The sequence below is a fragment of the Trichomycterus rosablanca genome, chromosome 7 (genome assembly GCF_030014385.1).
Source record: "Trichomycterus rosablanca isolate fTriRos1 chromosome 7, fTriRos1.hap1, whole genome shotgun sequence".
Lineage (NCBI taxonomy): Eukaryota > Metazoa > Chordata > Actinopteri > Siluriformes > Trichomycteridae > Trichomycterus > Trichomycterus rosablanca.
The window spans coordinates 19336140-19619765 of NC_085994.1; the positions used below are offsets into that span (position 1 = coordinate 19336140).

The 283626-nt window shown below is 40.4% G+C and overlaps 2 protein-coding genes across 2 annotated transcripts; one reads left to right on the forward strand and one right to left on the reverse strand.

Moving 5' to 3' along the window:
- Nucleotides 1-12024: 12024 nt before the first annotated feature.
- On the reverse strand, nt 12025-191951 carry LOC134317758 (fibrinogen C domain-containing protein 1-like). Its single transcript, XM_062998481.1, has 7 exons — nt 191870-191951; nt 145377-145856; nt 121606-121774; nt 118899-119035; nt 67111-67207; nt 26830-27009; nt 12025-12553 (listed from the first exon to the last, which is right to left on the reverse strand). The coding sequence occupies exons 1-7, from the start codon at nt 191915-191917 to the stop codon at nt 12291-12293; spliced, it is 1374 nt and encodes a 457-aa protein (XP_062854551.1). The 5' UTR covers nt 191918-191951; the 3' UTR covers nt 12025-12290.
- Nucleotides 191952-241664: 49713 nt separating this feature from the next.
- Nucleotides 241665-275632, forward strand: traf1 (TNF receptor-associated factor 1). The gene is made up of 10 exons (XM_062998482.1): nt 241665-242137; nt 247216-247297; nt 253393-253491; nt 255222-255383; nt 259530-259589; nt 261540-261608; nt 263970-264395; nt 267025-267202; nt 271945-272093; nt 275214-275632. Exons 1-10 carry the CDS (start codon nt 241956-241958, stop codon nt 275424-275426), a joined length of 1620 nt encoding a protein of 539 aa, XP_062854552.1. The 5' UTR covers nt 241665-241955; the 3' UTR covers nt 275427-275632.
- Nucleotides 275633-283626: the final 7994 nt, after the last annotated feature.

Sequence of the window (283626 nt, forward strand, 5' to 3'; positions counted from 1 at the left end):
CTGACCATTGAAAAACAGAGTGAAAGGGGGCTAACAAAGCATGCAGAGAAATAGATGGACTACAGTCAGTAATTATAGAACTACAAAGTGCTCCTCTATGGTAAGTGGAGCTGATAAAATGGACAGTGTGTGTAGAAACAAGGAGGTGGTTTTAATGTTATGGCTGATCGGTGTAGCTTCTAGGTGTAGCACTAGCAGTTAAGTGATTTATTAAATATATCAATTAATAGTGGTGCTTATTTTTGCCATTGCCTACAATTGTTTTCTCTAGTTTCTCTGCCACAAACCGTTTAGTGGTGGGAACATTGAGGTTACCCAAAAAACCCCTTCAAAATCTGTAGGAGTTGAGGTTTGCTCAGAAGTTCCTATGCCTTTTACATACCCAAAGCCGCTGTACATTAGATACAAAACAACAACAGTGGAATAGAAAAAAAAAATCTAAGACTTGAAGATAGAGGAATAGTGAGCAGTAAAGAGAAAAGTTTTAGTTCAGTTTTGAAGAAAGAGACAGAAAAGCAGTCACAAAGAGATTGTGGGAGAGAGTTCCAGAGTTTGGGAGCAGTAGAACTGAAGGAACTGCCACCCGCTGACACAAGTCTGGTAAATAAGACAACTACAAGTCCAGTGCCAAAGTGAGTAAGAAAGCGGGAGGGACAGTAAAGAAGTTCACTAATATATATAGGGGTGAGACTAGGTAGGACTTTGAAAGTATGCAAGATAAGTCTGTATTTGATATGGGAGGAAATTGGTAACCAGACAGTAACACACCTCGGAAAGGACACCAGGATGCATCAACATTAATTATTCAAAAGTCTTCCCACCAAACAGAAAAAACAAATCACGGTTGAAGTTGATTTAGTATGTGCTGCTCATTTCTCAGTGTTTAGTGTTCAAGATGACAGTGCCAACAATTTGTCCACATCACAATAACAACACTTACAAGTTGCAGACTACTTGAAATGTATTGTTATATAACAACGGCACATCTTCACTGAGCTATTTATAGGGATTTACTTCACCATATTTTACCTACAGTGTTTACATCCATGTGAACACCCCCTCCCCCCAATGATGCACCTGTTTCATTACTAAATATATACACCAATCAGCCATAACATTAAAACCACCTCCTTGTTTCTACACACATTGTCCATTTTATTGGCTTCACTTTGTAGTTCTACAATTACTGACTGTGGTCCATCTGTTTCTCTGCATGCTTTTTGTCAGGACTCTCCCAGGACCACTACAGAGCAGGTATTATTTGGGTGGTGGATCATTCTCAGCACTGCAGTGACACTGATATGATGATGGTGTGTTAGTGTGTGTTGTGCTGGTATTAGTGGATCAGACACAGCATTGCTGATGGAGTTTTTAAACACCTCACTGTCACTGCTGGACTGAGAATAGTCCACCAACCAAAAATATATACAGCCAACAGCGCCCTGTAGGCAGCGTCCTGTGACCACTGATGAAGGTCTAGAAGATGACCAACTCAAACAGCAGCAATAGATGAGCGATCGTCTCTGACTTTACATCTACAAGGTGGACCAACTAGGTAGGAGTGGAGAGTGAGTGGACACTGTATTTAAAAACTCCAGCAGCGCTGCTGTGTCTGATCCACTCATACCAGCACAACACACACTAACACACCACCACCATGTCAGTATCACTGCAGTGCTGAGAATGATCCACCACCCAAATAATACCTGCTCTCTGGTGTTCCTGTGGGGGTCCTGACCATTGAAGAACGGGGTGAAAGCAGGTTAAAATGTATGCAGAAAAATAGATGGACTACAGTCAGTAATTGTAGAACTACAAAGTGCTTCTATATGGTAAGTGAAGCTGATAAAAGGAACAGTGAGTGGGAGGGTCATTTTCTGTTCCAGTATGACTATAGCTCTGGGCACAAACTAAAGGTTATAAAGACATGTTTGATGAGTTTGGTGGAGAGGAAGGTCTGCACAGGGCCCTGATTTCAACCCCATGTGAGCCAGGCCATATTGCTCAGCAGGCACTCTTCACATAAAATCCTCTTTCATCTCGGTAGACACAATTTCCTACAGATAGATACTTGTGAAAAGCCTTCCCAGTAGAGTGAGAAAAAATTGAAGGGGACAACTCTATATTAATGCACATGGGTGGAAAATGGGTGTCTACATACTTTTAGCTATGTAGTGAATAATTAAGCGGCCTTGTTAGAATGCATACTGCATGCACTATGACATTACTAAAATATAAAGGTCATGGGCATTTAATTTCAAGGTCATTTGCTAATGGCTCCAGCATACCTATTTCACTCTATGGGAGTGTTCTTCACCACAAATCAATTTTAGTCTAATAGTTGACGTGTGCTGTGTCTGCTTGTTTTCATCAAACCACAATCACATCAAAATTACTCTTGTAGGTGGGCCAGAGGTGGGAGGTAAATTGATCTTTAAGCCTTGCTAAATTACCAAATGGACATGCAATCCCAGTAATGGATCCATACAGCAAATCGGTGATGTGAAAACCTAAACCACCCTGCAATTTATTGATTGGTCTGGGCAGAAAACCAAACAGGTCCGCCACAGCAAATTCCACCATGTAGTGGTTGCCTGTCCTGTAAATCTAGCCTTGTAGAGAATAAGCAATGGTGTAAGAAATAAGGGACACAGGAGAGGCTAAATTATGGACCTGGCGTCCCAGATTGAATGGCAGACCATTATCTGAATTGGTCTAGAGCCTTAAGATTCCTACGCTTAAAATACTCAGTATGAACATATACAAGTTCTGTCCCATTCGGTTCTTTATCTTTAACAGTGGCTTTAAAAATACAACCCCAAATCTGAAGTTGGGACAGCATGGAAAATGCAAATAATATAAAAACACAGAGTTTCTTACATTTACTAAATATAAAAAATACTAAATATTTCATGTTTTGTCAGCTTAACTTCATTTCATTTATTACTAGACATCCATTCCTGCATTTCAGGTCTGCAATACATTCCAAAAAAAGTTGGGACAGTAAAGCATTTACCACTTTGTAACGTTGCCATTCCTTTTCACCACACTTAAAAGACGTTTTGACACAGAGGATACCAAGTGATTTAGTGTTTCAGCTTTTATTTTGTACCATTCTTCCTGCAAACACGTCTTAAGATGTACAGCAGTACGGGGTCGTTGTTGTCACATTTTTTGTTTCAAAATTCTTCACACATGCTCTATTGGGGACAGGTCAGGACTGCAGGCTGGCCAGTCCAGTACCCGTACCTTCTTCTTCTGCAGGCATGCCTTTGCATGTGGTTGTACATTGTCATGTTGTGTCCCTGGAAAAGATGACGTCTTGAAGGCAGCATATGTTGCTCTAAGATCTCAATGTACTTTTCTGCATTAATGCTGCCATCACAGAAGTGTAAATGACCTTTGCCTAGGGCACTAACACAGCCCCATACCATGACAGAGCCTGGCTTTTGGACTTGTTGCTGATAACAGTCTGGATGGTCCTTTTCGTCTTTGGTCCAGAGCACAAGGGGTCCTTTTTTTTTTCCAAAAATAGACCTGAAATGCTGATTCATCTGACCACAATACACGTGTCCACTGTGTGATGGTCCATCCTAGATGCCTCCAAGCCCAGAGAAGTTGACGCCGCTTCTGGACATGGTTAACATAAGGCTTCTTTTTTGCACAGTACAGTTTGAAATGGCATTTGTGCATGTAACTCTGTATTGTAGTGCTTGACAAAGGTTTGCCAAAGTAATCCCTTGCCCATGTGGTTATATCAGCTATTGTTGAGTGGCGGTTCTTGATGCAGTGCCGTCAGAGGGATTGAACATTACGAGCGTTTAGGTTAAGCTTGCGCCCTTATCCTTTACTCACTGAAATTCCTCTTGATTTCTTAAATCGTTTAATGATATTATGCTCTGTAGAGGAAGAAATATGCAAATCCCTTCCAATCCTTCTTTGAGGTACATTGTTTTAAAACATTTCAATCATTTTTTCACTCATTTGTTGACAAACTGGAGATTCTCTGATCATCTTTGCTCATCAAAGACTCAGCCTTTCCTGGATGCTGCTTTTGTACCAAACCATGATTACAATCACCTGTTGACATAATTATTTATTTTTTTCACCTCATTACTAGCCCTAAATTGCCCCTGTCCCAACTTTTTTTGGAATGTGTTGCAGACTTGAAATGCAGGAATGGAGGTTTATTAACAAATGAAATGAAGTTAAGCAGACAATACATTAAATATCTTGGGTTCAAACTGTTTGCAATCAAATAAAAGTCAAAGTAAATGAAGGGAACACTGTGTTTGAAAGGGGTTGGTCCACGCCGTTCACCTGGGTGGCGCAGTAAGAGAGCAGCTGAGAGCAGCTCTCAGAACTCAATTTCCCAGAAGCCCCAGCACTGATTACTGCTGATCAGACACACCTGCAGGGCTTTGCATAAAAAGCTCACCCAAACCATGGCTTAGTGCTGCACCTTTGTAGAGGGGCAGATGGTATGGTAACTAGCAAAAAGGTGAAAAGAACAGAACAGAACAAACAAGTAAAAGAAAAGAGAGAAAATAACAGAATGCTGAAACAAAGACAGATTAACTGAGGTCTAAACTCAGAAAGAGAATCTGGGTGAGAAGTGAGAGCTTAACTTAAAGGGTTCAGCTCACTGTCTTTAAGTTTATTAACTTCTGAGAACACAAACATTTTAGTTAAAGGAGTGTTTTCAGCCTCAAGGCTGAGGATAGTTTTGTGTTGGACTATTTACTATTGTCTCCCTTTGTTTGAGCACGCCATTTTCAGCGTCTGCTTTGTTTGCCTTTCCTGCCTTTTTTACTACCACCATTTTGAGTGCTTTTTCCAGTGGTAAAGCACTGCTCCTTGGTTCTGTGGATTGCTGGTTCAAATCTGGCCTCAAGCACTCATGACTGTGAACACACAAACATCTCCACACCTCATAAATTGTATTCTTTGTTATATTAATTCACATTCACTGTTTAACCTAAGGTCAATAAACCAGGAGCTCTGCTTTTGGGTCCACCACCCCCCTCATCCTGTAACAGCATTTCTATTTTATTTGCATTTTTTTTATACTGTCCCAACTTTTTCTGATTTGGGGTTGAATATGGAGAACACAATGGACAAAAATTCTGTGTGATCTAAGCAAATGCATCATAAGACTAAGCAGGGGTAGACTAGCGGGTAAAGATTTAAGCTAGCAATTGCAAAATGTTGTGAGTCTGAATCCCAGCTCTACTATGCAGTCACCATTAGGCCCTTAAGCAAGTCCCTTAACCCCCTTGGTTCCAGGGGTGCCGTACAATAGCTGACAGCCATCAATCAGCCAAAAACTCAATGTACTGAACATGTGCATGTGTATATATGACAAATAAATGCATTGTAACTGCCTTGGGTTATATTAAACAGAACTGGCCTGACTTCCTATTACCATGTCCTCCATATTACAAAAGCCTCAAAAGCTGGTAAATCCCATTCACCCCTTCCTTGTGGTGCTGGCTGGAAAGAGGACCCCTGTGACCTCTACTAAAGGTTGGGGCTTCCAAGGACAGGCAAAGTGACAAGCTGGTTGAAGTATTCTTAGCTGCATCAAATAGATGGATCATCCACAAGCTTTATTAGAAGAACTAGTGCATCCTTTTGAGGCAAGGATGTGTGAAATGGGCAGGGGCTACCTGTTCTAGGACGAGTCAGGCTAAAGAAATAAGTCCAGAACGACCAACTGGCCACCATCAACATCAGAACACAAACCAGACAAATTTGAAAACTTGCTGCACTACTAAAAGCCAATACTGAAGAAGGCAATATCAAAAGACATCACTGAAGGTTACAAGCTCTTCTACCACAGTGCTCAAAGTGGTCATCAGTCAATATTTACAAGATCCAGTAGTTGCAGTCAGATTGCCTTGTGTCAAAATCATTACACACATGGCCACTAGCATGATTTAAATCATGCTTTGCCATGTAAACTAGCTGTTCAGACAAAGAAGGAATTTTGGGAGCAGCTTGGTAGACCCCTCTAGCCTTGAGCAGCATCTTGTGATCAATGGCACCCTAGATGGACATGTGGGAGCAGCAATGAACATCTATGCCCAGTGCAATGGTGGGGAAGTTTTGTGTGTGTGGAATGATGATGGCTGCTAGATCTTAGACTGTGCTGAAGTCTGTGACCTGGCTATTGTCAACACATTCTTAAGAAACTGACCCATGCACCTCATCATCACCTCACATGTGTCTGACTATGTCTGACACCAAGATTGATTACTGAGGGATCTGGCAGCACCACCTGCAGCAGGAATTTAACCCCAAAGTGATACCCTCTGGCAACATCACTCTTCAGCATATCAGCCTCCTTAACTCAACTCCTTCATTTGCAGATTAAATTAAAAGATTCTCTCATTGAGCGCCTGACAGGTTTGCTTTGTACACAGACCAAGAACATGTGGAATGAGTGGTCGATCACATCCATGTTGCGGCAAACGAGCCTTAAACACAATTCATTGACCAGCAGTACTGGTGGTGGAACAACGATTTGCAGGCTGCAGTCAAAGCTAAGAAAAAGGTGTTCAAGGCGTGGAAGAAAAGTGGGCTTGACTACCTCTGCCAATACAGAAATCTAAAATCGGAGGCCAAGCATGCAGAGGGAACCGTGAAGCACTAGCAGTATCAAAGACTGTACGACCAGCTGAAAATGCCTGAGGGTGCAAATAAGATCTAAGCCTTGTGCCGATGCAGGAAAAATGCTAGGAAAGAGACTGCAATAGTAGTCCAAGCCATATTACTTACTTTTTATGATACTATTTTGGGTAGGGGGTCATTATTGTAACCACTAAATAAAAGTGATGGTAGAAGCATTTTTTCTGATGGCTGCACACAGATCTGTACTGGAACCATGTTCAGCCAGCACCCAGTATTGATACTGAAACATTTTACCAGAAACTTAACAAATTATATATTTTATATAAATTACATATACAGTATATAAGTTATTACATCAATATTTAAGTGTTATAAATACTGGCTGGCTGTCAACGCCCCTCACTATGATTGGTCTTCCGATGACTGTCCACAGCTACGCCTCATTTCAAGTGAAACACTCATGGCCTAAAAGGGTGCAGCTGTAGATCAGTCAGTGGAGGCCATTTTGATTTTGCTCCTGGTTGCCCCTGTTTGCCAGGCTTGTCTCTTGTTAGCTCATGCTTCTTGTTGGTCCATGCTTCTTGTTAGTTCGTTCTCTTGTCCGTGCTCTTGTCCATGTTTAGAAGTTTAGTTTAGTGTTTATTCTAGTTCATGTCTTGTGTTAGTCAGGTTGCATGTGTTAGCTTAGCTTAGTGTTCAGGTTCTTGTTTCTTGTATTTAGCAGTAGCATTTAGCATAGGTCGTGTGTTTGTCTGCCCCCTCTTGTCACGTCTAGCCCTAATCGTTAGACATCGTGCTGACATGCTAGCTTAAACAAATGTGAATGCTGGCTATTGCAAAATGATGTTGCAATAATAGTGTTGAACCATTAACATGCTATAAATATTGCCATATTGCAACAATAACAGTGTAACTCTTAAAAGCTCAATACACATCGGTGATGGTGACGTCACTTCTAAAACAGCCACCAATGTTTCAAAAAGTGTTTGTGTAAGTGTCACAAGTCTGTGCCTTTTTTAGTTGAAAAGAGCACTGGATGAAAAAGGCATGTGTTGGACGAGAAGATCTGGTTTGGATAGTGTTAAGACACCAAACTCGTAAAATCATGAGGGATTTAAATGCAAAAAATTCACATATTAAAATAAAAATTTGCTTTTATTTTAAGAAGAGATGCATTTGGCATAACGACACATAAAAACGACACATACTCTCTGTCTATGGAGCTAAAGTGCATTATATCCACAGTTCTGTGCTTAATTTTAATGTTGACTTAGCTGTAGCTTTCAGAAATTAATTTGAAAGAATTTATTCAGTCGACCACATTTATTAGAACAGTAAATCAATGTGTTGGTTATTGGTTAATACTAATCTAAGCACAGACTGAATTTTACTGAATTACCAAATTACACTGGTATCTGTACAACAATTAATCCCCCTTGAATCTCTACTGTTTAAATAGTTCTCACACTATTTATTTATTTACAACCCCAAATCAGAAAAAGTTGGGACAGCATAAAAAATGCAAATAAGAAAAAAACAACACAGTTTCTTAAATTTACTTTGACTTTTATTTTATTGCAGACAGGATGAACCTGAGATATTTCATGTTTTATCTGCACAACTTTATTTCATTTATTAATAAACATCCATTCCTGCATTTCAGGCCTGCAACACATTCCAAAAAAAGTTGGCACAGTAAAGCATTTACCACTTTGTAATGTTGCCATTGCTTTTCACCACACTTAAAAGTTTTGACACCGAGGATACCAAGTGATATTTAATGTTTCAGCTTTAATTTTGTCCCATTCTTCCTGCAAACACGTCTTAAGATGTGCAACAGAACGGGGTCGTGGTTGTCGCATTTTTCAATTTAAAATTCTCCACACATTCTATATTGGGGACAGGTCAGGACTGCAGGCAGGCCAGTCCAGTACCCGTACCCTCTTCTTCCACAGCCATGCCTTTGTAATGTGTGCAGCAATGTGGTTTTGCGTTATCTTGTTGAAAAATGCATGGACGTCCCTGGCAGCATACGTTGCTCTAAGATCTCAATGTACTTTTCTGCATTAATGCTGCCATCACAGAAGTGTAAATTAACTTTGCCGAGGGCACTGACACAGCCCCATAACATGACAGACCCTGGCTTTTGGACTTGTTGCTGATAACCATCTGGATGGTCCTTTCCATTTTCGGTCCGGAGCACACAGCTTCCATTTTTTTCCAAAAAAGACGTGGAATGCTGATTCATCTGACCACAATACACACTTCCACTGTGTGATGGTCCATCCTAGATGCCTCAGAGCCCAAAGAAGTCGACACCGCTTTTAGACATGGTTAACATAGGGCTTCTTTTTTGCACAGTGGCATTTGTGTATGTAACTTCGTATTGTAGTGCTTGACAAAGATTTGCCAAAGTAATCCCTCACCCATGTGGTTATTAAATGAATTAAAGTTAAGCAGACAAAACTGAAATATCTTGGGTTCGAATTGTCTGCGATAAAATAAAAGTCAAAGTAATATTTTTATTTTATTTGCATTGTCCATACTGTCCCAACTTTTTCTGATTTCTGAAACAACCCCTTTATGAACAGTTAAGGAAAGGATAATTAAATCTTATACTTGAGCATTAATTTGGTGACTTTATTCTTTACTTATTATTTAATCACTATTTGCTGGAATTAATTCCATACATTTTAATATTATATAGGGTTTCCAGAGACCTGTAATAATTACCTATAAAACCAACTATCGCCCTTTACCTTGCTCTGAAAACCAGTGAGCGATGTTCTTTCAAAATGCAAATGTAAAAATGTCATATATAACGTAAAGGTATGAAACATGATTGATCAGATAATTTATTTTGCTCATTCAGGAGACTTACAGTGCTACTCTGTCACGTCGAGCTTGTCATTTCGAGCCAAGCAGTCGTAGTGACATCAATTTTAATGAGCCTCATCAGAACTCATTCTGCTCCTTACACTGCAGTACAACATAAAAACCCTTCACTTCCTTTCCTGTCATCTTTTACTTCAGCGACTGTGCTATTTCATATTATCCTCAACTGAAAACTGTCCATTACATGTGCCAGTTCCGAGTGAACTACTAACCTGCTTTCGATGTGGCTGTCTAACAAAACCATTTAATTTATAACCACGTGATTTGATCTAAATGTAGACGGAGTCTGCTTAATGAGCTATACCTGATCCAGGTAGTCATGAACCTACTAATGAGCTGACCTACAGCTGCTCTGTGCCAACCAGTGGTGGCTCGTGATGCCCCATTTTTGCTTCATTACAATGTGACATTAAATAAATTGTAAAAATTTTGTAATATTTTGCCTGTAATAAGCATGAGATGTAAACCAAGAGGAATTATTATTCTATCCCTGCATTTTTTTTATTTATTTTTTGGTTCCCCAATCGTAACTTTCTCCGCGAATGCAGATCGCCACCCTAAGAGCCACGGACTATCAGATGGACCCGCCAACACCCACAGTTGCATACCATTTCTTTTTACCTGCCAGAGTCTGCCTGTAAGGGTCTCACAGAGAGGAGTATCTCACACAGAAAGTCATGCACTACTACGAGGGATCTTCAAAAAGTTTCCGCAGTTTTTTTCATATTTTCATTGGAAACTGTGAGGGCAGGAGGAGTAGTAATTGGTCGTGTCTGAGAGACTGAGAGAGAGCTTATAGTCCCAATTTAGTGCCATCTGATTTCCATATTTTTGGACCGCTCAAAAAAGTTTTAAGGGGAAGAAGATTTTCATGTGATGATGATGATGTGAAAGCAGTGGCGCATTAGTGGCTACACGCTCAATTAAAAAAATTTTTTGCTGATGGCATTAAAAAGTTAGCGCGACGGACGGTGACTATGTTGAAAAGCAATGTCATTTGTTTTTTAAAAATTTAGCTTCTCAAGTTCCTGACTTAAGTTTAAGAACATATTTATTTAGGCACCATGGTAAATAAATATGCGCTAGCCCCACTACTGATGAAATCTGGGGATCCAGGGTTTGAATCACAGCAGTGCTATCAGCTGGTCAGGCATCTGCTTGGACATTATTGGTTAATTTTCCAGGGCAGGATGGGGGGTCTGCTGTGGCGACCCCAAAAATGGGAGCAGTGGTTGGGATATATTAGGCAGCAAGTGAACATTTTATCCTCAAACTTGATGTGTTAGAAGCAGGAAAATGGACAAGTAAGAGTTTGACAAGGGCCAAATTGTGATAACTAGACAACTGGGTCAGAGCATCTCCAAAACTGCAGCTCTTGTGGAGTGTTCCCGCTCTGCAGTGATCAGTATCTATCAAAAGTGGTCCAAGGAAGGAACAGTGGTCATGGGTGGCTAAGGCTCACTGATGCACGTGGGGAGCAAAGGCTGGCCTATCCAACAGACGAGCTACTGTAGCTCAAATTGCTGAAGTTTGTTTGTTTGTTTATTAAGATTTTAACATCATGTTTGACACTTTGGTTACATTCATGACAGGAACGGTAGTTACTCATCACACAAGGTTTATGAGGTCACACAAGGTTATATCAAACACAGTCCTGGACAATTTAGTATCTCCAATTCACCTCACTTGCATGTCTTTGGGCTGTGGGAGGAAACCGGAGCACCCAGAGTAAACCCACACAGACACAGGAAGAACATGCTAACTCCACACAGAAAGGACCCGGACTGCTCCACCTGGGGATCGAACCCAGGACCTTCTTGCTGTGAGGCGACAGTGCTCAGGGCTCAGGGTCAGGGCTGTTTTGGCAGCAAATGGGGGACCCACACAAAATTGTTCATTAATTACCAAAGTGTATGATGAAAGAGCCTTTCCACAAACAGCAGTACAGTACCTCTGTTCCACTGGTAAAACCCAAGTAACTGCTTTGTTTTATGGCACAAACATTTGGAATGGCAGGCCAACGCTATGCCTATGTTTTTTTGCTTTTTACACACTGGCACAGTCATGCTGGTACAGAAGAGGGCTTTTCCTATTACATTGGCACAAAGTTAAAAGCACATAATTTAGTTACATTTACAGTTACATTTTCATTTTGAGCATTTAGCAGACGCTTGTATCCAAAGTGACTAACAGTACTGTGACAGTATGTTGTCTAAGCCATTGAGGGTTAAGGACCTTGCTCAAGGGCCCAACAGTGGCAACCTGGCAGTGGTGGGGGGTCTTGTACCAGCGACCTTTCGATTACTAGTCCAGTACCTTACCTGCTAGGCTACAGCTGCCCATATATTTATATGGGGTGGCCAAATAAAGTACAGATATTTCGCAAAATGTAACTAAGTGAAACTTTAAAAAAAAAAACTGTTTTGATTCCTGACAACCACAGATCTTTTATGGACAAAAATAATAAAAAATAACACAAAATGGAATTCCACAAATAGTCATTTTTATTTTATTAACAATAAAATTTAGGACATAAATAACTTTATCATTTCATATTTATATTTAAAGAACTAACCAGCTAAAGTAGAACCCAATGTGTTTCAGCACTAATACTACACTATGATTGAATGGTGGAATGATGAAAAGGATCTAGAAACAAAACCACGCTAAACAGAAGGTGCATAAATTATTTTAGAGTTTTCCATAATTCTGTAGTTAGCATCTCAAATGTTTAGCTTCAGTTCAGTTCCTTGGCACTCTGCTTATTCATTTTCCTCACATTTGTGTCTGATCTTCATCTCTGTAAACTTGAGCGAGTACTGCAATCCTGTCCAGGAATACCATTCTATACCATCAGCGTAGGATGAGTGTTGGCCTCGCAGGTACTGTCCGTTCAGGTTGGACATGTGGCAGTTCCGGTACCACCAGGCTCCGTGGTAGAAGGTCGCACAGTTGTTGTCAGAGTGGTCGTTGTCCTTGTCCTTCGTGGTAAACTTCATGCCATTGTGCTTCAGCAATGAGTCACCTGAAACATAAGAAGAATGCCTTTATTTGTCATATATACATATACAGATGTACAGTACAATGAAATTCTTTCATCACATATTCCAGCTTGTTTGGAAGCTGGGGTCAGAGCGCAGGGTCAGCCATTATATGGCGCCGCTGGAGCAAAGAGGGTTAAGGGCCCAACAGTGGCTGCATGGCAGAGCTGGGAACCTTTCAGTTGATAGCCCAAAGCCCTACCAACTAGGCTACCACTGTCCCCACCCCCTTTTCGTGTCTACACTGATACCCTCTCTTCTAGGAAAGCTTTATACAGAATTTTAGAGTATGTCCATAGAAATTCATGCTTATTCAGTAAAAAGAGCATTTGTAAGGTCGTCACCTAATCTTGCACAAGAAGGCCTGGCTCACAATCAGCATTTTAATTTATCCCAAAGGTATTTAGTGAGGTTAAGGTCAGGACTCACTGCAGCTCTTTTATAAATATCTTGCCAAATCAACACAAGTCTTGCAAATCAACACAAAAATGCACCTTTTTTTAGTTACAACCAGCTCATCTGGTTGTCCTGTCATAAAGATACAAATCTTAACATTTTAAATAAGCTAAGCTCTCCATGAAAAAGACAAAGGAACTGTGTTAAAAAATAACATGTAAACGGCACTGTCACTTATTCTTAACTAACATTACAGCACATTCATAACACCCTATGCTATGACAAATACATATGTCATTTATACAACCCTCAAATCAGAACAAGTTGGGACAGTGTGGAAAATGCAGTGTTCCTTACATTTAGTTTGACTTTTATTTAATTGCAGACAGTTGGAACCCAGGATATTTAATGTTTTATCTGCTCAACTTAATTTCATTTGTTAATATACATCCATTCCTGAATTTTAGGCCTGCAACACATTTCAAAAAAAATTTGGGACGGGGGCAATTTAGGGCTAGTAATTAGGTAAAAAAAAAAACTAAACAAAACTAAACAATAGCTGATATAACCACATGTGCAAGGGATTACTGTATTGTAGTGCTTGACAAAGGTTTGCCAGAGTTACATGCACAAATGCCACTTAAAACTTTACTGTGCAAAAAAGAAGCTTCGACTTCTCTGGGCTCGGAGACATCTAGGATGGACCATCACACAGTGGAAATGTGTATTGTGGTCAGATGGATCAGCATTCCAGGTCATTTTAGAAAAAAATGGATGCTGTGTGCTCTGAAACAAAGACGAAAAGGACCATCCAGACTGTTATCAGCAACAAGTCCGAAAACCAGGGTCTGTCATGGTATGGGGTCGTGTCAGGGCCCTTGGCAAAGGTCATTTACACTTCTGTGATGGCAGCATTAATGTAGAAAAGTACATTGAGATCTTAGAACAACATATGCTGCCTTCAAGACGTCATTTTTTTCCAGAGACGTCCATGCATTTTTCAACAAGACAATGCAAAACCACATGCTGCGCACATTACAAAGGCATGACTGTGGAAAAAGAGGGTACAGGTACTGGACTGACCTGCCTGCAGTACTGGCAGTACGACCCCGTACTGTTGCACATCTTAAGACATGTTTGCAGAAAGAATGGGACAAAATAAAACCTGAAACATTAAATCACTTGGTATCCTCGGTCCCAAAACGCTTTTTAAGTGTGGTGAAAAGGAATGACAACATTCCAAAGTGGTAAATGCTTTACTGTCCCAACTTTTTTTGGAATGTGTTGCAGGCCTAAAATGCAGGAATGTATGTTTATTAATAAATAACATGAAGTTGATCAGACAAAACATGAAATATCTCAGGTTCATCCAGTCTGTAGTCAAATAAAAGACAAAATAAATGTAAGAAACTGTGTTTTTTTATTATTTGCATTTTCCATACTGTCCCAACTTATTTTTGATTTGGGGTTGTATTAGTGTACAGCATATCACATTAATACCATGGAGGCATTTCTTAATATTGCTTTCATCTTCCTCATGTAAGAAGTGTGCAAAGAGGCCACTTAGCATCCACTGCTTTCTCTAAGAAAGAGAAAATAACTCCTAGGAGTAAGCTCAAATGTATCTGTGAGTTAGGCATTAGACAGACCTTCCAGCACCACTGATCACCAACTTCAGAGTCATCCCCTGGCTGATGTCATGTCAATCTTAGTCAGTCTCCACCGTAACAAGACCAAGAAGAACTTCTAATACTTTGTTTGAGATCAAATGGACTTTCATCAGTCTGGATCTCCAGCAGCTCAAGTCTTTTCTCTTACTGATCTGACAACCAGTGCACAACGTGAGTTAATAAGTCATTACCTGTAGTCCACAAGTAAGTAGACTTTACAGACTCCAGGGCAGAATGGATTGCGTCAGGGCTAAACCTGTTATCTATCCTAGAAACAGTGCACCTGAGTCATAAGACTTCACAAACAATTACTGGACTTATCTAATGCCAAGTCAAAGCCCAAGTGATACAAGAGGTGTGAAGAGTCACTGTGATCTTCAGACAAACCAACAACACCGAGGACACCACTGATCGTGTTTAATTCACAACCCACAAAATTAATGGAATGTAATTATTAAGCCTACTCTACAAATATATAAATAAACCACCGTCAACATTTAAGGAAATAATATGGTCAGGGTGGCACTTGGTCAGATCTTACCTAAATCGTTGGGTGCAATGCAGTAACACACTCCAGTCCACTACCAATACATCATGATGCCTCAGCCACCCCCACTCCTCCCCGACATAGCTAATCAGTCTGTATGTAGACGCCCGACTACTGGGGATTTGTACTCGTTTAGCGTAATAAGCGCTTGAGCGCTCAATCAGAAGATTTGCCTACACCATAGCATTCAGTGTATTTAAGTACATTCTGCTAGCCAAGCTAGCCAAATAATTTTCCATTGATTTTTCCATTAAAAAATGTCCACCCTTATATATTCCAGTATGTATTTTACTCTGCTTCTCTTTAATTATTTGTCAAACATGACATTAAAATCCTAACAAACAAACAAACTTTAATTATTATTACATGTTGTGTAGGTTTTACTTATGTGTATTTTTCTCTTGTGATAAAGGACTTCTACAAACTACTAAATTAGTTACATTTAAGTATTTAAATTACTGCATTATAGGGAGGCACTGTGGCTCGGTGGGTAGCACTGTCGCCTCACAGCAAGAAGGTCCTAGGTTCGATCCCGAGGCGCGGCTGTCCGGGTCCTTTCTGTGCGGAGTTTGCATGTTCTCTCTGTGTTTGCGTGGGTTTCCTCCAGAAGCTCCGGTTTCCTCCCACAGTCCAAAAAACATGCAGTCAGGTTAATTGGAGACACTGAATTGCCCTATAGGTTAACGGGTGAGTGTGTGTGTGTGTGTATAAGTGTGTCTGCCCTGCGATGCCCCGTCCAGGGTATTACTGTGTGCCTTGCGCCCATTGAAAAGGGGCGACCCTGATTGGATAAGTGGTTAAGAAAGTGAGTGAGTGAGATTTGCATAGTGCCTGAATTTAATAAATTATTATTATTATAATCAGTTGTTGTTGTTTTGTTGTTGTTGTTGTTGTTATTATAAATATTTTCTAGTATTAGCCTTATTATTATTTTATATATTTTATGCGTTTTTCTCCCAATTTAGCGTAGTCAATTTGTCTTCCGCTGCTGCATCTGGGATCCCTGATATTTTGCAGTTGAGGTGGGTATATTGCCCACACAGCCCTTAATGGAACCCTTTTCCACCCATGCATTCTGCACAGGCGACTCTATCCGCCAATCAGTGCCCTTACACAGCATTTGAAGACCTGAGTTTTGAACCGAGGAGTTCAGAATCTCGGTGCTGGTGTGCTAGCGGAATATCCCGCTGTGCCATTTTTTTTTATTTTTGTTATTATTATTTAATCATTTCTAATATTTACCCTGCAGTTACTAGTGGTGACATTATATAAGGAAACATTTATATTCATATCTCAGTGAAAGATACAACACAAACTATGAATCGTCCAGTCTATCAAACATACTCTGCACACACTTGTGCTCTACTGGATTTAGATTTGATGACAGTATACAGTAATTAAGTATGCTATTTTTTTTAACGATATTGTCTACAGTGTGATAAAGATTAATTGGCAAAACATATTATTGTGATCACCCAGCTCTGAAAAATTATCCACCAGAAAGTCACTCATTCATATCAGAAAAGAATGCAATGGTATTAGTGCATCCCTACAAGAAATTATGTAGGCAGCAAAATGCGTGTAACAGAATTGCTATGTCTCATTACATTTTATTATACAAATAAATGAACCAAAATCTTCTACTAATTTACTAGCAGAAAATCTGTCGAGTGTAATTTGTCAAATTATATCCAATTCACATACATTTATTGTACATCGTCTTGTAAAATGTAGCTAATTGTCATGAATCCAGCCTCTCTGTACTCCTGGAGCTGCCGTCTAACATGTATGTGCCACGCCCTGTCTCTGGAAGGACATGGTTGGGGTGGTTTTGTTTATAGTTTCAGGTTGATGCCTACGTGTGAAACTATTATTATTGGACAAGAGAGTTAATGATCCACAGCTGAACCTCATTGCATTGTATATAAGGAACATGTGGCGGCTCATTTGGTGGAGGTTATTTTAATAGTTACTTTGTTTGTGAGGTTGTTGGTTATATTGTTTGGTTATGGTCTGGACTATTGCTGTGAGTTTCAGCAATAGTCCAGCAGTGAGTTTCACTGTTTCACGTCATAGCCTAGTTCATGCTTAGCTTAGTTATTGTGTTAGCGTGCAAGGTGTAGCTTAGCTTAGGGTTTAGGATAGTTTTTTCATGTGTGTTCAGGTTAGAATTTAGCACAGCGGTTAACAAAATTCATGTGTTTGTGCGTCTTGTCTATTGTAATGATAAACTTGTACCATTGCATGCATCAACCCTCATCTCCAGTCGTGATTTAACAAATGCAAATAAAAATGTATTCTAAATTACCAGCATATTGTGAATAATTTGATTAGAGAAAAGCACTCCACATCCTACAACAAGGCAGGAAACAAAAGCAGTGGAAACGTTTATAATAATAAGTTTGATTTACATATTGTGTTTCACAGACACAAGGTTGCTGTACTTGAATAGGTGGCATATTGGGATTATGTATGGGAGGGTACACTGAGTATACAGTACAGACTGGTTTTGAGTTTAGACTGAAATAAGGTCAGCCTTGCGCCTTCCCTGAGGTGTTGTAGTGCATTCCATTGTCTTGGGGCTACGCCGTTAAAGGATGTGGCTTTAAGTGTACAGAGTTTTGTCATAAGTATGGTAAGCAGGCCAGTATCTGAGGATCTAGGGGAATGTGTATATGGGAGAGAATTTAAGAGAGGTGCAAGTTCATTACATGGCTTGTATATGAGGGTGAGAATTTTGAACTGAATACGAGCAGAGACGGAACCAGTGCAGCTGTTGAAATACTGTAGAGATGTTCTACTTTGTGCAAGCAGTTTAGCAGCATGGTTTTGAGGGTACTACGTAGAATTGTGCAGTGGCACACAGAGTAGTTTAAGAATAGGGGTAACACTTGCAAGAGGTAATGAACAGACTTTAAGTGATGGTACTGGTGCTGGGTCAAAAGCACTGGTGGAAGTGCCGTATTCCATGATTCACTTTTCAGTGAGAGGTGAGAGGTTGGGGATGGAAGAGCTTACTGTTTTTTAAATGTTTCTCCTGTATGTGTCAAAGTACAATGTGTATTTTTAAAACTAATAAATGTTTCATTTAAAGCTTTGTGATTAAAAAAATTTTTTTTTTTAAACAACCCCAAATCAGAAACAGTTGGGACGGCATGGAAAAAGCAAATAAAAAAAATAAATAAAAAAACAGTGAAAACATTTTTCCTTTCAAAATTCTCTACTGGGGACAGGTGAGGACTGCAGGGAGGCCAGTTCAGTACCCATACCCTCTTCTTCCGCAGCCATGCCTTTGTATTGTGTGCAGCATGTGGTTTTGCATTGTCTTGTTGAAAAATGCATGGACGTCCGTGGAAAAGATGACGTCTTGAAAACAGCATATGTTGCTCTAAGATCTCAATGTACATTTCTGCATTAATGCTGCCATCACAGAAGTGTTAATTACCTTTGCCAAGGGCACTGACACAACCTCATACCATGACAGACCCTGGTTTTTGGACTTGTTGCTGACTTGTTGCCTCATACCATGACAGACCCTGGTTTTTGGACTTGTTGCTGATAACAGTCTGAATGGTCCTTTTCGTCTTTGGTCTGGAGCACACTGTGTGATGGTCCATCCTAGATACCTCTGAGCCCCGAGAAGTCGACATCGCTTCTGGACATGGTTATCATAAGGCTCCTTTTTTGCACAGTAAAGTTTTAAGTGGCATTTGTGCATGTAACTCTGTATTGTAGTGCTTGACAAAGGTTTGCCAAAGTAATCCCTCACCCATGTGGTTATATCTGGATGCTGCTTTTGTACCAAACTATGATTACAATCACCTGTTGACATCACCTGTTAGGAATCACATCATTATTTAGTTTTTTCCCCTCATTACTAGCCCTAAATTGCCCCTGTCCCAACTTTCTTTGGAATGTGTTACAGGCCTGAAGGTTTATTAATAAATGAAATGAAATTGAGCAGACAAAACATGAAATAGCTTGGGTTCAAACTGTCTGCAATGAAATAAAAGTCAAAGTAACTTTTTCTGATTCGGGGTTGTTCTTAATATATTGTGTAATGCATTTTTCTTACAGTTGGTTTTAGTTCATCATTAATCTGAATTGCTTGACAATACTTTTTTAATGAACTTTGGAGTTTATCTCTCTCGAGACCGTTGCCACCCCCACCCGCTTAACTTTTTAGCCAGACAAGTCTTATAAGCATTTTTAATTGGTAAATTCTGCTACTGCTATTGGTAAATTTCCTGTCACAATGTAATTATTAGTTCTTCTGTCTTTTATATACATTCAGTTGTTTTATTTGCATATGGTAATTTAATAGTCAGTAATGCCCAGGAACATTCCTTGGAGAGATAAAGCCTGCAGTATTATATTTGATGCACATTTTAGTAGTCAGGTTTTTTTCCCCCTTTCCCATGACGGGTCTCACTGGGTACAGAAATACTGGGTGCAAGGCAGTGTATATGAACACACCGATAACATAACAGACCGCTGTGCCACCTGTGCACCATTTTATTATTGTTTAATGAAGAAAATATAGCATTATGAAACAACAACGAAAGTAAACATTGACTGTAACTGACTTAAGCACCTCTTTAATAAATAATGAGCATTACTGCCACCATGTCTGACTCCAGACAGATACAGTATAAGTATCTGGCAGTACTAAGAGCCTTTTTGTATCGTCCAATGTGAATTATGTAGGCCAAATGGTGAACCAGATTTTCTGTATAGTCGCTCAAGTCTTCTGACAACAGCTTTCATGTGTAAGCTCAGTGGTATACATTGGAGTGGCATGGGTAGCTGGGACATCTCTAATTATCTGAGGGGCATAAATATCCAGAGTACCAGTGCAGTGGTCTTCATGCACTCTTTCAAAACAGGAAAGTCAAGGGTAAGATACACCCAGAAGGGAGCCAGATGGTTCAATAATGTTAAGGCCAGTAGTAAAGACAATATCTAATAAGTGCCTGTGAGTGTGAGTGGGAAAATTGAAATGCTGATTAATGACCAAGGTTTGCTACCAGCCATTAAGTAAATGTTATGTACTTTTGTCAGCCTGTAATACAAATAATTGATCAGGGTGTACAATAAAGCCATAACAAAGACAATGTGTGTTCTTAAATTAGTTTGTGTTCTGTTTTTTTCTCATGTACTTGACTTTAGAGTAAACATTGATTCAATGTGAATTTTTAAGACATAAACCTAGTTTATTTATTTATTATAAAAAAATGTATGATAAGCAGTCTTTACATTTTAATGATTTGTGCAGATGTTCTGTAAATTTAGCCACAAAAATCAGGACTGTCATGGCATATACATTCCTTACATGGAATGTTTAATTTATGTATATCCTGGTTTAAAAGTAGCTGTTCAGAAACATTTTCTTGTGTCCTTTTAATACAACATGATAAACTGTATATCTAGTGCAAGTAATGATGCAGAGTGTAATCTATTCTAAACTAATCACAGCTCTCAGAATCAGGCTTCACTTCAGCACCATGGATCTCCCTGGAACAAAGGAGATCCTGCTAATATAGTTATGTCTAATCATACAGCAGAGTTACACCTCATAAATCCTGATCATGTGCCTTGAAAATTCATCAGTGTGCTTTGTGAAGTGATAAATGATCAAAATGATTGTGCCAGTAAAACAAGTGGATGTTCTCTTCAAAAGGATTCTATTAACACCTGAGGAGAATGATTCAGTATTACTTATCATTTGACATCAATAATAAAATCTGTTTTACATATATATTTTTAAACTTTACCTAGCACTTGTACAGTTTTTTTTTAATCCAATAAGCGTATGGACCTACGCTTAGGAGAAGCCAATAGGTCAAGGACCACATCTCATAAAAGTTTGGTGTCATTAAGTGTGGACAAATCATAAGCAATTAAGACAAGCATTATGTGTCTTAACAGCATTTCCTCTTTTAATAACTGGAGACTTCCTATTATATCCACTTTAAATTGGCCATGACTGTGAACGGGAAGGATAGATGGGGCTTTACCTAGCACAGGTTTTTTTTCATCCAATGGGCTTACGGACCTATGCTTAGAAGAAGCCAATAGGTCAAGGAGCACATCTGGAGACTTCCTATTATATCCACTTTAAATTGGCCATGACTGAATGGGAAGGATAGATGGGGCTTTACCTAGCACAGGTTTTTTTTCATCCAATGGGCTTACGGACCTATGCTTAGGAGAAGTCAATAGGTCAAGGATCACATCTTTTATAAAATTTGGTGTCATTAAGTGTGTACAAGTCATTAGCAATTAAGACAAGCATTATGTGTCTGTGTTATCAGTTTTCAATTAATCGTAACCCATTTCCTCCTTTTACTAACTGGAGACTTTCTATTATCTTCTTCTTCTTCTTTTCCTTGGCCTTTATCTCGTTCGGTTGCGGGGTCGCTCTTCGGCGGATCATGATCCGCGCATCGATTTGGCACAATTTTTTACACCGGATGCCCTTCCTGACACAACCCTCCCTATTTTATCCGGGCTTGGGACCGGCACTACAATGCACTGGTTTGTGCATCTAGCGGCTAGGTATCTATAGGACAATTCAGTGTTTCCAATTAGCCTGGTGGCATGTTTTTGGACTGTGGGAGGAAACCGGAGTACCCGGAGGAAACCCACGCGGACACGGGGAGAACATGCAAACTCCGCACAGAAAGGACCCGGACCGTCCCACCTGGGGATCGAACCCAGGACCTTCTTGTTGTGAGGCGACAGTGCTACCCACTAAGCCACCGTGCTGCCCAGGACACTTTCTATTATATCCATTTCAAATTGGCCATGACTGTAAACAGGAAGGATAGATGGGGCTTCACCTTCCTGCGGCTGCAATGGTATGTCCTACTGTCTGGTTGAGGCCCTGGCTTGAGTGGATAAGGAATACAGAGAAAGAAGAATCATCCTTGTACGTGCTGTGACTCTATTAACCTGGCACAAGGGCATTGTGCAGCAGGCAGAGGTCACCAGAGTGCACAAAGAAATTAAGCCTACTGGGTGTAAAAAGGAAAAATAAAACATAACACCAGACAAATATGTAGACATGAGTTGAAAGAAAATGACTGAAGTGTTTGGTCAATTGATGCATTTTATAAGTTCATGTTTCTAAACATAAGAAACATGAACTTATTAAATGAGAAGTGGAATTTTGGTAGAATAAGTCTTTAAAGTCTCCATAAGCCACTTGGCTCTGGTCTCAAACCCTCAGCCTTCTGTCATGACTTTCAATTTCCATTTCAGTGATGGCTGGGCTCTGTAGAGCTGCTTTCCATTTGTCTGACATGCTATTATGTAAGTTGTCGAGGACGCAGAACTTTGCACCCAGTGTAACCTCAGTCTGCCTTTCAGAAAAAAATAAAATCATATGATTGTGTTTTTCCTTTTACTCACAGAGCCTTTGGGTACCAGTGAAAATAACTGTAGTAAGTTATGCACTTATGGTAAGGGTTTAAATCCACAACCGAGTGATATAAAAGTGGAGGCCACAAAGGGTATCCAACTGCATGTGTCAATGGGAATTTGGGTATTATTTGGGTGGTGGATCATTCTCAGCACTGCAGTGACAATGACATGGTGGTGGTGTGTTAGTGTGTGTTGTGCTGGTATGAGTGGATAAGACACAGCAATGCTGATGAGTTTTTAAACACCTCACTGTCACTGCTGGACTGAGAATAGTCCACCAACCAAAAATATATAGAGACAGCGCCCCGTGGGCAGTGTCCTGTGACCACCGATGAAGGTCTAGAAGATGACCAACTCAAACAGCATCAATAGATGAGCGATCGTCTCTTACTTCACATCTACAAGGTGAACCAACTAGGTAGAAGTGTCTAACAGAGTGGACAGTGAGTGGACACGGTATTTAAAAACTCAAGCAGCACTGGTGTGTCTTATCCACTCATACCAGCACAACACACACTAACACGCCACCACCATGTCAGTGTCACTGCAGTGCTGAGAATCATTTACCACCCAAATAATACCTGCTCTGTGGTGGTCCTGGAAGAGTCCTGACCATTGAAGAACAGAATGAAAGGGGGCTAACAAAGCATGCAGAGCAACAGATGGACTACAGTCAGTAATTGTAGAACTACAAAGTGCTTCTATATGGTAAGTGGAGCTGATAAAATAGTCAATGAGTGTAGAAACAAGGAGGTGATTTTAATGTTATGGCTGATCAGTGTATATAACCACCTAACAATTGATGTATCTCAAACACACCTCAATAACAATTAACGATTGTTTTTAGTGATGTTGAGTAGAAGAGTCAGTGTTAGCAACAGTTTGGGAAAAAAATTAATTAGCCATGTTGCTAAGTAGTAATTTTATTTTATATACTTTTATACACCTGTTTGCAATGAATGCGGCTGAAATGTCTATACGCCATTATTAACAGGGACAGTAGTAGCCTAGTGGGTAGAGCTTTGGGCTATAAGCTGATTGGCTGAGAGTTCGAATCCCCGCTCTGCCTTGCAAGGCCCTTAATACTCTCTGCTCCAGGGGTGTTGTACAATGGCTGACCCTGCACTCTTCCAAACAAGCTGGGATATACGAAGAAAGAATTTCATTGTACTGTATATGTTTATATGACAAATAAAGGCATTTATTCTATTCTATTAACAGGGGTTATAGTTTTTTTGCCCCGTAAAAGTTTTACATTTATTCTTATGTATTTATTAAATAGCAATATGTATTGCAGGCATTGACATACAAAAGTTGTTAATAGTGTTAATGATTATGGTGTTCATATTTTATTTTATTCAGTTATTATTATGTGCCATTTTAAAATAAAAAGGTAAAGTATCTTTCTTTATGCCTAAATGACTTATTAAATGGCCACTACTTATAAAGAACACCTTTAATTTTACCTGTAGGAAAATTAATATACTATAAATATGTAAATTGGAAATAACTGGTTTAGTTCATTATTCCCTAACTAATTCAACATTAGTCCAAAGACTTTAAATACATGAACTGCTATTCCAAATTAATTCCAAATATTACACAGATTTAATTCAATTCAATAGTAAAAACCCCTTTGGCAACAGTGCTATGTTTCTCAATGTTCTTATCAGATTTCCTGTCCCTGCACCTTTTTCTTGTTCTTCTTTAATTGTGTTCCTCTGTTGTGCTCACCTGTGTTCTATTGTTCCTGAGTATTTTTTGTTTCAGTACTTAGTTGCATTATCTTGTATATACATTGATCTTTTTTAAGTATCCAATTTATCACGTTAATGATTAAATTAATAAATTTTAGATTAAGACGGCTGTGAAAAAGGACTGGCTTAAAAGAAAAGGATTAAGCATTGAGGCAAAACTACCTGTGTTTTGAGCACACCATAAATCAACCTCAATAATCAGTGATAAAGTGAGGACTGATGAGAACCGACGTCTGATTAAAAACACTAAGAAACAGTGCAGTATGGATGTTTTAATGCAGAAATCTGAAGGCAAGCCGGGTAATTAGAGAGCAGCGGAAGCAGCTTTTTCTTCCCGACTTATGTAAATAGGAGTGTTTGTTTATGCCACCCATAATAAGTGAAGGGTCTGATTTATTGGAGTGCCACAGATGTTTTGTGATGCCTCATTATCGTCACCCTTTTCAGTGGTATGAAGGTCATTTCAGTGAGTTTAGCCCTGTGAGGGGGCCAGAGGCAAAAAATAGGAACAAGGGACAGACTAACTACAGAGACCCAATTAATGTTTAAAAAATATATATTATTTCATTGCAGGATGAACCTGAGTTATTTCATGTTTTATCTAGTCAACTTCATTTCATTTATTAATAAACATCCATTCCTGCATTTCAGGCCTGCAACACATTCCAAAAAAAGTTGGGACAGTAAAGCGTTTACCACTTTGTAATGTTGCCATTCCTTTACACCACACTTAAAAGACGTTTTGGAACTGAGGATACCAAGTGATTTAGTGTTTCAGCTTTTATTTTGTCTCTTCCTGCAAACACGTCTTAAGATGTGCAACAGTACTGGGTCATCATTGTCGCATTTTTCATTTCAAAATTCTCCACACATTCTTTATTGGGGACAAGTCAGGACTGCAGGCCGGCCAGTTCAGTACCCGTACCCTCTTCTTCCGCAGCCATGTCTTTGTAATGTGTGCAGCATGTGGTTTGCATTGTCTTGTTGAAATATGCATGAAGGTTCCTTGGAAAAGATGACGTCTTAAAGGCAGCACATGTTACTCTAAGATCTACTCTAAGATGTAATTTTCTAAATCACCTTTGCCAAGGGCACTGACACAGCCCCATACCATGGCAGACTCTGGATGGTACTTTCAGTCTTTGGTCTGGAGCACATGGCGTCCTTTTAAAAAAAAAAAAAAAAAAAAAAAAAAGACCTGGAATGCTGATTCATCTGACCACAATACACGTTTCCACTGTGTGATGGTCCATCCTAGATACTTCTGAGCCCAGAGAAGTCGACACCGCTTCTGAACATGATTAACATAAGGCACAGTAATGCACAGTAATGTTTAAAGTGGCATTTGTGTATGTAACTCTGTATTGTAGTGCTTGATAAAGGTTTGCCAAAGTAATCCCTTGCCAGTGTGGTTATATCAGCTATTGTTGAGTGGCGGTTCTTGATGCAGTGCCGTCTGAAGGATCAAAGATCACAGACGTTCAGCTTAAGTTTGTACCCTTGGTCTTTATGCACTGAAATTCCTCCTGAGTCCTTGAATCGTTTACTGATATTATGCACTGTAGAGGAAGAAAAATCTTTCTTTAAGGAACATTGTTTTTAAAACATTTCAATCATTTTCTCACACATTTGTGGACAAACTGGAGATCCTCTGGCCATCTTTGCTCATTAAAGCCTTACCTGGATGCTGCTTTTGTAGCAAACCATGATTACGTTCACCTGTTGACATCAACTGTTTGGAATCACATCATTATTTATCTTTTTCACCTCATTACTAGCCCTAAATTGCCCCCATCCCATTTTTTTGGGAATGTGTTGCAGGCCTGAAATGCAGGAATGGAGGTATATTAACAAATGAAATGAAGCTGAGCAGATAAAACATGGAATATCTTGGATTCAAACTGTCTGCAATAAGGCAAGAGCTTTTCTGAATTTTCTGTTGTGTGTTTGCCTACATTAATATGCCATTTTGTTAAGATTGTACCCAAAGGTTAAAAATACAAAGTAGTTTAAGTCATGTATGCATGTATGTATGTATGTATGTTTGAAATGCCCATAAAAAAGCCATTTTGTGGAAAGCTGTGTGTGTAATACCACTGTAGCATGTATTTGCATAATGCACTGCTGAAATTAAACCAACATAAAATAATTATGCCACATTCTGTTCTTTCATATGGCAGATTTAGTCACACCTCAAAGATCACTACCACCTCTGTATTACATTTACCAATATACCTGTTTCATCCCTAAACTTGAAATAATCTTATTTGAAACCCTAGCATTTAATATGAATTTCAGTTCCACAGAACAAATGGGCAGTGCACAGTTCTGTAGCACAGGCTTCATAAAGCACTGCAGCTTACTACAACTCTAAAAGGTTTCTCCAAACAGAGCTCCCACTCCCTTACTACAGCACCTGAATAATAAACTCTCAGAATAACGTCAGGAGAAACAGCGTGCCATACCGGCGGTCCCCGAATAGTCTGTGATGCTCAACGGGTAGCCGTCGTCGTCAGGGTCAACGGAGAACAGACCCACTCCAAAAGATCCATACTGAGCAAAGGAAGTGCTGTTCTCAAAGTCCTCCAGGTCGATTCTCAGCTCGTAGTTGGCCTGAATGGTCAGAGCGTGGATCCGCTTCAGACCTGTAAAACAACAGCAAGGTCATGTTGACTGCCGGAAGGCTACATGAAGGATGTTATGTAAGATTGCAAAGTGAAAAGCAGGAGAAGGTACTTTGTGAAATAATGTATGGCCGTGGTATGACAACTATCCCACTACAAAACGTTTACATGTTATGCAAATATGAAAAATAAAGGGTCTTTGATTGAGATGCTTTGGTACGTCATTTTTAAGAGTTTTTAAATACTGTGTCCACTCACTGTCCACTCTATTAGACACTCCTACCTAGTTGGTCCACCTTGTAGACGTAAAGTCAGAGACGACCGCTCATCTATTGCTGCTGTTTGAGTTGGTCATCTTCTAGACCTTCATCAGTAGTCACAGGACGCTGCCCACGGGGCGCTGTTGGCTGGATATTTTTGGCTGGTGGACTATTCTTAGTCCAGCAGTGACAGTGAGGTGTTTAAAAACTCTAGCAGTGCTGCTATGTCTGATCCACTCATACCAGCACAACACACACCAGCACACCACTACCGTGTCAGTGTCACTGCAGTGCTAAGAATGATTCACCATCTAAATAATACCTGCTCTGTGGTGGTCCCGTGGGGGTCCTGGTCATTGAAGAACAGGGTGAAAGCAGCATGTTATGGCTGATCAGTGTATACATCTCTGGGTGTGTGTCCGCCCTTGTTTCCCGGTAGCCCATCCTTTACAGTCATTATGGATGATTAAGGGCAATTACATCTACTTAACTCAGAAACACAACACAGTTCAAAATATATCAGGGTCTATATTTCTTTTCTGAATTATGGTTCCATAGTGAGGCCCAAAATAGTGCAACCACAGAGAGTTCCCAGAAAACTAAAGAATTCTGGCAAGTGTGTGAATAAGCTGGTAAAACGTTTATCAGAAACACAGTTGGGGTTCCCTGGTTAAACAGCCCGTGGTATAATGCACAATGCAAATTGAATTTTGTAGTAATAAAGTGCATTTGAAGCTATTATTTACACTTCACTGTTAGATAAATCTAGGTTTGACAGATGCCAGGAAATTGGAACAGACAGCTACCACATTGTCAGCTGCAAAATTAAGTGGAGGGTTATTAATAGTCTAAGAAGGCTTTTGAACCGTTGTTTTTAGAAAGGAAAAACTATAGTCAAGGCTGTCAAGGCAGAAATATCACTGTCCACAACGTGAGATCCATAAAGATGGTTTGCTTAGTCTTGTGTTTGTCTGGTATCCTGCAAGGTGTCTCAATCTTAACCCAGCACCTTTGGGATGAATATGAGATTTTTTTTCTCTTCCTTTTTGAGTTGTGCCAATTTGGATCTATATCATTTTCTGTGCCCTCTGCAGATCCCTGCTAGTCGTGCAAAATTTACCCTGATCAAAGAGAGCCACAGGGAAGTGCACAACTGGCTCCGCAAGTGTGAAGACATGTCTTTAAACATGCCAGTGGAATATTCCTAATGGGAGTCTTCGTACTTATGGAGAACCACACCACTGTCTCCATTTTCAGTGGCCACCATTGACAGTGTCTCTGCTGAACAGTAGGAGATGCTGTTGATGTTGGCATTTCTTTATCCAGCCTTCCCTCTTTGAGACATGGCCAATTGTGTATATTGAGGCTTGGTTCTTGGCTGTGGTGGGCTAGTGTATTAGAATAAATTCTAAAATGCTGAAACTAGGAGAAGGCCTTATTGTTCAGTTCCATTTACTGACCTCACCCCATGTGTTTATATGCTTGTGTGCACAAATGTTCCAAAACCTAACAGAAAGCCTTTCCAAAAGTGCCAGTCTCATTATGAACTTTCAATAAGTAATCTCTACACAAAAAAAACTCAAATGGCACTACCGGTTTACCTCACTGTTCTAAGTGACCCAGGCAGTTAGGGTGATGCTCACTCTTGTTTAACAGAAAGCCAAGCAGCACTCTAAAGCAGAGTCAGCTCTCTTAAATCAATATCTTTTTAGCAGACTGTATCCATATGTTTCATATTTGAAATTCTCACCTAATAGCATAGAGAGAGTAAAAAGGGTATATGACACAAAAAAAATTCAGTGTTTTGGGGCACATCTGAATTCTTTCTAAGGTTGGACACAAATAGGGAGCATGCTGAAACAGTGGTAGCCTAGTGGTTAGAGCTTCGGGCTATCAGTTGAAACATTGTGACCTCGAATCCCATCCCTGTTATGCAGTTACTGTTGGGCCCTTAAGCAAGCTACCAATGCCAAGCTAGAGGTCCTGCAGGATTGTTTAAATTTGCTTACAAACTTGTAGGCAACATTTGTGCCAGGTATAAACTACGGGTGTGTTTGAAAACCTATTGATCTCTCTACATAGACAGCATTTTACGTCATCCTACACGCGCATCCAAGAAGAAGACTGTTTGAATTCTTAGATGCCTTAAAATGCTGTCTAGTAAGGTACCCTAAATTTGAGCTGTAATTTGACTGAATAAGGAGGGAGAAACCGATGCTTCCTTAACGGTGAAGGCAATCCCAGCATTCAGTGCGGCACAACTTTTCTCACAAAAAAATGACCAATATGGCGGATGGATGTGGAGCAACAAACTTTCAAATGTAAAGAAATTATCATTGATTTTTTAATTTGTATAAATGTACAAATGTCATTTATTTGCAAATTCAGGCTGGTCAGTGACAGTTTAATCATTTTCGGTACATGAAGGGAGATGTTAGTTGACATGCTAGCGCGTTGTGCCACTTCATCCCATTGGTTTGAATAGTATCAGGCTAACTGTGTTAGCTTAGTAAGCAAAAACTGATGTAACCACTGTCAAAGTAGTGCGTAGTGTGAATAACCTGCCTTATAAGTTGATGGCTTATTAGAATCCTCTCTACTTAGGCAGCTGCCTATGTAGGCAGTAGACAGCAAGGCAGCTCACTAGATTTTCGAACAGACCCTGTATGTTCACAGCTACTAGGACACATGCTTATTGGACATTTCATTCCCAAAATATGGGCATTTGCTGTTTTAATTTCACTAAAATGTCTTAAGTAGGGTTGGCGGCAACCTTCTGAACAGACCACTGGAGTTCTATTACAGCAAACCATGTACTTTTTTTTTTTTTTAACTATGTATTATACTTTATAGAGCTGGCTATGTGCACAAGGGGGCAGTCAGACTGGGACAGAAAACGCTCTTTCCAAACTGCTGACACAAAGTTGAAAGCATATACCTTTATATAATTCATTTTATACATGTTATCAATACTGTAGGTGTGGCTGAAAACATGAGGTGTCTACATATTTTTGGTCACACAGGTATATCAAAGCATTCCGTTTTCTCACATCAATTTCTAAACTGTCTGTTTAGGTGTCTCCAGTTGTGCCAGAGAATTTTAGGCCACTCAGGTGGTGCAGCGGTAAACACGCTAGCACACCAGAGCTGGGATTTCGAATACATTGTATCGAGTCTCAGCTCTGCCATCCGCCTGGGCTGGGCGGCCACATGAACACCGATTGACTGATGTTCACAGGGTGGGTAAGCCGGACCAGGGTACCTCATAACTGGTGCGATTACATCCTCTGCTGGCTGATTGATGGTGCCTGCACAGAGTTGGGGAATTATGCTGATCAGGGTGTGGCTTTCCGTGCACAAGGCTGATCCGCATATGAACTCACCTCGTGCAGGTGAAAAAAAGGCAGTCCGTACTGAGTACGTGTCGGAGGGGGCGTGTATCAGTTGCGAAGCTCCTCAGTCAGCGGTGGAGGGTTGTATCGGTGGAGGTGAAGCATAACGCAATCAGGCTATTTGGATACGATTAGATTAGGGGAGAAAATTGGGGGGGAAATTGGAGAAAAAGACACACCCCAGACAGGACACCAATCCTTCTAGTGCTACTCCTGCGAGTCCAGTACCGTAACCACTAGGCTACTTCTGCCCTGGTTAAAGGTGCATAAGCAGTAGACAGACTGTAAATGAGGTCAAACATGGTAACTCATTCATCATTTGAAATGTAAGTTAGAGTAGAATTGGCTAAGACGTGTTATTGACTATAGAACAAGTGGTTACAGTTAACAAACTTAAATGTAAATGGTATAAAAATGGTGTCTGCACAGTGGTGAAGGAGCAGTCAGATAAGATGTCATGACAGTCGAGGTACATATTACTTCTAAGAGAAAAATACAACTGCTTTCATTCTAACAGAAAGAAGACCTGGGTCAAACCTCATTGCTGGTTGCTGCCTGTGAGATTTTCAACTAATTCTCCTTCTTAGCAATAAATTAATGATTTTACTCAGCAGTTACAAATTCCATATACAGAGAGCAAAAGTATCATCAAAAACACAGACCTTGGCAGCTCAGGTGGCGCAGTGGTAAAAACAAACGCTAGAACACCAGAGCTGGGATCTCGAATACATTGTATCGAATCTCAGCTCTGCCATCCAGCTGGGCTGAGTGGCCACATCAACAACGATTGGCCTGTTGTTCATATAGGGGTGAGGTAGTAGTAAGCTGAATAGGGTGTCCTCGTAACTGATGCAGCTACGACCTGTGCTGGCTGATTGATGGCGCCTGCACAGGGGTGGGGAAGGAGTGCGTTGACCAGGGTGTGTCTCTCCGTACACAGGGCTGATCCGCATTAGCACTCGCCTAGTGCAAGTGAAAAGATGCATACGGCTGCTGCCCATGTGTCTGAGGGGGCGTGGGTTAGCTTCATTCTCCTCAAATTAAGTGAAGAGGAAGCATAATGCAAATTCGGCAATTGGACACGCTGAAAGTCAGTAGAAAAAGGGGAGAAAATGCATAAACAAAATACAAAAAAAAAATAAAACAGACCTTGAGATTTTCAAGATTTTGAACAATTCTTGGTATAGCATTGAACCTAATTTAAAACTAGGTGCAGGTGCCTATACTAGCATAAGGAGTGTGAAAGGGGTCTGATGATGATGATGATGCAAATTGCCTTTAGGCTCAGAAGACTTTTTAAATCAAAGTTAATACTTTCTCAGTGTCTCTCTCGCCAGCTGTGAAATTTATACCAGAGGCTCGGGATTGATTTTAAATGAACTCAAAAAGAAGCAGCACTGGAAGAGAGCTTAATAAAATGAGGTCCCAAATAGGTGAAGACAGACAGAGTCAACAATTATAGTTCTCTTATTAAGTTCTGTAGTAGTGAGAGTAATATCAGGTGAAACTAAGTCACAATAATGAGAAATGTGTGTATATCTACTGCCCCGAGGAAGCAGATACACATGGTATGCTAGCATTTAATGGCAAAATCTCCCAAACAAAAACGTTATCCTAATGGACTCTGTGCTCATTAAATGAATGGGTCATTTACAACATGAAGCTATTTTGTCATAGAGATGCATAATGTGCTCTCACTGCCTGTCCAACATGAAGAGGGGTACTGAATCAAAATTAGCAGCTGGCATGCTCTGGTTGTACAAATCTGATGCACCCAAACCTTTTTATTATAAATAAAGTGATGTTAATGATAAAACACCAAGCAATATACAGCCAATTATTAACTGAGTGATTATATAGTCATTTTATTAATTTATTAGAATTTTAACGTCATGTTTTACACACATTTGTTACATTTATGACAGGACAGGCAGTCAAGGGCATTTTTTAAATTCACCTCACTTGATGATTTTGGACTTTGGGAGGAAACCAGAGAGTAATTATACACCGATTAGGCATAACATTATGACCACCTTCCTAATATTGTGTTGGTCCCCCTTTTGCCCTGATCCGTCAAGGCATGAACTCCACTAGACCCCTGAAGTTGTGCTGTGGTATCTGGCACCAAGATCTTAGCAGCAGATCCTTTAACTCCTGTAAAATGTGAGGTAGGGCCTTTATGGATCGGACTTGTTTGTCCAGCACATCACACAGATTCTCGATTGGATTGAGATCTGGGGAATTTGGAGGCCAAGTCAACACCTCATACTCGTTGTCGTGCTCCTCAAACCTTTTCTAAAGCATTTTTGCTTTGTGGCAGGGTGCATTATTCTGCTGAAAGAGGCCACAGCCATCAGGGAATACCGTTTCCATGAAAGTGTGTACATGGCCTGCTACAATGCTTAGGTAGGTGGTACGTGTCAAAGTAACATCCACATGGATGGCAGGACCCAAAGTTTCCCAGAAGAACATTGCCCAAAGCATCACACTGCCTCCCCTGGCTTGCCTTCTTCCCATAGTGCATCCTGGTGCCATGTGTTTCCCAGGTAAGCGACACACATGAATCAACGTGATTTATCAGACCAGGCCACCTTCTTCCATTGCTATGTGGTCCAGTTCCGATGCTCACATGCCCATTGTTGGCGCTTTCAGCAGTGGACAGGGGCCAGCATGGGCACCCTGACTGGTCTGTGGCTATGCAGCCCCATACACAACAAACTGCCTAATATATCCTACCCACTAACAGGTGCCATGATGAAGAGATAATCAGTGTTATTCACTTCACCTGTCAGTGGTCATAATGTTATGCCTCATCGGTGTTTATTAACCCAATTTTTATGCAGGTAGATACATTATGTACCTAAGTCGAGTAGTTGTACAGGCTTGTAATGAGTCATTTTGTACTACATAGCAAAGATCTCCATAACGTAGACATATTTGGATCATGTGACCACTATTTACAATTAATTGCTTACTGGCACTTTTAACAGATATTATCCAGAACAACTTACATTGGGGGTTTTCTTACTGTAAAACAATGTGTATATGTGGCTTGGGAAAACTAAATCAAATCTTTGTAATGACCAAGATCTCAACGCAGGACAAAATTGACCATCTTAAAAGTGTAAACTATACTACATTACCCAGAAAATCAATTTGGTTGGAAAAGTAAGGATACAAAGTACTTTTCCGATGTATTTTATGTGTCTCTTTTACTTTCACTACAGCTTACTTTTAAATACAGCCTTAGTTTTTTAACAATGGGGGCGGCATGGTGGCTCAGTCACCTCACAGCATGAAGATCCTGCACAGCAAGAAGCAGTTCTGAAATGAGACAGTAGGTGAAATGCAAATAAAAAGAAAAAGCAAAGCCCATGTAAGAACAGCGCTCAGTCTGAGGTGGACCGAAGCAAGTTCAAATGTGCTGTGGTCCGATAAATTCACCATTCAAATTGTTTTTGAAAACAATAGACATAATGTGCTCTGGGCCAAAAAGTACCATCCCTATTGTTAATAATGTCTGTCATGGTATGTGGGTGTGTTATTGCCAACTGCAAGGGTAACTTGCACATCTTTGAACCATAACTGCTGAGGGACACATTCACATTTTGGAACAACATATGCTGCCATCTTTTTTGGCTTTGTTTCAGCAAGACAATGCCAAAACACAATGTCCATGTGTTACAACGGCATGGCTTCTCAAGAGGAAGATTTCTGCCTGCACTCCAGACCTGTCTACGATTGAAAATGTGTGGCACTTATAAGGTGCAATATACAACAACACAATTTCTAGACTGGTGTAATAAAAGGCTGAAGTGTAATGCAAAACAAAAATGGGAAAGAAAAACTATTAGTGTCCTCAGTTCTTAGATGATTACATAACATAGTTAAGATGAAAGGTTATGTAACAGTGTTAAATGTGTTATTTTCCAATTTTTTATGTGGTGCAGTCATCAAATTAAGACTGAACAAATACACTGATCAGCCATAACATTAAAACCACCTCCTTGTTTCTACACTTACTGTCCATTTTATCAGCTCCACTTACCATGTAGAAGCACTTTGTAGTTCTACAATTACTGACTGTAGTCCATCTGTTTCTCAATGGTCAGGTCTCAAACCTCCACAGGACCACTACAGAGTAGATATTATTTGGGTGGTGGATCATTCTCAGCACTGCAGTGACACTGACATGGTGGTGGTGTGTGTTGTGCTGGTATGAGTGGATAAGACACAGCAATGCTGATGGAGTTTTATACACCTCACTGTCACTGCTGGACTGAGAATAGTCCACCAACCAAAAATATATCCAGCCAGCAGCGCCCCGTGGGCAGCATCCTATGACCACAGTCTAAAAGATGACCAACTCAAACAGCAGCAATAGATGAGCGATCGTCTCTGACTTTACATCTACAAGGTGGACCAACTAGGTAGGAGTGTCTAATAGAGTGGACAGTGAGTGGACACGGTATTTAAAAACTCCAGCAGCACTGCTGTGTCTGATCCACTCATACCAGCACAACACACACTAACACACCACCACCATGTCAGTGTCACTGCAGTGCTGAGAATGATCCACCACCCGAATAATACCAGCTCTCTGGTGTTCCTGACCATTGAAGAACAGAGTAAAAGCAGGCTTAAAAAAAAAGTCTGCAGAGAAACAGATAGACTACAGTCAGTAATTGTAGAACTACAAAGTAAAATGGACAGTGAGTGTAGAAACAAGGAGGTGGTTTTAATATATTGGCTGATCAGTGTATATGGTTTCATAAACTTCATGCACAGATGCAGTCAGGCTAGAAAAAACTGCCTTGGCAACAAAGTTAAAAACTGTAATTGATTTGTACATGATTTTATTCAATTGCTGCACATAGTAATAGGAAGGTGTCTGTATACTTTTGATTATACAGTTTAAGTGCTGATTATTGCAGGACATTGAAACTTCCTTCAGACATCATAACTGAGCCATGTGCTTCCTAAACACCAAACTTATCCATCAATACAGATTTTATCCAGATTTCTTTAAAGTGGTCTTGAGCAGTCGTGAGCTATTCATAAAAAGTCATGTCCCTCAGGGTCGTCTCTGCATAGATGATTCAGAGCTAATGCTTTAGGCTGTGATTGCTTCCTCAGACGTTCTGCTTTCTTCTCTTATTCCTCTGGGTCTACATAACACCTGACGAAATCAAACACACACCTTTTGGCCCTTAATATTTCCCTCTGCCTTGTTTATGAAGTAAGAAGCTCCCATGAGTTTTTTCCCTTTTATGATTTAATAAATCAGAGCTGATTTTTTTCATTAAATTAAATGACCTTATGAGTTTAGCCTTGTAGTCCTTCTCAAAATGAGCAGTGCATCTCAAAAATCTATAAATCATTACAGGATCATGTCTTTTCATCACAAACTTAAGTTAAAAACAAAATATAAAAGCCATGTTAAAATACTCTCTTATAATATTTTACACATTAAAAAGTATATGACCCAAACAATGTGGACAGCACTCCTTATTAGTGAGTTTATTTAAAAGCCTATGGATTTAATAAAGGTGTCCAGCAAGCTCACAGTCATATTTTTTAAATTCTATTTATTTTTAGTTATTTCAATTTGTTTACTTATGTATATCAATGTAAATCTGTCATGGGCTGGGTAGCACTGTCGCCTTACAGCAAGAAGGTCCGGGTCCTTTCTGTGTGGAGTTTGCATGTTCTTCCCGTGTCTGCATGGGTTTCATTCCACAGTCCAAGACCATGCAAGTGAGGTGAATTAGAGATACAAAATTGTCCATGACTGTGTTTGACATTAATGATTTAAACTGATGAATATTGTGTAGCCAGTAATTATCTGTTTTGTCGTGAATGTAACCAAAGTGTGTAAAACATGAATAAACATACACCGATTAAGCATAACATTATGACCACCTTCCTAATATTGTGTTGGTCCCACTTTTGCTGCCCCATACGCAACAAACTGCGATGCACTGTGTATTCTGACACCTTTCTATCAGAACCAGCATTAACTTCTTCAGCTATTTGAGCTATTCGTCTGTTGGATCGGACCACATGGGCCAGCCTTCGCTCCCCCACGTGCATCAATGAGCCTTGGCCGCCCATGACCCTGTCACCGGTTTACCACTGTTCCGTCCTTGGACCACTTTTGATAGATACTGACCACTGCAGACTGGGAACACCCCACAAGAGCTGCAGTTTTGGAGATGTTCTGACCCAGCCGTCTAGCCATCACAATTTGACCCTTGTCAAACTCGCTCAAATCCTTATGCTTGCCCATTTTTCCTGCTTCTAACACATCAACTTAAAATAAAATGTTAACTTGCTGCCTAATATATCCCACCCACAGGTGCCATGATAAAGAGATAATCAGTGTTATTCACTTTGCCTGTCAGTGGTCATAATGTTATGACTTTTACTGTGACTGAAAAGCTAAAAATCCTTCTTTGACCTGTGTGGCTTAATTGTAAGAGCCATGCTGTTGGTAACAGCAGTGCCTGAGTCCTGGGGGTTTGAATTGAAGGCAGAAAGCACATGGTGTTACGTATCAGTGCACCCCTTGTCCTGGTCTCAAGCATGTTAAATTAAATGAGTTGCATCTGGATAGGCACCCGGTATAATAACTGCCAAAAATAAAATATGCAAACCAACAATACAATGTGGCGACCCCCTTTTGGAAGCAGCCAAAATGAATAATTCGTCATTTAATTATGTAGCATTTTCTGAAAATCTGTGGTGTTTTTGGCATGTTCTTCTAAATCCTGGTTGGAATTATGACTGGGAGTATAACTGGTGATCTGTAGCCTGTGTCTGTAGAAAAGGGGCAATATGACTTTACCCATTAAAAAGCACATAAGAATGATTTTCTCATGATCTAAGATATCTCAAAATGTCACTTCATATTGGGAGGAAATATCTTTATAGTCAGATGTACTCCAAGGACCCCCCAGTATTGCTGTATTAGGCAGCACATGGTGCAGACACAAGCTGAAGTATTGTGTCTCAAACTGCACACTGCTTAGTATACAGTTAAATCGTGACCTCAAGGGTACACTTAAAATAATGACCTCACTATTGATACAGATGTGGCTGACTATGAGCTAGTTGGACTAGTTGCCCCACCACTTCCATTTTCCAGCTACAACAGCCTCTAATTTTCTGGAAAGTCTCACCACAAGATCTAATTTGCTCTAATTAATCTACAAAGTGTTAACTAGAGTTGAGGTCAGGTCTCTATGCAGGCCTCTGGAGTTTCTAAACACATCAAACTTGACAAACCATGTCTTTATAGACCTTGCTTTGTGCCCAGGGCAGAATGGGTAGCATGATACCAGGATCCTGTGAACTTGGGTTTGAATCTGACATTCAGTCACTATATGTAAAGAGCCTGGCCTGTTGTTTATGCGTTTAGCTTTCTGTGAAAAGCCTGTTAATTCCATTGTCATGGTGTTTGTAATGTATGCACATCAATACTTTTTAAATTTAAAGAAAGAGGTTTTCTAATGATATGCTGTGGCAGTATAGCTGCCTGTTCCAGGCTACTCATCTCATTCTCTATTATCTTCAATCCCAAGAAATACAGCTCTTTTATTAATGTGAATAGCAGAAAGATCTGTACCACTCAGGGTAAAGCTTCCAACAGACCAAGAGAAAAGTGGTGAAGTAAAGATCACAGTGTAGCAGATACAGTTTTATGCACAAGTTTAGATTTCAAGTTCCCTAATTTTGATTCCATTTTTTAAAGATAGCAGCTTTCTCAGACTCCGGCACCCATCAACACCCCAGAGCGGCTAACCCAATTGTTTAAATTTTACTGCCTCACAGGAACAATAAACAGGAACACGTTTCACCCAAATTAATTATGCACAAAACATGCTTTACTTGCTTTGAGGTATTTTGGTAAAAGAAAATATATCTCAGCCTTTAGCACTATTGTATGCAAATCAGTACCGAGATGTTTTAATTAGGTTGGATGTGGTTCTTGGATTTCTAGGGGTGTTTTTATCATGCTCATTTTTGTCTGAGTCAAAATAACAGCACATATGTTATCAGGCTGTGTTCACGCTGCACGATTTTGTGCTATTTTTACCTGCTACCTAAATTAATTTATTATTTTATATAAGTAAGCTACACTTACATACAGATGAAATTTGTAGATGCAGTTACTTACCGTAACCCATCTGTTGTTCTGTACTCTTTGTCACCCCTCTGTACCATATTTACAACTTGCAAGGGACCCCCATAGGACTGCCAATGACCAGAAGTTATTTGGCTGGTGGACCATTATCAGCACTGCTATGACACTAACATGATAATTACATGATAAGAGTGTACTGTTCTGGTAAGAGTGTCTCAGTGTGAACACTATTCCACTAGCACACCAGCGCTGAGATTCTGAACTCCTCGGCTCGAAACTCGGCATTGCCACTGGACGGTCGGGTGCCATCTAGTGGGCATAATTGGCAGTGCCTGCAGCAGACACTGTTCTGCTAGGGCAGGATGACCAAACTATAAGTGTGGGGTCTTTAACCACTGTGTAAAGACCCTAATTGGCAGATAGAGAGGCGCCTGTGCAGAGTGCATAGGTGAAAAAGGGTTCCGCTAAGGGCTGCACGTGGGTCGGAGGAGGCGTGAGCAGCAATATACCCACCTCGAATGCAATCAGGGATCCCCCAGCAGCAGAAGAAAAATTGACCACGCTAAATTGGGAGAAAAATGGGAGAAAACCATGTTAATGCAACTGCAGTGCTAAAAAATGTTCCACCACCCAAATATCCCAAATAATAATTGAGTCAGTGGGGGTCATATGGTGGTCCATTTCAATTGATAAATGGTGCACAAGTATACAGAGAAACAGATGGCCTACAGTCAGTGACCGTGTAGCCACAAAGTTTATCAGTATGGTAGGTGCAGCTTATAAAATCAATGAATACCAGACAGGTGTACTTAATAAACTTACACACAACTTCACTGCATCACATATATATCAAATATTATACAGTAAAGATTTTGTAGTTATTCACACTATATGGCTGTCAGTGCAGTTTTTACTGTTTTACTATTATTATTAATATTATTATTATTATTATTAGTAGTAGTAGTAGTATTGCCTCTACTACCACTACTGCCCTTACAATTATTAATGTTATTATTAGTAGTAGTAGTAGTACGAGCAGTAGTAGTATTGCCTCTACTACCACTACTGCTCTTACAATTATTAATGTTATTATTAGTAGTAGTAGTACTACTAGCAGTAGTAGTATTGCCTCTACTACCACTACTGCCCTTACAATTATTAATGTTATTATTAGTAGTAGTAGTACTACGAGCAGTAGTAGTATTGCCTCTACTACCACTACTGCTCTTACAATTATTAATGTTATTATTATTAGTAGTAGTACTACTAGCAGTAGTAGTATTGCCTCTACTACCACTACTGCTCTTACAATTATTAATGTTAATATTATTAGTAGTAGTACTACTAGCAGTAGTAGTATTGCCTCTACTACCACTACTGCTCATACAATTATTAATGTTATTATAAGTAGTAGTAGTACTACTAGCAGTAGTAGTATTGTCTCTACTACCACTACTGCTCTTACAATTATTAATGTTATTATTATTATTAGTAGTAGTAGTACTACTAGCAGTAGTACTATTGCCTCTACTACCACTACTGCTCTTACAATTATTATGTTATTATTATTATTAGTAGTAGTAGTACTAGCAGTAGTGGTAGTAGTGCCTCTACTACCACTACTGCTCTTACAATTATTAATGTTATTATTATAAGTAGTAGTAGTACTACTAGCAGTAGTAGTATTGCCTCTACTACCACTACTGCTCTTACAATTATTAATGTTATTATTATAAGTAGTAGTAGTACTACTAGCAGTAGTAGTATTGCCTCTACTACCACTACTGCTCTTACAATTATTAATGTTATTATTAGTAGTAGTAGTACTACTAGCAGTAGTAGTATTGCCTCTACTACCACTACTGCTCTTACAATTATTAATGCTATTATTATTAGTAGTAGTAGTACTAGCAGTAGTAGTATTGCCTCTACTACCACTACTGCTCTTACAATTATTAATGTTATTAGTAGTAGTAGTAGTAGTAGTACTAGCAGTAGTAGTATTGCCTCTACTACCACTACTGCTCTTACAATTATTAATGTTATTATTAGTAGTAGTAGCTGTAGCAGTAGTAGTATTGCCTCTACTACCACTACTGCTCTTACAATTATTAATGTTATTATTAGTAGTAGTAGTAGTACTACTACTAGTAGTAGTATTGCCTCTACTACCACTACTGCCCTTACAATTATTAATGTTATTATTAGTAGTAGTAGTAGTAGTACTAGCAGTAGTAGTATTGCCTCTACTACCACTACTGCTCTTACAATTATTAATGTTATTATTATTATTAGTAGTAGTACTAGCAGTAGTAGTATTGCCTCTACTACCACTACTGCTCTTACAATTATTAATGTTATTATTATTATTAGTAGTAGTACTAGCAGTAGTAGTATTGCCTCTACTACCACTACTGCTCTTACAATTATTAATGTTATTAGTAGTAGTAGTAGTAGTAGTAGTACTAGCAGTAGTAGTATTGCCTCTACTACCACTACTGCTCTTACAATTATTAATGTTATTATTATTATTAGTAGTAGTAGCAGTAGTAGTATTGCCTCTACTACCACTACTGCTCTTACAATTATTAATGTTATTAGTAGTAGTAGTAGTAGTACTACTACTACTAGTAGTATTTCCTCTACTACCACAACTGCCCCTACAATTATTAATGTTATTATTAGTAGTAGTAGTAGTACTAGCAGTAGTAGTATTGCCTCTACTACCACTACTGCTCTTACAATTATTAATGTTATTATTATTATTAGTAGTAGTACTAGCAGTAATAGTATTGCCTCTACTACCACTACTGCTCTTACAATTATTAATGTTATTATTATTATTAGTAGTAGTACTAGCAGTAGTAGTATTGCCTCTACTACCACTACTGCTCTTACAATTATTAATGTTATTATTATTAGTAGTAGTAGTACTACTAGTAGTAGTAGTATTGCCTCTGCTACCACTACTGCCCTTACAATTACTAATGTTATTATTAGTAGTAGTACTACTAGCAGTAGTAGTATTGCCTCTACTACCACTACTGCCCTTACAATTAGTAATGTTATTGTTATTGAAAGACATTTAATTAAAATTGCATGTTGGCCTTCTACTTTGGCCAAATGACCCTTTGAATTTTTAGCTAAGCTAGCATCACAGTTCTAAGCAAAGCAAAACTCAGTAATATTACATGTTTTTATTCTCAGATTGTGTGTGAACCCGAAGTCATGAATGCAAGTGTAGTCTCTCTGTTATCTAGTGGAGGAAAATTACTATCACTAATGAGAGTTAGGATTAATGAAAAGCTTTGTGGATGTTGCACAAGGTCATCATTTATTCAGAACGAATAAGCTTGCAGATAAATCAAAGATAACGATCCTCTTAAAATTAGCAATGTTTTCACAGTGTACATGCTCCATACAATGTATACCATGTCCTACATGCTCTGTTTTCTATATAGAGTCCTTCATGCTCCATAGTCTCTATGTAGTGCACTTTGTACTCCATACTATCTATATAGTTTCCTACATGTTTCGTACTCTTTATATAGTGCCCTACATGCTTTATACTTTTTATACAGTGCATTTGATGTTTAATTTTTCTAAATAGTGCCCTACAAGCTCCTTGCCCTCTATACAGTGCCCTCCATGTTTTAAACTATGTATATAATGCTCTTATTGCTTCATTGTCTCTGTATATTGCCCTACATGCTTTATATTCTCTATATTGTGCCTCCATGCTCTATAGTCTTTGTATAGTCCTCTACATGATTGATATTCTCTATACGGTGCCTGCATGCTCTATAGTCTCTTTATAGTGCTCTACATGCATGATATTCTCTGTATAGTGCCTGCATGCTCTATAGTCTCTTTATAGTGCTCTACATGCATGATATTCTCTGTATAGTGCCTGCATACTCTATAGTCTCTATATAGTGCCCTACATGCTTGATATTCTTTATATACTGCCTTCATGCACTGTAGTCTCTGTATAGTGCTCTACAAGCTTGATATTCTCTATATAGTGTCTGCATGCTCTATAGTCTCTATATCGTGCCCTACATGCTTGATATTCTTTATATACTGCCTTCATGCACTGTAGTCTCTGTATAGTGCTCTACAAGCTTGATATTCTCTATATAGTGTCTGCATGCTCTATAGTCTCTATATTATGTTTGCATGCTCTAAAGTTTCTGTATAGTCTCTTTATAATGCCTGCATGCTCTATAGTCTCTGTATAGTGCTCTACATGCTTGATATTCTCTATATAGCGCCTACATGCTCTATAGTCTCTGTATAGTGCCCTACATGCTTGGTATTCGCTATATAGTGCCTGCATGCTCTATGGTCTCTGTATAGTGCCCTACATGCTTGATATTCGCTATATAGTGCTTGTATGCTCTATAGTCTCTGTATAGTGCTCTACATGCTCCATATTCTTTATACAGTGTTCTACATGCTCTATAGTCTCTGTATAGTTCTCTACATGCTTGATATTCACTATATAGTGCCTGCATGCTCTATAGTCTCTGTTTAGCGCCCTACATGCTTGATATTCTCTATATGGTGCCGGCATGTTCTATAATCTATGTATAGTGCCCTACATGCTTGATATTTGCTATATAGTGCCTCCATGCTCTATAGTCTCTGTATAGTGCTCTACATGCTTGATATTCACTATATAAAGTTATATACATTAGCTACATGCTCTATAGTTGCTATAGATTATCAGTATGTCTTTTTTTACTCTGTAGCAGATATGTGCTTCCAAACCCCATTTTGGACCCCATCCCCATTGGCTGTATCCTAGGGAGAAAGACTAATTATGGATTTACCATGTTGCCACTGCAACAGTAACTCCTACTGTCATTTCCACCTACTGAGGTGCGTGCACGATTGGTGAAAGGATACTTTATTCTAGCATGTTTATGCCACCACTAGCTGGTGAAAAGAAAAGCCTGATAGTTTCTCAGAGGAAGCCCGTGCTTGTCTGTAGTCTGCCCTGACCAGCATGAATACAATGCTGTTACAATGGTTGACAATACAATTGGGGATTGAATCAGTCCAATTATTTTGTTTATCTATTTTTTTATATTTGCATTTCAGGCAATTCTTACAATTCTAAACAAACATGGCTTAAACTGCTTATCCTGAAATGTCATTCTGTTCTCCACAGACAGATGTATTGGCTGTTTTCTCCCTGTTGTGATTCAGCTGTACAATAGATACCTAAAATATTTACAATGTAATAAGAACTTCTGGTAGAAATGTCAAATTTTCCTGCATACATTCAGCCGTGTAACACTAAGGAAGTCATTCAATAGCCGGCTGCTACATTTTAAAAAACAAAACAGTGACAGAAAAGCAGATGGATAAGAAAAATATGCACTAGGTGAGTTGTGAACATGCTCGTCAGAATACAGTGAAACTCGAGTAGTTTTAGGTGCAGGGAGACAACGAGTAATCAAGTCCAAATAGACATGAGGCCGGTAAAAGAGACCGAGACAAAAAATAGAGCTCGGGAGAGCAAGCTCTGGCATGAAAGATCACTGACAGATTTGGCATATCAGTGTGAAACAGGGTCTCACGCTGCACTACTGTGTCCCAATCTGTCAGACTCCAGGTCTACAAACCAGCACACAGACCATTTTATGATGTGGATCGTCATGATTATATAAGAACCCAACAGAGTAACATAAGAGAAACTGTTCGGCTGAAGAGACAGACTGTGGACTGCCTTGCTCTCCTGTGGATCTGCAGCTCGTTTTGAGGCTGGCATGGCTATTAGGGTGCTGAGCGGTGTCTTAACTAAAGATCTGTAGCGTAATGATGCAAGGAAAAGCAGAGGGACAGCTCGGGTTGGACACCATCTATTACACCCACTTTTTAAATTGCACTTACTCATTGGTAAGTCTTTGTGGTTTGTCAAAATTACATAGCAGTTATAACTGTAGTTTAGTCATTTAGGCTAGTACTTTACATGTCATGCTACACTTACTAAGCACTTTATAAGGGTCACTTAGCTGTTACATACATACCTACTCAATATTTTTAAGCTACACCAACCACATTGAAGTACCCTGTGGGTATAAAATTACTGACTGTAGCCAACCTTTTGCTCTGTGCACTTTGTCACTCATCTGTGCCACATTTATTACTCAAACGAGACCCCCATCTGACCTTCACAGACCAGGTGATGGTTGGGTGGTGCACAATTCTTAGCATTGCAATGACACTAACATGGTATTGACATGGTTGTTCTGGTGTGAGCACATCTGGCCTCTTTACTAGGTACAAAAACCATGTTAGCACTCATTGTAGGTGTACAGTGAGACTAGACCTATTTACACATTGTGTTTAAAACATTTCAACATCACTGCTGCACATGATACACGTGTACCAGTACAACACACTATTATGTACAGTAAGTTCCACTTTAGTATCACTGCAGTGCTCAGAATGGTCCAACCCAAATAAAATTTGGTCTGGGGGGTCTTATAGGAGTCCCTTTTTGATTGATGAATGGAGTACAGAGAGGTGACAAATTGTACAGAGAAAACAGATGTGTCACAGTCAGTAATTGTATACTGACAAAGTACATATGTGTGGTAAGTGTAACCACCTCCTTGTTTCTACACTCACTGTCCATTTTATCAGCTCCACTTACCATATAGAAGCACTTTGTAGTTCTACAATTACTGACTGTAGTCCATCTGTTTCTCTACATACTTTGTTAGCCTCCTTTCACCCTGTTCTGCAATGGTCAGGACTCTCCCAGGACCACTACAGAGCAGGTATTATTTAGGGGGTGGATCATTCTCAGCACTGCAGTGACACTGACATGGTGGTGGTGTGTTAGTGTGTGTTGTGCTGATTTCAGTGGATAAGACAGCAGTGCTGATGGAGTTTTTAAACACCTCACTGTCACTGCTGGACTGAGAATAGTCCACCAACCAAAAGTATATCCAGCCAACAGTGCCTCATGGGCAGCGTCCTGTGACCACTGACAATAGATGAACAATCGTCTCTGACTTTACATCTACAAGGTGGACCAACTAGGTAGGAGTGTCTAATAGAGTGGACAGTAAGTGGACACGGTACTTAAAAACTCCAGCAGCGCTGCTGTGTCTTATCCACTCATACCAGCACAACACACACTAACACACCACCACCATGTCAGTGTCACTGCAGTGCTGAGAATGATCCACCACCCACATAATACCTGCTCTGTAGTGGTCCTGACCTTTGTAGAACAGCATGAAAGGGGCTAACAAAGCATGCAGAAAAATAGATGGACTACAGTCAGTAATTGTAGAACTACAAAGTGTTTCTATATGGTAAGTGGAGCTGATAAAATGGACAGTGAGTGTAAAAACAAGGAGGTGCTTTTAATGTTATGGCTGATCGGTGTGTATTCCATAAATATAAACTGCTACCACAAATTGAATAAATAAATGATTCTTTCGGCTGCCCCCACTGCAGATCATTTAATCACATATTTGATTTGGTAGAGTTTTTACGACAGCTGCCCTTCTGACACCACCCATCCTATTTATTCAAGCTTGGGGAACTGCACTAAGGGTGCACTGATATGTATCCTCTACCACTCTTACCATTACACCACACACGCACACTTAACTTCCACCACAACTTAAGGTGCACAATGTGCAACAAACTACAAACCCCAAAGTTCTACATTGCCTTAATACTAACACCTGTGCCTCATCTCTCATCTGATTACCTGCACTACTTATTGTCCTTAGTTTTCACTCCTCCTTGCACAGCAGTACACCTCCAGATGTGTTAACACTCAGAAGGCCTTTATATTCATTCATCCCACCTTTGGTATTTGTATAGTTATGAGATTAGCATTACATTAGCATAACATTAGTTAAGCATTAGCATCAACATTCAGGTTCTTGTTATGATTAGTGTTAAGACTGACTGTTAATAGTTCTTTCGATTAAGGCTGTGTATATTGTATACTGCTTAAAACTTAACCATCAAAGTATTACACCAAGTCAGGTAAACTTCAAGAATATAAAATAAAGCATAAGTGATTATGAATCAATTTCACCTGCTTTGGTGCAAATGAACGTGACAACAGGTGAACTGGAGAGGCAACAGCAAGACAACCCCCAAAAAGGGAATGATTTTGCACATGATGGCCACAGACAATTACTTTCTTGTTATCCATCACTACTATTAGCATGAGACGGTACCTGCAGCCCATTAGGATTGCATGGGTAGCCCAGCTCCTCCAGGATGGCACATCCATACATGCAGTCACAAGAAGGTATGGATGAGATACCAAGACATGGACCATTACACAAGGATAGCTGGACAGGTCGATAGAAAGACATCAACCCAGCAGCAAGGCTGGAATCTATATAGCCCTACAAAATGAACCCCAGCAGGTTTCTGGTCCAACTGTCATGAGGGTAGCATGAGGGCCCAATGCCCTCTAAGGCCATTTGTTAACAGATTCGCCACTAGCACCCTATTCCATTCACAATACTCAAAACCATTGTTAGACTTAATGCTGGTGCAGTAGGCTCTGGGTTTCCCTGTTGCAAGACAATGCCCGGCCTCATGTGGCCAGAGTGTGTAGGCAGTTCTTGGATGATGAAACTATTGATGCCATTAACTGGCCCTTATGTTTCCCACACCTGAATCTAACGGAGATCCTCTGGAACATTATGTATCAGTGCATTCAACACCAGCTCAGGTTGTTAGGCTGTTAAGGAGTTCAATGATGCCCTGATCTAGGTCTGGGTCATCAGGAGCATGATATAAAACCAGTCCATGATTTTATCTCTTTTAACTTGTTTTTTAAAGTGAATTTGACTTCAGGCCTTAGTGGGTTGATGGTTTTTGGCCCGCCATTACATGAAATTCTCAACAAATTACACAATTTAGATCCAATGCTTGATTTTAGAGTTAATTTAATTAATATAATAGGTTATGTGGACAGACTTAAGTTATAAAATCTGGTTTATACTGTATAATTAATTTAAATGAATTATAAGCTTTCAGCTCTAGCAATAGTCTGGGGAAGGACCTTCTCTTTTTCAGCATGACTTTACTCCTGTAAACAAAGCACAGCCCATAAAGCCATGATTTGATTCAATGTGATTTGAGTTTGGTTTAAAGGAATTTAGGAGACCTGCATAAAGCCCTGACCTTAACCATTCAATTCAATCAAACACCTTTAGGATGATTTGGGATTTTAATTGTGAGCCAGGTCCCTTATCCAACATCAGTGACTGAACTCAAAAATGGTCTTTTGACAGAATAGTAACCAATTCCCACAGATACTTCCAGAATATTACTGGAGTCAGCAGTACTGACTGTGCTGGAAAGGTACAGCTTTATTAGAGCAGATGGAAAAACTGAAAGAAGCACCTTACATCGTAATTCTTTATAGTCTGAAATGAGGTCAGATTTGAACAGAAGACCAGTTTGCACTTTGCACAGAGATGTAAAGAATATAATTCTAATCATGTCTACCATTTTCCATAGGTGGTCAAATCATTTCACCTGTGTGAATGACCTCTGCTCTTCTATCAATTGTTCACCTAACACATTACAATCAAGCTGCACTGTGTGTGTCCTTTACCTGGAGCTTTGAAAAGAAATGCACAAAATGGCATGATGAATACTCATGATGATTAGTCGTAATGCACCAAGATGCAAATGAAGAAGAACCTAGACGATGTTGATGGAACAATTCTGGCTTGTTTGTAATACTCTTTGCAAAGTAATGCCACTGTTTTCAGTGCCATGCTGAGCATTATTTCTCTGTTTGTAACTTATGGTTTTAATCTATATATTTCCCTATATATATCATTTTATCAACATGTTACAATTAACATTTCAATTTACTTTCCTTAATAAATTATAAAGATAACGGGGCAAAATCAGGCAAAGGCAGAGTCAACTGTTTAAAAAAGAGAGAGGTCCTGCTTCACCGTGGGTTATGTGTACAGCACATATTTTATATTGTGCTTCTGCAATTAAAGTTCAATCCAGTTCAACTTAAACCCATTCCCTGCTGAACTTCTAAAGTGCAATCAATGAGATAAATAGCTGCGTTTGGCAAAAAGCATGGCATGTCGTGTAGCTCCACCGTAGGCCTAATGGAAGTTTCAAAATGAAATCCCACTGGGATTGTAAAATGAGATGGTATTGAAGGTTTAACATAGTCACATAGTGAGAAATGAGGCATCACCACTTAGTTCCAGCTCAAAACGCTGGATACGGGTGTCATTAATGCACAAATAACTCATCTCTTATCCTGTCATATTGCAACATCAAGTATTTATTCTGCACTTTCTCTTTTCTATCCACTTTTCCTGTAGAGGGTTGCAAATGTTTTTATTCATTTGTTTTTAATTTGTATCATATCGTTCAAAATACCTAGTATGTGAAATGCTAATAAAAATAGAAGACAAAAAAAACAACAAAAAAAAACATACACTTTAGCTGTGTTATCCTATTTCACACTTCTGCACGTTTTCTATGAGAGAAAGGTCTGGACTGCAAACAGACTGGTAACTACACATTCTGAGTCATGCACTTGCATGTTGCATAATTTCTCATACTCCTACTTTCATGAAACAACAGATGTGTATGTGGTGACTGTGTTCTCATGATAAAGAGAGTAGACAGAGAGCTTTTGATGAACACTTGAGTTTGGAGAAGCACTGTGTGGGAGAGTGGGAATGGATTTTCATACCCATATGCAGTAAACTATTGAACATAAATAATAATTGGTAAATTTTAATATAAACAAAAGAAAATTATGCAGTGATGATTTAAACTTTCCCCTTTGACGACACAAAAATAAACTATAGCTCATTCATATTCATGCTGCAGAATTGTGCATTTCTAATATGCTGCTACAAAGATTTATATAAGCAGAGTTTATTATGGAGACTATTGTTAGGTTTGCTACTTATTCATCACACCTATTTATTTGTTGATATTAGGGCTGTAACACGACTTAAAAATTTTAATCAAGATTAATTGCGATTAAAGAACCAAATTGATCGTGATTAATCGACTACAAAAATAACTAAGCAAAATTTGAGCTTATGCACATTTTTATTGCAAGAACATGTTTTCCAATAATAAAATGTATACAATTATGATAAAATTATTAAATCTAAATTATTTTTAGAAAGCCAGCCAATGCCTCTATAGAGTTGTTAACAGCTACCCATCTTTCAGCCAGTTATTTAAAATGACTGATGAAGTCAGTTCACATTATCTGACAAAAGTGAGGATCTTTTCCTGTTCGTAACCCTGCCACTGAAAACAGGCACTCAGGGTACTAATATGAACCATTTCTAGATGCAACACGTATAACGTCATGTACACCCACATCGTTAACTATGTTAAAGCATCTAAGGTCCATTGCGATCCATTTAACACCAGTGTTTGTAATGTTCCCATGACGTGTACAGTTCATGGACTTTTCATCCAAATTCATCTGAAATACAGTTAGACTGAGTCTGAGCTCATTTTGCCTGTAACGCGTATCCGTGCACGCAGATGCCCGACGAGACAAAGTTGTGCTTTGACCAAAGATGATATTAAAGCATTAATTAATAACTGTAATTTTGTCTAGTGATGATTTCTCATGCTTTTTGAAAACAAAAATTATTATTTAAAATACCCTATATTTTACAATATGTAGCAGCAGCAGCTCGAGTAATTTGTAACTCACGACCGCAAACTGGAAAAATCGCTAAACAGTATAAACACAATGTTATGTTAAAGCAATTACCACAGTGATGCATGTTTGGCACAAACATAGCCCAATAAAACATCGTTTGATTAAAAATTTTATTTACGCGATTAACGGCAGCCCTAGTTTATATAAACCCAGGGTCATGGTTTTGGCAGGTCTGATTATCCCGAAGTCACTGGGTGCAATGCAGTAACACACCCAGGACAAGATGCCAATCCATCGCAGGGCCTCAGCTACCCCCAGACATATTCAATCATGTTTGTATGTAGATGCCTGACTGCCCAGTAGGATTTGAACCATGGATCCCAGAGGAAGTCGACTAGCATAATTTACACCTAAACCACTCGAGAGTCCAACATCTTGTTTTCACACAGCTCAAATGTAAGCAGAGCAAAGAAATAAAAAATACAGAGGCATGTGAGGGAAGTAACAGGTCTGAACAGGTCATGAATTTGGCTGCATTATTCTGTATTATATCCATATTTGTTGTTTTTAGAGAGCTGGCTTTGTCACAGACTTGTCATACTGAGACATCCAGTTTATTTATTGGCAACCCCCCCTGCACCCCACCCCCCACCCCCACACACACACACACACACATTAGCCACATTATTGTTCTAACTTTGCTTAAATATCTGCAAGTGTATTTTATTCCTTTTCTTGCAGGTGTGTGAGGATTGTGCCTCACACATTCTGTAGCAAATATTGCCCAGTTGCAAATCTTGTCAGAAGAATGGTGGTTGGCCTTGCAAGACTAGTCAGTCAGCAACTACAACTGTTACTAATGAACAGTCAAAATACAGTTTTTGTTACAATTATACGACATTAAATTGAGAATGGGGCACTAGGTTGGCACAGCAATCCAACGTGCTAACCCACCAGAGATCTCTTGAGTTATGATAAACTGTGTCGCCGCTAGATGTGGCAGCGCGGAAGCAACTCGGCATTCACTCAGGGATCGAAACTCGGCTTGGATCGCTATGTGTGAACTGTTTAATGACTCGATCCGAGCGGCTCGCAGACTCAAGAAAAATATCTAGCATGTTAAATATCTGGACCTGTCGGCAAGTCAAAATCCTGTAGTGTGAAAGGTGTTGCGATCAGGTTGCGAGTGGCAGCGAACTGCAGCCAATGAGTACGCAAGGTACGGGGTGAGGGAAAACCCGGAGGAGGAGTTGTAAAAATGTGGGACAGGGGCATAATATGATTTCTATCAGAATACATCGGCACACACATGTTTTACAGTATTTGTGATCCAAACCATAATACCATATAAAGAATAATAAAAAATATTTATTAACCTTCATCTCACTACAGAATAGACAATCCCTGCTGGTCACGTAGCCCAATCCACTCGGATTCATTTATTTTTCCTCCTTGCTTTTACGCTGCACATTAGCGCACAAACAACTTTGATTGCTCGCTTATTGTTGACGTGCATTGTTGGATGTGGTATCATTAAACCCCTTGTCACTTCTCACGTGTGTTTTTGTGACAAAACGTAGTTTGGGAGACCAGACTGACTCATCTGCGATTCCTTCTAATGGTAGATTGTGTAGTGTGTTACCCTCTATCACCGATCAGTCATGTAGTGGGAAACGACAACGATCCAGTTGTGTAGTGTAAACTGTACAGCAATCTGACGGCTTCGAAAGTCGTGTAGTGTGAACTTGGTATAAGGGGGGTGGTCAGATGAGTTTCTAATTGGTTCTACAACTGTGGCCCCTGCTTGCTAATGTATTGTATTACATTTGGCAAAGCTTATGAACTGGCTGATGTGTCAAAATTTAATTTATAATCCTGGAGCAAAGACACATCAACAACAAATTTGAGTTAAATAAAAAATAAGGGGCTGGAAACTAGTTTACATCTGTTTTTGGAGGCTGAAGAATTTAGGTGCAAAACTGAACCCTGCTCTGGCTGTATTGCTATGCTCTTTCACTTGTGCTTAATCTGCTGGGACTGAATTTGGGTTATAATTAATATTACTGTTGTTTTTGCTTTGAATCAGTTTTCACTGAATAAGCAAATTTCACGCTAACTTCAATTAAGTAGAACAATGCAAAAAGAAAAGTAATATTTGCGATGACAAAGTATATGCAAGTTTTTTTGTGTCAGAATGGATTAGGGGTAAACAAATGTTTGCGGTGCCCAATATAAAGAGCTCGCCTAAGGCCCCACAGACCCATGTGCCACCTCTGCTAGTCATGTTTTCTTAAAGATGAGATGCTTCTTTAAAGAGTGACTTTGCCCGGGGGGTTGTAGCCTCTGTGTTTTGCATTCTATTCATCACCTCATCCAGATGGCTGTGTTTGTTGATGTGTTTTATTTTTTCCCCACCCCAGGGGTTAATTGTGCCCAGCTTCCTTGTGTCTTTATTGATTAGTTTTTCTCTCGTCTTTATTGACGGCTGTGGCATGTTGAACTGCTACTCCATCATCAGGAAAGAACAGAAGCAAATTCAACTCGGACTCGTTTCAAATGACTCAGACTCGTGACTTGCAAAAATGACTCCAAAAATGACTTGTAAAGAACAAGAGTCCCTAGCGTCAGCAGTTTGAAGTTCACTTCATTTGAACATTTTCATTACCTTTGGATTGGAATCTCACTTAAAATGGTGGAATACGCTACGTAGTGCACTTCACAGGAACAACTGGGGTGAATGGAGCACTCCTGCAGAATTGGTGCTAATGGTTGAAAAACCGCTTTCTGAACTAGTCAGACCTTCTGATTTTAATTTTTAGTAAGAAATGCTGTTATTTGCATTTATTCAGTTTGTGTCACACAGATGATGCGTCACTGAAACACTTGACTGGCTTTCTAACAAGTTAGTGGTTTACTTCACAACCGGGAAAAGTTTGGAGGTTTTTAATTATAAGCACATTTACAAACTAATGGATTATATTCCTAATAAGACAACACACGGTTATAAATCTAATAGCATCTGGAAGAACATAAGTTAAGGTAAGCAGTGATTATGATTTTTTTTGTTGTGTTTTGGATTTTGGCCGCTGTGCAGTAATTTATCGTGCACTTTTGTTTTGCAATAAAAACAAAATATATCAGTTGAAGCTTTTAACTGCTACCTTCTTGTTACGGAAATTACATTCATTTACACAATGACAAGGAAAGTAAAGGCACTAAGTAAAACGACAAAATACAGTTGACTCGGACTCTAGCCTAAAGACTCGTGACTTGACTCGGACTCTAGCCTAAAGACTCGTGACTTGACTCGGACTCATATTTTGTGACTTGTGAACATCTCTGGGTTATAGGCATCCAAATGAATTTCAACAGTGGGTTAAGTCTTTTTTTGGAGTTATTGCCATACAGTGCCCTTACTTGTAGTGTAGGAGTCAAAATAATCAGCCATGGGAAATGTCATACCTCCTTTCAAAGAGCTCATCAATCTCAGACAGAAGACAGCCAATGACAGGCCTGTCATTCCACATTATTGGTGCCTTGATCTTAAAAACACAAATGCACCCAAGGTCCATGACTCACACTCTGACCCAGAAGAGCATTCAATAACACAGCAGATTAGATGTACTAAGGTGAGACAGCGCAAGTCACGCTGTGCTTTGATCTGTACTCACATTTCATTTGGAAATGAATTTTTAATGTGGGGGTGCAAATTTAAATAATGACTAACTGTCAATAATCAATAGTTAACCATTAACCAACAAGCTTATTCCAATCTATTAAAGTATTAAACACATCACTGAGTTTCTTCTTAACACGGCTTTGTTAGTTTTAGAAAAAGCTTAATATGAGAGTTATATAAAACTCTAACATGAATAAAATAACATGAGCAGAGTTAGCTCTGCACTGTGAACTTACATTTTATAGATAGTTGTTAATTATGCTTAATAAGCTAAGTAAATTATAAATGTAGCCAGCATCCTAAAGCTTCTCCAAACAACTTGAGTTAGTAAACAAGATCAGCAAAACCCATTTAGAATAGAATAGAATGCCTTTTATTTGCCATCTATACATATACAGATGAACAGTACATTGGAATTGTTTTTTTGCATATCCTAGCTTATTTGGAAGCTGGGGTCAGAGCTCAGGGTTATCCATTGTACGGCACCCCTGAGTAGTATATCATACACTAACTGTCAAAATATGATTTATGACCCCTGATTTATGACCCCTCTGTGTATGACAGACTATTTTTGATTGACATGCCATTTTGACCGACAGGCCATGGTTCCTCAAAGCCCCCCCCCCCCCCACACACACACACACAGACACCCCCACCCCACACACCCCATCCCCACACACCGACCCCTTCCCACAGACCCTCCCACCCAAGCCCACACACCCCATTCTACTCACACACACACACACCCCCCCACACACACACACCTAGGTTTTTTAACAACAATGGTTTTATGACAAACCCCATGCTGTGACGATGAATATAGTATTTAAGCATTCACACACTGTTGGATTTCTAAGACAAAAAAACTTCAAAAATGTGTATCGTATGTGTAAATCAGACACTTTTTAGATATTCAACAGTTACACCATCTGTAGTTCTAGTGTTTGTGACCCCAACCGCTTGTTGGGGGGGGGGGGGGGGGTACGCATCTGTAACCCCTTTGAAGTAAAGATACACACCTGTCTGCCATCCTGACATTGTTATAAACACAAATGAAACATTAACATATAGTTACACTGTTCCTATTAACCATTTAATGTAGACATAGCGGTGCCTAACCGGATAAACCGTGATGTGTGTGTGTGTGTGTGTGTGTGTATTGTCCTGTGAAGAAAAAACTAAGTTTCTCGTTTATTTGTTTCATAAATACATTTATTTTAAAATATAAATTTATATTTAGCCAGCATTAATCATGATGTTGGCTTTAAGACACTAACTTAAACCATTATTGTGTATGTGTAGTGGTGGAGTGATGTGTAGGTGTATGTGTTTGATGTTTCTTTTAACAGACAAAACAAGGCATGTCGTGACACTCTTTATACTGTCCTACAAACGTCGTAAGCCAGAGAATCAAATTGGTTTATTTTAACTTTCCTTAAAGTACTTGCTATGCCTACCACCAAATGCTTTGTCTATCTTTTTCTCCTTGGTACAAAAACCAAATTGGTTTCACAAACACTAGAACTACAGATGGTGTAACTGTTGAATATCTAAAAAGTGTCTGATTTACACATACGATACACATTTTTGAAGTTTTTTGTCTTAGAAATCCAACAGTGTGTGAATGCTTAAATACTATATACATCGTCACAGCATGGGGTTTGTCATAAAACCATTGTTGTTAAAAAACCTAAGTGTGTGTGGGGGGGTGTGTGTGTGAGTAGAATGGGGTGTGTGGGCTGGGGTGGGAGGGTCTGTGGGAAGGGGTGGGTGTGTGGGGATGTGGTGTGTGGGGATGGGGTGTGTGGGGTGGGGGTGTCTGTGTGTGTGTGTGTGGGGGGGTTAGTGAGGAACCATGGCCTGTCGGTCAAAATGGCATGTCAATCAAAACTAGTCTGTCATACACAGAGGGGTCATAAATCAGGGGTCATAAATCATATTTTGACAGTTAGTGTATGATATATACTACTCCCCTGGATTATTTCTTTTAAAGAAAGAAAATAAAATACTGTATTTGTGATTATCTTTTATTTATCTAAATAATTAATGGCCTTTTATTTCTGCATAGTACAAACTATGCAAAACAATTTTAAATTAAGCCCAATTTGGCTGAAAAATTCCGGATCTGGCAACCTGACGTATAGCGCCAGTGACGTCAACCAGGCGAGGTGTATAGTGCCAATGCCCTCTGCTGTTTAAAGTGAGTATTGATTAATTTTACATGTCAAATTCGATTTAAATCGTGGAATTTTTGAATCGGTTAATAACTGTCTTGTGGTGCATCGTTACATCCCTAGTCAGGTGTAAAGTCTAAGACCGCTAGTAAAAATGTTTTTTTATTTTTTATTCTAATGTATTAACAGCCAAAGTTGCTGTATTAAAATTATATGCTTCTAATTTAGTGGCAACAGTATGGGAAAGGCCCTTTATTGTTCCATGAATGTGTCCATACAAACATCAGTCGTATGTTCACCAATGCTGCCAATCTTCGTAAAAGAATTGTCAGTTAGTTCATAGACAATGTTTTTAACATAAGATTGCAAAGAATTTAAGTCTTTTACCATCTACAGTTCATAATATCATAAAATGATTTAGGGAGTCAGAGGAAATCTCATAAAAGCACAAAAGCCAAGAACGGTGTAAAGTTGATGAAGGTCTCGAAGATTACCAACTCAGCAATAGATGAGCGATCGTCTCTGACTTTACATCTACAGGGTGGATCAACTAGGTAGGAGTGTCTAATAGAGTGGACAGTGAGTGGACATGGTATTTAAAAACTCCAGCAGTGATACCAGCACAACAGACACTAACACACCACCACCATGTCATTGCAGTGCTGAGAATAATCCACCACCTAAATAATACCTGCCCTATGGTGGTCCTGGGAGAGTCCTGACCATTGAAAAACAGAGTAAAAGGAGGTTAAAAAGTATGTAGAAAAACAGATGGACTACAGAAGTGAACTACAAAGTGCTTCCATATAGTAAGTGGAGCTGATAAAATGGACAGTGAGTGTAGAAAGAAGGAGGTGGTTTTGATGTTATGGCTTATCAGTTTATAATGAAATCATTAAATTAACTCAATAAAATTCAAACAAAATCATTTTCACTAATGGTCTCAAACTACGTACTTGCTCTCATCATTTATATTTACATGTGCTGTACAAGTATAATAAAACTGATACATGCAGTTTGTTTTTCAGCACCCCATTATGAAATGTAATAGATTCCATATTGCTGTTATTTAAATGTGTACATAAAAGTGAAAGTGTATTAACTGAAACTAAACCTAATTCAAATCAACCACCAGCCGCTTTAAACAAATTTAGATAACCTATTTAATGGACAGCATTAACTGAACAATGACATTAACATCCCTAGCTTAATGTAAAAACGACTAGCTAATTATGCAAACTGCACTGATTACACATTGCACTCAGCTTAAGTTGCAGGGTTTGAAATGCTCTTGCTCTTGTCAGAACCAACAAACAATGTAATGGCCACTGATGTGATGCAAATGCCATTAAATTTCCAAAATAATGTTTTTTTACTCTAGAAAAAGATAAATGTGCATTGATGATTTTATGGCTAATTCCTATGTCTTTACAGCCAGATTTGCTGTATCAAAATTATATGATTTCAATTTAGTGGCAACAGTTTGTAAAAGGCCCTTTATTGTTCCAGCATGATTGTGTCCATAGACCAAGATGTAAGTCATGGTTCATCAATTTTGCCAATTTTTGTGAAGGAATTGTCAGTTAGTTCAAAGACAATACTTAATTTCAGTCTTTTACCATTTACAGTTCATAATATCATAAAAAGATTCAGGGAGTCAGAGGAAATCTCTATGCAAAAAGGTCAAGGACAGAAACTGCTGCTAAATGTGTGTGACAATCAAGCCCTCAGGCAGTATTGTTTAAGAAACTGTCTTACTACCATGATGAGCACAGTCTTGTAGGTACTTTGGAAAATAATTGTCAAGAAAAAAATTAAGAAATAAAGAAACGTCAATTGGTTGTGGAAGTGGTGTTGAGTTTAAAAGGCGTTAAGTTTTAAGGTATTTTTTTCCCATAAGGATGTATGGGAAACCTGTTAATGTGTTCTATGGTCCCATGTAACTGCATATATTTTAGACTAATGTAAAATAATGGGGTTGTTTTTGACACGTATACACTGAAAATAACACAAATATAATATAAAAACAATTGAAAAACAGTCAAAAATTAACTAAAAATACAATTAAACTTAAACTTTACGTTTATTATTTATTGTTTACTTATGCTTCTTAATCGTGAAGCTGCTTGATCTTGGAATACTGTATGCCTTAGCAAGCTCAGTAAGGGCACATTCACATGAGAAGCGGCAAAATAGCTTTTGCGCTGGCTGTGCCGTTATATCGTATGATGTGTGGAGGTGCACAAAGCTTAAGGTGACTTATTGTACTAGAACAACGAGCGAGGAATTTCATTAGTGGAGAGAACTTATGAGCATGCCATTCTCACAATTTCTCAGCACCCCAAGCTATAACACAAGTTTAAAAGTGAAACAGGAGGAAAATCCAGCTAAACACAGATACATGTGGACACTCTCAGAGTGAATTTGATGGTTATTCCACACATGCAGATTCATCTCATGTTCGCACTTTACTGAACCGCTCAAGCCAAGTGCTGAACAAAACGGCAGTCACACACACGTCGAGTTTAAGGTTAGAGTTGAGTTCCACGGTACAAATTTCTCAATGAAAGGCATCAGGTTTTGAAGATTTTGAGTTTAGGGGACGTCGAGTTGCAAGGTACAACTGTATATAAAAGAACAAAAAATATAAATGAACAAAAGACATTAAGGAAACTACCTAACTAAAATAAACATGAGCAGTGTTGTTGGACTGTACCGAAGGTGCAAATGTTCTATTTCATTTTATAAGTATAGCAAACAACAAATGTTGGCAGTGTTGTCGGATTTTAGCCAGGCATAACATTGCCACCACTATGCCTGTGTAACACTGTGATTGATATTGTGTCAATATGGTGTAATAGCATGTCTGTCATTAAAGAATAAGATTATATACTGTAATATGACACTGAGTACAAATGATATTACACAATGGTATCACACATTTAAATGTATAAGAGCACTGAAGATGTACAGTGTAAAGCTGTGTCTCAGTGTGTATCAGCTCCTGTCACTGTGGGAGACTTTCTCCATTGCATTGCACTGATAAAGTAGCACCAACCTAGCAGTAAATAAATAAAATGTCATTTGTCTTGTTTATGGTGGGAAGTAACCGTCCATCACATGCCCACAGAAACAAACTCCCACACTTTTTCCAATTCTGTCATTTATCATGAGCTAATCCACAAGTGCCGTTGCAACAACATTTTCTTTTAAAAAAACTGACCATAGTGTTCTATAATAAATGTATTACATGTGTTATTGTAACAAACATGTAAAATGTAAAAATCAGCGAGTTTCTTATTTGTGTTTTATTTTGTATATTCTTTGCTTGCTCATTTAAAATATAGTAAGATAGGGTTTTCCCCCGATGATTTATAAAACAGTTAATATTAAATGAAGTATGAGAAGTCTTTATAACTATTAATGTAGCTTTGATCTCATTTGACAAATAAAAAAACAGATCTCAATGGAGCACTCACAATAACTCAGGAATCTCAGGAAGTCTAAAGAAGGATACACCATCATCTCAGAATCACTGAGCAAATCTTAGAGCTTAGTTCTGGGAGAAATGGGAAGAATATGAAAATATAGCCACATTGCCTAGATGAGGCTGCCACTCTAAATAAACAGGGCTTGTCACACAAGGCATAAACGAGTTATGAAATAAGTTTGGGAGAAAGGGACATGGCTAAAATTCTCTAATGAACTGCCTATATATTTACTCATTTTTCCTTTCTCTTCTCATTGATGAAACCTCACATCCACCTTCTACTTATTTCCTTAATAGCTGTTTATGTTTTGTTTTTGTAGTAAATAAGTAAATAACAAGGTGTATGTTTGTGTGTCTGTGTGGGGAGATTGGGTTGAGGTGTGATTGCCCATACTCAGTTCCCTTTCCTTCCGTTACAGTCTCATAACCATTCTTCAATCACTACAGTTAAAAGTGTGGCCTACATTCATAAACAAGTTATACAGTGCAAGAGAACAAGCCTCAAAACTTCACAAAATTACAAGCAAGACATAACAAGAAATGTCACAAAACAGTGTCCTTATATAAAATACAATAACATAAAGAAATGAGTCCAGAGCGTAATTCTAGTGGTTGACTCTGGTCTCCTGGTGTAGGAATGAGTTTATTGTATTTTTTATGAGCACTTGTTAGATTAGCTACTGCAACACTAACTGGGAGAGCTTGCCATTGTTAATGAACCATACAGTATTCAATGATGTTACACTGTAACACTGTTAAATGTTACATCTTAAAATAGAAGACATGCAAAGCATGGGCTCACCAATGACGTAGCAGAAGGTATTGTGCTCTGGTAAAAAATAAATAAATAAATCGCTTGGATTCTAAGAAGTATTTGCCAACGTTGCTAAAGCTGAAATAAATGGCTGGGATGCCTTGCAGAAATTATGCAAAAGGAATCACTCTAGCATAATATTGCCCATCTCAGCAGTTTTAAATGAAGTATGCCTTCAGTTCAGGACCTTTCTCACATTTATGGCCTTTGTGACAGGAATAAGCTGGCAAGTAGTTGAGATAGAAACATAGCCATGAAAATCAATCAGTAACACTGACCCCATTGCAAAATACAGTGATAATTGCATTATGTTATGGGAATGTCACAGCAGGGATTGGCAATCTGGTCAGGATTTATAAAAAATAATGTTGCACACTAAAAAAGATCTTTGATTAAAGGTTTCTTCTTTTTGCAAGAAAGCTATTTTGTTGGGAAGAAAGTTTTTTTGAAAGCAAGACAATAATCAAAAGGAACCTTTGTAATTGAGTGACCAAGTCTTAGATCTGATTAAAGGTAAGAAACCTGACGTAAAACCTGGGCTCCCCAACTTATCTGTAGAGAAGAATGAGCTACAAATAGGGATGTAACGATACACTCCCACGATGCGATACGATTTACTATACTGTGTTTACGATTACAATTTTTTTTAAACAAAATGAAATTAAAGACAAATTATGACAAAGTTTTCTTTTATTATTTCTCTTTAAAAAATAATAATAAAATACTGTATTTGTGCTTATCTTCTATTTATCTAAATAATGAATGCCCTTTTATTTCTGAGGTAGGTACAAATTATGCCAAATAATGCTTATTGTGTAAAAAACTTAAATTAAATTCATTATATAAATAAATGAATAATAAATGAATAATACAAATGAAGAAAGTATCCTCACATAAATAAATTTGGCTGGAAAAGTTCAACCCTGTAGTGACGTCAACCAGGCGAGGTGAACAGCACCAGTGCCTTCTGCTGTGAATATCGATTCATCTTAAATGAATAACCGATTCTAATCATGGCACATATGCACCGATTTTTAACTGTCTTGTGGTGCATCATTACATCCAAAGCTACAAATGCCTCATCACTTTGTGAAATCACAGATAAGCCTAAACCTAATTTACTACAGTACGAAACAGCTGCCAGTGGTGACTATAATGTCTAGAATATCTTGACCTGTGAAGCCCACACTTGCTAGGAAGTGTGTGATGGGGGTTGGGAGGGGTTCAGGAGAGTGTGTTCTGTCAAAGCATATTCTGCTCTTTATTATTGTTAATAGCTACAACAACAGTAATACCTGAGACTAAGCTTTAAGCTGAGTCCTCATATTCTCTACCTCTCTCGCTGTTTTGTTTCCAGTTGGCAGAGTTGGTTTTCTATTGTCTCCTACAATCTGGTTCATCATCTAATATCACAGATTAGGGGTTACATCTGGCACCTCTGTCACAGGGTGCTCACCACCCTGTGACACAGCCAAATATCGAAGTGGGGGAAACATATGACTCAGTTTCTGTTCTGGTAGTTACTGGTCTTGTCAAGCAATTTACTGTCAGTGAACAAGACATGAAAGACATTTTTGTCATATACAGTATCTTATCAGAAAAATCTATATCACCCTCCCCCTCTGCACCAATCACGAGCTGCTCCTGTCATAACGCAGTGTAAAATAATACTTCCCTCTGAATTGCCAACGTTGCTAAAGCTGAAATAAATGGCAGGGAAGCCTTGCTGAAATTATGCAAAAGGAATCACAGCCTTATTGACTCTAGCATGATACTGCCCATCTCAGCAGTTTTAAATGAAGTATGTCTTCAATTCAGGACCTTGCTCACATTTATGGCCTTTGTGACAGGAATAAGCTGGCAAGAGGAATTTCTACTGCCACTTTGGAGTATTACAGAGTAACATGTTTAGAAGGGTTACTCCTAGGGTGGCCACATTCATAGTCACAAAAAGGAGGACATTACACCCCCAAAAGGAGGACGTCATACCAGGAACAGGGGGACATGATACTGCAACACACAGAATGAAACCAAGTTTTGACCAATTTAAGCAAGAATTCTATAACAAATTACTGTTTTACTCACCAAATGTTGGCATTTTTACAGCGTTCCTGAGCATGAGAGCTGACTAATTGACTCAGGTAGAGGTGTATGCAGAACAGAGCGAGCAGGCGAAATTCAACCACCCTATCACAGACTAGCATTTAGAGGACAGACCTTCTGCGATTGGCCAGGCTCGCCCACCACTGGCCAATCGCAGAAGGTCCGCCCACGATAGGAAGCACTATAAGCAGTCAAATGAGGCTGTTAAACCAATAAAATACAAAGCATTTGTTTTGACATGTACCTGAGCCAATGACAGATAATATTGATCAAAAATGTAACCAGTTCACTCCAAAAGGAGGATTTTTAAGTGTCCGTCCTAGCGTTGCATGGGCGGAGGACTGGCAGCTGAAAAACCGGACTGTCCGACCGCCACCCTAGTTACTCCTCGTTTTAAGGATATTAAGGACTGTGGGCTAGATGTACAAAGTTTAAGGTGCAGTGTGGGTCTGTTTGGTTCACTGCATCTAGTATTACATTACAGTGTTACCTTGAAACTCAACTTCAGTTGGTTCTGGGAGTGGTGTTTACACTTACAGCATTTAGCAGATGCTTATCCAAAGTGACATACAATACTGTGACAGTACATTGTCTAAGCAATTGAACTAGTCCAGTACCTTAACCACTAGGCTACTGCCCTGATGATACAGTTGTGCAAAATAAAGAAGCTCATATAATAAAAGTGGAATTTTATTATGTTCCCCATTTTCACTCCATGACTTAGGTTTATGGGGTTTTTTTTTCATCACACACACACACACACACACACCCACACACACACACACTGTCCTGTTTAACCTGATGTTCATTGCATTATATGTTTTACAGCATTTCTATCTAGCAGTAAACATTGCTCAAACTTTAAATATGGCTAGAAATATAGAATATGTAATAGGAAACACATGTTTGGGCCTTTAGTTAATATTTAAATATAGAATTACTGTATGTAAAATAACCTGTAGCATAATCTAGAAGCAAAAAAAAAAAGCAAGACAAATTTAGGGGGTTGAACAGGGACCTGGCAACCACTCTGAACAAGATGGTTGCGAGTAGTTTGTATCTGGCCGACTGCCAAAACCTTAGTTAATTAAACATTCTATCTTATCAGCTACACCTGTTTTGGACTGGCTTTCTAAATTTGTGTGCTATTCTTCCTCATATGAATATGTATGAGGGAAACAGCAGCAACTATTCACGTACATGACATCCAAACTGTGGATTTAAGAATGGAAGGTGTTAATGCTTTTATATTTAAAGGCATATATATGTTTAGCAAAGATTAATTAATATATAATGTTAAGTAAACACTCTATAAGATGATTTCTGTATGAAAAGGGTGATTGAGGACAGGCTTTGGTATGAACGGCACTGACCAAGAGGTGGCAAAACCAGAGACAGAGGAAGAAAGCTTAGAGCACTCAGAACCCAATAAGAAACAAAATGTCTTATGCAGGTACATCAGGCTTGTTTCAAATTCCTGTGAACCAAGATAGTCTGTACTGCATGAATAATTAATAAGAAAGAAATGTTATGAATAATACAGGGATGTGAATAAAAAAAACTCGAACATTATTATTATTATTTTTTTTTTTCCCAATTTTCCTCCCAATCTAGTCGTATCCAGTTACCTAATTGCATTACGCTTCCTCTCTACTGATGCTGATCTCCACCCTGATTGAGGAGAGCGAGACTGACACACTTCCCCTTTGACACATGTGCAGTAGCCGACTGCATCCGACTGCATCACCTGCACAAGGCGAGTTCATATGTGTATTAGCTTTGTGTACGAAGAGACACACCTTGATCCCATTATCCCCCATCTCTGTGCAGGCGCCATCATTCAGCCAGCAGAGGTCAAAATTGCATCAGTTATGAGGTCACCCCCTCACCTTAACAGCCAATCGTTGTTCGTGTAGGCGCCCAGCCTGCCGGATGGCAGAGCTGAGTTTCGAACCGAGTTTCAAACCGACAAGTTCGAAATGTCAGCTCTGGTGTGCTAGTTTGTTTTATTATTTAACACAATCCTTGGCAAATGTAAAATAATGCTGTAATGCTGGAAGGAATGTAAAAGTCACTGGGGAAGATAAGAGTTCCTAAGAAAGCAATGACAATTTGGAGAAAGTGGAATGTGGGTAAGGATGCCAAGCTTAGGGAAAACCGAAGAACAAGAACAACAAACTGGAAACAAAGCTGTCTAAAACCTTTCCACAAAAATATAAAGAATGTTATTTAGATAAAGCACAAAATGCTACATCATAGCAAAATTGGCAGGTGAAGAGTGGGATATAAAGAGGCCTGTGAATTCTTGTGCTCTTGAGTTGCTTCTAGAACCAGCTTAGTCCGTTATAGTTCGTGAAAGCAGCTTTTGCTGCAGCTTCAAGTGTAGTGGTGGGTTATTTTTCTTACTAAATGTATTAAAAATAAAATCACTGAATTAGTGAGCTATGGTTTTTACTAAATCCATTCAATTAAATTATTGAAATTAAATGCAACAGAATTGCCAAAAACAGCACAACAAGCTTTGTATATCCAGCCATGAGTCTATCTGGTTGCTGGTTTTTTTTATCTCCTACTCTCCCAATGTGTTTATTATTTCTTGTTTCTATGTACTGCATTTCGTTGGCTCTGTACTTGTACTCTGCACAATGACAATAAAGTTGAATCTAATGTAATCTAATATGTTCTACATAACATAATACAGATAATATAAGGTACTCAACTGTACACATGTAACCTACTTGTATACTACATGTATCCTAATCAGGTTGCAATGGGTCCAAAGCCACTTTAAATCACTGAGTACAATGCTGAAACACAAACTGGACAGGCTGTTTATTAAAACTGTTTATTATAGGACATTACTTATTACCAATTCTCTCAAATTAGTCAAATTAGATAGGCTAAACTGCATTGATACACAGTAACTGGAGAAAAACCCATGTAAACAATGCAAATCCCTCACATATTGGGGTAATTTGGAGTAGCCAATTTACCTACTGGCCTGCTTTTGGAGCTTGTGTGGCATAATGGTAACAGCCACACTGCTGGTAACAACAGCCTGAGTTCTGGGGGTTTAAATCCTGGGCAAATATACACAGATCAGCCATAACATTAAAACCACCTCCTTGTTTCTACACTCACTGTCCATTTTATCAGCTTCACTTACCATATAGAAGCACTTTGAAGTTCTACAACTACTGACTGTAGTCCATCTGTTTCTCTGCATGCTTTGTTAGCCCCCTTTCATGCTGGACTCTCCCAGGACCACTACAGCGTAGGTATTATTTGGGTGGTGGATCATTCTCAGCACTGCAGTGACACTGACATGGTGGTGGTGTGTTAGTGTGTGTTGTGCTGGTATGAGTGGATCAAACACAGCAGCGCTGCTGGAGTTTTTAAACACCTCGCTATCACTGCTGGATTGAGAATAGTCCACCAATCAAAAAAACATCCCTGTGGGCAGCATCCTATGACCACTGATGAAGGTCTAGAAGATGACCAACTCAAACAGCAGCAATAGATGAGCAATCGTCTCTGACTTTACGTCTACAAGGTGGACCAACTAGGTAGGAGTGTCTAATAGAGTGGACAGTGAGTGGACACGGTATTTAAAAACTCCAGCAGTGCTGCTGTGTCTGATCCACTCATACCAGCACAACACACACTAACACACCACCACCATGTCATTGTCACTGCAGTGCTGAGAATGATCCTGTGGGGGTCCTGACCATTGAAGAACAGGGTGAAAGCAGGCTAAAAAGGTATGTAGAGAAACAGACTACAGTCAGTAATTGTAGAAATTCAAAATGTTTCTATATGGTTAGTGGAGCTGATAAAATGGACAGAGAGTGTTGAAAAAAGGAGGTGGTTTTATAGTTATGGCTGATCAGTGTAAAAGGTGCAAGGTGTTATGTGAACCTAGCCATATAGGGGGGCACATATCAGTACAACCCTACTGCTGGTCCAAAGCAAGGATAAATAGGAGGGTTGTGTCAGGGTAAAAACTGTGCCAAATTAATTATTCAGTTGAATGATCATTGTCCGAAAGGAATCATCACCATCCATAAAGTGAACCAGATTTGTGTGGGTTGTAGAGAGTGACTTCAAAATGTAGTCTCTCTCTCTCTTTATCTGTGTATGTGTGTGTGTGTGTGTGTGTGTGTGTGTGTGTGTGTGTGTGTGTGTGTGTGTGTGTGTGTGTGTGTGTGTGTGTTAAGCAATCCCATTTCAGAAAAGACATTTAGTCATGTGCCAGAGACAACTTTTGAGTAAAGTGTTGTTTAATGAAAATGCTCTTTAGCTGTTTACACACACCTCTGATCCTTGAGAAAGGAATAAAACTACATTGGATGTCTTCATATTTCAGGATAAAAGCGGAGCTTACCGAGCCAGTGTTCCCCAGTGATCTTGCCAAAACCCTCGCGATAAGCAGCCCAGTCTCTGAAGAAATTCACAGAGCCGTCCTCTCTGCGCTGAAACACCTAAACGACACATAAATAAAATTAGAACCCAAATATCAGATTAAAGCTGTAATCAAGACATGCAACATAAAATGGCTTATAAACAAGTAGCTGCTCTGTAGAATTTAATATATATGATAATATCACAACAATGAACAGTTTACATGGCAATAAGATGAAGCTTGTTTGCTACAGTAACATACAGCATGCTGTTTTCCATTATACAGCATTTTAACAACTATCCAGTGGGAAATAAAAACAAAATGATTTTAGACAATGAGGGCTGGATGTACTGCGCTGTATTTTCAAGCACAATACAATTGCATTCTGCATAAAAACATGTGTTGCGCAAACCTAAACACAAAAGTAGTATGTGAGTGTGTGATCAAGACAAAATGGGTAAATAACATTGCTTATTACGTACACCATTTGTCCAAAAGTATGTGGACAGCCTTTCAAACAGGTTCTGATGTTTCTGCCACTTTTTTGTCACAAACTCAGCCCTTGTGCTCCGAGAGAATGTTTGTGTAGCTGCCACACCCTTGTCTCTAAGAGCACATGGTGGAGGAGGCTTTGTTTATGGTGTCAAGCCAATGCCTCTTCAATATGATTGGTCAGTAGCCAATGATCCACAGCTGCACCTTGTTTGAGGTAAAGTGCTCATGGCATATACACCGATCAGCCATAACATTAAATCCACCTCCTTGTTTCTACACTCACTGTCTATTTTATCAGCTCCATTTACCACATAGAAGCACTTTGTAGTTATACAATTACTGACTGTAGTCCATCTGTTTCTCTGCATGCTTTGGACCCCCACAGGACCACTACAGAGTAGGTATTATTTGGATGGTGGATCATTTTCAGCACTGCTGTGACACTGACATGGTGGTAGTGTGTTAGTGTGTGTTGTGCTGGTATGAGTGGATAAGACAATGCTGCTGGAGTTTTAAAATACCTCACTGTCACTGCTGGACTGAGAATAGTCCACCAATCAAAAACATCCAGCCAACAGCACCCTGTGGGCAACATCCTGTGACCACTGATGAAGGTCTCGAAAATGACCAACTCAAACAGCAGTAGTAGATGAGCGACGACTTTACGTCTACAAGGTGGACCAACTAGATCTTGCCAAAACCCTCACAATAAGCAGCCCAGTCTCTAAAAAAATTAAAGTCTCTGCAAACTAAAGAGACATTTTATATAACAGACTTAATTATATGCACCGCTCAGTAAAATATGCTAGCACACCAGAGCTGGGATTTCAAATACGTCGTATCGAATCTCAGCTCTGCCATACGGCTGAGCTGGGCGGCTACATGAACAACAATTGGCTGTTGTTCAGGGTGGGATGATCCGGACCAGGGTTCCTAATAACTGGTGCAATTATGACCTCTGCTGGCTGATTGATGGTGCCTGCGCAGAGTTATAATGCAGAGGGAATAATGCTGATCAGGGTGTGGCTCTCCGTGCACAAGGCTGATCCGCATATGAATTCGCCTCGTGCAGGTGAAAAGATGCAGTCGGTACTGCACACGTGTCAAAGGGGGAGTGTGTCAGTTGGGAAGCTCCTCAGTCAGAGGTGGAGGGTTGTATCACTAGAGGTGTAGCGTAACGCAGTCAGGGTAATTGTATACGACTAGTTTAGGGGAAAAAATTGGGGGGAAAATCGGAGAAAAAAAGAGAGAAAAAAAGTTTGGGGAAGGTAATTTTCTTTCTTCCATCATGCACAAAGCAAGATGCAAAAATGTTTGGCAAGCTTTTAGATAAATTGAAACATCCGGAGTCCTGCATCAGTGTCCGACTTCTTAAATACCTTTTGACTGAATGTGCTAAATTTCTTATAGAAACAAAAATATGCTGGAATACCTTTCTAAAAGAGTGTAAACTGTTATAGCTGCCAAAAGGAGAGGAAGGGTACCTTCAGATTAAAGCCCATGGTTGTATAGTAGAATGGGAAGCTCATGATCAGGTGTCCACATACTTTTGGAAAACATTGAAAAACTATAAAATATAAAAAATAATAAATAAATTACATTATTAAATTACATTAATAATGTAATTTATTTATTATTTTTTATATTTTTTCATCAGTAAACATTTATTAAAATACAAAAGTGGTGGAATATTCTTTTCATGGTGTACCCTACCAGAGACTGCACATAATAAAGAGCTATACAGGGAGGTAAAATAAACCACCATCAATTTTTATCCCCCAGCAGCTTCTTCTCTTGTTTCTCTTTTTGAAAAATGCTGAGTCCACAGGAAACTGATCCAGCATCACACTAGCTACCTCCACTCTGCAGGTGTATCTTCTGTGTTTACCATTAGCACACATAAACCCACAGTGGATTTATCTAAAAGCTGTTTTAAAATATTTACAAAATTTGCAATGTTTACAAGGAATATAAAATTTAAATATAAGAGATCATTTAAAAATTTGGACAGTATGGAAAATGCAAATAAAATAATAATGCAGTGTTCATTACATTTACTTTGACTTTTATTGCAGACAGTTTGAACCCAAGATATTTCATGTTTTGTCTGCTCAACTTCATTTTACTTGTTAATATACATCCATTCCTGCATTTCAGGGAGGCAAAACATTCCCATAAAAGTTGGGACGGGGGGGCTTTTTTACTCTGCAAAAAAAGAAGCCTTGTGTTAACCATGTCCAGAAGTGGCGTCGACTTCTCTGGGCTCGGAGGCATCTAGGATGGACCATCACACAGTGGACACGTGTATTGTGGTCAGAATCAGCATTCCAGGTCTTTTTTGGAAAGAATGGACGCCGTGTGCTCTGGACCAAAGACAAAAAGGACCATCCAGAATTTTATCAGCAACAAGTCCACAAGCCAGGGTCTGTCATGGTATGGGGCTGTGTTAGTGCCCTTGGCAAAGGTCATTTACACTTCTGTGATGGCAGCATTAATACAGAAAAGTACATTGAGATCTTAGAGCAACATGTGCTGCCTTCAAGTCATCATTTTTTCCAGGGACGCTCATGTATTTTTCAACAAGACAATGCAAAACCACATGCTGCACACATTACAAAGGCATGGCTGCGGAAGAAGAGGGTACAGGTACTGGACTGGCCTGCCTGCAGTCCTGACCTGTCCCCAATAGAGAATGTATGGAGAATTTTGAAACAAAATCTTAAGACGTGTTTGCAGGTAGAATGGGACAAAATAAAGGCTGAAACACTAAACGTCTTGTAAGTGTGGTAAAAAGGAATGGCAACATTACAAAGTGGTAAATGCTTTACTGCCCCAATATCTCAGGTTCATCCTGTCTGCAATCAAATAAAAGTAAATGTAAGAAACTCTTTTTTTTTTTTATTTGATTTGGGGTTGCATTTTGGAATAGAATAATTACTTTGTACTGTTACCCTATTTTTCCCAATTTAGTCACTGCCAATTCCCACCCACCAAGTCTCTCATTTAACACAGAAGGTACCAGAATAGAAAAGCTGAGGGAGTGAAAACTAGATCTTTCTTCATCCAAAATACCTAAAGCTGGCCAGCGTAATTGGGCAGATCAGCATGCTTGGAGACGAATGCTAACTGTCATATGTCAACAACCTTTTTCTCATCTGTTCATGGATCATTGTCCTTAAAGCATTTTGAAACATTCAGGCATCTTTTGCACCCTAGATCAGAGTCTATATTAAATTGAGAGTTTTTAGAGAGAGTTTTCATTCTTTATTTGAATTATTTTTACTCTTACTCATCAGTGCATCTTGTAATCTTGGTGGAATCGCTGTAGGACATCCAGTTCTAGGACTCAATGATAATCAATAATACTAGATTTTCTTAGTATTTCCTTTGTAAGCAATTAGTCTTATTGTTGCTTAATAACTACATATGTATTTGGAACTGTTCTTGTTTTTTGCAATTAATTTCTAAGATCCCCTGAAATTAGTTTTGATTAGGACACGGTTGAAGAATAAAACTCAAAACACATGAGTAAACAAGTGCTTAAAATGAATAATTCAACAAACCCAATGATTATACACAGTCATCCACAATCTGTAATGGGGTAGAGAGGAGCCAGATGTGACCTCGTACCTGAGGGGGTTGGATGAACCCAAGACTAAAAATGAGCAGAAAAAAAGCCAACATAAACAAAATCTCAGGAACTAACCTTAAAGCAATAGAACACATTAACAAGTAAATAAACAAACTGCCTGAAGCAGTTCTCAAACAGTGGTGGTAGAGCAGCAAAGCACCATACTAACTGTCCTGGGAAACATGTTTAAGTCTGCAAAAGCAAAGAACAGAGAGAAACTCAAAAATAGAACACGGAGAGCAAGAGGGCAGAAAAACAAGTGACTGGGTTTAACAAAACCAGCTACTCAGTCCACTGGCAAGTTACAACCTTATTAGAGACAGAAAGTAGGGAAACCTAGAGAACAGATAGCAACTAAAAAAGTACCTCATATTCTCATTTGCACACTATTTATCCTAACTTCACTACCTAACCCTGACATTCTTGCTACCCTTCCACTCAACTCTGCAACTAATACTCTACTCTCTTCTCTTTCAACATCCCTCGATCAGCTCTGTCCTCGTAGCCTCAAACGAGGAAAACCTTCTCACCCTGCTCCTTGGCTTTCAGATGCATTGTGCAGCAACAGAAGAGAATTAAGGGCAGCTGAGAGAAAGTGGAGGAAATCTAAGCTCGGTGTTGATCTCCACTCCTACCAAGATCTGCTGTCCAGGCGTGACTGCTGCAAAAACATCTTTTTACAAAGCCAAGCTTGAACAATCTGCTGCTGACCCACGTAAGCTTCATGCTATCTTTTCCTCTCTTCTGAACCCTCCTCCTCCTCTCCCATCTGCCTCTCTCACTGCTACTGACTTTGCAACATTCTTTCAGGACAAGATTGACAAACTCAATCAATCCCTCTCTCCGACTGACCCACTTTCAACTGACCCTCAACCACTGATGGTCTGTAACCGTTACTCTAATCTGACCACATTTTTCAGTAACGAGTAATCTAACGCGTTACTATTTCCAATCCAGTAATCAGATTAAAGTTACTTATCCAGTTACTTAAAAGTTACTATTTTTGTCATTTTCCTTAGTGAAAAGATATTTTTGCTTTCTTCTTGGCAGGGGCGGAGCCAGGGGGTGGCCAGTGGTTGCCATGGCCATCATAAAGTAATCTTCGGCCACCCCCCTGCCCCCCCACCACCGCTTTGCCGGCAATTTTTTTGCGGAAGCATTTCTGCACGCAGGAGCAGCGCACCTCAGATGAGTAGTTCTTCACCAAAACAGTGCAGTAATACACTCAACATAAATGGCAACCACCAACACCATTACAGAAGTAGTACTATTTAGTAGTATTCGTGGCGCGCTACGAGTAAAAGCGCCAGTTGGCTCTGCGCATTCCAGTGTTGCCAGATTGGGCGATTATCCGCCAAATTGGGCGGATTTTGTTGGAGAACAATTTAATAGCAGGTAAATAAAACTTCTATTTAAAAGAAAATCTTCCGTTTTAAGTAGCTCCAGCATTGTAGAAGGCTATTAAAAGTAAAGTACATTTTCAATGCTGATTTAGCGTAATAGTGTTGGTCAGTCTGTATCATATTCTTGAAAGAAAATTAAAATTTGTTTTCCATGCATTCACACTAGCATGTTCTGGGATTCAATTGAGTCTCATCAGTACACACAAGTTGGCAGCCAAATGATAAAGTATTGCAAAGGAATATCTTTGAAATATTCCGCATTATATAACTAATAAAGTAACTTGTAATCTAACTTAGTTACTTTTAAAATCAAGCAATCCATAAAGTAACGAAGTTACTTTTTAAAGGAGTAATCAGTAATCAGATTACTTTTTCAAGGTAACTATGCCATCACTGCCCTCAACCCACCAACACACTCACCAGCTTCACCCCACTCACCATGGATGAGGTTACACAGCTCCTCTCATCCAGCAATCCCACCACATGCACACTCGACCCTATACCATCCACCATCCTTAAAGACATCTCACAGGACCTAATCCCCTTCATCACACCCATCATCAACAACTCCCTGACATCAGGTGTTGTCCCTACTGCTTTTAAGAAGGCTCAGGTCATTCCCCTTCTTAAGAAACCTACACTAGACACTACAGAAATTACCAACTACAGACCTTTCTCACTCCTCTCTTTTCTATCCAAAATTCTTGAACGTGCTGTCTATAACCAACTATCTGCCTTTCTTACTCAGAATGACCTCCACGATCCATACCAGTCTGGCTTCAAGGCAGCGCATTCTACGGAAACAGCACTTGTAGCTGTTACTGAGAAGCTTCATGCAGCCAAAGCAGCCAAACTGTCATCGGTCCTTATTCTTCTTGACCTCTCTGCAGCCTTCGACACAGTGAATCACAGCATTCTCTTGTCCACTCTCTCCAACCTTGGAGTAACAGGTTCAGCATGGCAATGGATGGCCTCCTACCTCGAAGGGCGCTCCTACCAAGTGTCATGGAGAGGATCCATAACTCCCCCATGCACTCTCTCAACCGGTGTTCCTCAGGGCTCTGTACTTGGCCCACTTCTTTTCTCTATCTACACCCACTCTCTGGGTAAGGTCATAGCCTCCCATGGCTTCTCCTACCACTCCTATGCAGATGACACATGACTAGTTCTGTCATTTCCTCCTTCAGACACACAAGTCTCAGCTCGCATCTCAGCATGTCTGCGAGATATCTCACAATGGATGTCAGCTCATCATCTAAGACTTAATCCCAGCAAGACAGAGATGTTGCTCATTCCCGGAGATCAATCTCCAACCCAGGACCTAGTCATTTCTCTTGATGACTCCCAGATCAGACCATCTGATAAGGTAAGAAACCTTGGTGTTGTCCTGGATAACTAGCTGACCTTCTCTCCTTATATAGCCAACATGACAAGATCGTGCCGGTTCCTCCTGTACAACATCAGGAAGATTCGACCATTTCTCTCCAGGGAAGCTACACAGATTCTGGTCCAATCACTTGTAATCTCATGGTTGGACTACTGCAAATCCCTCCTGGCAGGAGCTCCCATGTCCACTATTAAACCCTTGCAGCTCATTCAAAATGCAGCTGCCTGTCTGGTTTTTAACCAGCCCAAACACTGCCACATCACGCCACTGCTTCGTTCTCTTCACTGGCTTCCTGTAGCTGCACGCATTCAGTTTAAAACACTGATGCTCGCCTACAAAGCCAGAAATGGACCAGCCCCAAGCTACCTTTGTGGTCTAATCAAACCCCGCTCTGTACCACGCAACCTCCGAGCCACTAGTCTCGCTCGACTTGAGCCTCCACCCAGGACTAAAGGAAGACAAGCATCAAGGCTCTTCTCTGTTCTAGCACCCAAGTGGTGGAATGAACTTCCTCTGTCTGTCCGAACATCTGAGTCTCTTGCTGTCTTTAAAAAACTATTAAAAACCCACCTCTTTAATAAGCACTTAAGCTGACTTGTACTTATTTACTAACATTTTTCTTCCATTTCCAAAAAAAAAACACTTTGGTTCTAACAGGTTTCAGCAGATTTGTGTTCTTTGACTGTTGTTTACTAAGACTTGAGAAATGAAATGTTTACTATGAAAGCACTTCTGTAAGTCGCTCTGGATAAGAGCGTCTGCTAAATGCAGAAAATGTAAATGTACTTATATACACCGACAAGGCATAACATTATGACCACTGACAGGTGAAGTGAATAACACTGATAATCATCACGGCACCTGTTAGTGGGTGGGATATATTAGGCAGCAAGTGAACATTTTATCTTTAAAGTTGATGTGTTAGTAAAATGGGCAAGGGTAAGGATTTGAGCAAGTTTGACAGGGGCCAAATTGTGATAACTAGACAACTGGGTCCAAAACTGCAGCTCTTGTGGGGTGTTCCCGGTCTGCAGTGGTCAGTATCTATCAAAAGTGCTCCAAGAAAGGAACAGTGGTAAACCAGTGACAGGGTCATTGATGCACATGGACAGAGAAGGCTGGCCCGTGTGGTCTGATCCAACAGACAAGCTACTGTAGCTCAAATTGCTGAAGAAGTTAATGCTGGTTCTGATAGAAAGGTGTCAGAATACACAGTGCATCACAGTTTGTTGTGTATGGGGCTGCATAGCCGCAGACCAGTCAGAGTGCCCATGCTGACGCCTGTCCACCGCCGAAAGCGTCAACAATGGGCACATTAGAATAGGAACTGGACCACGGAGCAATGGAAGAAGGTGGCCTGGTCTGATGAATCACATTTTCTTTTACATCACGTGGATGGCAGGGTGCGTCGCTTACCTGGGGAACACATGACACCAGGATGCACTACGGGAAGAAGGCAAGCCGGTGGATGCTTTGGGCAATGTTCTGCTGGGAAACCTTGGGTCCTGCCCTCCATGTGACACGTACCACCTGCCTAAGCATTGCTGCAGACCATGTACACCCTTTCATGGAAACGGTATTCCCTGATGGCTGTGGCCTCTTTCAGCAGGATAATGCGCCCTGCCACGAAGCAAAAATGGTTCAGGAATGGTTTGAGGAGCACAACAACGAGTTGAGGTGTTGACTTGGCCTCCAAATTCCCCAGATCTCAATCCAATCGAGCATCTGTGGGATGTGCTGGACAAACAAGTCGGATCCATGGAGGCCCCACCTCACAACATACAGGGGTTAAAGGATCTGCTGCTAATAAATTGGTGCCAGAAACCACAGCACACCTTCAGGGGTCTAGTGGATTCCTTGCCTCGATGGGTCAGGGCTGTTTTGGCAGCAAAAGGGGGACCAACACAATAAAGTCGACCCTTGAGTTACGAACAGTTTACCATATGAACATTTCGGGTTATGAACGATCTTTTTGAACTTAACGTACGAACAAATTTCAGATTATGAACCGAAATTCGTGAAACACGTGACGTCACAAACAAGTTGACTCCGAGCGTCTCTCTCTCTCTGTATATATACAGTGAGTGAACATTCGCACAGCGGACGGTGTTTTTCCGGTGTTTTCAATATTAAAATGTCCCCAAATAAGGTGCAGAGGAAGCGCAGAGTTGAGAAACATTACACTTGTTGTTGTATAATTACTCCTGCCAGTAGCTGTCACTGTGTATCAGACAGGAGACAGTGAGTGAGAGAGAAGGAGAAAGTCCGCTGAGCAAAGTATTCTTTCTTTCGTGCAATTACACCTACAAAACCTACAACACTATTGAAATAAAGAAGGAAATAATAGAGAAATATGAGAGTTATTGTTGTTTCTGGTAGATACATTTTATAAAAAAAAGAAGGAAATGTATTATGGTGAATGTGATGGTGTATTATGGTGTATGAAATGTGATGTGTGTTTTATGTACAGTACTACTGTTTAGTTTTGTTTATTATTGTTTATTACAGGAATGTCTATTCTATAATTTAAGATTTAAGGGAAATATACTTGTATTTATAACAAAAAAGACCATTTAAGACATTAGAGAGGTTAGGTAAGGGGGTGGTTTGGGAGGTCTGGCACGGATTAATTCTATTTACGATTTCTTATGAGGTTTGTTCTTCTTGTGCCAGTTTGTTCTGGTTCCTTTAGTATCATCCTTCCCTTCAAAATAAACATAAACTGGCTGCTCTTAGTTATGCCTAAATGTGAGTGACTGTACAGATAAGTAATGGCCAGTAATAGACTGGTGGTTTGCGATGGATTGCTGACTGACCCACAGCAACACTAGTCAGGATGACGTGGTTATAAAAAGTTAATGAATGAAAGAAAAGCTTGATTTGTAAACCTAGCCTTAGACAAGTAGTGACAGAACTGACTGGCAACTATTGCTACATGAAAGTAAAACTAAAAACTATTTAATGTTTTAGCTAAGTAATGAAGAAATAAGAGAGGGTCTAAACCAATCAATGGTGAATATTTAGCTGGTCTGCTGTAAAGATAAGAACTGGTAGTATTTGGAAAGTTTTAGTTCCTTTGTGAGAAGTAAAGTCTGAATTTAAAGCACAATTCAGACACTAATTGACTGCTAATGCTCCTATAGAAGATTAATCAGGCAGACAGTAGATCAATGGTTGCTAAAATGCCAGCAAAGAAAAAGTGTAGCTGTCAATATAAACTTGCAGTAAACAGTTCCCATCAGTGCTTGCAGTGACTTTAATAGCATCTGGGTTCCACACAGCGAGGCTGTCTACACATACAGTATATCCCTTGTTGCTGTCATGGGTAAAAGTACCATGAGTAAAACTGTCTTCCCTAGGGTGGAATGAAGCTTCAAGCTAGACAATGCGACATGTCACACAGCTAGAAATGTCCGACAGTGGTTGGAAGAGCGTGACCAAGACTTCCAAGTACTACCCTGGCCCCCTAATGCCCCAGACTTTAACTCAATTGAGCATTTGTGGGACCACCTTGATCGTCGTGTTCACTCTATGGATCCTCCCCTATGCACCTTCCAGCAACTGTGGGATGCACTGCAGTCAGCATGGCTCCAGATACCTGTGACAACCTACCAGGACCTTATTGAGTCACCTTATTGAAATGTATAACCTGTATAATGTGAAGGGGACAGGTGTATTTTAAGCATGCCAGGAAATCCCCCCTCCCTTTTACATCATAGCTAAATCACCAGAAGCAGTGTGTGTAGAGGTGAAGCATTAAGGTCTATAGAGTACTTTTGGTGTATGCCACACATGGCATGAAACACTAACTTGAGCAGCAATTGCTACTGCAATCTGTGCTCCTATAATGAATCATCTTTTAACCCTATAACACCAAGCATCTGTTGTAAAATCGGGTTGAATATGTGTGTATCAAATTAGATACAGCAGGTATTTAATGCAAATATCAGAGAGAGGAATCTAATACTTAGGTAAAGTTTAAATGAACAGGGTAAAATAGTGCAACATGGTAGATCAGAATGAACTGAAGACAAAGGTTTTGAGAACATTCTCAGGATTTCATAGTAAACCAGGACATCACCATCATTGTAAGATTGTGGTAACACTGTGAACCTACTTCCTTTTGATTGTCCGCATCAAACCACTGGACAATATAAAACACTGGAATTGAAAATCCAGATACCCACATAACCAATTTCCAAACCAGCCAAGTTCATTGTTTTTTTTGAGACCCCAGTTATTCATTTCTAAGTTTTAAATTACTTGAGTCCAAAAACTAAAGGAAATTAAAAGTGAAAGGGGTTAAAAATTACTGTCTTTACATTTTTGTTTGTTAAACATGCAGTAAACAATACATTAAAAAAAAATTAACACATGAAATCTTGATGTATCAAATATGATACAAAACAAAACTCATATATGCAAAATGTTATTTAATTTCTTTTTTTTTTTTGTATTTTACAGAAGGTCAAATAGGCACTCCAGTTTTAAAAAAAAATAGAATTTTCAAGCAATGTTTTGGTGGTTTAGGCCAGCGCTCCCCAACCTTTTTTGCACCACAAACCGGTTTCATGTAAAATACAATTTTACAGACCAGCAGGGGGATAGGATTCAAAATAGAATAACTATACTGCTTACAAATGAGCTTTTTTCACTGCAACGAGACACTGCTTCCACCTGGGGGTGATATGAGATGATAAACACCCATGTGTTGCAAATGGAAGCTGATGTAGCGAACTTTAATTATTTATTCTTTCTGTGCGGCCCAGTAATAAATGACGATGGTTGAGGACCACTGGCTTTTGCTTTAAAGGGTTGTTCATTTACCTATATTGACCAAAAGTTTGAGTACACCAGTGCTTAATCAGCATACTAATCTGCATCTGAATCCAGAAGATTTAGAAATAAGTACGGTTCTCCACTCATTTCTTTAGATTTTCCATTAATTTGTCACCCATTTGTATTTGATTATTGTGGTTTGTGGTATGGATAACATATATCTTGGCAAAATACCTGCTGACAGCTTTGCTTAAGATCCTAGTGGCAAAGAAAAATTGCTACAGTGGTATGAGATTCATGAGGGTGAGTGGGTAACGTTTAATCCCTCTATCTATCTTTGGGTCCACCATACGTCTGTTTCACACTGTGTGCACCCAAAGCATTTTTTCCCCAACATAATGAATGTCTGTCGACAGCAGACCACACAGTAACAGAAACTAGTCCTTCAGGCCAGAACTTCAGTAGCGTTTGCTGTGTATTATGGCCCACATTTGTCAGTGGGTTTTAACACAGATGGATGAATAAATGGACTGAATAGCCTTTTTGAGTATAATACTGACCATTATATCACGATTGCCTGATGGCTAGTTAATAATAATGATTTGGTTGGGGAGGCATCCATTCATCCATTCAGGGATTCCTTTTTTATACCAATGTCATTTGCCAGGTCATTGCCGGCTTCTCTGTTTACCTGCATCTTCTTTCCTCGAGTCTGTTAAACCAGGCTCAGTGAAGCCCAGCTTTTTTCTCTGGTGCTTATGATAACAGTGTTTATCTTTTCCTGGAAAACTTAGCTGGACATGCAGCACTTTTTTTATTTGCTACAACCTTTTTGCCATTACATAGAAACTGCAGTGGATGTAAGCCTCCAATGGCGCCATGACAGTGCTCCTATTAATGGACTCCACAAGAGAATTCAGACTGGACGCAAATGGCAAAAGTTGCTTGATAGAGTGGCAGTTTCACAGCATTACATTTACATTTTCAGCATTTAGCAGACGCTTTTACCCAAAGCGACTTACAGTTGTGACAGTATACAATCTAAGCAATTAAAGGTTAAGGGCCTTGCTCAAGGGCCCAACAGTGGAAACCTGGCAGTGGTGGGATTGAACTGACAACCTTCTGATTACTGGTCTAGTACCTTAACCACAAGATTCATCAGTTCACAAGTTTAATGTCAAACACAGTCATGGACAATTTTGTATCTCCAATTCACCTCATTTGCATGTCTCTGGACTGTGGGAGAAAACCCACGCAGACACAAGGAGAACATGCAAACTCCACACAGAAAGGACCCGGACCGCCCCACCTGAGGATCGAACCCAGGACCTTCTTGCTGTGAGGCGACAGTCCTACCCACTTTTCTTTCATAGCCAATGTCGGTTTTTCTAAGTTCTTTTTTGAGAACTTGGGTCATAACATGCTGGTGAATTAACCAGATGGCATTAAGGTAACAACCCAGTTTTCATTCTGTCTCTATCTCTTCTACAGGGTGTCCCAAAATAAACTGACATTTTAAATTTGCCGCCATTTTTTCGAGGCAAAAGCAGAGTTAGAGATTTTTAAATTGCTGTCTTTAGTAAACGTTGAGGTTAAATCATGAAAAGGTACACAAACAGACTCGTAGAAATTGTAAAAAATTCACTTTAAAAATGGTGATGTGAATTGGCCGCCAAGATCATGTGACTTGACGCCGTTAGACTTCTTTCTTTGGGGTTATCTCAAGGATGAAGTTTACACCAACAAACCACAATACATTGAAAACCTCAAAGAAGAAATTCGACACAACATTGCTGAAATTTCTCAGCAACTGTGTCAGTGTGTCATTGAAAATTGAAAAAACGTGCTGCCATGGTCGAGGCGGTCATTTGTCAGATGTTCTGTTTCATACATAACCTCCATGTATTTACTTTCAAATAAAGCAAAAACATAATTAATGTTTAAATAAAAAATGTGTTTTATTAAAAAAATAAAATGTCAGTTCGTTTTGGGACACCCTGTATTTTCTCTCCGGTCTTCAGATCATTGTTTGGTTAAGTATAACTTTTGGCCACTTTGTACTTTGTTTTCCTTTTTCTATTTTTGGCAAAGAGACTTGTTATACTTGTTTTCTGTACATATAAAAATAATTATACAGAAGAAAATAATCTTACTCCTAAGTACAATTGATTATCTGTGATATTTTGGAGAATTTTATTCCCTTGGGAATACATGATATAATGAACTCCATAAAGTCCCCGCAGATTTTAAATACAAATCTAGCTGCCTTAGTCAATGAGCTAAAATTGGCTCATGGCTGCATCACAGCTCTGCCATGCAGCCACTTTTGGGTCCTAGAGCAAGACCCTTAACCCTCTCTGCTCCAGGGGCAACGTAAATTGGCTGACCCTGCGCTCTGACCACAGTTTTCAAATCAAGCCGGGACACATGAAGAAATAATTTTGTTGAACTGTACATCTGAATATATATATATATATATATATATATATATACAGTGCCTTGCAAAAGTATTCAGCCCCCTTGAACTTTTCAACCTTTTGCCACATTTCAGGCTTCAAACATAACGATATGAAATTTTAATTTTTTGTGAAGAATCAACAACAAGTGGGACACAATCGTGAAGTGGAACAAAATTTATTGGATATTTTAAACTTTTTTTAGAAATAAAAAACTAAAAAGTGGGGCGTGCAATATTATTCAGCCCCTTTACTTTCAGTGCAGCAAACTCACTCCAGAAGTTCAGTGAGGATCTCTGAATGATCCAATGTTGACCTAAATGACTGATGGTGATAAATAGAATCCACCTGTGTGTAATCAAGTCTCCGTATAAATGCACCTGCTCTGTGACAGTCTCAGAGTTCTGTTTAAAGCGCAGAGAGCATCATGAAGACCAAGGAACACACCAGGCAGGTCCGAGATACTGTTGTGGAGAAGTTTAAAGCCGGGTTTGGATACAAAAAGATTTCCCAAGCTTTAAACATCTCAAGGAGCACTGTGCAAGCGATCATATTGAAATGGAAGGAGTATCAGACCACTGCAAATCTACCAAGACCCGGCCGTCCCTCTAAACTTTCAGCTCAAACAAGGAGAAGACTGATCAGAGATGCAGCCAAGAGGCCCATGATCACTCTGAATGAACTGCAGAGATCTACAGCTGAGGTGGGAGACTCTGTCCATAGGACACAATCAGTCGTACACTGCACAAATCTGGCCTTTATGGAAGAGTGGCAAGAAGAAAGCCATTTCTCAAAGATATCTATAAAAAGTCACCTGGGAGACACACCAAACATGTGGAAGAAGGTGCTCTGGTCAGATGAAACCAAAATCGAACTTTTTGGCCACAATGCAAAACGTTATGTTTGGCGTAAAAGCAACACAGCTCATCACCCTGAACACACCATCCCCACTGTCAAACATGGTGGTGGCAGCATCATGGTTTGGGCCTGCTTTTCTTCAGCAGGGACAGGGAAGATGGTTAAAATTGATGGGAAGATGGATGGAGCCAAATACAGGACCATTCTGGAAGAAAACCTGTTGCAGTCTGCAAAAGACCTGAGACTGGGACGGAGATTTATCTTCCAACAAGACAATGATCCAAAACATAAAGCAAAATCTACAATGGAATGGTTCACAAATAAACGTATCCAGGTGTTAGAATGGCCAAGTCAAAGTCCAGACCTGAATCCCATCGAGAATCTGTGGAAAGAGCTGAAAACTGCTGTTCACAAACGCTCTCCATCCAACCTCACTGAGCTCGAGCTGTTTTGCAAGGAAGAATGGGCAAAAATTTCTGTCTCTCGATGTGCAAAACTGATAGAGACATACCCCAAGCGACTTGCAGCTGTAATCGCAGCAAAAGGTGGCGCTACAAAGTATTAACGCAAGGGGGCTGAATAATATTGCACGCCCCACTTTTCAGTTTTTTATTTCTAAAAAAAGTTTAAAATATCCAATAAATTTTGTTCCACTTCACGATTGTGTCCCACTTGTTGTTGATTCTTCACAAAAAATTACAATTTCATATCGTTATGTTTGAAGCCTGAAATGTGGCAAAAGGTTGAAAAGTTCAAGGGGGCTGAATACTTTTGCAAGGCACTGTATATACAGTGCCTTGCAAAAGTATTCAGCCCCCTTGAACTTTTCAACCTTTTGCCACATTTCAGGCTTTAAACATAAAGATATGAAATTGTAATTTTTTGTGAAGAATCAACAACAAGCGGGACACAATCGTGAAGTGGAACGAAATTTATTGGATATTTTAAACTTTTTTTAGAAATAAAAACCTGAAAAGTGGGGCGTGCAATATTATTCAGCCCCCTTGCGTTAATACTTTGTAGCGCCACCTTTTGCTGCGATTACAGCTGCAAGTCGCTTGGGGTATGTCTCTATTAGTTTTGCACATCGAGATACTGAAATTTTTGCCCATTCTTCCTTGCAAAACAGTTCGAGCTCAGTGAGGTTGGATGGAGAGCGTTTGTGAACAGCAGTTTTCAGCTCTTTCCACAGATTCTTGATGGGATTCAGGTCTGGACTTTGACTTGGCCTTTTTAACACCTGGATACGTTTATTTGTGAACCATTCCATTGTAGATTTTGCTTTATGTTTTGGATCATTGTCTTGTTGGAAGATAAATCTCCGTCCCAGTCTCAGGTCTTTTGCAGACTGCAACAGGTTTTCTTCCAGAATGGTCCTGTATTTGGCTCCATCCATCTTCCCATCAATTTTAACCATCTTCCCTGTCCCTGCTGAAGAAAAGCAGGCCCAAACCATGATGCTGCCACCACCATGTTTGACAATGGGGATGGTGTGTTCAGGGTGATGAGCTGTGTTGCTTTTATGCCAAACATAACGTTTTGCGTTGTGGCCAAAAAGTTCGATTTTGGTTTCATCTGACCAGAGCACCTTCTTCCACATGCTTGGTGTGTCTCCCAGGTGACTTTTTATAGATATCTTTGAGAAATGGCTTTCTTCTTGCCACTCTTCCATAAAGGCCAGATTTGTGCAGTGTACGACTGATTGTGTCCTATGGACAGAGTCTCCCACCTCAGCTGTAGATCTCTGCAGTTCATTCAGAGTGATCATGGGCCTCTTGGCTGCATCTCTGATCAGTCTTCTCCTTGTTTGAGCTGAAAGTTTAGAGGGACGGCCGGGTCTTGGTAGATTTGCAGTGGTCTGATACTCCCTTCATTTCAATATGATCGCTTGCACAGTGCTCCTTGAGATGTTTAAAGCTTGGGAAATCTTTTTGTATCCAAATTCGGCTTTAAACTTCTCCACAACAGTATCTCGGACCTGCCTGGTGTGTTCCTTGGTCTTCATGATGCTCTCTGCGCTTTAAACAGAACTCTGAGACTATCACAGAGCAGGTGCATTTATACGGAGACTTGATTACACACAGGTGGATTCTATTTATCACCATCAGTCATTTAGGTCAACATTGGATCATTCAGAGATCCTCACTGAACTTCTGGAGTGAGTTTGCTGCACTGAAAGTAAAGGGGCTGAATAATATTGCACGCCCCACTTTTCAGGTTTTTATTTCTAAAAAAAGTTTAAAATATCCAATAAATTTCGTTCCACTTCACAATTGTGTCGCACTTGTTATTGATTCTTCACAAAAAATTACAATTTCATATCTTTATGTTTAAAGCCTGAAATGTGGCAAAAGGTTGAAAAGTTCAAGGGGGCTGAATACTTTTGCAAGGCACTGTATATATATATATGGTGACGCTCCCCATCCAACCTGACAGAGCTTGCAAGGATATGCCAAGAGGAATGGGTAAAATGTCCAGAAACAAGTGTGTGTACAGATTTGTAACCCCTAAATAAACCATTTTTGTCAGTAAAATAAAATAAACCCTAAACCCTGTTTTCACTTTGTAATTATTGGTGATTGTACGTAGCACAATTGTGTGAGGCAAACAATTTACTCTATTAAAGAATGAGTCTGTAACGTAATAAAACATGGAAAAGGTGAAAGATGGGAGTGAAAGGAGTGTGCAGACTTTCCGGCTTGACTGTATATATATACACAGTATATATACAGTATATATACAGTGTATCACAAAAGTGAGTACACCCCTCACATTTCTGCAAATATTTCATTATATCTTTTCATGGGACAACACTATAGACGTGAAACTTGGATATAACTTAGAGTAGTCAGTCTACAGCTTGTATAGCAGTGTAGATTTACTGTCTTCTGAAAATAACTCAACACACAGCCATTAATGTCTAAATAGCTGGCAACATAAGTGAGTACACCCCACAGTGAACATGTCCAAATTGTGCCCAAATGTGTCGTTGTCCCTCCCTGGTGTCATGTGTCAAGGTCCCAGGTGTAAATGGGGAGCAGGGCTGTTAAATTTGGTGTTTTGGGTACAATTCTCTCATACTGGCCACTGGATATTCAACATGGCACCTCATGGCAAAGAACTCTCTGAGGATGTGAGAAATAGAATTGTTGCTCTCCACAAAGATGGCCTGGGCTATAAGAAGATTGCTAACACCCTGAAACTGAGCTACAGCATGGTGGCCAAGGTCATACAGCGTTTTTCCAGGACAGGTTCCACTCGGAACAGGCTTCGCCAGGGTCGACCATAGAAGTTGAGTCCATGTGTTCGGCGTCATATCCAGAGGTTGGCTTTAAAAAATAGACACATGAGTGCTGCCAGCATTGCTGCAGAGGTTGAAAACGTGGGAGGTCAGCCTGTCAGTGCTCAGACCATACGCCGCACACTGCATCAACTCGGTCTGCATGGTCATCATCCCAGAAGGAAGCTGACGCACAAGAAAGCCAGCAAACAGTTTGCTGAAAACAAGCAGTCCAAGAACATGGATTACTGGAATGCCCTGTGGTCTGACGAGACCAAGATAAACTTGTTTGGCTCAGATGGTGTCCAGCATGTGTGGCGGCGCCCTGGTGAGAAGTACCAAGACAACTGTATCTTGCCTACAGTCAAGCATGGTGGTGGTAGCATCATGGTCTTGGGCTGCATGAGTGTTGCTGGCACTGGGGAGCTGCAGTTCATTGAGGGAAACATGAATTCCAACATGTACTGTGACATTCTAAAACAGAGCATGATCCCCTCCCTTCGAAAACTGGGCCTCATGGCAGCTTTCCAACAGGATAACGACCCCAAACACAACCTCCAAGATGACAACTGCCTTGCTGAGGAAGCTGAAGGTAAAGGTGATGGACTAAACCCAATTGAGCACCTGTGGCGCATCCTCAAGTGGAAGGTGGAGGAGTTCAAGGTGTCTAACATCCACCAGCTCCGTGATGTCATCATGGAGGAGTGGAAGAGGATTCCAGTAGCAACCTGTGCAGCTCTGGTGAATTCCATGCCCAGGAGGGTTAAGGCAGTGCTGGATAATAATGGTGGTCACACAAAATATTGACACTTTGGGCACAATTTGGACATGTTCACTGTGGGGTGTACTCACTTATGTTGCCAGCCATTTATACATTAATGGCTGTGTGTTGAGTTATTTTCAGAAGACAGTAAATCTACACTGCTATACAAGTTGTACACTGACTACTCTTAAGTTATATCCAAGTTTCATGTCTATAGTGTTGTCCCATGAAAAGATATAATGAAATATTTGCAGAAATGTGAGGGGTGTACTCACTTTTGTGATACACTGTATATATATATATAATATATATATTAGAGATGGACCGATCGGGGTTTTTGGCACCGATTCCGATCTCCTTTCAGGGACATCGGCCGATAGCCGATTCCGATCGGGGGGGGGGATTAGCAGTAAATAAACACACGCGCGCGTGTGTGCGTGTGTGTGTGCGCCTTTAGAAGATACGCTTTGTTCACAGTATCGCTATAAGTGATTCATTGATTCATGAGTTGATTCGTTTTTATGTGAAGCGCAAGTTTCTCTTCTCGGTTATCTCTCCGTGTTTACTGTTATTAATTAAATGTCATGGTTTTAAATAAACAACTACTACAGAACATTTTGTGTGACTTACATTAAAAAGCTTAATTAAACTGCTATTACCACAGATCTGTAACCGACCGTCAGACTCGTTCCGTCTAAGGAGCTAAAAGTTTTCTAAAAGTTCAGCAGATGATCCTGAACTAACGAATTTGGTAATGAATAAACTTTTGCCTCGGATTGGCTCTGTAACGTTTTCTGTTCTCATCTACATCACAAGTAAGAACCGATTTACCAAAGTGAACCAGGAGTTTATATAACGTGCTGATAGAATCGACTCAGATGTGACCGGGTTGAATTATCTTTTTAAAGTAAATATTACAATCAGCAAAATTACATCGCAAGAGCTTTCACGATGGTTTCTGTACGATTGTTGATGAATGGTGATGTGATGGTTGGTGCTTCGTAGCTCAAAGTCTGGATCAATCCACTGAGCTGTTAACTTAACATGATCTTTATATATCACACGATCAGATCGGCTACTTTTAGGAAATATCGCCGATCGGCGATAGCATATTTTGATTAAAAATCGGCCGAGATATATATATATATATATATATATATATATACAGTGTATCACAAAAGTGAGTACACCCCTCACATTTCTGCAGATATTTAAGTATATCTTTTCATGGGACAACACTGACAAAATGACACTTTGACACAATGAAAAGTAGTCTGTGTGCAGCTTATATAACAGTGTAAATTTATTCTTCCCTCAAAATAACTCAATATACAGCCATTAATGTCTAAACCACCGGCAACAAAAGTGAGTACACCCCTAAGAGACTACACCCCTAAATGTCCAAATTGAGCACTGCTTGTCATTTTCCCTCCAAAATGTCATGTGATTTGTTAGTCTTACTAGGTCTCAGGTGTGCATAGGGAGCAGGTGTGTTCAATTTAGTAGTACAGCTCTCACACTCTCTCATACTGGTCACTGAAAGTTCCAACATGGCACCTCATGGCAAAGAACTCTCTGAGGATCTTAAAAGACGAATTGTTGTGCTACATGAAGATGGCCAAGGCTACAAGAAGATTGCCAACACCCTGAAACTGAGCTGCAGCACAGTGGCCAAAATCATCCAGCGTTTTAAAAGAGCAGGGTCCACTCAGAACAGACTCGCGTTGGTCGTCCAAAGAAGCTGAGTGCACGTGCTCAGCGTCACATCCAACTGTTGTCTTTGAAAGATAGGCGCAGGAGTGCTGTCAGCATTGCTGCAGAGATTGAAAAGGTGGGGGGTCAGCCTGTCAGTGCTCAGACCATACGCCGCACACTACATCAAATTGGTCTGCATGGCTGTCACCCCAGAAGGAAGCCTCTTCTGAAGTCTCTACACAAGAAAGCCCGCAAACAGTTTGCTGAAGACATGTCAACAAAGGACATGGATTACTGGAACCATGTCCTATGGTCTGATGAGACCAAGATTCATTTGTTTGGTTCAGATGGTCTCAAGCATGTGTGGCGGCAATCAGGTGAGGAGTACAAAGATAAGTGTGTCATGCCTACAGTCAAGCATGGTGGTGGGAATGCCATGGTCTGGGGCTGCATGAGTGCAGCAGGTGTTGGGGAGTTACATTTCATTGAGGGACACATGAACAATATGTACTGTGAAATACTGAAGCAGAGCATGATCCCCTCCCTCCGGAAACTGGGTCGCAGGGCAGTGTTCCAGCATGATAATGACCCCAAACACACCTCTAAGACAACCACTGCTTTATTGAAGAGGCTGAGGGTAAAGGTGATGGACTGGCCAAGCATGTCTCCAGACCTAAACCCAATAGAACATCTTTGGGGCATCCTCAAGCGGAAGGTGGACGAGCGCAAAGTCTCGAATATCCGCCAGCTCCGTGATGTCGTCATGGAGGAGTGGAAAAGCATTCCAGTGGCAACCTGTGAAGCTCTGGTAAACTCCATGCCCAGGAGAGTTAAGGCAGTTCTGGGAAATAATGGTGGCCACACAAAATATTGACACTTCAGGAACTTTCACTAAGGGGTGTACTCACTTTTGTTGCCGGTGGTTTAGACATTAATGGCTGTATATTGAGTTATTTTGAGGAAAGAATAAATTTACACTGTTATATAAGCTGCACACAGACTACTTTTCATTGTGTCAAAGTATCATTTTGTCAGTGTTGTCCCATGAAAAGATATACTTAAATATCTGCAGAAATGTGAGGGGTGTACTCACTTTTGTGATACACTGTGTATATACAGTGTATCACAAAAGTGAGTACACCCCTCACATTTCTGCAAATATTTAAGTATATCTTTTCATGGGACAACACTATAGACATGAAACTTGGATATAACTTAGAGTAGTCAGTGTACAGCTTGTATAGCAGTGTAGATTTACTGTCTTCTGAAAATAACTCAACACACAGCCATTAATGTCTAAATAGCTGGCAACATAAGTGAGTACACCCCACAGTGAACATGTCCAAATTGTGCCCAAATGTGTCGTTGTCCCTCCCTGGTGTCATGTGTCAAGGTCCCAGGTGTAAATGGGGAGCAGGGCTGTTAAATTTGGTGTTTTGGGTACAATTCTCTCATACTGGCCACTGGATATTCAACATGGCACCTCATGGCAAAGAACTCTCTGAGGATGTGAGAAATAGAATTGTTGCTCTCCACAAAGATGGCCTGGGCTATAAGAAGATTGCTAACACCCTGAAACTGAGCTACAGCACGGTGGCCAAGGTCATACAGCGGTTTTCCAGGACAGGTTCCACTCGGAACAGGCTTCGCCAGGGTCAACCAAAGAAGTTGAGTCCACGTGTTCGGCGTCATATCCAGAGGTTGGCTTTAAAAAATAGACACATGAGTGCTGCCAGCATTGCTGCAGAGGTTGAAGACGTGGGAGGTCAGCCTGTCAGTGCTCAGACCATACGCCGCACACTGCATCAACTCGGTCTGCATGGTCGTCATCCCAGAAGGAAGCTGACGCACAAGAAAGCCCGCAAACAGTTTGCTGAAGACAAGCAGTCCAAGAACATGGATTACTGGAATGCCCTGTGGTCTGACGAGACCAAGATAAACTTGTTTGGCTCAGATGGTGTCCAGCATGTGTGGCGGCGCCCTGGTGAGAAGTACCAAGACAACTGTATCTTGCCTACAGTCAAGCATGGTGGTGGTAGCATCATGGTCTTGGGCTGCATGAGTGTTGCTGGCACTGGGGAGCTGCAGTTCATTGAGGGAAACATGAATTCCAACATGTACTGTGACATTCTGAAACAGAGCATGATCCCCTCCCTTCGAAAACTGGACCTCATGGCAGTTTTCCAACAGGATAACGACCCCAAACACAACCTCCAAGATGACAACTGCCTTGCTGAGGAAGCTGAAGGTAAAGGTGATGGACTAAACCCAATTGAGCACCTGTGGCGCATCCTCAAGTGGAAGGTGGAGGAGTTCAAGGTGTCTAACATCCACCAGCTCTGTGATGTCATCATGGAGGAGTGGAAGAGGATTCCAGTAGCAACCTGTGCAGCTCTGGTGAACTCCATGCCCAGGAGGGTTAAGGCAGTGCTGGATAATAATGGTGGTCACACAAAATATTGACACTTTGGGCACAATTTGGACATGTTCACTGTGGGGTGTACTCACTTATGTTGCCAGCCATTTAGACATTAATGGCTGTGTGTTGAGTTATTTTTATAAGACAGTAAATCTACACTGCTATACAAGCTGTACACTGACTACTCTAAGTTATATCCAAGTTTCATGTCTATAGTGTTGTCCCATGAAAAGATATAATGAAATATTTGCAGAAATGTGAGGGGTGTACTCACTTTTGTGATACACTGTATATATATATATATATATATATATATATATATATATATATATATATATATATATATATATATATATATATCACCAGCACAAATATCCATAACATATGTACAATTCAACAAAAATGGATTAATGGCCAGAGCACATGCATGGCAATCCCTGGCTGTTAGAGGGTATTATATTATATATAAAACAAGTATACATGTCTGTGTATGTCACGAACGGGGGGCTTAGGCGAGACAGAGGGGCGGACACACACGCAGAGATGTAAACTAAAGCAAGGATATATTTATTAATGAAGACAAGTGCTATTTACATAGTAACACAACCTAAGCGCATGGCTAGTAACACAAGCTAAGCACATGGCTAGTAACATAAGCTAGGAACATGGCTAGTAACATAAGCTAGGAACATGGCTAGTAACACAGGCTAAGCACATGGCTAGTAACACAAGCTAAGCACATGGCTAGTAACATAAGCTAGGAACAAACCTTCAAACAGATTCCAAAACAGAGTCCAAGTAAAGCCAAACCAAAGCCACCATAGAAGTCCAACAAAGCAGATACAAAACAGTTCCCACTGTAGTGCTCCAGTGCACCTCTTAAATAGAGGGCAGCTGGAGCCAATTAGTCCTGGGGAACCAATCATGAGCTAGGGTGTGGCAGGAGACAGAGTGTGCTCATGGAGAGGGGGCGTGGCACATCAAAGCACCAGAGCACACAGAGGCTTGGTGTGACATAACCCCCCCCCCTAAAGGCACTCCTCCTGGAGTGCCTAAAAAACACAAACCACAAGGAGGTCCTGGGCCCTGCGGGGCAAATTTAAAGTCATTAAGTTCATCTTGAGGCAGGCATGACATAAGTGCTGTAACGCCGGCTGCCGACGGAAAACCAGCCAACAAGAGTTCTGAAGCACGCTCTGGGAGTGCTGACTTAACATGAGCGCCGTCAGGGAGCGCTAACATAGAAACAGAAGCGCCATCGGGGGGCGCCAACTCGGGAACAAAAACCAGCTGCGTGGAGCCTGGCGAAGAGGCTTCGGGAGATAGCTGCGTGGAGCCTGGCGAAGAGGCTTCGGGAGTCAGCTGCGTAGAGCCTGGCTTAGAGGCTTCGGGAGTCAGCTGCGTGGAGCCTGGCGAAGAGGCTTCGGGAGTCAGCTGCGTGGAGCCTGGCGAAGAGGCTTCGGGTGTCAGCTGCATAGACCCTTGAGAAGAGGCGTCCGGAGTCAGCTGCGAGGACCCTTGAGAAGAGGCGTCCGGAGTCAGCTGCGAGGACCCTTGAGAAGAGGCGTCCGGAGTCAGCTGCGAAAACACTGGAGAAACATCACTCAGCTGCGAGGACCCTGGAGAGGCGTCCGAAATCAACTGTGGAAACACTGGAGAAACGTCATTAATCAGCTGCACAAATCCTTGAGAATCTCCTTGATTCAGCTGCGAGGACCCTGGAGAGGCGTCCGGAATCAGTTGCAAAAACCCTTGAGAAACTCCTTGAGTCAGCTGCGAGGACCCTGGAGAGGCATCCGAAGTCAACTGCAAAAATCCTTGAGAAACATCGCTCAGCTGCGAGGACCCTGGAGAGGCGTCCGAAGTCAACTGCGAAAACACTGGAGAAACGTCATTAATCAGCTGCGAGGACCCTGGAGAGGCGTCCGAAGTCACTTGCGAAAACACTGGAGAAACAGCACTCAGCTGCGAGGACCCTGGAGAGGCGTCCGAAGTCACTTGCGAAAACACTGGAGAAACAGCACTCAGCTGCGAGGACCCTGGAGAGGCGCCCGGACTGAGCTGCTTGAATCCTGGAGGGACGTCTTGAATCAGCTGCTTGAACCCTGGAGGGACGACTTGACTCATCTGCTTGAACCCTGGAGGGACGTCTTGAATCAGCTGCTTGAACCCTGGAGGGACGACTTGACTCAGCTGCTTGAACCCTGGAGGGACGTCGTGAATCAGCTGCTTGAACCCTGGAGGGATGACTTGACTCAGCTGCTTGAACCCTGGAGGGACATCTTGAATCAGCTGCTTGAACCCTGGAGATTCGTCTTGAATCAGCTGCTTAGAACCTGAAGATTAATCTTGAATCAGCTGCTTGGAACCTGAAGATTCATCTTGAATCAGCTGCTTAGAACCTGAAGATTCATCTTGAATCAGCAGCTTGGAACCTGAAGATTCGTCTTGAATCAGCAGCTTGGAACCTGAAGATTCGTCTTGAATCAGCTGCTTAGAACCTGAAGATTCATCTTGAATCAGCTGCTTGGAACCTGATGGCGGTAGCAGCAGAGCTGAAGGAGAATTGTCTGTAGTAGCCTGTGGCTTGAACTCTGAAGACTGGAACATAAAGCCTGGAACTTTGACAGGAAACAAAACTGGAGAGGACTTGGAACTGTTTGACCCTGTCTGGGTGGCATGAGGGCCCGAACGTACAAACAAACCGTTTTGGAAACCCTGACCTGCTGACACACCTAGAACCGACAGAGACCGATGAACACTGAACAGGACTAGAGAAACTAGTACTCATGGAACCTGACTTGGAGACATGACTGACTTGGACAGACGGACAAGACATGACAGGCTGACTGACCTGAACCTGAATACCTGGAACTGGGGCCGGTGAACAAACAAAAAGACCCCTGGAGCCCTTGGGTTCACTACAAGGAGCATCACTAAACAAACGATCCTGACTGGATCCTAACATGGCTGTGGGACGGTTACGAGCATTAGTAGCGGGCACTGGCACCCGGACCACATCAGCAGTGGGCACTGGGGGAAATTTAACATCCCCAGTGGGCACTGGATGCCGGGTATAAGCTGCAGTGGGCGCTTTGCTGCATGAAAATTTTGCTCTCATGAGGCCCTCGAACACCTTAACCGAAATCAGCACAGCTCCCCTGTCAGACCACAGCTGCCTGGCCCACTCACGAGCGGCACCCCTCAGTCTGGACATCATAAACCGCACCTTGTCGGTTTCAGCTGGCTGGGGGTCCTGAAGGTGCTGCAGGTAGAGCTGGCTCTGCAGTAGGAAGCCGTCGACAAATGAGTCGCTTCCATCATACAGAGCTGGCCTACTAAGCGGTAGGGTCTGAGGAAACCTCCTGGAGTTAAACTCCGGGAACGTAAACACCAAATACATCTCGCTGTGTCCTTGTAGGGGGAACTGTTATGTCACGAACAGGGGGCTTAGGCGAGACAGAGGGGCGGACACACACGCAGAGATGTGAACTAAAGCAAGGATATATTTATTAATGAAGACAAGTGCTATTTACATAGTAACACAACCTAAGCGCATGGCTAGTAACACAAGCTAAGCACATGGCTAGTAACACAAGCTAAGCACATGGCTAGTAACACAAGCTAAGCACATGGCTAGTAACATAAGCTAGGAACATGGCTAGTAACACAGGCTAAGCACATGGCTAGTAACACAAGCTAAGCACATGGCTAGTAACATAAGCTAGGAACATGGCTAGTAACACAAGCTAAGCACATGGCTAGTAACATAAGCTAGGAACAAACCTTCAAACAGAATCCAAAACAGAAACAGAGGCCGAGGCCGAAGCCACCATAGAAATCCAGCAAAGCAGATACAAAACAGTTCCCACTGTAGTGCTCCAGTGCACCTCTTAAATAGAGGGCAGCTGGAGCCAATTAGTCCTGGGGAACCAATCATGAGCTAGGGTGTGGCAGGAGACAGAGTGTGCTCATGGAGAGGGGGCGTGGCACATCAAAGCACCAGAGCACACAGAGGCTTGGTGTGACAGTGTAGCTGGGTGGAAATGTACTTTTGAGTACTGGCTGTTATAGGGTATTATATTTTATATATAAAATAAGTACACGTGTGTATATTATATATAAAACAAGTATACGTGTGTAGCTGGGTGGAAATGTATTTTTGAGTATTGGCTGTAATAGGTTATTATATTATATATAAAACAAGTATACATGTGTGTATATTATATATAAAACAAGTATACATGTGTGTGTAGCTGTGTGGAAATGTACTTTTGAGTATTGGCTGTAATAGGTTATTATATTATATATAAAACAAGTATACATGTGTGTATATTATATATAAAACAAGTATACATGTGTGTAGCTGGGTGTAAATGTACTTTTGAGTATTGGCTGTTATAGGTTATTATATTATATATAAAACAAGTATACATGTGTGTATATTATATATAAAACAAGTATACATGTGTGTATATTATATATAAAACAAGTATACATGTGTGTGTAGCTGGGTGGAAATGTACTTTTGAGTACTGGCTGTTAGGGTATTATATTATATATAAAACAAGTATACATGTGTGTATATTATATGTAAAACAAGTATACATGTGTGTAGCTGGGTTGAAATGTACTTTTGAGTACTGGCTGTTATAGGTTATTATATTATATATAAAACAAGTATACATGTGTGTATATTATATATAAAACAAGTATACATGTGTATATATTATATGTAAAACAAGTATACATGTGTGTAGCTGGGTTGAAATGTACTTTTGAGTATTGGCTGTTATAGGTTATTATATTATATATAAAACAAGTAAACATGTGTGTATATTATATATAAAACAAGTATACATGTGTGTGTAGCTGTGTGGAAATGTACTTTTGAGTATTGGCTGTAATAGGTTATTATATTATATATAAAACAAGTATACATGTGTGTATATTATATATAAAACAAGTATACATGTGTGTAGCTGGGTGTAAATGTACTTTTGAGTATTGGCTGTTATAGGTTATTATATTATATATAAAACAAGTATACATGTGTGTATATTATATATAAAACAAGTATACATGTGTGTATATTATATATAAAACAAGTATACATGTGTGTGTAGCTGGGTGGAAATGTACTTTTGAGTACTGGCTGTTAGGGTATTATATTATATATAAAACAAGTATACATGTGTGTATATTATATGTAAAACAAGTATACATGTGTGTAGCTGGGTTGAAATGTACTTTTGAGTACTGGCTGTTATAGGTTATTATATTATATATAAAACAAGTATACATGTGTGTATATTATATATAAAACAAGTATACATGTGTATATATTATATGTAAAACAAGTATACATGTGTGTAGCTGGGTTGAAATGTACTTTTGAGTATTGGCTGTTATAGGTTATTATATTATATATAAAACAAGTAAACATGTGTGTATATTATATATAAAACAAGTATACATGTGTGTGTAGCTGTGTGGAAATGTACTTTTGAGTATTGGCTGTAATAGGTTATTATATTATATATAAAACAAGTATACATGTGTGTATATTATATATAAAACAAGTATACATGTGTGTAGCTGGGTGTAAATGTACTTTTGAGTATTGGCTGTTATAGGTTATTATATTATATATAAAACAAGTAAACATGTGTGTATATTATATATAAAACAAGTATACATGTGTGTGTAGCTGGGTGGAAATGTACTTTTGAGTATTGGCTGTAATAGGTTATTATATTATATATAAAACAAGTATACATGTGTGTATATTATATATAAAACAAGTATACATGTGTGTAGCTGGGTGTAAATGTACTTTTGAGTATTGGCTGTTATAGGTTATTATATTATATATAAAACAAGTATACATGTGTGTATATTATATATAAAACAAGTATACATGTGTGTATATTATATATAAAACAAGTATACATCTGTGTGTAGCTGGGTGGAAATGTACTTTTGAGTACTGGCTGTTAAGGTATTATATTATATATAAAACAAGTATACATGTGTGTATATTATATGTAAAACAAGTATACATGTGTGTAGCTGGGTTGAAATGTACTTTTGAGTACTGGCTGTTATAGGTTATTATATTATATATAAAACAAGTATACATGTGTGTATATTATATATAAAACAAGTATACATGTGTGTATATTATATGTAAAACAAGTATACATGTGTGTAGCTGGGTTGAAATGTACTTTTGAGTACTGGCTGTTATAGGTTATTATATTATATATAAAACAAGTATACATGTGTGTATATTATATATAAAACAAGTATACATGTGTATATTATATATAAAACAAGTATACATGTGTGTATATTATATATAAAACAAGTATACATGTGTGTATATTACATATAAAACAAGTATACATGTGTGTATATTATATATAAAACAAGTATACATGTGTGTGTAGCTGGGTGGAAATGTACTTTTGAGTATTGGCTGTTATAGGTTATTATATTATATATAAAACAAGTATACATGTGTGTATATTATATATAAAACAAATATACATGTGTGTGTAGCTGGGTGGAAATGTACTTTTGAGTATTGGCTGTTATAGGTTATTGTATTATATATAAAACAAGTATATATGTGTGCATATTATATATAAAACAAGTATACATGTGTGTGTAGCTGGGTGGAAATGTACTTTTGAGTACTGGCTGTTAAGGTATTATATTATATATAAAACAAGTATACATGTGTGTATATTATATGTAAAACAAGTATACATGTGTGTAGCTGGGTTGAAATGTACTTTTGAGTACTGGCTGTTATAGGTTATTATATTATATATAAAACAAGTATACATGTGTGTATATTATATATAAAACAAGTATACATGTGTGTATATTATATGTAAAACAAGTATACATGTGTGTAGCTGGGTTGAAATGTACTTTTGAGTACTGGCTGTTATAGGTTATTATATTATATATAAAACAAGTATACATGTGTGTATATTATATATAAAACAAGTATACATGTGTATATTATATATAAAACAAGTATACATGTGTGTATATTATATATCAAACAAGTATACATGTGTGTATATTACATATAAAACAAGTATACATGTGTGTATATTATATATAAAACAAGTATACATGTGTGTGTAGCTGGGTGGAAATGTACTTTTGAGTACTGGCTGTTATAGGTTATTATATTATATATAAAACAAGTATACATGTGTGTATATTATATATAAAACAAGTATACATGTGTGTGTGTAGCTGGGTGGAAATGTACTTTTGAGTATTGGCTGTAATAGGTTATTATATTATATATAAAACAAGTATACATGTGTGTATATTATATATAAAACAAGTATACATGTGTGTATATTACATATAAAACAAGTTTACATGTGTGTGTAGCTGGGTGGAAATGTACTTTTGAGTATTGGCTGTTATAGGTTATTATATTATATATAAAACAAGTATACATGTGTGTATATTATATATAAAACAAGTATACATTTGTGTATATTATATATAAAACAAGTATACATGTGTGTGTAGCTGGGTGGAAATGTACTTTTGAGTACTGGCTGTTATAGGTTATTATATTATATATAAAACAAGTATACATGTGTGTATATTATATATAAAACAAGTATACATGTGTGTGTAGCTGGGTGGAAATGTACTTTTGAGTATTGGCTGTTATAGGTTATTATATTATATATAAAACAAGTATACATGTGTGTATATTATATATAAAACAAGTATACATGTGTGTGTAGCTGGGTGGAAATGTACTTTTGAGTACTGGCTGTTATAGGGTATTATATTATATATAAAACAAGTATACATGTGTGTATATTATATGTAAAACAAGTATACATGTGTGTGTAGCTGGGTGGAAATGTACTTTTGAGTACTGGCTGTTATATGGTATTATATTATATATAAAACAAGTATACATGTGTGTATATTATATATAAAACAAGTATACATGTGTGTATATTATATATAAAACAAGTATACATGTGTGTGTAGCTGGGTGGAAATGTACTTTTGAGTACTGGCTGTTATAGGGTATTATATTATATATAAAACAAGTATACATGTGTGTATATTATATGTAAAACAAGTATACATGTGTGTGTAGCTGGGTGGAAATGTACTTGTGTATGACAAATTTGGTTTCTTATAGCTGCCAACCAGGAACTTGGGGGAACAGGCCCAGCTGCAAAATAAGAAATTAATTAATGTGGTTCTGTTCTCCTGCAGTCATATCTTCTAGCCAGGAGGGCATAACAGTATGGCAAAACAATTTGCCCGGCTGGAAGGGGTGGGGGTGTCTCAAGTCAACAACAAACATGACCTCCTCCTGTCAGCCTGACAAGCCTTAAAACCAATGAACATTGAGGACAAGACACACTTATCAACATTCCCCAAGAACAGTCAATCATCTCAACCCTAACTACTTTACGTTGAGGACCTTGAGGAAAGAGAAACACTGAAGTGACTGAGGAGCCCCAAGCCATGAAGCTGGTTCTATCTGACTCAGTTATTTTCTCCCAGATTACTGCAGGCTTCCTCCAGGACAGCACACAGAAGTTCAGTTACTGCAGTGATCGATCCATTCTATTAAAGCAGCCCAGATTTCACAGAGCCAAAATGTGGCAATTTGGATCCATACAGATGTAATAAAAAAAGAGACAGGAAGACACTTGACTGAAATATTGTGTTAAATTACGTGTTTTCTCTCCAATGTACCACCTCCTCCTGGTTCCCCATACAGTCTAAATTGTTCAGCTCCATCAGCGACGCCATTCCGCCATCGATACAAGGCTTTTAACTTGTTGTGGAGACAGATGAGATCCAGAGAATCGCATCTGCACCTCTCTGACCTGCAGTAATTTGTTGTGATGCCACAGCAAATAGAAAGTCCCAACCACCTGCACCAAATGTTGGAGAAGAAAAGTGCTGTCTAATTTTTCCAAATAAACCAAAACTCCCCTAAAAATTTATACACATTCTGGAGTGTATAGAATACACAATACATTCATTAATTGTCATGAATAATATTATTTATATTGTTAAGTCAGGATGTAACACGTCTGCTTTAGGTATTTTATTGAAATCACAGTGAAGATGCAAGGAATGTACTACAACAGCCCAGTGTAGACCTTATGATGTCATTAGAGTCTCATGCTTTGTAGATAATGCCAATCATATGATGCCAATCATATGATGTATATGATGATGTATATGATGTACAGTGAGGCCATAAATTTGGACCCACTAGTGTTTTTTCTCAACCAAACACTCTTTCACATTTTTTCAAATTAATTAAAATAACATCATATAATCAGTATAAAGCGGCACGGTGGCAGGAAGTGTGAATGTGTGTGTGGATGTTTGTGTGTTTGCCCTGTGATAGACTGGCGACACGTCTGAGATTTTTCCTGCCTTTCTCCCAATAAATCAGACCCAGCGTAACCCTGACCAGGATGAAGCGGTGGTAAAACAGACAATGAATGTTTAAATAAGTGAATTAATAATCAGCATTGGGCGCTCAGGTGACGCAGCAGTAAAACACGCTAGCACACCAGAGCTAACATCTCCAGTTCGAATCTCAGCTCTGCCACCCGACAGGCTGGGCACCTACACAAACAACGATTGGCTTGTTATTCCAGGGAAAAGTGCCGGAGGGGATTTCTCATAACTGATGCAATTACGACCTCTGCTGGCTGATTGATGGTGCCTGCACAGGGACGAGGGATAATGTAATCAGGGTGTGTCTCCTTGTACACAAAGCTGATCCGCATATGAACTTGCCTCGTGCAGGTGAAAAGTTGCAGTTGGCTACTGCACACGTGTCGGAGGGGGCATGTGTCAGTCACGGCTTTTCTTAGTCAGAGTGGAGGTCAACATCAGTAGAGAGGAGGCATAATGCAATAGGGTAATTGGATACAACTAGATTGGGAGGAAAAGTAGGGGAAAAATGCAAAAAAATAATGTACATGAATTTAGAATTTCTTAGTCTTTGCTAGTTATCCCCCTTTTGCTGTATTAAACCATGAACTGAAGCTGGCATAAACTTCACAAGTTTATGCAAAATCTAATGATCCAATGATGATTTTTGGGCATGATCTTACAAAATTCCAAAGAGCAACTTGTGATTAAATAAATGCTTGTTAATGCTTGGCTTTCTCAGTCTTGAAGTGCCCCATTAAATGCTTGATGAGGTTTAGGGGACTGTGGAGGAAAGGCAGTCAGCACTTCTTGAATGTTGGTCTTTAAGTAGTTATTACAAAGCTTTGAGGTTTGAGATGTGTAATAAAAACACATTGTATACAATTGAGGAAAATGCAAAATAGAAGCTTTTTACTAGTGGTCTAAGACTTTTGGTCCCCACCAAAAGTCAGTTTATATACACTGTATGTCTTATGCATATGGTGAATAGCAGAGGAAGCAAATGCCAAAGATCAGGGATTAAAGGTTCATTTGGGATAAACTACAACTACAATGCTTTACAAGCACGAGGCAAACACGGGTATAAATTAACAAAAATGCAGTGGTACCTTGTAACTCGACGTCCTCTAAACTTTACATTTTTGAAACTCAACGCCCTTTGTAAATTTGTACCCTTAAACTCGCAGTTTCCTTAAACTCGATGTGTGAGTGACTTCCGTTTTTTTCAGAGCTTGGCTCAAGTGGTGCAGTAAAACATCATCAAAGTGTGAATATGAGACGAATCTGCATTTGTGTGAAATCACCGTACAAATTCACTCTAAAAGCATCCGCATGTACTGTATATGTGTTTAGCTGGATTTTCCTCCTGTTTCACTTTTAAACTTGTGTTATAGCTCAAGGTGCTGAGAAATTGTGCGAATCAGCTTTTCCGAGAGAGTCTAAAACACTTGAAACTCAACACCTTTTAAACTTGACGCCACACCCAGAACCAATTGACATCGAGTTTCAAGGTACTATTGTATGTACAATGAACAAATCACAGACAATGTGGTTACAGGGCATAAGAACAGACATGTACACAGAAATGCAAATGGCCAAAAGTGTGTAGGCATGTGTATTAATTGGGGGAGGGGGGGGACTTTTTAATAGGCACAAGGCACACAGTAACACCCTGGACCTAGCTATAAGACAAGTCCATCGCAGGGCAGACACACATACACACACCCATTCACCTATATGGCAATTCGGTGTCTCCAGTTAACCTGACTGCATGTTTTTGGACTGTGCGAGGAAACCGGAGCTCCCAGAGGAAACCTATGCAGACACAGGGAGAACATGCAAACTCTGCACAGAAAGGACCCGGAGCGGCCACGTCTGGGGATCGAACCCAGGACCTTCTTGCTGTGAGGCAACAGTGCTACCCACCGAGCCACCGTGCCGCCCATGAGTCATGTTATCCCAACTAATTAGAAACATGTATTAGCTATAGGACAAATGCAAAACTAAAGCATTCTACTAGTGGTTCTAGACTTTGGAGCCTGCTGTACAGTATGTACCTAAAACTCCTTCTTTCCTTTTGTACTTTTGCATGTTTTTGCTTGTTTTAAAAATGTGTTTTTCTGACATCAACTGTCTCCTAACTTTAAGAAGAAATGTCTAAAACTACATGTTCTCCAGGCTCCTGTTTTGTCAAGTCCTTGCTATGAGATGTGTGTTGGAGAGAGTCTATTGGTGTTCAGACAGTATAGTCACTTCAAAGGGCCAGCCTGAGCCATTTCACACCTAATCAGCTTAGGCTTCTAATCCAGAACAGGAAACTGGAGATAGCGCACTGTGAAGTGATGCAAGCCGCTGACATGAGAATTTAAAATCCAGGAAAGAAAATCCCATCTCATGGACCCTCATACAAGCCCATTTCGTTTCACCTTGTCCCTTTGCTGATTTTTTTTTTTTTGAAGGATTGTGTTTATCTATCCTGCACAATGGTTGAGCAGGCAAACTCTGTACAATGAGCTTGTGTTGCACTGTTCTTTGTGATCAGTGCAGTAATACAACATTAAGTATTTGTAAGAAGTTCACAAAAACACACACAGAATATCTTTTAAAGACACAGACCAAAACCAGGGCTCAAACTCAGCTTTACAGCACCCATTCTGTTTGCTAACCCACTGTGCTGCCCAAAAATGTAATAGTCCAAGACTCGTGTCTCTCCGAGTGGTCTAGTCTGACTGGCAGCTGGTGACACAGAGGCATAGTTCTCATAGCTGACAAACCCATGCCTTATATCTCGCTGCGCTTCCTTGTTAGGCCGGCATTTGGGGTTGGAAAGCTCATTTGTGTTTGAACTGTAAATCTTTCTTGATTGACATATACCTGTGCTTAATAAGCATTAATTAGCTTCATGTGCAAGCTTTATCTCTCACCGTGTTTTTTGCTAGCTTTTTGGTTGGCATACCTGCATTCCTTTTAAGCCATGATGCTGGATCACTTGATCTGCTATAGTTTAAGTTGACGCAGAATGTCAGCATTCTTTTTATTTCTGGAAATTTGTCCTGGTGTCGTGGCTTGTAGGGCCTCGGGTGGGAACCGCCCTGGGTGAGCAGACTGCCCGAAAGCGGTGTGTCGTCTGTTTTTTGAGTAAAATACACTAATAAAAACACAGTTATGTACAATTTTCCCAATTTAGCGTAGTCAATTTGTCTTCCGCTGCTGGGGGATCCCTGATTACAGTCGAGGTGGGTATATTTCTGCTCACGCCTCCTCCGACCCTTTTTCATCTATGCACTCTGCACATGCGCCTCTCTATCTGCCAATCAGGGTCCTTTCACAGCATTTGAAGACCCCACACACATAGTCTGGTCATCCCGCCCTAGCAGATACGTGTCTGCTGCAGGCACTGCCAATTATACCCGCTAGATGCCACAGCAAGCAGTAGGCCTCCTGGTGCCATGTTTACATGCCACGCTCCCTCTCTCCAGGAGCACGTGTTAAGAGGTGTTTTCATTTAGGTTGTCATGCCTACGCTTCCTCTATGCTGATTGGGCAGTAAATAACAATCCACAGCTGCTCCTCATTTCAAGTTAAAAGCTGAAGGTATTTTATTTAAGGGAGCAGCTGTGACTATCCTACAGCGGAGTGTTATGGCTGCTGTGTAGTGTCTGTGTGTTTGTGTTCTTCCTTTTGCCTCCCTGTCCCTAGGTGGAGCCAAGAGAATTCCTAACTACCTGTGCTGGTGAGGTGGTGAGGTTATAAAAGGAGAAGAAATGAAGACCAGAGGAAGAGAGAGAGAGAGAGAGAAAGACAAAGAATAAGAGAATTGGTGGTTGATGTATTGTGTAGTTGGCTGTGAATTATCCTTAGTGAATTAGTGAGGTGCTGAGTATTGTAAATATTGTAAATTATGAACGTTATTGCTTGTCTGTGTAAATAATTGTAAATATTGAGTGGGGTGTTTATGTGGATTCAAAAGAGCTGGAAGGGGGTAAGTGCCATTTTGTTTGTAACCTTTTTCTCCTGGTTTTGTGTTTAGTTAGGGAGTCAGGATAGAAGCCTGTTTTTTTTGTTTCCTTTATTTTTAGGTTAGGTTAATAAGAGGTTTGGGTTTAAAGTTAGTGTGGGTTTTGTTTATTATTTTGGCCTTGCTTACCCCTGGAGAGAGAGCTTGGTTTGACTGTATTATTGAATCTATTGTAAATAAATTTGTAATTGTGAAGCTCACTTTAGTGTGAAACGTGTGTGTATATTTTGGTGCACGAGATACTCTAACACCCTAGGCTGGCATGTAACATATTTGGGGGCTCGTCTAAACACTTAGTAACTTAAGCAATACAGTGTGAGTTTATTAGTAATTGAGTGTCTTTAGCAAACAGTGGTTTTACTGTCTTTGTTCTCTCTGGTGGTCTCTCTTGTGCATTGGTGGCACAATACTTTTGTGTGGGGAAGTGAGTGTACTATTTGTATTGGGGACATGGAGTTTGACTTGGAGACATTTATTCGGTCTATTTTGATTTGGTTTGGTTTTTGACTTTGCTCATGTTAGCTCCTGTCTGTTAGCTCCTGTCTGTTAGCTCCTCTCTGTTTGCTCCTGTTTGTTCATGTTTTGTTAGTCAGTCAATGTTCTTTGTTAGCTTAGCTTAGGGTTTAGGTTGCTGTTTCATGTGTTTAGCTTTAGCTTTGTTCTTGTGTGTTTAGTTAGCTTTAGCATCTAGCTTAGAACCCGTGTCTGATGCCTACATGGAGAAGCATACTTTGAACATAGCAGGGCATCACACTGACTTATTCACTAACCTACTCATAAGACAATTAAGAAAAAGCAATCCACTTACTGGCATGTTTGGAGGTGGGAGGAAACCAGACTACCCAGGAAAAACTGACATGGGCACAGGCAAAGTAAGGTAAACTCCTTACAGACAGTGTGGATCAAACCCTAGTCTCCAGGACCCTGAAGCTGGAAGCCCCACACTCCTGGATTCACTTACATGCTGCCCACAATTTATGAATATAAAAGATTTTTTTGGAGTTCATGACAAGCATGAAAAAACTCACAACAAGGGTTTAATACATCAGCAGCATATTTTGTAAATGCTGATTAATTATGTAGTATGCAGCATGTTCAGTTTAATCAGATGGTAAAGCAGCAAGATGAAATCAGTTTGACCATCTGTAGCCCAACAGCAATTCATCACCTGCTCGGATGAATAAAATGTGACAGTGGACTTTCACAGTTCCTCAAAATCTCCAGCACACCAGTTAGGACATTGAGGATTATACCGATAGCATCTGGTGAGAATGACTCTACAGATGCCAGCTGTAACTTCTCACCACTTTTTCACAGGACACTTAACACTCTGCACTTACATTTGTCAAATAAATGGGCACTGCAGGCAGTCAGAAGACTAACTGTGAGAGGACAGTCATAATTATAGTGGCTGAACTCATACTGCACTGCAGCATGCTTTTCTCAGGCTCTTTAATAATAATGAATTGTTTGATGTGTAAGCTAGACAGCACAAAAAGGCTTTTAATGGATTGCACGACATTCTTCTAAACTAATATACAAACAAAACACAGAAGCATAACGAAAAATATCATTAGTAAATTATCATTTGTCATTTTTTATCCTGATCAGTGTGATCAAACATTTATGTGTGTCACGAATCCAGCCTCTTTTAGCTCCTGGAGCCATGTTTACGAGCCACACCTCTCTCTCCAGGAGCACATGTTAGAGGTGTTTTCGTTTAGGTTGTCATGCCTACGCCTTCTCTATGCTGATTGGACAGTAACTTATGATCCACAGCTGCTCCTTATTTCAAGTTAAATGCTCAATGTATTTAAGGGAGCAGCTGTGGATTCTACAGAGGAGACTATTTTTATTTGGTTTGGTTTTTGACCTTGCTCATGTTGGCTCTTGTCTGTCTGTTAATGTTCATGTTAAGGTAAAATTTGTGTAAGTGGGGTTAAAAAAAAAACAGAGACAGACTAGTCCACGTTCAAACATTTACGTGTCACGAATCCAGCCTCTTTGAGCTCCTGGTGCCATGTTTACATGCAACGCCCCCTCTCTCCAGGAGCACATGTTAAGAGGTGTTTTCATTTAGGTGGTCATGCCTACACCTCCTCTATGCTGATTGGACAGTAGCTAACGATCCACAGCTGCTCCTCATTTCAAGTTAAATGCTCAAGGTATTTAAGGGAGCAGCTGTGGATCCTACAGCGGAGACTATTTTTTATTTGGTTTGGTTTTTGACCTTGCTCATGTTAGCTCCTGTCTGTTAGCTCCTGTTCATGTTTAGAAGTATTGTTTAAAGTTAGTCTTATGGAAAAATTTGATTTAATGCTTAATTTAACCTGGATAGTAGTATCACGTTGCTTGTACATTAAATGTTTATAGTTGTTAAATCCTTATGTTGGTGCTTGAGGTGTGGCTGGAAGTCATAAAGTACAGATATGAGCAACATGTCTGTCGTTAAGCTGTTGTAAATGTTGTAAGCAGATAAGAAACAAAAGTTAGCACAGAATGAAGGTTTCAAAGTCCAACACCCACTGTGATGTAACTAGAGCAGTAAAAAGGGATGCCCACAGTTATATTCCTTGTTCTTTTTTAGATACACTGCTGTGAGAACCCAATACATTCTCCAATCCAGTCAACAGTAATCTTCGTTTTTTTTATCATCTGACCTTATTTTTTTTAAACACAAGTCACCAGTCTGCAAACCAGACAGTAAACAAAGCTGAGGATCAAACCCAGGTTTTAAAATCTGTGTGACACATTACCTTCTGAGCCATTGTGCAGTCTTAACAGCAAATCAAAAGGTTGAGTTTATGGTGAGGTATGCAGAAGTTTGGACATTCTCTAAAGGTTAACACATTCTCTACAGACAACCAACCTAAATATGTTTGTTTTCAATTGTCTGCTGAATTGTAAAAGTAGAAATAATGTATATTTATTAATTAATTTTACTTAATGGACATCGAATAATCTACCATATATATGACTTTGTGGGTATACAATTACTGACTATAGTCTGTTACACAGACTGTTAACTAGTTTTATCTGAAACCAGTGATTGTAATGATAATAATAAAAGGTTAAATCTGTCAAGATGCCACTGACTTTTTGCATTTAATCACATAACGGGGGCACTAAGCATTTTCTCATGTCACTGTGTTGTGTTTTTATACTCATTGAACAAGGACAGGGAAGCTTCATGTTTCAGAAAGAATTAGGAGGATTGGCAGCTGGTATATTCCTGCTTGTCTTGTAGGATTAATGTACTTGGTAAGAGGTGACAACGGACAACCAGCGCTTGTGACGGATAATGAAGTCGGACATCAGCAGTGTCCTCGAGACATAAAGAACACAATGTAGGCAATGCAGACTTTTCACAAAAATAAAGCACAAACTCCTGGAGGGGAAATGTTCAGAGTTTTAAAAGAAATCTGAAAGCTTTCAAACTCATGTTTACTGCAACTTCTCAAATGCTAAATAAAGTGCATGCAGTCCCACTTTCAACTGACCATTTATACTATTCACTCGATGAAAGAGGTTAATATTTTAACAGACGCAATTTACCCTCAGTCATGCAGCCATTAGATATAAATAAACCATTCATTTTGTATTTTATTTCTTTTTTGAAAATAAAATGATTGTTAATAAAACATTAAAGTACCCCTGAAAAAAAAAAAAAAAAAAAAAAAAAAAAAAAAAACTTGATTTGTAAATGGTTAGCTGTTTCTGAATGGCTGATTCAGTTTATATAGTGGTTTTGCTTTGTTATTCAATTGGAAATGTTCTTCCTTCCATTTAAGCCTGGATGAAAGGTTTAAACCTTCTTTCTGCTGCTTCAACCTCTGCTGCATGCTATTTCTACTGTCTGGACAAGGTGCCAGCACAAGTGCTAAAAAAGTTTGCAGAGATTTGCACGGTCTCCCATATGACTTTCGGTAAAAAAAATCCATGGCTGGTGTAAAGTTGTGGCTTTGCATGCATCTAGAAAGTCATAAGTTAAGACTGCTGTTTGACAGTCAGCATATCCAAATTGTGCAAAATAAGTATTCACCAAGTATTCATCTACAGTGGTACCTTGAAACTCAACGTCAATTGGTTTTGGGAGTGAGTTTAAAAGGCATTGAGTTTCAAGGTATTTTTCCCAGAAGAATGTATGGGAAACCTGTTAATGCATATATTTTAGGCTTATGTAAAATAATGGGGTTGTTTTTGACACTTATACACTGAAAAGTCACGTTAAGCTTTTAATGCATATATTTTAAGCTTATAATAATAATAATAAATTTTATTTATAACGCACTTTACATTTGAAAACAAATCTCAAAGTGCTACAGAAAAAGAGTAATATAAAAAAATCATGAAATATAAAACAAATATAAACATCATAGCATCATGAGACACACATCATAAAATCAGCGGTTATTTAAGTCATAACATTTGGCTTATGTAAAATAATGGGGTTGTTTTTGACACTTATACACTGAAAAGTCACGTTAAGCTTTTAATGATAAGCTTTTTAGACTCTCTGGAAAAGCTGATTCTTACAATTTATCAGAACCCTGAGCTATAAACACAAGTTTAAAAGTAAAAATCCAGCTAAACACAGATAGGTGTGGATGCTTTCAGAGTGAATTTGATGGTTATTCCACACAAATGCAAATTTGTCTCATATTGCGCACTTTGATGACATCTTACTGCACCGCTCAAGCCAAGCAATGAACAAAGTGGCTGTTCATTGTTAATTTAAAATTAAATAAACAAATTTAATTTTAAAAAAGCTGAACCAGCACTAAGATTCTGAACTCCTTGGTTCGAAACTCGGCATTGCCACCGGTCGGATGGGTGCCATTTAGCGGGCATAATTGGCAGTGCCTGTAGCAGACACAGTTCTGCTAGGGCAGGATGACTAGGGCTATGTGGATGGGGTCTTCAAAACGCTGTGTAAGGACCCTGATTGGCAGATAGAGAGGCACCTGTGCAGAGTGCATAGGTTAAAAAGGGTTCCGGTAAGGGCTGCGCGCGGGTTGGAGGAGGCGTAAGAAGTAATATACTCACCTCGATTGCAATAAGGGTTCCTCCAGTAGTGGAAGACAAACTGACTATGCTAAATTGGGAGAAAATGCATAAATGATACATATATAAACATGTTGAGTTTAAGATAAATGTCAAGTATAAGGGTACAAATTTCTCAACACAGGGCAAGTTTCAAAGATTTTCAGTTTAGGAGACGTCAAGTTACAAGGTACCACTGTACCGTTAATAAGCACTTCTTTCTGGTTAGAGCTGGTCTGGTCCAGGTACCACCCAGAAACACCTGACGCAAGGAAGGAATACCCCCATGACAAGGTGCCAATCTACTGTATAACACTAACATACACATTCACTTTCTGGGTGGCAACATTACATGGCCAATGGGGCTGCACAGTGGCTCAGTGGGTAGCACTGTTGCCTCACAGCAAGAAGGTCCTTGCTTTCTGTGTGGAGTTTGCATGTTCTCCATGTGTCTGCTTAGGTTTCCTCCGGGAGCTCCGGTTTCCTCCCACAATCCAAAGACATGCAAGTGAGGTGAATTGGAGATACTAAATTGACTGTGTTTGACATTAAAGTTGTGGACTGATGAATCTTGTGTAATGAGGAACCTATAATGAGGAATATTATCCCTACTATAGTCTAAACTTCTCTGGGGAGGCTTTCCATAACATTTTGGAGTCCATTTAATCAAACAAGCACTTGCATGAAACTCAATTCAAGCCCCAATCCATTCCAAAGCTCATAAATGCTCTATCAATCTTGGTATATACATAGAGGCACAGCCATGGAACATGAAAGGCCCTTTTCACACAGTTGCCACAAAGTCAGAAGCATATAATTAATTTCATATAGCGATTTTATACACAATGAGTGTGGCTTAAACACTTGCAGTCAATTATAAGAGGGTGTCCACATACATTCTTTTCTTCACATATTCTGTTCCCAAAGCAACTGTGCAATTTGAACTACATGGATAAATGTAATTCCCTTGTGTGCACCCATCACTCAATCAAGTTGACAGTTGTATCCAGTCTATAATCACTTGAAATGACTACTTTTTGCAGGATCAATGGTGAAGCTGTCTGATTAAGTATGCAGAGTTCAGTCATTTTAACCAGGCTTGCTGTGCTAGCATGTAGAATATAAATATAAATTCCACCACCCCTTAGAGCTGCAGACTTTTACTGGTCATATAAAATTTAAACAGAAAATGGAAAATGGAAGAAATAGGCAAATACCACTATTCTGGATTGAATGTCCTTTTTTATCTCCAGGAAAAATTACCAATTTTTCAAGCCTCCACACAGCAGCACCACATAAATTGGAGGGCAGAAAATTATAGCAATAACTAAAATGACCAAGTAGAACAGAGGACGTATGTATGTCCTTAAAAAAGTTCAGGTGCTTCTTAAAATGAATAAAAAGAAAGAGCTTACAATATTTTTCCTACCTAGGCCTTTTTAATGGAAGTATAAAACCTAAAAATCTTCCAGGTTTAGGTCAGATTGAAACAAGATTGATGCATTTTATTTCCTGCCAAATTTGGTAAGACAGCCGCGCTACAGCAATTTCCACTCTGGTGATTGAATCTTGTGTCAAGCTGTCTTTTACAGAGACTTGTGAAGCTGGGAGTTCAACTCATTCCTGGCCCACAAAGAACTCCTCAGATCTCACCCAAAGCCAAATCTATGGGAGGAAAATCCTGCTAGCATAAGCACATCCTGAAAATAACACTTCTGACCTTTTCCAACCTTTTTTATTTATATTGTACAACCCCAAATCAAAACAGTATGGAAAATTCCTGCATTTCAGGCCTGCAACACATTCCAAAAAAAGTTAAGACGGGGGCAATTTAGGGCTAGTAATGAGGTGAAAAAACTAAATAATGATGTGATTCCAAACAGGTGATGTCAACAGGTGATTGTAATCATAGTTTGGTACAACAGTCTTTGATGAGCAAAGATGGCCAGAGGATCTCCAGTTTGTCAACAAATGTGTGAGAAAATGATTGAAAGGGCGCAATCTGAAGCTGAACGCCCGTGATCTTCAATCCCTCAGACGGCACTGCATCAAGAAACACCACTCAACAATAGCTGATATAATTACATGGGTGAGGGATTACTTTGGCAAACCTTTGTCAAGCACTACAATACAGAGTTACATGCACAAATGTCACTTAAAACTTTACTGTGCAAAAAAGAAGCCTTATGTTAACCATGTCCAGAAGCGGCGTTGACTTCTCTGGGCTTGGAGGCATCTAGGATGGACCATCACACAGTGGAAACGTGTATTGTGGTCAGATGAATCAGCATTCCAGGTCGTTTTTTGGAAAAAATGGACGCCATGTGCTCCGGACCAAAGACAAAAAGGACCATCCAGACTGTTATCAGCAAGTCCAAAAGCCAGGGTCTGTCAAGTTATGGGGCAGTGTCAGTGCCCTTGGCAAAGGTAAGTTACACTTCTGTGATGGCAGCATTAATGCAGAAAAGTACATTGAGATCTTAGAGCAACATATGCTGCCTTCAAGACGTCCTCTTTTCCAGAGACGTTCATGCATTTTTCAACAAGACAATGCAAAACCACATGCTGCACACATTACAAAGGCATGGCTGTGGAAGAAGAGGGTACGGGTACTGGACTGGCCTGCCTGCAGTCCTGACCTGTCCCCAATAGAGAATGTGTGGAGAATTTTGAAATTAAAATTGCGACAACGACGACCACGTACTGTTGCACATCTTAAGACGTGTTTGCAGGAAGAATGGGACAAAATAAAACCTGAAACTAAATCACTTGGTATCCTCAGTGCCAAAACATCTTTTAAGTGTGGTGAAAAGGAATGGCAATATTACAAAGTGCTAAATGCTTTACTGTCCCAACTTTTTCTGGGATGTTTTGCAGGCCTGAAATGCAGGAATGGATGTTTATTAATAAATGAAATGAAGTTGAGCAGACAAAACATGAAATATCTTGGGTTCAAACTGCCTTCAATCAAATAAAAGTCAAAGTAAATGTAAGAAGTTTTTATTATTTGCATTTTCCATGCTGTATCAACTTTTTCTGATTTGGGGTTGTATATGGCCAGAAGTATGTGGGCCGATGCCTTTTGGGCCATTTCAAAGCCATGGACATTAATATGAAGTTCCAGCTATAACAGCTTCCACCTTTGAGAGTTTCTTGTTTCAAAAATGTGCCTATTCACTTGATAAAAGATTAAGACTAGATTTTGGACTACAAGACCTGGCTTGCAACTGATGTTCAAATTCAGCCCAAGGTGTTCAAGTTCGAAACCAGGGCTCTGTGCTGTCCTCTGAAGTTTCTTCACATCAGACTCATTAAACCATGTGTTGATAGACCTCTAATCGCACAGAGGCACATTCATGCTGGAACAGGAAAGAGTCCACATACTCCTGGCCATAAAGTGTAGCTACTGTGATAAAAGGAAACAGCTATAGGGTGGGAACTGTTGGAAAAAAAACATGGAAAAAAAAATTCTAAATACAAAAAACCCCTTTAAACCAAACCAATTTATTCAAGTTATCAAGAATAAAGTTATCAGAAGTTGTTAGAAACTGCCGGAAGGCATCAGAGAGGAAAGCACTATGTGACCCTCATTGTTAAATGAGCTTTGAAGCTCCGACTGTCAGCCTTGTATCCCATAGTACAGCAGAAGACTATTAACACGGTTCAGCAGAAAGAACAATGCGATTCAAACACAGTGTACCAATGGGTAAAAGAATCTCCTGGAGCTTTTACCACCCCGTACTGTCAAAGCCACTGAGCTCTCGACCTGAAGTGCAAATCTTTTTAAGAACCCTGTCAACTCTTCACTTCCTATGCAAACACAGGCCCAAAAAGGTTTTTACACTCTTGCTCTGAAACTGTCGTTGGATCTGCCTGGAGGAGAGAGGTGACAGCGTTTGCTCTCTCTCTTCTCAGTAGCATTAAAAAGCTGACAGTGAGTCATTTGAGAGCTCCATTCATAGCCCACAGACAGTAACAGAGGTCCAAACCAAGCTGAGACGGTGTCACGGTCTTTACCAAACAGCAGGATGAATCAGAGAAAAAGCCCTTGAAGATGATACTTACATAAGAGTCTTATTTAAGTCAAAATGAATACACAAGCCACTGCCAAGGCTGGATTACATATAAATTGCACAGGGCAAGTGCCCAGGGCCAAAAGCCAATTTGGCTTGCAATGCATTCCAAGGCATCAGGGCATCCAAAGAATCAGGATTGTTTACAATTATTTATCATGGTTAGCAATATATTTAATCACTTAGCACACACAGTTTATTTCATTTCCATGTTTTACCACTGTTTATCTTCATTATCTTCATAGTCGACCCGGTTATTTCGGAATCACTGGGCACAATGCAGTATTTTATCCTGGACAGGCTGCCAATCCATCACAAGGCCTCGGGCTTCCCATGTCTGTATGTAGACACCCAACCAGTAGATAGCACTCCTGGGAACTTGAAACCTGGATCCCAGTAGGTGTGGGCAAGCAATTTACCACTGCACTACCAGAGCACATTAAAAAGTGTATGTATGGATGTATATGCGTGTGTTGCATAATGTAATTTACCCTTGTGTCTTGGCATGTTATTTCTTACTAATTACAACCCCAAATCAGAAAAAGTTGGGACAGTATGGAAAACGCAAATAAAATAAAAACACAGATTTCCTTACATTTACTTTGACTATTATTTGATTGCAGACAGTTTGAACCCAAGATATTTCATGTTGTCTGCTTAACTTCATTTAATTTGTTAATATACCTCCATTCCAGCATTTCAGGCCTGCAACACATTCCAAAAAAATTTGGATGGGGGCAATTTAGGGCTAGTAATGAGGTGAAAAACTAAATAATGATGCGATTCCAAACAGGTGATGTCAACAGGTGATTGTAATCATGGTGTGATACAAATGCAGCATCCAGGAAAGGCTGAGTCTTTGATGAGCAAAGATGGCCAGAGGATCTCCAGTTTGTTAACAAATGTGTGAGAAAATGATTGAAATGTTTAAAAACAATGAACCTCAAAGAAAGAGTGGAAGGGATTTGCATATTTCTCCCTCTACAGTGCATAATATCATTAAACGATTCAAGGAATCGAGAGGAATTTCAGTGCGTAAAGGCCAAGGGCGCAAGCTTAAGTTGAACGCCTGTGATCTTCGATCCATCAGATGGCACTGCATCAAGAACCGTCACTCAACAATAGCTGATATAACCACATGGGTGAGGGATTACTTTGGCAAACCTTTATCAAGCACTACAATACAGAGTTACATGCACAAATAGTTAAAAACTTAAAACTTTACTGTGCAAAAAAGAAGCCTTATGTTAACTATGTCAAAAAGCGGTGTCGACATCTCTGGGTTTGGAAGCATCTAGGATGGACCATCACACAGTGGAAACGTGTATTGTGGTCAGATGAATCAGCATTCCAAGGTTTTTTTTTGGAAAAAATTGACGCAGTGTGCTCTGAACCATAGACAAAAAGGACCATCCACACTGTTATCAGCAACAAGTCCAAAAGCCAGGGTCTGTCATGGTATGAGGCTGTGTTAGTGCCCTAGGCAAAGGTCATTTACACTTCTGTAATGGCAGCATTAATGCAGAAAAATACATTGAGATCTTAGAGCAACATATGCTGCCTTCAAGACGTCATCTTTTCCAGGGACGTCCATGCATAGAGGGTATGGGTACTAGACTGGCCTGCCTGCAGTCCTGACCCAATAGAGAACGTGTGGAGAATTTTAAAACGAAACATGCGACAACGACGACCCCGTACCGTTGCACATCTTAAGATGTGTTTACAGGAAGAATGGGACAAAATAAAAGCTGAAACACTAAATCACTTGGTATCCTTGGTGCCAAAACGTCTTTTAAGTGTGGTGAAAAGGAATGGCAACATTACAAAGTGGTAAATGCTTTATTGTCCCAACTTTTTTTGGAATGTGTTGCAGGCCTGAAATGCAGGAATGGATGTTTATTAATAAATGAAATGAAGTTGAGGCTCTAGTTTTCAGATGGTGTACAGATGTTGATGCCTCTAATTATGGTATCATATGTATTTGTTTTTCTTTTACAAATATGCCCTGTTTCAGAGAACATGGGACTTTTCATCTCTACAACATGTGGTAAGTATGTCCATCTCTGTCACCCTAACCCCAGCTTTCTTACTCTTCATCTCTCTATTTTTTCATGCAAATGATACAAAATGCAAATGAGGTAGAAAGAAATTAACCTAAAATTAAAATAGAATGTAGGTGCAGGATGAGCAAAAAAAACTCTACCAAGGCAGTTCATTTGTATTCATGTGATAAATCTGGGTCGAAGAGTGTTTTGCTCAGTGAATTAGATTCTCCCACACCCTTCCTCTACCACCTCACCAATCATCATACGTTCTTCACTCCTCTTCTACCCTTTGTTGTCTGAAGTCAGTCTGCTCATTTTAAAAGTCCCACACCCTCATCAGAAAAAAACGCTGGAGGCCAGAAATGATGAATACAGTCTGTGCAACTATTAATTCCTCATAACAGCTCAATTTTTTCAGGCTCCTGCTGTTAACACTGTGTCCAGGAAATAATGAAACCTGAGCTGATTCCTACTTCACACATAGCAGATTTAGCAAGAAGCAGAAAGTTCCAACAAAAATGGGCAGTTGAAGCCTAGCAGTTAAGGTACTGGACTAGTAATCGAAAGGTCGCTGGTTCAAGCTCCACCACTGCAAGGATTTCACTGTTTGGCCCTTGAGCAAGGCCCTTAACCTTTAATTGCTTAGACAGTATACTGTCACAGTACTGTAAGTCGCTTTGGATAAAAGCATCTGCAATGTAAATGTAAAAATGTCCTTATTTGGACAGTTCTTTGAATCTTTTTCTAGTGTAAAGGTGACCATGTATGACTTACACTGACAAGGCATAACATTATGACCACTGACAGGTGAAGTGAATAACACTGATTGTCTCCTTATCACGGCACCTGTTAGTGTGTGGGATATATTAGGCAGCAAGTGAACATTTTATCATTAAACTTGTGTTAGAAGCAGGAAAAATGGACAAGTGTAAGAGTTTGACAAGGGCCAAATTGTGATGGCTAGACGACTGGGTCAGAGCATCTCCAAAACTGCAGCTCTTGTGGGGTGTTCCCGGTCTGCAGTGGTCAGTATCTATCAAAAGTGGTCCAAGGAAGGAGCAGTGGTAAACCGGCGACAGGGTCATGGCCAACCAAGGCTCACTGATGCACGTGGGGAGCGAAGGCTGGCCCGTGCTACTGTAGCTCAAATTGCTTAAGAAGTTAATGCTGGTTCTGATAGAAAGGTGTCAGAATACACAGTGCATCACAGTTTGTTGTGTATGGGGCTGCATAGCCGCAGACCAGTCAGTTAGGAAGGTGGCCATAATGTTATGCCTAATCGGTGTATAATGTTTCACCTCTTATAAGGCTTACAAGATCCTATCTCAAAATAAATCTCACTAATTGATACAATAGGCTAAATTGGTGTAGCCAATCCATCCACTATTAGCATGTTATTGGATGGTTGGGAGAACCTTGGGTGTAACCGTAGTAATTTAGTAACTATAGGCAATGATTAAGCCTAAATCCCTGGAGATGCACAACATAAACAGTATTTACTGCATCAATGTGACAGCATGAAATGAAACCAGTAGAATTCCAAAACCTTCCTCCATCTGCAAACACTGCCAATTAAGGCGGGATCTAACAACTGTCAATTAATGTTGAACCTAAACCATTCAAGGATGGTAGCTATCAAGGGGACCAGCTGGTGAATAAAATTATCATATTTTCTGGCGTTATTTTCATACACAATTTGTGAAAAAAAATCCAGCTGTCGCTGTGGCAGTCACAGCTTTCCAAAAAATTTACATTTAACTGAGACTGAGACACAAAATTGCTTGTTTACATACAGTTTGTGCACACTTAGTCCCGCAACCAATTTCTTTTCTGTTTTTGTAGTAGAAGTAGATATCTGTAAAGGGTATGTAACATCTTACCCTAACCCTAACCCTATCCTACTAGTTGCATTAAATCTTTACAATGATGAAACCAGCTGCAATTTGAATAAGAACTCCTGGAGTGTGATTATGTGCCACACCACTCTCTCCAGGAGCACACGTTAGAGAAGTTTTTTTTCTTTAGGTTGGCAAGCCAACGCCCACCTCACTGTGATTGGTCTCCGGCTAATTACCCACAGCTGCACCTCGTCTGAGGTAATAAACTCATGGGATTTAAGAAGGCAGCTTGGGAACAGTCACTGGAGACTATTTTGAATTTGAGTTTGGTTTGATTTGGTATGCTCTTGTCTGTCAGTCCATGCTCTTGTCTGTCAGTCCATGCTCTGGTCTAAACTCTTGTCTAAACTCTTGTCTATACTCTTGTTCATGTTTATAAGTCTCGTTTAGGGTTAGTCATGTTCAAGTTTTGTGTTAGTTAGTTCATGTGTAGCTTTAGCACGTATTGGCAGTTAGCTTAGCAGTTAGCTTAGCAGTTAGCATAGTTTGTGTAGTAGTGTGTTGTCTTGTACGTGTCTTGTTTTTTGTTATTATTAAACACATTGTTAAGCAGCATCTCTGCATGAGTCCGCCCCTCTGTCTCGTCAAGCCCATCGTTACAACAGCATAAATAACTAGAACAAAATAATTTATTTAACTTTTACATGTATATATTTATAACCTTAAAATACTACCTGAAATAAAATGTACTCATATTTTTAGACAAAATATAATTGTGTGTAAATCAGGGCTCTAGAGTTCGACCAATTTGGTCTAGAGTGCGACCTAATTTCTCAATGGTGCGACTGAAAAAAATCTGAGGTCGCACCGGAGCGACCAGCCGTTTGAGGGAAAAAAAAGTCTCTGTGACTCTAAAAGTCTCCGGTGCAACAACAGACACACATTAGATCCATATCTAATCATATCTATATGTCTAACCAATCAGAGATAGTGAAGGGCGGGACCAGCGTCTTCAACAGTGGCCGTTGCTGTTACAGATGTTGGTTTTAATGTAAAAACATCAATCAAATATCGGTGATTAGAAGACGTGACGTGTTTGTCTCAATTGTTGTTTTCTTTAGTTCACTGACGTGAGAAGAGTTTTGCGCTTCGCTTTCACCGCGACTCGGCGCAAATAACCGATTTGCTCAGCGCTCGACTCGAGAGATAAAACATCATTAAAGTTCCATGATACAAACAAACATCTGTGTGAAATAACCATCAAACCCAATCTAACAGCTCCACATGTATCTGTGTTTAGCTGGATTTACTTCATGTGTGGTGTTTATATTTCACGTTAAACGTTGTTCGTTCTGTCCGGGTCACTTTTACCACGTCATATCACACAGTTCATCTTTTTTAAGGCACTTTAAAAATATCAGCAGCAAACTGACTCAAAATGTAATAATGTCATGTGATGTAGCCTATGTCAATAATATGCGTCTCGTTACTGCATTAACCATATGTAATATTCTTATCATTAAATGAGATTTGAAGCCCTTAAAACACTTGCACTGTTCATTTAGATTTTCTTTTTATTTCATTTATCTTGAGTTTAAATTTCAGCTCAGTGAAGCACCTTAAGCACCAACACTTTTTCAGTAAGTTACCTTTCTTGTAGAATTGTGCTTTAAATAAAGAACTTTATGTTGACCAGATTGTTAGTTAATCATTTACAAGTCAACATTGCCTTTATGGACAGCGATTTAAAAAAAAAGTGAACCTGTAAAACTGAGGTGTTAAATGCGATGCGGTCGAAAATTTGGGTGCACCTAACTTTTGTGCTGGTGCACCTAAGAAAAAAAGTTAGGCGCACCAGTGCAACCAGTGCAAAAAGTTAGTCTAGAGCCCTGTAAATTGCAATTAAAGTACATAGTATACAAATGACAATAAAGGTAGTGGTCACCTGATTATGAACATGTAGGACATACCATTCCAAAACTACAAAAGTGTTAATATTGCCTATTAGTCCAAAGTCACTTTAAACTGTATCCTGGATAAAAATTGGCTTAAAAAATCCTACACAGTTTATGGTCTTTCCATCACTCATTTTATGTGAGTCAATTTCTATGCTTACCGTCCAGCCACCTCCATCAGTAGTCATGTCGCAGTAGACCTGGAAGCCTGTTGGGAAGTGTATAGGAAATATGGAGTAGATCCCGTCTTCATGCTGTCCACTAGCATAGATATCACTGCAGTCTCTGGGACGAGAGCCTGGGAAATATCACAGTAACTTTAGATTATCAGACTCTATCAGACCTGATTATGTCATCTTAATTATGTAGTCTAAAGTTAAGGGTGTACTATACAATTATTTACCCAATTTTACAGATTATTTGAAATGTACCTAAGACTTTACTTGATCTTTAGGGTAAATCTTTCTAGAGTGGTGGTGCCACACATCCCAGGTACAGCAATCACCTGGCTAATACCATTCATATGGTAAAACATGGTAGTGACAGCATCATACTATGGGGTTGCTTATCATGGGCAGGGACAAAGACACATAAGAATTAAGGTACATATTAATGAAGCCAAATGCAGTATCATTCTTGAAGAAAACATCTTCCAGAGCACATGCAAACCTTAAGACAACAATGTTCATGTCTGCTGCAATCGGGCTCATACACTTAAATATCCTCTATTCCTTTGACCTGAACTGTATCACTGAGTCTGTACTGGCACTGCATTTCAACCCCTGTCACACTGCAGGTTGTAAACCCACAAGATTGCTTCATGGGTGGCCTGTTCAACATGCATTAGCTGGTGATTTCAAAAGGCTTCATAAGATCTTCATCTGGCCTTTCCTCTCAGACCTAATTTACAGTGTATCACAAAAGTGAGTACACCCCTCACATTTCTGCAAATATTTCATTATATCTTTTTATGGGACAACACTATAGACATGAAACTTGGATATAACTTAGAGTAGTCAGTGTACAGCTTGTATAGCAGTGTAGATTTACTGTCTTCTGAAAATAACTCAACACACAGCCATTAATGTCTAAATGGCTGGCAACATAAGTGAGTACACCCCACAGTGAACATGTCCAAATTGTGCCCAAAGTGTCAATATTTTGTGTGACCACCATTATTATCCAGCACTGCCTTAAGGGTTTTTAATTTTTAGTTCTTAGGGTTTTAACTCCTGGGCATGGAATTCACCAGAGCTGCACAGGTTGCTACTGGAATCCTCTTCCACTCCTCCATGATGACATCACGGAGCTGGTGGATGTTAGACACCTTGAACTCCTCCACCTTCCACTTGAGGATGCGCCACAGGTGCAATTGGGTTTAGTCCATCACCTTTACCTTCAGCTTCCTCAGCAAGGCAGTTGTCATCTTGGAGGTTGTGTTTGGGGTCGTTATCCTGTTGGAAAACTGCCATGAGGCTCAGTTTTCGAAGGGAGGGGATCATGCTCTGTTTCAGAATGTCACAGTACATGTTGGAATTCATGTTTCCCTCAATGAACTGCAGCTCCCCAGTGCCAGCAACACTCATGCAGCCCAAGACCATGATGCTACCACCACCATGCTTGACTGTAGGCAAGATACAGTTGTCTTGGTACTTCTCACCAGGGCGCCGCCACACATGCTGGACACCATCTGAGCCAAACAAGTTTATCTTGGTCTCGTCAGACCACAGGGCATTCCAGTAATCCATGTTCTTGGACTGCTTGTCTTCAGCAAACTGTTTGCGGGCTTTCTTTTGCGTCAGCTTCCTTCTGGGATGATGACCATGCAGACCGAGTTGATGCAGTGTGCGGTGTATGGTCTGAGCACTGACAGGCTGACCTCCCACGTCTTCAACCTCTGCAGCAATGCTGGCAGCACTCATGTGTCTATTTTTTAAAGCCAACCTCTGGATATGACGCCGAACACGTGGACTCAACTTCTTTGGTCGACCCTGGCGAAGCCTGTTCCGAGTGGAACCTGTCCTGGAAAACCGCTGTATGACCTTGGCCACCATGCTGTAGCTCAGTTTCAGGGTGTTAGCAATCTTCTTATAGCCCAGGCCATCTTTGTGGAGAGCAACAATTCTATTTCTCACATCCTCAGAGAGTTCTTTGCCATGAGGTGCCATGTTGAATATCCAGTGGCCAGTATGAGAGAATTGTACCCAAAACACCAAATTTAACAGCCCTGCTCCCCATTTACACCTGGGACCTTGACACATGACACCAGGGAGGGACAATGACACATTTGGGCACAATTTGGACATGTTCACTGTGGGGTGTACTCACTTATGTTGCCAGCTATTTAGACATTAATGGCTGTGTGTTGAGTTATTTTCAGAAGACAGTTAATCTACACTGCTACACAAGCTGTACACTGACTACTCTAAGTTATATCCAAGTTTCATGTCTATAGTGTTGTCCCATGAAAAGATATAATGAAATATTTGCAGAAATGTGAGGGGTGTACTCACTTTTGTGATACACTGTACCTACAGAGGTCAGAATGGAAGAAATAAAGTAAAGAAAACAGCCATAAGGTGTGTTACTGGGGTAATGTGTGGCATCTTTATGATCTATGAAATTACCTTACTAGTAAGCAAATCCTAGTCTATTCATAAGCAGTTAGGATTTAAAATTTGTGTAGTTTAACCCTTGTTTACAAATTGGTATTCTTGTTATTTCGCCTGGCTTTTATGATGAGATTCCTTAGAGAAGATGAGGTAGCAGAAGAAAATTCTACAGAAAGAAAGCAACTCCACAGTACGGATCATTACTACCAGATGGCTGGGTGCTCAGAAATGGCAGGCTAATGAGAAGTGTCCTTACCGTCTCTGCTGGAGCAGCCCTTAGGCTGGACACCGATTCGCACTGGAGCTTTTTGCAGATCTGCCTTCAGGAGCACTTTCACGTTGCCAGGATCCTTTTGCATGGAGTCAAACGTGTTGCTTACTGAGTTCAGGATCTTCATCATGTTGATATGACTCTCTGACAACTGCTGGACCATAAATAAAGATTTTCAGTCTAGCATTGACTTTATAACCTTTATGATAAATATACGTAGGTCTGTAAGCATTTGTTGTTTTAACATGGGTATAATGACCATATATCATTATTGCTTAGTCTCCCCATACACTTGAGCAATAGAAAGAACCTGACTGTCCTAAACCTGAATAGAGTGGAATTCTAATTAATGTCACTTCAAACACCTGTATTTGTCCTATTATTTCAGGCCAAAATGACTTGTCTATTACACCAGGTTTGTGCAGGACAAGCTTAAAATTTTCCTGCCAATCTAGTCGTATCCAATTACCCAATTGCATTTAGCTTCCTCTCTACCGATGCTGATCCCCGCTTCTGATTAAAGAAAGCGAGACTGACACGTGCCTCCTCCAACATGTGTGCAGTAGCCGACTACATCTTTTCACCTGCACGAGGCGAGTTCATATGCAGATCAGCTTTGTGTACGAGAGCCACACCCTGATCAACGCATTATTCCTCGACTCTATGCAGACGCCATCAATCAGCCAGCAGAGGTTGTAATTGCATCAGTTATGAGGTCCCAGCTCCGCCTTTCCCACCCTGTATGAACAACAGCCAATCGTTGTTAATGTAGATGCCCAGCCCAGCCGGATGGCATAGATGAGTTTCGAACCAACAATTGAAGCCATTGGAGGCTTTCTAATACATGTAGGACCAACTATTAATCCCATCATCCCATTCAAAATGCCAAAGATCATAGAATTTGACAGACATAAATTCATAATTTTGCATTTAAAAAGGCCACAGGGAAATCAGCAAACAAACTGGACACTCAAGATGTGGTATTGAAGCTGTTATAGAGATCAAAGACAAAAAAAGACTGGAAAGCCAGGAAAACTTTTGAAATCTAATAAGTCGTTTCTTGGAGTTTATTCTTGGAGAAAAGTCCAGCAAGGCATCTTGCAGCTTCACCCCTCTACAGCCCAAAGATTGTTCAGGAATGGTCTCTTTGAAAGGGTAGCAGCCAGGAAACCACTTTTACGTAAGAGGAAAGGCTCTCAAAGACTGAAATTAAGATCAGTGGAAAAGAGTATTATGGAGTGACAAATCTAAGTTTAGGTCCAATCATCAACAATTCGTGAGAAGAAGAATTGGAGAAATTAATATTAGTGGTGGCAATATTGTCTGAATTGATGGGATCATAAATGCTGAAATGTACAGCCAGGTTTTAATTCGTCATGCCATTCTGTCTGGAAAGCGCCTGATTGAGAAAGGTTTTATTTTTCAGCATGATAACAATTCCAAGCATGCCGATAATGCAGTGAAATCGTATTTGTAGAGAAAAACAGCTGATGAAACACTGACATTAATGGACGGACCTCTATTTAGGCCCAGACCTGAATATAATATTATGGAGGCAGTATGGGATCAGCTGGAGAGCCTAAATCTAAAAACGAAGTCTAGAAAGTACTATAAGTATCCTGGTATACTAACTTCAGAAAACATAGGGATAGTCTTCCCAAATGAGTTCAAGATGTGCTTAGTGGCAATGGAGGTCATAATAGCCATTTTGTTCTGGATTGTGGTTGTTATTTTAATTTTGTGTACATATTTTATGTTTGTATTTTAATAAAGAATATGGATGGTCATTAAAACTTTGCAGAAACAACAAAGCTAGTGTTGGCCCAAAGGTTTCGAACATATGCCTACATGTATATAGATGTTCTGCAATCTCCCCTTGAAATAATAAAACAAATGTGACGTTTTGTCTTGGAAAGCCTAAGTGTAAGCTGAAGCATGTGTATATGTCGGGCATGTGACCCCTTTTTAAGTGTTTAAGGAGTGTACTATGCTACCAGGAAGGAAAAGACAGCACAGATTGATTTTATACCTACTTCTCATGCGTAACAAAAGAAAGCAAGCTTACCAGTCATTTATGACTAGGATGACCCTCTAGCGGGAAATAGAAAAAAGACTTATGAATAATACATAGACACTTTTATACACAGCCTAAACCTGCCTTCCTACACATACTGCTGTATTTAATATGCAAAATTCTATGTAGACACATAACTATAGGTTCCAAAATCAAAAACAGTAATATAGAATTGAGTCAGTGGAAATATCTGCCCATTTGTGAGGTCAGGCACTGATGTTGGATTGGAAAGCTTGTTAAACCAAAGTTTTATCTACCTCACTTCACAGAGATACAGGGCCTTTCCTAACCTGTTTCCACAAACTGGAACCAGAGCTGGGATCTCGAATACATCGTATTGAATCTCAGCTCTGCCTGTTGGCCTGTTGTTCAGATATGGGTGGGATTAAGCCGGATGGGGTCTCTCTCTCATAACTAATGCAATTACAACCTCTGCTGGCTGATTGATGGCACCTGCACAGAGATGAGAAAAGAGTGCTGTCAGGGTAAGCTGCACTGCACTTGTCAAAGTGTAGGTGATAAGATGCATATGGCATGCTGCCCACGTGTCGGAGGAGGCATAGGTTAGCTTCGTTCTCCTCAATCAGAGCAGGGATCGGCATTGGTGGAGAGGAAGCATGACGCAATCGGGCAATTGAACACGCTAAACGGGACAAAAAGGGAAGAAAATGAAAAAAATATATATAAAAAAAACCATGCTTTTCTTAATATAGTCTAGCACTTATTTAAAAGGGTCAAGTGAGCTGTACAGTCCCACACAGAAGTGTAATGTATGACATATATGCCCCTATATCAATAATGGTTTTCCCACATATGTTACCTGTAAGGTGATTATTAGAACATACATGTATCCTCTGGATATATGTAATATATGCAGATATTTATAGTTTATAACATATATGAAATTACCATAATAAATGTGTGTATGTACATATCTTTATATTTATATGGTATTATATGTAGTATCCATATATTTTAGAATATACAGTATATTTAATTTATGTATGCATTTTTATGAACATACCATATATATATAAAAAAAGGCTGTATACCAACATATGAGTTTTCTTATTTGCAGGCAGTCATGTATATGATTTATATTTAAATGTTGTGTAATATCCACACAGCACACACACACACACACACACACACACACACACACACACACACACACACACATACAGTGTATCACAAAAGTGAGTACACCCCTCACATTTCTGCAAATATTTCATTATCTTTTCATGGGACAACACTATAGACATGAAACTTGGATATGACTTAGAGTAGTCAGTGTACAGCTTGTATAGCAGTGTAGATTTACTGTCTTCTGAAAATATCTCAACACACAGCCATTAATGTCTAAATAGCTGGCAACATAAGTGAGTACACCCCACAGTGAACATGTCCAAATTGTGCCCAAATGTGTCGTTGTCCCTCCCTGGTGTCATGTGTCAAGGTCCCAGGTGTAAATGGGGAGCAGGGCTGTTAAATTTGGTGTTTTGGGTACAATTCTCTCATACTGGCCACTGGATATTCAACATGGCACCTCATGGCAAAGAACTCTCTGAGGATGTGAGAAATAGAATTGTTCCTCTCCACAAAGATAGCCTGGGCTATAAAAAGATTACTAACACCCTGAAACTGAGCTACAGCATGGTGGCCAAGGTCATACAGCGGTTTTCCAGGACAGGTTCCACTCGGAACAGGCTTCGCCAGGGTCGACCAAAGAAGTTGAGTCCACGTGTTCGGCGTCATATCCAGAGGTTGGCTTTAAAAAATAGACACATGAGTGCTGCCAGCATTGCTGCAGAGGTTGAAGACGTGGGAGGTCAGCCTGTCAGTGCTCAGACCATACGCCGCACACTGCATCAACTCGGTCTGCATGGTCGTCATCCCAGAAGGAAGCTGATGCACAAGAAAGCCCGCAAACAGTTTGCTGAAGACAAGCAGTCCAAGAACATGGATTACTGGAATGCCCTGTGGTCTGACGAGACCAAGATAAACTTGTTTGGCTCAGATGGTGTCCAGCATGTGTGGCGGCGCCCTGGTGAGAAGTACCAAGACAACTGTATCTTGCCTACAGTCAAGCATGGTGGTGGTAGCATCATGGTCTTGGGCTGCATGAGTGTTGCTGGCACTGGGGAGCTGCGGTTCATTGGGGGAAACATGAATTCCGACATGTACTGTGACATTCTGAAACAGAGCATGATCCCCTCCCTTCGAAAACTGGGCCTCATGGCAGTTTTCCAACAGGATAACGACCCCAAACACAACCTCCAAGATGACAACTGCCTTGCTGAGGAAGCTGAAGGTAAATGTGATGGACTAAACCCAATTGAGCACCTGTGGCGCATCCTCAAGTGGAAGGTGGAGGAGTTCAAGGTGTCTAACATCCACCAGCTCCGTGATGTCATCATGGAGGAGTGGAAGAGGATTCCAGTAGCAACCTGTGCAGCTCTGGTGAATTCCATGCCCAGGAGGGTTAAGGCAGTGCTGGATAATGGTGGTCACACAAAATATTGACACTTTGGGCACAATTTGGACATGTTCACTGTGGGGTGTACTCACTTATGTTGCCAGCTATTTAGACATTAATGGCTGTGTGTTGAGTTATTTTCAGAAGACAGTAAATCTACACTGCTATACAAGTTGTACACTGACTACTCTAAGTTATATCCAAGTTTTATTTCTATAGTGTTGTCCCATGAAAAGATATAATGAAATATTTGCAGAAATGTGAGGGGTGTACTCACTTTTGTGATACACTGTATATACAGTATATACAGTATATATATACGTGTGTGTGCTGAGGTGGAAAGAGTACTAAAATACTGTACTCAAGTAAAAGTACTATTACTTTAATGAATTTTTACTTAAGTACAAGTAAAGTTACTAGTCTAAAAATCTACTCAAGTAAAAAGTAACTCGTTTAAAATGTACTCAGAGTAAACGTTACTTAGTTACTTTTTTAGCAGGAGAGGGTGTATCTTCTGTGTAATGCAACGGGACAATTGGATATAAATCTCACATATTGTTTTTAAGTAAAATATAATAGAAAGAAAACATGTTGATACAACATTTAAAACATTTAGGGATGTGTCATGTGTAATTTTAGTCCCATAAAACTTTTTCAAACTGTATAACCACTAGTGATGTGTCGTAGAATGATTCGATTCTATTGAACGGCCCTTTAAAATGAAACAAAGGAACCGAGTCGCGCTTCTGGGAGTCGTTTTATATATATACGGCTCTTTAAAAGGAACCGAGCCAAAAGATCCGACTCCCCATCGCAGAATTCATGTGTAACTCGTTCAATGTAACTCGTTACTTTCCACCTCTGTTGAAAGGTAAATCTAAACTTTTTTACAGGAGACCTGGATGCTGTTGTCAATGACTACACACAAGCTCATATTAAAAAAAGTTGCAGAAATGCAGTGTTCATATTGATGTCTCTGCTTCTCTTCCTCTGCCCACAGACAAGCCTACTCACTCTTTTGTTCCAGGTGACGAGGTCCTAGTAAAATCTCAAAATATGTGATGCCACCCAGAGACTACCCACCACTGTCATTGCAGTACTCAGGACAGCTGTCTTAACATTAGCACAACCACAGTCGACCCATGCCAGGAGGCTAAAGCTGACCACCCTTTATCTACATCAGATTCTGCGTAGGGGACTCTAGATAAGGCCTTTTTCTGTATATATGTCCCTTCAACCTTTATCTTACAACACATACTAGTTATTATCCACCCTTGACTTGTCTCCTTTTGCTTTCTGAAAATAATTACTGCATCTCAAGGCATGTTTTTATTTATGGTGCAAGTAGACCTTTTTATGTATTTTCTCCCCATTTTCCTCCCGATTTAGCGCAGTCAATTTGTCTTCCACTGCTGAGGGATACCCGATTGCATCAGAGGAGAGCATGTACACAGCCATCTTCTCGCCCCTGCACTCTGCGCAGGCGTCAGGGTCCTTACACAGAAGATCCCACCCACACATTATGAAGATCCCACCCACACATAGTCCAGTCGTCTTGCCCTAGCAGATATGGTGGCCAATTAGTATTTGCTGAAGGTACTGCCAATTATGCACACCAGATGGCGCCCAGCCAACCGGTGGCAACGCCGAGTTTTGAACAGAGGAGTTCAGAATCTCAGAGCTGATGATGCAAGTAGACCTTTAACCAATGTTTACCAAAGACTAATAGAATATCCAGGATATCAGATTGTTCAGTCAAGATATGAAGTGAGATCATTTGACACTAGATAATGTGTAATTCAAAACATCCACAATGTTTATAAATTAATAAAGGGTAAAACTGGTTTTGCAAGGAGTGACTTTTAATTAAGTATACACTGTTGGAAATGGATTAATACTAGATTTTTATGTTGTACCTTTACCTGAGATCTTATTTGAATGTTCCTATCCTAGTTCTAGTACGTTATAGGATGAGATCTTTTAACCTCATCCTAATCCTAATAGGTTGTATGATACTCTGACGATACTCTGTATTATTGTGAAGTAGTTGTTATTAGTTATATACCTAGTAAATAAAGTAATTATTGTATTAGTACAAGTATGCTTATAGATTAGTATCAACAGGGTTTCAGATAGCAGAATATTCCCATATCCATCCACTTAATTCATGCCCTAATTCTATCCTCCTTGTAGGCCTATTTGCAAGTAAGTATTAAGACATCATTTATTTTCTCAGGTTGCTGTCCAAAGGGCCTAACCCTTAATTACCTATCGGGTGCTGAATCTCTATTGCAAGCCAGCAATTTCGCCTAGCTGTTCGATTGGCCTTGATCGGGGATTTTCGCCTGGCTCTGGTCGAATTCTTCCAATATGTGTTATTATGTTAGAACAAAGAGATCTAAAATGTATGTTTTTCCTAAAAAGGATAAAAAGGAGGCTTGTAAGATAATTTAATATTTCTCCTCTGTAATTTTCCACTTAGAAGACAATATTCTTTGACCTATGGTTTACCTTTACTTTGTGCACACCATGGGCACTCATGATAATCATCTAGCCTGTTTAAATTCCTTTTTTTTTAAACATTAACATTTACAGAAACTTACACTTGTACCTGACTGCAGTGCAAGCAAATAAGGCCCAAGTGGCAACTCTTTACAAGAGGTAAAAGTAGATATTAGCACACTGATGGTCAACAGTGTGCTGTCACCTGTAATGGATGGTGAGAAAAGCAGTAACTCACCACCAAACAAATTTTGGACCCAAGTGAAGTTGCTGAAGTCATGTTCACCAGAAAAGTTCAAGCAGCTATGGTGGGATTTAAAACAGCACTGCAAAAAATACCTAGTACTTGAGAGATAAGAGTGCCATATGGAACTGTGATCAAGTGCAATAAGCCAGTTACTGAATACGCCAACATGCTGCTACACGATCATATAAAAGAATAAGAACAGTGGATCCTTTTCACAGAATAAACATTTCTTACATTTGTAAATTTATATCTGAATAAAAAAAACAGGCAAACATTTAGCAGACCCATTTATCCACAGCAACTCACAACTATCACTGAAGACAATTTGATCAATTAAGGCTTAAGGACCATAATCAGGGGCCCAACAACAGAAACTTGACAGTGGTGGGGCTTGAAACGGCAACCGTCTGATTATTAATCAGATACCATAACTGTTAAACTACCACAGCCCTAAATGCTCTTTAGGCTGTCTAACTTACAGGATAAAGTTGAGCACAAAGCAAAGGCTCAGCAACACACTGAGCTGAAAAGAGCAGCTTTATAGTGCTGAGCTCAGGTGCATAGCCATAACATTAAAACCACCTCCTTGTTTCTACACTCACTGTCTATTTTATCAGCTCCACTTTCCATATAGAAGCACTTTGTAGTTCTACAATTACTGACTGTAGTCCATCTGTTTCTCTGCATGCTTTGTTAGCCCCCTTTCATGCTGTTCTTCAATGGTCAGGACTCTCCCTGGACCACTACAGAGCAGGTATTATTTGGGTAGTGGATCATTCTCAGCACTGCAGTGACACTGACATGGTGGTGGTGTGTTAGTGTGTGTTGTGCTGGTATGAGTGGATAAGACACAGCAATGCTGATGGAGTTTTTAAACACCTCACTGTCACTGCTGGACTGAGCATAGTCCACCAACCAAAAATATCCAGTCAACAGTGCCCCGTGGGCAGCGTCCTGTGACCACTGATGAAGGTCTAGAAGATGACCAACTCAAACAGCAGCAATAGATGAGCGATCGTCTCTGACTTTACATCTACAAGGTGGACCAACCAGGCAGGAGTGTCTAATAGAGCACAACACACACTAACACACCACCATGTCATTGTAACTGCAGTGCTAAGAATGATCCACCACCCAAATAATACCTACTCTGTGGAGGTCCTAACCATTAAAGAAAAGGGTGAAAGCAGGCTAAAAAAGTATGTAAAGAAAAGTGCTCCTGTATGGTAAGTGGAGTTGATAAAATGAACAGTGAGTGTAGAAACAAGGAGGTGTTTTTAATGGTATGGCTGATCAGTGTATAAGCATGGTAGCCCCTAAGATGTGTAGTTTTTTGATACTACTGCATTACAGTCACCCATAAGACAAGATGCAAAATGTACAGCAGTGCACTGAAACACCTCCAAAATAACTAAATAAAATCTTTGCATGAGCTGTGGATAAAACCTTTCATGTGTTAAGAATAATACTTTTCACAGATGCCAAATGTTGTTAAATGAATGGGGACTGACCTTGTGAGATGATCTAAAGTCCAATCACCTATATTACTTTTAGTAGAGCAATAAGTTGGTGCACTGTAAAATAGAGTAGTTCATAAAAATAATCTTTTAGAATCTACACACTTGCCTTTTACTGTGTAACCTAAACCGCACAGTTAATTCATATTTTATAAACTTAAAAAGTGGAAAAAATAGTGCACTTAAAATAAGCGCATTTTAAAGACATAGAATCTGTTTCTATACATAATTAATCCTCCACTTTGCCCATCAAAGGGGAGAAAACACCAAAAGGAAAAGAAGATAATAGAAATGCTGCAGTGTGTATAGTATACTGGGCACTTTATTAGACTCACCTACTGTGAGGCTGGGCCCCATGGGTAGATATTATCACAAACAGAAAGCAAATACTAACAGCACCCACAACTACAACAAATACACCTTGTGTAATTGATGCAAGGCAGCCACTAAATACCCTGACTGGTTGACAGTAAACACAATGAAGTGGCACGGCTGCTTGCCTGTTTTGAAAGCAATAAAGCTTTCCCTTGATGACCTCATGGTTGGCCAGGGATGCTAGAGACTACACAGTGAGGATGAGGAGACCTCGTATGAACAGCTCTGTCTGTTCCAGTCACTAAAAAATGATACCTGGAGAACAATAGCTGTACAATGCCAATTCTACTGTGTACCCAATGTTCAGCGACAACTGATTAAGGGAAGAGGTACAGACAATAAGACATCAAGTCAATGAGGAGCCCATCAATCCATGGCTCAGCTTCATATTTATGGTGCCAAACCACAGCAGCTCCTTTTGGTGGAGTGATGACTAAACTCACTCATTTTGCGGGGTCACGAGGTCTTGGGTGCTAGAGCCTATCACAGCTTTTCAGTGGGCGCAAAGCACACAGTAACACCCTGGACAGGGCGCCAGTCCATCCCAGGGCAGACACACACCCATTCACCTATAGGGCAATTCAGTGTATCCAATTAACCTGACTGCATGCTTTTGGACTGTGGGAGGAAACCCATGCAGACATGGGGAGAACATGCAAACTCCACACAGAAAGGACCAGGAATCGAATGGGAATCGAACCTAGGACCTTCTTGCTGTGAGGCGACAGTGCTACCCACCGAGCCACCATGCCGCCCAAAGACTAAACTGGTGTCATTCAAATTAACTACTGCCCCAGACTCATCAAAGGTAAAAACAATGTCTCCACCCACAAAAATTCATACAAACCTGCTTTTTGCACCACTTGCAACCTAAAACAATATAGGGTCATGCAACCTTTGTCCACGCAACCTTTAATTTCCTTATAGGTATCAATCTCTGAACCTAACGTCATTGACATGTTTGGAGAGCTGGATAAACAGCTTGACTTAATACCAATCCAAATAAATATTAGACTGGCCGTGGCCTTTAGGAACCTTAAGAATATAGAGACAGTGCTAAGCTTCCCACAATGGACCACAAAAACAACTCAAGCTAAACCTAAGCCAGCAGCCATAATGATCTACACAGCTAAAAAGCCACTATATAAACAACAGATACACTCACTGCTTAAGTGCATGTATAATTTTAGTTAATCATTAATAAAATAAGGATATGCTTCCAGCTTGGGTTGCAGCAGTTTGGGGATGGTACATTGCTTTTCTAGCATGACTGTGCCCCTTGTGCACAATGCATTTTCCTAAAGGCATTCATTAGATGAGTCTGATGTGGAGGGACTGTACAAAGCCCTGGCATTGCCTTTTAAATGTAAATAAATAAACGTATTAATCGCTATGGTTTTGGAATGATATACCCAACGATTTATGGTCAGCTTTTAACATACATACATTAAGGACAGTGGTAGCCTAGTGGGTAGAGCCTTGGGCTATCAATTGAAATGTTGAGAGTTTGAATCCCTGCAGCCACTGTTGGGCCCTTGAGCAAGGCCGTTAACCCTTTCTGCTCCAGGGGTGCTGTACAATGGCTGACCCTGCGCTCTGACCCCATATTCCAAACAAGCTGTGATGTGCAAAGAAATAATTTAATTGTACTGTACATCTGTATATGTATACATGACAAATAAAGGCATTCTATAAAGTTTGCTTTACAGGAGTTGCAATACATCATGAACGAGACAGTAGTACTTCAACAATAAAGGCTTTTTTACACATACACACATACACATACTTACAATGCTTAAAATGTTAACTCTTGGTCCATTCAATGCTCACAAAAAACTCAAAGATCTTAATCTTTCACAAATAAGCCCAGCACTGCTCGGGCTGTGTGCTGGTAGATAAAGCCCGGTTTGATACCTTTTGCCCTGCTGATGGCAGCTGCTTTTGAACATTATTTAAAGTTCCTAGCTGAGTTGCATTCATTAATCAAAGACACATTCAAAGCTGTTTTTCCTACAGACTGCCATATCATCAATAATCTCCCAAACACAGCAAGCATTCAAGTGTAGAACATGGGTTCTCACTTTAAAAATATGTCTGACATGCTGTGGAACAAAGATTAATGAATGCAGCAGCAGCATCAGAATAAATGGAATAAAGACTAGCAGTGTGTACCAAATAATCAAAATTCAGAAGAGAATTACACAGTATATTTTTTTCTTTATCAAGCAAACAGTAAAAGTGGAAAAGATTATTTTGTCATGGCAGTTGAACATGTTTAATGATTTCTAAATTCTATTTTGCTTGTCTGTGACATGAATTAAATAATTAAAACATAACTGCAAAAAAAACTTTTAGACATATGAATCAAATCATTTAGAAACTATTTTTTTCCCTCTTATTTTATCTAATGCACGGGTTTACTGTCATTTAAAGAGCTTGCGGTATAACACCGCCACCATCATGCTTGACGGTAGGTACAGTGTTGTTTAGTTGGAATACATCACACTTTTTCATTCAATCATACTTCTGGACATTAAGGCAAACAAAAGTCTCACTGAGTTTTGTTTTCTTCTTAGCCCATGTTATTAGCAGCAAGATTTGGCATTGTAACCATATAACGCCAAGTGTATCATATTTGATACATGAGTTTTAGAGACCTCTATGTCATCAGTAGGTATATTGTTTTCCTGAAAAATCTGATGTATACAATTGGATACATGTCTTCTGCCCCCTGGTAGATTATTCATGCACTGCATGCACCAGAGGACCTTTCAATGAGCCATCCTAAATGTGTGGATGTTTTTATAAATTTTGTGAAATATAGGGTTAAAAAACGCTCACATTTTTACTGATCCTTCATTAGGAATACTACAGGAACAACTGGGGTGAATACAGAATTGGCGCTAATGGTTGAAAGAGCGCTTTCTGAACCAATCAGACCTTCTGATTTTAATTGTTAGTAGGACACAGATGCTTGATTGGCTTTCTAACAAGTTAGTGTTTTCCTTCACAACCGGGAAAAGTTTGGAGGTTTTTTAATTATAAGCACACTTTTACATAATAATGGATTATATTCCTAATGAGGTTATAAATTTAATAGCATCTGGAAGAACATAAGCTAAGGTAAGCAGTGGTTATGATTTTTGTTTGCTGTGTTTTGGATTTTGGTCGCTGTGCCGTGATTTATGGCACGCTTTTGTTTTGCAATGAAAACAAAACGTATCAGTTTAAGCTTTTAACTGCTACCTTCTTGTTACTGAAATCATATTCATTTGCACAATGACTAGGAAAGTAAAGGCACTAAGTAAAATGGCAAAATAGAGTTTTTTATCCGAACTTACATATTATTTGTTTATTTCTATACATTTCCAATATGTTTTGTGTATATTATATTGACTCGTGACTTGACTCGGACTCTAGTCTAAAGACTCGTGACTTGACTCGAACTTGTATTTTGTGTAAACATCTCTGCCTTAAATTTACTAAGAATACCTTCTTCAAACTGTCATTTCATTACCATTTTCTCATTACCACATCACTAAACCTATTCTGGCTGTTAGGTGTTGCTCAGTTCCACCCGCTTTGTTCTGGCTTTGCTTGGTTTAGTTTTACTGATATAACAGCCTGTCACTGACAAAGGAGGGCTTAAAAATTTGCTATATTACTCTTGAACCAAGTACACACAGTTTTTCTGTAAAAATTCCTGTAAATCCTGGCAGGTTTGAAGGGTCTAAATATAAGTAGGGACAAGGACACTGAAAATAGTAAAGCTGGTTTAATGCTGTATATCTTGGAAATTAGTCTCAGCACTGTCATAACGCTCCTTGAGTTGATCAGTCAGACCGCCTGAGGCCGACGGCTGTGTGCTGTTATTTCTGCCATTGTGTAAATTCTGCCATTCAGCACCCAAAATTAAAATTCCACTTCAGTAGAGACTGTCTGCATAGTAACGGATATTGAGGTCAAAAAAGTTTCCAAGAACTGTCTTGGCTTTTTCATTTGTGACTCCTTGCCTGTGTTTTTGTCAGACAGCAGATGTGGCATGACCAGCCGACCAGAAGAAGTGCCAGAGCTAGATTAATTTTAGCATGCGACAATGAATCAACTGTCTCTTTCTGTCTATTTCTTAGAGGTAAAGCAAAGAAACACACTGTCGTAATGACAACGGTTGCCCACAAGGTGATTAATGGACATTATAGCATCTAACTCACCAGGCAGATGTGGCACTTGTTCTAATGAAGCTGCACTGATTATTTAGTATTGTGTATTTAGTAATGTGTACTCCAGCACGAATGTGAAGCTGCCCTGTGCTAAGTTGAGCCTTCTGTTGAAGTAGAACAACTACTGTTGTTATAGTAGCACTAAGTAAATGAGAATTACTTAATAAGAATAAAATAACCTGAGTAATCTTGGCGCTCAGGTGGTGCAGCGGTGACATTTTGAACTTGTCGGTTCGTTGTTGGCAGGCTGGGCGCCTACACGAATAACGATTGGCTGTTCGAGGGGGGTGTCAGAGGGACCCCTATAACTGATGCAATTACGACATCTTCTGGCTGATTGATGGTGCCTGCACAGAGTCAAGGGATAATGCATTGATCAGGGTGTGTCTCTCCGTACACAAATCTGATCCACTTATAAACTCTCCTCATTCAGGACAGATGATGCAGTCAGCTACTACACACGTGTTGAAGGGGGCATGTGTTAGTCACGGCTCTACTTAGTCAGAGTGGGGATCAAAATCAGTAGAGGAGAAGCATAATGCAATAGGGTAATTGGATACAACTAGATTAGGCGGAAAAGTGGGGGGGGGGGGTTGCAATGTTCAAGTCAAAGTCACTTTATATTTTTTGCTAAATGTTTATTCTTAAAATGTATCCATTTATTCATTAATCATCAGTATTTTTGTCCTGGTCAGTTAATGAATGTTAAACAATTTCAGCATACACTGTATACATAGTAAGGAGAAAACCCCAGAATTGGGCAGCAGATGGGACAAAACACAACAAAACATCCTAGGTCAAAACGCAATACCATGGGGGAAGTCAGGTAGTGTAGCCCACCACCACTCCGATCTCAAGCTCTGTAGTTAGAATGTTTTTTGTGCTATTGAAAGGCCGGTTGTCCAACAGGTACACCTGGCTGTGCCTGGATGAGGTCAATGGGGTTCCTCATTCCTGCTGCAAATACACCCTCTCCTTGCTGGTCAAGGCACCTGCACCAGGGGTGGATGTTTGATGCTAGAGTGCATCATAATTCTCAGTACGTGATATGGCTCTCTAGGGCTGGACGGTATGACCAAAAATTTGTATCACAGTATTTTTAAAATTCTGGGGGTTTCACGGTAAATCATGGTATGTTTTATTTTTTGTATGTCTGTGGCTTATTCTATTGTCATAAGTACATAGAATTTAAAAAGTGTTAATTTCACCATGTATATAATGAAGGTTTTGAGTACTATAAGGTTTGCTTGGCCCCACAAAATGACACAATATATGATGTAATTAATACATGTGAAACAGCTGCAATAAATACATTTTTTATTGTTTTTTTAATATTTAAGTATTGTACAATTACCCTTAGCTCTCCCTGTAACAAATAAAACAATGTTTGCAAACTCCACTGTACAACTTGACCACAGGTCTGTTGTAGAAAAGTGGGCAACTTTACATATCTCCGCTTTCAGTTCACTTATAACGTTGGTTTAGCAACTGACCTGAAGTATTTTCGCCCCGTAAGACAAACCTGGAATCTACTGTTTTAATTATTGCTCTAAAAGCTTCATTCTCGACTGTCTATAGAGGAAAGGTGTCCTTGCATATGTGGATTGTTACTGCATTCGTAATGTCGTAGTTTGCATATAGAGTTTTAGTCTGTTCTAAACTGCCAACATGCATAATTTCTTTGGCAGGTTCTTCCGGTGCATATTTGGTCTTCCTCTCTTCATCCTTCATCTGTTTTTTGTTTTTTTTTACCATATAAACTCTACCTGGTTAACTCGTAAGCTGTATCTAATCTGCACATTAGCACTTTCAGCGGTGAACAATATTATATGATTTGCTGCCTACTGAAGCCGACAGCTGTTGTATTAACTGTGCTACGGTATGGTGGTATATTTCAAATATAAATCTAACATCCTTAGATTACGAAGAATTAATGTTGTTATTTACCAAGCAGCATGTGAGGAATAAAAAAAATAATAATAATAAATAATGAAGTCACCACAGCCTAGCATGCATGGAGTTAGGCATGCTGACTTAGCTGTATGGATTGCATAACTATGATACTTTATTTCCACCTCTGCAGTTATGTTAATTCCTTTTTCTATACCAGCAAATATTTAAAAAAAATTGGGATGGGGCAATTTGTGTGTAGAAACATTCTCCAGGTAAGCCAGTGAATAGCTAACAGGTGATGATATCATGAATAAGTATAAAAGGGACATTAAAGAAATAAAAAAAAATATTGGTCATTTACAAGCAAGAACAGTTTGATGTTCCCACTTTGCAAGAACTGTGTGATCGACTAGATCAAACAACCTTCTTAAACCAATGTACAATTTCAAGACATTTATGGATTTTTACCATCTAAAATTGAAAAAATTATTAAAAGAGAATCCTGGGAAATCTCTGTACTAAAGGGCAACCAATACCAATATTTGCAGCTCTGCATTTAAAACCAACATACACCAATCAGCCATAACTTTAAAACCACCTCCTTGTTTCTACACTCACTGTCCATTTTATTGAGCTAGCTCCACCATATAGAAGCACTTTGTAGTTCTACAATTACTGACTGTAGTCCATCTGTTTCTCTGCATGCTTTGTTAGCCTTCTTTCATGCTGTTCTTCAACAGTCAGGACTCTCCCAGGACCACTACAGAGTAGGTATTATTTGGGTGGTGGATCATTCTCAGCACTGTAGTGACACTGACATGGTGGTGGTGTGGAGTGGTTAAGCAGCGCTGATGGAGTTTTTAAACACCTCATTGTCCCTGCTGGACTGAGAATAGTCCACCAACCAAAAATATATCCAGCCAACAGCGCCCCGTGGGCAGCGTCCTGTGACCACTGATGAAGGTCTAACTCAAACAGCAGCAGATGAGTGATCGTCTCTGACTTTACATCTACAACGTGGACCAACTAGGTAGGAGTGTCTAATAGAGTAGACAGTGAGTGGACATGGTATATAAAAACTCCAGCAGCACTGCTGTGTCTGATCCACTCATATCAGAACAACACACACTAACACACCACCACCATGTTATTGTCACTGCAGTGCTGAGAATGATCCACCACCTAAATAATACCTGCTCTGTAGTGGTCCTGTGGGGGTCCTGACCTAAACAGGGTGAAAGCAGGCTAAAAAAGTATGTAGAGAAACAGATGGACTACAGTCAGTAATTGTAGAACTACAAAGTGCTTTAATACGGTAAGTGGAGCTAGCTCAATAAAATGGACAGTGAGTGTAGAAACAAGGAGGTGGTTTTAGCGTTATGGCTGATCAGTGTACTTCTGTAACAAATATACCACATCAACCCTGTCCCATTTATTTTAAAATAAGCATACAAATACAAACTTTTGTTACACATCAGGCACTGTCCCAATTTTTCTGCAATTTCAGTTTTTAATAAGAAAACTTTCCCCTTTTTTGTGGACATACTAAAAATTCTTATGTCTCTGCTTAAATAAAGGACTTGCAACATTTTCCATTAGTACTGAGACATCACTCAACCTAGCAGCTTTCCTCTGTCTAAATGTGACAGACAAATGAAATAGGAGAAGTGCTGTTAATGGTCCTAAAGTAAATGCAGGCACTTTAATGGCAGTCTGAACCTTCTCTGCTGGAGCGATTCTTGGGAAAATTCTTAAATTAGGCCAGTCTTCAACCTGACAATCGAGGTTATGTAAGTAGGTCTATTAGTGACCCATGAACCAGAACCTGAAGTGGCAAGTAAATGTTTACTGGTCCTTTGTTTGGTTCTAACCCACTAATTAAATGGAAAATAAACTGGATTACGATTTTATATCTGTTTTAGGAGGAGTGAGTTGTTTGTTTGTCCTGAGCTTTTATTGATAACATAGTTATGTATGAGTATTACAGCTGGCTTTTATGATACTCATCCAGCATGTCAACCATGCTCAAGTAGATATCCAAGCTACTAGGTAACCATAATGCATTGTTTGTTTAAAAAGAGGTTTTTTATATTAGATTACGGAAATAGGGTTTGTACATTCTCCCACCTTTGAGGCAACAGTATGGTTGTTCCATCATGGTTTCTTGTTTCATCATGACTGTGCCTATGTGCACGTGACAAGGTCCATAAAGACATATCCCCTTTTCTCCCGACTTTTAGTGTATCCAATTACCCAATTGCATTATGCTTCCTCTCTACTGGTGTTGTCCTCCACCCTGGTTGAGGAGAGCCAAAACTGACACACGCCCCCTCCGACATGTGTGCAGTAGCCGACTGCATCTTTTCAACTGCACTAGGCGAGTTCATATGCGGATCAGCTTTGTGTATGGAGAGCCACACCCTACTGATCAACGCATTTTTCCTCGTCTCTGTGCAGGCACCATCAATCAGCCAGCAGAGGTCATGAATGCCTCAGTTATCAGGAATCCCTGTCCAGCTCCCACCCTGTATGAACAGAAACTAATCGTTGTTAGTGTAGGTGCCCAGCCTGCCAGAAAGCAGAGCTGAGATTCTAAACGACGAGTTCGCCGCTCAGGTGGTGCAGCGGTAAAAAGACACGCTGCAACCAGTGCTGGATTCTGAGTACATGGTATCGAATCCAGCTCTGCCTTACCGGTTCGAGGCTGGGCGGCTGTATGAGCAACAATTGGCCAGTTGCTCAGTTGGGGGGTGGGACAAAGAACCAGATGTGGGTCTCTCTCTATCAGAACGCGATTACAACCTCTGCCGGCTGATCACAGGCGCCTGCACAGAGATGAGGAAGAGTGCCCTTAGGGTGTGTCTCTCCGCATGCAACTCTAGGTGGCACAACACTCATCAATGTGTGGGTGGCAAAAATGCATCCGGCTGCTGCCCATGTTTCGGAGGGATATGGGTTAGCTTCGATCTCCTCGGTCAGGGCAGGGTTCGGCATAGACAGAGAGGAAGCACGATGTTTTACCGCTGCGCTATAAATAAATCTCAGTAGCCTTCACAAAACCCTGACCTCAATCCTACCGAACAACATTGGGATGAATTGGAATGTTGGAATGTCACAAATGCTTTTTTTTGACTGAACAGGCAGAAAGCCTTTTAAATACACTCAATAATATTGTGAAAAGTATCCCCAAAAAGGACTTGGGGAATGGTCAATGGGGAAGACGTCCTATTTATGCCTATAGTTTCAAAAATGAATGTCCAACCACTTATGTACTACTATTATGGATGTACTACACTGAAAATAGAACATCTTATTTACTGGACTCATCTGACTTTAAAGCACTAGAATAACATGACAATGTCCTGGCACATCCCAGGAAAGAAGAAGATGCTCATCTACCCTGCTAGATCCCTATGTTTATTACATAGCTGAGGGAATGCAATAACAGTGGGTGGCTAGTTTACTGAATTCATAAAGCAGCGATCTAAGTGATGGAACAGCTGGTCTCATCTGTTTTTCAGTCTGCTGGCTGGCTCTGATGCCAGCACTAAAATAACACTATTGCAGGTTACACTTGTGCTCTGTCATCACCATGTACAATAAAATCTAGAAATAACTCATCCAAACAGAACAACTGATTTCTTTTATACCAAAATAGGACATGAGCTTTTTTCATACATCTTCTGTACCTCATTATAATTACACAAGCTATGAATTTTTAATAGTACTTTCCTTGTTAAAAAGAATATAGAATGCCTTCATTTGTCATATATACATACACAGATCAGGCATAACATTATGACTACATTCCTAATATTGTGTTAGTCCCCCTTTTGCTGCCAAAACAGCCCTGACCCGTCGAGACATGGACTCCACTAGACCCTTGAAGGTGTGCTGTGGTATCTGGCACCAAGATGTTAGCAGTAGATCTTTTAACTCTTGTAAGTTGTGAGGTGGGGTCTCCATGGATCAAACTTGTTTGTTCGGCACATCCCACAGATGCTCGATTGGATTGAGGCCAAAGCATCACACTGCCTCTGTCTTCTTCCCATAGTGCATCCTGGTGCCATGTGTTCCCCAGGTAAGCGCCGCACACACACCCGGCCATCCACGTGATGTAAAAGAAAATGTAATTCATCAGACCAGGCCACATTGTTCCATTGCTCCATGGTCCAGTTCCGCTGCTCAATGTGCCTATTGTTGGATCAGCATGGGCACTCACGCAACAAACTGTGACGCTCTGTGTTTTTTGACATCTTTCTATCAGAACCAGCAATAACTTCTTCAGCTACAGTGGGGTCAAAAAGTATTTAGTCAGCCACTGATTGTGCAGGTTCTCCTACTTAGAAAGATGAGAGAGGTCTGTAATTTTCATCATAGGTACACTTCAACTATGAGAGACAAAATGAGAAAAAAAAATACAGGAAATGACATTGTAGGATTTTTAAAGAATTTATTCGTAAATTATGGTGGAAAATAAGTATTTGGTCAATAACAAACAAGCAAGATTTCTGGCTCTCACAGACCTGTAACTTATTCTTTAAGAAGCTCTTCTGTCCTCCACTCGTTACCTGTATTAATGGCACCTGTTTGACCTCGTTAACTGTATAAAAGACACCTGTCCACAGCCTCAAACAGTCAGACTCCAAACTCAACCATGGCCAAGACCAAAGAGCTGTCGAAGGACACCAGGAAGAAAATTGTAGACCTGCACCAGGCTGGGAAGAGTAAATCTACAATAGGCAAGCAGGTTGGTGTGAATAAATCAACTGTCGGAGCAATTGTAAGAAAATGGAAGACATACAAGACCACTGACAATCTCCCTTGGGGTCAAGATCTCATCCCGTGGGGTCAAAATGATCATGAGAACGGTGAGCAAAAATCCCAGAACTACACGGAGGGACCTGATGAATGACCTGCAGAGAGTTGGGACCAAAGTAACAAAGGCTACCATCAGTATACACACTACGCCGAGAGGGACTCAAATCCTGCAGTGCCAGGCGTGTCCCCCTGCTTAAGCCAGTACATGTCCAGGCCCGTCTGATGTTTGCCAGAGAGCATATGGATGATCCAGAAGAGGATTGGGAGAATATCATGTGGTCAGATGAAACCAAAATGGAACTTTTTGGTAAAAACTCAACTCATCGTGTTTGGAGGAAGAAGAAGAACCCAAGAACACCATACCTACTGTGAAGCATGGGGGTGGAAACATCATGCTTTGGGGCTGTTTTTCTGCAAAGGGGACAGGACGACTGATCCGTGTTAAGGGAAGAATGAACAGGGCCATGTATCATGAGATTTTAAGCCAAAACCTCCTTCCATCAGTGAGAGCATTGAAGATGGAACGTGGCTGGGTCTTCCAGCATGACAATGATCCCAAACACACAGCTCGGGCAACGAAGGAGTGGCTCCGTAAAAAGCATTTCAAGGTCCTGGAGTGGCCTAGCCAGTCTCCAGACCTCAACCCCATAGAAAATTTGTGGAGTCCGTGTTGCTCAGCGACAGCCCCAAAACATCACTGCTCTAGAGGAGATCTGCATGGAGGAATGGGCCAAAATACCAGCTACAGTGTGTGCAAACCTGGTGAAGACTTACAGGAAACGTTTGACCTCTGTCATTGCCAACAAAGGTTATGTTACAAGTATTGAGTTGAACTTTTGTTATTGACCAAATACTTATTTTCCACCATAATTTACGAATAAATTCTTTAAAAATCCTACAATGTGATTTCCTGGATTTTTTTTTCTCATTTTGTCTCTCATAGTTGAAGTGTACCTATGATGAAAATTACAGACCTCTCTCATCTTTCTAAGTAGGAGAACCTGCACAATCAGTGGCTGACTAAATACTTTTTGGCCCCACTGTATCTGAGCTACAGTAGCTCGTCTGTTGAATCAGATCACAAGGGCCAGCTTTCGCTTCCAATGTGCATCAATGAGCCTTGGCCACCCATGACCCTGTCGCTGGTTTCCACTTGGACCACTATCGATAGATACTGACCACTGCAGGGTGAAAACACCCCACAAGAGCTGCAGTTTTGTAGATGCTCTGACCCAGTCATCTAGCCATCACAATTTGGCCCTTGTCAAACTCACTCAAATCCATCTAACAACTCAACTTTGAGGATAAAATGTTCACTTGCTGCCTAATATATCCCACTTACTAACAGATGCCATGATGAACAGATAATCAGTGTTATTCACTTCACTTGTCAGTGGTCATAATGTTATGCCTAGTCAGTGTATACAGGTGTACAGTACAATGAAATTGTTTCTTTGCATATCCTAGATTGTTTGAAAGCTGGGGTCAGAGTGCAGGGTTAGGAGAGGGTTAAGGGTCTTGCTCAAGGGCACAACAGTGGCTGCATGGCAGAGCTGGGATTCAAACTCTGAACCTTTGAGTTGATAGCCCAAAGCCCTACCCATTAGACTACCTCTGTCAAGTGGTCAGTAGGTTAATAATTGCCAGTTTTTTTTTCCTCCAGGGCCCCTCAGTGTCAAGTCAATGACAGGGGAAGTTTGATGTGCAGACTGTTCAATAAGTCTAAATATTTCTTAAGCACATTTGTTATTTAGTGACTTAAATAATTAAGAGATCATCTAAACCAAATCTTATTTAATAAGAAAAAAAGCAAATTTGTGCCTTGCAATTTCTCCTATGAATGCCATTTTTGCACGTGTGAATTAAAAGCACTACAAAATGACCTCCAGTGGGCTTCTATTATGCAGGTTTTTGACCAAACTGTCAGAAACAGACTCCACGAATGTGGCATGAGAGCCTGACATCCTCTAGTGGGACCTGTGCTCACAGCCCAGCACTGTGCAGCTCAATTGGCATTCACCGGAAAACACTAGATTTGGCAGGTCCTCGACAGGCACCCTGTTCTCTTCACAGATAAAAGCAGGTTCACACTGAGATAGTAACAAACATGAAAGCATCTGGAGATGCCGTGATGAACGTTATGCTCCCTGTAATATCATACAGCATGACTGGTTTGTTGGTCAGCAATGGTCTGGGAGGGCATATGCTTAGAGTGTTGCACAAACCTCCATGTGATAGCCCACGGTTCCCTGACTGCTAGTATGTACCAGGATAAATCTTCATAGAAATGATTAGACCTTATTCTGGTGCAGTGGGCCCTGGGATCCCTCTGGTGCAGGACAATGCCAGACCTCAAATGGCCAGAGCATGTATGCAATTCCTGGATGATAAAGGAATTGAAGCCATTGACTGACCCTCATGTTTCCCAGAGCTGAATCCAACTGAGAACCTCTGAGGCATTATGTCTCAGCACATCCAATGCCACCAAGCAGCTCCAAAGACTGTCCAGAAGCTCAATGATGCCCTGATCAAGGTCTGGGAGAAGATCCCCCAGGACAACATTGGTCGTCTCATCAAGAGCATGTGCAAACTTCAGAGAGCAGAGTCAAAAAAAGCCACAGTAGAAAAGGGGGCTGGAAAGTCTCTGAAACAATACATTGTTAAAAGTATGCAGACACCTCTAACTTCAGGCATCTATTGTTAACAGGTCTATAAATTTGAGATACAAAAGTCATACTAAAGGACTCAGTAACTTTCAATGTGGCACCTCCACAGGAAGCCTGCTTGTAAAACAATGACTTAGGCAGTCAGGTGGCACAGCGGTAAAACACGCTAGCACACTAGAGCTGACATCTCAAACTTATGAGTTAGAATCTCAGCTCCTCTACAGGCAGACTGGGCGCCTACACGAACAATGATTGGCTCATTCATGAGAGTTGGATGCTGAGGGAATTCCTCATAATTGATGCAATTACAACCTCTAGCAACCTATAGCTAATCAATGGCAACTGCATAAGAGGCGGGGGGTAATGGAGATCAGTGCGTAACTCTCCACACGCAAGACTGAACCTTATATGAACTCCTTGTGCAGGTGAAAAAATGCAGTCGGCTACTGCACATGTGTCGGGGGGGGGGGTTAGTCACGGCTCTCCTAGGTCAGGAAGGGAGGTCAGCAGTAGACAGTTAGAGAAATGTAATTGGATATGACTAGATTGGGAGTAAATTGGAAAACAATGACTTGATAGAGCTGCCATAGTGTATAAAATTACATGCTTTCAATAATATTCCTTACAATCTCTGAAGACACACCTAACATGGACAAGGGATCACATCAGGACTTCTACTAGCCACACAGTGTTTAGAGATGGACCATCATCAGCACAACATTGACTTAGAGATGTGTAGATGTATTGAGCAGTGTGTGGTGTGTGGCAGCATTGTTAAAATCATTGTCACCAGTGTTAGTGCTGATAAAAGTTCTATTTAACTGGTGGGTTAAACATATGTGCACCAAATAAAATAGCAACTGAGTATTTTAAGATAAAGACTGGAGTTATCTAAAACTGTGCGATGCTTGATTTATCTCCTCCCAACCAATTAGTCCATATGTGTCACTGAATGTGCATCTAACCTGGATGAGCCTGGCCTGCTCTGACTGCAGAGTGCTGATCTCCTGGCTGATGCCGATCTGGCCCCGACTCAGCGCGCTGTACTCCATCTTTAGCTGGTTGCTATGGGCCGCTAGTTTAGCCACCTCTTCCGCCAGTTGGACAAGCAGTGCTCGCTCCTGTCCCTTGACTGATTTCAGGTCTGTGTCATGGTGGCTAATAGATTGCAGTAGTGAAGTCTGCAATCCCTCCAGACGCAAAAAGTTGCTGTTGTAGTCAGGGCAGTTGGGGTCAATGAAGATGTTAATTCGTGAACCGTCACCCCTCTCGACTGTCACCAGGGCATTGCCTTCATCCTGATTGGTGCTGATGAGAGGAGGGGCATCAGGGTTGGAAGGGGACTGGGAGTGGTTCATTAACAGGATGGTGCCTGTTACTGTGACGGCTAGAAGCACTGAGACGAAAATCAGGATGGTGCACAGGAGGTAGCTACAGCTCGTCCTCTGTAAAGGAAAGATGAAGAGGGAGGAAAAGGCCAGAAGAACAACAATTAGAGAAAGAATGTAGCTCAACATTCATAATAAATGCATTTCCTAAGAATCAGTTGGGTGCCAGTTTTAATGAGAAATTTAAGGCCGCAAAACAAGGAAAATGAAAAATGTAGAACGTGTCTTTAATATAAATTGGACCACATAAAATATGCCAAGACAATAACCTCAAAATAAACCACTTGTGGTCTTTTGAATATTATTTAGTTGTCTCCAATTGCTCCAATAAATAAGGTTTATTATGTACTAGTCTCACAGAGACAGAGGAGATCTTGTAATGAGAATTAAACTTGGTGATGAGAGTTCTCATAGTTGCCGTGGCAGCTTCTTAAACTTTATAAACTTGGTCTAGTCACTTTCTGTTTTGTGGGTCTCCATCTGTTCTTTCAAAAGAGAGTTTTAGGGTTTATCTTGCAAGTGGAGTAATTAGCTCGTTAGTTACACATAATCCCTGTTTTGTTTCCTCTTTTGATTACTGAGGTTTTCTTTTTGTTTTCCCCCACAGGACCACCACAGAGCAGGTATTATTCAGGTGGTGGATCATTCTCAGCACTGCAGTGACATGGTGGTGGTGTGTTAGTGTGTGTTGTGCTGGTATGAGTGGATATGACACAGCAATGCTGATGGAGTTTAAAACACCTCACTGTCACTGCTGCCAGCCAACAGCGACACATGTTCCTGTTACCACTGATGAAGGTCTAGAAGAGGACCAACTCAAACAGCGGCAATAGATGAGCGATCGTCTCTGACTTTACATCTACAAGGTAGACCAACTAGGTAGGAGTGTCTAATAGACTGGACAGTGAGTGGACACGGTATTTAAAAACTCCAGCAGCGCTGATGTGTCTGATACACTCATACCAGCACAACACACACTAACACACCACCACCATGTCATTGTCACTGCAGTGCTGAGAATAATCCACCACTTAAATAATACCTGCTCTAAGGTGGTACCATGGGGGTCCTGACCATTGAAGAACAGGGTGAAAGCAGGCTAAAAAAGTATGTAGAGAAACAGATGGACTACAGTCAGTAATTGTAGAACTTCAAAGTGCTTCTGTATGGTAAGTGGAGCTGATAAAATGAGTGTAGAAACAATGAGGTGGTTTTAATGTAATGGCTGATTGGTGTAAATAAAAAAAATTCTTTACTCACATTTACATAGGGAAGCTAAAGTAATCAGATAATGTTTCAATTATGTTGAGATAATGTTTTCAAATGTTGCAGATTAAATAAATAAAAATAAATAAATAAATAAACTATGACCCATTTTAAATTTGTAATGTCAGCAAAACCCTTAAATAAAGAAATTACCTAAAGGGGAACAGTCCTAATTGACGATTTTAGGGCAGTTTATTGAAAGAGCTTTAAAAAAATAGCAGTTTTTTTTTTTTTGGCTCTTTGCAAGAAAAAAACTAGACAAATCTAGACCCATGATCAGTATTAGCATGAAGAAAACAGTCACTGACTCTGCTTCCGAAAATCAATCAAGTAGCATAAATTAGATAGTGTATGAATAAATAAAGGAGGACTGAATAAAGGAGGATAAATTAAGGAGGATAGATGAAGGAGACTCCTTTATACCATTAGAATAAAAGAGTCTGAAAAGTACAGTTGACTTCTTAAGCTGCTTGATAAAAACACAGTGATGCTCCAGTGTACTCTTTTTTTTTACTTTTTCTCTGGCATTAAACTTTTTTTAAATTAATCAATAGCTGAGTCATTTTAATACCATCACACAAAGAAACAGCAGTATTGTCACATATCCAGCCTCTTTGTTCTTTCAAAGCTCATGTGTATGTGCCACGCCCCTGTCTTCAGAAGCACGTTTGGGGTGGTTTTGTGTATAGTAGTTCCAAGTTGCGCCCCCATGATTATTGGACAATAGCTAATGAGCCACAGCTGAAACTTATTGCAGGATAAGTGCTCAAGGCATTTAGGAAGGTGCTGTGGAACATTTGGCTATTTTGACTCTCATGATGTTCATGGTTTTGTCATGATATTGACTTGTATGCCATTCATGTTTAGTGTTAGCCTTTATGTTAGTTTAGTGTGTAGGATAGTTTAGCATTTAGCTTAGCACTTAGCATAGTTCATGTGTTAGTGTGTCTTGTCTTACATATACAGTACATTTTTGGCATTTAGCAGATGCTCATATCCAGAGCAACTTACAAAAGTGCTTCCATAGTGAACAATACCTTACTCTAGTTTAAGTACTGTAGATAACAGTCCAATAATACAAATCTGCTGAAAACCCTGTTAGAACCAAAGTTAGGTTTTTTTTTTTTTTAATATTGCAAGAAATAAATAAGAGCATTAGTTAGTACATGTTAATTCTCAACTTAAGTGCTTAGTAAAGTGACAAGGGAAGCTCGTTCCACCACTTGGGTGCAAGTACAGAAAAGAGCCTTGATTAGGGTGGCCACAATCATAGCCACAAAAAGGAGGACATTACACCCCAAAAAGGAGGACATTACACCCAAAAGGAGGACATCATACCAGGAACAGGGGGGCATGATACTGCAACACACAGAATGAAACCATAACCCATATAACAGTTTTTGACCAATTTAAACAAATTACTGTTTAACTCACTAAATGTTGTGTCTACTTTTGATATTTAAGTCCGTTCCTCGCTGCCACCAAAAGTTAACTTTTTGGCATTTTCACAGCATTCCTGAGCATGAGAACTGACTAACTGACTCTATTAGAGGTGTTCTATTAGAGGCGAAATTCAACCACCAAATCACAGACTAGCATTTAGAGGGCGGACCTTCTGCGATTGGCCGGTGGTAGCACTATAAGCAGTCAAATGAGGCTGTTAAACCAATGAAATACAAAGCATTTGTTTTGATGTGTACCCGAGCCAATGACAAATAATATTTATCAAAAATTGAACCAGTTCACTCCAAAAGGAGGATTTTTAAGTGTCCGTCCTAGCGTTGCATGGATGGAGGACTGGCAGCTGAAAAGCCGGACTGTCCGACCTAAAACCGGACGACTGGCCACCCTAGCCTTGATGTGTGTCTTCTTTAGGTTCTGGAGGCTGGTCCATTTTTGGCTTTGTAGGAGAGCATTAGTGTTTTAAACTGAATACAGGCAGCTACAGGAAGCCAGTGATTAAAAAAAGCAGCAGTGTGGTGATGTGGCACCGTATAGGTTGGTTAAAAAAAAAGGCAAGCAGCTGCATTTAAAATAAGTTGCAGGGGTTTAATAGTGGACATAGGAGCACCTGCCAGGAGGGAGTTACAGTATTTCCAAATGTGTAAACCTGTCTTGTCTATTGTTATTCATAATAAATGTTTGTAACATCACTGTGTGTCCCCACCCTCATCTCCTGTCTATAGCCCTTCGTTACAAGTAAAGTATTTGTATGCAGTTTTCTCTTTATCTCCTACTCTAGTCTTATCCAATTACCTAAATGTTTTACTCTTCACCACTGCAGATCCCGACCATGACAGAGTAGGAACGTACCTAACACATGCCCCTTCTGACGTGTGTAGTAGCCAACTGCTTTTTTTCATTCGCCCGAGGTCGGTTCACGCAGAAAGCAGTACTGTGGATGGATAGGTACACGCTGATCTCCATTATTCCCCATCTCTGTTGTATAATATAATATGAATTTATTTGGACACACGGCCATGAGCTTCTTGGATACACCATACTAAAATCTGTGGAATTAATATAGAGTCCACCTTGCACCTATAACAGCCTTCACACTTCCAAAAAAGCTCTTCACACAGAGGTGTTTAATAAGGCTGCATGCCTCTGGGGTTCCTCCTCTTCAAACTTGTCAAACAGTGTCTATATGGACCTTGCTTTGTGCACATACATGTCTTTTCATGTAATTGCCAACTGTTAGCAACGGGTGTTGATTTAAAACCTAATATTGATTGTTTAGAGGGGTGTCCACATAAATTAGCTCTGGGAGGAGAGAGATTATTGCCAAATTTGCCAATATATTTTGCCAATTGCCAATTTATTGCCAAGGCTTTAAACAGATTTCTCCAAAGGAACTATATATATATATATATATATATACAAGAAAATATGTATATACAGTATATATATACGTATGTATGTGTACACACATACATACACATACAGTGTATCACAAAAGTGAGTACACCCCTCACATTTCTGCAAATATTTCATTATATCTTTTCATGGGACAACACTATAGACATGAAACTTGGATATAACTTAGAGTAGTCAGTGTACAGCTTGTATAGCAGTGTAGATTTACTGTCTTCTGAAAATAACTCAACACACAGCCATTAATGTCTAAATAGCTGGCAACATAAGTGAGTACACCCCACAGTGAACATGTCCAAATTGTGCCCAAATGTGTCGTTGTCCCTCCCTGGTGTCATGTGTCAAGGTCCCAGGTGTAAATGGGGAGCAGGGCTGTTAAATTTGGTGTTTTGGGTACAATTCTCTCATACTGGCCACTGGATATTCAACATGGCACCTCATGGCAAAGAACTCTCTGAGGATGTGAGAAATAGAATTGTTGCTCTCCACAAAGATGGCCTGGGCTATAAGAAGATTGCTAACAACCTGAAACTGAGCTACAGCATGGTGGCCAAGGTCATACAGCGGTTTTCCAGGACAGGTTCCACTCGGAACAGGCTTCGCCAGGGTCGACCAAAGAAGTTGAGTCCACGTGTTCGGCGTCATATCCAGAGGTTGGCTTTAAAAAATAGACACATGAGTGCTGCCAGCATTGCTGCAGAGGTTGAAGATGTGGGAGGTCAGCCTGTCAGTGCTCAGACCATACGCCGCACACTGCATCAACTCGGTCTGCATGGTCGTCATCAGAAGGAAGCTGACGCACAAGAAAGCCCGCAAACAGTTTGCTGAAGACAAGCAGTCCAAGAACATGGATTACTGGAACGCCCTGTGGTCTGACGAGACCAAGATAAACTTGTTTGGCTCAGATGGTGTCCAGCATGTATGGCGGCGCCCTGGTGAGAAGTACCAAGACAACTGTATCTTGCCTACAGTCAAGCATGGTGGTGGTAGCATCATGGTCTTGGGCTGCATGAGTGTTGCTGGCACTGGGGAGCTGCAGTTCATTGAGGGAAACATGAATTCCAACATGTACTGTGACATTCTGAAACAGAGCATGATCCCCTCCCTTCGAAAACTGGGCCTCATGGCAGTTTTCCAACAGGATAACGACCCCAAACACAACCTCCAAGATGACAACTGCCTTGCTGAGGAAGCTGAAGGTAAAGGTGATGGACTAAACCCAATTGAGCACCTGTGGCGCATCCTCAAGTGGAAGGTGGAGGAGTTCAAGGTGTCTAACATCCACCAGCTCCGTGATGTCATCATGGAGGTGTGGAAGAGGATTCCAGTAGCAACCTGTGCAGCTCTGGTGAATTCCATGCCCAGGAGGGTTAAGGCAGTGCTAATAATGGTGGTCACACAAAATATTGACACTTTGGGCACAATTTGGACATGTTCACTGTGGGGTGTACTCACTTATGTTGCCAGCCATTTAGACATTAATGGCTGTGTGTTTAGTTATATTCAGAAGACAGTAAATCTACACTGCTATACAGGTTGTACACTGACTACTCTAAGTTATATCCAAGTTTCATGTCTATAGTGTTGTCCCATGAAAAGATATAATGAAATATTTGCAGAAATGTGAGGGGTGTACTCACTTTTGTGATACACTGTATATACATTTATATATACAGTGGTGTTCAAAAAAATAGCAGTGATTTCAAAAAACCGAATAAAGCACAAAATCATTATAATAACTTTTATTTCCATAAATGCAAATGCATTGAAAATACTACACTTTCAATTCTAAATCAAAACATTATTAAAATTGAGCCAGTTTGTGTTAATCCTTTACAGAAAGTTAAGAAAAATGAATATTAGGTTGTTCAAAAAAATAGCAGTGCCAGCTTCTTAAAAAACTAAAAAAAAATTATCTATAACATGAAAAAATGAGGTTTGAGGTTTCACTTTACTTTAAATTACTGAACTAATATTTAATATAACAATTGTTTCTAACAACAACACAGATCGTGTTGCATGGAGTCGACCAACTTCTGGCACCTCTGAACAGGTATTCCAGTCCAGGATGATCAGACTATGTTCCACAGTTCTTCTGCATTTTTGGGTTTTGCCTCAAAAAAAACATGTTTCAGATGTCAGAAGACAAGTTCTCTATGGGATTGAAGTCAGGGGATTGGGCTGGCCACTCTATTACCTCAATCTTGTTTGTCTGTAATCAAGATGTTTTGGGTCATTGTCATGTTGAAACACCCATTTTAAGGACATTTCTTTTTCGACATAGGGCAACATGATCTCCTCAAGTGTTCTGATATATTTAAATTAATCCATGATCCCTTGTATGTAATAAATAGGCATAACACCATGGTATAAAAAACATCCCCATATCATCATTTTGTACCACCATGCTTTACGGTCTTCACAGTGAACTTGGGCTTGATTTCAGTGCTCAGGGGTTGTCTGACATACTGTCTACGGCCACTAGACCCAAAAAGAACAATTTCGCTTTCACCAGTCCACAAAATGTTAAGCCATTTCTCTTTGGACCAGTCAATGTGTTCCTTGGCAAATCCCATTCAGGACACGTCTTTTTCTTAACAACGGGACTTTGCAAGGAGTTCTTGCTGGTAAATTGGCTTCACTTAATCATCTTCTGTACTCACTGGTAACTTCAGATGTTCCTTGATCTTTCTGGAGGTGATTATTGGCTGAACCTTTGCCATTCTGGCTATTCTTCGATCCTTTTGAACAGTAGTTCCACACTTCCTTCCGCATCTTTCAGGTTTTGGTTGTCACTTCAAGGCATTTGAGATCATTTTAGCTGAGCAGCCTATAGTTTGCTGCACTTTTCTGTATGTTTTTTCCCTCTACAATTAACTTTTTAATCAAAGTACGCTGTTCATCAGAACAATGCCTGGAACAACCCATTTTACCCAGTATTTCAGAAGGAAATGCATAGCAACCTGTGCAACATTTGCCACCCTCCTACCTTAAATAATGGCCAAAATTGACACCCGTTCTTCTGCAGAATGGATGACCTCACCAATTGAACTCCTCACTGCTATTATTTTGAACAACCCCCTTTCAATCAATGCTTTGATTACTCATAATGAGTGGCATGCATGTTCTAATTGTTGGGTTTGTTTTGTTTTCATTACTCTACTACACTTTCAAGTAAATTTTTTGCTATGCAGAGATATCACTTCTACTAAAAACAGTGATTTATCAGGTTAATGGTGTTGGACTGCTATTTTTTTGAACACCACTGTATATATATATATATATATATATATATACTGTATATATGCTTCTATAAAAGCTTACAATTTCTCTCCTCGATGTAAGAACCAGAGTGTGAAACAATGTACAGAAACAAAGACAGCTATGATTTTAATAGCAAATGCTGAGGATTGGGGAAATGAAAAAATCCACACTAGGGGCACCGTTTATCTGTGTGTCTGTGTTTTTTTACTTCTTCAACAATGACCTGTTCACATGCTGTTTTACAATTGCCACCTCAATATATTAGTCGACAGTGAACGCAAAACTCCTGGGCAATTTGCATATGTTAATTTTTTCCATATGCACTGGTGTGAGTGATTGTCGACATTCAAGGCCACCAGTTGTGAGAAATATTTAACAGAATCAAAGTGGCATCAGGTACGAACATAGCAATAAATTGCTGTTTTACACTGCCGTGCACTCCTATAGATGTATTTTATGAGGTAACAATTAAACAGCCAACACATACACATATTCAAAGAGGGAAAAGGAAAAACCTGAGTAGAGGAGTGGAGAAATTTAATGAACTGCATTGCACATCATATTCCATGATTGATCACACAGTATCAGAAAGAACAGTGTCCCCTGTCTTTGCAGATATAACAGTCTCCACGCTCCTGGCAGGCATTTCACAAGAATTTTAAGTGTGTATGTGCGAATTTGTGCACACTTGGTCGAAAGAACATTTGTGAGGCACTGATGTTGGACAAGAAGACATGGCTTTTAAAGGATGTCCCTTAAATGCTATTTCAGAGATGCTTCAATACAGTCATCTAACCATGTCTGTACATCTTGGAAATGACAGTAAAAATGTGTGTTTTAGAGTTTGTTCATTTAGTTTAACGTCCCCATCGTCATGTGGTGTTAAACAGTCTGACTGCCAAGTAAAAGGTGAAGTGTTTGATATTGACTACACCCTTACTTATGTACTAAACAGTAGCTTTTACCAAATGTTTTCAATGAGGGAAATTGTTGATTATCTCCCTCCCCTATGAAGAAAATCATTACAATTAAGTGGGTATAAGCTAAATGATTGTAACCCTGCTGTGTGTTGACCATTTACAATGCACCCATGGAACAATACGAATCATTACACACCTGCAGGTTCTTCATGCCTCATAGAATTAATTTGTGGTTTCTCATCAGCTTTTTTTAACAAATATGGTTCCGATGCACAGAGGACTTTGGTCATCAGTTATCATGATGCAGTATAAGAAATCAGAACTGTTGTCTGGAGAGATAAGGGAACACTGGAAAGAAATGTACACGCTGTTTGCCAGGTTACCAGGAGTACAAAACAATGGTATATGGACAGGGCTTAAAAATAGTGCAGATTGCATAACATTTAAATGTTTAAAATAAGCTATGCCCAAGAGGTTTATTTGTTGCTATTTTGACTGATTCTCATAGACACACTTTAAAATCCCATGAAAAGCATTACTAGCAGTTAGGGTTCAGGTTAGGGTTAAGGTTAGGGTTAGGAGTGGAAGATGTTATAGCTTCAAACAAAGGTACCAACTTCAGATAAAAATTTTTGTAAGAAAAATGCATTTAAAGATTTTTAAAACTCCATTTTAGTGTGACATAACCACATTTTTATGTTAATTTTATCTATTACAACAAAATGTGGCAGCTGGTCTAGAGCTGATAATGATTTCTTCTTAGTCAGTTGAATGTCAGTCCTGCAATCTTGAGTTGTTGTTTTTTTGTAGAGACAATGGTAGTGGTGGAATGGGATGTCCAACAAGCTCACTCTCAGTTATCCACATATATTTGGTTTCCACTTAGGTTATTATGTAAAACAATTAATTACTATGCAGTCTTAAATTATAAATCATTTGGGTCTTTTCTAAGGCTCTAGGACTCCATTGAACCACAGTGAATACCATTCTCTCTGAATGCAAGGCATTCAAGGTGCATCCACTCTCCGTCTCTCTCCTTGGCATTGCATTTCCCTGCAGGGGTGCAGTCAAATTATTATGTCAAGTCCAGTCTGGGCGGCACGGTGGCTCAGTGGGTAGCGCTGTCGCCTCACAGCAAGAAGGTCCTGGGTTTGATTCCCAGTTGGGGTGGTCTGGGTCCTTTCTGTGTGGAGTTTGCATGTTCTCCCTGTTTCTGTGTGGGTTTCCTCCAGGAGCTTAGGTTTTCTCCCACAGTCCAAAGACATGCAAGTGAGGTGAATTGGAGATTGTTTGATGTTGGAGAGTTTGGTGACTTTTTGATAATACTGGTCTCATACTGTTTCTGTTCTGGGAGTTAAATAATATGATCACTTCATACTTGTGCCTTTCTTGATACACAGTGAATTTCCCCAGTGGGGACCGGCCTGCTACAACTTCTTAGGGTTCTGTGAAAATGATGCCTAGTTCACACTGTGATAATAACCTACACAAAATTAAAATAGAAATTGAACTTTTTGGTGAAAAAAGCTATAATTTGTTTTTCTTTGATAGAATGCAAATGAAACCTTTTTAGTCAGAACAGTTTGAACACATCTGACTTACAAGCATTCAAAAAAATTAATTCTCAGGAGCTTTGCATCTCAGAAAGCAGAGCCTTCTTTGAAGCATTTTATTCATTTGATATTATTAATTTTATACATCTTTTGTGTGAAGCACTAGTCTTGTCTCAAGATCCATCAGAGAAAATATTTAAGAACAGAATGTACAGTATTTCCTGAAAACATTTTCTTAGTGACTTACAACCTGAATCCTAATGAGAGAGAGAAACAACCTGAGACAATCTCATCCACACATTATTATTCTGCTGTCTCTCCCGCCCAGTCAGAAACACTCTCCCTGTCCCTCAAGGTGGGCAGGCCACGCTCAACCGGACATTGTTTTGAAAAGAGCTTTATGTGTTGGAAGTGAAGCGATGCCAGCAAGTCTGGGACAGGAAAGGACAGGGCCAAGGTTATCTAAAATAAAGGCAGAGTGATATTGTCCTGTCCAGCTTGTGTTTCAGAGTCATGCCACCCTGACACCAATAGTGGTGAGGACACAACCAGAGCAAAAAGATCAAGAGAATTGACACAAAGGTGAAATCTGGGGTGACTGCTTGTCCAGGAGGTGAGGTGATGTGTTGGGTTGAGAGAGTTACAGTTTCATCTCACCAAGGACATTAAGGTTTAAGTGTGTGTGCTTTGAAGAAAAAAAGTCATTAAAATAAAAAATGAATAGGCTAAGAGGGATTTTATGGCTTTTTTATTTCAGTACCTGATGGACTTCGTTTCACTTACTTTATTTTTTTATCCCAATCAATACTGTGAAAATGTGGGCAGTGTGAATTTTTTGTCCACCCCATGTACTGTATGAAATATGAGTGCAGATTGCTATCCAATACTATGCCCAGGGTCACATTTATACTGTTCCTTGCAAATAAAGGGGGTTCTCAATACAAAAAAACAAGCAGTGTCTAGTCTGAATGGTCTACATGATAATTTACACTAATTAGCCATAACATTAAAACCACCTCCTTGTTTCTACACACATTGTCCATTTTATCAGCTCCACTGACCATATAGAAGCACTGTGTAGTTCTACAATTACTGACTGTTGTCCATCTGTTTCTCTGCATGCTTTGTTAGCCCCCTTTCATGCTGTTCTTCAATTGTCTGGACCCCCCACAAAACCACTACAGAGTGGGTATTATTTGGGTGGTGGATCATTCTCAGCACTGCAGTGACACTGACATGGTGGTGGTGTGTTAGTGTGTGTTGTGCTGGTATGAGTGGATCAGACACAGCAGCGGTGATGGAGTTTTGAAATACCGTGTCACCCCAGCACAACACACACTAACACACCACCATGTCAGTGTCACTGCAGTGCTGAGAATGATCCACCACCTTAATAATACCTACTCTGTAGTGGTCCTGTGGGGTTCCTGACCATTGAAGAACAGGGTGAAAGCAGGTTAAAAAAAAGTATGTAGAGAAAAAGATGGACTACAGTCAGTAATTGTGGAACTACAAAGTGCTTCTATATGGTAAGTGGAGCTGATAAAATGGACAGAGGGTGCAGAAACAAGGAGGCTGATCAGTGTATATAAGAACGGTCTATTGATTAAGTGATGGGTTAGTGCTTCTGAAAGCTAAAATCTGTTATTAATAATAATATCCTCGCCATGATAACTCACCGTGGCACAAAATGACACTAAGCTTCCATTATGATGAGTGGCATTTTTAGTACCGCAGCATTTTAAATCAAATACAGAGCCAGAGGTGTCAGCAGGTGGCATTTTCTATGCCAGACATCTGTTAGGCCAGTTCAAAAGTTTACAGGAAACGAAAGAAAGCAGGTTATGTCCAAATCCATTTTTTACTTTTCCATTCCAATTCACATGCAATCTGTTCTATTTGGTTGTAGCGCATACAGAATGAGACCTGGCATCATTTTGCTGAAATAATCATGAACTTGAAGTCTTGTATCAAGCAGGAATGAGCAAAAGGCAAAAAAAATACACTTGTAAAACTGCAAAAATCCATAAGAAGTGTAATTATTAATGCAGTTTATATAACGCAGTGGTTTTATTTGTTTATACCTACAAAAAGCAATTAAATTGGTCACTAAAACATTGGAAATCTTTACTTTGTACTTCTGTCAGTTTCAAAAGTAACAAATCACAATTTTTTTTATTTCTGTTGCATTTTACAAAATGTCCCAACTTTTCCAGGAATGGGGTTTGTAAATCTGAACATTTTAACCATGCATCAATCCCAAATACACAGTTAAGTCACATTATTATGACCAATTCCTACTTTCAACCAAGGCAGAGTGTAGCTCATGATGAAAGTCATGTTTCGTGAGCTGGCTTGGTGGCACATAAATCCCCTGTTGCTGTCATGAGTAAAAGTACCATGGGTAAAATTGTTTTCCCTGGGTCCGCTCAGGTGGCGCAGCGGTAAAAACACATGCTGGAACCAGAGCTGGGATCTCGAATACATCGTATCGAATCTCAGCTCTGCCTGCTGGCTAAGGCTGAGCGGCCACATGAACAACGATTGGCCTGTTGTTCAGATGGGCGGGACTAAGCCGGATAGGGTCTCTCTCTCATGACTGGTGCTCTCATGACCTCTGCTGGCTGATTGATGGCACCTGCACAGAGATGAGAAAAGAGCGCTCTCAGCGTGAACTGCACTCGTCAAAGTGTAGGTGATAAGATGCATACGGCATGCTGCCCACGTGTCGGAGGGGGCGTGGGTTAGCTTTGTTCTCCTCAATCAGAGCAGGTATCGGCATTGTTGGAGAGGAAGCATGATGCAATCGGGCAATTGGACGTGCTAAAAAGGGAGAAAAAGGGGAGAAAAATGCATAAAGAAAAAAAATTTTTTTTTAAATATCTTCCCTGGGGAGGATGAAATCTTACAGCAAGACGATGCAACATGTCACAAAGCTAGAAATGTCCGACATTGGTTGGAAGAGCATGACCAAGTACTACCCTGGCCCCCTAATTCCCCAGACTTGAACTCAATTGAGCATCTGTGGGACAACCTTGATCGTCGTGTTCGCTCTATGGATCTTCCCCAATGCACCTTCCAGCACCTGTGGGATGCACTGCAGTCAGCATGGTTCCAGATACCTGTGACAACCTACCAGGACCTTAATGAGTCACTCCCAGCCTGTCTAGCTGCTGTCCGTGCTGTACACGGCAGTTACTCTGGATATTAGTTAGTGGTCATAATAATGTGACTTGACTGTGTATGAAGCCAAAATAAGCAACAATGATCTCTTGTAAATTGGGAATTTAAAGACAATGTGCCAATGCGCCCATTTTTCAAGCAAAATTTCTGATTTATTTATTTTTTTAACTGCTAACCAATGTGAATTTGAATAATTGTAATCACCTCCCCTCTATGTAGGTTTGCATACCTATTCTACACCGTTCAGCCATAACATTAAAACCACCTCCTTGTTTCTACACTTTACTCCATTTTATCAGCTCCACTTACCATATAGAAGCACTTTGTAGTTCTACAATTACTGACTGTAGTCCATCTGTTTTCATGCTTTGTTAGCCCCCTTTTCAAGCTGTTCTTTAATAGTCAGGACTCTCCCAGGACAACTACAGAGTAGGTATTATTTGGGTGGTGGATCATTCTCAGCACTGCAGTGACACTGACATGGTGGTGGTGTGTTAGTGTGTGTTGTGCTAGTATGAGTGGATCAGACACAGCAGCGCTGATGGAGTTTTTAAACACCTCACTATCACTGCTGGACTGAGAATAGTCCACCAACCAAAAATATCCAGCCAACAGCGCCCCGTGGGCAGCCTCCAGTGACCACAGATGAAGGTCTAGAAGATGACCAACTCAAACAGCAGCAATAGATGAGCGATCTACAAGGTGGACCAACTAGGTAGGAGTGTCTAATAGAGTGGACAGTGAGTGGACACGGTATTTAAAAACTCCAGCAGCGCTGCTGTGTCTGTTCCACTCATACCAGCACAACACACACTAACACACCACCACCATGTCAGTGTCACTGCAGGGCTGAGAATCATCCACCACCTAAATAATACCTGCTCTGTGGTGGTCCTGTGGGGGTCCTGACCATTGAAGAACAGGGTGAAAGAGCTAAAACAGTATGTAGAGAAATAGATGGACTACAGTCATTAATTGTAGAACTTCAAAGTGCTTGTATATGGTAAGTGGAGCTGATAAAATGGACAGTGAGTGTAGAAACAAGGCAGTGGTTTTAATGTTATGGCTGATCAGTCTATATATGTATTTCTTGCACTTCTATTGACGATGTTTTCCAGTAAAGTCCTTGATGCATATGATACGAACATAAAGTTTTAAACATATTCCATTATGATATAGATATCTATGGTCTACTTATATAACAGAGAAGACACCTTTGACATAAGTCAAAATTGAATCAAAACACTGATTTCCCTCCTAACTACTCACAGTGCAGACCTAACTGTGGATTCCTCTTTATATTACAAGCCAGACAGGAAGCTTAGTTTCGCCTATGACTCATTCAACAGGATAAAAGCTAAAGCCTCTAGCCATCCAGGATTAGGTAACGGCGGATCTTGGCTTAGAAAGCAAAATGCTGTTGGATTTTTTCCATTTCTGGCGCACATATGCTGCTAAATCTGGATTAAATCTTGTTTGTACGGTGGATGGATGTGTAGAAGGATTAGTAAACAGAAGATCAGACAATTGGATTGACATATTAACCATATGATAATTGGAGGTAAATATAATATTCCAGTTACCTACTGATGGTCATTTGCAGCATGGCACAATGCATTTTATTAGAGGAAGTATCATGAGAGGATAAACAGGCAGGCAGTGGTAATCTCGGTGAGTGACTTAATCTTATGCAGTTGCTATTCTGTTTATCAGGTCTTAATGCAAACAGCTGCTTTTGCAGATGTGCACCCAGTGATGGGGAAGAAAACAGGCTGACCAACAACATGCAGCAGTTGTTTTTATATCCCTGCTGTTAATATTAAATGTGGCTTGAGACTACTAAAATTAAAGTCTTCGTAAAAAATAATAATAATAGTAATAGTAATAATAATATTAAAACTAATGTGACTTCTAAAAAAAACTTCTACCTTTAAGAACAACACATTTAAAAAGACACCCGGGTAAAGCTAAACTTTACATACGTTATAGAATGCCTTCATTTGTCATATATACTAGGGCTGTCGATCGATTAAATTTTTTTTTACTAATTAATCGCGATTAATCGCATTGTTCCTTAATACTGAAGCTTTTAATAATGTACATGTAATTGTTAAATAAACTCAATGGAATAATATCTATATTCAGATACTTTTGTTTAATTGTATCTCTTTAATTTTAAACACAGATTCTAGTTGTTGGAGGGGTTGACAGATATTTGTGTGCAATGGGTGCCAGCCTTGCTTTTGCTCTTTCTCTTGTTGACCACCACTGTAGTGGACACCCCTCCATTTCCATTTTGGGCTCTGCTTTATAGTGGTTCAGACATTGTTCTATAGACTCTTCCACTTTATCAGTATCTGTAACAGAAGAACCCAGCAAGAAGGCAGACCTTCTCTTCTTTCAAGGCCGTTATACAGGCTTGAACCTCACTAAATAGACTGGATCATCGTTTGAGGGCTACATATAAACAAGTGGCATAAAGCTGGCAACACCACTAAATAGCAGACATAGAAAGCACAGGATGTTTTAAACATGTTAGTAAATTGTTACAAAGACAGACACTCACTACTTTCCTGTCTTTATGTACAAATGCCTGCATACACATAGATGATCCAGGGAAGAGTGAGCAAGATGATTACACAGGGGAACGTGGAAGACTTTCGAATCCCATAAGTAGACAGAGAGCAGGAACAGACACACACATAAATACATGTAAAGAAAGATTAAACACACACACAAACACAGAGCGAGAGAGAGAGAGAGAGATTGAGATTTTAAAAAGACCTTTATTACAATATTTACTATAACAAATCTTTTACAATCTCAGAGTACATACATGTTGCAAAGCATAAAAATTAGCATAACTAGAATGTAAAATGCAGTTCATGTTCAATCAATTTGCATAGGGCTTCTCTACAACACCATATTCTTTCAAAGCTATCAAGATCGTGCATTAATTTATAATAGTGGAAATCAACTAATATTCTAGATTTTATCAATTTAACAAAGAGTAAAACTGCATTTTGCCCAGACTGTTTGTCTACTTTATTTTTCCTACTAATATAAATTGCCATCTTAGCTTGACCTAAGATAAAGTTAATCAATTTACACATGTTTTTTTTTTTTTTACTATACTTAAAACCCAGGATACAAATTTCCATTGTAAAGTCTTTATACAAATTCCTGAAAATACGCTGTAGGATTAAAAACAAAGGTTTCAGTCTGAAACACTGCATAAAAGCATGAAAGATAGTCTCTCTTTGTTCGCAGAATGGACATTTTTGATCAATTCCTGGGTTCAAGACCGATATAAACGCATTGACAGCTACAGCTCCATGTAGAATTCTCCACTGTAGGTCACCTGTTTTTTTAATTAAAGGTGGTTTATATATTGTTCTCCATTCTGGTTTTATCTTTTCGTTGAGTTTAAGAACAGTGCGCCAGGGTGTGTCGATCTTGTTCTCCAATGTTTTTTTGTTAAAAACTTTCACACAAGCTTGGTACAGTTGTTTCCCAGTGGTTGCACTTAAAAGCATTGGTTCTACCTTATCAAGGTTCGAGAACTGACCAGTAGCTCCATCTAGTTTGGGTGTGAGTACTAGATTGGGAAACTATCCTTCTCGTCCGGAGCTGTCTTTCCTGTGAAGTAGTCATTAATTAATTTGTTTTCATCATCCTTATCCTTATCACACTTATCTAAAATTTTAGCAGTCACTCGACCAGACTTCATACCCAGGGCTTCAGCTGTTTCTTCAGTCTTCCTGAAATCTGGTCCAGCTATGCCACATATGTCTTTTAAAATCACAGTTTTTGATTTAAAAAGTATGTCCTTGAGTGCCGGAAAAACACAGGAACTGATGTCTAGGCGTGCTCCGCCGATCAAAGGTTCTCGTAATATCCAGTGTAAGGAGATTTTGGATTTTCCCCTTTGCACATTAAAAAGACCCCAAACTCTAAAAAGATTTTGATAGAATCGGGGTAATAGTGAAGTGTTCATTTCCTGTGGTGACATTAAAAAAAGATTTTTATCTACCCCCATTCCACACAGTGTTTTCAAAATTCGGCAGCTTACGTCTCTCCAAGAAGTGTTCACAGGTCCAGTCAAGAGTTTTTTCACAAACTGAATTCTGAAAGCCGCAGTCCTGCTTTGTAAGTGGATGAGACCTTGTCCTCCTTCTTCTCTGGGTAAAAATAAAACTGATTGCGGTGTCCAGTGTAATTTGTCCCAGAAGAAATTAACCAGCATAGGTTGTATTTTGTTCAATAGATCTGATGGTGGGTCCATGCAAATCAGTCGATGCCATAAAGAGGATGCCACCAAGTTATTGATAATAAGGACACGCCCTCTATATGACATCTTTGGAAGTAACCATTTCCACTGTTCCAGTCGACTCTTGATTTTTTCAACTGTTTCTTCCCAATTTTTTTGGGTAAACGTATCAGTCCCTAAAAAAACACCCAAATATTTCAGTCCATCTTTTTTCCATTGCAGCCTGCCGGGGAGATTTGGTTCTCCCTCTGGCCACTGCCCAATAAGTAGAGCCTTACTTTTGAACCAATTCACTTTTGCTGAGGATATAGTTTCAAAATCTTTTAGAGTCTTTGATATTGTTTTGATGTCTTCTTTTCCACTAATAAAAACTACAATATCATCTGCGTAGGCCGATACACAGAGAGAAGATACACAATCAGGGATAGATAGACCATTTAATGTTGACCTTAACTTACATAAAAAAGGTTCTATTGCAATTGAGTACAGCATCCCGGACAAAGAGCATCCCTGTCTTACACCTCTATTTATTTTGAATGGAGCGCTCAAAACACAATTGATTTTTAGCATACTTTCTACATCATTGTACAGAACCCTGATCTTATTGATAAAACCTTCGCTAAAACCAAACGCTGCTAAAGTGTTCCATAGGTATGTGTGTTCGACTCTGTCAAATGCTTTTTCTTGATCTAGTGAGATCAAACCCACGTTAAGTCCTAAAAGTTTTGAAACTTCTATGACATCACGAACCAGTGAAATGTTATCAAATATTGATCTGTTGGGAATGCAGTAAGTCTGGTCCGAATGGATGATACTTCCCATTACTTTGTTTAGCCTGTTTGCTAATATTTTGGACAAAAGTTTATAGTCACTGCACAAAAGTGATACTGGTCTCCAGCTCTTTATGTCTGTCAAGTCCCCTTTTTTGGGGAGAAGAGTTAATACTGCTCTATGGCAGCTCATTGGCAGACATCTTGCAGTTAGACTGTTATTGAGTACTGTCAAAAGATCTTCTCTTACCTCTGACCAAAAGGCTTTATAAAATTCCACTGGGAGGTCGTCTAGCCCTGGGGCCTTACCACCTTCTGTACTCTGTAGGGCTTTCTCCAGCTCTTCCATGGTCAGCTCGGCATCCAGCTCGGCTAACAGTTCACTAGGTACTTGAGGCATATTTTCTAAAAAGACATCATGTAAGAGCTGTTCATTAACCAGTTCACTTTTATAAAGATCACTATAGAACTGAACTGCTCGGTCTCTGATTTCATCAGGATCTGTTAATAAAACCCCAGCCTCAGAGCGCAGTGAATGTATAAACTTTTTTTGTCCATTTTTTTTCTCTAGGCTAAAAAAGAATTTTGAAGGTACATCCATTTGGTCCATACTTTGAAAGCGGGAACGAACTAAGGCACCTTGTGCTTTTGTTTCCAGGAGCTCATGTAAAATATCTCTTTTTTTTCCGCATCTCAATATAATCAACATTTCCAGTATTATATGCCATTTTCTCAATTTCTAATAATTCCTTTTCAAGTAGTTATTGATTGAGTTCTGTCTCTCGTGATACTTTGAGTGTATTGTTTGCATAACTGTTGTATTTGTATTTTGCCTATATCCCACCATTGTTGTACTGATTTAAAAGTTTCTCTTGTGTTCTTAAAATTGTTCCAAAAGAATTTAAAAATATCTTTAAATGCCCTGTCTTGAGTCAGTGTTATATTAAAATGCCAGTATGCGCTCTTTGGTTTTACATAGTTAAAAAAAATAAGACACTGTACTAGACTATGGTCTGAAAAAGCTACAGGAATGATAAAACATTTTTTTAAAATATTGAGTTGATGCTTAAAACTGTAAAATCTGTCAAGTCTTGCTAGAGAGATTATATTTTCCCGTGTATGTGCCCATGTATATTGTCTTACTTCTTTGTGACAATTCCTCCAAATGTCACTAAGATTGTGTGTTTTTATACACTGGGACAGTTTTTTCCGGGAAGGCATATGAGGTTCGATATGATTCCTGTCTAAGTTATCTAACGTACAATTGAAATCTCCTCCTAGAAGCAAGATTTCATCATTATTACAGTTTTGTAATGTATTAGAAAGTGTGTCTATAAAAGCTAACCTTTCTGTTGTTTTTGTTGGAGCATAGACACAAATTATTACAAATATACTGTTTTCAAAGACAGCTCTGACTTTTAACATTCGACCATTTATTATCTCTTCACATTCGTATGATTCACTTCAAATTCTTAGAAAATAGAATTGCAACACCTCCACTAATTGTATTGTTGTGGCTTCAAATAGAAAGTCCATTCCATTCTATAGCCCAATCAGTAGCGTTCTCTGCATCACTGTGTTTCTTGCAACAACATTATATTAATGCCCTTAATTTTTAATAACTCATAAAGTTCTGCTCTCTTTACCTTATCTCTTGCCCCATTTAGGTTTAAAGAAGCAATGCGTATCTCACCCATAAATATGAGCAAGGAAAAAAATGTGCAGATCCCCATTATTCTGTTATTTAACTCGAATATTAAACATTACAATCGATTTCTCTTTTATCTTTTTGTTTCAGTTTTCTTTTTGCTAATGTTAAAACTTTTTTTAGTCTAAACACTTCAGTGTTTTCAAAGATACCCTTGGTCATAAACCACTTAGCTTTCTCAACAAATTGTTCCAAATCTGGGAAGTACTCTTCAATTTTTACGCCTCTCATATTTTTTGTTGACTTCAGAAATAGTTTAATGTCTTCTACATCATAAGTCCTATATTTACTCTCACTTTGAGAGTTTTCCATAGCACTTGAGTCTGACAAGTCATCTTCACTACTGATATCTACTGTATGTCTCTGTCTATTTTTTTAGCCTGGTTCTTTTCAATATGACTTGCTCTCCTCTTAATTGGTGTTTTAAACACAATATCTTCATTTTCCATTAAATCTTCAAGTTTTTCTTTTTCATTGTTTTTGGCAGAATCCTTTTGTATGGATTCTGTGTTTTCACCGTTCTCACTTTTATCAGAAACTCCTGGGTTTTCAGAACTTAATTCGGTTCTGTTTACTGGATTTGATTCGGTTTCAACTGGGTTTATTATTTCTGTTTCTACATTGACACTGGCAGTAATGTTAAGATCCTCTACATTATTTACTTCCCCAATTAAATCGTTTTTTGATACCCGTGTGTCTTTTTGGACCTCAGTACTATTTGTTTGGTTATCTTTGCTATTAACATTATCAGACTCACTTACTGGATTTTTTTTAAGTGGGCATGCTCTAATGAGGTGTCCTGGTCCGCCACAACCAAGACATTTCATTGTTTCTGTAGTGGCAAAGACTGTGTAATCATAACTGTCAATACGGAAATTAAAAGATAAATCTAATTCTGTGTTGTTTTCATTTAAAACCATGTACACAGAGCGTCTGAATGATACAACATGTTTTAGAAGAGGCGACTTGCTGGCGATTGAAATTTTTTTGATAGGGGAAACTATTTTACCATATCTGGCTAGAATTTCAACTATCTGGTCATCTTTTATAAAAGGTGGGACATTTGAAATGGTTATTCTTTTGGCAGGTGTAGAGAGAGGAAACACTTTGATATGACTGCCTCCTATGTTTACCCCATTTACAATTAGTTTGTTTGCTTTTTCAACAGTACTTAAAAAGATTACAATAGCACTGTTCATTCTTGAAGCAGATATAATAGCTTCGTGACCAACAACATTCCCAACCGCTAAACTGCACTCTTCTATGTTTACTGCTGACGCGATTTTAACTGCATGACGCCGCGTGAGAAATTCAAAACTTCCTCCGTCAGCAGCCATGGTTTGTACTTGGCAAGAGACCAATCGGTCTCTTCCACTAAAGAAAAAACTATTCTAACTAAAAATTCTAAGTCAAACTATTTACAAAACAAATAAATAATTACTTACAAAGGTAGAAAGAAGATAGAAAAAGAATTAAATGCACAAACGCAGAAATGAGTGCCTAGTTGTATGTAATTACCCTATGGCAATGCTCTCTCCTCTACTGATGTTGACTTCCACTCCTGACAGAGGAGAGCCGTGACTAACACACGCTCCCTTCGACACCATGCTCAGTAGCCAACTGCATCTTTTTACCTGCACAAGGCGAGTTCATATGTGGATCAGCTTTGTGTATGGAGAGACACACCCAGATCACACATTATCCCTCATCTCATCGTTGGTATTGCATCAGTTATGAGGGATCCCCTCCGGCACAATCCCTGCAAACAAGCCAATCATTGTTCGTGTAGGCACCGTGCCTGCCGGGTGTTCGAGATGTCAGCTCTGATGTGTTAGCGTGTTTTACCGCTGCGCCACCTGAGTGCCCCATGTATGACTAACAACAAGCCTATTATGACTAAATAGTACAGTAGAAATGATGCATTGCAACTTGTGTTTAAAATTCATAAATGATATATCTGAAATAAATGTGATGTTATAATTAAAACTAACAGCTGTTTTAAACCAGCAGTTGGATACACAGTGGTAATAAACAGTGTTTTCCCCTTTTGACAAATTATTAGAGCCAGTAATATCTCAGAGATAACTCAATCAAATGTTAAGCCTATTTCTGAAACATCCATTTAGACATCTTGTAATTATCAAGATCTTTCATGTGTGGCCCTGTAAGACTAAATCAGAGCTTGTTCCACAGTGCAATACTACAAGCCCTTTGTCATTTCTCCTGAGTGCTATAAGCTTAAATGTTCTTTGCCTTTATAGAGTGAAGAGTAAAGAAGCTTTCTGACACTGGACAGGAATTACAGACAGATTTTATAGATGACAAGGGTAGCAACAGTCAATTTCAGTGCAGTTCATAACCCTTTTTTGCAAAGACATTCTCCAGACATGGGTTATCATTGCAAAATCACATACACCTATGAGACTATATCAGAGCCTGCTCCACCATGCACTACCACAATGCATTTTTTATTTCTTCTGAGAGCTATTAGTTTAAATGTTAATCACCTTTTAAAGTGTGCAGAAGAGGTTTCGGACATAGCACATAATCGTCCAGGTATATTAAGAGAACAAGCCATTAAGATATTTACCAAGATATCACTTACAAGCTTTGAGTGCTTTTCCACAGAGAAAATGAATCTAAGATTGTATGACAGGTAAATCGGTACCTTAGCAGCACCTGCTGTTCTGTAAATTGCAGTCATTTGAAGCTGGGTCAAACTGCAAGTTTTTCTCATTGCATTTTAAACAGTCCTGCTCAGTATGACTTGGGTACATGCAATATATAATAATTGCTATTGTTACTGCACAGTGGATGATTAAGGATGATTAAACATGACATGATAATACACAGATGAATGACCTCTTGCTTTCTGGAATGTTTGATGTACAAAGAAACAATACATTTAATTGTTGTATGAATAAAATCAGCAGTGTTCTGTAATATTGTGGGAGTGTTTTGCTGCATCAAGACCTGCATCAAGACTCACTCACTCACTTTCTTAACCACTTGTCCAATTAGGGTCATGGGGGGTGGGGTGGTGGTGCCGGAGCCTATCCCAGCTTTTCAGTGAGTGCAAGGTACACAGTAAAAACCCTGGACAGGGCGCCAGACACACACACACACACACACACACACACCCACACACCCATTCACCTATAGTGCAATTCAGTGTCTCCAATTAACCTGACTGCATGTGGGAGGAAACCCACACAGACACGGGAAGAAACTCCGCATTGAAAGGACCTGAACCTCCCCGCCTGGGGATCAAACCCAGGACCTTCTTGCTGTGAGGCAACAGTGCTACCCACGGAGCCGCTGTACCGCCACTGTCTCACAGCAAGAAGGTCCTCACAGTAAGAAGGTTCAAATCCCAGGTGGAGCGGTTTGCATGTTCTTCCCGTGTGTGTTTGGGTTTCCTCCGGGAGCTCTGGTTTCCTCCCACAGTCCAAAGACATGCAAGTGAGGTGAATTGAAGATACAAAATGAATAATGAATCTTGTGTAGACAGTAATTACCTGTTCTGTCCTGAATGTAACCAAAGTGTGTAAAACACAATGCTAAAATACTAACAGAAAGAAAGAAAGAAAAAAGAAAGAAAAAAAGAAAAAAAGAAAGGAAAAAGAAGAAAGAAAAAAAAGAAAAAAGAAAAGAATAGAAAAAGAAAGAAAAAAAAGAATAAAAAGAAAAAAAAACAAGAAAGAAAGACAGAAAAGAAAGAAAGAAAGAAAGAAAGAAAGAAAGAAAGAAAGAAAGAAAGAAAGAAAGAAAGAAAGAAAGAAAGAAAGAAAGAAAGAAAAGAAAGAAAAAAGAAAAAAAAAAAGAAAACCCCTCTATTGCTGCTGATTGAGTTGGTCATCTTCTAGACCTTTATCAGTGGTCACAGGATGCTGCCCACGGGGCACTGTTGGCTGGAAATTCTTTTGGTTGGTGGACTATTCTCAGTCCAGCAGTGACAGTGACGTGTTTAAAAACTACATCAGCGCTGCTGTGTCTTATCTACTCATACCAGCACAACACACACTAACACACCACCACCATGTCAGTGTCACTGCAGTGCTGAGAATGATCCACCACCTAAATAATACCTACTCTGTAGTGGTCCTGGGAGAGTCCTGACCATTGAAGAACAGCATGAAAGGGGGCTAACAAAGCATGCAGAGAAACAGATGGACTACAGTCAGTAATTGTAGAACAACAAAGTGCTTCTATATGGTAAGTGGAGCTGATAAAATTGACAATGTGTGTAAAAACAACGAGGTGGTTTTAATGTTATGGCTGATCGATGTTCTGTTTTCTGTGAACTAAAGCTAAAGTGTAATGCAATGGGATCTAATGATCCAAAATACAAATTTGTAAAAGAAAAAAAAAAGAGAAATAAAGTTTTGAAGTGTTCTCATCAAAGACTTCATTTAAACTCAATTGAAAATTTGTGTTGATCCCTAAATAAAGCAGTTCATATCCTAAAGTCTAGAACTGTTTATAATTTCAAGTGATTCTTTAAAGACTGGGCTAAAATTCCTCAATAGTTAAAAAAAAATATATATTGTCAAATAAAGCAAACTTTAAAGCTGTACCTTAGTTTACACAGAAATGATGATAGATTTCCAGTACTTGGATTAAACTAGAGCACGCCATACAGAGACACTTCCTGCGGCCTCAATAAGGCGGCCGGTTCGCTTGTTTTCGAATCCCAGGGGGAGGGTGCACTGCACCACAGCCCTCATACACAGTTTTACCTAATTTTCTCAGCACAACAATACCAAGGGAGCACAGCAAAGTGTTTAAACTCTGCGACTGAGAAGAGATAAATGGTCGGTAAAGTAACGCTTCGAAGGAAAAGCAAATGGAAAAATTTTATCACTGGAGACATCACAGCCAGTGCCGTGAGTTATCGGGGTCATCCATTCTATTCACACACCAACTGCACTCACATTAGAGGCTTCGCAGCGACAAGGAAATGCAAACACCTACACACAGCACATCCACGCTGAGGAAACCACTTTGCTGCCTGGAATAATAGAGGCATTCATTCATTGTCTGTTTTATCCTCGAATTTATCCTGGTCAGGGTCGCAATGGATCTGGTTTATTGACACCCCGAACAGGTCGGCAGTCCATCACTGGGCAGACACTCACACCTAGGGCAATTTTTAATACCTCCAATTGGCCTGACTCCATGTCTTCAGACTTGTGGGAGGAAACTAGAGCCACTGCACTATTGTGCCGCCCCTAAGGTGTTATTCACATGATATGCAGCAAAATGGAGTGAAGTACTAATACATAATCAGTTACTACTTGTAATGTGTAGATGTGTTCTAGCTAAGGAATCTCTGTTAACTGTGGAAACTTCCACTATTCTACAAGGACACCAAAGAAAGTATACACTGATCAGCCATAACATTAAAACCACCTCCTTGTTTCTACACTCACTGTCCATTTTATCAGCTCCACTTTCCATATATTTGTTGTTCTACAATTACTGACCGTAGTCCATATGTTTCTCTGCATGCTTTGTTATCCCCCCTTTGATGATGTTCTTCAATGGTCAGAACCCCCACAGGACCACTACAGAGTAGGTATTATTTAGGTGGTGGATCATCAGCACTACAGTGACACTGACATGGTGGTGGTGTGTTAGTGTGTATTGTGGTAGTATGAGTGGATCAGACACAGCAGCGCTGCTGGAGTTATTAAACAGCTCACTGTCACTGTTGGACTGAAAATAGTTCACCAACCAAAAGTATATCCAGGGAACAGTGCCCCGTGGGCAGCAGCCTGTGACCACTCATGAAGATGACCAACTCAAACAGCAGCAATAGATGAGCAATTGTCTCTGACTTTACATCTACAAGGTGGACCAAATAGGTAGAAGTGTCTAATAGAGTGGACAGTAAGTGGACACGGTATTTATAAACTCCAGCAGCGCTGCTGTGTCTGATCCACTCATACCAGCACAACACACACTAACACACCACCACCATGTCAGTGTCACTGCAGGGCTGAGAATGATCCACCACCTAAATAATACATTTACATTTTCATTTACATTTTCAGCATTTAGCAGACGCTTTTATCCAAAGCGACTTACACAATGAGCGGAACACGATGAGCAATTGAGGGTTAAGGGCCTTGCTCAGGGACCCAACAGTGGCAACTTGGTGGTGGCGGGGCTTGAACCGGCAACCTTCTGTTTACTAGTCCAGGACCTTAACCACTGAGCTATCACTGGCCCTAATACCTGCTCTGTAGTAGTCCTGGGAGAGTCCTGACCACTGAAGAACAGCATAAAAGGGGGGTAAAAAAGCATGCAGAGAAACAGATTGACTGTGGACAGTGATTGTAGAAACAAGGAGGTGGTCATAATGTTATGGCTGATCAGTGTATAAGGGTGTTTATTTTTTCCTGTGTTATCGCATTCACAGAGCCTCTGTGTGAGACTTTGTCGGTGTGATCCTTCTCTGAGGTATTTCATCAAGGGTTTTCTCACCACAGGGTTTTTTTGGACTGCCTGTGCCATTGTTTTCTATAGAGTGTGGCCGTGCCGTTCAGCTTGCCGCTGCGTTTCCCTGAGCGGCGCACACATTTGCCGCATTGTCTCGCAATTTGAGCTTGCCGCTGACCTTTACAAAACGCCTCCAATGAGACAAACTTTTTCATATGTCATGGTAAAATATACTCAGGCAGTAGAACCGTGGAGGAGAAGCTGATTCCTACTATTTCTCTGTACCCCAAACTGTTTAACACAGCTTTAAAAGTGTACCATGATACAGTGAGGAAAAATACATCTAAACTCTCCAATTTGTTCCCCAATTTTCTCCCCTAATCCAGTCGTATCAAATTACGCTGGTTGCATTACGCTTCACCTCTACCAGGGAGCTTTGCAACTGACACACACACCCTCCAACACATGTGCAGTACCAACTTTACATCAGTAACATCCTTTCAGCTGCACGAGGCGAGTTCATATGTGGATCAGCTTTGTGCATGGAGAGCCACACCCTGATCAACATTATTCTCCAACTCTCCGCAGGTGCCATCAATCAGCCAGCAGAGGTCATAATTGCACCAGTTATGAGGAACCCTGGTGTATTGAATATGATGTATTTGAAATCCCAGCTCTGGTGCGCTAGCGTATTTTACCGCTGCGCCACCTGAGCGGCCAATGGTTTTCAAATTTGATGGTAATCTACAGTGAATGCATTTTGAGGACGTTTTACCACACCGTTCAAGCCGTTCAAACGCTGAGCATTGAGCAAAGCACAAAATGCTTCTCACTTGAATGCTAACAAAATCATTTGCGATTAATTTAATAGGGTGGCATGGTGGCATAGTGGGTAGCGCTGTCGCCTAACAGCAAGAAGGGTCTAGGTTCATTTCAACTTCTACAGAATGAATTGAAATGCTGGTTGTGAGTGTACTACTACAGTCTAATCTTACTAAAGCATTTGAGGCTGAATAGACAAAATTCCTTCAGTCCTGTTCCAAAAACATTGGTTGGGAGGGAACTGTTCCAACTGTTCCCAAAGTTTTGGAAGAGATATTTAGATTTGGGTTGCGACCCACCCAAGGGTCAATAATAATAATTAAACTAATTTTAACAGGCGCATGAACATGAAAAAACTTGTACATGAACGCCTCTTGAGGAGGCTTTACATTACATCTTGTAAACCAGCAGTCCCCAACCTTTTTTGCACCATGGACCGGTTTCATATAAGACATAATTTCTCAGATTGGCAGGGGCGGGATGATTTAAAACAAAATTTATATGACAACCATAATAAAAAACACAAAGTGCATAACACTACTACTTACCAGTTATGGAAAATCAATGGGAACCCTGAGACACTCCCACGTAGGGGTGATAGGAGACAATAACACCTGAAGTGTGTTCCTTATGTCAAGTCTACTCCCTAATTTTGTTTTGGTTGCCGTCACTGCAGAAAATCGGCCCGATTATAGTAAATGACCCATAGACCGGTACCGGCCCATGGCCCAGTGGTTGGGAACCACTGTTGTAAACCATAGTGGGAACAGATTGCTACCAATTTTATTAATGAAGTATATTTCATTTTGATGTATCATTTGTGTTGCCTGGGACTCATCATGGACAAATTGTTAAAAATGCTGATTTAGGTCATATACAGCGATCAGGCATAACATTATGACCACCTTCATAATATTGTGTTGACCCCCCTTTTGCTGCCAAAACAGCCCTGACCCGTCGAGGCATGGAGTCTGACACCTTTCTATCAGAACCAGCATTAACTTCTTCAGCAATCTGAGCAACAGTGGCAGTCTGTTGGATCGGACCACACGAGCCAGCCTTCGCTCCCCACGTGCATCAATGAGCCTTGGCCACCCATGACCTTGTCGCCGGTTTACCACTGTTCCTTCCTTGGACCACTTTTGATAGATACTGACCACTGCAGATCGGGAACACCCCACAAGAGCTGCAGTTTTGGAGATAATCTGACCCAGTCATCTAGCCAGCACAATTTGGCCCTTGTCAAACTGGCTCAAATCCTTACGCTTGTTCATTTTTCCTGCTTCTAACACATCAACTTTGAGGATAAAATGTTCACTTGCTGCCTAATATATCCCACCCACTAACAGGTGCCGTGATGAACTGACTTCCTGGTCATAATGTTATGCCTAGTCGGTGTATTAACAAACACATGGCCATATTCTACAACTGGGTTCTGGCCACAACTAATTTTACAGTAAAAATCGATCAGATGTATTTATAAAACTGCTGTGTCATAAAACCAATATCACATCCAGCACTGAGTTTTTATACTTAATGCCCTGTCAAAGCTCAAATGTTGAACAGCACAAAGCACACTCGAGACGCACCATGGTGAATCATTTAGTAATGTACCATCCGGTAACATGAATATGTGTGTTTTGGAGCACGACGCACCTGCTAATGCAAGAACAGAGTTCATTACAGCTTTAAAAAATGCAGACACATATCGCTTTGTCCAATCCAGATTGTTCATGGTCCCAGATGACAGCAACCAAAATCCTTTCGGAGTATAAAATAGGCTTTGTTTGTACTCAGCATATTCTACTGCATTATTATCTCAGCTTTTCCCCACCTTCCTCTCCTGTTTGTTTTTCTTCAAAACCCTTAAACCTTGACTACAAGACTCTGCAGAGGTCACAGCCATTTGCACCTCCTCCGGTTTTTATCACCAGGGAGACAACCTTCAGTGCTACTCAGCTACCGCTAATGCTTCCAGGCCTTTGAAACTTAACTCAAATCTCCCATGACACACGAGACGATCGGTCTGAAATGGAAACACTGACCAAAAATGATAGGGTCACATAACCACATCTGACAGTAAAGGGCATGTCATGACTGAAGGAAGCTTCAGATTTGGACAGTTTAGTGGGAAGAAAAAATGAAAAGATGACATCTAAGTCTCTGATGTTCCAAATGGGGTGAAAGTATTTAACCTCTGTTAACACTTGTGATCAAAATTAGCATTTTGAGGCCAGTTTTAACTGCAATTTTCCAGTAGCGTGCAGCTATGTTACTAAGTAGGGCTGGCTCGATACCACTTTTTTATGTCCGATACCGATACTGCAAATTGAGTATCTGCTGACACCGATACCAATCCGATACCGTCATTTCTCCTCTTAAAAAACTAAGCAGTAATAATACGTCTCAATGCACCATGGTTAAACTAGCTATCTAAATAACAATGCTCAGACTGTGAAACAAATATTCTACAGGAATAAATACAGAATCTACAACATCACACTTACGCAAAACTGTTTTTATTTTAACTTTTACACACAGAACATTTAGCAGCATTTTTGACTTGTTTAACAAAAGTGTGTACAATTGGAAGATGTGGATGTCAATCAAACGCGATGGACCAATTAGAATTGACGCAGAGTTGAGATTTTCTGTTAAAGTTCTGTCACGTTTTTAGATTATTAAAACCCAAAGCGTGCTTATTATCTGGATTTTGAAGAGGAAAATGGAAAATGGTGTAGTTTGTTTTATTTCATAGCACTTATGGATTAATCGTTGAGGATGTGAGAGATCTCCAAGCCGAGACAAGGTTCTTTATCTCAGGTGAGCGATTTATCATTTATAAAGTGATTTTTATTGTGTTTAAACAGTGTTTTTAGATGTGGCAGTAGTAGATAATTTTGTAAAATGCTAAAGGTTTAAGTAGATCAGTGTGTTTTAATTTCTGAATGGCTGTTGCGGTTGAGTTGTAGATCAGTGGCACATGTTAATGATGTCATCAAGTGTGAGCAATAAACGGCACTGTGTTGGAACCTATCTTTGTGTGTTATTTGTTTTACACACAAACAATGGCCTTATTTACATTAAGTGTTATTTACATTAAGCAACAGTATCATATCGGATTATACATTTTTTTTATTCCGATATCCGATCCAGTGATTTGGGCCAATATCGGAACAATACCGAGTATCGGATTGGTGCCAGTCCTAGTTACAAGTAACAGTTCCAGGCTTCTGTTGTATTCGCTTATATTTACTGTAATACATTTTAATATTACAGGAGCAGAATTCAACCACAAAAAGCACCAAAGTTTATTCCTAGTGGCACAGAGGTGCAGTTGGTAGATAGAGTAGGTTATACAGAGCAAAATGTGCCCTTTATATATGTCCTTAACACATGCAGGAGGTGTATTGGCTATTCTAACTTGGCCTGACTTATGCGTGCAAAAGAATAAAGACATTTGTACAGATCTTTACAGAAGTCTGTCAGAAGCTTTATTTTAAGTGCACTCTATGGTCATTTGAAGACTTTGAACACAATAAGCTTATAATAAGTACAACCCCAAATCAGTTAGAACAGTATGGAAAATGCAAATAAAATAAAAACACAGTGTTCCTTACATTTACTTTGACTTTTATTTGATTGCAGACAGTTTGAATCCAAGATATTTCATGTTTTATCTGCTCAACTTCATTTCATTTATTAATAAACATCCATTCCTGCATTTCAGGCCTGCAACACATTCCAAAAAAAGTTGGGACGAGGGGCAATTTAGGGCTAGTAATGAGGTGATTCCAAACAGGTGATGTCAACAGGTGATTGTAATCATGGTTTGGTACAAAAGCAGCATCCATGAAAGAGTCTTTTATAAGCAAAGATTATCAAAGGATCTCCAGTTTGTCAACAAATGCGTGAGAAAATGATTGAAATGTTTAAAAACAATGTACCTCAAAGAAAGATTTGATGGGATTTGCATATTTCTCCCTCTACAGTGCATAATATCATTAAACGATTCAAGGAATCGGGAGGAATTTCGGTGCGTAAAGGCCAAGGGTGCAAGCTTAAGCTGAATGCCCGTGATCTTCGATCCCTCAGACGGCACTGCATCAAGAACCGTCACTCAACAATAGCTGATATAACCACATGGGCAAGGGATTACTTTGGCAAACCTTTGTCAAGCACTACAGTACAGAGTTACATGCACAAATGCCACTTAACACTGTACTGTGCAAAAAAGAAGCCTTATGTTAACCATGTCCAGAAGCGGTGTCGACTTCTCTGGGCTCGGAGGCATCTAGGATGGACCATCACACAGTGGAAACTTGTATTGTGGTCAGATGAATCAACATTTCAGGTCTTTTTTTTTGGAAAAAAAAAAGGATGCCGTGTGCTCTGGACCAAAGACGAAAAAGGACCATCCAGACTGTTATCAGCAACAAGTCCAAAAGCCAGGGTCTGTCATGGTATGGGGCGGTGTCAGTGCCCTTGGCAAAGAGCACATCTTACACATCTTAAGATGTGTTTGCAGGAAGAATGGGGCAAAAAAAAACCTGAAACACTAAGTGTGGTGAAAAGGAATGGCAACATTACAAAGTGGTAAATGCTTTACTGTCCCAACTTTTTTTGGAATGTGTTGCAGGCTGAAATGCAGGAATGGAGGTATATTAATAAATGAAATGAAGTTAACCCGACAAAACATGAAATATCTCAGGTTCATCCTGTCTGCAATCAAATAAAAGTCAAAGTAAATGTAAGAAACTCTGTGTTTTTATATTATTTGCATTTTCCATACTGTCCCAACTTTTTCAGATTTGGGGTTGTATATGAGACCAGCCTTTATTGTCATTATTTACATACAGTATACAGATGTGTGGTACATCATAGATATTTTTTCACAAATCCTAGCTTGTTAAGAAACTCGGATTAAAGGAAGGTTTAGCCATCATACAGCAGCCCCCAAAACAAGCCATGCCTAAGGGTCAAACAGAGGAACTCTGGATATAAACCTTTAATGTTTCAGTTAACAGTCCAGAGCCCTAGCCACTTTAGCCATCCCGTATCTTAATAGCTGACTAATGCATACATATTATTGCAGCCTGGCAGACCAAAAACAATAAACCACTGCTCTGTGTAGCAATTGCAATACCTCACATTTGTCTAGATGAGGAAATGGTCTGGGGTAGTCGTAATCTGCTATCATCGACTGAGGAATGCCAGGAGATGAGCTCAGGTATCAGGAAATAAACAAGTTGCATCACTGCCAGCAAAACAGCCAGTATGAGATTCTCACGCTTATTTTAGTGTTTCTGTTTTTGTTACTCTATGAGGCTGATCCTGGTCTGTTTGAAATACAAGGTCACAGCTCTTCAGTCATTCATCATCAGTATAATTTATTCATCATCTCATTGACACTCATTTAAAGGGTGATGTTTATCCTGACGTTTTTATCCTGATGTTTTGTTTTTGTTTTCTAAGTTCGCTCTTCTTTTGCTCTCCTGTACTGAAAGTTGGGTCTAGGACAAGGGTATCTTGGGAATTTAATAATGCTAATCAAAGATCAGGACTACTGCTTGTCACTGGCTGATACACATCCAGAGATGTTCTTGAACTTGTGCCTACGAAAACTCTAGGCACTGGATTAGGTTAGCAGTTCAGGTTAGAAAGCTGAGATAGCTGCATAGCCCAAGACAGAGCCATGGCTAAAACTGTCAGACAGCCTAACACTTCTACTGGCACCAACCTTCGGATAGAAGGCCCAGAGTAGGATGTCCCAGAAGAGGATCTACAAGGCCAAGAGTTGCTGCAGTATTGCCTGGTGTTCTGGTGGGCACCACTGCCGCACCCCCTACTTAAGAGGCACTTCATGATTTCAACATTCAAGTGCAGCCTGGTGTTGCAGAAAGTAACTATTTGTTTTGTTGTCAAAGGAAACCCGTCATTTCACCCGTGGCGTTAGCACTGCCCAGTGTCCTAAAAGAGTAGGCTTCTGCTGTGACACCACCTTGATCTTAATGCTATAGAAACAGGTGACTTGACACCGGAGATTTTAGCACCACATGGTGTCCTGGAAACAACCAGTCACCCCTTGCTGAAGAGCCATCTGATGCTATAAAATGCCACAAACTGCAAGTTGGTTCAGATGGCCCTACCTCTGTATCTTGAACAGCTAGTTGAAGGCACTCTTTGGTAAAAGTATTTGCCCCTCTAGCTAACAGATAAAGAATGCCAAATGTCAAACAAACCTAGTCCAGACATAGCCCACTATCACAACTTTGTCTCTTCTTTATTTCTGGTCAGAACAATGAACATGTGGAGGATGTAATACATGATACACTGCCAGGTCTGTATTGGGCTTTTGTATCAAAGCATCAGCTAAATGCTGTAAATGTAAAAGCATCTGACACAGCAAAAATAATTAACCCTTGTGTGGTGTTTGGGTCTGTGGGACCCGTTTTCAATGTTTACTAAAAGAAAAATGATGCTTTTTATTATTATTTTAACCTCAGATTCTTTGCCTTTGGCTCATTTTGTGTGAAGAACATATAAAATAACAAATTTTTAATGAGTTCACACTGTACACCCCCCCTACACATTATATTACACATGTGGTGTTCAGGTCTACTGGACCCGCAGGTATAAAAGTGTGTCCCTTTACTCTGTCCTACTACAACATGTCCTGCTGTGAGTGTGTGTCTCTGTGTGAGAGAGAGAGACAGACAGACAGAGTGCCAGACAGAGAGAAACAGAAAGAGACACAAATAGAGAGAAAGACAGACAGACAGACAGACAGAAACAATGAGGCAGGCAGAGAGACAGAGAGAGAAACAGACAGAGACAGACAGACAGATTAATAAAAAACAGACAGACAGGCAGAGACAGACAGAGAGAAAAACAGACATACAGAGAGACATACTGATACAGACAGACAAAGACACAGACAAAGAGACAGACAGACGCAGCATACATGCATCAAATGAATGTATGTAGCACACACACACACAGTAAAGCTGACCCTCATATGTTGTATAGGCTGGCATGAATAGACTGTGTTCAATGGGACTGATGTGTAGACTGATGTGTAGACTGATATAGATACTGTATCTCTTCAGGCTGCTGTTTCTTAGACTGACAAATGTTTTACATTTCTTAAGGTTGTTTCATTTCGATTTGTTCAAAGTAAACACGTTTTTCCAGCCATATTTTAATAGTGATTTTTCCTATTTTATATTTTATCACAACAAACGGATGGCACTGTTATTTATAAATTTGATCCAACTTAGGTAAATAGTAAATGTTAACCAAATATGCTGTATTTATTGCTTGTAAACATCTTAAAGTAAACCTCTGGTATTTTGTATGTTAAATAAGTTATGGATGTATTGGTTTAAAAACACAGTAATTCGGTGGGTCCACCAGACCCACAAACATTGGCTGAGTAACAAAACTATGAACACCACACAAGGATTAAATAAATAAAAAAGAAAACGCAGCAGACATTGGCAGCAGAAAACATGACAATCAGTGAATACATTAAAATTTAACTTAACTAGCTAGACTACACGTTACTACACGAACAGTGTAGCTCAGCTACTTAAACCATTGGTGAACCAGCATAAATGTACATATTGTGTTGGTTATTTAGCTAACCACAGATTTAAACATTGAAATTGGCCACTCTTGGCATTCAGGTGGCGCAGAGGGATATTCCGCTAGCACACCAGAGCCGAGATTCCTGAACGCCTTGGTTCGGAACTCGGCTCTGCCACCGGTTGGCTGGGCGCCATCTACCGGGCATAATTGGCGGTGCCTGCAGCAGATATTAATTGGCCACCATATCTGTAGGGTGGGGGCCAGACTATGTGTGGGTGGGTGGGTGTTCATACGCTGTGTAAGGACCCTGATTGGCGGAAGACACGACTGTGCAGGATGCATGGGTGAGAAGAGCAGGGCTGTACATGTGTCGGAAGAGGCGTGTACAGCGACGTGCTCTCCTCGGATGCAATCGGGTATCCCTCAGCAGCGGAAGACAAAAATTCAGTGCGCTAAATCAAGAGGAAAATGGGGAGAAAATGCATTCAAAAAAAAAAACATCAAAATTGGCCACTCTTGGCACCCGGCTGGGCACCATCTAGCGGAAATAATTGGCAGTGCCTGCAGCAGACACGTCTCTGCTAGGGCGGGATGACCGGACTATGTGTGTGGGGTCTTCAAACGCTGTGTAAGGACTCTGACTGGCAGATAGAGAGGCGCCTGTGCAGAGTGCATAGGTGAAAAAAGGGCTTCTGTTAAAAGCTGCGCACGGAAAATGTGATGAAACCCATTGTAACATTATTATTATTCATTACTAAAATTAGCACTGCACCCTCTTGAGAGCAAAAAAAGTGTGAAAGCCTCAAAGGAGTACCGGATGGGGTGGGGGTGAGTCACTAAGCACCTCTGTTGTTTAAGTAACAGCCAGTTAGAGTGTGAACGAGTCTAATCAAAAGCAAGACGTTGAACGCTTAGAGCGTGTACGATTGTGTAAAATATTTTCCAATCACATTAAATTAGGTGCTCTTTTAGCCAACAAACATGACTGTTGAAAATTAAGTGTCTGCTCAGTGATGGAGTCATTTCTGTAAAGTAAAAACAATGTATTTAAATATGACGTATCGCTTTTTAAATTATACTTTTTATTTTAAGTTTAGACTGTGAAGTAATCACAGTAATCAGGCTTTATAACAGAGAGTTTACTAGGACATCGTCTCTGGGTGGACATTCAAAGTATTTGCGTGGGCAACAACAAAAATTTTGCTTTTCCTAAGCATGGGTCGTACACAAGTGTGAAGTTTAACTTTGAGAAAAGTGGAAAAGGGACATAAAAACAGCATCCATTTAGCCGCTCAGGTGGCGCAGTGGTAAAAATACACAAATACAGCGTATCGAATCTCAGCTCTGCCATCCGGCTGGACTGAGCGCCCACAATTGGCCTGTTGTTCATATAGGGGTGGGGTACTAAGCCGGATAGGGACTCCTCGTAACTGATGCACTACGACCTCTGCTGGCTGATTGATGGTGCCTGCACAGAGGCGGGGAAAGAGTGCGGTTCAGGGTGTGTCTCTCCGTACACAAGGCTGCATAGTCACCTTCTGATATATTTATCCCAGCGTTGAACCAACATTTTAATGCCATCACCAAAAAATGTTTTTGGTTGAGCGTGTAGCCACTGATGCACCGATGCTTTCACACCATCATCACATGAAAATCTTCTTCCCCTTAAAGCTTATTTGAGCAGTCCAAAAAGGTGGAAATCGGATTCGCATATATGCTCTCGCCTAGTGTTGGTGACAAAATGCATGCTGCTGCCCACGTGTCGGAGGGGGCAGATGATACCTCTAAGTAAACAATTCTTAACTCAGCGTGGCCAATGCCCACTTGTAGAAATGCCCTGTCTGCCCTGTACAAGAGGTAAAATGAATAACTGTGCACTGAAGCTAAACATTAAACTGTTAACCTTGAGAAAGGATGCAAAACAATACAACTATGCATTAAATCACTTCCAAAAAAGTTAAAATAACAGTCTAAGAATACACCTACACAAGATGTGGGAAGAAAACTAAAGCAGAGGCAAAGACCAAAGCCAAGGTTTGAAGCCAGATCCCCAAAACACTACCTGCTCTGCCACTGTGATGCCCTTAATTTAAGTCACACTTCATCAGATCGAAAGCTGCCTGCATCAGCAAGAAATCAACTTTTTTTAAACGTTCTGTTTTGTTTTTCTAATGCACAACTTTCAAATTCCAGTAGAAACAGGTGGGTGAAAATGCTCTTCTGGCATGAAGTGAGCCAAAAAACCTGATAATTTAATTGACAAACCTTAATGATTTATTCATTTGAATGACAAACTGAAACCACCTGCCACTGCCCATCCTGTATAGTGCAGAACAGATTGTAAGAAATACACCAACCAGGCATAACATTATGACCACTGGGAAGAAGTCAAGCTGGTGGAGGCAGTGTGATGCTTTGGGCAATGTTCTGCTGGGAAACCTTGGGTGCTGCCATTCATGTGGATGTTACTTTGACACGTACCACCTACCTAAGCATTGTTGCAGACCATGTACACTCTTTCATGGAAGCGGTATTCCCTGATGGCTGTGGCCTCTTTCAGCAGGATAATGCGCCCTGCCACAAAGCAAAAATGGTTCCGGAAATGGTTTGAGGAGCACAACAACGGGTTTGAGGTGTTGACATGGCCTCCAAATTCCCCAGATCTCAATCCAATCGAGCATCTGTGGGATGTGCTGGACAAACAAGTCCAGTCCATGGAGGCCCCACCTCTCAACTTACAGGAGTTAAAGGATCTGCTGCTAACATCTTGGTGCCAGATAACACAACACACCTTCAGGGGTCTAGTGGAGTCCATGCCTCGATGGGTCAGGGCTGTTTTGGTAGCAAAAACATATTGGACCAACACAATATTAGGAAGATGGTCAAGTTATGCCTGATCTGTGTAAAACAAAAAAATTCTCTTATGATGTGTCATTTACTTGAAGATAGACATGTACGGAAGCTTTTAGTCTCTTTCTCATCATTTCTCTATTCATATACACTTTACGAGGGTTCTTCAAAAAGTTTCCACACTTTTTTAAACTCTATTTATTAAGAATTTCAAAAACAAATGTGTCATACCATTTCCCAGTGTCATACCAACTTTTTAATGCCATCAGCAAAAAATGTTTTTGGTTGAGCGTGTAGCCACTGATGCACCACTGCTTTCACATCATCATCACATGAAAATCTCCTTCCCCTTAAAGCTTCTTTGAGCGGTCCAAAAAGGTGGAAATCGGATGGCGCTAAATCCGGACTATAAGCTCTCTCAGTCTCTCAGACACGACCAATTACTACAATTACTACTCCTCCCGCCCTCACAATTTCCAACGAAAATATAAAAGTGTGGAAACGTTTTGAAGATCCCTTGTATTTTGTTGCTCCTATCCTCTCCCATTCAAAACATAGCTAGTAAACTTAGTGCTATAATTGAGTGTTTGTGATGGCTAGAGAGGTCAAAACCTTGGTGAATCAGTAGAAATATACTATGTGATCAAAAGAATTAGAAAACGTCACCTAAAAAAGTGGGTTTAGGTGTTTTATCCACACATTTAACTAACAGGTGTATAAATCAATTATATGTCTCCAACTTTATTGGCAACAGTTTTGAAGAGTCCAATTTGGTGTTCCAGTATGACTGTGCCCCTGTGCACAAAGCAATGTACTCTGATCAGCCATAACATTAAAACCATCTCCTTTTTTCTACACTCACTGTCCATTTACCGTATAGAAGCACTTTGTAGTTCTACAATTACTGACTGTAGTCCATCTGTTTCTCTGCATACTTTTTTTGCCTGTTCTTCAATGGTCAGGACCACCACAGGGCAGGTATTATTTAGGTGGTGGATGATTCTCAGAACAACAGTGACACTGACATGGTGGTGGTGTGTTAGTGTGTGTTGTGCTGGTATGACTGGATCAGACACAGTAGCGCTTCTGGAGTTTTTAAATACGGTGTCCACTCACTGTCCACTCTATTAGACACTCCTACTTAGTAGACATTCCACCTTGTAGATGTAAAGTCAGAGACGATCGCTCATCTATTGCTGCTGTTTGAGTTTGTCATCTTCTAGACCTTCATCAGTGGTCACAGGACGCTACCCACGGGGTGCTGTTGGCTGGGTATTTTTGGTTGGTGAACTATTCTTAGTCCAGCAGTGACATTGAGGTGTTTAAAAACTCCATCAGCTATGCTGTGTCTATGTGTCTCATAGCAGCATAACACACACTAACACACCACCACCATGTCAGTGTCACTGCAGTGCTGAGAATGATCCTCCACCCAAATAATACCTGCTCTGTAGTGGATCTGTGGGGGCCCTAACCATTTAAGAACAGAGTGAAAGGGGGCTTACAAAGCAAAGTGCTTCTATATGGTAAGTGGAGCTGATAAAATGGACAGTGAGTTTACAAACAAGGCTGATCTGTATATGGTGTATATAACAAGTTTTGTGGGAAGTCCTCACCTTAACACTACTGAACAACCATAAGATGAATTGGAGCGTTTATTAAGAGTCTTCTTGACTAAAAGCTCTGTTACTAAATGGGTATACCATCTTACAGGCACACTCCAAACCTTTGTGGTAAGCCATCCCAAAAGGTCCATTTATTGTTGCAAAAAGGAGGCAACAACGTACTATTGCTCATGGTTTATGCTCATGGTTTTGGAATGGAAATTCTAATACAATACAATACTGTTTACCCTAATTTACTGCTACAGACCCAAAAGTCTGGGAGCTGCTTCATTCCATTACACCCAAATGTAAAATCATGACGCTAAAAGAAAATGACAGAACTACAGAACACATCCATCAAACATTGAGCTGCTCTCTTTTACTGCACCAAACCAGGTGAGCTTTATTTGTCCCTCGAAAGTCCCGATCTCTCTTCTGGGAGAGGACTCTAAAAATAAATGGCATGCAGCCATAGTGGCAGATACCTGTATATTCACACTGATTAATTAGCAACCTCTGAAGAAATGCACGCTATGTACAACAAGAGCCAGAGGTGGGACGAGCTGGTGCAAAGCACTGCAACAACAGAATATGAAAGGTGGTACATGGGTAAATCAGTTGCAGCAATTCTAAAAATGCTTTGACAAAAAGTAAGCAAAAACTAATTACACATGACAGATAGCAAATTAGTTCAAATGGCATCTCAGTATCATCAATCACATTGACCTGTTGCAGTCCTTATTCCATCCCTAATGCCAGCTAGACGAATTGTGAGTTCGAAGAGTGATAAAAGTTGCACCCAGATCCCTACAACTGTGAATCTGTAGACAGTAAATTGCCATTAAGAGACAAGTAAGCATCAGCAGTATAAAACTCCTCCCATGTCAAATAAATACTGGTGCACTTTGTAGTTAAACAATCAATAAATATTGCCATTAGCAAGTTGTCAACCATTTCTTCATTAACCCCCCCACCCTTGTCCATAAATGGAAAAGACCCTCCTTACGACCAGCACTCATTGAAGTGCTGAAGTAGGAATGTCAAGTGTCTGATTTTCCACACCACCAGTGGTTTTAGCTTTTATTACTGCAGAAGCTTTTATTACTTTGGCTTTATTTTATTGCATATAGTATAATCCCAATATATGCTTTGTCTGGCCTGGTCAACTTTATTTAATTTGTTAATACACATCCATTGCTTTAGATTTAGTAATTCATCTAAGTAATTCATTTAAGTAAAAATTTATGAGGTGAATTTACTCATGATTTAGATTTACATTTACAGCATCTAGCAGACGCTTTTATCCAAAGCGACTTACAGTTGTGACAGTATACAGTCTAAGCAACTGAGGGTTAAGGGCCCAACAGTGGCAACCTGGCAGTGGTGGGGCTTGAACCGGCAACCTTCAGATTACTAGTCCAATACCTTAACCTCTAGGCTACAACTTTACAAAAGCAGTATCAACGAAAGGTTGAGTCTTTGAGGAAAAAAAACATGGGCAGAGGATCTCCAGTTTGCCACCAAGTGCATGAGAAAATAATGCACGTTTCTCAAAAAGGTTGAAACAAGACAATGCAAAACCACATGCTGCACACTTTACAAAGCCACGGTTGTGAAAGAAGAGGGTACAGGTACCAGACTGGCCTGCCTGCAGTACTAACCTAACAGAGAGTGGAAAATTTTGAAATAAAAAAATGTGACAATGACAACCCAAATTGTTGCCTAACAGAGAGTGAAAAATTTTGAAATAAAAAAATGTGACAATGACAACCCAAATTGTTGCACACCTTAAGACGTGTTTACAGGCCACTCAGGTGGCGCAGCAGTAAACACACGCTGAACACCAGAGCTGGGATCTCGAATACATCGTATCGAGCGTCAGCTCTGCCTGCCGCGTGAACAATGACTGGCCGGCCTGTTGTTCAGATAGGGGTGGGATATTAAAGCTGGATAGGGACTCTCTCATAACTAATGCAATTACGACCTCTGCTGGCTGATTGATGGGCCTGCACAGAGACAGGAAAAGGTCAGGGTGTGTCTCTCTGTACACAGTGCTGATCTGCATTGCACTTGTCAAAGTATAGGGAGTAGAATGGCAACAAAATGCTGCCCATGTGTCAGAGGGGGCGTGGGTTAGCTCCGTTCTCCTCAATCAGAGTGGGGATCGGCATTGGTGGAGAGGAAGCATGATGCAATCGGGGCAACTGGATGCGCCAAAAGGGAGAAAAAGGGAAGAAAATGCATAAACAAAAAAAAAAAAAAAAGATGTGTTTACAGGAAGAATGGGCTAAAATGACATCGGAAACACGTCATTGCTGGGTATCCTCTGTGCCAAAATATGTTGTAAGTGTTGTGAGAAGAATATACAATCTGGTAAATGCTATACTGTCCCAACAGCTAAAATGCAGGAATAAATGTCAACAAATGAAATGCAGTTGATCCAACAAAACATGAAATATCTTGGGTTTAAACTGTCTGCTATTAATTAAAAGTAGTTTAGTGGTTTATGGTTTCTAAGTCGGCAACCCTTACATATTTCAAAATGTTCTTATATCATGGCAATGCTTTTTTGTAAAAACCTAAAGGTGCATCTATGTAACAAGCTCAGCTGCCAGATGCAGGCCTGAGGGTTGTTCATGGGAGGTTCAAAGTATTCTTTGTTCCTAATTAAACGTTACTCTATATGCCCAGAGACAATGCTTTATAAGCATGCCTTGGGCTCAGCTCAGGCCCAAGTTTTTTGTTTGCTTGTATTCTTTGCTAGTCCTGTTTCTTGGACTAAGTAGCTGGCAGAGTTGCACCCAAGCACTGTTCTTGAGTTTGTACCTTGCATTTTGTTCATTTCTTGAGTTGTTTTACTCTGATTATTTTGTTCATTTGTTCAGCTTTGGTTTATGTGGTTCTTCAGTTACAGTTTTGTTCTGCCCTGGTTAAGCCTCATGAAATGTATTCATTTCCTAAAATAATAGGTGCAGGGTTACACCTGTCTCCTCTGTCATGAGATGCTCTCCAGCCTGTGACAGTTTAACTATCTGAGATGGAAACTAAGCGTACTAATTGCTGCAGCTTGGAAAGTGGAATTTTTCCCCAATCTTAAGTGACAATGATTTTTTTCAAAGCACTCCTGAGCCCATGTAGCTAAATTAATCACAGTACCCTGAAGGTTTCTCATTAATTCCTTTCTGAGGGCCCAAGAGACATCTAAAAGTAATTTCCCATATACAGATTGAGATTTCTCCTGATTCCATGAATCTTTTCACAATATTATGTACAATAAATGATGAAAAGCCTAAACTGATTGACAGTTGTCTCACAAAGTGGTGAGTCACAATATCTCTTTGCTTGATAAGTAGATCCTCCTTTATTACCCAATCAGGATACCCTTTTCTGAATGTACAACTGTTATTGTGAAATGTTTCAAAACAGTGTAATCTTCTATTCTATTCAACTTTTTACTCCTATGTTGCCCTGTGCCAATGTGTATGTTGAGTGTATTGCAGGCATCAAGATTTCGGTTATAATTGCAAAGTACAGTATTATTTTAAATATCAGGTACAGTGGTACCTTGTAACTCAATGTCCCCCAAACTCAAAATCTTTGAAACTCAATGCCCTTTGCAGAGAAACTCAATGTTTTCCTTAAACTCAACGTGTGTGCGACTGCTGCTTTGTTCAGCGCTTGGCTTGAGCAGTGCAGTAAAACGTCATCAAAGTGTGAATATGAGATGAATCTGCATTCGTGTGGAATAACCGTCAAATTCACTCTGTGAGTGTCCACATGTATCTGTGTTCAGCTGTGTTTCTCCTGTTTCACTTTTAAACTTGTGTTACAGTTTGGGGTTCTGAGAAATTGTGAGAATCAGCTTTTCCGAGAAAGTCTAAAATACTTATCTTTAAAAAATAATGTAACTTAATGTATTAAAAGAACGACAAAAACACTAAACCTGTCTTAATTATTACTGCTTATAAGTTTCCTCCACTAATTAAAAAGCACAAGGAAACAATAAAGAAGTAAAGGTAAAGAGCAGGTTTTATTGTATTTCTTATGAATTTTTAACTGTTTTTAAATTATATTTCATTGTTTTTATATTATAAAATATATTGTGTTATTTTCAGTGTATAAGGGTCAAAAACACCCCATTATTTTACATTAGTATGAAATATATGCAGTTCCACGAGACCATGGAACACATTAACAGGTTTCCTATACATCCTTATGGGAAAAAATACCTTAAAACTCAACGCCTTTTAAACTTAACGCCACTCCCAAAACCAATTGACATTGAGTTTCAAGGTACCACTGTACTATGTACACTCGTCAGTTAAATAAATCAATTAAACAAATCACAGATTCTTGTTTTATTGCATTTTACACAAAAGTCCCAAATTCTTTAGAAATGGAGTATGTATTAATGCTAACCTCACCTTATCTGAGACAAACAAGGCCTGCAGTTCCTTTAATATGGGATCTTGTGGGACTTTCTGGATGTCACTGATAAAGGAGTTTTAAAAATAGGTTTTTACTGTTTTAAAAAATAAGACACACTGTAATTCAATGAAGTTTCATTGAAGTCAATGAAGTAACGATTTGCAGACTAATGTACTTCAATTAATTTCTCTTAAATGTGTGTTGAATGTAGAAAGAGTTTAGCTGCTTTACATTGTTGGAAAAGTGTAAAGTAACGTTGGCTATAATCAAGTCTTGGTGTCTTTAAGTAAAACTGAACCCAACTACAAATAAAATTTGATTAACTGATTTAAGTACCAAGTTGCCAATTACTTTTTTTATTTTTTTTTTTTTTTTTTACAAATGATGAGTGCTTGTTTCTTTAACAAATGAAATGTAATTTGTGTTTACTTACGTCTTAATCATATTTTTTTTCTATTTACAGCAGTTCACAGTAGGCACTGAAAATGAAAACATCCTACACAGTTCACCATGTGTTATCGATTTAAATATCGATATAAGTAACCAAAATAGTATTCACATTGCAAATAGCACTGTTGTAAATAGTACTGAAATAGTACGTTCTATTTAGACTGCACTAGTATGAATAAATCAAGTATGCGTAGTGTCATGACTTGTGAATCGGCAATAATTGGTGTAAGATACAGAGCTAATAATTAGTAATAATTCTTGAAGTGTAAACACAGCCTTATACAAGGGAAACAACTGCTTGATTTTTTACCACTTCAAAAGCATTCCTTACACCACTCAGTCAGTCATTCCACACTTCCTTTTCTGAGGGAACATGTGAGTGATTGAATTGAAATTTATTCCCTGAGAAACAGGAAACAAGGAGAACAAAACTTCTTTGTACAACCATTATTGCTAGAAATTGTATTGTCCATCTTGATAATGAATAATTATTTATAGTGGACAAATTACTAGCTGGGATGCCTACAGCAAATAAGCTTACCCCTTAAAGTCAAGGGGTCTCATTGGACCACTGAGGCCATTCTACTCTTAGCATTATGTGACAGTTTTTTCTTGTCCTTGACAAACACCCAATGTTCCACCTACTTTTAATTGGTGCAGTCAAACCTGTGCTACATACCCTATAAGGATATAGATAACTCAAAAGCTGAGGGTGGCACGGTGGCTCAGTGGGTAGCACTGTCACCTCACAGCAAGAAGGTCCTGGGTTCCATCCCCAGGTGGGGCGGTGCGGGTCCTTTCTGTGTGGACTTTGCATGTTCTCCCCGTGTCTGCGTGGGTTTCCTCCCACGGTCCAAAGACATGCAAGTGAGGTACAAAATTGTCCATGACTGTGTTCAATATAACCTTGTGAACTGATTAATCTTGTGTAATGAGTAATTACAGTTTCTGTCATGAATGTAACCAAGTGTGAAAAACATGACGTTAAAATCCTAATAAACAAACAAATAAATCAAAAGCTATAATCAAGCATAATTTATTTAAGAACTTAAAAGAAAACCCACAATAGATCTATAAAAGAACTCATGATATACAAGTCTAAAGTGTTATGTTTTGACTTTGACTGTATCATGAACTAATATACATACCACAGTGATCATATACTACTGCAATACAATTATGTCAGTATTATTTTTTACTAATAACCATACACCATATACCATATATACCACATATAACCACAACCAAACCATTTGGTATTCTGGTAAAACTACTACAGACGTGCTTATTTTCAGTCTCACTCACGTCACTTGGAAAACATCTGAAACACATTGTTTGATTTAAATAGATTTGGTTGCATTTTAGTGTTTAAATAGTACAGATGGGGCAGCTTTGTGGCTCAGTGGGTAGCACTGCAGCCTCACAGCAAGAGGGTCCTGGGTTCGATCCCCAGATGGGGCGGTCCGGGTCCATTTTGTACGGACTTTGCATGTTCTCCCCATGTCTGCGTGGGTTTCCGGACATGGGGAGAACATGCAAAACTCCACACAGAAAGGACCTGGACTGCCCCACCTGGGGATCGAACCCAGGACCTTCTAGTATTCTCGTAAAACTACAATGCTTAATTTCAGTCTCACACACATTGTTTGATTTAAATAGATTTGGTGCATTTTAGTGTTGGGGCAGCTTTGTGGCTCAGTGGGTGGCACTGCCGCCTCACAGCATAAAGGTCCTGGGTTCGATCCCTAGGTGGGGCGGTCCGGGTCCTTTCTGTGTGGACTTTGCATGTTCTCCCTGTGTCTGCGTGGGTGTCGTCCGGGTGCTCCTGTTTTCTCCCACAGTCCAAAGACATGCAAGTGAGGTGAATTGGAGATACAGATTGTCCATGACTGTGTTTGATATTAAACTTGTGAACTGATTAATCTTGTGTAAGGAGTAATACATCTCCTGTCATGAGTGTAACCAAAGTGTGTAAAACATGACGTTAAAATCCTAATAAATAAATGAATAGTACAGATGCAGCAGTGCTGAGTTAATAATCAGTAAATTTACAGTCCAGTTTGTGTGCACCTACCTGCACCTTGTTCTGCTGTCCATCTTCCAGCTCCGCCACACTGTTCATCTTTCTACTTCAGCTCGATTATTCTCCACAAAACTCTTCACGGACGAGATTCACCCTCATACACAGTGAACACATGAGTCCACCGCATGAACAGGAGCAGGATTTTCTACAGAAGAGCTGAACTAGTTCAGGTACATGAACACAAACGCTGAGCTTCTGAATCTGCTGCAGATCTCACTGCACATCACCTCAATCCTCAATCACTAACTCACTCGTTCATTTATTCTGCAAAGCGAACTCACTGATGAAAATCTGTTCTCCAATTAAGGAAGAAAATGTCCTGAATGTAATAAATAACACAGATGTATATTAAATCCCTGGATGGGTGAAAGGATGAGAGTTTGTGGATCAGGTGAAGCGAGTGATGGAGAAGCGCTTCTCATACAAATCCCGTACAAACTTGCTGTGTGAGCTTTATCAGAAATTAATGCAGCATGAAGGTTAGACAGGAGAAACAACTGACGTTTCCAAAATAAGATAGAATTCCACAGCGTTGTTGCAGTTGTTTTATTCCTGGAATGTCCATTAGTGAGTATGTGATCAGTGAAGAAACTCACATGCTCCTCTTTTTGTCTGTTGTCTTCTGAAGCACCGCTCTACAAACGCACCGCAGCAGCAGCACCACTCGAGAACAGGGTTGCCAGATTGGAGAGGATGAATATCCCGTACGTTCATTACACACTGCCCAGATGAATGAACAGTATTTCCTCTTTATTGACAGAACATTTTATTTGGCCTTCTCCCGTTTCTCCAGTATCATCCCACCTCTCAAAATCGTCCAGCTACTCTAAATTCCCTTTAGGTGTAGGTTAATAAATAAACGCAGGTGTGCCTGACACCTTGTGATGAGAAGGTACTCTGTCTAGGGTGTATTCTATTTATATTGCAGCATTTAGCAGATGCCTTTATCCAAAGCTACTTATGATTGTGACTGAATACAATTTGAGCAATTGGAGTAAATTAGAGTAAATTAAACGCTGTTTACAAGATGTTCATTAAATGTGTTTATTAATAATTTAAGAGGTTGTAATAAAGTTGTAATAACCGTTTAATTGATGGCTATTATGGACAAAACAGCACATCTGGTTGGCTTCATTTGTTTCATTTGTTGTGTTTAGCTTGCATTTTATACTTTGCGCTCATCCAAAAAATGGGGTTTGAGTTGTTTTTTGTTTGTTTATTTATGTATTTGCTTAGATTTTTAATGAAATAACTTAATGTAAATGTTTTAGGATGAAGGGTACCTATACATACACCGATCAGCCATAGTCCATCTATTTCTCGACGTACCTTCTAAGCCTGCTTTCACCACGTTCTTCAATTGTCGGGACCCCTACAGAGCAGGTATTATTTAGGTGGTGGATCATTCTCAGCACTGCAGTGACAATGACATGGTGGTGGTGTGTTAGTGTGTGTTGTGCTGGTATGAGTGGATCAGACACAGCAGCGCTGCTGGAGTTTTTAAATACCGTGTCCACTCACTGTCCACTCTATTAGACACTCCTACCTAGTTGGTCCACCTTGTAGACGTTAAGTCTGAGACGATCGCTCATCTATTGCTGGATATTTTTGGTTGGTGAACTATTCTCAGTCCAGCAGTGACGAGGTGTTTAAACAATGAGGTGTTTAAAAACTCCATCAGCGCTGCTGTGTCTGATCCACTCATGCCAGCACAACACACACTAACACACCACCACCATGTCAGTGTCACTGCAGTGCTGAGAATGATCCACCACCCAAATAATACCTACTCTGTAGGGGTCCTGGGAGAGTCCTGACCATTGAAGAACAGCATGAAAGGGGGATAACAAAGCATGCAGAGAAACAGATGGACTACAGTCAATAATTGTAGAACTACAAAGTGCTTCTATATGGTAAGTGGAGCTGATAAAATGGACAGTGAGTGTAGAAACAAGGAGGTGGTTTTAATGTTATGTCTGATCAGTGTATAGTGGGAGGGCAAACATGACCTGAATCTAAAGGTTGCTAGTCCTTTTATTTAGCTTCACTTTTCATAATTAAATGCTAAACCTTTTGAATCTTTTAACATTTCACCTAACCACACCTGACCTTTATTTATAGGTTAAATTATCATAGCAACAATGCACTGCACTTTCCATTTATGAACTCTGTTTACATAATAAATCAACCAACATTGACTGACTGACCTATTCACTAACCAATCACTGCTCAGTTTGCTTGATTTAGTAGAGATTAGAGGATTCAGTGCAGCTGACATGTACTGCATGCTGAATCTTTACAAGACATACCTATATTTTTATGATCATAGTGGAAGTGCATAAAATTAAAATGCATTAAATTTTGTATGGAATAAAAACATGTTTTACATTTACTTTTACATGATATTTTGATTGTACAAATATACACCGATCAGCCATAACATCAAAACCACCTCCTTGTTTCTACACTCACTGTCCATTTTATCAGCTCCACTTACCATATAGAAGCACTTTGTAGTTCTACAATTACTGACTGTAGTCCATCTGTTTCTCTGCATGCTTTGTGAGCCCTCTTTCATGCTGTGCTTCAATGGTCAGGACTCTCCCAGGACCACTACAGAGTAGGCATTATTTGGGTGGTAGATCATTCTCAGCACTGCAGTGACACTGACATTGTGCTGGTATGAGTGGATAAGACACAGCAATGCTGATGGAGTTTTTAAGCACCTCACTGTCCCTGCTGGACTGAGAATAGTTCACCAACCAAAAACAACCAGACAACAGCACCCTGTGGGCAGTGTGTTGTGACCACTAATGAAGGTCTAGAAGATGACCAACTCAAACAGCAGCAGTAGATGATCGATCATCTCTGACCTCTACAAGGTGGACCAACTAGGTACGAGTGTCTAATAGAGTGGACAGTGAGTGGACACAGTATTTAAAAACTCCAGCAGTGCTGCTGTGTCTGATCCACTCGTACCAGCACAACACACACGAACACACCACCACCATGTCAGTGTCACTGCAGTGATGAAAATCATCCACCACCTAAATAATACCTGCTCTGTGGTGGTCCTGTGGGGGTCCTGATCATTAAAGGACATGAAAGGGGGCTAACAAAGCATGCAGGGAAACTGATGGACTATAGTCAGTAATCGTAGAACCACAAAGTGCTCCTATATGGTAAGTGGAGCTGATAAAATGGACAGTGAGTGTAGAAACAAGGAGGTGGTTTTAATGTTATGGCTGATCGGTGTATGGTTGGCTGGTTGGCATAACCTTAATGCATAACTCTAATTTATAAGTAAAAATATAAAAATCTCAGTTATTTGCAAGCTCATAGGCAAAAATAAGCAAAACATTATTATACTAGGTTCAGGGGCGCTCAGGTGATGCGATGATCTATTATGCAAGCCCATCACAGCTGAGAATTTCAGCAGTTATTGGCCATCAAGGTATCACAAACATGATCGGCTATCTGGGGGCAGCAAACCCCTGCAATGGACTAGTGCCCAGTCTAGGGTATTCCTGCCTTTAGCCAAATTTGTTCTATTTATATAAAGTTAATTATCCAAGTCGCAAATGTCATATGACTCATTGTGCTAAAAACATAGTTTGGCACCATGTGAAGAAGCAAACATAGAACATGGTTCGGAACCCGGCGTTGCTGGGTGCCATCTAGCGGGTATAATTGGCAGTGCCTGCAGCAGACACGGTTCTGCTAGGGCGGGATGACCGGACTATGTGGGTGGGGTCTTCAAACGCTGTGTAAGGACCCTGATTGGCATATAGAGAGGTGCCTGTGCAGAGTGCATAAGTGAAAAAGGGTTCCACAAAGGGCTGCAAGCGGGTCAGAGGAGGCATGAGCAGCAATATACCCACCTCGACTGCAATCAGGGATCCCCCAGCAGCGGAAGACAAATTGACTACGCTAAATTGGGAGAAAATGGAAGAAAAATGCATAAATAAAATAGAAAAAAAGATGATGTAACGTTATTTGGGACACAGCATCTCTCGTATGCTTAATACAAGCTTTAAAGACTAAATGGCAACTAAAAATTCTAATTCCCTTAGTAAGATCCATGCAGGATTTTCAGGATTTTCAGAGTGCTTTTCTTAATTAAAGAACCTTTAGTATTGTTCATGTAGCTGATTTTTAGGACCATGAGAGAAGCACAAAATTGAATAAACAGCCCAAGCTACAAATATGCTAGATTTATCTGCATCCATCTATTTCAGTAAATATTCTATTCATGAATTGTCCCCTTCTCACCCAACCTAGTGGTATTCAATTAACCCAGCTGTATCTTTCCTCCACTGCTGCAGACCCCTACCCTGACCAAGGAGGGCTGTACCTAACACACACCTCTTCAAACAGATGTACAGTTGCCAAGTGCTACTTCTCACCCACCATAGTTCACAGTTTTGTGTATCGAGAGAGCCAGCAGAGGATGTAATGGCAGCATTAATAAGGAATCCCTAGGACCATTCTGCCTGACAGAGATAGCTAATTGTGTCTGTAAAGGCACCTGGGTTGATCAAAAGCAAAAGGAACTGTGTTGAAACTAAGAGCAACAAAGATCACATTAGCAACACAAAAACAGCAAATTAACCTGTGCTTGCAGGCTTATAAAGCTAAAAATCTATTCAAGAGGATTTTGTGGCAACCTGACCGGCGCCTGTTAACCTGTTCACCTTCATTCAAATGTAAAGCCTATCACAGTGAAAGGCAGCAGAGCCAAAATTGGCAGCCACAGCATGAGATGTTTTTGCCAAAAGGACGTCCCGCTATGTGATGTGGCTTCTAAAGCAAACAAAAAATAATAATAATAAAAATAGTACACCCTAAGACAGACACATGGTGAACAGTGACTAGCATCACTTAAGCTCATAAACTCATAAATCTGTCAGGCATTTGTCCTGCTTTCTCAACTTTAATTTAATTTAATGTCATGTTTATCAAATGCATTATCCTGGTCAGGTCATGGCACTCAGGTGTCTAAGTAATCTATTAGCTAGCCCATTATGCACAATGTAAAACACTGGTAAAAGGTAAGAATACCGTGGAGAGTGTTCCAATCCATTGCATGACTTCAAGTATTCCCCCTCATAAAAAGCCAATAATGTCTATGTACACACCCAGCTGGCCTATAGCACTGCTGAGAAACATGTTCAAATCTCATATTTAAACCTGGATTTCAACAGTGGTGGGCTGCTACAAACAAGTACCACTTTTACAGTTTCTTTCTCCAGTAATATAAAAAAGCAGTGGTGTGAGAAAAAGTATGAGCCCCCTTTTGGATAACTTTTGATATTGCTTTTTTGTTACATCAAGCAATTTCAGATAAAAAAAAAGTATTACACCAAAGAAACTTAAGTAAGACTGCAACACATTTTATTTACTAACTAAGTTAGAAACTAAGTTATATTTCATAAACTTCACTCTTCTAAAATGATTGCCTATTTGGGTAATGCATTAACCAGTTCACTAAACTCAATTGATAAGTCAGTTGAGCTAATCGAACACAGCCAGGATTGCTTTCATCCAGCCCAGTATATAATTTTTACATTCATCTTACCTTCAAAGCCAAGAGTTCACCTTAAGGTTTCTACAGAAACACTATGCTATGATTTAAAAACAATCCAAAACAAGGGTGCTCAGGTGGTGCAGCGGTAAAACACGCTAGCACACCAGAGCTGATTTTTTTTTGCCATCTGACAGGCAAGGCACCTACACAAACAACTATTGGCTGTTGTTCGGGGATAGGGGGGTGCCAGGTGCTCCGTACACAAAGCTGATGCACAAATGAACTGCAGTCTACTACTGCACACGTGTCTCGCTCTCCTCAACCAGGGTGGAGATCAATGTTACGGCGGGAAAATTGGGGGAAAATGCAAAAAAAAAAAAAAAGTAGGTAATTCAAATACACAATAACACTCTGTTCAGGTGTTTTAGCCATGTTGTTGTTTATGCATTATATTTTTTTATGCATTTTCTCCCCTTTTTCTCCTGACTTTTAGCATGTCTAACTACCCAATTGCGTTATGCTTCCTCTCTACTGATGCTGATCCCTGACCTGATTGAGAACAAGACTGACACACGCCCCCTCCGACACATGTGCAGTAGCCGACTGCATCTTTTCACCCGCACAAGGCAGGTTCATATGTGGATCAGAGAGACACACCCTGATCAACGCATTATCCCTCGACTCTGTGCAGGCGTTATCAACCAGCCAGCAGAGGTCGTAATTGTCTCAGTTATGAACAGCCAATCATTGTTCATGTAGGCTCCCAGCCCAGCCGGGTGGCAGAGCTGAGTTCGAAATGTCAGCTCTGGTGTGCTAGCGTGTTTTACCGGTGCACCACCTGAGCAGCTCTCAGCAGCATTTTAAGTAACATCAGTGCCTGGCATCATAAAGGCTCTTGGTTAATAGATTAAAATTTTAACAAACCAAAGTCTTGTGGAAGGCCTTCCCTAAATAATAGATGCTGCTGAAGCTGTAAAGGTGGTGCTACATAGTAAAGTGCATGGAATGGGATGCCCAACAATGCATTTTAAAGACTTGTACTTATAATAATATAAATGTATGCAATATCATAATTCGTTTAATGATCAGAAATGATGGCACAGCTGGCAGAGTGACCTTCATTTGATTCTTGACCTTGGTCACTGTCTGTGAACAGTTTAGCATATTGTTTCATAGAGAACTCTGGTTTTCTACCACTTGCAGAAGGTTTGCAATCTGAATGTAACAGATTGGGCAAGTAATCAAACTACTCTGCAACTGAACTGTCTATTTACTTGACATGCAGTAGACTTCACACACATAAACACATACAGAGCGTATATTTTATATTCTCTATACTGATACACCACACGTTCAAATCATGCTGATGTTCTTTTATATTGTAGCTTGGTGGCAGAAGCAAAATTCAGACAGCATGATTGGCAATTACATGTCATCTTCCCCAGAGACGCATCCTCAATCTTTTTACACACTACATTTACTCTAGGTTTACATCACAAGGAAAGATTACACACCCAACAAATGAAAACCTGAAACAGTGAGAGGTTATTCCTGTACGCTACCAGAGAGAGAAATGTTTTTATTATTATAACAGTGAGAAAACCCAGACTAATAGGGTTAAAGAAAATACATTTAATTTCTGTTAATGATTAAAGGCAATTACAGCCACTAACACAGAACAAATGATCATTTTTGTATTGTCGCATAAAGTATGTAAACACCCTTTGTTATTATTCAATTTAGGCGTTTCATCCAAATTTACTTTTTATTTACTAACAATTGTATAAAATCAGCTATGGTACCTTGTAACTCAACGTCCCCTAAACTCAAAATCTTTGAAACTCATCACCCTTTGTTGAGAAATTAGTACCCTTAAACTCAACGTGTTCAGTGTTTTTTTTTTTATTATTATTTATTTAATTTCAAATAACCAATGAACAGCCACTTTGTTCAGCGCTTGGCATGAGCGGTGCGGTAAAACGTCATCAAAGTGTGCATATGAGACGAATCTGCATTTGTGTGAAATAACCGTCAGATTCACTCTGACAGCAGCGTGTGTATCTGTGTTTAGTTGGATTTTCCTCCTGTTTCACTTTTGCATTTTCTCCCCTTTTTCTCCCTTTTTAGCATGTCCAATTGCCCGATTGCATCATGCTTCCTCTCCACCTATGCCGATCCCTGCTCTGATTGAGGAGAACGAAGCCAACCCACGCCCCCTCCGACACGTGGGCAGCATGCCGTATGCATCTTATCACCTACACTTTGACGAGTGCAGTGCAGCTCAGCACTGTGTATGGAGAGACACACCCTGAGAGCTTTGTTTTCTCATCTCTGTGCAGGCGCCATCAATCAGCCAGCAGAGGTCGTAATTGCATCAGTCATGAGAGAGAGAGACCCCATCTGGCTTAGTCCCGCCCATCTGAACAACAGGCAAAATGTTCATGTGGCCGCTCAGCCTTAGCCGGTTGGCAGATCTGAGATTCGATACGATGTGTTCGAGATCCCAGCTCTGGTTCCAGCGTGCGTTTTTACCGCTGCGCCACCTGAGCGGCCTCCTGTTTCACTTTTAAACTTGTTATAGCTCGGGGTTCTGAGAAATTGTGAGAATCAGTTCAGTGTTTTTATATTATATTTGTGTTATTGTCAGTGTATAAGTGTCAAAAACAACCCCATTATTTTACATAAGCCTAAAATATATGCAAGTCAACGGGACCATAGAAAGCATTAACAGGTTTCCCATACATCCTTATGGGAAAAAATACCTTGAAACTCAACGCCTTTTAAACTCAACGCCAGTCCCACAACCAATTGACGTTGAGTTTCAAGGTACCACTGTATTGGTAAGAACCTTGTAGCAACAGAAGGCTCTTTCTTATTTCAGCATGACTATATCCCTGAGCAACAAGGTCCATAGAGACATGGTTTGAAAAGTCTGGTGTGTAGAAACTCAAGTTGCCTGCACAGAGCTTTCACCTCAACATCTTTCACAAATTTGGGATAAACTGGAGTATATTGTGAGACAGACTTTCTTGTAATATGTCAGTTACCAGCCTTACAAATGTTCTTTGGACTGAATGTATTCAAATTCCAACAATACACCCTCAAAAATGTTATGGAAAGCCTTCCCAGAGGAATAGATGCTGTAAGCTGCAGAAGCTGTAAATAAAACCTATGGTTTTGGCTTGTGATGTCTAACAAGCATGTGGTCGAGTGTACGCATACATTTGGTGCAATACATTCTAAATGCATATTAAATAAACAAATTGTAGGATCAACTAATACCTTATATTGAATGCAGTAAGAACATAAGATTCCAGTGAGAGTCCTGTGTTTGATCTCCTGCTGCAGCTACTGTCTAGACTCAGTTTGGCAGGTGCGTAAAATAGTTGAGTGTGTGGTGGCATGCAGTAAACTGGCACCCTATGGTGTAAGCTGCCTGATATGTAGATTTAATGATTATTTCATAAGCTGCAGATCAACTTTGTAGACTCTGTATACTTTGTAGAGATTCAGAACTTCTCGGTTCAAAACTCGGCATTGCCACCCGTCGGGTGGGCGCCATCTAGCGGGCATAATTGGCAGTGCCTGCAGGGAGGGATGACTGGAATATGTCAGTGGGGTCTTCAAACGCTATGTATTAAGGGTGGGGTCTTCAAACACTGTCTAAATAAGGGTCTGATTGGCGGATAGAGGCACCCGTGCAGATTGCATGGGTGGAAAGGGGTTCCGTTGGGGGCTGCGCACAAGTCGGAGGAAGTGTGAGCAGCAATATACACACCTCAACTGCAAGAAATCAGGGACAAGGCAGAGCTATGACAAGGCAGAGTGTGTTGTATGTGTATGTGGTGCAGCAGTATTGCTGGGATTTTTGAAGCCTCTCCATGTCTCTATGTCAGTGCTGGGAGGAGAATAGTGCTCCGACTGAAATTAAAAAGACAACACTGTCTTATATCAGTGTCAACTGATAAAAGACAAAAGATAAAAGGAAGATAACACTCTTATTGCAGTGCTGAGAATTCAAGTCCATCACTGGTGGCTCCAACTGGCCTGACTGCAGGACTTTGGGAGGGAACCTGAGCACCTGAAAAAAACCCAGAAAGGACCGTGGCCACCAGACCAATAAATTAAACCCAGACCCTTACTTTATTTATTTAATTAAATACAATTATATTTCTTTATTAAATTCATTATATTTAAGCAAATACACTGATCAGGCATAACCATGAACCATTTTTGCTTTGTGGCAGGGCGCATTATCCTGCTGAAAGGTGGTACGTGTCAAAGTAACATCCACACGGATGGCAGGACCCAAGGTTTCCCAGCAGAACATTGCCCAAAGCAACGCACTGCCTCCGCCGGCTTCCCATAGTGCATCCTGGTGCCTTGTGTTCCCCAGGTAAGCGACGCACACGCACCCGGCCATCCACGTGATGTAAAAGAAAACATGATTCATCAGACCAGGCCACCAGGTCCAGTTCCAGTGCTCATGTGCCTATTGTTGGCGCTTTCAGCAGTGGACGGGGTCAGCATGGGACATTCGCAACAAACTGCGATGGACTGCGTATTCTGACACCTTTCTATCAGAACCAGCATTAACGTCTTCAGCAATTTCAGCACCATGACCCTGACCAGGATAAAGTGGTAGTAAAACATAAACTTTATAATGATGATGTAGGTGCCACTTAACCCTTGTGTATTGTTGACATTTTACACCCCAGTGTTGTGTGGGTAAAATAAAGTTATACTGAGTTCAAAAGGTTTGTGTGTTTGAATGTGTGTGTGTGTGTGTGTGTGTGTGTGTGTGTGTGTGTGTGTGTTTGTGTGTGTGTGTGTGTGTGTTTGTGTGTGTGTGTGTGTGTAAAAGAGTCAGCTGTACACTCAACAGCATACAGAAACTAAAAACATAAAAAATCGATTGCCATTCATCATGTATTCTAGCTGGCGTCCTTGAGACGTGGATAAATTAGGGGTTGTTTGAAAAACAGTATCAACAAAAAAGATTAGATTAGTTTTCAAAAATAGAATAGAAAAGGTCATGATGTATCAAGCTGATTGAAAAAGGCTAAAGATGGCCGCTCAGGTGGCGTAGTAGTAAAAACACAAGCTGGAACCAGAGCTGAGATCTCGAATACGTCGTATCGAATATCAGCTCTGCCTGCCGTCTAAGGCTGGCCTGTTGTTCAGATATGGGCGTCCCACCGGATGGGGTCTCTCTCCCATGACTGGTGCAATTACGACCTCTGCTGGCTGATTGATGGCACCAGCACAGAGATGAGAAAAGAGTGCTCTCAAGGTGTGTCTCTCCATACACAGTGCTGAGCTGCACTGCACTCGTCAAAGTGTAGGTGATAAGATGCATACGGCATGCTGCCCACGTGTCGTAGGGGGCGTGGGTTGGCTTCGTTCTCCTCAATCATAGCAGGGATCGGCATTGGTGGAGAGGAAGCATGATGCAATCAGGCAATTGGACGTGCTAAAAAGGGAGAAAAAGGGGAGAAAATGCATAAAGAAAATATATATATATATATAAAAAAAAAAGGCTAAAGGTATTTTGTGAGCTGTAAAAGAGGCTCTGGAACTTGGCTGGGCAAATAACCAGCACAATCGGTTGTGCCTGAGGGAGAGACGGAAGGTTTACAGGGTTCTTTATTGCTGCTGCAATTACAGCCTCTGCTGGCTGATCGAATGTACCAGTATGAGAGATGGATGATTCACAGACAACTGTGGGTGACTCACTGTTTACGATGCAGCTCTCTGTGAGACTCTGCCAGGTTTTGTTTTGTTTAGGAAAGTGCAAGTAGGTACAAAGTATTTGTTTTAGTGGGTACCACTCAAGCTATTGAAAAGGGCACATTTTTGAATTTGCATTTCTAAAAGTGTAACAACAGCCTGTGGTTACTGATTCATCAGTTCAAGTTTAATCTCAAACACAGTCATGGACAATTTTGTATCTCCAATTCACCTCACTTGCACGTCTTTGGACTGTGGGAGGAAATCAAAGCTCCTGAAGGACACGGAAAGAACATGCAAACTCCACACAGAAAGAACCCAGACCGCTCTACCTGGGAATCAAACCCAGGACTCTCTTGCTGTGAGGTGACAGAGCAGCCCACATTGCTGATAATCAATGCTGTCAGAGTTGATTTGGAAGGAAAACCACACTGACACTCTGTTCCGACACCAGCACTTGGTGACTGGGTGTTGGATTTAACAGATTTAAATAAATTCAGGGTAAATGAAATCCAGTCAGAGTAACTCTCTACTCACAAACTCATGTCAACACCAGACATCTATCTCTGTTCACATATCTGGGTTTTCTGTAAGGGGTGAAGTCAAACTAGCCCTGAGTCACCAGCTCTAGCCACTAAAGAAGTAGGACTTTGTCTGTAGGTATATTGCTGGAGGTATGGCCCAACATTTTTGACATATTTTAGAAATCCCACAATAAATTAAAAATGTGTCACAATTATTTACAACCCCAAATCAGAAGCTGGGATGACTGACTTATTTGACTTATTATTGACTTGTTTGATTGCAGACAGTTTGAACCAGAGATATTTCATGTTTTATCTGCTCAACTTCATTTCATTTATTAATATACCTCCATTCCTGCATTTCAGGCCTGCAACACATTCCAAAAAAGTTGGGACGGGGGCAATTTAGGGCTAGTAATGAGGAGAAAAAAACTAAATAATGATGTGATTCCAAACAGGTGATGTCAACAGGTGATTGTAATCATGGTTTGGTACAAAAGCAGCATCCAGGAAAGGCTGAGTCCTAAATAAGCAAGGATGATCAGAGGATCTCCAGTTTGTCAACAAATGTGTGAGAAAATGATTGAAATGTTTAAAACAATGAACCTTAAAGAAAGATTGGAAGGGATTTGCATATTTCTCCCTCTACAGTGCATAATATCATTAAACCACTGAAGGAATTGGAAGGAATTTCAGTGTGTAAAGGCCAAGAGCGCAAGCTTAAGCTGAACGCCAATGATCTTCGATCCCTCAGACGGCACTGCATCAAGAACTGCCACTCAACAATAGCTGATATAACCACATGGGTGAGGGATTATTTTGGCAAACCTTTGTCAAGCACTACAATACAGAGTTACATGCACAAATGCAACTTAAAACATTACTGTGCAAAAAAGAAGCCTTATGTTAACAACGTCCAGAAGCAGCGTCGACTTCTCTGTGCTCAAAGGCATCTAGGATGGACCATCACACAGTGGAAACGTGTATTGTGGTCAGATGAATCAGCATTCCAGGTCTTTTTTGGAAAAAATAGAAGCTGTGTGCTCTGGACCAAAGATGAAAAGGACCATCCAGACTGTTATCAGCAACAGGTCAGTACCCTTGGCAAAGGTAATTTACACTTCTGTGATGGCAGCATTAATGCAGAAAAGTACATTGAGATCAGCAACATTTGCTGCCTTTAAAGACGTCCTCTTTTCCAGAGACGTCCATGCATTTTTCAACAAGACAATGCAAAACCACATGCTGCACACATTACAAAGGCATGGCTGCGGAAGAAGAGGGTACGGGTACTGGACTGGCCTGCCTGCAGTCCTGACCTGTCCCCAATAGAGAATGTGTGGAGAATTCTGAAATGAAAAATGCGACAACAACGACCCCATACTGTTGTACATGTTAAGACGTGTTTGCAGGAAGAATGGGACATAATAAAAGCTGAAACATTAAATCGCTTGGTCTCCTCTGTGCCAAAACGTCTTTTTTTATAATTTGTGTATGTTAATTTTAATTTTAAATCGTAGGACAATAAATGCTGGATGACTGCAAAAATAAAATGTATTGAGTCAACAGGATTCAATTTCATTGAATCATCCAACGACACAATAACCTGATTTTACTTTTATATAAAACGGTTTAGTTAACTTCTCTACAGAGGTTTAAATACATGGGATAGGAGAGCACCAGTGCAGTAAATAATTGTGCTTCTCCCTGGGGAAATATTAAATATTTGTTAGACAGACTAGCAGATAAAGTATGATGCATTGCTCACTGCTGCAGGCTGTCCGATACTCGTTTGAATATTAATTTCCTTGCATTGTCATGAATTACCCAGGGGAAGAATTTTTCCTGCTTAGGACCAAGCAGCATAGTGGTGAATTTACAGCCTGTTGGCTCAATATTCCTCCCCAGGAGAATCTTCTTCAAGTGCAAGGAGAGTCTCTGAAATACACAGATGTTCTTCCAACCATGTAAAACACACACACACCTGCTGTATTGTATTTATCAAGCAAAACAAAAAAATGTACAGTAGTTTAGTAGATAATGTTAAATATACACCAATTAGGCATAACATTATGACCACCTTTCTTAATATTGTGTTGGTCCCTCTTTTGCTGCCAAAACAGCCCTGACCTGCTGATGCATGGACTCGCTAGACCTCTGAAGGTGTGCTGTGGTATCTGGCACCAAGATGTTAGCAGCAGATCCTTCAACTCCTGTAAGTTGTGAGGTGGGGCCTCCATTGATCGGACTTGTTTGACCAGCACATCCCAGAGATGCTCGATTGGATTGAGATCTGGGGAATTTGGAGGCCAAGTCAACACCTCAAACTGGTTGTTGTGCTCCTCAAACCATTCCTGAACCATTTTAGCTTTGTGGCAGGGTGCATTATCCTGCTGAAAGAGGCCACAGCCATCAGGGAATACCATTTCCATTAAAGTGTGTACATGGTCTGCAACAATGCTTAGGTAGGTGGTACGTGTCAAAGTAACGTCCACATGGATGGCAGGACCCAAGGTTTCCCAGCAGAACATCGCCCAAAGCATCACACTGCCTTCTTTCCATAGTGCATCCTGGTGGCACGTGTTCCCCAGGTAAGCGACGCACACACACCACGGCCATCCATGGGATGTAAAAGAAAACATGATTCATCAGACCAGACCACCTTCTTCCATTGCTCCATCGTCCAGTTCCAATGCTCACGTGCCCATTGTTGGCCCTTTCGGATCTGGACAGGGGTCAGCATGGGCACCCTGACCGGTCTCGCACATTGAATCTCAATGAATAAAAGATGACATTTAAAAATTATAAAGTTAAAAACAAAATGACATAACACTGGTCACTGGGAACCTAAATCATCAACCCACTGAGGCCTGTCTAAAAATCTATCTTAAAAAAATTAAATCACAGGCTGATCCAATTTGTAGGAGTTTTATCATGACGACTCGTAATGTGACTCAGTAGTGTGTATGGCCCCCCCACGTGCCTATATGAACTCCCGACAACGTCTGGGCATGCAACTGATGAGACAGCCGATGGCATCCTGGGGAATCTGCTTTCAAACGTGGATCAGGGCATCACTGAGCTTCTAGTCAGCCTGTGGCGCTACTTGGCGGCATTGATCGGACTGATAAATAATGTCCCAGAATTTCACACCTAGATTCAGGTCTGGAGAACGTCAATGGTATTAACGTCATGTTGACATTCTGGCCACATGAGCCCAGACATTGTCTTGCAGCTGGAGGAACTGAGGGTCTACTACACCAGTATAAGGTCTGACAATGGCTCTGACAATTTCATTCCAGTACCTAACATCAGTCATGGTATTGATAGCTGTCACTGACCCACCACCAAACTGGTCATGCTGGAAGATAATGCAGACAGGCATAACATGCAGAGGGTCCAAATGGTGTGGTTAACTAATAAAGTCTAAGCTTTAAAACAGTTTCTATGGGTCAGGTGTCCTCAAACTCTTTAACCAAAGGGCCAGATCACTGTTCTTCAGTCTTTCAGGGGGCCAAACCGCAGTTGAAACAGTAAACATACAAAAAAACGATTTACCCTGTGTAATGGATGTATTGTTTGTTCTATGTATGTTTGTAGTTCATAGTTATAATATAGACATGTTCTTTTTTTTAATAATTTCCATTATCCTACCTCATACAGTGTTTCTCTAAAAATCAGTGTCAACTGTGAGCCTGCTTTTGGCTTACCAGTCAACGTCAGGTTCCATGCTTGCTGGTAGATCAGGCAGTGTATGGCGATCAGAAGAGAGTGGCCGCACAATCACTTCTCTCACAGACCCCACCATGCTTGGAGCGCCATCGGTTATCACACGTGTTGGCTTATCCCGTTCGAGACCCAAATCTGCCAAATTTGTAGATGTCCTCCTACACTGTCATTCCCTTGATGCTTCGTAGTGCAGCAAGCTTTTTTGTAACTTCAAACGTATCAGTAGCAAAGCATTAACTTAAGCCGTATGTTCTATAAATAAATGTTTTTTTTCCTGCTATAATACTGTGAGTTCGAAGATGAACAGTGGCCAAACATCATGCACTGCTGTAGTTAAAGTTAAAGGTCAACTGAAAGCAGGGCTGTAGTTTGATGACCCCTGCTATGTGTGCTCATGTTCCACAAACACTTCTGGTCAGACATTACAGATACAATTAACTATCTCAGGTAGGGAAGGCCAAGAAACTTGCAGATAAAAACATTTTCATACATTTTCATAACCCCTGGTATTTGGCCCAGATTGTGCCAGTCTAGTGTCCTGGGCACAAGTTGACATCAGTAGATTCCCAAAACTTTTCATTAGCCATGCCACCTGATAACCCTCCATATGTTATGTGAACGTTATTACAACTTTGGGACCCTTTTACACAACACTTTCAGAAATTAAGAGCATAAATGTAAATCAAAAGTATTTAACAAGCTAAGGTGCAGCAAAGTTCAGCAATTAACCAGGAAAATAATACCCCTTTTCCACCAACACGGATCCGGCTCTGTTCTGGTTCGCGAACTTGATTTTGAACCGGTTCCACGTGTTTCCATCGAAAAAAAGAGGTTCCAGACAGCGAACTAGCATTCTAATCTGGCACCACAGAATACTTGCTTTTTCAGTGCGAACCGTGACGTCATTGGTGGGCGTGTCAGAGTGTAGAGGTTTGAGTGCTTTCATATGAGAAGCTGCTAAACCGCTTTGGTGCTAAACTTTTATCTTTTAAAGTTCACCAGATAAAATTGTGAGCCAGTTTGTCCCTGATATTTTCAAAGAGATGAACTGTGTGATATAACGTGGTAAAAGTGACCCGGACATATAAACGCTTAACGTGAAAAATAAAGCGCAACGTGGCTTGTTGTACTAAAACAATGAGCGATGAATTTGGGCAGTACAGATCACTTATAACCACTTTTAGTATATTAAGCCACATTACGCCTTTTTTGTGAAGCTTTTTCGACTCTCCCGAGAAGCTGATTCTCAGAACACCGAGCTGCAAAACCACCACATGTGAAGTTAATAAATGGATAAACAAATGGATGTTCGTGTTGTAGAACTTTAGAGATGTTTTATCGCTCAAGCTGAGCGCTGAGCAAAGCGGCTATTTGCGCAGAGGGTCATGGTGAGAGTGAATCGCAAAATGCTTCTTACATCAATAAACTAAAGAAAACAACAACTTTAAATAGTTAAACAATGCTTTTTGCATAAAAACGAACATCTGTAACAACAGCACAAATGCTTGCACATAATCTACACGCTCTGGCATCATGTTACTGCTTTACATTAGTTGTGTAACGCCCACCGTTGATGACGCATGCTTAGTTCCCAAAAACTGGTGGAAACACGGGTCGGTTTTCTACAAAACACCAAGGTTCGAAGAAACCTGAACAGAACCGGTTCAAGAACCAGAGTTCTTTTGGTGGGAAAGCGCTATGTGTGACTCACCCTTGAAGTAAAGTGTTCTTACTGCCGCCGCTGGCAAAATCTGATCCACTCTGCCCTTAAATGAAAGCTCATGCTTTGTTTAATAGTTGTTTTAATGCATTATATTTACCCAGTCACATGGTTGGTTGAAACCCATCTTCAATCTTTCTAACACAAATAACTCCACATGTTGTAGTATTATTATAAGGCAGGAAAATGAGAGAGTGCTAAAACAAGATGGGTGTTTTTTTAACCGGGTGATGGAAACAAGATAGAAAAGAAGGGAGGAGGGTGTGAATTGTTTGGGATGATAAGTGATGGAAGCTGGGAGGCTCCACGCTGCATTGACAGGGCTGACACAGGCTCATCACACTCACATTTTATACCCTATTTGTGCTGAAACACTTCAGTGAATTGGTAAATAGGCAATTATTTCTGCTAGCAATTTCTGCACTGAGAGCTGCATTGACTTTGTTGGATGCATTAATGAGCTGTGTTTTCACACATGGTAATGAGAGTTTTCATGCTACATATGATGCACTGGATTCAGAAATATTTCAGATTCCCCCTTGACTTTTTTTCCCCATGTCAGATTTGATTTTGAATGGATATAATTGCCTTTTCTTTTTACATTTTAGGGGAGTCAGAAACCAGATACAGGAGCATCCTTGAAGAAATCCCCCTCTAGAGTGCACACAAACCCAGACTGGGTGACGGCTCACCTTTAAACAAAACAATTAGCCTAAGCATAGAGTTAAAACCATTTTTTAAATGGCTTTGGGAAAAGTCTTTGAATATCTTTGAATTAAGTGGCTCTTCCAAAGTCCAAACTTAAATCTCATCAAACATCTGTGGAGACACACAATCCTATTTGATGAAGCTAGAGAAGACCAGGTATGCAAAGCTTGTAGAGTTGTTCCCAAGAAAACCTGAAGCTGTAGATGCTACCAAAAAGGCTCCTACTTCTTCTTCTATGGCTCTTCCCATGAGGGGTCACTACAGCAGATCATTTGTCTCCATCTTGCCATGTCCTGAGCATCCTCCTCTGTCACCCCAACCACCTGCATGTCCTCCCTCACCATGTCCATAAATCTCCTCTTTGGTCTTCCTTTCCTTCTGCTGCCTGGCTGCTCCATTCTTAGCATTCTTCTCATTATATAAAACCTCTCATCTCTCTCATCTTCTTCTGCACATGCCCGAACTATCTCAATCTCTCCTTCCTAACTTTGTCTCCTCTAATAAACTCATCTCTAGTTTGTCCATCCTTGTTACTCCCAACGAGAAACTCAGCATCTTCATCTCTGCCACCTTCAGCTCCCTCTCCTGTCTTTAAGTCAGTACCACTGCCTCCAAGCCATATAACATACTGTAGAAGGTCTTACTACTGTCTTTTAAACCTTTCCTTTGACTATGGCAGATACCCTTCTATCACAAATTACTTCTGCTCCTCTGTGCCATCTATTCCACCCTGTCAGCATTCTTCACCCTAACCCCAAGTATTTAAACTTGTCCACATTTATCACCTCATCTCCTTGGAGCTTGACCTTTCCGCTGCCCTTCCTCTCATTCACGTAAATATATAACTTTGATTTACCTTCTTTCCAATGTATACCTCCATCTCTCAAAGCACTTCTATTTCTGCTCCCTACTTTTGCTACATGTCACGATGTCATCTATGAACATCATATTCCATGGAGACTTTTGCCTAAACTCTATCAACCTGTCCATGACCATTGCAGACAAGAAAGAGCTGACCCTTTCACTTTAAACCTGTTTGTCATTCCTACTGCACTTTCCACCACTGTCACACTGTCCTTAAATAAATCTTGCACATCTCATACTTCCATAAACAATACAACAGCTAATCTCCTGGCACCTTACCATATCGTAAACTTTCTCTAAATCTTCAAACACACAATGAAGTTTCCGGCCTTTCCTATACTTTTTTGTTAACAGATTACTATGCAATGCTGTCTAACTACACCATCCCTTGCTTCCATCTTACAGTCTTCATGTTGCATCTTCTGCATAGGATATAGTCCACCTGTTTGCACCTTTTCTTACTCTTATATGTCACCCTGTGTTCTCCTTCTTCACATGAATATGAATTGTCTTTCAAGATTACCCATCTACACCATGGTAGAACAACTTAAATCCACCACAAATGCTTCTAGCCTTACTCTCCCTCCACTTGGGCACATTGTTAACCAAGGCCTTGACCAATCCGATATGTCAATATAACTTTAGACTTTTGTGAATTGTACGCACAATAGTCATCTGTTATTACATAAACTCCTCAGTGCAGCATTAGAAAGGTTTCCACTAGCAGTGGACCGGCATATGTAGTGTAGTTTCCTCCAGCACAGGCAGTACCCATTTCCGGGAGGGTGCCGATATGGGCGGTGCCCCTGATCCCTCATTAGTGTCTGGGGAGATTTGACACAGGTAAAGTGTTGACACAGGTAAGGTGTGGACACAGGAGGTGCCCTAGGGGGAAGCAAATTGTCTGGCTGCCTCCGGCAATGGCAGACAATGCCAACTGGTCCTTTGTCAGCTGGACAGCTTTACAAAAAGTCCAGTCTGCTCCGATGTCTGATAGGCAAAGAGCTCTGAAGTTTTGTTTTGCAGGCAGCCGGTAGCTGGCATTGCTGTATGCTGTCTAGCCTATGGATAGATTGTCTAAACTAATAGATCCCCATAGCTGCATTGTTTGTGTTCTCCTTGGTCCTGGGTTTCAGCACCAAAGTAACATGTTCTTTGAGTGAGTAGCAAAGAGAACTCTGGAAACTTATAAGCCATTTGGCATTTAATATGGCCATTTCTACAATCAAGAAGATCAATGAAACTTAAATATTTCAAGAAAAAGAAAATAATCTGTGTAACTTATTATCCTGCAAAGCTCACAGTGTAAGGATTCTGCTTTCCATAATGTTCATTCTCCTTCTGGAACCTCACACTGGATTCTTTCCACCAAAGGAAGACAAAGAAAGCCAAAGAAGAAAAAACACAGAGGTTACCTACCCCCCTCCCCACCCAACTGCTTCCTAAACTTTCTCCTCCACTGTAGATAGTAGGGCTGGCACCGATCCGATACTCTGTATATTGTATATACAGTGTATCACAAAAGTGAGTACACCCCTCACATTTCTGCAGATATTTAAGTATATCTTTTCATGGGACAACACTGACAAAATGACACTTTGACACAATGAAAAGTAGTCTGTGTGCAGCTTATATAACAGTGTAAATTTATTCTTCCCTCAAAATAACTCAAAATACAGCCATTAATGTCTAAACCATCGGCAACAAAGGTGAGTACACCCCTAAGAGACTACACCCCTAAATGTCCAAATTGAGCACTGCTTGTCATTTTCCCTCCAAAATGTCATGTGATTTGTTAGTGTTACTAGGTCTCAGGTGTGCATAGGGAGCAGGTGTGTTCAATTTAGTAGTACAGCTCTCACACTCTCTCATACTGGTCACTGAAAGTTCCAACATGGCACCTCATGGCAAAGAACTCTCTGAGGATCTTAAAAGACGAATTGTTGCGCTACATGAAGATGGCCAAGGCTACAAGAAGATTGCCAACACCCTGAAACTGAGCTGCAGCACAGTGGCCAAGATCATCCAGCGTTTTAAAAGAGCAGGGTCCACTCAGAACAGACCTCGTGTTGGTCGTCCAAAGAAGCTGAGTGCACGTGCTCAGCGTCACATCCAGCTGCTGTCTTTGAAAGACAGGCGCAGGAGTGCTGTCAGCATTGCTGCAGAGATTGAAAAGGTGGGGGGTCAGCCTGTCAGTGCTCAGACCATACGCCGCACACTACATCAAATTGGTCTGCATGGCTGTCACCCCAGAAGGAAGCCTCTTCTGAAGTCTCTACACAAGAAAGCTCGCAAACAGTTTGCTGAAGACATGTCAACAAAGGACATGGATTACTGGAACCATGTCCTATGGTCTGATGAGACCAAGATTAATTTGTTTGGTTCAGATGGTCTCAAGCATGTGTGGCGGCAATCAGGTGAGGAGTACAAAGATAAGTGTGTCATGCCTACAGTCAAGCATGGTGGTGGGAATGCCATGGTCTGGGGCTGCATGAGTGCAGCAGGTGTTGGGGAGTTACATTTCATTGAGGGACACATGAACTCCAATATGTACTGTGAAATACTGAGAAGAGCATGATCCCCTCCCTCCGGAAACTGGGTCGCAGGGCAGTGTTCCAGCATGATAATGACCCCAAACACACCTCTAAGACGACCACTGCTTTATTGAAGAGGCTGAGGGTAAAGGTGATGGACTGGCCAAGCATGTTTCCAGACCTAAACCCAATAGAACATCTTTGGGGCATCCTCAAGCGGAAGGTGGAGGAACGCAAAGTCTCGAATATCCGCCGGCTCCGTGATGTCGTCATGGAGGAGTGGAAAAGCATTCCAGTGGCAACCTGTGAAGCTCTGGTAAACTCCATGCCCAGGAGAGTTAAGGCAGTTCTGGGAAATAATGGTGGCCACACAAAATATTGACACTTCAGGAACTTTCACTAAGGGGTGTACTCACTTTTGTTGCCGGTGGTTTAGACATTAATGGCTGTATATTGAGTTATTTTGAGAGAAGAATAAATTTACACTGTTATATAAGCTGCACACAGACTACTTTTCATTGTGTCAAAGTGTCATTTTGTCAGTGTTGTCCCATGAAAAGATATACTTAAATATCTGCAAAAATGTGAGAGGTGTACTCACTTTTGTGATACACTGTATACTATATACAATATTGGCCCAAATCACTGGATCGGATGTCGGAAGGTAAAAAACGTGTAATCTGATCCGATACTGTTGCTTAATGTAAATAACACTTAATGTAAATAAGGCCATTGTTTGTGTGTAAAGCAAATAACACGAAGATACGTTCCAACACAGTGCCGTTTATTGCCACTCACTGTTGATGACATCTTTAACATGTGCCACTGATCTACAACTCATCCGCAACAGCCATTCAGAAATTAAAACACACTGATCTACTTAAACCTTTAGCATTTAAAAAAATCATCTTAAAGCACAATAAAAAATGCTTTATAAATGATAAATAGCTCACCTGAGATAAAGAAAACCTCTCTTGTCCCGGCTTGGATATATCTCACATCCTCAACGATTAATCCATTAGTGTTATGAAATAAAACAAACAACACTGTTTCCCGTTTCCTCTTTAAAATCCAGCAGGGTTTTTTAATAAGCACACTTTGGTTTTTAATAATCTAAAAATGTGAACTTTAAAGGAAAATTTCAAGTCTGCGTCAATTCTAATTGGTCCATCACGTTTGATTGACATCCACATCTTCCAATTGTAGACGCTTTTGTTAAACAAGCCAAAAATGCTGCTAAATGTTCTGTGTGTAAAAGTTAAAATAAAAACAGTTTTGCATAAGTGTGATATTGTAGGTTCTGTATTTATTCCTTTAGAATATTTGTTTTACAGTCTGAGCATTGTTATTTAGATAGCTAGTTTAACCATGGTGCATTAAGACATGTATTATTACTGCTTAGTTGTTTGAGAGGAGAAATTACTGTATCAAATTGGTATCTGTATCGGCAGACACTCAATTTGCAGTATCGGTATCGGACATAAAAAAGTGGTATCGAGCCAGCCCTAGTAGATAGTAATGAAATTGCATCCCACCTGCTAGAGTAACAATGGTGTCTAAATGGCTTTCCTTCCTCCTCCGAAAAAAAAATGCAAAAGTTGTTATGGCTTCTCTAAATTGCCCTTTAATTGACCCAAACCAGAATGTATGTCGCTGTTAATAAAAAATAAATAATAATTTTTCAATAGCCTTTCAAGAGCAGAGGCTCATATAGAATGTAATGTATTTCATATTTATTCAATAATGTATAATGAGAAATAAACAAGATATAATACCGTCATAGATATAAATTACAAAATAAGGACAGCATGGTTTGTATGCCTAGTGCAAATTCCTTTAACCCCGGAAGCATTGAAAAGAAGAGCAGTGTTTTTGTTTCCCCCCGAGGTGGCATAATCACCAACATATTTGCATTGCAATGTTGCCACAGTAAAAGAGCAGAGACCCTGGATAGTGGAAGTTCACTCAAGCAAAACACTCTCAGTAGATCTCATTCAGTAATGTGTGTACACAAATAAGCAAAGTTCATGTGAAGAAGCGCTCATGCAAACTTAATAGGTACATTTGCTATTCCTAATGTTGATGAATGTGGTACATTCAGTGCTAGACAAAGTGTGCTCTCTCTTAATAATGATTCACTTATATGGGATTATTTTGATCTCATCCTAGAGCTATGGGGATTTTTAATATAGTATAGTGTGGGTATGAAAGCATTGCAACAATATATAGCCATTTATGTATTACACCCCTTCTAATTTGTCTAGTCAAGTCCATTTTAGTTGTATAGCGCTTTTTACAATGGACTTTGTCTCAAAGCAACTTTACAGAATCCAGGACCAACAGACCAAAAATCCTGTTGATCAAGCCGAGGGCAATGAACAGTGGCAATGAAAAACTCTCTTAAAATTACAGGAAGAAACTTTGAGAGGGACCAGACTTAGCATGGACCCCCATCCTCCTTGGGTGGCCTGGAGAATAATTTGAATAAATAGGATTTACACAAATCATACATACACAAAATTAAATTTAACTAAAAGTTATAACTAGCAAAAAAATAATAATGTAAACAATTTAAGTTCATTATTCAGTCCAGTCTGTGATAAAGTCCGTAGTGGTTCTTAACATTTTTGGTGCAAACATGCCAGGTTTCCATCATATCTAGCAGGAGCAGCAATAGATGAGCGATCGTCTCTGACTTTAGGCAAGGCAAGGCAAGGCAAGTTTATTTGTATAGCACCTTTCATACACAGTGGCAATTCAAAGTGCTTTACATAAGGAAAAATTAAAAGCATTAAAACATTCCTGAGATCTAGAACCTCAGAAAGAGGTTGCAAACATTTAGTTACAATTAAGACAACATGAAATTCAAACAAGAGAGATAAAAATTAAGAACATGAAAAATTAAAAGAAAATATTGTAAAATATACCCTACAATTTGGGAAATACGAAATTAAAACAAGAGAGATAAGCAATTAAAACATGAAAACTAAAAGAAAATATAGTAAAATATACACTACAATTTAGAATGTACACTACTCTATAAAAAGAATTATTAAGAGCAGCCGCTCAGGTGGCGCAGCGGTAAAAAGAAACGCGCTGCAACCAGGGCTGGATTCTGAGAGCGTGGTATCGAATCCAGCCTTGCTTTACGATTGGCCGGTTGCTCATGTGGGGGGTGGGACAAAGAACCGGATGTGAGTCTCTCTCTGTCAGAATGCGATTGCGTTCTCTGCCGGCTGATTGGAGGCGCTTACACAGAGATGGGAGAGGGTGCCCTTAGGGTGTGTCTCTCCGCATGCAACGCTAGGTGGTGCCAAACTCGTCAATGTGTGGGTGGCAAAGATGCATCTGGCTGCTGCTCGTGTTTCGGAGGGGATACGGGTTAGCTTCAATCACCTCCGTCAGGGCAGGGTTCGGCATAGACAGAGAGGAAGCACGATGCTAATTGAACAATTGGATGCGCTAAAAAGGGAGAAAAAGGGGTAAAAAAAAACTAAAAAAAAAAAAAAAAAACTAAAAAAAAAAAATTATTAAGAGCATGAAAAACTAAAAGAAATAGGGTAATAGCAAAAATTTCGAGCTCAATCATAGGCACAAGAAAAAAGAAAAGTTTTTAACCTGGATTTAAAGATTTCTACATTTGCGGAACATCTAATATCTCCTGGCAGTCTGTTCCAGTTATATGCAGCCCAACAGCTAAATGCTGCTTCACCATGTTTAGTTTGGACTCTGAGCTCAACTAGCTGACCTGAGTCCATGGATCTAAGAGATCTACTAGGTTTATATTCTCTAAACATATCTGAGATGTTTTCTGGGCCGAACCCATTCAGTGATTTATAGACCAGTAGCAGCACTTTAAATTCTATTCTGTAACTAACCGGAAGCCAGTGTAGAGATTTTAGAACTGGAGTGATGTGCTCAGTTCTCTTCGTCTTAGTTAAAACTCTAGCAGCAGCGTTCTGAATGAGCTGTAACTGTTTAATGGTCTTTTTGGGAAGTCCAGTTAAGAGACCATTACAATAGTCCACCCTACTGGAGATAAAAGCATGGATCAGCTTCTCTAGGTCTTGTTGGCACACTAGACCCTTGATTTTGACTATATTTCTAAGATGGTAGAAGGCTGTTTTGGGGATGGTTTTAATATGGCTGGTGAATGTAAGATCTGAGTCTATTAGAACGCCAAGATTTCGGACTTGGTCTTTGGTTTTTAGAGCCCGGGAACTGAGGTGCTCACTGACACTAGACCTCTTTTCTTTGCTGCCAAAGAAAAGAGGTCTTTTCTTTACATCTACAAGGTGGACCAACTAGGTAGGAGTGTCTAATAGAGTAGACAGTGAGTGGACACGGTATTTAAAAACTCCAGCAGTGCTGCTGTGTCTGATCCACTCATACCAGCACAACACACACTAACACACCACCACCAGGTCATTGTCACTGCAGTGCTGAGAATGATCCACCACCCAATACCTGCTCTTTGGTGGTCCTGTGGGGGTCCTGACCATTGAAAAACAGGGTGAAAGGGGCTAACAAAGCATGCAGAGAGACAGATGGACTACAGTCAGTAATTGTAGAACAACAAAGTGCTTCTATATGGTAAGTGGAGCTGATAAAATGGACAGTGTGTGTAGAAACAAGGAGGTGGTTTTAATGTTATGGCTGATCGGTGTATAAAATCAATGTTTACTCATGGTTGCAGTTTGTGGAAAACACTTTATTGTACCAGCTTGACCATGCGTCTGTGCACCAAGTCTACAAAGACATGGCTCGATGGGTTTGTTGTGGAACTCCAGTGGCCTGTTGTAATGGGGCAGGTTGTGTTTGCGAGTAAAGTGTGAGGTAAAGCCCCACATCTGCAGGAATTTACTTACAAAAAGGGGACGATCGCAAATAAATCAAGTGGCCATAACATCAGAAGCAAAGTAGCAAATTAAAGACACAAAAACATCTTCAGCCTTTAACGGAGAACATGGGGCAAACTGCTCTTCCAGGTTGGTTCACTGGGCGAGTTCTCAGAAATAAATAAGTGTGCTGGTATCACACACTACATCACACACCTTGTAGCACTGTTATAATACCTGATACAAACTCATGACCACTCATGACTATATGACTGGCATCTGGCATGACATTCTTATATCATTGTCATGACTGAAACAATGTGTAAACCAGGCGGAGGGTCCCTGCAGAGTCTGGTTTCTCTCAAGGTTTTTTCCTGTAATTTTACTTTGCTAAACAGGGTTTTTGGTCTGTTGGTCCTGGATGTTGTAAAGTTGCTTTGAGACAATGTCTACTGTAAAAAGCTCTATACAGATACATCTGACTTGACTTGACTCGACACTGGGTAGGACCGAGCATCCCAATATCATGGTTTTACAGAAAAGCAGGTTTGCCAACAGAGCAGCTGGCAAGTCCGAGAGAGAACAACCGTGATATATAGAAAAACTTCCACCTGTAGCAAGTTAAAACTCATGAGGTGATTGTCATTTGCAGGGCAGCACGGTGGCTTAGTGGGTAGCACTGTTGCCTCACAGCAAGAAGGTCCTGGGTTCGATCCCCAGGTGGGGCGGTCCGGGTCCTTTCTGTGTGGAGTTTGCATGTTCTCCCCGTGTCCGCTTGGGTTTCCTCCGGGTGCTCCGGTTTCCTCCCACAGTCCAAAGGCATGCAAGTGAGGTGAATTGGAGACACTAAATTGTCTATGACTGTGTTTGATATAACCTTGTGAACTGATGAACCTTGTGTAATGAGTAACTACCATTCCTGTCATGAATGTAACCAAAAGTGTAAAACATGACGTTAAAATCCTAATAAACAAACAAACAAACAAAGAGTCATTTGCACCTCCATGCCCCCTCTGCTGGCCAGAAATAGCACAGCATAAATACATGACTCCCATGTGAACTCACTGAGCTGCAGAGCCAAGTTACACCTGACCTCAGCTCCACTGAAATTTACTGTGATTTATCCACAGTCAGCGCTTGACCTCAATAATCTTCTTTTGACTGAATGCGCACAATTTTTCACAGACATGCTATAAAATCTTAGAAAAAAGTCTTTCCAGCAGTTTGGAAGAAATGATTTTTATATTAATGCTTATAGTTTTGGAATTCTATGTCCAACACACTCATAGTAAGGTGTCCACCTATTTTTTGGCAATATAGTGCAATGTCACAGCTCTAAAGTCCAGTGATGGCATGGTTTACACCACTGGGTATTGATTCCTATAGAGATTGCAAGGACATACACTGATCAGCCATAACATTAAAACCACCTCCTTGTTTCTACACTCACTGCCCATTTTATCAGCTCTACTTACAACATAGAAGCACTTCTACAATTACTGACTGTAGTCCATCTGTTTCTCTACATACTTTTTTAAGCCTGCTTTCACTCTGTTCTTCAATGGTCAGGACCCCCACAGGGCCACCACAGATTAGGCACTAATCATTCTCAGCACTGCAGTGATAATGACATGGTGGTGGTGTGTTAGTGTGTGTTGTCCTGGTATGAGTGGATCAGACACAGCAGTGCTGCTGGAGTTTTTAAATACCGTGTCCACTTACTGTTCACTCTGTTAGACACTCCTACCTAGTTGGTCCACCTTGTAGATGTAAAGTCAGAGACGATCATCTTCTAGACCTTCATTAGTGGTCACAGGACGCTGCCCACAGGGCACTGCTGGCTGGATATATTTTTGGTTGGTGGACTATTCTCAGTCCAGCAGTGACAGTGAAATGTTTGAAAACTTTATCAGCGCTGCTGTGTCTGATTCAATCATACCAGCACAACACACACTAACACACCACCATGTCATTGTCACTGCTGGACTGAGAATAGTCCACCAACCAAATAATACCTACTCTGTAGAGGCCCTGGGACAGTCCTGACCATTGAAGGACAGCATGAAAGTGGGCTAACAAAGTATGCAGAGAAACAGATGGATTACAGTCAGCAACTGTAGAACTACAAAGTGCTTCTATATGGTAGGTGGAGCTGATAAAATGGACAGTGAGTGTAGAAACAAGGAGATGGCTATGGCTTATCGGTGTATACTTAAGGATGTATACTTATGAGTGTGCCCAAATAAGAGCCAAAGCCACTAAGAAGACGTAGTGCCCACATTTTTTTGTCTATGTTGTGGACCTTCAAAGCAATTCCTATTAAATGAATAGTGTGGGTGTGGTACAGAAACATGGGTCCTTACAGGATTGTGTGTTTTACATGTTTTCCCCATGTAGTCATTATAAATGTTCTTCTGTGTCTCTCCACCCCATTAAAACATTCATAAAATGACTGGACACTCCAGATTGCCCAGATTGTAAATATATAATTGGATGTTGGGGTTTGTGTTTTTCTGTGATGGATAAATGCTCAGTCAATGGCTATTCCTGTCTTTAGCTATTCTGGACCAGGATGAAGGTTAACAAAAAGGAATGATCGACCGAATGACTGTCTTATATATTCAAGCATTATTATAAAACCCTGCTTCACAGCTGTCTGCCACACAGGGTAATAGAGAAATTTGATATATTAAAGCATAAAGACTTATGGTGCAGTTTAACACCTCAGAGATGATAGTGCTCAAGGAGGCTCAGAAAATATCTGTCCAGTATGCTTACAGCCTCAGCTAACAAGTAAAGTATAAAGGCCCAAATTAAATGTAAATTCTTTTAATACATGTGATTTTGTGAGTCTATCCTGGTGAGCATAATGACGTTTGTTATACAGTGGTAGCTTGAAACTCAACATCAATTGTTTATGGGAGTGGTGTTAAGTTTAAAAGGCGTTGAGTTTCAAGGTATTTTTCCCATAAGGATGTAGGGGAAATCTGTTAATGTGTTCCATGGTCACACAGAACTGCATATACTGTATATTAGGCTAATGTAAAATGATGGGGTTGTTTTTGACACTTATACACTGAAAATAACACAAATATAATATAAAAACACTGAAATACTACTGAAAACAGTTACAAATCAATAAAAATACAATAAAATCTGCACTTTATCTTTACTTCTTTATTGTTTCCTTATGCTTCTTAATCCTGGAGATGCTTGATCTTGGAACTGAGTATTCAGTTCAGTAAAGGCGCATTCACATGAGAAGCGGCACAATAGCTTTTGCTCTGGCTGTGCCGTTATTTCCTATGGAGTGTGTCGGTGCACAAAGCTTACCGTGACTTATTGTACTAAAACAAGCAAGGAATTTCATTAGTGTAGACAACTTATGAGCAGTAATAATTACGAGAGTTTTAGTGTATTTGTGTCATTCTTTTAATACATTAGGGCATGTTAAGCTCTTTTTTTAACAAGCGTTTTGGACTGTCTTGGAAAAGCTGATTCTCACAATTGCCCCGAGCTATAACACAAGTTTAAAAGTGAAACAGGAGAAAAATCCAACTAAACACAGATACATGTGGACGCTTTCAGAGTATATTTGATGGTTATTCCACACAAATGCAGATTCGTCTCATATTCGCACCTTTATGACATCTTACTGCACCGCTCAAGCCAAGCACTGAACAAAACGACAGTCGCACACGTGTCGAGTTTAAGGTAAACGTCAAGTTAACAGGTACAAATTTCTCAACGAAGGGCGTCGAGTTTAGGGGACGCTGAGTTACAAGGTAACACTGTATATGTTACGGGAAGGGTGGGTGGTGGACCCAAGAGCAGAGCTCTAGATTAATTTATTTTTTACTAATATATAATAAAATTGATGTATGAGGTGTAGTGAGTGTGCTTGTGTACTTTTAGAGTTGATGTGTCTGAGGCTGGATTCGAACCAGCAACTCAGGGAACCAGGGAGCTGCACTTTACCACTACTCTACAAGAGGAGTGGCAAAGCACATGGAAAACCAACTCAAAAGGCAGTGGTGAAAAAAGGCGGGAACGGCAAACAAAGGAAACGCCAAAAAATGGCGTGCTCAAACAAAGGGAGCTACTGCTAACTAAACCAACACAAAATAACCCTCAGCCACTGGGCTGGAAATACTCTTAACTAAAACTGTTATCTTTTGTTAATAAATATCTCAGTCTATAATTCTTTACTTTTCTCTTCCTTTCCTCTTTCTTTTCTTTTACTTTTCTTTTACTTTTCTTTCACTTTTCTTTTCTCTTTCTTTTACTTTTCTTTTCTCTCACTTTTCTTTTCTCCTTTTGCAAAGTACCTTACCGTCTGCCCCTCTACAAAGGTGCAGCACTGAGCACGGTTTGTGTGAGTCTTTTATGCAGCACCCTGCAGGTGTGCCTGATTAGCACTAATCAGTGCTAAGGCTTCTGGGAACTGGAGTTCTGAGAGCTGCTCCCAGCTGCTCTCTTACTGCGCCGACCCGGCCCCCTGCTGGTGGCCAGCGGTATGGCTTGACCTCTTACAGGACCCCCCCCTCTAGGGACGGCCGCAGAAGTCCCCAAGCCCGCAGCACAGTTGCGACGGAACTCGCGAATGAGCTCTGGGTCCAAGATATGGCGTGCAGGAACCCATGACCGTTCCTCAGGTCCATATCCTTCCCAGTCAACGAGATACTGGGTACTGCCCTGAACTCGTCGAGTGTCTAGCAGGCGACGGACCGTGTATGCCGGGGCACCATCTATGAGGCGTGGAGCGGGGGGCCCAGCTCCTGGGGCTGGAGCGCCACACAGAAAGGGTTTGAGGCGTGAGACATGAAATGTCGGGTGAATCCGCATACTCTGTGGCAAGCGCAGGCGGTATGTGACTGGGTTGATGCGCTGATCAACCTTAAAGGGCCCAATATAGCGGGGTGCCAGTTTACGGGACTCCACCCGGAGGGGGAGGTCACGGGTAGAAAGCCATACTCGCTGGCCCCGGCGGAAGGATGGTGCACTGCGTCGCTTGCGATTGGCAATTCGTCTTCTGGCTTCAGTTACCGCCAGAAGGGAGGTGCGCGCTTTCTGCCAAACCCGGCGGCATCGTCGAACGTATTGTTCAGCTGCCGGGACTCCTGCTTCCCTTTCTTGCTCAGCAAAAATGGGCGGGGGATACCCAAACTGGCATTCAAAGGGTGACATGCCCAGCGCAGAATGCAAGAGGGTATTATGAGCATATTCTGCCCATGGCAACTGCTCTGCCCAGGAAGCAGGGTTTGCTGACGTCAGGCATCGCAGAGTCCGGCCCAGGTCCTGGTTGACTCGTTCCGTCTGACCGTTGGACTCTGGGTGGAAGCCAGAGGACAAACTTACGGTAGCCCCCATGAGTTGACAGAAGGCCTTCCAAAATCTGCTGGTAAATTGGGGCCCTCGGTCAGACACCACATCCTTCGGCATTCCATGCACCCTGACCACATGTTGGAGAAGGAGGTCCGCTGTCTCCTTGGCCGAAGGGAGTTTGGGCAGGGGCACAAACTTGCAGGCCTTGGAGAAGCGGTCCACGATGACCAAGATGACCGTGTTGCCTTTGGACGGGGGCAAGCCCGTCACAAAGTCCATAGATATGTGGGACCAAGGACGGGCAGGAATGGGTAAAGGGTGGAGGAGCCCCTGTGGCCGAGACCGTGGTGCTTTGCTTCTTGCGCACACCTCACAAGAAGCAATGAAGGCACGGACATCCCTTTCCATCCCTGTCCACCAGAAGCGCCGGCGGAGGAACTCCAGGGTCCTTGTGATTCCTGGATGCCCAGAGAAAGGAGAGGCATGCCCCCAGCGAATAACCTGCTGGCGAACTGCTGATGGGACGTACTGTCGTCCCGGAGGACCACTCCCTGGGTCAGGCTCCTGCCGAAGTGCCTCCTGAATGGAGTCTTCGATTCCCCAGCGAAGAGGAGCTAGGATCTGGGGAGTGGGAATGATGGGTTCTGGTATACTGTCAGGACCCTGGGGTTCCCCTTGTCTGGATAGGGCATCAGGCTTTGTGTTTTTTGAACCTGGCCTATATGATAAGAGAAAATTGAAGCGACCAAAGAACAGTGCCCACCGAGCCTGCCGGGAGTTTAGCCGCTTGGCCTGTTGTATATAGGCAAGGTTCTTGTGGTCAGTCCAGACCACAAATGGGTGCTTGGCCCCCTCCAACCAATGCCTCCATTCCTCTAGGGCCAACTTAACCGCCAGGAGCTCCCTGTCCCCAATGCTGTAGTTTTGTTCAGCTGGAGTGAGGCGGTGGGAATAGTAGGCACAAGGGTGAAGCTTCTTGTTGGGCCCTTGGCGCTGGGAAAGCACAGCACCTACACCAATATCTGAGGCGTCAACCTCGACAACAAATGGTTCCTCAGGGTCCGGTAGTTGGAGAACCGGAGGTGAGGTAAGCCGGAGCTTTATGTTGTCAAAGGCTTCCTGGGCCTCTGTGGTCCAACGGAAAGGTCCTGGGGTCTTCCGAGTAAGGGCGGTGAGGGGTGCTGCCACAGAACTGAAATTACGCACAAAGCGTCGAAAAAAGTTAGCAAACCCCAAAAAACGTTGGACCTGTCGAAGGGAGGTAGGGCGTGGCCAATCAATGACTGCCTTGATTTTGGCTGGGTCCATGTGTAGAGCACCCTTGGAGACAATGAAGCCTAAAAAGGCCACCGAGTCGGCATGGAACACCGATTTCTCCAATTTTACAAATAAACGGTTCTCCAACAGAAGTTGGAGAACCCGTCGGACATGGCCTACATGTTCCTCGAGGGACCGACTGTAAATTAAAATGTCGTCGAGGTAGACATATACAAACCTGTCCAAGGTTTCCCTTAATACCTCATTAATGAAACGCTGGAAGACGGCTGGAGCGTTCATGAGACCAAAGGGCATCACTTGGTATTCGTAATGCCCTGAGGGGGTGATGAACGCCGTCTTCCACTCGTCCCCTTGCTTAACACGGATGAGGTTGTAGGCACTGCGCAGGTCCAATTTGGTAAATATGGAAGCCTGCTGCAGTGCCTCAAAGGCAGTAGGCATAAGAGGAAGGGGATAGCGGTCTTTTATTGTTATGGCATTAAGGCCACGGTAATCTATACAAGGACGGAGCCCGCCATCCTTTTTCCCCACAAAGAAAAAGCTCGCCCCTGCCGGAGAAGAGGAGGGTTTTATGAAGCCTGATTCAAGGGCCTCCCGAACATAAGTATCCATAGCGGCGCGTTCTGGAGGCGAAAGGGCAAATAGCCTTCCCCTGGGTGGTGTGGTGCCCGGGAGAAGGTTGATGGCACAGTCAAAGGGCCTATGGGGTGGTAGGACTTGGGCCTGTTCTTTGCTAAATACCTCTTGGATATCCCAGTAAACTTCGGGAACCTGGGAGAGGTCAAGTGGTGCGGGCCCTTGAGGTATCTGTATTTTGGATATAGGCACTGAGAAACCCAGGCAATTGCCCTGGCAGTTGGGACCCCATGCATATACTGATTTGGTTCACCAGTCAATGCGTGGATTATGGAGCTCAAGCCAGGGATACCCAAGCACTAACTGAAGGTGAGGGGCCTGGGTAAGATATAGCTCTACTCGTTCAACGTGTGGGCCCATCCGTAGTGTAAGGGGCTGAGTGCGATGTGTAATTGGACCAGAGCCCAGTGACCGCCCATCAATCGCGAGGATGGGCAATGGGTGGTCCAGAGGCACTACAGGCAGTCCTAGGGTATAGGCAAGGGAAGAATCTATGAAACTCCCAGCGGCTCCTGAATCCACATAGGCCCGTAAAGTGGTAGGTTCGTGGGAGTTCCAAATGGAGGCCAGATGTTTGGGGAGTAGGTCGGCCTAGTCCTGGTTCCCCTGGCCGGGACTGGCCCTTGCATTTCCCGAAAAACGAGAGCTAGTAGTGTGTGCACCCCTTGGTGGATAACCACCTGAACGACGATTAGATAGGTGGGTACCACCCAACTGCATAGGTTCCGGTGCTTCCCCAGAGGATACTACCCTGGCTGGAGCGGGGTGCCAGGGAGGTCGTGGGGTCAGGAAGCGACCACTGCCCACTCTTTCCCGTGCTCTCTGGCGAAGACGTGTGTCCAGACGAATGCACACATCATAGAGCCCAGATAGAGTGGTGGGCAGGTCCCGGGTGGCCAGTTCATCTTTCAGCCTTCCATTCAGCCCTTGCTGGAAGATGGCTATTAAGGCTTCCTCGTTCCAGCTGCTTTCTGCAGCTAAGGTACGGAAATCAATTACATAATCGGCCACCGAGCGGGTGCCCTGCGAAAGTTCAAGAAGGCGAGTTGCTGCCTGTCTTCCCCCAGCAGGGTTATAAAAGGTCTGACGCACTGCATCAGCAAATGCCTGGCTGGTGGCACACTCTGTGGAGCCTTGTTCCCACAGTGCAGTGGCCCAGGTCAGAGCACGCCCTGTCAGCAAGGAGACCATAAACGCCACCTTGGAACGCTCTGTAGGGAAACGAGAGGGTTGCTGCTCAAACACCAGGGAGCATTGGAGCAGGAACCCTCTGCACTTATCAGGGTCCCCCGCATATCTTTCTGGTTTTGCCACCTGGGCATCTCCTCGGGACGAAATGGGGTCTGAGGGAGAAGTAGAAGCCACAGCAGGAGCCTGAGCTGTGGCATCTGGCTGTCGCTCCTGTGACTGACTGTTAACCAAAATGGTCAACTGCTGCATAATTTCCTGCAGCAGTTGTTCATGGCGACCAATAGCTGAGCCCTGATGCTGCAGGGCTTCTTTAAGTGAATTCAGCTCAGCTGGGTCCATTGCTGGCTGCACCTTTCTGTTACGGGAAGGGTGGGTGGTGGACCCAAGAGCAGAGCTCTAGATTAATTTATTTTTTACTAATATATAATAAAATTGATGTATGAGGTGTAGTGAGTGTGCTTGTGTACTTTTAGAGTTGATGTGTCTGAGGCTGGATTCGAACCAGCAACTCAGGGAACCAGGGAGCTGCACTTTACCACTACTCTACAAGAGGAGTGGCAAAGCACATGGAAAACCAACTCAAAAGGCAGTGGTGAAAAAAGGCGGGAACGGCAAACAAAGGAAACGCCAAAAAATGGCGTGCTCAAACAAAGGGAGCTACTGCTAACTAAACCAACACAAAATAACCCTCAGCCACTGGGCTGGAAATACTCTTAACTAAAACTGTTATCTTTTGTTAATAAATATCTCAGTCTATAATTCTTTACTTTTCTCTTCCTTTCCTCTTTCTTTTCTTTTACTTTTCTTTTACTTTTCTTTCACTTTTCTTTTCTCTTTCTTTTCTTTTACTTTTCTTTTCTCTCACTTTTCTTTTCTCCTTTTGCAAAGTACCTTACCTTACCCCTCTACAAAGGTGCAGCACTGAGCACGGTTTGTGTGAGTCTTTTATGCAGCACCCTGCAGGTGTGCCTGATTAGCACTAATCAGTGCTAAGGCTTCTGGGAACTGGAGTTCTGAGAGCTGCTCCCAGCTGCTCTCTTACTGCGCCGACCCGGCCCCCTGCTGGTGGCCGGCGGTATGGCTTGACCTCTTACAGTATAAGAATAATGCATTCTTGCTATATGTTTGTTATTGTCTTTTTAAGGACCTGGTTATATTGTCGATGACTTTGTTGGCACTTGTCCCAATGGACCTAAACCTTGAGACAGGTCAGGGCAAATCAATACAGTCAAAGTTATTTTGACTAATCACCTTAGCAGTGTAATAGTATTGATATCATTCAGGATTACAATACCTCTATCCAAAAGGGTCAAATGAGGTGTCGATAAATATAAAAAATTTTGTAAAGTCTATGCTATGGCTTTTATGGTTCCATATGAAAGATTATGGACCAACACTTATTCAAACACAATCTAAACAAAGATGTTCAGAAAACAAAGCCTCACTCATGCTGTTTGTCAGATGCTGTTTTCTCAGTGTAATCACACACTTCACACACTGTCTTCAGATTTTTTAGCTAGTTTGTTATAAGAAGAACAATTTAATATTGACAAGTGAAACTTTAGCCTACAGCTCATGCAAAATTATTCGACACATTGGTGCAATTAAAGGAGGGCAATAACCACACCCTTTTCTTACTCTTACTCACCATTTTGGCATCAATTCCAAAAAATATACACACGGATGTACATCCTATGGCCGTTATCATGTTGACACCCCTTTTACTTCAGGTGTTTCAGCCACTGTGCCCCTGTTTACAACATGGTTTAATTGGTCTGCACCACAAACCCAATGAAATTCTTGCATGGTATGTATGATGTTCACAGCGTTAATTATATTATTTTAGCTTGTCAAGAGTGTTTGCAATGGTTTCTAGGCAAGGTTGATGGGAGGGGAGGGCACACGGAAAGGGGCGCATGTCCAAAAACGTTGAAAACCCCCATGTATAAGACAGATGACTGTAAATAAATGTTGATGTTACCTTTGAATCTAATATTTGAGAGTCCACCTTCAGCAGCTGAATACTTCTTTTTTTACAGACTGGTATTGATTCATGTCTGTCGTGTTTGTAAATGTCAGGATAATGAGCAGGATGTCGACTGGGGACAGTTGTTGATACAGGATTTACTGTTATTTGCTTTTCACGAAAAGAAGCATTTGTGAATGACACATCAAATAATGTTCACTTATTAAACTTCAGTAACTTTACTACAGAGTACAGAAGCGAGGCTCACAGGATTTATGAACAACTAGTAACAATCAAAAAGTGTTTTGTTGAAAAGTCAATGTGCAGTGAGGAAACCAACCACAAATGTCACTAATAGCTGCATGGATGTTTTACATGAAAAACAGACTGTCTAACTATGCTACTTCTATACAATAATAAAAAGAAAATTAAAAAGGTTGTACAGTGTTTCTTAGATTTATATTGACTTTTATTTCAATTCAGAAAGTATGCACCCAAGATATTTCATCTTTTGCATTTCAGATTTCCGACACATTCCGAAGAAAGACACAGGGGAGCAGAGCAATTTAGGTCTAGTGATAAGGTAAAATAAAATAAAATAATGATGTGATTTTAAACAGGTGATGTCAACAGGTGATTGTTAATCATGCTTTGGAACAAAGGCAGTATCAAGGCTGAGTCTTTGAGGCGCAAACATGCAGAGGATCTCCAGTTTGTCAACAAATGCATGAGAACATTTTTTAAATGATCTCTGATTCATTAGACAGTACTGCATCAAGAACCATCATTCATAAATAGCTGATATAACCACATGGGCAAGGGATTACTTTGGCAAACCTTTATTAAGCACTACAATACAGAGTTACATTCACAAATGCCACTTAAAACTTTACTGTGCAAAAAAAGAAGCCTTATGTTCAAGGCATCAAGTTCTCTGGGTTTGTTCTCCCTGGCCTGTAGGGATGTCATGCATGAGGTGAAGGTTGACAATGCAGTAAGGAGAAGTTAGACATGCCTAATTAATTGCTTATAATTCATTCACTTACTAAGATAGCGATGAATTTAGTGTTGTGAACAGTTGGTAGTGAGAAATAAACTCAGTTCCTGGAACTGTTCATCACCAAGAATACTTGCTGTGACACTGTGCCAATGTCCAAAAATATTGCATAAGTAAAATATTGCAAACGGTGGCGCAGTGAAGTGGCTGAAAATGTCGGACCTGGGTTCCATTATTGCATCTGGTCATTGTCTGTAAGGCAAGCCACATGTTCTCTGTGTCTGTGTCAGTGTTTCTCAACCTTTTTTCAGTCATGGCACCCTTTAAAAGTATTCAAAATCTCAAGTCACCCCAGTCTAAAATGTATTAAAAAACGTACACTCTGCATCCCTCAGACTGCTAACACACAAAAACACTACAGGGATGAGACGTACTGTGGTTGCATTGCATTTACTTTCAGAAAGATCCTCTCTTGTGCAGAGATGTGCCTGTGTTTGTTTCTGCTTTAAAACATACGTGCCATGAACCAATCAGATTTAACATCATTAAACAAGTTTATAGTTTATTTCTCAATTATTTGTCATTATACCACTAGCACTGCTCATTGTCTGCATGGTTTTTCTGTAGCTCGGTTACGGCTCTCAAACTTAAACTCAAAAGAAGCTTTATTGGCATTACAAATAAGAACATTCGTATTGCCAAAGCAAGTTAGAGAGAAATAATAAAAATAACAATAAAAAAGAACAAATATATACAAAACAGTTACATGTGCAAAAATATAAAATAGAATAAAATATTAATAAAAACAGTGCAAAATAATAATAAAAATTATAATATTTACATTAATTAAGTAATTACCTCTCTCTCTCTCTGTGTGTGTGTGTGTGTGTGTGTGTGTGTGTGTGTGTCGCTTGCTCTCTCCGCGATACTGAAAGTGATTTGAATTTCGACAATAAACAGCTCTTATTATGACTGATTAATTCCCTCTACTGATGGAAGCGGAATGGATGAATTACAGCCGATAAGAACTGCACAGAAATATAAATATATATTATAACGGCTCCCAGAGGCGCGACTCAGTTCCTTTTGTTCATTTTAAAGAGCCGTTCAATAGAATCGGATCGTTTGCGAACGACTCATCACTATAGGCAACGCACGCAACCCGCGTTGACGTTGTAGCATGGGGAAAGGGGCGTGTGAGACAAGTTTTGATGTTTGAGGCGGCTAATGGTCTACATTTTCATGATAAGTTGACTTTTTTGTATTTTAAATGTATTTAATTTTTTATATCAGTAACGTCAGAATATTTTTGAGGGCACCCCTGACGAAGCCAGACGGCACCCCAGGGTGCCGCGGCACCCCGGTTTAGAAAGGCTGGTCTATGTACACTTACTCTAAATACTCCAGTTTCCTTCATCTCTCAAAAAGTATGCATCAGGGAAGCAGCATAGAGGTGCATGACTGACAGTGCTGATTTCTTTAATTGGAGGTGTCTGTACCTTTTTAACCATTAACTTGCTGAGTACCTTTATAACCTTGGTCTCATTTGCTGTTTTTTCTGTGTTTCCTGAACAATTTTTTGGCCATTTTGTCTGCCAGCACATATGGTAGCTGGCCCCACATAAAAATACACTCTGAATGCAAATGTCAGTTGGTTAAATGGCTGTTCTGGCCTTTCTTTTCCTTTTTGTAGAGTTCCCTCTCTTTATTAGTTTTTTTTTTATTGCTATTATTATTATTTTTTTTTTTTCATGAACTTGGGTTGTCACATGCTGTGGATCAAGTAGCTGACGCATTGTTTAACAACCAGTCTGTTCATACCTTAGCCTTTCAAGTTTCAAAGATTTTGAGCCTAAGGGACGTTGAGTTACAAGGTACCACTGTATATGAAATATGAAATATTGTGCTAACAACAATGGGCTCCTCTAAGCAGACAAATGGGTTCTAAAATAAAGTTACATTATGCGTCCAAAGCAGGTAAAGGTTAAAGCTTGCAGGTTCCAGAAATTTCCAGAAAACAAAGCACAACACCCATATTACTGCAATGGGCCTACAAAAAGGTTTAACTTACACAGTAGTGCTCATCATCATCATCATTATCAGCACCTTCACAGTAGTGGTTGTGAACTATTTTATTATGCAGCATCGCTTGTCCATATATAATCTATATGGAAGAGTCATTCAAGGGAAACATTTGATACTGTGGCAGCCAGTGACACAGGAAACATTGCATGAGTAAATGAAAGAATATACTTAAGTAAATATCAACAAATTCTGGCAGCATATGTGAGGCAGTCAGTCAAAAAAAAGTAGCTCAAAAAAGCTTTCTTCTACAGTAAAATAAAACCCAAATAAAAATGCTTTAACAGTGATTCAACAGGGATGATATGCAGTTAGATGTCACACAGACTTGTGGGTAGTCTAGCCTTTTCATAGTAGCTGTGTGTTTTAGAGGGGCTTGACTGATTTTATGCTGTATGCTTGTGAACGGTTCTGTTCTATGTTTGGAATACTGCCTATGCAGTACACTTGTCTGTCCAAAAAAGCCTCCTAATAAAAGCCACAAAAGAGCTGTTTGTACCAAGTGTGTTTTTTGTGGACTAATTCCCTACACAACATTGGTGTCAGAAATGGGATCCTCTCTACCAGAGAAGAAGATGCAACAGATGCCAGCACGACGGGAACAAAGTAAGTTTGCCATGCATGAAGCTCTCACATTAATAATAAGAAGACTATAAAAAGCCTCTCAGAATGTGCAGGATGCCGTGAAAACAGCAGTAATAGTTACAGTGTATCACAAAAGTGAGTACACCCCTCACATTTCTGCAAATATTTCATTATATCTTTTCATGGGACAACACTATAGACATGAAACTTGGATATAAGTTAGAGTAGTCAGTGTACAACTTGTATAGCAGTGTAGATTTACTGTCTTCTGAAAATAACTCAACACACAGCCATTAATGTCTAAATAGCTGGCAACATAAGTGAGTACACCCCACAGTGAACATGTCCAAATTGTGCCCAAAGTGTCAATATTTTGTGTGACCACCATTATTATCCAGCACTGCCTGAACCCTCCTGGGCATGGAATTCACCAGAGCTGCACAGGTTGCTACTGGAATCCTCTTCCACTCCTCCATGATGACATCACGGAGCTGGTGGATGTTAGACACCTTGAACTCCTCCACCTTCCACTTGAGGATGCGCCACAGGTGCTCAATTGGGTTTAGTCCATCACCTTTACCTTCAGCTTCCTCAGCAAGGCAGTTGTCATCTTGGAGGTTGTGTTTGGGGTCGTTATCCTGTTGGAAAACTGCCATGAGGCCCAGTTTTCGAAGGGAGGGGATCATGCTCTGTTTCAGAATGTCACAGTACATGTTGGAATTCATGTTTCCCTCAATGAACTGCAGCTCCCCAGTGCCAGCAACACTCATGCAGCCCAAGACCATGATGCTACCACCACCATGCTTGACTGTAGGCAAGATACAGTTGTCTTGGTACTTCTCACCAGGGCGCCGCCACACATGCTGGACACCATCTGAGCCAAACAAGTTTATCTTGGTCTCGTCAGACCACAGGGCATTCCAGTAATCCATGTTCTTGGACTGCTTGTCTTCAGCAAACTGTTTGCGGGCTTTCTTGTGCGTCAGCTTCCTTCTGGGATGACGACCATGCAGACCGAGTTGATGCAGTGTGCGGCGTATGGTCCGAGCACTGACAGGCTGACCTCCCACGTCTTCAACCTCTGCAGCAATGCTGGCAGCACTCATGTGTCTATTTTTTAAAGCCAACCTCTGGATATGACGCCGAACACGTGGACTCAACTTCTTTGGTCGACCCTGGCGAAGCCTGTTCCGAGTGGAACCTGTCCTGGAAAACCGCTGTATGACCTTGGCCACCATGCTGTAGCTCAGTTTCAGGGTGTTAGCAATCTTCTTATAGCCCAGGCCATCTTTGTGGAGAGCAACAATTCTATTTCTCACATCCTCAGAGAGTTCTTTGCCATGAGGTGCCATGTTGAATATCCAGTGGCCAGTATGAGAGAATTGTACCCAAAACACCAAATTTAACAGCCCTGCTCCCCATTTACACCTGGGACCTTGACACATGACACCAGGGAGGGACAACGACACATTTGGGCACAATTTGGACATGTTCACTGTGGGGTGTACTCACTTATGTTGCCAGCTATTTAGACATTAATGGCTGTGTGTTGAGTTATTTTCAGAAGACAGTAAATCTACACTGCTATACAAGCTGTACACTGACTACTCTAAGTTATATCCAAGTTTCATGTCTATAGTGTTGTCCCATGAAAAGATATAATGAAATATTTGCAGAAATGTGAGGGGTGTACTCACTTTTGTGATACACTGTATATTGTAAACAACAATTAATACACCACAATCATTCTGGTTTCTACAACTATACAAATAAGAAGCACAGATATTTGTGTCTAAAACTTTCACACAGTAATTTAGACAACTTAGAACAACGGTCAGATAAATCAAAAACAGAATTCTTTGGTGATACGTTAACACATTAGATTAGAAGAACAAAGGGCTGTATGTGTACTGATGCTTCAGTGGAGGGTGTTTGGGAGCATCATGACGTGGGGCTGCTTCTGCAAGGGTAAATCAGTTAAGAAAACATGAATAGAATTTTCTGGGTCATATTTAAGGAGAACTAAATATGACCCCTGTTCCATTAAGATTCCGTTGGTATAACAAAGATTTACACTGATCAGCCATAACATTAAAACCACCTCCCTGTTTCTACACTCACTGTCCATTTTATCAGCACTGTGTAGTTCTACAATTACTGCCTGCTTTCACGCTGTTATTCAATGGTCAGGACTCTCCCAGGACCACTACAGAGTAGGTATTACTTGGGTGGTAGATCATTCTCAGCATTGCAGTGACACTGACATGGTGGTGGTGTTAGTGTGTGTTGTGCTGGTATGAGTGGATATGACACAGCAGCGCTGCTGGAGTTTTTAAACACCTCACTGTCACTGCTGGACTGAGAATAGTCCACCAACCAAAAATATATTCAGCCAACAGTGGCCCGTGGGCAGCGTCCTGTGACAACTGATGAAGGTCTAGAAGATGACCAAATCAAACAGCAGCAATAGATGAGCAATTGTCTCTGACTTTACATCTACAAGGTGGACCAACTAGGTATGAGTGTCTAATGGGGTGGACAGTGAGTGGACACGGTATTTAAAAACTCCAGCAGCACTGCTGTGTCTGATCCACTCATACCAGCACAACACACACTAACACACCACCACCATGTCAGTGTCACTGCAGTGCTGAGAATGATCCACCACCTAAATAATACCTGCTCTGTGGTGGTCCTGTGGCGGTCCTGATAGATGGACTACAGTCAGTAATTCAAAGTGTATTATATATATATATATATATATATATATATATATATATATATATATACAGTGTATCACAAAAGTGAGTACACCCCTCACATTTCTGCAGATATTTAAGTATATCTTTTCATGGGACAACACTGACAAAATGACACTTTGACACAATGAAAAGTAGTCTGTGTGCAGCTTATATAACAGTGTAAATTTATTCTTCCCTCAAAATAACTCAATATACAGCCATTAATGTCTAAACCACCGGCAACAAAAGTGAGTACACCCCTTAGTGAAAGTTCCTGAAGTGTCAATATTTTGTGTGGCCACCATTATTTCCCAGAACTGCCTTAACTCTCCTGGGCATGGAGTTTACCAGAGCTTCACAGGTTGCCACTGGAATGCTTTTCCACTCCTCCATGACGACATCACAGAGCTGGCGGATATTCGAGACTTTGCGCTCCTCCACCTTCCGCTTGAGGATGCCCCAAAGATGTTCTATTGGGTTTAGGTCTGGAGACATGCTTGGCCAGTCCATCACCTTTACCCTCAGCCTCTTCAATAAAGCAGTGGTCGTCTTAGAGGTGTGTTTGGGGTCATTATCATGCTGGAACACTGCCCTGCGACCCAGTTTCTGGAGGGAGGGGATCATGCTCTGCTTCAGTATTTCACAGTACATATTGGAGTTCATGTGTCCCTCAATGAAATGTAACTCCCCAACACCTGCTGCACTCATGCAGCCCCAGACCATGGCATTCCCACCACCATGCTTGACTGTAGGCATGACACACTTATCTTTGTACTCCTCACCTGATTGCCGCCACACATGCTTGAGACCATCTGAACCAAACAAATTAATCTTGGTCTCATCAGACCGTAGGACATGGTTCCAGTAATCCATGTCCTTTGTTGACATGTCTTCAGCAAACTGTTTGCGGGCTTTCTTGTGTAGAGACTTCAGAAGAGGCTTCGTTCTGGGGTGACAGCCATGCAGACCAATTTGATGTAGTGTGTGGCTTATGGTCTGAGCACTGACAGGCTGACCCCCCACCTTTTCAATCTCTGCAGCAATGCTGACAGCACTCCTGCGCCTATCTTTCAAAGACAGCAGTTGGATGTGACGCTGAGCACGTGCACTCAGCTTCTTTGGACGACCAACGCGAGGTCTGTTCTGAGTGGACCCTGCTCTTTTAAAACGCTGGATGATCTTGGCCACTGTGCTGCAGCTCAGTTTCAGGGTGTTGGCAATCTTCTTGTAGCTTTGGCCATCTTCATGTAGCGAAACAATTCGTCTTTTAAGATCCTCAGAGAGTTCTTTGCCATGAGGTGCCATGTTGGAACTTTCAGTGACCAGTATGAGAGAGTGTGAGAGCTGTACTACTAAATTGAACACACCTGCTCCCTATGCACACCTGAGACCTAGTAACACTAACAAATCACATGACATTTTGGAGGGAAAATGACAAGCAGTGCTCAATTTGGACATTTAGGGGTGTAGTCTCTTAGGGGTGTACTCACTTTTGTTGCCGGTGGTTTAGACATTAATGGCTGTATATTGAGTTATTTTGAGGGAAGAATAAATTTACACTGTTATATAAGCTGCACACAGACTACTTTTCATTGTGTCAAAGTGTCATTTTGTCAGTGTTGTCCCATGAAAAGATATACTTAAATATCTGCAGAAATGTGAGGGGTGTACTCACTTTTGTGATACACTGTATATATATATATAATTTACCACAGTAGATTTAAAGGGAGACAAGCCAAGTGTCATCTCTTTTCAACCGAAATAACTCTGGGTCTTGAACTGGTTGAACAGGCTCCCTAGAACCTTGGTGCTATTCAGAGAACTGGCCCTGCAATTGCACCACTTCTTTTAATTAAACACAAGGATGCCTCATCAATGGAGGGTGTTTCAGAGCACACAGCAGAAGTAAACAGTAGTAATAAGATAACAGAGCACATGGATTACCTGCAAGTGTATTATAAATAAATAAATCTAAATAAATCCTTATTAAATACATTTAATTTTATTTGACAAAATATACTGGGGAGTTTTGTACTTTTCCTACTTTTTTAATGTTCTAAAATCATGTAGTGTGAAAATATGCGATAACAGAGACAACCGGAAAGGAGACAACTACTTTTTCACAGCACTGTATTTCATGGGAAATTAAGTACCTAATTTCTTTTCCACTCAGCCAAAGCTTCATTCTGGCTGTGAACTGAAATGTTTAGACAATCACAGGTTGTTGGGAGTCAGCCACAGTCATAATAATGACGTTGATAAATCTAATGATACCCTCCACTGTTATTGCAACACACATCAACACAATTATGGTACAATATTCAAAACAGACTCAGTGTTGGCTCTGCTAGAGATACTTCAGCACAGGAGTTAATAAAATGTAATTCAGAGACGAGATGAGTGGAAGCGAGGGTTTGTTTATGAGACAAAAATCTGCACAGCCATTTGTGCCAGTAGGAAAAGCAGTTAGGCGCTCATGCAGGGCAGAGCTGGGCAGCGCTGAAATAGGTTCATTGATGCCAGCAAGCCCTGGAACAATGCATCTGCAACTGGAATGGTGAGTTTCCCTCTGAGAGCTCTTTGTGGAATGGGTCTCAAAATAATCTGCCTCGGAGTGTCCTGGAGGAACGACAGAAAGGAGACAGTGGACAGGCGAACAATTAGATTTGGAAAATAAAAACACCTACACAGACACACACACACAGAGAAAAAATGTATGATTTTCATTCCACACTGTCTCCGGGCAGTGTTCCAAACACAGACCATTCCCAATCATTTGACAAAAATTACCTGTTTGCTCAGACTCTAACAACTGATGCATTTAAGGTTTTGTGCTCTTGTATTAGGGATCACCACAGCGGATCCTTCTAGTCCACATACCTGGATTTAGCATAGGGCATAGTTTTTAGGCTGTATGCCCTTCCTAACACAACCCTCCTTATTTTATCCACTGCTGAGACCCGGGATTCGAATCTAGCAGGCTAGTGTGATTTTACTGCTGCACCATTGGTGTAATCAGATACAAGCAACTATAATGGAGAAACGTAAGCACGGACGACAAAAAATATCCCAAATTCTTATTATTTCCAGGCCTCAGTCTGGCCCTGTCATTAATTTTTATTGAAGTTGATGAAATTATATAAACTAAAGTTTAAAAAATGCACCACTTCTCCCAGAAAAACTGTTATTCACAAGTATTTCATTTAATGGGAAAAACATGTGGGGGAAAAAAGTAAAATCTGATATCGTTCCACACAGAACTACAAAAATGGACTGGACAAAATTATTGGTTTCTACACTCACTGTCCATTTTATCAGCTCCACTTACCATATAGAAGAACTTTCTAGTTCTACAATTACTGACTGTAGTCCATCTGTTTCTCTGCATGCTTTGTTAGCCCCCTTTCATGCTGTTCTTCAATGGTCAGGACTCTCCCAGGACCACTACAGAGCCGGTATTATTGGGTGGTGGATCATTCTCAGCACTGCAGTGACACTGGCATGGAGGTGGCGTGTTAGTGTGTGTTGTGCTGTTATGAGTGTATCAGACACAGCAGCACTGCTGGAGTTTTTAAACACCTCACTGTCACTGCTGGACTAAGAATAGTCCACCAACCAAAAATATCCAGCCAACAGCGCCCCGTAGGCAGCTTCCTGTGACCACTGATGAAGATCTTAAAGATGACCAACTCAATCAGCAGCAATAGATGAGTGATCGTCTCTGACTTTACATCTACAAGGTGGACCAACTAGGTAGGAGTGTCTAATAAAGTGGACAGTGAGTGGAAACGATATTTAAAAACTCCAGCAGCGCTGCTGTGTCTGATCCACTCATACCAGCACAACACACACTAACACACCACCACCATGTCGTTGTCACTGCAGTGCTGAGAATCATATACCACCTAAATAATACCTTCTCTGTGGGGGTCCTCTGGGGGTCCTGGACTACAGTCAGTAATTGTAGAACTACAAAGTGCTTCTACATGGTAAGTGGAGCTGGTTTTAATGTTCGATCCCCGGGGTTGTATATATATATATATATATATATATACTTTATTGTTTCATTATGCTCCTTAATCGTGGAGATGCTTGATCTTAAAATATTTTTTATTCATATTTAACAGTTTTTCCAATTGTATTTTAGTGTTTTAATATTATACTTATTTTACTGTGTTTCAAAAACAACCCCACTATTTTACATTAGGGACCATGGAACGCATTACCAGGTTTCCCATACATCCTTATGGGAAAAAATACCTTGAAACTCAACACCTTTAAAACTCAACACCAGTCCCAGAACCAACTGACACTGAGTTTCGAGGTACAACTATATAACATAATATTATACTAACTGAAACTGAATCTTAATAAAGAGACCAAAAAATAACTATAGATGGTCGTTAAAACGTTTCTGAAAAAACAAAGACAGTGGTAATCTAAGACTTTGCACAGTACTGTTTATATACAGTTTATACATTCTTAATACAGAGTTTGGAAGTGTGGAAACTTTTTGAAGATTACTTGAAGATTAGTACAGTAGACCCTTGAGTTACGAACGGTTTACCATATGAACATTTTGGGTTACGAACGATCTTTTTCAACTTAACGTGTGAACAAATTTCGAATTCTGAATCGAAATTCGTTAAACACGTGACGTCACAAACAAGTTGACTCCGACCGTCTCTCTCTTTCTCTCTCTCTCTCTCTCTCTCTCTCTCTCTCTATATATATATATATATATATATATACTGTATATATATATATATATATATATATATATATATATATACAGTATATATACAGTATATATATATATATATATATATATATATATATATATATATATACAGTGAGTGGAGAGCGGACGGTGTTTCCATATTAAAATGGCCTCAAAGAAGGTGCAGAGAAAGCGTAGTGTTACTATTTGTTGTGTTGTATAATTACTCCTGCCAGTAGCTGTCATTGTGTATCAGACAGAGGGGGCAGTGAGTGAGAGAGAAGAAGGAATTCGGCTCAGTAAAGTATTCTTTCTTTTGTGCAATTACACCTACAAAATACAACACTATTGAAATAAAGAAGGAAATAATAGAGACATATGAGAGTTATTGTTGTTTCTGGTAGATACATTTTTTATAAAAAGAAGAAAATTTATTATGGTGAATGGTACAGCACACGTACTGTACTGAAATGTGGTGTTTTTCATGTACAGTACAGTACTACTGTGTAATGTTGTTTATTATTGTTTATCACAGGAACGTCTATTGTATAATTTAAGATTTAAGGGAAAATATACTTGTATTTAAAACAAAAAGACCATTTAAGACATTAGAGAGGTTAGGTAAGGGGGTGGTTTGGGAGGTCTGGCACAGATTAATTCTATTTACATTATTTCTTATGGGAAAAATAGGTTTAACTAACGAACATTTTGACTATATATGGGTGATTCTTCAATTGCGGGCTCTTTTTACCATCTTAACTTTTGAAAAATAAAATTAGTAATAATTTAGTTTTAATTATGTCAAAATAATGCTTACATGCTTTAGAGCAAAGACTTAATGATGGCTACAATTGAGCTTATATAGAATTTTAATATTTCATATTTATTTGCGAAGTGGCATAGCAAAATGTCATTATGTGTTGGTAATGACGTGTTGCGGTAATAACAATTTTTACTTTTTTAAGAAAAAAACTAGCTAGGCCATGGATTTGCTAAAGCCAGTCAACAGCTAGTACAAGATGCACTTTCAATACATATAAATAATGTGTACATTTCTTTTTTTTTTGGTGAAGTACTGCCATATTGATGTAAATGGTAATGACGCTGAATAAATATACTCTATGATCAGGAGGAATACATGATTAAATTACTCACATTTCCAGACATTAAAGTGTCAGTCTTCTTTCATGGCTGGCATGTGCTTCCTTGCGAGTCTTTGTTTCCATGGTTACAACATAAACAAGTGTTACCAAATGATTCCCTACAGAAACCATACACTGTTGCGGTAATGACGATAATGCTGGGGACAGTAATAGTGTAGCGTCGCCACTGGGGGCCGGCACCCAGAAAGCCTTGCGGCAGAGGTACGGCTACTAAGCTCACCGTAGCCGTGTATCCCGTTGTTGGGAGTGGGGTGGCTGCGGTGAGGGTTGGGTAAGTAGCTTATATGTTTGTCTGTTGTATGAATGTATGTGTGTATGAATGGGTGTCTGTCCCTAAACCACTGAGTGAACTGCCAAAGGCAGCTCACTCGCGGCCCTGACGCTATCCTTCCTGCTCGCCGGCGCCACAATATATTGCTCAAAAATATGCATAGGTTGTACAAATATGAAAAAAAAAATTACATATTGTTTCTTTTTAAGTTATTATAAAACTCATATTGTGATTTTTATGATGAATTGATCACTTTTTAGCATTTTATTAGAGCAGAGAAGTTTTAAAGTCTGGGTTGGGGACAAGGCCAAAGTAGCAAAATATTGATGTTTAAATCATCATAATAAATGGAAATCATAATTATTTTGGTATGTAATTTTTTTTAGTGATGCAATGAATGATCTTTTTAATACCTAAAATATTTGTTTTGTAATAAGGTATTTTTAACACAAATTTATAACCTAGGGACGTAAAAGTTCCCCCAATTGAAGAATCACCCATATATCCAGTATATATACTGTATGTGTGTGTGTGAGAGAGAGTGAGAGAGAGAGCTGAAAGGGTTACATTGGGGCTTTCCGCGTGCACGCACGGATGTGACGGTGCTCAGGGCACGAGAGTGTAAAGTGCACGAGAGGAACAGTAGCTAAACAGAACAGAAATGTCAGTTCATACACTTTTTCCCAACAACCGTATCAAAATTTACAAAAAAGCACCCTGGACGAACTGCTGCCTCGCTGAACTAACTGCCTGTGTGTGTGATGGTGTTTTCCGTGATGGAGGGGAAACCCGCGGTCAAATTAACCGGAAAGCGGGTGGTATGATGTGCTATGAGTGATGTTTTTTTCTCTCACACAATACATACATCAGTCAGGAGTAAATAAACGTATGTGCATTAGAGCTACTTGGTGAAACTACACAGCGCTAGAGAAGCCGGACAGAGTCGGAATGGCGGTACCCAGCAGCTGCCCAGGTGAGAACGAGTACCCCTCCGGGTTTCCGAAGAGGATTTGTGATGAGATCCCCGCGCGCAAGTACCTGTGCTCTCACTGCGACTGCGTGCTGAACGGAGCTCACCGGAGCGCGTGCGGTCACCGCTACTGCCTGGCCTGCCTGCACTGGCTCATCAGGTACGTATTGTAACCTTAGTCTGTCTTTACGTTATTAACTCATACTTTTATTGTGATGGGAGGACTGGAGTAACTAAGCTCGTGGTAAAGGTAAGAACATGCAAATCATCTCATAGGCAGTGAGACCAGAGACATTTACATTTATGCCTTTATCCAAAAGACTTACAGTACTGTGACAATATATTATCTAAGCAATTGTGGGTTAAGGGCCTTGCTCAAGGGCCCAACAGTGGCAACATGGGACAGTCATAGCTAGGGTTGCCAACTTTCAGAACTGGAAATAAGTAACACCCTGGGCTGGCAGGTTGGTGGAAGGCATAGGGTGGAGGTTGCTTTGGTGGGTGTTTACACCTATAAAAAATATTACGGGTCTTACACCGTCATAGGAACATTATCAAAATGTTTAATATAGGCTGTTTAACATATATTGTTTTCGCTCTTAATAATAATAATAAATCAGAACCATATTTTAGGCAAAACAACATGGATGAAGAACATCATGTAACATTTTTTCTCAATAGTGCAAACTATTGCAAATTTCACTTTTTAAAAAAAATAAAACCTGGTATTATAAAAATGCTGAACATTTCTCACACTTTTTCATATAAACACACTTTTTTTTTGACTTGTTTAGTTTATGCATTACAGTGGGCACTGTTTGAAATAAACTCATCTGTGTGGCATCTTTTGCTGGCATGTTACTTTTTTGTATTATATTTTGTTAGAATTTCATATCACATATACGCTGTCAATTTGATATTTTCTTCCACAAAGTAATTTTAGTTAACCAAACTAGATTTCTTCTTAGGATAATTTTGCTGTAGTTCAGCTTCTTCCAGTGTGGAAGTCTCAGTCTAATCTGCAGCATTTCTCTCCCATTTATAAAAATACGGAATAAAGCGCGTTCCGTATCGGTTCAATACGGAACACCACGTTTAGTTTCCAAATAAGGAACGATTCAGTGTTTTACGGGACGGTTGGCAACCCTAGTTATAGCCTAGCGGTTAAGGTACTGGAATAGTAAGCAGTAAGTCGTTGGTTCAAACCCCACCACTGTCAGGTTGCCACTGTTGGGTCCTTGAGCAAGGCCCTTAACCCTCAATTGCTCAGACTGTATACCGTAAGTCGCTTTGGATAAAAGCGTCTGCTAAATGCTGAAAATGTACATTTAAAACATGGCAGTGGTGGCCCTTGAACCAGCGACCTTTCGATTACTAGTCCAGTATATTTACATTTTTGGCATTTAGCAGACGCTTTTATCCAATGACTGAACACAATTTTAAACAATTGAGGGTTAAGGGCCTTGCTCAGGGGCCCAACAGTGGCAACTTGGTGGTGGTGAGGCATGAACCGGCAACCTTCTGTTTACTAGTCCAGTACCTTAACCACTGAGCTATCACTGTCCAGTACCTTAACCACTAGGCCTACAATCAAATTCATTAAATCTACAATCAAATTCATTAAATCATTTATTTATGTATGTATTTATGTTGTTTTAGGTGTATTTATTCATGTAGAGGTGTTATTGATATCTAGGATTTGATCTTCTCCACCGTTAGGAGTTTAATTCAGTTCTCCAGTTTCTCCAACCTCCTAAAACATGCGGAAGACGGATTGGCTACTCCTTCTTACACACATAAGTGCTTGTGTGTGTATATGTTTGAAATTAATGTGGCAATCTGGCAACTTCTGCCTTGCATTTAAAGTTTTTCTGGAAAACATGAAAAAGCAAAGTACTAAGACATTTTAAAGAAAAACTGTAACATTTTAATCTGATAACAACCTCAAATATTAAGTCAAAGTAATTTGGGACAGGTTTCTTAAAACAGAGCTGAAGGTGCTTGCTTGTGGTTGCCATTTCTCTGTGAGTTCATCAGAAGGACTCTTGCAACCCTTGGGATTGAAGGTTACATTTTTCCTACCATAGATTCTTACCATAGAATGCTGTAATTGCCAACAATGGCTTGATTGGTTTGTGGTAACTGAATATTTTATTCTGTTGTTCATACTCAGTGTACATAGTGTCCATATACATCAATCAGCATAACGTTATGACCACCTCCTTGTGTCTTCACTCACTGTCCATTTTATCAGCTTTACTTACCATATAGAAGCACTTCGTAGTTCTACAATTACTGACTGTAGTCCATCTGTTTCTCTACATACTTTTTTAGCCTGCTTTCACCCTGTTCTTCAATGGTCAGGACCCTCACTACAGAGTAGGTATTATTTAGGTGGTGGATGATTCTCAGCACTGCAGTGACAATGACATGGTGGTGGTGTGTTGTGCTGGTATAAGTGGTCCACTAACCAAAAATATCCAGCCAACAGCGCCCCGTGAGCAGCGTCCTGTGACCACTGATGAAGGTCTAGAAGATGACCAACTCAAACAGCAGCAATAGATGAGCGATCGTCTCTGAGTTTACATCTACAAGGTGGACCAACTAGGTAGGAGTGTCTAATAGAGAGGACAGTGAGTGGACACGGTATTTAAAAACTCATGCAGTGCTGCTGTGTCTGATCCACTCATACCAGCACAACACACACTAACACACCACCACCATGTCAGTGTCACTGCAGTGCTGAGAATGACCCACCACCCAAATAATACCTACTCTGTAGTGGTCCTGTGGGGGTCCTGACCATTGAAGAACAGCATGAAAGGGGGCTAACAAAGTATGCAGAGAAACAGATGGACTACAGTCAGTAATTGTAGAACTACAGAGTGCTTCTATATGGTAAGTGGAGCTGATAAAATGGACAGTGAGTGTAGAAACGGAGGTGGTTTTAATGTTATGGCTGATCAGTGTATATATACAGTGTATCACAAAAGTGAGTACACCCCTCACATTTCTGCAGATATTTAAGTATATCTTTTCATGGGACAACACTGACAAAATGACACTTTGACACAATGAAAAGTAGTCTGTGTGCAGCTTATATAACAGTGTAAATTTATTCTTCCCTCAAAATAACTCAATATACAGCCATTAATGTCTAAACCACCGGCAACAAAAGTGAGTACACCCCTAAGTGAAAGTTCCTGAAGTGTCAATATTTTGTGTGGCCACCATTATTTCCCAAAACTGCCTTAACTCTCCTGGGCATGGAGTTTACCAGAGCTTCACAGGTTGCCACTGGAATGCTTTTCCACTCCTCCATGACGACATCACGGAGCTGGCGGATATTCGAGACTTTGCGCTCCTCCACCTTCCGCTTGAGGATGCCCCAAAGATGTTCTATTGGGTTTAGGTCTGGAGACATGCTTGGCCAGTCCATCACCTTTACCCTCAGCCTCTTCAATAAAGCAGTGGTCGTCTTAGAGGTGTGTTTGGGGTCATTATCATGCTGGAACACTGCCCTGCGACCCAGTTTCCGGAGGGAGGGGATCATGCTCTGCTTCAGTATTTCACAGTACATATTGGAGTTCATGTGTCCCTCAATGAAATGTAACTCCCCAACACCTGCTGCACTCATGCAGCCCCAGACCATGGCATTCCCACCACCATGCTTGACTGTAGGCATGACACACTTATCTTTGTACTCCTCACCTGATTGCCGCCACACATGCTTGAGACCATCTGAACCAAACAAATTAATCTTGGTCTCATCAGACCATAGGACATGGTTCCAGTAATCCATGTCTTTTGTTGACATGTCTTCAGCAAACTGTTTGCGGGCTTTCTTGTGTAGAGACTTCAGAAGAGGCTTCCTTCTGGGGTGACAGCCATGCAGACCAATTTGATGTAGTGTGCGGCGTATGGTCTGAGCACTGACAGGCTGACCCCCCACCTTTTCAATCTCTGCAGCAATGCTGACAGCACTCCTGCGCCTATCTTTCAAAGACAGCAGTTGGATGTGACGCTGAGCACGTGCACTCAGCTTCTTTGGACGACCAACGCGAGGTCTGTTCTGAGTGGACCCTGTTCTTTTAAAACGCTGGATGATCTTGGCCACTGTGCTGCAGCTCAGTTTCAGGGTGTTGGCAATCTTCTTGTAGCCTTGGCCATCTTCATGTAGCGCAACAATTCGTCTTTTAAGATCCTCAGAGAGTTCTTTGCCATGAGGTGCCATGTTGGAACTTTCAGTGACCAGTATGAGAGAGTGTGAGAGCTGTACTACTAAATTGAACACACCTGCTCCCTATGCACACCTGAGACCTAGTAACACTAACGAGTCACATGACATTTTGGAGGGAAAATGACAAGCAGTGCTCAATTTGGACATTTAGGGGTGTAGTCTCTTAGGGGTGTACTCACTTTTGTTGCCGGTGGTTTAGACATTAATGGCTGTATATTGAGTTATTTTGAGGGAAGAATAAATTTACACTGTTATATAAGCTGCACACAGACTACTTTTCATTGTGTCAAAGTGTCATTTTGTCAGTGTTGTCCCATGAAAAGATATACTTAAATATCTGCAGAAATGTGAGGGGTGTACTCACTTTTGTGATACACTGTATATTTTGCAAGCTTCTCGCAGTCATTATTCATCAGTCAACTGATAACTGACCATCTTGTAGCGTCCTATTAAAATAAAACACATCACTGAGTTTCATATGTACAAGTCAGCATAATTTAATGAGCATGGCATTTATGTACAACAGTAAGATAACATAAACACTGTGAGCAGAAACAGTTCAACGTTCAGAATGTGCAGTAGATTATACAGCAACAAGCGGTCCATTACAAGCATTAACTAAACATGGTTATTATAATGAATAAAGATACAGTCAGTATATTAAAGCTCTTCCTGGCATTATTAGTGCAGTTATTATAAGATGATTAGCAGAATTCTACTTTACATAGCCCTTAGATAACAGTAGAATAGACCCTTGTGGCGCTTGCTCTCTAAATGTGTTTGAACACTCAGCTGGAGCTTGCCTACTGAGGGCGTGAACTCATACTAGCTCTCTCGCAGCTCAAATCAAGCCTCAGCTGTTGGAAATGAATTGAAATTACTTTTTAACCGACAGCATTAATCAAACAATTACTTATTTGTAACTGGGTAATTATAAGCATCCCTGCATTTGAACGCTTGAATTAATATTTGTTTACTTTTTGCCCACAAAACAACAGAAACAACAAAAATCTTGTGTGTACAAAGTGCAAAGAAGATCCTAAACATGATAGCAACGCTGAAGTGCTGACGCTTGACCAGGTATGTACCGGGGTAAACTTGTTTCTTCCTTCACATCTTTTAAAGGGCAAATAGTCATCAGAATTTCCCAAGACAGAAAGTGGGGGTGGATAACATCTCACCACATCAGTGTAAATTCTGAGTACACACACTTAGAATTCAAATCAACTGCAGTTGTTGTCTAGCGCAGTGGTCCCCAACCACCGGGCCGCGGACCGGTACCAGTCCGTGGGTCATTTATTACCGGGCCGCACAGAAAGAATACATACATGGTGACGCATGAAAAACCGAACCGTCTCCGACTGACTGGCTCGAGCTATTATAAAGGCGGGTGCCGTCGCGATCGCGGAAAAGTGTATTGACGCACAGGGAAATCATTTCCTTTTTCTTTTTCTTTTTTTTTCCCTTTTCTCCCCCTTTAGCGCACCCAATTGTTCAATTTGCATCGTGCTTCCTCTCTGTCTATGCCGAACCCTGCCCGGACCGAGGAGATCGAAGCTAACCCATATCCCCTTCGAAACATGGGCAGCAGCCGGATGCATTTTTGCCACTCACACATTGATGAGTGTTGTGCCACCTAGCGTTGCATGCAGAGAGACATACCCTAAGGGCACTCTTCCTCATCTTTGAGCAGGCGCCTCTAATCAGCCGGCAGAGGTCGTAATCGCATTCTGACAGAGAGAGACCCACATCCGGTTCTTTGTCCCATCCCCCAACTGAGCAACCGGCCAATCGTTGCTCATACAGCCGCCCAGCCTCGAACCGGTGAGGCAGAGCTGGATTCGATACGAGGTACTCAGAATCCAGCTCTGGTTGCAGCGTGTTTTTTTACCGCTGCGCCACCTGTTAGCACATGTTAGGTAGGGTGCACATGTTCAACATAAAGCCCAGCTCCTTCAGATTTCTTCATTAAACATTAACATTAAAACCACCTCCTTGTTTCTACACTCACTGTCCATTTCATCAGCTCTACTTACCATATAGAAGCACTAGTTCTACAATTACTGACTGTAGTCCATCTGTTTCTCTGCATGCTCTGTTAGCCCCCTTTCATGCTGTTCTTTAATGGTCAGGACTCTCCCAGGACCACTACAGAGTAGGTATTACTTGGGTGATGGATCATTTTCAGCACTGCAGTGACACTGGTGTGTTAGTGGCAGCGTCCTGTAACCACTGATGAAGGTCTCGAAGATGACCAACTTACACAGCAGCAATAGATGAGCGATCGTCTCTGACTTTACATCTACAAGGTGGACCAACTAGGTAGAAGTGTCTAATAGAGTGGACAGTGAGTGGACACGGTATTTAAAAACTCCAGCAGCGCTGCTGTGTCTGATCCACTCATACCAACACAACACACTACCACCATCAGTGTCACTGCAGGGCTGAGAATGATCCACCACCTAAATAATACCTGCTCTGTGGGGATCCTGACCATTGAAAAACAGGGTGAAAGCAAGCTAATAAAGTATGTAGAGAAACAGATGGACAACAGTCAGTAATTGTAGAACTACAAAGTGCTTCTATATGGTAAGTGGAGCTGATAAAATGGACAGTGAGTGTAGAAACAAGGAGGTGGTTTTAATGTTATGGCTGATCAGTGTATAACCAAACTGTATATCTACATTTAAAAGCACACCTATACAGTTTCAACTTTGGTCATCTTGTATCACCTGTAAACATTTGGCTCAAGGCAGAAACACATCCTGAACAGGATAAAGCCATCACAGGGCATCACACACTTACCTTTTATTATTCACACCTAGGGGAAATTAGATTCTACCTACTGGCATGGTTATTGCAGGTGGAAGGAAACTGGAGTAACCAGAAAAAAATCTCTTTCCTCACAGACAGGGAACAGAGATGAGAATTGAACCCATTTCAATTGACCTTTGTTGCTCGAGCACACAATTATCCAGAATGTCATTTATTCATGTAGCATTAAAATGATGCTGCAGTTCGGTACTACAGCTGATGCCTAGCATCAGTGATTCTGAGCTTGTGCTTAGATGATTTGCTATGGAAACCCAATGCGTAAAGCTTTTAATGAATAGTTCTGGTGCTGGTACATTCCTAGAAATATCTTGCTACAGGGGAAATTACAAGGTTTGATGGATAGTACAACGTGGGCTCCGAAATACCCAGACAAGCATTTGTCAAAACAAACTGTTCATTGCTGCATCTACAAAAGCAAGTTAAGGCTGTAATGTGCAGGGAAAGCCACATGTCAACAATGTTAAAAAACACAGCCAACTTATGGACTAATGAATGAGGCACTCATAGAAATAGATTTGTTTATGCATTTTCTCCTTTTCAATTACGCAATTGCATTACGCTTCCTCTCCACTGATGCCAGTCCTCGCCCTGATTGACGAGAGTGCGACTGACACATGCCCCCTCCGACACGTGTGCAGTAGCCGACTGCATCTTTTCACCTGCACGAGGCGAGTCCATAAGCGGATCAGCCTTGTGTACGGATAGCCACACCCTGATCAACGCATTATCCCTCGACTCTGTGGTCGTAATTGTCTCAGTTATGAGTACCCTATCCGGCTCCCACTCAGTATGAACAACAGCCAGTCGTTGTTCGTGTAGGCGCCCAGCCCAGCCGGATGGCAGAGCTGAGTTTCGAAAAACACAGACAACTTATGGACTAATGAATGAGGCGCTCAGGTAGCGCTGCGGTAAAACACGCTAGCACACCAGAGCTGACATTTCAAACTCGTCGGTTCAAAGCTCAGCTCTGCCATCTGGTAGGCTGGGCGCCTACACGAACAACGACGGGACCTAATAACTGATGCAATTACGACCTCTGCTGGCTGACTGATGACGCCTGCACAGAGACGAGGGATAATGAGGATCAGGTGTGGCTCTCCTTACACAAAGCTGATCCACATATGAACTCGCCTCATGCAGGTGAAAAGATGCAGTCGGCTACTGCACACGTGTCGGAGGAGGCGTGTGTCCGTCTCGGCTCTCCTCAACCAGGGTGGAGATCAATATCAGTTGAGGGGAAGCATAATGCAATCAGGTCATTGGATACAACTAGATTGGGAGGAAAATGGAATGGAATGGTGAAAATGCATATTGTGAATTGTCAAGCTGACCGTTTAGATCATATTATAGATCATATTTAAAAAAATTGATCCTGTGTTCTACAGGCCAAAAAAGGAAACCACTGTCCAGATTGCTATCTGTACAAAGCTCAACAGCCAGTGTCTGTCATCATATGGGGTGTATTAGTGCCATGGTTAATTTGCATGAATCTTTGGCCACCATTAATGCTTAACATCTTGCAACAGCATATGCTGCCCTTTAAACATCTGTTTAATGACAACACCTATTCACACCCTGCATGTGTTACAACAGCATGGCTGCGTAATCAGACTGCTGGACTGGCCTCCAGTAATACACTGTAAAGTGCAAAACATGACAATGAGGGCCTAGTATGGTCGTGCATATGAAGACTTGCTTAATAAAATAATGGCAAAGAATCCTGACTTGAAAATTAAAACTAATTAATTGTTTGCTTTAGTATACATTTAAAATGTGTTGTGGGCAACCCATCTGTAATGAGCCTAGAAATACAAAAAAGGCGAGTTCGTATGCGGATCAGCCTTGTGTACGGAGAGCCACACCCTGATCAACGCATTATCCCTCGACTCTGTGGTCGTAATTGTCTCAGTTATGAGGTCCCTATCCGGCTCCCACCCCGTATGAACAACAGCCAATCGTTGTTCGTGTAGGCGATGAGTTTGAAAAGTCAGCTCTGGTGTGCTAGCATGTTTTGTCGCTGTGCCACCTAAGTGCCTTAATAGATGTTTTTACTTATAGTTGACCATCACTAGCAGAACATAAATTTGATAAGCTAACTTGGAACAGAGTGTTTTGGTAGCACAACGGTCTATTAAGCCTTTAGTCCACTGGTCATCTACATTGACATGATTATCTAAGTCGAAAGATTGGTGTCTTTGTTTGTCATATTTCTGCCTTGCGCTCAGTGTTACCCAATGAAACTAGACCCACCAAAACCCTGATCAGGTAGTTAATAAAATTAAATGATTTGAACAATGCCCATCTGTCTTGTTTAGAATTTATTTAGTTTAGAAATATCTAAATGGATTAGCAGTTACATATTTGAAAGCCTGATCAAGTGCTGCTTTATTGAAAGTCTCCAGGATGAAGCACAATTACACACCATAATTTAGAACCTCTCTTCCAATTAACCTTAATTTGGAACCAGCTTTAAACAGCAGCTAAAAACATTTTAATTTAGCCTTATTCATTTTATTGTTGTTATCTATTTTATTGCTACCACTTTATTAAACAAACACTTACTTTAAATTGTATTGTTGTTATCTATTCTTTTAGTACCATTTAATTACACTAACACTTTCTTTGAATTTCATTGTACTTATATATTTCATTACTATAATTTTATTAAACAAACACTTTCTTTCAATTTTTCTCATTTTGCTTTTATAGTTTTGCATACAGGATTTAATGTTTCATTAAATTTTATTGTAAAGCACTTTAAACTACATTTCATCTGTATGAAAGGTGCTATATAAATATATAAATTAAGTTTTGATGTCTGTTAAGAAATCCTGGCCCACAATTGACATTCCAGTTCACCCTTAGGCTTTTCTTTTGGGTTAAGGTCAGGACTTGCAATTTACTGGAGTTTATCCACACTAAGCTTGTCAAACCATGTCTTCATGGACCCCACTTGGAGGACAGGGCACAGTCAAGTTAGAAAAGAAATTGGGCTGTCATTCTGTGGGGTGTAACTTCAGTTTAAGTAACTACAGATTTCATTTCATATTTATATTTTGCCAAGGCTTGGGGATGATTTCCCCAGGAATCACTGAGAGCATTGCAGTAACACACCCCAGACAGGACGCCACTCTATCGCAGGGTCTCTTTTCTCCCGGGCTTAGCCAATTATGTTTATCTAGATGCTCGACTGGCTGATAGCACCACTTCGGATTCAAACCCTGGATTCCAGTAGCAGTGGGCTAGTGAAATTTACCTCTGCACCACCTTAGCATCCTTTATTACAGACAGTTCATCCACACGCCCTCTTATACTTACTTAAATCTGGATTTAAATCAGTTACTAAAGTGTCTGAATACACTGATCAGCCATAACATTAAAACCTCCTTGTTTTTTACACTTACTGTCCATTTTATCAGCTCCACTTACCATATAGAAGCACTTTGTAGTTTTACAATTACTGACTGTAGTCCATCTGTTTCTCTACATACCTTTTTAGCCTGCTTTTGCCCTATTCTTCAATGGTCAGGACCACCACAAGAACACCACAGAGCAGGTATTATTTAGGTGGTGGATCATTCTCAGCCCTGCAGTGACACTGACATGGTGGTGGTGTGTTAGTGTGTGTTGTGCTGGTATGAGTGGATCAGACACAGCAGCGCTGATGGAGTTTTTAAATACCGTGTCCACTCACTGTCCTCTCTATTAGACACTCCTACCTAGTTGGTCCACCTTGTAGATGTAAAGTCAGAGATGATCACTCATCTATTGCTGCTGTTTGAGTTGGTCTTCTTCTAGACCTTCATCAGTGGTCACAGGGTGCTGCCCACGGGGTGCTGTTGGCTGGATGTTTTTGGTTGGTGGACTATTCTCAGTCCAGCATTGACAGTGAGGTGTTTAAAAACTCCATCAGCATTGCTGTGTCTAATCCACTCATACCAGCACGACACACACTAACACACCACCACCATGTCAGTGTCACTGCAGTGCTGAGAATGATCCATCACCTAAATAATACCTACTCTGTAGTGGTCCTGTGGGGGTCCTGACCATTGAAGAACAGGGTGAAAGCAGGCTTAAAAAGTATGTAAAGGAACAGATGGTTTGCAGTCAGTAATTTTAGAAAGTAATTCTACAAAGTACTTCTATATGGTAAGTGAAGCTGATAAAATGGACAGTGAGTGTAGAAACAAGTATGTAGAGATTTGGATAAATGCCATTTAAAGGGAAACGGATATATTACAAAGCCAGTTAAGTTCTTAATGAACCCAGGTTTTGGTTACTCACCATTATTTCCAGAAAATTCATCACATAATTTCCCTTTTTTTTTGTCACTGCAGTTTTTCAACGATGTAGCCATCACTAAAGAGATCTTGGAGCTGGGAGTGCACTGTGTTAACCCCGGCTGTTCGTGGAGGAGCACCCTCAAGGACTTTGAGGTACTTTCCTCTGTCTAAAAAGTGACGCAAACTTATTGTCAGCTCTGACTGCTGGGGAGATTTTCAGATGATCGTGACTAAAGATACAACCAGTTTTTTGCAAAGGGATTTTAATGCTGACAGCCCACTTTTTAGTAGCAATCGTTGTGCTTTCGTTTTCTTCAAAAGTGCTTTAGAAAAGTGCCTGAAGTGATTCTTTAAAAACACACATAAGCTGTACACAAAGCAAATACAAGGGATCTTCAAAAAGTGTCCGCACTTTTATATTTCGGTTGGAAACGGTGAGGGTGGGAGGAGTAGTAATTGGTTATGTCTACAAGACTGAAAGAGAGCTCATAGTCTGGATTGAGCGCCATCTGATTTCCACTTTTTTGGACCGCTCAAAGAAGCTTTAAGGGGTAGAAGATTTTTATGTGGTGATGGTGTGAATGCAGCAGTGCATCAGTGGCTACGCTCTCAACCAGAAACTTGTTTTGCTAATGGCATTAAAAAGTTGGTACGACGCTGGAAAAAATGCAATAAAAAGCACCGAGTTTCTGAACTCCCGGGTTTGAGGCCCGGTGTTGCCACCGGTTGGCGGGCATAATTGGCAGTGCCTGCAGCAGATACAAATTGGCCACCATATCTGCAGGGTGGGGACCGGACTATGTGTGAGTGGGTGGGTCTTCATACGCTGTGTAAGGACCCTGATTGGCAGAAGAGACGCCTGTGCAGGAAGCACGGACGAGAAGAGGAGGGCTGTACATGTGTAAAGAAGGCGTGGGCAGCGGCGTGCTCTCCTTGGATGCAAATCTGGAGTCTGTCAGCAGCGGAGGACAAATTGGATCCACTAAATCGGGAGGAAAAATGGGGAGAAAGATGCATTAAAAGGTGATTATGTAGAAAAGTGATGTCATTTGTTTTTGATTTTTTTTAATAAATAGAGTTTTAAAAAAGGGTGGAAAATTTTTGAAGAATCCTTGTATAAAGCAAAATTAATAGATATTAATGGATAATTTGCAGACCAGAAATATAGCTCATTTAGTCCTTTGATTAAGGGCTTAGAATAAATACTCAACTCTTGAGAAGTAAGCGAATACATTAATAGATTTTCCAGCCTTATATCAAATAAATGCAAAAAAGCTGGACTGAGTACTACTCACTCACTTTCTTAACCGCTTATCCAGTTAGGGTTGCAGGAGGGTGCTGGAGCCTATCCCAGCTTTTCAATGGGCGCAAGGCACACAGTAACACCCTGGATGGGGCGCCAGTCCATTGCAGGGCAGACACACACACACACCATTCACCTATAGGGCAATTCAGAGTCTCCAATTAACCTGACTGCATGTTTTTTGGACTGTGGGAGCAAACCGGAGCTCCCAGAGGAAACCCATGCAGACACGGGGAGAACATGCAAACTCCACACAGAAAGGACCCGGACCACCCCACCTGGGGATCGAACCCAGGATCTTCTTGCTGTGAGCCTCCCCTGAGTACTACTGCTTAGATGTTATATATGTGCCTAAACATCATTAGCTCCTTCTATAAATATTCTACAAACCTCTTCTCCTCTTTAACAACAAAGCACTCATGGTTTTTATTTCGTGTACTCTAGTATTAGAGTTGCTTTTAATGCTAGCTATTGCTTCTCCTTTCATCCTCATGGCTATAACATACACCTGGATAAATTAGGATGGGTTTACTTCAATTTACTTTTTTTTTTTTATTAAAACCTGTAAACCTTCTTTCAGGAACACCAGAGTCAATGTGAGTACGCCCTTATTCCCTGCAATGTCGGCTGTGGATTAATGGTCTTGAGGAAGACATTGGCCACTCATCTGGAGCAAGGATGTCCTAATAATAAGACATTATGCCCTAGATGTTCAAACTCCCTGACCCCCTCTGAACTGCAGGTAAGGAAGCTCATTAGGCCTTTAATACATTTCTACCTGAAATAACAATAAACTCAGTGTTTTTTAATTGTTAGTACTGCTCATGTTGTCATACATACATACATAGATAATGTATAGAAGAATAGGAGAAGTATGCCTTTATTTGTCATATACTGTATGCATACACCGATCAGCCATAACATTATAACCACCTCCTTGTTTCTATACTCACTGTCCATTTTATCAGCTTCACTTTCCATATAGAAGCACTTTGTAGCTCTACAATTACTGACTGTAGTCTGTCTGTTTCTCTGCATGCTTTGTTAGCCCCCTTTCATGCTGTTCTTCAATGGTCAGGACCCCCACAGGACCACTACAGAGCAGGTATTATTTGGGTGGTGGATCATTCTCAGCACTGCAGTGACACTGACATGGTGGTGGTGTGCTAGTGTGTGTTGTGCTGGTATGAGTGGATTAGACACAGCAGCGCTGATGGAGTTTTTAAACACCTCTGTCACTGCTGAACTAAGAATAGTCCACCAACCAAACATATTCAGCGAACAGCGCCCCGTGAGCAGCGTTTTGTGACCACTGATGAAGGTCTAGAAGATGACCAACTCAATCAGCAGCAATAGATGAGCGACCGTCTCTGACTTTACATTTACAAGGTGGACCAACTAGGTAGGAGTGTCTAATAGAGTGGACAGTGAGTGGACACGGTGTTTAAAAACTCCATCAGCGCTGCTGTGTCTGATCCACTCATACCAGCACAACACACACTAACACACCACCACCATGTCAGTGTCACTGCAGTGCTGAGAATGATCCACCACCCAAATAATACCTGCTCTGTAGTGGTCCTGTGGGGTCCTGACCATTGAAGAACAGGGTGAAAGCAGGCTAAAAAAGTATGTAGAGAACAGATGGACTACAGTCAGTAATTGTAGAACTACAAAGTGCTTCTCTATGGTAAGTGGAGCTGATAAAATGGACAGTGAGTGTAGAAACAAGGAGGTTTTAATGTTATGGCTGATCGGTGTATACAGATGTATAGTACAACGAAATTCTTTTTCTCGCATATCCCAGCTTGTTTGGAAGTTGGGGTCAGAGCGCAGGGTCAGCCATTATATGGCGCCCCTTGAGCTAAGAGGGTAAAGGGCCTTGCTCAAGGGCCCAACAGTGGCAAGTACTCTCAACTTTTTGATGGATAGTCCAATGCTCTACCCACTAGGCTAGCACTCTCCTTATGAATACCAGAGAGCAGAAGTTACCTTGACATTTGGACTTTCCAATTTTGTATTTGAACCTTTATATTTCTCTGTAAAGGCAGAAAAAAAATCAAGCATCAGACTTCAGTCATGGAGCAATACCCACTGTTAGAGTAAAAACTATTAAATGCATTTTTAATTGGGTTGCCAGACGTGTGAATGCCAATCTTTTAATCTAAACCCCTGGCAAGTTTACTCCTTGGCATGGTGTCCATTCTATACCTTTGCATACAACACATACTATATTCTTAGACATGTGAGTAATTTATGCTAAACTATATTCACCAGTGACATATATTGTAAGAGGTCACTTCTTTTATGCCAGGTGTAGCATTCATCTGCAAAAACTGAAAATCCACCCAATTTGCAAAGTGCTTAATCAAGATAGGTTGATAACGTGGCTAAAACCCCACTAATAAGGGTAATGCAACAATAAACAGGTGGCCGAAACAAAGTGACAAATGAATTCACATCAAACATACACAGCCTGCAACGGAGAGAAGGAATAAAAAAGGGATAACGCAAAAATGAAAACTGGATTTGAAAATATGGCAGGCTAGTCAGACTGCCTGTGAGAACCCAGTCCTCATTAAAAAGAGGAAAGAAAGAAAATCCAGAACAAGCTGGGGACAGCAATGTACGAGTGGCATCCCTTCCCATGAACTGGCACAGCGTGCACCCACTTCAGAAAAAGGCTGTCACGTGACCTCTGGAGCAGCTCTCTCTGTCAGGGTGGTTCCCTTGTGATGACGAAAAGGGCTGCAACACCAGCCGAGTTACCAGAAAGACACAAAATATGCTGGCATCATAAGACAGCAGAAAACTGGACCAGGTTTAAAAAGGAAAGCATGGAGGTTACTAATTGCAGATGTGCCAGATGTCGATCAAATTACTTACCTATATTTTTATTAAGCGTGTATTGCCTTCTAATCATTTAAATATCATAAAATAGATACCAGCTAATGTGTCACGATTCCAGCCTCTCTGTGATCCTAGAGCTCCTGAGCTCCCAGAGCATGTGGAGTTTATGTGCCACGCCCTTCTCTCCAGGAGAGCACTCACAGTGTAGAGACAACGCCCCTTTTTTGATTGGTCCTCTCTGCTAATTAGCTCCATCTGCCCCTCATCTGAGGGTATATAAGAGGGGAGCTGGGAAATAGCCTTTGGAGTCATTTAGTTTGTTCCTCGCTCCTTGTTCCTCGCTCCTTGTTCCTCGCTCCTTGTTCCTCGCTCCTTGTTCCTCGCTCCTTGTTCCTAGTTCCTTGTTCCTAGTTCCTAGCTGCTTGTTCCTAGCTCCTTGTTCCTTGCTCCTTGTTCCTAGCTCCTTGTTCCTAGCTCCTTGTTCCTTGCTCCTTGTTCCTAGCTCCTTGTTCCTTGCTCCTTGTTCCTAGCTCCTTGTTCTTTGGTCCTAGCTCTTTGTTCCTAGCTCCTAGCTCCATGTTCCTAGCTCCATGTTCCTAGCTCCATGTTCCTAGCTCCATGGTCCTAGCTCCATGGTCCTAGCTCCATGGTCCTAGCTCCATGGTCCTTGTTCCTAGCTCCTGTTATTTTGATTTGATCTGGTCTGTCCGTTTGCCTGATTCTGTCCGTCTGTCTGATTCTGTCCATCTGTCCGTCCGTCAGCCAATGCCTTTGTTTGTAAGCTCTGTTAAGTCCTGTTTAGTCTGTTTAGCCCAGTTTAGCCTGTTTAGTCCTGTCTAGTTCATGTTTAGCTTTAGTTAGATTAGCATTGTATATTTAGTTTAGCATTTAGCTTAGTTTATGTGTGTTTAGCTTGGTTAGCATTTAGCATAGGTCGTTTGTCTTGTCCTAACCCGTCTTGTGTAAACCCTGTCTTGTTACCTTGTTTTTTCTTATCGTTAAATGCTTTTGTTTATACGTCTTTGCACGTGTGTCCGCCCCCTCTTGTCTTGTCATAGCCCAATAAGTGTTACATAATGACAAATTTGTGTGCTACATTATGGCCTGTCGTACGTTAAAGTATCTAAGCAGATGTGTCCAAATGAAAAGTGAAGCTGTTTTTTTTCATACAGCCTTTTTCTGTAGAAAATTGGAACCAGCCCCACCTATGACATTGAGGAATATTAAACGTGCAAAACGTATTGTACGTATTCTATTAGTTTTAATAAGTATCTTATTCAATACATTTAGAACAGTGCAATTACTTCTAAGCCAAAGATTTCACAGAATTCTATTCTCATCCATGGTCTTTCTCAAAGAGCTGCTGTATCTGCATTAGCCAGACAGTTTGGGGGCGGTCTGACCTTGCTGAAACCCATGAGGTTTCCCTAAGCCCTGGACTCTTCAAAGCCATCCATACCCACTGATCCCTGCGCTCATGGATACAGATTAGAGAAGGAAAAGAGCAAAAATATAAAAAAAACTACTTTAACCTTAGGAGTCTTACATGTATTTAATTCTCACTTAAAAAGTGCACTAGACTTTTAATGGCTAAAACTTTTTACATTTTTAAATGCAGTAGGGACACTGGAAAATGATATCAAACACTATTTAGAGACAGAAAGAATAGCACAGTGGCTAAGTGGGTAGCACTGTCGCCTCACAGCAAGAAGGTCCTGGGTTTGATCCCCAGGTGGGGCGGTCCAGGTCTTTTCTGTGTGGAGTTTGCATGTTCTCCCCGTGTCTGCGTGGGTTTCCTCCGGGTGCTCCGGTTTCCTCCTACAGTCCAAAGACATGCAAGTGAGGTGAATTGGAGAAACAAAATTGTCCATGACTGTGTGTGATATAACCTTGTGAACTGATGAACCCTGTGTAATGAGTAACTACCATTCCTGTCATGAATGTAACCAAAGTGTAAAACATGACGTTAAAATCCTAATAAACAAACAAACAAACAAAGCATCAGGGGTATTCAATTTGTTGAATGTGTGTTTCACAGAAACATCTGTGTCCAAGTGCAAAAGAAAAGAAACAAGCAAAAGTTGAAAAACGTCAGAAGGTAAGTTGCGTACTTGTATAAATTCTTAAAAAACTATGGATTATGGATGGCCTCTCAGGGGGCGCAGTGGTAAAACACGCTAGCACACCAGAGCTGGGATTTTGAGTACATCATATCAGATCTCAACTGGGCTGGGCAGCTACATGAACAACGATCGGCTTGTTGTTCATACAGGGTGGGAAGCCAGATAGAGACCTCATAACTGATGTAATAACGACCTTTGCGGGCTGATTGATGGCGCCTGCACAGAGGCCGGGGATAATGCGTTGATCAGGGTGTGGCTCTCCGTACACAAAGCTGATCCGCATATGAACTCGCCTCGTGCAGGTGAAAAGATGCGGTCGGCTACTGCACACCTGACTACTGTGTCAGTCTCGCTCTCCTCAGTCAGCAGTGGAGATCAGCATCAGTGCATTGCATTACGAGAGGAAACGTAATTGGATAAGGCTAGATTGGAAAGAAAATTGAAGGGAAAAAATGCAAAAAAAAAAAGGCATTATATGACATTAAATGAAATATGAATCAGCAATTTTCCATATTAGACCAATCAAATGAAGAGCCAAACTAAATTTAACACACTTGTTTCTAGGGCTGCAACTAACGATTATTTTAGTAGTCGACTAATCTGACGATTATTTTTCGATTAGTCGACTAGACTATTTATGTCATACCCTCCATCTCTGCCTTAACATAACAAAACTCTGTTATGTTATTTAAGTTCTAATATCAAATTAAAATAATGACCCATGAAACATGAATTTGAAACTTAAGCTTGATAGTTTAATTAAATATATTTGAAACATTAATACACAATCACAATAAAAAAATCAGTTAAATAAGAAAGCTTTGGACAGCATTAGGAGCTGTTATGTTTCAGAAGTTATCACTCTGGAAGTCAAAAACATTTATAACATGTGGTTGAGAAACATGTGAATGCTGTCTGTGAGGACCTCAGCCATTTGAGGGGTGCATGACCCTCTTCTCTTCTCATCCACACTCCATTGCTTAGTTTTATTAATAGAATGAGCAAAAGAGAAAGCTGTATTAACTATCACAAACTGAAGGCTATGTATCATAGTTTATTACAAATAGTGTACTGGCTATGCCAACTAAACCATAACAGGTTAAATATCTTAACTGAATTATCTGCTGAGCTAACTAGCTATCATTAAGTGGATGAGGCTTATTATTTAGAATGAATGCTCTCATCAACGTGAGCAAAACATAACGTTAGGCTATAACGTTAAGTTATATAACGTTACTCCTAATAAATCACTGATTAACGCTGGTCATCACGGCTGCAGGGTGCTCGCGTTTCAGATGCTCATGCATCACCGTGTTGCTGGCGTGAAACCACAACTCTGCTCTGCAGTGTCTGCATTCAGCTCGTTTCTTTGGTTTATTTTGGCTGAAATGCTCCCATACTTCAGAAAGTTTCGGTCTCTTTATCTTTGCCTCTCTGTCTTCATAAACTCCCCGCTTCGCCATGGAAGCGATGCTGCGCCCCCTGCAGTTCCTTTAGTGCGTTGCAATAATAACGACGCGTCGACAATGAAATTATACGTCGACAAATTTTTATAGTCGACGTTATCGATTATGTCGACTAATCGTTGCAGCCCTACTTGTTTCTCATAAAGACTTATATGATGCAAGCAATTGAGTGTTAAGGACCTTGTTCAGGGACCCAACATTGACATCTTGACAATGGTGGGGCCTGAACCAGCAACCATTTGATTGCTACTCCATACCTTAACCACAAAGCCACCACTGGCCTGTTAAGGCACTTGCATGGTCTAGTGAATCTCCTTAGTTAATTCCAAATGAAACCTTATAGATGGATCAAATGGGTCAAAAGTAAACTACATTTACTTTTTCATGCACTTTTTTAATAACATTATCTTAAATTATAAATCATGTAACAGGTACATTCTGACATGTGTTTTCTTAAAGGAAAATAAGCATGAAAATGCCAAGTCGAGGGAGATCTGTACCTTCTCTGAAGTTGGATGCACATTTAAGGTAGCTGTTCAATGCCTTTTGTACCAATTTATTAATTAATTACATTAAAACAAAGGAAAATGTTTTAACTGATGTTGATATAGGGCTTCAAACTTTAAATAGTTACAGTCTGTACCTTGTTAGTTTGAGCTCTGAAGTTGTAACCTGATTAGCTCTACTCTCTGGATGGGAGGAACAACAATCATGTCTTTCCCATTAATCATGCTGTCAATTCCAGACGTCTATGCACTGATGCAGTTTGAAGTGGGTTGAAAGCTCACTTCTTAAAGATGACAGACCTGCCCGATGGCATTGCATGAGACATGTAAAATTGAATTTGATTGGCTGCAAGTGTCACAGAGGAAGCACATGCTTGTCAGACTGGTTGCTCCTGTGTAATAAGGGGGACTCAGAAAGCAGGCGGGAATTGTAGATGTCTAAATTGCTGTTGTTTCCCTGTTGCCTAATGAAGACAGGGACAGTGATACAGGTTTTAAAGCTAGGGTCAGAATACAACACCATTGATTGTGCACTTTTGAAATAATATTTACCAGATGTGTACAGTTGTAGAAAAGAGTTAAACTGAAAAAAAAAAAAACTATTAGTACATGGAACACTGGTCTCTTCACCAGGATTGGAAAGAAAACCCAAACTGTCACCATATGCATGTCAAGCTGGTCATATGTAATTTAAGAACAACCAAAACATGTCAAAACTGTCATGAATTAAAAGCTAATAGACATAAGCAGGGGTGTCCAATATGTCGATCGCACAGTGCACGCTGGTAGATCGCGCCTCATTCAAACAGGTCATCGTGATTGACATGAAATGTGGCCGCTGTTTCTTTAATTTGCGGTTTGTTACCATAGCTATGCCTTAGCCTGCCTAAAGCACTGCAAATCCAGACAGTTTTCATTCATCAGTAGCCAGTTTGCACCATTTTTGCTTTTTTCCTTTTGTAACCTACACTGTTTGTGAAGATGAGTGTGCAACCAAGCACACAGAAACCAAAAATGGTTCAATTTGGGCAAGAACACTGCAAAGACAGCTGTTTCATTCATACGTGGAAAAGCTGATAGAGAATATTCACACCATGTTACATACAGAAATTTTAACCCTACAATATGACATTCCTATGAAATCAAGGGCCTCTGCTGGACAACTTTGGAAGTTGCTGGCTGAGGTAAAATATCCAAATGTAAACAAACGTGTACAGCATATTTCACAGCATTTTTGATGAAAATGACAATAATTAAGTCTAAATATCGGTCCACCCTTACTGATAAACACTTGGAATACTGCCTGAGAATTGGCATCAGCAGCTATTGTCCAGACTACATAAACCTGGCTGACACCATTCAGTGCAAATCATCAGAATAAGGTTAGTGTGATTTTTCAGTCGCTTGCCCTGTAATTCTGAATATCGATACAGGCAACTGAAGCGCATGTAATGAAGCTTTTTTTTTTTTTTTTAATAATGAGGCAAATTTAAAAATAGATCGCGATGACCTGTCAACTGAAAATAGTAGATCTCAAGCCACGAAAGTATGGGTTGCTGTCTACAATCAGACAAGCTTTTTTAATCACTTAGATGTCATGCAAAAAAATCACCATCTTAAAGCTTGATTATGGTTTGTTGATGGTCAAACTGGCAAAGAAAAGTCTTATAGTTGAGAGTTCTCTGATCAGATAAAATTAAGATTGAGGATTTTTATCCACATTTACCAGAAACCCAACAACACTGATATACTGTTGACCATGTCATGTTTTACACACTATGGTTACATTCATGACAGAAATAGTAATTTCAGCTCCCAGTGGAAACATACACAGACACTGGGAGAACTTGCAAACCCCACACAGAAAGGACCCAGGATCTTCTTGCTGTGAGGTGACAGTGCCGCCCTTGCTGCCAGTAAAACATGTGCATTTCAAAAATATATGGAATGTTGCAAAATTCATGACTCTTGGAGAGCACTTGGATGTTTCCAAGACATACACACACAAACAGGTTTTGGTTAATGTTACTATTTTGGAATGACCTTTTCGTGTTATAACAGGGTGGCATGGTGGCTAAGTGGGTAGCACTGTCGCCTCACAGCAAGCGGGTCCAGGATTCGATCCCCAGGTGGGGCGGTCTGGGTTCTGCACTTAGGTTCAGAATGAGTGAAAGACCTTGGTGATGAATCTGTTTGCCAGTTCAAATCACCAGCCATGAAATACATGTGTTTTGCAAGTGTATGTAACTAGTGTGGCCACATAAGTCTTAATGTTGGTAACATTTGGGACAATTGTACTATAATCTATTGTATAAATGATTAAAATAATTCATCATAATTAGAAAACCAGCAGCAATAAATTCACTCACTCTATTGTTCTCAGGGAAATGTAGAGAAGGTACGAGAACATGAGCGTTGCAGTTCAGCCTCCCACCTGCAGCTCCTTCTGGCTGCCCTTAGGGGACTTCGATCCTCTGTTACCTCCCCACCTGAGAGGAGTGTGCAGTACCCTGGCCTGGACCTGCTCCTTCACGGTCAGAACTCAACGTCCCTTCGCTCTCGGACACGGGGAGAGCTGGAGATGGACAGTGGGGATGGAGGGGTGAGCGATACGGCGCTCAGCCTGCATGAAAATCAGGCCGAGCTGGAGGTGGGTCAGCAGCTGCATGCGCTACAGCAAAGACTGCAGATTATAGAAAACATCATTGCAGCACTGAACCACGAGGTGGAAAAAACCCAGATAAACGTGACTACCCTGGATAGACATGCCCACAACAACAGGCAGGTCACGGAGCACCTGGAGGCCAAGGTAGGTCACTGTGTGATCTGATCTCTTATCTCTTAACTAAAATGTGTTGATGGTGAAAGCATTTGCCCTTTTGCCAGAAGACCTCAAGTTTCAATTCTGAATGTGCAATAGCCACATGTAGCTGGAAGTCCAAGAGAATATAATTGTCCATCCTTTCTTAATGAAAGGGATTGCATACCTGACACTAGCCAACTCCAGGCATGTTAGCCCCTGTATATAGAGTAGGGCAGCTGCCACCCTCCTACCACCATGTTTAGCTGCCGTGTGACGTACCTGGCGAGCCTTTTTTGACACTCATGTCTGGATAATATCTGTCCGAAATGTGTTAGCAGTTAGAGTTAGCAACTAGAACTAAAAAAGCATAATAAATAATGAAATATTTACATGCGCTCAGGTGGTGCAACAGTCTATTACACTAGCCCATCATCGCCCATCATTCAAACCCATGAGATATGGGTTTGAATGTCAGCATTGCAGTCGCTGGCCGGTCCTCTCACACACGATTGTCTGAGGGGGTGGCCGAAGCTCTGTTTGGAAGGTATTCCTCCCTTATGCTCAGTGTTTTTTGGGGAAACAGGGCCTGCCATGACCCTGACCAGGATAAAGCGATTGATGGAAATGAAATTTGTCAAACTGAAACTTGTAAGTATGTTATTGTATGTGCCTTCCTGATGAGTCACAAGCCATGAGCCAATACACAAGTTATGTGAATGATCAATTTCATTGATTAAATATACACTATATTACCAGAAGTATCTAGACACCTGACTGTAAGCTCAAAAGTTACATATTAGACTAAAAGGCCAAAAGTATGGAGACACCTCATCTTGTTGGACATCACCCATTGTAGCCTAGCAGTTAAGGCACTGGACTAGTAATCAGAAGGTCACTGGTTCAAGCCCCACCACTGCCAGGTTGCTGCTATTGGACCCTTGATCAAGGCCCTTAACCCTCAATTGCTCAGACTGTATACTGTCACACTGCTGTAAGTCACTTTGGATAAAGGTGTCTACTAAATGCCTAAAATGTCAAATCTCATTCCAAATCTATGGGCAAAAATATGGAGTTTGCCCTTCTTGAGGGTTGAGATCAGGTCTTTTTGTAAGGTACTGAAGTTTCTTCAGACCAGACTTGTGAGACCAAGTCTTCATAGATTTTGCTTTGTTTACAGAGGCAAAGTCATGCTGAAAAGGACTTAAAGAAATATAATAATATTATATAATATAATATACCTGTTAAAAACAAGTGCAGTTAAAACACCTGAACCTAATAATTAGTAAGTAAGTGAAGTTTAGGGGCAGTGAGAGCTCAGTGGTTAAGGTACTGGACTAGTAATCAAAAGGTTGCCGGTTCAAACCCCACCACCGCCAAATTGCCACTGTTGGGTCCCTGAGCAAGGCCCCTAACCCTCAATTGCTCAAAATTGTGTTCAGTCATAACTGTAAGTCGCTTTGGATAAAAGCGTCTGCTAAATGCTGAAAATGTAAATGTAAGTTTATTTATATAGCGCTTTTCTAGGACGAGGCCACAAAGTGCTTAACAGTGAAGTAAAATAGAATATAATAAGACACAAGATTAAAACTCAAATGCTCCACAATAACATAACATAAATACATAAATAAAATATCCCAAATAAGACACTATTAATGCTACAAACAGATAATAAGACACAGAGAATAGTATATACATATATACACATACATATACAATTATTGGGTAATCCACATACTTTAGGAGTGTGGATTCTATAGTGGATATTGGAGTGTGGATTATATAAATTCTGAGTGTATGAACACTTAATGCATGTAACAGCTTATTGTCAGTATTGTCAGCTTATTGTCACTCATTTTTTCTCATTTACAGACTGATGTATATGGCTGGCTAGGAATGGACTTTTTAATTTATCCAAAAGTAGTTCACTACTACTATTACTTAATCCTCTAGCACACCAGCGCCGAGATTCTGAAGGTTTGAATCTTGGCTCTGCTACCGGTCGGCTGGGCGCCCTCTAGCAGGCATAATTGGCTAATGCCTGCAGCAGACAAAATTGGCCTCCAGTCTGCTGGGTGGGAAATGAACGGATTAAAAAATAGGGGTGGCGCTGTGTGAGGACCTTGGTTGATCTGCACAGAAGTGGTCGGGGGCGGTGGTCGCGGCGTGGCTGTCAGTGAGCGAAGCCGATCTCACACACAAATTCACAGAAGTGTGGGTGAATAAGAAGGGATCAGTAAGACTGCGCACACATCGGAGCGAATGTCTTTAAGTCAAGACACCCTCTCCTTGGACACCGTTGGGGTCCCTAGCAGCGGATTGGCCATGCTAAAATTGGGGAAAAAAGGGGTAAAAGGCAAAATGGATAATAAAAATAAATCTCATCAAACCATGTTTTTATGGTTAAGGCACAGTGCTGATAAAACAGAAAGGATCCTTCCCTAAACTGTTTCCACAAACACTGACGCAAAACTTTATATCATTGTTTTATATAGCTGTCAGCAGTGGGTGTGACTGAAGCACCTGAACTGAAAAATAAGGAGGTGTCCACATACTTTTGACTGTATAGTGTACATTCGGATGCATAAACAGTATTTTAACATCATTTTTTCTGCTCATGTTTTGATGATGTTTGCAGGTAGCAGAGCAGGAGCAAAAGCTGATCAGGAAAGACATGCACATTGCCTCCTTGCAGCAGAGCATCTGTGCACAGCGGGACATCTCATATGATGGTACCTTGCTCTGGAAGATCTGCAATGTCAGTCAGAAGCTGAGAGAAGCAGCCTCAGGGCAGAAGAGCAGTCAGTACTCTGCAGGTATATATACACACACACAGAGTTTGCTTTGGAATCTTTGGCAGTCTTGTACTTGCAAACGAGGCTCCGATACTAAACATCCGATACCGTGTACCTAGTGCACGTTGCTGCGTTAACGAAGGGATTTTCAACCTGTGGGGCACGAGTGCCTGACCGGGGGGCGTGACATTACGAGATTTTTTTACTTCTAAAACTAAAGCAATTCATTTTTCACCCACGGGAGACAGATTGAATTATTCTCACTGACCACGCTCACACGCACATTTAATGTTATTCAGTTCCGTTTGACAAAAAAAAACATTAAAATAGAGCTAACAGCGAAGATAACCGGTTACAAAAGCAGCGACCGCTGTTATAGGACGTGTTTGTGTTCAATACTCTGTTCACAGTGTCGATACAAGTGATTCAGGAGTCGACTCATTTTCAGCGCAGCGTAAGTTTCTTTTCTCAGTCAATTCTCCGTTTTTACTGTTATAATGAATGATGCAGTTGTAAATAAATACCAACTACTACAGAACATTTTGTGTGACTCGCTTACATTATAAAGCTCAGGCTTAATTTTACTGGTTATTACCACAGAGCGGGAGCCGACTCAGAGTCGTTTACTATTTACCGAGGTGAACCACGAATGTATGTGCTGATAGAATCGGCTCAGATGGGATCGGACTGTATTATCTTTTTAAAGTAAATATTTCAATCAGCAGAATCGCATCGCATGTATGATGTGCACAACGTTAATTACGTGCGTTTATTAATGAACGTTTACTTGTCAGAAGCTTTCTCAATGATGGCTGTGCGGTGTTTTTTTTTTTTTTTTTACAATTAGTGATGGCAACCCAAGCAACTGTTCCACTGCACTATTTTACACTAAAAACTACACTATTCCATAATGCTCCAGATTGCATCATTCTAAATAGGTATCGGTATCGGCGAGTACAAAAATACATGTACTTGTACTCGTACTCGGTTTGTTAGGAGTCGGCCTGCACACCCCACGGCCACTGGAGGGAGCCAGACCGTGGCTCAACCTGCGGCTTCTGGTGCCCGCGCGGCTGGTGGCCGATCGACTCCCTTTGCGCCCACCAGAGGGAGCCAACTTCGCGAAACTCCGTCAGTGGCCACCAGAGGGCATACAGCCCGTAACATGCCCCGAGGGAGGAGAACTACAACTCCCAAAACACCCTCGGGCAATCAGCGTTCACGAGGAACACCTGGCTGAGCGTGTATTTAAGATAGCGCTCAGCCAGGCTTCCTCGTCACACCCTCTCTCGTGCTCTCTTGCACATTAGTTGTCAGGGACACAGGTAACGCAAGGTCTCATAGAGAGTTTGCGGTAGGCCCAGGGGCCGAGGCAATAAAAGCATTATAGGGAAAGATTTAGTCAGTGTGTGACTTCTTTGCGTTCTCCTGATTTTACTAGGAGAAACGCTTTTCCTTTCTTTCCATTTAAATGCGCCTCCTCCTCGACCAGAGGATCCGCAGTACTCTTTCTCTGTCACTCCGCCTCGTTGCTAGAGGTAGAGCCTTAAAACCTTTCTTCTCCCCGTCCTTCAAGTGAAGCGGGGAGTTTCTCGCCATTTCCAGGCTCTCTACTCGTTCCCTACGGGGATCGAGGTTGTTACCCTTTCTTTGCCGGCACGAGCGAACACGCTCGGTGCTCTGTAACTTTTGAGGTGGTCACGCCCATTCTCGGGAGTACTGAGATTAAAGTTCAAAAGCACGCCTCTAACTTCTCAGCTCCCGGGCGTGAACCTGCTCTTTAGTTTTATTTTTTTTTTTTTTTAATGTTAATAATGCAGAAAAGAATGATTAATTAATTGAAAGAGAATAATCTAAGTTTCCCTAATTTTCCGAACTCATCTTTTGTTTGAATTCGCAAGAAGGCGATTCTTTTGTTTGCCCTTTATATCCCAAACCGTCGGCATCGACACCAGTGGCGCTGTGGCTCTCCGGTTTAAGTCACTGTGTCATAGAGTCCGAGGTTCCCGGTTCGAAACTCACTCGCTGGACAAGCGCGCATAGGTGCAGCGCGTGAATATATTATTTATTAGCGCATCAAGCGTATACTAAACTCCAGAACTGTTTATTTAGTTATTGGGGTTTTATTTTCACACGTGAACCTTCAGTTCGTTATTTCTGTTGGCTTGGGCTGGCCCCGCCCTCTTTTCCAGCCACTCTACTTAATTTAGGTTCACGGCGAGTTTAGATTGCGTCGGTTCCGCCTCTCCCGGGCCGACGCTCCGCGATTGAGTCCACCCGTAGGAAAATCATAACACGGTTGGGAAAAAATGGTATCGATGCATCCCTAATTATTATTATTACTAACAAAAAAGGTGTTGCTGTTACATCCTGGTCACAGTTGTGGTTGCTTAAACTTTGCCTGGAAGCACTAAGTGCAAGGCAGGAATAAGCACTGTAAATGCGCATCCATCTATCACAGGGTGATTTACATACATGTACACATTCACTTACTTAAACCTATGGGCGATTTAAAGAAGTAAATCCAGCTATAGGCATGTTTTAGGTGTTAAATCTAAAGTACCCAGTAAGAAAAGCCATGCGAAATTATTAGTATAATAGTTAATATTACTATTATTGTGCCACCCTCTCCAGGGTGTTTTCCTAGCTGGGGTGAGCTTGAAACTTGTCTAGGGGGTATTCCAATCTCTCCTAATGAGAATTGGAAATAATACTTCCTAAGCCAACTTAAAAAAAAAAAAAAAAAACAGTAATTAATAAAAAATTGGTGCTGGCTGCTCAGGTGGCGCAGCGGTAAAATACGCTAGCACACCAGAGCTGGGATTTTGAATACATCGTATCGAATCTCAGCTCTGCCGTCCGGCTGGGCTGGGCGGGGCGGCAATATGAACAATGTTCAGCTCAGCTCGCCTTGTCTGTTCTCAAGTCTACAGTTTGATCGAATGTGACATTCTCTTTAAATTGCTCTTTTTTAAAGCATTCTCTTCCTCTAATTAAACCTTACTCACTACACCTGGTGATGACTCTATATAAGTGTACTTGGGACCCAGTTTGGGGTGAGTCCTTAGTTAAGTCAGTTTGTTAGTCCTTTGTTCTTCTAGCTGATATTCCTGACTGAAGGTTGGACGTGTATTTTATGCCTTTTGACTGTGTACTTTAATAAACAAAAGGTCGCTTAAAAAGTTAAATATTAAACTGTTAAAAGAGCAAATTAAGCATAATTTCCCTTGGGTGCTAGTGGCCTGGCCATGGCCCAACAAGCACAATTGGCTGTGTATGAGGTAATGAGGTCAGTAGGGTTTCACATTTGCACCCTATGCTTTCTGGATGAGCTGTCTGTACTAGTGATGGACAGTTTAATGGACGAGTGCCTAACATGGCTTTCGATATGCTATACAGCCAGTGTGGGGTGGCGCAAGTGGCATAAGTTGTCAATGGATTGAGAATAAATGCTATCAATCTTTCCAACCATTAACTATAATAATATTTCATTTACATTTTAAGCATTTAGCAGACACTCTTATCCAAAGTGACCTACAGTACTGTGACAGTATATTGTCTAAGCAATTGAGGCTTAAGGGCCTTGCTCAAGGGTCCAACAGTGGCATCATGGCAGTGGTGTGGCTTGAACCAGCGACCTTTCGATGACTAGTCCAGTACCTTAACCGCTGAGCTACAACTGCCCTAAAATATAATTGAATAATATAATTTTAGATTTTTTGAAATTCATTTATTAAAATCTGCTATAGACAATGGATCGATGGAAAGTGGGGATGCAAACTGACGGAAAGCGCAATTCACTTGATGACCTGCCTTGGTTCTCCCTCTGGCCTTTTCTCTTGGATGCTTTTTAAGGGGCTCAGCCCATAAAGTGATGGCATTCCTGTGTGTAGTCACAAGTGCCCTCCCTGGTCTTGAGTTTTGCCATAGTTGGCATGGCAGTTTACTTGTGTTTTTGCCCATGCCAGTTTCCTGGTCTCCCCTGTCTGGTTCCCTGGTGAGTGTTTGGGTTGCAGCTTGCCGGTAGCTGATGGGGTTGCATTTAAATGTTCATTCGTTTCTCCTGTGGTTGCCAGCCTTTTCTATTGTCAAGTCCCTCTGTGGCTTATTGATTGGTTATTTTGAGTAATATTATATTGCTTATTTAAAAATCACTATTTTCCTGTCTTTTGTTTGAATTAATACCTAGCCTACATATAGGACAGATCATAGGATCATCAGACAGCATAAGACTCCAGAACCCCAGGCCAGAGCTATGCACCCCTAGTTTATTGTGTGTCATTTCTGATTGAAGATGGGGCCATTATTAACATAGTTGTGGGGCTATGTATGACAATGGTTTGACAATTCCCCATGCTATGAATCGTTTTTAGTCTAGAAATTAAAAGAAGCTTGTTACATTGTGAACACTAACAATGGAGTGCTTGTTTCTCATTGTTGTAGCTTCAGCGTGGTATAGTGTGCTTTGCACCTTGTAATTGAATTAGCTTTGTTGGTCTGAACGATTGATTTACTGTAACCATGCTACAGAGCATTGTTTGTAGAGCAACTTTTAACATCTTTAATCACATTTTTAAAGCAGTTTTCCCAACAGCGGAGAGCACTAACTACCCTATTCAGTATACAGGCAATTTAATAATAAATGCCTTTGTCTGATTAAAGTGACTCTAATTGGCAGGGCATGGAGGAATGTCATCTATTTTAGTGTTCATTTGTTTAACTTATTATTCTTTGATTGATTACATGTTTGCTTTATTTTTCAGCCTTCTACACATCCAGATATGGATTTAAAGTGTGCATGAGGCTGTACATGTATGGAGACGGAGTCGGGAAAGGAACGCACATGTCTCTTTTCTTCGTCATTATAAAAGGAGAATACGATCCACTTCTCTCATGGCCCTTCAAACACAAGGTATGAATAAATAAGTGTAATACAATATCCTGTGTTACTGAATGGGACATTTCACCATATAATTAAATGGAGCTTCAGCCAAACTATGCATTGTGAATATAAATGATGGTGATTTCCTTGTCCTTTTCTGTTGCTCTGATTGTGTTGCTGTGTCATTAGTAGCAGTTAAGGCATAACAATGGTTTGAAACATTTTGGGATGTGATGCAACCCTCAGAAGTACAGGTACAATAATGAATAAAACAAAGCAAGTCAGGTTAAGAAACTCATCATCTATATACTTGTCTAGAATTCCAGTTGATCTGCCTGCTGTTGTTTGGTGGTGAAAATTGTGATTTTAACCTTTTTGGACAGATTTATCACAAAACAGAAACATGCAATATGTTGATGATGTTGCCAGGAATCGTTCAGAGCTGGTTGTAATGTTTTGGCGTAGCTTTTTTAGTTTGAGTGAAGAAAAGCATTCTGCATTTGACATTTTAGAGAACTGTGTGTATTAACTTTTTGGAAAGTATTCATCCTCTAAGCATTAGAATGCTCCATACACAAAGACTGATCCATAAAACAATAGGTTGCAAAGTTAAATTTGGAAAACCTGACTGTCCATTTCAGCCCTGACCTTATCCAACATGCTTGAGAATTCATAAACTACCTAGCCATATAGTATTACTACATAGTGTTGACAGTATAGGAACACCCCTCTTCATTAGCAAGTTTTTGTGTATTATACAAAACAAGGTGCATAAATACATAGTAGTTAAGTCAAATGTATTTGTATAGCTCTTTTACAATAGACATTGTCTCAAAGCAACACAGTATCCAGGACCGACAGACCAAAATGAGCAAGCCATGGGTGACAGTAGCAAGGAAAAACTCCCTTACAATTACAGGAAGAAACCTTGAAAGGAACCAGACTCAGCAGGGACCCCCATCCTCCTTGGATTAGTACAATGTATTTACACCGATCAGTCTTAACATTAACATTAAACCATTACACCTCCTTGTTTCTACACACACTGTCCATTTTATTAGCTCCACTTACCACATAGGAGCACTTTGTAGTTCTACAATTACTGACTGTAGTCCATCTGTTTCTCTGCATGCTTTGTTAGCCCCCGTTCATGCTGTTCTTCAATGGTCAGGACTCTCAGACCAGCAGAATACACACTAACACACCACCACTATGTCATTGTCACGGCAGTGTTGAGAATGATCCACCACCTAAATAATGCCTACTCTGTGGTGGTCCTGTGAGGGTCCTGACCATTGAAGAACAGGGTGAAAGCAGGCTAAAAAAAAGCATGTAGAGAAACAGATGGACTACAGTCAGTAATTGTAGAAGTATAAAGTGCCTCTATATGATAAGTAGAGCTGATAAAATGGACAGTGAGTGTAGAAACAAGGAGGTGGTTTTAATGTTATGCCTGATCATTGTACATGTTTAATAAGTTTAGTGTGGATGAACTCCAGTGATCTGTACAGAGCCCTGATCCCACTGAACACTTGATGAATTGAAATGTTGATTGTGAGTCAGACGTTTTCATCCATTAGCGCCTAACCTTACAAATGCTTATTTGAATAGGCTTACATTAACCATATATTAATGCTTATGGTTTTAGAATATGATGTATTGTATATGTACGAGGGATGTTCAAAAAGTTTCCGCCCTTTTATATGTTTGTTGGAAACGGTGGGGAGGAGTAGTAATTAATCGTGTCTGAGAGAGCTTATAGTCCGGATTTAGTGCCATCTGATTTCCACCTTTTTTGACCGCTCAAAGAAGCTTTAAGGGGAAGAAGACTTTCATGTGATGATGATGTGAAAGCAGAGGTGCATCAGTGGCTACGCACTCAACCAAAAACATTTCTTGCTGATGGCATTAAAAAGTTGGTACAGTGCTGGGAAAAATTTATCGGAAGGTGACTGTGTGGAAAAGTGACGTCATTTGTTTTTGAAATTCTTAATAGAGTTCAAAAAGTGCAGAAACTTTTTGAAGAACCCTCATACACCGACCAGGCATAACATTATGAGCACTGAAAGGTGAAGTGAATAAGACTGATTATCTCATCATCACTGCACCTGTTAGTGAAGATATATTGGGCAGCAGGTGAACATTTTATCCTCAAAGTTGATGTGTTAGAAGCAGGAAAAGTGGGTAAGCGTAAGGATTTGAGCGAGTTTGACAAGGGCCAAATTGTGATGACTAGACCACTGGGACAGAGCATCTCCAAAACTGCAGCTCTTGTGGGGTGTTCCCGGTCTGCAGTGGTCAGTATCTATCAAAAGTGGTCCAAGGAAGGAACAGTGGTAAATTGGCGATAGGGTCATGCACGCCCAAGGCTCATTGATGCATGTGGGAAGTAAAGGCTGGCCCATGTGGTCCAACAGACGACCTACTGTAGCTCAAATTGCTGAAGAAGTTAATGCTGGATCTGATAGAAAGGTGTCAGAATACACAGTGCATCACAGTTGCAGGGCTGTTTTGGCAGCAAAAGAGGGACAATATTAGGAAGGTGGTCATAATGTTATGCCTCATCGGTGTATATGATATATTTCAGCTTAAAGTTTTTGGGACAACAGCCAGTGGTAGAGCTGCTATGCACATGGACATTCAGCATGATCGCATTTGCCTGATTTTAAGGCCATTTTGCCTTAAACAGGTAAAACAGGCGGACTCAAATCATAGAATAGAATGTCTTTATTTGTCATATGTACATATACAGGTGTATAGTACAAACAGAATTCTTTCTCCGCATATCCCAGCTTGTTTGGAAGCTGGGGTCAGAGCACAGGGTCAGCCATTGCACGGCACCCCTGGAGCCGAGAGGGTTAAGGACCTTGCTCAAGGGCCTAACAGTGGCTCTAAGCTCTACCCACTAGGCTATCTCTGTTGATCATGCCAGAACAATAACAGTACAACAGCTCAAACAGAACCCTCATTCTAGGGATCAAACATTAAGGCCAGTGCAATATGGCACACTCTCTGGACAAACATACATAAGAGTGATATATAAAAATAGATAGGATCTATAACATAGGTTGTAGAATGTTGACTGAAGGTGACCACCTTTAATAAAACTCCTTTTTACCTGTCATTGATGGTCTTCTTTATTATTTCCAGGTGACATTCTTCCTCATTGACCAGAGCCAAAGGGAGCATGTGATTGACACATTTCGTCCTGACCTCTCATCGGTGTCTTTTCGGAGGCCAGTCTCCGAGATGAATGTGGCCAGTGGTTGCCCTCTCTTTTGCCCTTTGGCCAAGCTACGCTCATCAAAGCATGCCTACTGCAAGGATGATACACTCTTCCTAAAGTGTGTGGTGGACGCATAATCATAAATAATGGTGTAAGCAAGCTTTAGGAAGTAAACTCAGGTTTTGGACCAGTACAGATAGAAATTGTTGGGAAATGTCAGGCTGCTCTGCATGAATTTTACTTTCTGCTCTCTTTATTTTGCTGCTTTCTACCAAGTCTATTATTATTATTTATATTTTGCAATAGAAGGTCAAATCAAGGTTTTACATGTATTCTGTGTCAACTAATAGGTTTCTAATATGTACAATGAATGATTGACTAAAATGTGTTTGCTACCAAACTAATGGCTTGTACTCTTTTGAGAAGGTTCTTTGCCTTGGATTTATTTGAGTTTATTTTGTGTTAGTAAAAAGCTTTTTTTAAAATCTCCAACCCCAAATCAGAAAAAGTTGGGACAGCATGGAAAATGCAAATAATAAACAACACAGAGTTTCTTACATTTACTTTGACTTTTATTTGATTGCAGACATTATGAGATGCTGAGATATTTCATGTTTTATCTGCTCAACTTCATTTCATTTATTAAAAAACATCCATTCCTGCATTTCAGGCCTGCAACACATTCCAAAAAAGTTGGTACAGTAGAGCATTTACCACTTTGTAATGTTGCCATTCCTTTTCACCACACTTAAAAGACTTTTAAAAAAGAGGAATGCTGATTCATCTGACCACAATACTCGTTTCCACTGTGTGATGGTCCATCCTAGATGCCCTCGAGCCCAGAGAAGTCGACACCGCTTCTGGACGTGGTTAACATATGGCGTCTTTTTTGCACAGTAAAGTTTTAAGTGGCATTTGTGCATGTAACTCTGTATTGTAGTGCTTGACGAAGGTTTGCCAAAGTAATCCCTCACCCATGTGGTTATATCAGCTATTGTTGAGTGGCAGATCACGGGTGTTCAGCTTAAGCTAGCACCCTTGGTCTTTACGGACTGAAATTCCTCCCAATTCCCTGAATCGTTTAATGATATTATGCACTGTATAGAGAGAAATATGCAAATCCCTTCCAATCTTTCTTTGAGGTTCATTGTTTTTAAACATTTCAATCATTTTCTCACATTTGTTGACAAACTGGAGATCCTCTGATCATCTTTGCTCAACCAAGACTCAGCCTTTCCTGGATGCTGCTTTTGTACCAAACCATGATTACAATCACCTGTTGACATCACCTGTTTGGAATCACATCATTATTTATTTTTTTCACCTCGTTACTAGCCCTAAATTGCCCCGTCCCAACTTTGTTTTGGAATGTGTTGCGGGCCTGAAATGCAGGAATGGAGGTTTATTAACAAATGAAATGAAGCTGAGCAGATAAAACATGAAATATCTTGAGTTTAAACTGTCTGCAATCAAATAAAAGTCAAAGTAAATGTAAGGAACACTGCATTTTTATTTTATTAGCATTTTCCATACTGTCCCAACTTTTTCTGATTTAGGGTTGTAAGAAAATGTGCTTTCTAATGACTTATATAATTTTGCAATCACTTAGGGACATCAAATGTCTCTGGTAGACCTAGGTGAACACAAAAGTCTTACTTTAAATTCACAGTAGGGACATCGCATAAGAGTCCACAACCTATCACAAAGAAAACTGAAGTTAATCCACAACTGATAAATCTCAGCTGTGTTGCATCCACATTACTAGCACTGAACTCACAGGGAAACCAAACTCATTTTCTTCATGTAGTATTAATAATAACTGATACAGGAGATTGTGGAGCTGTAATTACAAATGAGTCTGTTTGAATATGTGACGGCAGACAGTAGCACAGTAAATTACAAGCGTATCTGTGTTCATTTTTCCCCCCTCCTTTCTTTCATCACAGAACGAGGATTATACCAAACACTGATAGTTTTGTATGTTTAATTAATGTATTTTATTAAATCATTGTAGTCTGTATGAATTTCAAGTCTTGTTTTATTTCAAATCAAGACAACTAAAAGGGAAGTGAACTCAGGTAGCACAGCAGTCTATCATGCTAGCCCAATCTCAGACAGCCGTGCGTCTACACAGATAAAGTAAGTGATGTAAATGAATTGAAAAACTCAGATTTAGCACGGTGGCTCTGTCGCCTCACAGCAAGAAGGTCCTGGGTTCGATCCCCAGGTGAGGCGGTCCGGGTCCTTTTTGTGGAGTTTGCATGTTCTCCCCGTGTCTGTGTGGGTTTCCTTCGGGAGCTCCGGTTTCCTCCCACAGTCCAAAAACATGCAGTCAGGTTAATTGGAGACACTGAATTGTCCTATAGGTGAATGGATGTGTGTATGTGTGTCTGCCCTGCGATGGACTGGCATCCCGTCCAGGGTGTCACTGTGTGCCTTGCACCCATTGAAAAGCTGGGATAGGCTCCAGCACAATTGGATAAGTGGTTAAGAAAGTGAGTGAGATTTAGACATAGCAGGGTTTTCCAGGTTCCTTTGTTTTCAACAAGTATCCACAGGAAGTAAATAGATATCATCAACAACTTGACTTTACTGTAGGAAAAAATACAATAAAAAAAGACTTAAATATTATCATTTATGAGGAAACGGGTATCACAGATCTACTAATACTGTGTTAGTCAGTACAGTCTATTTATTTACTCAAATGCTTAAAGATACCAAATCTAAGTTATTCTACTTCAACTGCTATTTTTATTTAAAAAAAACAAATAAAGCAAAATAAATGACTGTCAGAAAAGTTGGGACAGTTTGTAAAATGCAATTAAAAAACAAGAATCTGTGATTCATTAATTTTTTTAATTTTTATCATTTAACTAAAAAAAAACTTAAACAAAAAAGATTTCCAATGTTTTTACTGTCCAACTTTAATAGTGTTTTGTAAATATAAACACATTTAGAATTTGATTTGTGCTACAAACTTATTGCATTTGCATCTATGAAGTTATGAGTGTGTGTATACAAATGTTTGTTTGTTTGTTTATTAGGATTTTTAACGTCATGTTTTACACTTTGGTACACAACAGAAACTGTAGTTACTCGTTACACAAGGTTCATCAGTTCACAAGGTTATATCAAACACAGTCATGGACAATTTTGTACCTCCAGTTCACCTCACTTGCATGTCGTTGGACTGTGGGAGGAAACCGGAGCACCCGGAGTAAACCCACACAGACACTGGGAGAACATGCAAACCCCACCTGGGGATCGAACCCAGGACCTTCTTGCTGTAAGGCGACAGTGCTACCCACTTAGCCTCCGTGCCGCCCTATATAAACATGTATGCATGTGTTAAGTTCACTTGTATTGCGTTTTTTAAAATCAGCTTTACTGAAATGTAGGTCTAAAATCCCCCTCACACACACACACTTTACAAAATACTTAAAAAAATTCCAATGTAACCTGTAATTTAATAACTGGGTTTTTTATAAAGTCTAATAATTGTGTAATCTTAGTTGACTAATAAAACATTACATATTAACACCTTTAAGTTTAGCTACCTAGTATGTGCTTATGGTTGTTAGTGCACATGCTAGCTAACATTTAATTAAAGCTTGTTTAGTTGAAGTTAAAATAATTATTTTGGCTTTAATTCAACAATAAGAACTGTGAATAACTAATTAAATTAAATTAAATATTACAGTAGACCCACAGGCTAAACTGTCTCATTGTACCCTCTTGTTTACCTGCTTAGTATAAAAGAAAAACGTGGAAATAATCCCTGAATCATTTTAATCTAGATTGTGTTGTATTTATTATGTTTGTTTAAAAAAACATATTTTATTGGTTTGTATGTCATCATATATTTACATTTTTATCTTTTTAATATTATTTGTATTTAGCATTCAATAAATTATGTGTATTTTGGCATAAATAAAACTACAATTGGATTTTAATATGGCTCTTGTATTATCTTACTCTGGTGGCATTTCTGTTTGACCAATCAACAGTCTGCTTGCTGCTTCAGTTTCTTGCTCCACCCATACACCCATGCATCAGTATGTGTGGTCCCTGGTCAAGAAGGGTAAATCTGAATTGATAAACTCAGATTTAGCACGGTGGCTCTGTTGCCTCACAGCAAGAAGGTCCTGGGTTCGATCCCCAGGCGGGGTGGTCCAGGTCCTTTCTGTGTGGAGTTTGCATGTTCTCCCTGTGTCTGCGTGGGTTTCCTCCGGGAGCTCCGGTTTCCTCCCACAGTCCAAAAACATGCAGTCAGGTTAATTGGAGACACTGAATTGTCCTATAGGTGAATGGATGTGTGTATGTTTGTGTGTGTGTATGTGTGTCTGCCCTGCGATAAACTAATAATGACAATAAATGATGTGTATTTTGGCATAAATAAAACTACAATTGGATTTTAATATGGCTCTTGTATTATCTTACTCCAGTGACAATTCTGTCTGACCAATCAACAGTCTGCTTGCTGCTTCAGTTTCTTGCTCCACCCATACAGTTTGCATCAGTATGTGTGGTCCCTAGTCAAGAAGGGTAAACACATTTAGCTCAGGTACTAGTAAAAAAAAACTACATGGAAATAAAGGCTATCGTGTCTGGTACAGACCCACAGATGAGCTGATTGCAGATAATTTTACTACTGGTGATGAGATAAATGTGTCACAACATACAGTGCATCCAAATCTTAAGTTTTCTCATGTTGAGGGCCAGACACATGGGCATCAAGACATGGCACCAAGATGCAATCAACCCCAAAACATGAAGAATTTGCTAGTAATGTGGTTATGATAGACTACAGCTGGAGACTGTTCTGTGCCCACGTAAATAGTGCTAGTTGGACTGCTTTTCCTCTATATTTGCTCCCAATCCATTCAACGCCCATTTAAATCATGCCACCAACACTGCCCCTCATACTGGTTGAGGAGGGCTAAGACAATTTAGGGCTAGTAATGAGCCCTAAAAAATCTAAATAATGATGTGATGTCAATAGGTGATTGTAATCATGATTTGGTACAAAAGCTGTATCCACTATTCATCAATCCAATCAATATATAGCTATAGCTGATATAACCACATTGGCCAGGGTCTACTTTGGCAAACCTTTGTCAAGGACTACAATACTGATTACATACATTCACAAACGCCACTTATAACTCTACTGTGCAAAAAGAAGCCTTATGTTAACCATGTTCAAAAGTAATGGATGGACCATCACACAGTGGAAACCTGTATTGTGGTCAGGCAAATCAGCATTCCAGATCTTTTTTGAAAGAACCAAAAACGAAAAGGACCATCCAGACTGTTATCAGCTACAAGTCCAAAAACCAGAGTCTATCATAGTATGGGATTGTGTCAGTGCCCTTGGCAAAGGTAATTTACACTTCTGTGATGGCAGCATTAATGCAGAAAAGTACATTGAGATCTTAGAGCAACATGTGCTGCCTTCAAGACGTCATCTTTTCCAGGGTTGTCGATAAAGAGGTAAAAGTCAGTGTAAGAAAATGTAAAAACACTGCATTTTTATTTGCATTTTTCATACTGTCCCAACTTTTCCTGATTTAGGGTTGTACTTAACTTTAGCTCATATTCAACATGACATTCCTCAGCGCAACCTTGTATTCATTATATACTTTCACTGTGTTTAGTTGTTATAAAGATAATGCAGAATCAAACTCCTCTGACACATGGGAACAAGAAGTTCTTCAGATCTCTTTGTCTGCATAAAAGATGTCAGATCATGGCCAAGTCTTTCTCTAGCTTAATGAGAACAAAATTAATGCTGCATTCAGTCGCCTTGGGTACAAACAAAGCATTGCTGACAGCTTTGGGCATATCTCTCTGTAGTCACTAGAGCTCAATGTTTAATGAAAATGATAAATTATCATTATAAAGTTCGTCTTTACATATAACAGAGAGTATTAAGATTTTAGTCTAGTCTATTAGTAAAATTAAATGACAGAAGATGACATCAGACCATGCCCTTAATAAATTAATGATCATTCATGTAATCTGGATTTATTATTTGTTATGTACACTTTGGGATATTGCCTAACTGCTGCTAAGTACATAAAATATGACAAAACCAAGTAAATTATCCTGTTTACCCTCATCCTCATTTCATGTCATAAATGTTGTACTTAAAAAGAGGGAATTAAATCTACTGATGTAGGTAAAATCTGCAATAATGTTATTAAAGTTTACTAGTAATTCTGGAGCCACAGCTTAATTGATTACATATACACTGGATTCTCAAAATATTCAGATCCCTTGACTTAACAAACTTTGTGTTGTGGATATAATTTTAAAATGATATAATAGCCTTTTTACTCATCAAGCTACATTTAATCCACCATAATGTACATTAAGTAAATTTTTTTTAAACTTAAATATTCTCATTTACATACATATTGAGACCCTTTGCTTGACATTTGACAGTTGTGGTCAGGTGCATCCTGTTTGATTTTATTATCCTTGAGGATGGCACACACTTAAATCTATAAGAGGTCTGAATATTTTTTCTCTTTTTCTCCCTTTTTTCCCCCCAATTTCCTCCCCTAATCGAGTCGTGTCCAATTACCCTGGTTGCGTTACGCTTCACCTCCACCGATACAACCCTCCACTGCTGACTGAGGAGCTTCGCAACTGACCCACACCCCCTCCGACACGTGAGCAGTATCGACTGCCTCTTTTCACCTGCACACTGCGAGTTCATATGCGGACCAGCTTTGTGCATGGAGAGCCACACCCTGATCAGCATTATTCCCCAACTCTGTGCAGGCGCCATCAATCAGCCAGCAGAGGTTGTAATTGCAGTTCCGATCCCTGAACAAAAGCCAATCTTGTTCATGTTTGCCGCCCAGCCCAGCCGGATGGCAGATTCGATACAATGAAATCCCAGCTTTGGTGTGCTAGCGTGTTTTACCACTGCATCACCTGAGCGGCCTGAATATTTTTTTTAAATCCACTGTAGAAGTGATATAATTACATTCATTGTATATGCACTGACGAAAAATATGAAAACAGGATTTGGCATTTTTCATTCATTGCATATGAGGTGTAAGTTAGCAGCTATTATTTTATTAGTGCTTGCATTATTTGTAATTTTGAAACAGCTAGTTTAAATAAACAACTAAAATAAATAAATAAATAAATGAAATCAATGTATGAACACAACGTGATGTAGAACACTTTAAAATGGCAAAAATTGTATGTAGTGTATATGCATGTATGTGTAGTCCTACATATGTATATTTTACATTGTGTATATGTGTGTAAATAACTTTTGGTGACACTATAAACATGATTTAACTAATAAACTCAGAGCTGTAATTACTCATCTATACTAAACTACTGAATTTAACCTATATTTTTTATAGGAAAATTAACCACAATTATAAAATTGTGGGCAGCTGTAGCCTGGTGGTTAAGGTACTGGACTAGTAATCAGAGGGTTGTGGGTTCAAGCCTCACCTCTGCCAGGTTGCAACTGTTGGGCCCTTGAGCAAGGCTCTTAACCCTCAATTGCTTAGATTGTATACTGTCACAATTGTAAGTCACTTTGGATGAAATTCTCTGCTAAATGCTGAAAATGTAAATGTAAAATAAAAATTTAATAAATGATTGAATTATATTTTTATAATATTAATTATTATAATTAAAAGTGATATATTGAATTCAGACGGGATTTATGCTGTCAACCTTCTCTTAATATTATCCAAATATCACATTCATTGTAGGGTAGTTGTAGCCTAGAGGTTATGGTACTGGACTAGTAATCAAACGGTTGCTGGTTCAACCCACTACTGGTCACACTGCTGCCAGGCTGCAACTGTTGGGCCCTTGAGCACGGCCCTTAACCCTCAATTGCTTAGACTGTATACTGTCACAGTACTGTAAGTCGTAAATGTAAATGTACATACACTGATCAAAATGTACATTTATGAATAATAGACCAAATTTCAACACTTTTAATGCGTCCTTTATTTCTTACATTAATACATTAAAACTCCTTAACACTGCTTAAAAACTTCTCTCTTCCTTAATGTTTATAAATCATTAAATTGGATTGTTTATAAATTCCTGCTTGTTATTTTTATTTTTATTTTTTAATTTTAAGTATATTTTATTTCTATTATTTTATTACCTCGAGCAATTTTTTGTTAATTATTATTTAATTTTCATTGTGTATTTGTTGTAATCTTATGTAATATGTCTTGTTTAATGTTTATAAATCATTAAATTGTATTATTTATAAATTCCTGCCTGTTATTTTTATTTTTTAATTTTAAGTATATTTTATTTCTATTATTTTATTACCTCGAGCAA

What these genes read in the sequence shown, in the direction of transcription:
- LOC134317758 (XM_062998481.1), bottom strand. Translation starts at nt 191,917, where the DNA reads ATGAACAGTGTGGCGGAGCTGGAAGATGGACAGCAGAACAAGGTGCAG. An exon ending in CTGATGGAGGTGGCTGGACG is followed by an intron (nt 67,208 to 118,898) that starts GTAAGCATAGAA and finishes TGTGTCGTTTAG; the next exon opens with GTGTTTCAGCGCAGAGAGGA. An exon ending in CACTGGGGAACACTGGCTCG is followed by an intron (nt 27,010 to 67,110) that starts GTAAGCTCCGCT and finishes GTTGTTTTACAG; the next exon opens with GTCTGAAGCGGATCCACGCT.
- traf1 (XM_062998482.1), top strand. Translation starts at nt 241,956, where the DNA reads ATGGCGGTACCCAGCAGCTGCCCAGGTGAGAACGAGTACCCCTCCGGG. An exon ending in AAGTTGAAAAACGTCAGAAG is followed by an intron (nt 259,590 to 261,539) that starts GTAAGTTGCGTA and finishes GTTTTCTTAAAG; the next exon opens with GAAAATAAGCATGAAAATGC. An exon ending in GAGCAGTCAGTACTCTGCAG is followed by an intron (nt 267,203 to 271,944) that starts GTATATATACAC and finishes TTTATTTTTCAG; the next exon opens with CCTTCTACACATCCAGATAT.